This window comes from Lepus europaeus, chromosome 1, assembly GCF_033115175.1.
Source record: "Lepus europaeus isolate LE1 chromosome 1, mLepTim1.pri, whole genome shotgun sequence".
Lineage (NCBI taxonomy): Eukaryota > Metazoa > Chordata > Mammalia > Lagomorpha > Leporidae > Lepus > Lepus europaeus.
In genome coordinates, this window is record NC_084827.1 from 111,820,057 (window position 1) to 112,057,239 (window position 237,183).

General features: G+C 40.7%; 3 protein-coding genes and 1 non-coding gene across 7 annotated transcripts; 2 read left to right on the top strand and 2 right to left on the bottom strand.

The window, feature by feature from the left end:
- The first annotated feature begins 7,292 nt into the window (after positions 1 to 7,292).
- On the top strand, positions 7,293 to 14,090 carry G6PC2 (glucose-6-phosphatase catalytic subunit 2). 2 transcript variants are annotated; one of them, XM_062200270.1, is made up of 5 exons: positions 7,293 to 7,510; positions 8,187 to 8,296; positions 10,066 to 10,177; positions 12,701 to 12,816; positions 13,579 to 14,090. In XM_062200270.1, the coding sequence occupies exons 1-5, from the start codon at positions 7,293 to 7,295 to the stop codon at positions 14,088 to 14,090; spliced, it is 1,068 nt and encodes a 355-aa protein (XP_062056254.1). The 2 variants fall into 2 exon arrangements, with proteins under 2 accessions (XP_062056254.1, XP_062056261.1); XM_062200277.1 differs by lacking the exon at positions 12,701 to 12,816 and having other exon boundaries at positions 13,579 to 13,603.
- A 5,633-nt stretch (positions 14,091 to 19,723) lies between these two features.
- On the bottom strand, positions 19,724 to 19,832 carry LOC133768674 (small nucleolar RNA SNORA38). Its single transcript, XR_009867047.1, has one exon. It is a non-coding gene; the product is annotated as a small nucleolar RNA SNORA38 (small nucleolar RNA).
- Positions 19,833 to 28,980: 9,148 nt separating this feature from the next.
- ABCB11 (ATP binding cassette subfamily B member 11) lies at positions 28,981 to 134,320 on the bottom strand. Of its 2 annotated transcripts, none has more exons than XM_062187623.1 (28): positions 134,234 to 134,320; positions 125,543 to 125,645; positions 124,850 to 124,871; positions 120,334 to 120,385; positions 118,642 to 118,880; positions 110,872 to 110,959; positions 109,620 to 109,753; positions 107,560 to 107,731; positions 105,316 to 105,440; positions 101,110 to 101,284; positions 93,271 to 93,384; positions 88,766 to 88,876; positions 85,818 to 85,943; positions 84,216 to 84,419; positions 81,570 to 81,740; positions 80,883 to 81,090; positions 79,166 to 79,235; positions 73,957 to 74,059; positions 58,010 to 58,171; positions 52,195 to 52,299; positions 51,942 to 52,103; positions 45,978 to 46,181; positions 44,520 to 44,761; positions 41,168 to 41,324; positions 37,467 to 37,664; positions 33,598 to 33,804; positions 31,240 to 31,386; positions 28,981 to 30,417 (listed from the first exon to the last, which is right to left on the bottom strand). In XM_062187623.1, exons 2-28 carry the CDS (start codon positions 125,616 to 125,618, stop codon positions 30,217 to 30,219), a joined length of 3,975 nt encoding a protein of 1,324 aa, XP_062043607.1. In that variant the 5' UTR covers positions 125,619 to 125,645; positions 134,234 to 134,320; the 3' UTR covers positions 28,981 to 30,216. The 2 variants fall into 2 exon arrangements, with proteins under 2 accessions (XP_062043607.1, XP_062043598.1); XM_062187614.1 differs by lacking the exon at positions 134,234 to 134,320 and adding an exon at positions 133,811 to 133,921.
- A 48,775-nt stretch (positions 134,321 to 183,095) lies between these two features.
- On the top strand, positions 183,096 to 207,958 carry DHRS9 (dehydrogenase/reductase 9). 2 transcript variants are annotated; one of them, XM_062200288.1, is made up of 5 exons: positions 183,096 to 183,162; positions 197,334 to 197,681; positions 199,545 to 199,803; positions 202,226 to 202,389; positions 207,378 to 207,958. In XM_062200288.1, the coding sequence occupies exons 2-5, from the start codon at positions 197,369 to 197,371 to the stop codon at positions 207,599 to 207,601; spliced, it is 960 nt and encodes a 319-aa protein (XP_062056272.1). In that variant the 5' UTR covers positions 183,096 to 183,162; positions 197,334 to 197,368; the 3' UTR covers positions 207,602 to 207,958. The 2 variants fall into 2 exon arrangements, with proteins under 2 accessions (XP_062056272.1, XP_062056268.1); XM_062200284.1 differs by lacking the exon at positions 183,096 to 183,162 and adding an exon at positions 186,937 to 187,107.
- Positions 207,959 to 237,183: the final 29,225 nt, after the last annotated feature.

Genomic DNA, 237,183 nt, shown 5'->3' on the forward strand with positions numbered 1-237,183 from the left:
TGAGAAAATATTTATTCCTGAAAAACTGTTATGCTAAGTGAAAACGTTCAGATGCAAAAGACTACATTCCATTTATAAGAAATAACCAGAAAATGTAGAACGAGAGAGACAGAAAGTAGTTTAGTGGTTTCCTGGAGCTGGGGGCAGAAGCAAGCCCTGACTGAAAAGGGGCACACGAGAATCCCTGGGGGTGATGCTCTGTGGTGATTCTCAACAACTCTACAGATACTGAAGATGATCTGAATTGTACATTTATAATGGTGGTGTCTAGGAGACATAAATTATGCCTCAATAAAATTGCTTAGAAGATTAAAGATATTAGAGCTTCAGAACAAAGCACAAAAAAAGAGTGTATTTCAAAGGTATTCTAACATTCAATGTAGTGAGCAAAATGTTGTGGTAAAATACACATAAAATTTACCAAATCCCCATTTTTAAGTGTACAGTTCAGTGGCATTAGCTGTATCACGCTATTATGTAACTATCGCTCTTCATGTCTAGAATGCCTTTCATCTTGAAAACTTGAACTCTGTGCCCATTAAACAGTAAGTCCCATTCTGTTCGTCCCTCACGTAGAGTGGAACCAGTCTTCTATTGTCTATCTCTATGAATCTAACTAAGTAATTTTTTTTTTTTTTTGACAGGCAGGGTTAGTGAGAGAGAGAGACAGAGAGAAAGGTCTTCCTTTTTCCGTTGGTTCACCCCACAATGGCCGCTGCAGCTGGCATGCTTTGCCTATCCAAAGCCAGGAGCCAAGTGCTTCCTCCTGGTCTCCCATGTGGGTGCAGGGCCCAAGCACTTGGGCCATCCTCCACTGCCTTCCCGGGCCATAGCAGAGAGCTGGCCTGGAAGAGGGGCAACCGGGACAGAATCTGGCGCCCCAACAGGGACTAGAACCCGGGTCACCAGTGCCGCAGGCAGAGGAGGATTAGCCTAGTGAGCTGTGGCACCAGCCTAAGTAATTTTTTTTTTTTTTTGACAGGCAGAGTGGACAGTGAGAGAGAGAGACAGAGAGAAAGGTCTTCCTTTGCCGTTGGTTCACCCTCCAATGGCCGCCACGGCCAGCGCGCTGCGGCCGGCGCACCACGCTGATCTGAAGCCAGGAGCCAGGTGCTTCTCCTGGTCTCCCATGGGGTGCAGGGCCCAAGCACTTGGGCCATCCTTCACTGCCTTCCCGGGCCATAGCAGAGGGCTGGCCTGGAAGAGGAGCAACCAGGACAGAATCTGGTGCCCCGACTGGGACTAGAACCCGGTGTGCCGGCGCCACAAGGCGGAGGATTAGCCTACTGAGCCATGGCGCCAGCCAGTAATTTTTAAACTATCTCACAAATGCCAAAAATAGGGATTTCTTTTTTAGATTAAAAGCAATATATTCATCAATTAATGTTAATGTATTCAAGTGTGACAATGATATTATGTACATTATATTCTGGAATATACTTTTCTCTTTGGGTCTACATTTTGCAAGGCCCAGTCCACAACAATCTCTCTAGTCGCAAAGATTGAAAGTCGCATCTGCCTTTCCTGCTTTCCATTTACTTTATCTGTCCACTTCTAGGGGTCTGTTACTTATGTAAATATCTTATCTCCCCTACTAGATCACCAGCTCCAAGATCCTGTCATTTCTAGTACAGGCAAGAATCAATGTCTTATACTAGTGCTTCTCAGAAGTGCAGCTGCCTACCCAGAGACGAAGTTCCTCACTCAAAAGTGAGGCTCCCCACACATCACCATCATCTGGGATCCTGTCAGAAATGGACTCAGAGTCAGCACTGTGGACCAATAAGTAAAGCCACCACCTATAATGTGGCATTCCATATAGGAGCCAGTTTGCATTCTGGCTGCTCCAGTTCTGCTCCAGCTCACTGCTAATGTCCTGGGAAAGTAGCAGAGGATGGCCCCAGTGTTTGGGCTCCTGCTACCCACATGGGAGATTTGAATGAAGCTCCTGGCTTTGGCCTTGCCCAGTCCTTGCCATTACAGCCATCTAGGGAGTGAACCAGCAGAAGGAAGAAATCTCTCTATCTCTCTCTTCCCCCCTTTCTGTCTCTGTCACTCTTTCAAAATAAATAAATCTTAAAAGGAAAAGATGGGGGGGGATGAGGAAGGGAGGGAGGGAGGGAGGGAAAAATCAGGTCCCACTCCATTCTTACTGAAATCAAAGATTCTGGAAATAGGTCCCCGTAATCTGTGTTTTAGCAAGCCCCCGAGATGAGCTGGATGTGTGCTAAAGTTTACATTGTCTTACACATACTAATCACTCTAGCACTATTTAGGGTGCAACTATGTTGAGTCTTTTGGTGATTTTCGTCAGCTTTTGACCTGTATAACTGCATACCTAGCACAGGCTACTTATACAGAAAGGAGGTTCACTTTAGCTCATGGTTCTGGAGATTCAGTTTGTCCGTCTGGGAAGGCTGGAGGGTAGCAATGACATGTAGAGGAAGGATCACATGACGAGCCTGGAAGCAAAGAAAGCAGCTGGGCCCAACTTAGATTTCTAACCAATCCTCTCACAAGAACCACTCCCAAGTGTACACTCCTACCAGAGACCAAAAGACCTCCAACTACACCAACCTCCCAAATACCATCCTGGCACCACCAATCTGTGACTCTAGGGAGAAAATCTGCATGACTTTGGGAACCAAATCCTATTCAAACCACAGCATGATTTAAAAAAAAAATTAAGACTTTATGAATGTATGAGTCTTGATCATTTCTGGAGAAAAGCATATAATGGGACTAGTGGAGGGAGTGCCTGGAGTAGCTCTTGTGGGATCATTTATAATAATGTCATTATGGAATGCCAATATTCCTGGGATGCTAGCCAGAATAGAGGTAATTATTTTCTGAAAGTCATTAAAGTCTAAACTTGGTCTGAAATAAATCCATTTTACATTGCAAGGTGACACTGAAGAGATCTCAAATGCAATTTATGTATAGAAGGCAGATAAGTTTGTGGTAAAGGATAATAGCTACGCAGAGACATTAAAGGTCAGTGGCTCCAAAACACATTTCTGTTTGTTTCCACTGCATCAGTGACACGAGTTAATGTCAAATATCTCGGAATGATGTTGAATTATAGTGAACACTATAACTCAGTGATGAATGGCTCATCTTATGATAAGAATGTATTGTGTGGTCTCTCCTCCAGCTGCCCAAAAAGATGCTGAAAGGAAAGAAGGCCAAGAGGAAGAAGCAGGAGACCAACAAGGAGGTAAGTCTCACGTTTGATAAGAATCCTAAGAATGTTGGCATTGGACAGGACTTTCATCCCCAAATGGATCTCACTCATTTTGTCAAATGTCCTCCCCTACCCACCCATGCACGCACACATTTGGCTGCAGCAGCAAAGGGCTATTCTCTATAAGCCACAGAAATTTCCTGTGAGTAACCTGTTCACCCAGCCCTTTGATGGCCACATAGACACTCAACTGTTTGAACTGGCCCACAAGTATGGAGCAGAGACAAAGCAAGAGAAGAAGCAAAGATTGCTGACACAGGCTGTGAAGAAAGTTGCCAAGAAATGGTCTTCCAAAAAATGCACACCAGTATGTATACCTTGTATACAATTTCAAGTTTACTGATGCTAAATCAATCAGCTCAGGATAGGAACTACTAGGGACTGAAGAGATCTGGCTAAGAGAATGCCTTTTTTTTTTTTTTTTTTTTTGGACAGGTAGAGTTATAGACAGACAGAGAGAGAGAGACAGAGAGAAAGGTTTTCCTTCCATTGGTTCACTCCCTAAATGGCTACCACGGTTGGCGCTGCGCTGATCCGAAGCCAGGAGCCAGGTGCTTCCTCCTGGTTTCCCATTTGGGTGCAAGGGTCCAAGCACGTGTGCCATCCTCCACTGCCCTCCTGGGCCACAGCAGAGAACTGGACTGGAAGAGGAGCAACCAGGACTAGAACCCGGCGCCCATATGGGATGCCGGTGCCGCAGGCGGAGGATTAACCAAGTGAGCCATGGCGCCGGCCCCGAGAATGCCTGTTAAATCAAGTTAAGTTTGGCCTAAACTTGTCTCCATTTACAGGTGGCTGTACTTGGAAACAGGGTCTTTAAAAAGGGGATAAAATGAGGTCACATGGCCGAGTTTGATCCAGGGTAACTGGTGTTCTTAAGAGAAGAGATTTGGACATAGACAGGTGCAAGACGTACACCACGTGAAGACAAAGGGAAGACACAGTAACCTACAAGCACATTTGAGAGGCTTAGAAAAAACTAACTCTGGGGCCGGCGCCGTGGCTCAGTAGGCTAATCCTCCACCTTGCGGCGCCGGCACACTGGGTTCTAGTCCCGGTCGGGGCACTGATCCTGTCCTGGTTGCCCCTCTTCCAGGCCAGCTCTCTGCTGTGGCCAGGGAGTGCAGTGGAGGATGGCCCAAGTTCTTGGGCCCTGCACCCCATGGGAGACCAGGAGAAGCACCTGGCTCCTGCCATCGGAACAGCGCGGTGCGCAGGCCGCAGCGCGCCTACCGTGGTGGCCATTGGAGGGTGAACCAACGGCAAAGGAAGATCTTTCTCTCTGTCTCTCTCACTGTCCACTCTGCCTGTCAAAAACAAAACAAAACAAAACAAAAAACTAACTCTGCAGGCCGGCATTGTGGCATAGTGGGTAAAATTCCCTCCTGTGATGCCATATGGGCACCAGTTCATGTCCTGGCTGCTCCGCTTCTGATCCAGCTCCCTGCTGATGGCCTGGGAAAAGCAGTGGAAGATGGCCCATGTTTTTGGACCTCTGTCACCCATTTGAAGACCTAGATGAAGCTTCTGGCTCCTGGCTTCAGCCTGGCCCAGCCCTGGCTGTTGTAGCCATCTGGGGAATGAACCAGTGGACAGAAGATCTCTCTCTCTCTCTCTCTCTCTCCCTCTCTCAATCTCTCAGTCTCTCCCTCTCTATCCTGTAACTCTGACTTTCAAATCAATAAACAAATATCTCTAAGAAAAAGGAAAGAAAGAAATTAACTCTGCCAACACATTTCAGACTTGCAGCCTCCATAATTGTGAGAAAAATAAACATTTGTTGTACCAGCCACCCAGTCTGGTACTTACAGCAGCTCTGGGAGACTTATACAAAAACCTAAGAAAAAAGAATATTTAAGAGAAAGCACTGTCAGAGAGGTGGCAAGGATGCTGCCCAGAGGAGGGAGGACTGCTGAAGACAGGAAAAGACTAACAGTGATGAGCCAGCAGGAATAAGCAGATTTGGCCAATCTGAGGGTGTGCAAAACAAATCCTAGTGCTCTTTTGCTTCAGTCAATTGTCTCACGGTTTCTAGAACCAGATAGGCCCCAGGAAACAGCCTTTCTAAATCAACCACCTGCAAGCAAAAGCTAGTGGGCTGTCACCTTCATCATAGTCCACAGACTCTGAAGAGCTCAACAAGCATGAAGCTTAATTTTTAATTGGAAAGCAAATGCATTTGATGTCATTCACACCCTGATTTAAGGACAAAACATTTTGAAGAAAATGCATATTATGAACCATGTAGCTCAAACATTTAGAAAAAAAAAAAAAGAGAAGTTAGGTCCTTCCTCATGGTTCATTAAAGATATGGAAATGACAGAACCTGAATTTGCAAAACAAAAAAGCCAGAAGCATAGACACTGATCATCAGTCCAGGCTACTACCTCATATGAATTGCTTCAGCACAATGATTCTAAACCTCCATTCTATATTGGAATACCTTGGAAAGTTCTTTTATGATACTATGCCTAAATCCCATCACCAGAAAATTAACTGACCTAGGGTGGGACTAAGGTATGGCATTTTAAAAAATACTTCAAAAGATATGTAGTTAAGTTTAATGGCAGAGACATATGCACACACACAATGAGAGGGAGAGAGAGAGAAAGCACACTCAGCTGTTGGTTCACTCCCTAAATGCTCACAACAGCTGGAGAAGTTGGGAGCTAGCAACTCAATCCATGTTTCCCAAGTGGGTGGCAGGAACCCAACTTCTTGAGTCATCATTTGCTGTCTCCCAGTGTCTGCATTAGTAGAAAGCTGGAGTTCAGTGCAGACCTAGGATTTGAACCTAGGCACTCCAAAATGGGATGCAGACATCCCAGTAGGTCAAATGCCTGCCTCAACATCCAAGATTTTGGTCAGTGGGTGCACTGTTTCCAAGGGAGGCAACAAAGGCCAGGCAGGTACCAATAAATGGCAGAGCTCCCTAAATGACGGTGCTGTTAAATGATGAGACACAACTCTAAGAACGGTCCAGACTGATATTCATAGTCTGTGAGAAAGCTCTCTAGTGACAGATGCTGTGATTACCAAAGAAAACAACCTCAATAGTAAAATAAGGTTGCCTAGCTCCACCTTTGCCACCGGGTAGGGCTCAATTTCCTTCACACCAATCCTCCTGGCTCTTGAAAACCAGCGTCCCTGACTTGGATCCCTGGGTCTTTTTGTATTGTCCTTCTGTTTATTCCCAATCTCCTGTTTTGTTTGATGCCTCCCACTTATTTCCCCCGAAATATTCTGTTTTCAACAAACCATTTTCCTAATAGGCTGAAATCTATTCCTATCTTTTTCACATGAGGAGCACCCCAATCCTAGTTACCCCTACTCTCTAGTCTATAAAAAACACAACTCAGTCCTCACACATTTCTATGACCCAAGTAACTTCTTTTTCTACTTTGTTGCCTCAAAAAGCAACCCATTTCCTTCCAAACCTCATATATTCCATATATTTCTTTCCCTTTTCTAAATGTATCCTATCACTCTTAATAACAAGGGAGTATCAAACTATTTTTATTTAAAGTTTGTGATCAGCAAATAATCTGTCATATGAATTTTTATGTCCAAGTATTTACTCAACCATTTCCTCAAAGACCCAATAAAATAGTCAGTGAGTCACAGTCTATCTTAAATTAAAATGCATGGCTTAAAGGGCTATTTGACATGCAATAATTACTTTTGTAGTCTTCTAGCCAAGCATAGAAATTGTTAATGTCTGCCCTTGAAGGAAATGAACTGTGCAAAAAATTTCAAGCAAACACAGTCCAACTGTTCACGTAAAAGGGAGGTTGCATAAGAAATTCATTGTGCTTCTGTCCAAGTTTCCCCTCAAATTGACACAGATCAACATGTACTTCACCTCTTTACCACCAATTAAAATCATAAACAAATGAGCTTTCCAGCAGAGGGCCGACATGCCCTCTCCCCAGATGGTCAGCATCACATGTTACAATAATGGCTTGGCACACCACAAGGGTACCATATAAAAACGGTGCGACTCACAGCACCTCAACTCCTCAACTCCAATTGTTGTCTCTTTTTCAAGATGGATTTCCTTCACAGGAATGGAGTGCTCGTTATTCAGCATTTGCAGAAGGACTATCGGGCTTACTACAATTTTCTAAATTTTATGTCCAATGTTGGAGACCCCCGGAATATCTTTTCTATTTATTTTCCACTTTGGTTTCAACTTAATCAGACAGTTGGAACCAAGATGATATGGGTAGCAGTCATTGGGGATTGGTTCAATCTTATATTTAAATGGTAAGACTTGTTTTGTTTCACTTTTCCTAAAACTTATTCTTTAATTTGTAGCTTTGGTTTATGATCAAATTTCAGGTACGTGTAGTTTGACTTGGAAAGTCTTTCAAACGTACCAGTTAACTTGAAACACCAGATTCATAAATAGAGCTTATAAAAAGCATAGAAATGTATACTTTAACTGATTTATAAATTCCAAAACCCTGTAACACATATTCTGTGATTAACCGAGAAGTTAGTTAAGTGAAGGGCACCATAGTAAACAGATTGGTGATTTCAGGAACAATTTTGATCTTCCCGGTTTAAGTACCCAAAGCACCACAGGACTTCCCACAAGGAAAAAGTCCCTGTGTTTATGGGAAAATAGGATGGTAACATCCAAATAATTACCATCTTCTGTAATGAATGAAAGCCTAGAATCCAAGATCTCTCAAAGTCTCATTTTATATTTTAAATCACTTTACTTATTATATTTGTTATTACTTAAAATCATTTTCATTTGGTTATTTTGATTATCAGGCAACACTTGTATATTCTGTGGGGTGCAGCACAATAACCATGAGCTTTCCCCATGGGCCCTGTCCTTGAGTCATTTTTATAGGAAAAAATATCTAATCTTCAATTACGTAGTAGTTCTGTATTTAAAAATATATACACATTTACATTTCTTCAAATACAGGATATTATTTGGTCATCGGCCTTACTGGTGGGTCCAAGAAACTCAGATTTACCCAAATCACTCAAGCCCATGCCTCGAACAGTTCCCCACTACCTGTGAAACAGGTCCAGGTAAGCAGTTACAGTAGCTTCAACTTACAGAAGACATGCCAACAGAGAGTCATAATTTGTGAGTATTATATGATAAACAATATGCTATTATATATAAGTATCAAAATGGGTTAGGTGGGCATGCTGAAAGTTCACAGGCATTAAAATTGCTAATGAGAATGAGTCTTATGAATAATCAAATTCCAGTGTTATTTGTGAAAGGGAAGGTTGGGAGAATGCTCCCCCAAATGATTTTATGTTTGATGATTTACATTTTGGAAGAATGTCATTGTTTGATACTAAACAAACAACAGCTAGCTGGAACAAATTCCCGAGGAACTATATTAAGATTTCAGAATTGTTGATTTATATGCTGCTGAGAAACTTTCAAAGTTACTTTGGTCTTTTGAGAATTTCATGAGCAAGGAAAGAATAGACAAATTTTGTATAAGAAAGGTAGGAAGTTCTCCATATTACTAGTGCCAGAAAATATCATCTCTAACCTGAGTATAATTTCTTGAAATGTTTTTCTTTTATATGCTAGTATATAAGTAGGCTTCTTGGACCATCTCCTTTTTACTAGAAGTAAAATTCTAAATGAATGCAAAATCTTTATCATGGAAGTTGAGCTTAAGACTGTAAGAAGGTTTTTAAAAATATACAGAAAATGACATGCTATTTTAATTTTAATAAGTTTGTTACATAATATAAAATTCTTGTTATTTGAATCATTTGAAACTAACCCTGGAATACAGTGAATGTGAAAGTTCTTAAAGAATTTTCTGAATGTATTTCATTCCCATAAAAATATACATGTCTTTTATATCACTAATCATACTACACTATAATTAATTCTCTTTACACCTGACAGCCTAGACTGAGTTCCATCAGGGCAAAGATGATGTATTTCTTCTTTGTGAAACTAATGTGTGATGAATACATGAACAATACCTTCGAGACAATTGAAATGCTATTTCAGTCTATCCTAGGACTTCTGAAGAGAGGGAGGGGAACACTGCATTCCATATTCACCCTTTAGAGATATAGAATTCACTGAAGCTTAGAAAAGACTGAAAATTCTTGCAGATTAGAAGCGGGTTTGTCTTTGTTAAATAAAGGAGGAATATCCCTCACCCCGCCCCCCACCCCTCACGACAGACTGGTATTTAACTGAATGAATGTCCACGAGGTGAAAAATCAGGAGAACATTGAAGCAGAGGCAGAAAGGCTATCTGTTAGTAGGTTTTTTCTGCCAGGATTAATGCCCCCTTCACAGCTTCTCCTCCTGCTTCATTTCATAACAAAGATTCTCACTGCAGCAGCCAGGAGACTGGCATAGAGGTAGCTAGCTCCTCATTTGAAAGTCAATTAGTAAAACAATAGGCATAGCAAACATAGCATTTAGCAAACTTTTCAGCCCAGGGAAAATACACTGAATCATAATCCACCAGAAGGATTTTTCTTTTCAGTTAAAAACAATGAGATAAAAAGCATGAATAGGGTTCTGGCAGATTTTGGTGTAATAGTCCAACATTTTAATTAGCCTTGAATATATTGGTTTCTGGAATTCAATGAGATTGAAAAATCTGGGAGGAAAACTGGAAATGGTGCTTTTGAGGATCAATTAGATTCAATTTTCCTTAGTTCTAACTATTTCTAACCATCATTTGCCCTATTTTTTAAAATCTGAATTATTTGTAATTTTCATGAGTTTGCTGTTCCAGTGCACAGCTTCTATCTTGACACCTAGCTAGCCGCCTTTGCAATGGATGGACACTTTGCTGTTGCAGGAAGTCCGTCTGGCCATGCAATGGGGTCATCGTGTGTCTGGTACGTCATGGTAACAGCTGCCCTGAGCCACACTGTCAGTCGGATGGACAAGTTCTCTGTCACTCTGCACAGGTCAGTCTGACTCCAGCTTCACTGAGTGTATTTTAAGTCACTCAATGAAATGTGCTTATTCTATCTACCATGGCTAAAACAGCAAAATTAATAGAAAATTAACATTTTGCTTTTTGATAGTGCCCTAATTAGCTCACAGCTATTCCCATTTTAAAGGCTTGAAAATGTTTAACTCGTTAGTGACATGCTAAATGTGCCTCTAGATTTCCAAAATATAATAATTATCTTAGTAGATCACAAATAAGTCATCTAAAATCATAAAAGGAAATATTTTCATGCACACAGTTCCTTGTTTTAAGATTAACTTAAATTCTGGGAATCAACATTTCTTTTGACTGCATCACTTTATTTAGTAAACTTATGCTTCCTTCTTTGCCAATTCTTTGCCACCAGTAACACCTTCTAGCTTTAAAGACTCTGAAAACTTTTTCATTAAAAACATTCGAGAAGCAACTTACACCTGAATGTTAGTAGAGTTGACGTTAGTAGATTTCTTAATGTTTAAGGTCCAGAACTTTAATAAAGTTAAATTACAAAATACCTTTCAAAGTTTGTCAGAATTGGGCTGTTTCTTTCTCTTCTTTCCTGAAATCTTCTAACCATCATTAAAACAATCCTTAGCACAACTTCAGTCACAAATTCTTAGGGTATCTGATATAAGATTTGTCAGTTAAACTTTCAAAAAATAGATGGTATAGCATATACCATGATATAAAATTTCTCCAAAAAAGTCCAAGATCCATGACATATTCCACTTTTTAGAGTAGTACTGGATACTTTAAGAAATAAATAAGCAAAGAAAGTGAACAATTTTAAAGATTATTCTAATGAGACCTGTATGTCTTAATGTATTCATTATCCAACTTTAAACACCAACAAAAATAGAAAGGTGTTATAATTTAAAGAAATTAGCATTTCTCTTCCTAGATAATTTTCCAAGTAGGAATCCAGAAAAACCTTAGTTTTTTCTAATTTTCCCAATTACCAAATCTGGGGAAATACACATTTCTTCTAAAAAGTTCTTATATCAATTTTTTAATTAAAAAAATTCTATGGCTGCTCCTCACCTTAACATTATCAAATCCTTGTTTATTCATCTTCCTACTTCAGTGTTTCATTTCTATTCCTTAGTCTTTAAATAACCAAATTTTGGTCTGAATATCAGGAATAAAGCCTTGAACTCATTACTGCTAATTTTCTTCAAAAAACAAGCGTTGCTTGAATTTTCAGGGTTTTTTTCCCCTCTGAACTTTTTAGGATTTTTTTTGCACATTGTTGGTTTTAATCAAAACGATATAATCCATAGGTCAAGTCCTTGTTTCTTTTCTAAATCTTAACAAAAATTAGGAATCAGGACTCTTGAGTCTGGGAAATTAAACTCAATGAGAACTTGCCTTTCATGGAATGTTTCTAGGCTTTTTTTTTTTTTTTTTTTTTTTTGACAGGCAGAGTGGATAGTGAGAGAGAGACAGAGAGGAAGGTCTTCCTTTTTGCCATTGATTCACCCTCCAATGGCCGCCGCGGTAGTCGCATCTCGCTGATCCGAAGGCAGGAGCCAGGTGCTTCTCCAGGTCTCCCTTGCGGGTACAGGGCCAAGCACTTGGGCCATCCTCCACTGCACTCCCTGGCCACAGCAGAGAGCTGGCCTGGAAGAGGGGCAACCGGGACAGGATTGGTGCCCTGACCGGGACTAGAACCCGGTGTGCCGGCGCCGCAAGGCGGAGGATTAGCCTGTTAAGCCATGGCGCCCGCCTGTTTCTGGGCTTTTTATGTGAGTGGCAGTTTCTTCAGGTAAAGAAAGGTGGACAGAGGAGGGTGAAAATCAAGAAACACATGACAGGGAATACAAACAGATGTGGTTCATTCTTGATCATGCTTGCCATTAGGAATTCCTCTACTTCATTAAGGCAATTAGGCAATATTCTTATTTCATGGTTGTCAGATTGACCGATTGCCTCTCTCTCTCTCTCTTTTTTTTTTTTTTTTTTTTTTTTTGAGAGGCAGTTACAGATAGAAGGAGAGACAGAGATGTCTTCCATTTGCTGGTTCACTCCCCAAATATCCGCAATGGCTGGAGGTGAGCCAATCAAGCCCAGAGCAAGGAGCTTCTTTCGGGTCTCCCACATAAGGAATGCAGGGGTCCAAGCACTTGGACCATCTTTCATTGCTTTCCCAGGCCAATAGCATGGGGCTGGATCAAAGGAAGAGCAGCCAGGACTCAAACCAGAGCCCATATGAGATGCCAGGTGGAAGCTTAACCTACTACGACCCCTTATATTGGCCCCTATATTTCTTAGCATTTATTAAAATCTCATAACATAGTATTAGTTGCATTTAATGCATTGAGAAATCTGTTGAAGCCTTTTAAATCCATCCACACACGGAAACATTTTGAAAAAGATTCTAGAATTATGATGTTACATCACTGTGAGACAGTTCCTTTGAGATGGTATCACCCCCCTCTAAATTTATAAGCAATACAATTTCTTTGGTTTTTTATACTTATGTATTCTTTTATTGTAGACTGACCTGGTCATTTCTTTGGAGTCTTTTTTGGTTGATTCAAATCAGTGTCTGCATCTCCAGAGTATTCATAGCAACACATTTTCCTCATCAAGTTATTCTTGGAGTAATTGGTGGTAAATATGATCACTTACCTTTAGTTGTGTTATTTAAAGTTTTAGCTTTATTTGTATTATGTGTCAGATTCTCCGTGGTAATCAGTTCTTCAATTTCAGGGGTAATTCTGACGAACCGCAGATACTATGTTCTATCCTATGATCTTAAGTGGTTCAACACATCTCTCCTAGCCTCCAGGTACACAATGGCACAGTGTCACTTAATGGCATAAGTGCCTGTGTAGTGAGATGGGTTTTTCTGAAGTGACACTAGAACTGACTTCAACTCCCAAATCATCGCTTGAGGCAGTGTGCATGTGTCCAGGCTGGGAAGACTTAATAGGGACCTTCCAAGTGTCAGCCATGCCACTCTTTCTGAAGTGATGATCCCATAGCTGTGGACTACATTCAAAAAGCAACTGCTTTGTAATCCTAAAGCTCTGTTCCCCACACACTTTCAGCCCCACACACTTGGCAAGGGCTCTGTAAGTTAATTGGCTACGGCAATTGAAATACTAATTGCAAGCCCCTAGATCAGTGCTCTGACTATGGAGTGGGTTGTCACTCACCACGACTGACTTCCCACTGATCCTGCTGGGTTACTATAAATAAAGACCACGGGGCACAGGTGTGTCTGTAGTTAGACAGCTGGTAGAACTTGGTAAACAAGACCAGTGATAAAGCCCTATATCATTGAACTCCACGGCTAAGTTCAGTAACCTAGCAGGATCCATTCACTGGCGCTCAAGGGCTCATACGTCAGTGTCTCTTTGCAACCCCCAGGCATGCTGGTGGCAGAGGCCTTTGAACACACTCCAGGCATCCAGACGGCCAGCCTGAGCACCTACCTGAAGACCAACCTCTTCCTCTTCCTGTTTGCGCTCGGCTTCTACCTGCTTCTCAGACTGCTCGACATTGACCTGCTCTGGTCCGTTCCCATCGCCAAAAAGTGGTGCGCCAACCCCGACTGGATCCACATCGACACCACGCCTTTTGCTGGGCTGGTGAGAAACCTCGGGGTCCTCTTTGGCTTGGGCTTTGCAATCAACTCTGAGATGTTCCTTCTGAGCTGCCGAGGGGAAAACGGCTACAAGCTGAGCTTCCGGGTGCTCTGCGCCATGACCTCGCTGACCACGCTGCAGCTCTACCATTTCGTCAAGATCCCCACTCACACGGAGCACCTGTTTTATGTGCTGTCCTTCTGTAAAAGTGCGTCCATCCCTCTGACCGTGGTCGCTCTGATTCCCTACTGCATCCACATGTTAATGAAGCCGAGCGAAAAGAAAACTAACTAGATCGAGAAGGAGTAAGTGCCCCAGAGCCCAGGCCCCGGCGTCTCCTCCCCACACCCGCGGAGCCGCAGCTTCCTCCTCCGAGGTCGCGCCCCGCTCCGCCCGCGCGTAGGTTTAGCTTGGCCTTCACCGAGGTTTTTGTTTTGTTTTAGTTTACCACGTTTGAAAACCAGACTCTTTGACATAAAAATCGGAATTTCTGTATATTTTTAAAAATTTGACAGTGAGGCCACACAGGGCCTGCCTTCCCTGCCGGAGAGAGTTGCCTGGAAGTGAATCCGGATTGTCGCCCGTGAGGAGGCATGGACAGGTCCATTTTATCACAGCCTTCAGCACGTAAACAACACATCAGGCTGGTCTGCTTCTGGTTGCTGTCAGCATCTTAGTGTCAAACCCAACCCCCTCAGTTTTCAAAGATAAGGAAAAGAGAGGTCCATCCTGGAGAGCAAAGATGCCTGCGGCTACACCACTGTTAGAACAGGAATTTGAACCCGAGACTTTAGGATGCACATCCCCAGGACACTGGATTTTGTTTTCCATAATTAAAAATAGCAGTAAGTGCGAATGCCTTTTTTGTTTTTTAGGTTCTGCGATGATTGCCGTGTAAGACAACTATTTTTCCAGAAATGACACTTTATCAGTTTGACTTACTCCCTCATGCAGGGTTTTAACAGAGCCGTAACGGCCCTACATATGAACATGTAAGAACACACGTGGGAAATGAGCCGGAGGGGCTACTGTCTAGACTTGAACTTCTTCTGATTTCTGTTGAAGCACTTAGTAATGCTTCTCAATATTTCAATAAATTCTGCTCAAGATACTGTGCCAGAACATTTGCCAAAAAAGATTTATCTCTTATTTACCTAAAAAAGGCTTGTCCCTTCACTATGACGTTCTCATGCTCTATTTTTAGGAGCCAATCTTCCAAAACCAAGGAAATCAAGTGCCTTTCTCAGTCAACCAGGAAAACATTAAATGTTTATATCCATTTGCTGGAATTAATCTTTGTGTGTAATAAACTGCGATGGAAATCCACAGCTTTACTTTAGAAAATTATTCTTCACAGACTATAAATATTTTACTATCAATATTTCTCAGCAAAGAGCTCTTCCCCTCATTGTATCCAATAATTCTGAACTTTAGCCTGTTAACTCATTTCAATCAAGTTCAAGAATTGTGTCTGATTTTTTTTTTTAACTTTTATTTAATGAATATAAATTTCCAAGGTACAGCTTATGGGTTACAATGGCTCCCCCCCTCCCGTAACTTCCCTCCCGCCCGCAACCCTCCCCTCTCCCGCTCCCTCTCCCCTTCCATTCATGTAAGGATTCATTTTCAATTCTCTTTGTATACAGAAGATCAGCTTAGTATATATTAGGTAAAGTTTTCAATATTTGTCTGATTTTGTTACATGTTGATGTCTTCTATAAACTTTCTCAAGACTATAAATACATGAATGATTTTAGATGAGAACATATTAAATAATCCAAAAATATTTATGGAAATAGGTAAAGAGAGGGCTATTTGACAAGATTCTAGTTGGGAATAACAAAACCTCTAAAAATCTTAAAAAAAATACACTTGGCCCCTTTCCAAGTGCATTTATAGACTACACTAAATACTTTTTATAAAACACACTAAATAGCTTTTTTTTTTTTAAAGGTAACTGATTCTTAAGAACAAAACTGAGGCATGAGGAACGATTATCTTAAGAATGAAATTTATTTCATTTTGATGAAACATTTGAGGTGAAAATTCAACACCCCTTTTACATTTTACCTTTAGAAGGTCACTCCAGTCTTTTAGATTTTTCTTTAAAAAGTTTTACTTATTTATTTATTTGAGAGGTAGAGTTACAGACAGAAAGAGGGAGAGACAGAAAGGTTTTCCATCTGCTGGTTCTCTCTCCAAATGGCTGCAATGGCCGGAGCCGCACTGATCTGAAGTCAGGAGCCAGGAGCTTCTTCTGGGTCCCCCAAGTGGGTGCAGGGGCCCAAGGACTTGGGCCATCTTCTACTGCTTTCCCAGGCCATAGCAGAGAGCTGGATCGGAAGTGGAGCAGCTGGAACATGAACCGGCACTGATGGGGGATGCTGGCACCGCAGGTGGAGGCTTAGTCTACTATGCCACAGCACCATCCCTCACTCCAGTCTTTTAACATTTTTTTTAAAAGATTTGTTTATTTAGTTGAAAAAGTTACACAGAGAGAGAAGGAGAGGCAGAGAGAGAGACAGAGAGAGGTCTTCCATCCATTGGTTCACTCCATAGTTGGCCACAATGGCTGGAGCTGCACCAATCTGAAGCCAGGAGCCAGGAGCTTCTTCTGGGTCTCCCACGTGGGTGCAGGGGCCCAAGGATTTGGGCCATCTTCTACTGCTTTCCCAGGCCACAGCAGAGAACTTGATTGGAAGTGGAGCAGCCGGGACTCAAAACGGTGCCCATATGGGATGCTGGCACTGCAGGCATCAGCTTTACCGGCTAAGCCACAGTGCCGGTCCCCACCAAGTCTTTATGATGGATTTGCCTCATAGCTTCTGCACATGTTGGAGATCTGAGTCCTGTCTCAGAGCCCCTTGTCAAAGCTTCATACCAGGTTAGTAATGTTTGTCTTGAAGAACCCTCCATCCCAGCACAGTCTCACCCTGTTCCCACCAAGACTGGAGGAAACTGGGGCATTAACAGCCAGGGCACTCTGCTTTAAGGCTTTACTGTTCCATTAAAGCCATTCTCCATTCCCACCGAGAGACTCTCTTCAACAACCCTGAAGCACTGTCTGTTGGGTGACACGTGATTCTTTGAGAGGGAGTAGGATGAGAAGTGGATTAATTTTCTACAATTAATCCCCAACGACTCTACTTCTACTTACCATAAAGCCTTAGCAGCCCCATGTGAAGAGACTTCCCCTCTGATTCTAGTTGAAATCTCCTGGAGAGAGCCAGATGGCAGGAAAATGCTTTTGCAATTGAAGCTGCTTAGGCAGAAAGAGCAGCAGCTCCTACAGCCTTGGAGAAAATGCCTGCCTTTAATAATGATGGAAAAGACTGTTCTGCTTCCAATTTATTTGTCAGAAGTGGAATTGTGCTCATTTGACTTACTGTTACCAGATCCATATATTCAAAATGTCTACACAGCTTACATATTTAGGAGAAAAATGTCAGTGTGATGAGCTTTCAGGATGAGAACAGCTAGGCAAGTAAATTGAGAAACTGTCCAATCATACATACTTTTGAAAAGAAATGCAAAGAATTTATTATTGCTGAAACTAGCAATCAAGAAGACTGCTGAGTCTCTTTGACAGCCCACTGATTGGACGTTTCCTGTAGGAGATTCAATTTGTGACTTCTCTCCCTATTTCACTGTAACAGAAGGGCAATTAAAGAAATGTTATAAGGTATCTTTGAAGTTAAAATTTGTATCTCTAAATGCTTATTTACATACTCAAAATCCATAAATAGATTTGAGATCAAATTGGTATGTACATACACAGAAAGTCTTTATATAAGAGGAAGTCAAAGAGTTGGTTTTAAAAAGAATGATTCATACATTGACTTTATATATCCCAGTACTCTTCAACTGAACTTTTTATAATGATAGGGATGCTTTTTTACTTATTTATACTTATTTAGCTGAACGGCAGAGAAAACACCAGGAGCCAACAAAGATCTGCCATCCACTGATTCACTCCCTAAATGCCCACAACGATCAGGGCTGGGCTAGGGTGAAGCTGGGAGCCTGAAACTCAATCTGGGTCACCCATGTGGGTGGCAGGTACCCAAGTAGTTGAGCCACCAACTGCTGCCTATCAGGGTGTGCACTAGCAGGAAGCTGGAATCAGAAATGGAGCTGGGACTTGAACCCCAGCACTCTGATATGAGATGCATGCATCCCAACTAGCATCTTAATCACTGGGCCAAATTCCTGCCCCATGGAGATGTTTCCTATCTGTGCTGTAATACGCAGCCACCAACCACATGTGGCTACTGACCTCTTGAAATGCAACCAAGGAACTGCATGTTAAAACTTCACTTACTTTTATTTAAGTAGTCATATGTGCCTAGTGGCTACTGAGTTGGACAGCACGAGTCCCACAGTGCTTCTCCTTGAAAACAAAGGCTGTTTTGTATTGTCACCTACACCACATTCATGCAGGATGACATGGATTTCTGCTAACTGCTCTAAGTTAATAGGTTCTGCTGCGTTTTCCTGAGGGACCCCTGCAGATGTAGGATTCTGTCCTTGCAGGTCCTTCCTCTCTCACTCTCCTGTGAGCTCTACCTGCCTTGCTCTCCTTGGACTCTCAGTTCTGGTGTCTCACACCCAGGAGTCTGCATTCTCCTCTCTGCGCCATGACCTAGAAACCTAAGGGCCACAAAATCAGGCAGTGCTTTACTCAATATTCACGGCCACATGCTGGGGGGCTGGATGACTTTTTGACCAAGTTTTCCGGCTTTTCTGAGTCTAGCATACACATGAGCCTGCACCAGTACTTCTGCGGATATTCAGAAAATGTTCAAAAACAATTCTAGTGTCCAGATGCTCCTGAGGATTTTGCTGTCATTGCTGGTCTGTCCCGGTCACTCTGGAAAATGCAAAGAGCTCTCTGGATAAACACGTAGATCTCCCGGTTGCCACGAACCTGCGTGGCCTTCCTAGCTTTTTCTCCTCTGCTCACCTTTAGTGCTTTCAGATGGTGAGTCCACGTAGGTGTGGTGCAACCTTGCTGATTTTTTAAAAAATATTTTATTTATTTGTTTGAGAGAGAGAGTTACAGACAGAGAGGGAAAGACAGAGAGAAAGGTCTTCCATCCACTGGTTCACTCCCCAAATGGCTGCGATGAAACTTCTTTCGGGTCTCCCACGTAGGGGCAGGGACACAAGGACTTGGGCCATCTTCTACTGCTTTCCCAGGCCAAAGGCAGAGAGCTGGATGGGAAGAGGAGCAGCCGGAACTCGAGCTGATGCCCTTGTGGGATGCCAGCGCTACAGGCAAAGGCTTAGCCTATGATGCCACAGCACCGGCCCCAACCTTGCTGATTTTTAAAGTCCTAATTTTGTTTTCCTTTTTAAACCACGTTTGCAGTAGAAAAGGTCCATAAGAAGCAATCCTCCCAAATGAAAAGTAAAAAAAAGCAGCAACAAACCCAGAAATTTCTGCCACATGACAGCAACTCATGAGAAAATTCTAAGAATCAGAAGTGCTTCATTTTCAGCTTTGCAAGGGACAAGCAGTTTTGTGTCAAATCTGAGGCTGCTTTGGTGTGGAGTACTAATTACTGTCTTTGCTAGCCTTTGATGGAGATCAAAGTAATGACTCAGAAAAAAATCACGTCTCATTTCTTTTGACAGCACAGAAGTGATTGCTCTAAAGAAGGGAGAAAATTCAAAGATTGAGGTTATAAAGGTTACTCTAAGACCAATTAATTGTCTTCTGTATTAAATTTTTTAATTTCTTAGAATCTTTTCTTTTTCTTTAACATTTTGCCATGGGATCTCTGAAAATCTGTGACCTAAGAATGATATGAGGGTACTTCAAAAAGTTCATGGAGAAATAAAAGATAAGTTTATGTTGGTGCATTTTTGAATCCATGCATGGTTTTCCCATAACAGGTGCTTTTCATGACCTTTTCCCCCTTCTTCTATGTGGGATGGTTGATCTTGAGCCTGGGAGGAACAAGCTGGCCCAAGTCCACATTTCTTTCCCTCCATTTCTTACACGTTCAAAGACAGGAAAGCACAGACATGCCCCCCCCCCTTTTTTTTAACTTTTATTTAATGAATATAAATTTCCAAAGTACAGCTTATGGATTACAATGGCTTCCCCCCACCATAACTTCCCTCCCACCGGCAACCCTCCCCTTTCCTGCTCCCTCTCCCCTTCCATTCACATCAAGATTCATTTTCAATTCTCTTTATATACAGAAGATCAGTTTAGTATATATTAAGTAAAGATTTCAACAGTTTGCACCCACATAGCAACACAAAGTGAAACATACTGTTGGAGTACTAGTTATAGCATTAAATCACAATGTACAGCGCATTAAGGACAGAGATCCTACATGATATTTTTTAAAAATTGATTAATTTTCTATGCAATTTCCAATTTAAAACCAATTTTTTTTCATTTTCAATTATCTTTATATACAGAACATTGATTCAGTATATACTAAGTAAAGATTTCATCAGTTTGCACCCACACAGAAACACAAAGTGTAAAAATACTGTTTCAGTACTAGTTATAGCATTACTTCACATTGGACAACACATTAAGGACAGATCCCACATGAGACGTAAGTACACAGTGATTCCTGTTGTTGACTTAACAATTTGACACTCTTGTTTATGGCGACATGCCCTTTTTAAGAGGGTTCATGAACTTTTCAAAAATTTCTTGTGTGCTGGCCGTATAGGGAAAGGTAATAGGTGCAGGGCAACAGCTATGATGCTGCTGAGCCCGGGGACGGCGGGTAGACGGGGTGGCTGTGTGTATGGGTGTGTGTGGGCGGGGGTGGCTCAGCGCAGGGACTGCAAGGAAGAGCATCGGCTCTGGCAGCACTGCAGCCCATTTCCAGTGTGGGCCCACGTGGGAGCTGACATGGGTTTCCCGATGGTCTGCGTGCTCTGCAGGAGCAGCAGGCTGCATGTGTGCCTGGAAAGAAATGCACAGCTAAGGAAGACGAAGGCCTCCCCTGCTACACACCACGGCTCTCCCCACCCCCGCGTGTCAGTCGAGCCAATCTCATCTCTCTAACTCCTGCTTAAAGAATTGACATTTTCCCGGACTCAGTGTTGTCTCATGAACAGTATTACCCAGACTGTCATTTGTGCCCTTGCAACTGGCCCTTAATGGAAGGAGTTTTCTAAAAGTGGGCATGTGGGCGTGTCATTCTCCCATCACTGCTTCACACATATTGCCCTCATCTTTATTTTTTTTTAAAGATTTACTTATTTGTTTGAAAGGCAGATTTACAAAGAGGCAGAGGCAGAGAGAGAGAGAGAGAGAGAGAGAGAGAGAGAGAGAGAGAGAGGTCTTCTATCTGCTGGTTCACTCCCCAAATGGCCTCAAGGCCAGAGCTGAGCCAATACGAAGCCAGGAGCTACGAGCTCCTTCTGGGTCTCCCATGTGGGTGCAGGGATTCAAGGACTTGGACCATCTTCCACTGCTTTCTCAGGCACATTAGCAGGGGGCTGGATCAGAAGTGGAACAGCCGGGACCTAGACCAGCAGCCATAAGGGATACTGGCAATGCAGGTGGCAGCTTTACCCTCTATGCCACAGCGCCGGCCCCTTACCCTCATCTTTAAGCTGAGTAATTCTGCATCAAAACATGCTTGAGCTCCTTTCCTCCATGACCATCCCAAAGTCTGTATTTTTACAATTTTTTGAATGAAAGAAATGGTAGCGCCCTTGCTATTTCTCTCTCTGAAGACTGTACTGATTTGGCAAATGAAATGTACATGTTGCCATCTGAGCTTCCGATTACATTCTTGTCTTACTCTCTTAGTTCTGGAATGTTGATGCCCTGCCCACCCAAGCCCACCAAGAGGGTCTACCACAGGCCACTTGCAGTTCCTAAAGGGTCTCAGAATGCAAAAGACAGGTGCCCACAAATACAGACGGACAGATACAAAAGACTTCATGGAGCTTAGCAGTTTATGGTTGCTGAAATTTGCTTCTGGAATGCAGTACAACCCTGGAGTCATCAGACCTACCTCCTAGTCCGGCTCTATACCGTGACTCTGCAGGGCCATTGGATGCCAGTGACCTCCGTGTATGGGGTTTGAACTGAAAGGCTTAGTCGGAGCAGAGAATGGAAAGTTCATCCTGCAAGTCTGAAGGTCTCAGTAAACCAAATTTAATATGTTCTCACTTTCCACCCAATTGCTCTCTTTTGTTTGCTCTTTGTGAAGTACTGCTTTGTGTCAGACTTCCAGAGGTATAACTTGCTTATTTTTCTATAAAGAAGAGCAAAAGTTGAGAAGGAAGACCCTGGAAAATGTATTCTCTAGATATTGCTTTAATTTTCCTTATGTGCAATAGATAAGACTATAAATTCTAAAAAGTACTCCATGTCGAAATGTGCTACTTTACAAAACAATTTTGGATCTATAGAAAACATTTCAGTACTTAAAGTGTTAGCGTCTAATTAGAATTTGAGTTTTATAGCTGTGAAAAGAGATACCTGGAGACATAATTTAACTGGTGTTATGGGACAACATTATTAGCATGAGAGTGTCCATAGGCTTGCTGCTTACCTATCAAAATCACCAACTCTGTTTCCTCTTCTTCAGCATCCTAAAGAGGAAATTGTTGCTGAAAGAGACACTGAGGAGATACGGATGCTAACAGGCCAAGTGAGGAGGAGGGGCTTTGCCGTGTGGCAGGCAGTGTTGGATTGTTCAGCAGGGGTGCTGTGTACACAAGTGACTACAACATTGAACTGTAGGCTAATTATGGGTCTCTCAATGACATAAAGACAATCCGTACATTCTAATTCTTCATGGCTGTTGAAATGTGCTTCTTGAATGTGGCACACCTCTAACATCAAATTAGATGATGCCAAGGTTTTTGAGGACGGCCACGATAAATGGAAAAATCAGAGATGGAGTTCCAAAAAGCTTTTCAAGTCCACTCAGCTCCCCATAGAGCTTTTCTTTTTTTTCTCTAACTGTACTCCCCACCATCCTGACAGACATTTCCTAAGTGCTTTTAGGTGCTAGAGATGCAAGGCTGTGTTCAGTATGGGCTCTTCTTGGGGGAGATCCCATTGGTTCTTGTCTCATCTGCTGAAGCTCTGGGTGGATTCCATGGGTACCTCTGGCCTGTACGCTAGGAAGAAAATTGACTTCTAGCTATGAATTATCTGGTTTCTGTATTCTCTCTTTGCTAACCCATCCCTTTTCAGATTCATCCTCTTCTTGAGCCACTTTCATTTCAATTCTGGTAACATACTGGGAATGGGATCCAGATGTTTCCCAGTCTCACCGCAGTTTGTCTTATGAGAGGATCAGAAAACAAAATCATGAAACACCATGAAACACCAGGTTCCAAAGTAACAGTTTCCTTCATTCAAAATCAGCGGTGTGGAAGGAATGTACCTAGAAAATCACAAGCACGAGTTACAAGAACTGCCATTCTCCTTCCAGTGCAGTGATATCTGAAAAAAGACAGATGAATTACTTCCCTAAATAAGTATTTCTGGGGGACCATGTTGTGGTGTAGCTTCTTTCTGCAATGTTGGCATCCCATATGGTTGTCAGTTTGTGTCCTGGCTGCTCCACTTCTGATCCAATTCCCTGCTAATGCGCCTGGCAAAGCAGCAGAATGTGGCCCAAGTCCTTGGGCCCCTGCACCCACGTGGCAGACTTGGAAGAGGCTTCTGGTTCCCGCCTTCAGACTAGACCAGCTCCAGCCACTGCAGCTATTTGGGGAGTGAACTAGTGTATGGAAGAGCTCTCTCTCTCTCTCTCTAAATTCTGGCTTTCAAATAAGTAAATCTTTTTTTTTTTAAAATTATTTTTGGAAGTCTCTAGATTAAAAAAGTCATGTTTGAAGGTCATTTGAGCACATGCCAGTACTTAAACTATTTTGTTTGTATGTATGTTTCAACATTTTTATGAATAAGTATCTAAGATAATCTACTGTGTTCATCCATAATTTTTTAAAGGTTTATTTATTTATTTGAAAGTCAGAGTTACACAGAGAGAGGAGAGGCAGAGAGAGAGACAGAGAGAGAGAAGTCTTCCATCAGCTGGTTCACTCCTCAATTGGCTGCAACGGCCAGAGCTGTGCCCATTTGAAGCCAGGAGCCAGGAGCTTCTTCTGGGTCTCCCACGTGGGTGCAGGGGCCCAAGGACTTGGGCTATCTTCTACTGCTTTCCCAGGCCATAGCAGAGAGCTGGATTGGAAGTGGAGCAGCCAGTTCTCGAACCGGTGCCCATATGAGATGCCAGCGCCTCAGGCCAGGGTGTTAACCCACTGTACCACAGCACTGGCCCTATGTTCATCCATAATTAAAAATTACAAATAAAAAACACCGAAACCCTATTTCAATGGCTGATATAAGTGAGAGAAGTCTTTTTCTCTGTAATTAGAGGGATAGAAGTAGGTAGCCAAGGCTGAAGTGACAGCTGACAGATGTCCAGAATGAAGACCAGGCTATCTTCTCCCCTGCCAATCCAAGGTGTGGCTTTTGTGCAGATGATCACAGCATGGCTGTGATATCCAGGGAAAGCAGCAAGGGAGAAAGTAGGCAGGTGTTCTTCTACTAAACTTTATTCAGGAAGACACGGTCTACATGGAGCCAGGTGCCTATACTTCATTTCTTTGACCAAACAGGCTCCTCTAGCTGCAAGGGAGTCTGGGTAGGAAAATACTTTACTTTCTATGCGCTGAACAGAAAAGGATGTTGGACTGGGTATCAAGCAAACCAACAAAACCTACTATAATGATTTCTCGTGTATATAATAATGAATGCAACTTACAGCTGCGTTTCTCTCCTTACAGTCTGCTAAATGATTTCACAACATACTGCACTTAAGGATGCAAAGTGCTTCATAGGCATGTTTACATGCTTATTTAAAATTTCAAGCTTCAAGAAATTTTATTAAAACATTGATCATCTCTTACTTTGTTTCTACACTTGATGTACTAGAAAGCTATACACTTATAACACAAAGCTTTCTTCTTTTGTCTTCCATCATAAGAGTTGCAGGTGCTTGTTCTGTGTCACCTTGGGTGAATATTTTCCCTTTCTATATCCAGCCAGTCTGTTCTCACATTTATCTCTCTGTGTGCGAGGGTAGTAACAGTGCCTATCGTATAGGAAGGAGTAAATTGCCAATTCATCAGCCGGTTGTGTATTATTCTCTCTTGCTATGTGGCACATTTTGTCCTAGCTGATTTATGGGGTTGAGTAGTTACACCCAGAGAGTGACATGCCACTCACATGTGCTCTGATTACTCATTATGAGCCTTAGGACACCATACAACTCACTAATGAGTACATTATAATGCTGGCCAGTGCTAATTAGATGATAATCATGTGCATTGCTTTATTTACAGTCTATCCATTTAAATTAATTGGGCATTTAATTGAACACAGTGGGAAAGAAATTGGAATTAGATTTAGATGTCCCTCAAAATTATTTTCACCTGCCATCTCATATGCAGGTAAGATTATTTGCTTGATCTGAAACTTTAGAAAAATACAAATGAACATAATGCTTATCATATATGGGACACATGTATATGCAAATTTATCTCAAAATGTGTTTGTAAATAGCAACCAAGTTTGAAAATTTTTACCTCTAGTAACATCCTTATATGGTCTCACTACACAGTAATTCTGTGTGCACAAGTAATATTTAATAAATCAAATCCCTGGTTGAAATTATAATGTGAGATCCTAAAGCAACCTGAGGAGAATGTTCTGATATTAGGGTGGAAAATTCACATTTAATTCTTCAATAAATGCTGCAAACTACACCTAATTGTGATCCTATAGAGTATATCAAAATATTCTGGAATCTTTATTAAACTATTTGATTTTGATTTATTTATTTGAGAGAGAAAAAGAGAGAGTACATTCTCACCTACTGGTCTACTTCCCAAATGTCTAGAATGGCCAGGACTGGCTCCAGCCAAAGCCAAAGCTTCCATATGGCTTACAGGGATCCAGTCACTTGAGCCATCACCACTGTCTCTCCAGGTCTGCATTAGGAGGAAACTGGAGTCAGGAACTAAAACCAGGAATTGAAACAGGCACTCTAGTATAGGATGTGGTCATACTAATCAGCAGCTTACCCTGTGTTTTCCTGAGAAAAGGTGCATAGTGGGTAAAATCTTGAGACTTTGCTGTAGAGCTCTGTCATATAGATATATATTTTTTTGGACAGAGTTAGACAGTGAGAGAGAGAGAGAGAGAAAGGTCTTCCTTCCGTTAGTTCACTCCCCAAATGGCTGCCATGGCCAGAGCTACACAGATCCGAAGCCAGGAGCCAGGAGCCAGGAGCTTCCTCCCGGTCTCCAGTCTGGGTGCAGGGACCAAGCACTTGGGCCATCCTCCACTGCCCTCCTGGGGCACAGTAGAGAGCTGGACTGGAAGAGGAGCGCTGGGACTAGAACCTGGTGCCCATATGGGATGCTGGCGCCACAGGTGGAGGATTAACCAAGTGAGCCACGGCGCTGGCCCCCAACTTCTGTCATTCTTGAGGCTACTTCGTTGGTGATAGAACAATTTCTCCTCCAAACTTTGAAAGCAAATCTTTATGTCTTCTGACATTAGTTTTACTACCAAGAGGTCCTACATCTCAAAGTTCTTTATTAAATGAACACATTCCCTCTCTCTCCTGCAAAATTTTAAGTTCTCCTTTTCCCCAGTTTTCTAAAATTCCAGAATAATGTGCCCAAGGGATCTTTATTTGTCATATTCAATACTCAGTGAATGTTTTCAGCTTCAAAATTCCTATCCTTCAATTATAGGAAATGATCTTGGATTACTTTTTAAATCATGTTTTTCCCTCAGTTTTCTCTGAACTCTCTGGAGCTGCTATTAACTAACAATTACACCACCTGGGTTGTACCGCTACATTTTTTTCCTACTTTGATTTTTTCATTTGTTTTACTTTCAGAGAAATTTTCTTGACTTGGTCTTCTAATCCTTCTATTTCTTTTTTTCTTCTGTAAGTTTTTAACTGGGTTATGCAGAGTTTGATCACAGGACAAACATATGGTGAGAACATTAAGGAATTACAGAAAGGCTTATGGTGTCAGAGAGTACAGGTTAAGTCAACACCCCAGGCATCTGAGAAACAGTCACAATGCAAGACTGCACAGACCAAATCTTGTTAGAGGCAGAGGATGCAGGATAAAAATGGAGACTTTGATGCCCCCTAGTGTTGCAAAAATAAACATGCAGCTTCTTAATTTAGTCACTTTTTAAGTTGTAATCTCCTGTATCACTGAATCTCAAAAAGCAACTGTTTTTCCAAATCATTTCAAGTCCCGGTCAATCAACCCTTCCCCTCTCATCACTGATGGTTAGGTACCTTATTTGAAACGAAAATAACTCTTATTCATTCCTTTTTCATACCCCATACATTTCATTCCAGGAAATAGGCAGTCTCCCAGCACAGAGCTCATTTTCTGCCTCTTTGAAATGCAAACCTAAACGAGTGGATATTAGTCCTTTGTCTTCAACATTAGAGGGTGAGCGTGTGCTGACTGTAAAGTTTCCAGGCGGCATCTTTCCTCTGCAACTGCCTTGTCACTGCCATTTTTTTACAACTTAACTGGAATGCATTTCTCTGCTCTCTGCCTCTCTAACTTGGCAACCATCAACAACTCCGGCATGACCTGTTAGTCTGTGAGAACATCTTTGCAGTAATCTACCAGGAAACACTGGGCAGGGGATATTTACAACACCTCTCCATATGACATAGCTCAGGCTTGCTTATTGGCAGAATTTCATTTCTTGACCACAGAAAGAAGAAAGTAGACATGCAGAGTAGGTTGCGAGGAAGATGGAGGAAGGCAAGACATGGTGATGGCAGACCTTGGTGGAATCGTGCAGCCTCGCTATTGAACTTTTCATTTTTTCTATCTAGAAGTTTTTTGTGTATGTTTTTTGTACGTTTATTTGTATAGACTTTTGTTTTTATTGAAACAGATGGAAATATCTCCTCTTGTGTCACTGAGTGTATTTATTACCACTCTGAGTATTTTCCTAATCTTTGCATTGTTTGTGTTACTAATAATTCCCTTTCTCCTGTATGTTCTATTGTTGTCACTTTTGCTTTATATGCTGGAATATTTCCTGGGTGTCTGGTGAGCAATGGCAGACTCTGAGGAGCCTGGGAAAGCTCTGAGTGAGTGGGTGCAGTGGGTGCATGCTGTGGGTGAGTGGGCCTCACAGCATGGCAGTCTTGCTGGGAAAGTTTCTCTGGAGGATTCCTAGCATTAAGGCCTTTGGTCTCTTAGATTGGCCACTATCTCTAGAAAACCACTCTTCAATCTTCTGTTGTCTAGAGGTAGAGGAGTCAGGTTAGTAGGCAGTCAGGGTGGTCCTGGTGGAAATTTAGGGTGCAAAATGCTTGCTTTCCCCAAAAGTTACCTTTAGCAAGGTCAAAAGTGCCTGCCCCATTTCGTAGGAATTTCCAATTTTATGCAAGGGAGTGGCGATTCAATCCTTCTTGTACACAGTTTACTGTAAACACAAGTTACCCAGCCCTGTTGCAGATCAGGTCTTTTGGTGGGTTGTGTCTTTGCCTTATAACTGAATGTGAAGCTGCTTGTCAGTCTTTTTCTTTCTCAAAATTGTGCTTAAAAACCCCACTATCACCAGCCTCTGGGTTTTTCCTCTCTTGGAGCCCCCCTCCAGGCCACTCTGGCTGGAGGTCTCTGACTTCAATAAATCTTGCTTTTAAATACATCTGGCTCTTCTCTTTGCCTTGTCCACTTGGAAATTCTTTACTTCCAACCTCCTGTCTGTCTCCTGTATGCCAGTTGCCCCTGCAACTACAACTTGCAGTCCCTAGGGCAAGCCTGTCTGCGAGCTCCCGCACACAGGAAGCACCTGCCGAGATTGGGAAGGAAAGATCCTGCTGCAGGCAGAGTGGGGGTAGTGGGGATGGGGCTAGGGAGGTGGAAGGGGTGGGGCTCTGTGCCTCTGTTTCTATACGCCCTTTCAGCTCATTCTTCTGTCTTCAACCCCCCACTGTCCCCCTTCTGGAAGCACCCCCCCCATCTTTTATATCCTGAGCTTTTCTGGGGGATCTCTAGTACAAAACAGGATGTTCATAGGCTTCCCTGAAGAAACACATTTTTGTTCTCTCTTGTCTTCTAAATCCATTTCAGTTATCCATTTCATTTTCTGTTTCCCCAAATGTTGTTGGTATCATTTTTTAAAAGATTTATTTATTTATTTGAAAGGCAGAGTTACAGAAAGGCAGAGGCAAAGAGAGGGAGAGAGGTCTTCCATCTGCTGGTTCACTCCCCAAATGGCCACAATGGCTGGAGCTGGGCCAATCATAAGCCAGGAGCCAGGAGCTTCTTCCAGGTCTCCCATGTGGGTGCAGGGGCCCAAGGACTTGGGCCATCTTCTACTGCTTTCCTAGACCATAGCAGAGAGCTGGATCAGAAGTGGAGCAGCCGGGACTCAAACCAGTGCCCATATGGATGGCAGCACTGCCAGCAGTGGCTTTACTCACTACGCCACAGTGCTGGCCCCTGCTAGTATTATTTTGCTTTCTTTATTTGTGTGGATTTATGCCTTCTTCAATTCTTTTAATAGCATTTAGTGGTGTTTTCAGGGAGCAGGGGCAAACATGAGTGTGTTTCTCCTATCTTCAAGTGACTCTTTGTATAACACCTTAGGAAGCTACAGCAAAGTAAAATGCACTGTTTTCATGACTAGGATTTCAAGGAAACAAAGAACAGACACCAAAATGTGTGGGGGTAGAGGGGAGTACTAGGTCTTGGTACTATTCCAGCAACACTGATAAATTCTAGTCCAGTAAATGGTAATTTCAACCACCACTATCACCACTACCATCCTGTACTACACCCTGAATCTACTGCTAATCCCGGCCCCCAGAGTCTTTGTTGGCCAGAGAACATCCAGTGTATCAAAGTTTTCCCTATCCTTAGCCTTGGAAATGAGTGACTTGGTTTTCACATGCAAGAAAATCTTAGTTAAAAACACAGCTGCTCTTTGTTCCTTTGCTCTTTTCAAATTTGACAGTGCTTATTATAGACCCAGCTCTGGCCACACTGCATGTTCAAGAATGAAAAGATAGCCGTTTGCCCTAGAGGAGTCCAAAGTCTCATCTACTCCGTGCCTTGTCATTCATCCCCACTGGTGATTGGAACTGGTTCCCGCATACAGAAGCGTTTGGTGATGGCTGAGCAGCGCTTGACCTTGGATTTTCACACACACGGATCCCAGTTGCTTTCATTTTCAACATGGACATGTAAAGCTGAATTACTGCTGAAGGTCATTAGAAATTAGCTTGGATCCCAATGTACGACAATGTCTGTAATGGTGGAATGTCAACATTCCTCTCTAAAGAAAAAGAACCCCCCACACTCCTGCAACTGGTGCATCATCTGTGCAGGACGCTCTTGTGTCAGGTCAACTGATGGGTGATCCCGTGGTCACCAGCTTGTAGTAGGCTCCTTTCTGCACCATCAGTTCTTCATGCGTCCCCTTTTCAATCACCACCCCTTGTGAAATGACAGCAATGACATCTGAATTCTGGATGGTGGACAAGCGATGGGCAATGACAATGCAAGTCCGACCCTCTCTAGCTTTGTCCAGAGCAACTTGCACCGTCTGCAAAGAGAAGATGGAAAGTTGGTGCAAAGTGGCCTGACTGGCCCCCAGCCACCACTGCACGAGGTTAGTGACACACTTCCTGGGTAACAACAGGATTAAGGTCAAATGAGAGGATTCAGCAAGTACTCACAAGATGTAATGCATCAATGACTGAAATTGCAGTGCACAGACTGAGAAATTTCCATGAAGCAAGAATGAATCAAACCATAAAGTCATTATATAATTTTACAATACTTGATGGCCTAGTTTACTATAATGCAACCAAGAAAAGAGTGTAGGGTAGCATAAGTGGTGATTCCTGATACTGTTTTTCACTGAGGCCATTTTAGTTCTCTCTGAAATGAAATCTTGATTTTAAGGAGTTAATAATGAATTTTGAATCTCATAGCTGTGTTTTCCCCAGTTGTATCCCCTTTCATGCAAGCTTCACATCAGATACCACTTCCTTATTTGTGCTGTATGTGGCCTAGCTGCTCTGTCATATAACTTTAGAACTATAAAATGCTTGTATGAGTTGCATAACGGATGGCCTAGATTATTTTACCTTGTTTAAGAAGCTAATTAGTTGACCTCAGAAAAGGAACTTAGCCTAAAGACCTTAAAATAATTTTTAGTTTAAAGTTAAGGAAATTTGTTTTATTTGAAGCAATCTTATGTTAAATTGTCTTCTCTCAATTATCGTCCTTTGGTTCTACAAAGTAGTGCCAATATACACTGTTAATAAATTAAAAAATTAAAAACAGTGCCATTTTATAAGGACATACCTTGTAACAAAACACTCATTTGCAATGATACAAGACTTTGAAAATCAGTACATACCTTTTCACTTTCTGTGTCTAAGGCAGAAGTGGCTTCATCTAGTAGCAAGATTTTAGGGTCTCGTACAATGGCCCGGGCAATAGCAATGCGTTGCTTCTCTCCTCGAGAGAGTTGAGATCCCTGGGACCCAACGTTAGTTTCATATTTCTGGAAAAATTATGGTAAGTTTGAGAAGCAGAAAATAGTTGTTCCTACTGTGCCATATGGAGCGCACATCAGTGGCGCCTCTGTGAATTTAAATGGTTGTTTTTCAACTTCAGAATAGCGAATGAGTCGTACAAAAGACATCAAATTCACTTAGGAATACAGAAAAATAGGGTATTTTTGGCATTTGTGCTGGGGAATGAGAGGGACTTTGACACCTATATCTTCCTTTATCTAAGTTTATATATTTTAACATTTGTTTATTTTCATTTTATTTGAAAGGGAGGGAAAGGGAGACAGAGAGAGAGAGAGAGAGAGAGATCTCAAACCAATAGGTTCACTTTCCAAATACCTGCAGTAGCTGGGGCTGGCCAGGCTGAAGCCAGGAGCCTGCAACTCCATTTGGGCCTCCCACATGGATGGCAGGGCCATCATCCACTGCTTTCCCAGGTGCCTTAGCACGAAGCTGGATCAGAAGTGGAGCAGCCAGTACTTTAACTTGCATTCCAATATAGAATGATGGCATCCCAAGCAGCAGCTTAACCCACTGTGCCATAGCATATGTCCAGAGAAGATCCCATTTTTAAGATCCTCCTTGACTTGTGACTCCCTGATACCTAGGCTCTTGTCTGGAAAACCTTTCCATGATGAATTAATCCCAGGAATGCCTTTTAAGACATCTTCCGGTCCATTCCTTTACTGTGGAAGCTTCCTTCCAGAACACAGCTTTGGGCTGAAATTACACTCTGCTACTTACTTGCTCGATGATCTTGAGCAACTCATCTAAATTTCTTTGAGCTCCAAATTCGGGTGAAAAAAAAAAATGCAGTACTAGTACCTCATTTACAAATTTGTTGTTGAGTTTTAGATGAAATTAGGAAGGAAAATGTCTAGCCAAATGCCTGGGCAGGTTACCTAAAAATAGGCCACATGTATGGAAAATCTACTATGCATCTGGTATTGCACTATTCTAGTTGGATTGTTATTTGATATTCAAAGAAGCTATATTCTCCCTGTTTTCCAGATTATAAAGTTAGGTACCAAGTTGCAAGAAAAATGCACAAAGACAAACAATAAGCAGTGAAGGTTCCATCTACATTCAGCGGTGTCTGGCTTCTGAGTCCTTTCCCTTGACCACTACCCTTTCTTGCCGTCCACAACAAGGTCTATTTCCATCCTCTGCCTCCCTTGTCTCTGGACACATGTTCAAGGAAGCCAGTTGAGATCCATGACAACCTCCTTTTCCTTGTAGAGACAAAGTGCTCAGTGAAGAGCCTCATGTGCAAGTCTGTTTAGGAAAGAAGCACTGAGCCAACTCAAGCCAGTGTCTTACACAAAATGTGTAGGGTGCTCAATAAAGGCTTATGGAATAAGTTAATCTTCTGGGGGGCACACAAGATTTGTTTTTCAATTCAGGATGAGGCAAATAGTTATTTCTATGTGCTTGCTGGTTAGGTTACCCAAGTCATACCAGGCCAAGAGCCCAAGACTTAAGGATACTTTGCAAAAAGAGCAAACGAAAAAGTCACTACATAATCACTTACAAAGGAAAGTTCTGAGTAATATTTATAAAAGGACGTCAGGAGATGTTTGGGTGCTACAATTTGATTCCTTGTCTTAATTTTCCTTGTGATTGACCACCAAGAGAAACACTCTGTAGATGGAAAAATGCAGTTGATACAAGCTACATTTGGACCTGGCTCCAAGAGACACCGAGGCAGTTGCAACTTACCCCACCATATACAGCTGCCAAATAGAGAAATAATGATGTCATCAAGTGGCAACAGCGGCAGCTTTCCTTGGGTGGCCATTAGTGCATTTTTTCATTTGAATGGTTTGTTGTTTGTTTTTGCATTTTGCAGCCAGAACAATCTCAGCACGGATCAGTAATTGTCTCACAGTTACCTGGCTGGTAAGTGGCAGAGCTGACATTCAAACCCATGTCTGCTTCGAATCTCAGAGCTTTGCCACTGGGCTAAGCTCAACAAATTCTACACCATCCATTGGGATGGAAAATGTAATACTTTCTGAAACTAAAGGGTCGGTTGATGGAGGACATTTACTTTGCTGAAAAGACTAAGATAATCCCAGATCACTGGGAAATAAATTGTGTTGCCTCTGAACTTGTCCCTGAGTCAAACGCTTCCTCCTTTTTGGCTATTCTACCTCTCCCCGCCCCTGTCCTCCACAGGCAACGATGAGCTTGATACTCACCTCCGGGAGCGACATGACGAAGTCATGCAGCTGCGCCTGCTTTGCAGCTGCTATGATTCTTTCCATGGAGATTTCTTGGGTGTTGTCCCCGTACTTAATATTGTCCTTTATGCTGCAGGCAAACAACACTGGTTCCTGGGAGACAATTCCAATATTTGAGCGGAGGAACTGGATGTTTACTTTCCTGCTGTCATGCCCATCTATCATCTGCCAACAGAGGTGACAACAGAGGGTGTTCAACTTTAGCATTCCAGTGGTGAGGAAAATTCATATTCTAGAGGTAAGTGCTACACAGGACGCTTCCTTTGATTAAGAAACAACAATCCGAGGACTCTGGGAAACATTATGTTGCCTTTGATGTCCAGAGGTGGTGCCTGTCAGGAGTTGTGTTGAAGCTAACATGGATCAAACTATAGTTTGGCTTGTTTGTTACCTAAATTCTAGCTCTACAAGTGGTACAAATGAGGAAGATATTCAGGACAGTATGCAGTTAAGAAAAAAATTTTTCCTTATACTTTAGTGTAGCACATTCTCTACGAGTATGAATAATTACTCAATTTTGAGGCTTCATGAATTACGGAAAGGAGTTTCTGAAGCAAAGCTATAGGATGAAATAAGGGTCAAATCTATCTTCTTGATTTTACTGACAACAATCTTTGAATAACTGAGATAAGAGGCCCAAGTAAGGAAGCAATATAATCACTTAGTCAATCAACAAACATACATTGAATCACCTGTCACAAAGGCACCATGCTAAACAGTCTGTGTCTGCTATATATATATATAAAAACATAACATCTGTATCTTGGAACTCACAGTCTAGTTAGGTAGTCAAGTGGAGGTATTCAAATGTCTACATTTGATCTGGTTCACTTAGAACAGTAAAGGTACAGTATGTCTAACAAATGATTTTACAGAATTTGGCCTTCAGATTTCAGACAAAGATTATGATACGAAGTATGATTATGTTATATTTTAGATAAATTCTCAGCAAAGGAAAAAATGAATACTATTAGAAAAAATATAAGGCATTCCTCAGCAACTATTAGTGCTTACTCATCTTGTTCTACTTATTTCCTACAGTACTTGAGTCTGTAAGGCACAACTGAATACATAATTGAATACTAGAGCTGCTTAGTAATTGTTGCATATGTGCTGTACGGTAAGTTCTTAGAAAACAGAAAACATGTTTTATGCCCTTTAGAATCTCTCACAGAGAGTACTGGGCAAATTACAGGTATCCAATTAAGTGGTGAAAATTGAATATTTGCATTAGGTATCTTCCTTAAGAGCAAAGGAGATTTCTTTTTTTTTAAGATTTACTTTTTATTTATTTGAAAGGTGGAGTTACAGAGAGGAGGGGAGAGACAGACGAGAGATAGATCTTCCATCTGTTGGTTCATTCACCAAATGGCCATAATGGCTGGGACCGAGCCAGGCTGAAGCCAGGAGCCTGGCTTCTGGGTCTCATGCATGAGTGGCAGGGGCCCAAGCACTTGGACCATCTTATGCTGCTTCCCCAGGCTCACTAGCAGGGAGCTGGATTGGAAGTGGAGCAGCAGGGACTTGAACCAGGGCTCATATAGGATGCCAATGTCCCAGGTGGAGGCTTAAACTGCTATACCAAAATGCCAGCCCCAAGAAAAAGAGAAATTTTTCAAAATTGATTAAAAATAATAGGTTTTTCTACTTAAGAATATTTCCAGTAATTTTTTCAATGACATAACAATGTATGTTGTGCCTGGGAAATGGAAGAAATCATCCTGACTTCTTCATGGGCCTTGCTTCCTGAGACTGCAACAACCACTGAGTGGCGGAGAAACATGCTCTGTACGCACGTCAGCGTTGCAGAGGTCAGACGGGAAGGATCCAGGTCCCTATGGCCCACGTTCAGTGACAGGATAGCACTGACTTTGAAAATCTGAACCTTCTCACTTGCAGTAACATTTCCTGTGTAATGGGTTTCCCGGGTTCATCTATCACCACATGCTTTCAAACAAATTAAAATCTTTACACCTGAAGTTAATCACAGAAATGACTATTTAGGTTACAAGCAATCAACTTTTCCTCCTTATATTCAGAACGCCCTAGATTTTGCCAAAATCTATCACTTATTTCCTCTCTCTTCTATATGCAACAGAAACTCGAGTTGCCTTTTTCAAGTTTCTGTCAGCATTTCTCTTCATAATGTTACCAAACTTCACTGCAATGAAGATGACATTACCCAGGGAAATCAGAAAGTACTTTAAAAGCCTTGTAAACAAATGGTCAAGAATGGAACAAAATGAAATGTTTTCAATCCATATCTGAACCATCTCTCTTTTTTCCTTTTTTTATTTGTGTGTGTGTATGTGTGTGTGTTGTTCTTTCTTTTTTCCTTCTTGTTTTGAAACATCTCTTAGAAAACTACTTGTGAGCATGCACCAATAAAAGAAGGGTGAAAACCGGAAAATGAAGATTAGGAAATACTGAATCTAATCCAAGAAAACACTGGAAGGAACTCACAGGATGATAATTAATTTTGCAACAAGCAGAGGTGACAATTAGTTCAGGCTATGACAGAAAGGAGGGCAACAAGTAGGTCTGTCAGCACAGATGGCAGGATGGAGGGATTGGAAGAACATGGGATTATTATAAAGGCAGAGAATGGAAAAAAGAGAGTATTTTAGAAAAATACTCAAGATAGAAAATGTAATGATAATGTACCTCTCTATTTGAGTGTGAAATGAACAATATTTACACAATCATTTTAAAAAGTGTAAAAATTGATCTTCAACTTTTAGAATCAACCTAGAGTGAAAGCAGGAAAGAGAATCAATGTTATGAATGGAATCTAGGCATTTTGTATTGTTGATAGCATGAAAGTATAGTAAGGACTTGAGACGTAAAAAGAGAGTAAGAGGTGAAAACAAAGGAAGGATTGCTAGCATTCTCATCTTAAAAAGTGGGAGTTCATGAGATATTATCTGTAAGTGGTGGAAAAGCAACACAAGTATACTAAATGTAAAACAGACTGTTAAAATGCTGTTACCATATTGGGAGGAAGTGAGGAGAAGGGGAATGGTGAGGGTAAGCAAGATCATCTGTTAAGAATACGTCAACAGGATCTACATTTGTGAAACTGTGAAATAGCACCATATCAGTTAGAAACATAGAAGTGATTACTGGAGATCTAAAAGCATCAAGTAGTTAACAACAGTTGCCTTGGACCAGAGAACTAGGAGGTGTGGGGTAGAGAGACAGAGCAGGGTATTACCTTTTATTAAAAACCTTTACTTTACCTTTTAATCTTCTGCACATATAACTTCAAAGGAAAGGAAAGAACAAAGAGAAATGAAGAAAATGCTGTGAAAAGTAGGCAGTTCACCCACTTTTCATATACCCTTGCCAAAGTTTTATCATACACGGCTATCAATCTAAATCCCTTGTGTTATTTTAGACTTCAGTTTCTTGAACCAGAACTGTCTCAGCTTTTTTCATGCCCAGTCCCCTTTCTTGCTCATTTATTACTGTGTCCTTTACCACCCCCGCTTTTTCCATTCCTGGTCATTAGTTTCCTGATTAGTCTGCACTTTCTGCTCCATTTACGAGTAAGTGAACGCTTCTGTTAAATACACTCATCTCCAGCTTTGCAGCGTGCCCGGTTTTCTGTGCCTAACTGGTCAGCAGGCCATCTGGAACTGGGAAGAAAACGATGTTAGAAATTGTGAGGTGGCATCAGGTCAACCAGCAAATGGCTGGGACCTGGAGAATATCCACGGAGGTAAGTGTGCAGGACAAGCACTTTCGAGGGAGTCTGGCAAGACTCAATCTGGAAGACAGCAATTGTGCCCATAAACAACATCCTCTAAAGCATCGGCACTGCTTACCACTTTGCCATGGTCAGGGTCATAGAAACGTTCCAACAGCTGAATGCTGGTGCTTTTGCCACATCCGCTGCTGCCAACAAACGCCAGCGTCTGCCCGGGACTCACTGACACTGAGAGACCATTGAGGACTTGTATATCAGGCCGAGAAGGATATGTAAATTTGCAGTCAACAAAGTCAATCTTCCCCTGGAAGTTGTCCTGTGGATGGGAGGGTTGGAATTAAATCCTCATATATTCCTACTGGAGTCTAGAATACTGAAAGTATACCTAAATCCGAGTTTTCAATCCCTAAGAGGCCTTCAAAACCAAGCTGCCAAAGTCAAAGTATAGAGCTAGGGCGGTGCTGTTGCACAGTGGGCTAAAGCCTTAGCCTGCAGTGCCGGCATCCCATATGGGTGCCAGTTCGAGTCCTGGCTGCTCTACCTCTGATCCAGCTCTCTGCTGATGTGCCTGGAAGGCAGCAGAGGATGGCTCAAGTCCTTGGGTCCCTGCACCCATGCGGGAGACCTAGAGGAGGCTCCTGGCTCCTGGCTTCAGATCAGCTCAGCTACAGCCACTGCAGCCATTTGGGGAGTGAACCACCAGATGGAAGATCTCTCTTTTCTTTCTCTGACTCTACTTCTCTCTGTGACTCTGTCTTTCAAATAAATAAAATAAATCTTTAAAACATTTTTGAAAAGTATAGAGCTAGCAATTTAATGAAATGACATTCATTTTTTGAAAAAAAAAATTGTTCATTGAGCAAGCACATCCTGAATATAGTCAAAGGCTGGACAAATAGGAAACAGACAAGTGTATGTTTCTCATAACATCTGACGTATGGATTATATGTAGTTTGGCACAGAATTTATGCTTAGACCACCAATCACCATCTTGTAACCTCTGTTGTAGATTCAAGGAATGTTAGAACTACGAAGAAAATCAACCCAATATGGTAATTTTTAAAGCCCCCTTCCTATTCTTTTTTTTATTTTTATTTTTGGAAGCCTTTGTTCTCCCTCAAACAAATTTCTTTTAAAAAGAATTTAATCTAGCTGGCGCCGCAGCTCAATAGGCTAATCCTCCGCCTTGAGGCGCCGGCACAGCGGGTTCTAGTCCCGGTCGGGGCACCGGATCCTGTCCCGGTTGCCCCTATTCCAGGCCAGCTCTCTGCTGTGGCCCGGGAAGGCAGTGGAGGATGGCCCAAGTGCTTGGGCCCTGCACCCGCATGCGAGACCAGGAGAAGCACCTGGCTCCTGCCTTCAGATCAGCGCGGTGTGCTGGCCGCAGCGTGCCAGCCACTGCAGCCATTGGAGGGTGAACCAACGGCAAAGGAAGACCTTTCTCTCTGTCTCTCTCTCTCACTGTCCACTCTGCCTGTCAAAAATTAAAAAAAAAAAAGCCGGTGCCGTGGCTTAACAGGCTAATCCTCCGCCTTGCGGCACCGGCACACCAGGTTCTAGTCCCGGTCGGGGCACCGATCCTGTCCCGGTTGCCCCTCTTCCAGTCCAGCTCTCTGCTGTGGCCAGGGAGTGCAGTGGAGGATGGCCCAAGTGCTTGGGCCCTGCACCCCATGGGAGACCAGGAGAAGCACCTGGCTCCTGCCATTGGAACAGCGCGGTGCGCCGGCCGCAGTGTGCCTACCGCGGCGGCCATTGGAGGGTGAACCAACGGCAAAAAGGAAGACCTTTCTCTCTGTCTCCCTCTACTGTCCACTCTGCCTGTCAAAAAAATAAAAATTAAAAAAAAAAAAGAATTTAATCTGGGAGTCAGCGCTGTGGTGTAGTATGCTCCTCCACCTGTGGTGCTGGCATCCCATATGTGTGCCGGCTCGTATCCCAGCTGCTTCTCTTCCAATCCAACTCCCTACTATGGCCTAGGAAAGCAGTGGAAGATGGCCCAAGTCCTTGGGCACCTGCACCCACATGAGATCCAGGAAGAAGCTCCTGGCTTTGTATTGCCCCAGCAATTTCATGCATTTCATATATACAGATTTAGGAACATAGTGATCTGTCCCACCTACACTCCAAGACTTCTTCTTCCCTCTCCTGTCCCCCCCACCCTTTTTTTTGACAGGCAGAGTTAGACAGTAAGAGAGAGGGACAGAGAGAAAGGTCTTCCTTCCATTGGTTCACCCCCCAAATGGCCACTATGGCCGGCGCTGCGCCGATCTGAAGCCAGGAGCCAGGTACTTCCTCCTGGTCTCCCATGCAGGTGCAGGGCCCAAGCACTTGGGCCATCCTCCACTGCCTTCCTGGGCCACAGCAGAGAGCTGGAGAGAGGAGCAACTAGGACAGAATCTGGCGCCCCAACTGGGACTAGAACCCGGGGTGCTGGAGGTGGGGGATTAGCCAAGTGAGCCACGGCACCAGCCTCCATTCATAGTTTTTACAAAGACCTATTTTCAGTTTATTTTATACTCATGAAGTTAACTCTCTACTAAGTAAAGAGTTCAACAGATAGTATGAAGAAAAAGACGCTGTTCCTCAACAGAAGAGACAAGGGCTGTAAACAACCATTGAATCTCAAAATGTTCTTTTCACTTCAATACATTACATTTTAGGTACTCTGTTAGTTACCCCAGGTCGGGGAAAACATATGATATCTGTCTTTGTGGGACTGGCTTATTTCACTAAGTATAATGGTTTCCAGTTGCATCTATTTTGTTGCAAAAGACAGGATCAATGAAATGAAATGACATTCTGTTCCTTAGTCTAGCAGGTATAGAATGAAGAAAGGCTTTAGCAGTGACGTGAATGACCTTTGACCTCTTACTCTGTTTTAACCCAGGGGGATTTCCTTGATATTCATTCCTTACATTTTGAATGGAAGAGAATAGCTAGAAGACATTATTACAGAAACCACCAACTGTCCAAATCCCTACAGCTCTGTTCCCCCAAAGACTTAAAATAATACTATGCTTGAAATGTCTTGGAAAGTTACTTCAGGTCTGTCCTGCAAAATTGAATAACTCAATTTTATGTTAGGGTGCTCAAGACTCTCTGAATTATGAACTCTAGGAATGGCCAGACATTTAATAGACCACTAAAAGGCTTTACTTTTACTGAGATGAGGAGAAACAGAGTATTTGACTACTTTTAAAAGATTTCAGAATTGAGTTCAGATACACAGTTGTTAAATCTGTTTTGCTCTATTGAATATCCTGAGACTTCTAAAACTGGGCAGGGAAAATTAAAAATCACCTCCTCAGAGTACCAGTTAGAAGAAAAGATACTTGTTGAGATTTAATTAATTATCTGGGAAACCACATGAGCTAAAACCTGAATCTTGATGAATTGAATCATTTAAATTTTATTAAAAAGGAAGAACTGGTTTTCCTACATGTCACACCAGTACAGCATTTTAAAGCATGCTGGTTGAGTACATCTCTGATGACATCTAGTTTCATTCATTTTGGAACTAAGTGTGTTTTATATTACACAGAATGTATGTCACTCTTTGGATATTGCTGCCATATTCAAATGTCATTTTTATGAATGATTTTTAATGCTAATTTGCTTAACTCCTTTACATTTATAAATATGCTCTCTGTCCATTCTCAGTACATGTGAATGAACCCATGTACTCTATATTGGATGGCATGAACCTATATACTATATACTCCATGTGTATTAGCTAAAGATATTGTCTGAACATTCCCAATGGCTGGTCTGTGTGTACACACACACAGAAGGACAGCCCTCTTCCTTCTCAATACTTACCCATTTTTCACCTGCGCTGCTGTACACATTGATTGGAGGTTGTCGGTCCAGCAGTTGAAAAAAGCGTGCAGCTGATATTTTTGCCTTGGCATAACTTGGGGTGTAAGAGGAGGCTCTCCCAAGAGCTGTTGCACTCAGAACAACTGCAGAGATCACCCTGTAATCAAACAGACAGCCAGGAGGAGAGGAATGGGGTGTGATCCGAGTGATGACCTAAGAGGCAGGAGTTTAGGAGTTTAGACCTGGTTGGGCTGGGAAAAGATCAAGTCACTTCAGATTTGACTGGGAATGTGTTATATGAAAGAGAGGTGAGGGATGGAATGAGTGAAAAGGGAGAACTCAGACCACTACACCCAGATTCAATTCTTTTTTTTTTTTTAATATTTATTTATTTAAGAGGCAGAGTTACAGAGACAGACAGAGAGAGAGAGAGGGACACACACACACACACATACATTCAGAGAGAGAGAGAGAGGGAGAGAGAGAGGGAGAGAGAGACTCCATCTGCCAGTTTATTCTCCATATGGCCACAACTGCTGAAGCTGGGGCAATACAAAGCCAGGAGCTTCTTCCTGGTCTCTCATCTGGGTGCAGGGGCCCAAGGACTTGGGCCATCTTCCACTGCTTTCCTAGGCCATAGTAGGGAGTTGGATTGGAAGAGAAGCAGCTGGGATACGAACCGGCGCCCATATGGGATGCCAGCACCACAGGTGGACGCCTAGCATACTACACCACAGCGCTGACTCCCAGATTAAATTCTTTTTAAAAGAAATTTGTTTGAGGGAGAACAAAGACTTAAATATATAAAAATAAAATAAAAAAGAAAAGGAAATAGGAAGGGGGCTTTAAAAATTACCATATTGGGTTGATTTTCTTTGTAGTTCTAACATTCCTTGAATCTACAACAGAGGTTTACAAGATGGTGATTGGTGGTCTAAACATAAATTCTGTGCCAAACTACATATAATCCATACTTCAGATGTTATGAGAAACATACACTTGTCTGTTTCCTATTTTCCAACCTTTGACTATATTCAGGATGTGCTTGCTCAATGAAAAAAATGAGTAAATGAAGAAGTAAATAATATGGTGAAAGATCTGTTGCTGTATAGATTATGTATAGATTAGGTCAGCCCCCAAAGTTGTCCACCAGTACTGCCATGCACTGAGGGCCTGTGTCAGGTGGGTACGGGAGGCAGAGGGTGTGTCTTTCTGCTCAGTTTATAAGCAGGAGTCATTTTAGGCTTGAGTTGAAGACTCAGACATCCCCAGGAGCCCAATTCAAAGCTCAAAGAAGTGAAAAGCACTTGTAATAAAATGGGAGGTGGGGAGGATGACCTACCATTAAAGCAAAGTCAAAAAGCAGGAATTTTCTGTAGTTCCCAAATTTTTACATGTTTTAAATAATTTTTAAGAACCTTACATAAGGTGAGCATTTAGCCTCTAGGCTAAAATGCCCATGTCAAGTATTGGAGTACTTGGGTTCAATCCTTGGCCCCGGCTCTATCTTCCTGCTAATTCGGACCCTGGGAAGTAGCAGCAATGGTTCCAGTGACTGGCTCTCTACCACCCATACAAGACACCTGGGTTGAGTTCAGGCCTCCTGACTTGTGCCTCAGCTCAGTCCAAGCTATAGCAGGCATTTGGGGGAGTGAATCAGTGAATGAGAACTCTTACACTGTCTGTTTAATAAATAATAAACCAGACAAAATAAAACAACCCAAACAACTCAACTCACGCCTTTTAAAGCCTGGCTATAACAAAACACACTTAAAAGCTAGCTTTACAAAAAAAAAAACAAAACAAAACAAAAAAAACAAACAAAAAAAAAACAAAACTTATATAAACTAGACAAAAACAAGTTAACAGTGTTTTCTGATTTGGTTTAGTAGCTTTAAATATGCAAAGACTTAGAAAAATACTCTCCTGGTGGGAGTGGGTGTAGTAGGGCAGGATAAAAGTGCTGGAGGAAAGCTACAGGTAAGAAGGATAGAGAATGAAACCCAAAAGATTTCTACCAAGTTCGCTTTTTCTAATGTCTTCCAAGGCTATCTGAGACCATCTGCCCCTCAGTATCCTCCACCATACCTGTAGACATGTGTGCCCAGCCCCCTGGTGCCTTGACACACTTAGGGACTCATTTCTGCAAATGTGAGAAACAGGCCTTAAGGCTAACCTCAGGAAAGCAGTCTCTGGTCATAAGAAAGGAACCTAATGCCCCTCATGGTCTATGCTGTCCCTACTTAGGTATTGGCTGGAAACACTCCCTCTTGGTCAAAGAGTAGAATTCAAATATGATAGCTCTATGAACCGTCTCACTCAAGACCTCTAGAGTTTCTCAGCAATCAAACATGGCAGATTGTTTGTAAAAATGACCACACTGGGGCCAGCACTGTGGTGTAGCAGGGAGAGCTGTCGCCTGTGATGCCAGCAACCCCATATGGGCACTGGTTAGAGTCCCACCTGCTCCACTTCCAATCCAGCTCCCTGCTAATGTGCCTGGGAAAGGAGTGGAAGATGGCCCAAGTGCTTGGGCCCTTGTATCCACGTGGGAGACCCAGATGAAGCTTCTGGCTCCTGCCTCCAGCCTGGCCTTGTCCTAGCTGTTGCAGCCATTTGGGAATGAACTAACCAATGGAAGGCCTCTCTGTCTTTCTCTCTCTCCTCTCACTCTTTGTGGCTTTGCTTTTCAAGTGGACAGATACATTTTTTTTTTTTAAGAACACATTAATTCAGCCTGCTATGCATCTCTTTTCAATATGGCTGTTTTACTGCTCTCACCAAAAGACTAATTCCATTTTTCTATTCTTTAAATCTGGGCTTGAGATGATGGCCCAAAGCACTTGGGTTTCTGCCACCCACAGATGAGTGTACTTGGCTCCTGGTTTTGACCTGGCCCAGCCCTGGCTGTTGCAGACATTTGGTGAGTGAACCAGCAGATGGAAGATCAATCTCTCTCCCCAACGACCCCCTCGCCTCTTTCTGTCACTCTTTCAAAGAAATATCTTTTTTTTTTTTTTTTTTAATCTGTGCTTGGCTTTCTTTGGCCAAACAAATGTTAGAAAGGGTGACACAAGGAGAGACCCGAAAGGTACTTGCACACTGGGGCTTGTCCTCTTGTTGTATTTGCAGCTCTCATCAGAGAGGCCATGTGGACATAGAAGTACACTCAGAAGCCTGATGGAGTCAGCCCAGGCCAGAAAAAAGCACTGTGACAACCCACAGAATCCTCAGAAATAATAAATCCAGCAAGTGTGGGTTGCTTTATTGTACAGCAAAAGCTAAGTGAGAGAATCAGGCTATTCCTCCCTTGAGTGTTCATCTTTCATAAACATTGCTGGATATTCCTCACCTGAACACATAGCTGAAGTGCAGCCCCTCGTTGGAGATTAAGTAACCTCCATATCTGTAGGAAGCAGAATTTGCAATAAATGTTATGCACTGGGAAAAGCCAAAGCAGAGTCCGTAAACATTTGCCTTTTTGATGGCCGTCTTGTATGGCTTCTCCAGCTCAGCCTCAAATGTTTCGATAAACTTCCTTTCCTTTCCAATTCCGGCAACAGTGCGGATGTTACTGAGGGCTTCATTGGTAATCTGAAGAACGAAAGAGAGTCTTAGAAGCAAAACGGTAGAAATAATTCCTTTACAGCATTTCAGCCGCTACATGGATTCCATCTGGTGCAAATGGCAGAATGTGGTACCAGCCAGAGATGCGGGCACACTCCAGAAACACAAACTGCTGCCGGAATGAACCCCAACTGGACCGTGAGACAGTTTGTCAAATACAGTCCAGTTCCACCGTACCATGGCCCTGCTGCCTCCACTTGTGGCAGAGAGAGGAAGGGGAAAAGAGATACACGTGACTACCCTTGAAAGCATTTTAACTTCTTTGAGAATTCTTTTGACATGTCCAAAATGGTGTCTTTAGATGTCTTCTGAGATCAAAGATCATTTAATGCCATAATTTAAAATAATACTCTATTTTCCCCAAAATTAATCTACCTAAATATTGTGTCTAACTTAAGTACAATGCTTATCTTTTAGTCTATACTAGGAACCTGTGTTTGTTTCAATCCACACTCTAGGGCAAATCATTGTTACTTCTGAGTGAGAGTCAGGCCCAAGCATGTGTTGCTTCTACCACTGGCACAGGCAGTCATTTGGCTTCTGCCTACTGGGAAGTTTTCATATTCCCTCCTTTAAATGACAAAATATAGATTACAGAGAATTTATTGAGTGTATGTATGCGTATGTGTGTGATTTCTGATGTCTACAACGTGATCCCCTCACTTATCTCTGATGACCAGATATTAATTAGAACACACTTTTTTAAATGCATATTTAAAACTTGGACTGTGGCTTGTGATTCTGTTTGGAAAGGACATCGGCCATAAGCCTAGCTGACACTGATATGTGAGCATAAAAAGTGTGTGCTGATAAAAAAGATGCTAGCTCCTCTTTATGTGGACAGCATGAGTCCGGGAGCCCATTAGGCTGGAAAACCTAACAGACAGAAAACCGGACCATTCAGGCTTCCCGCAAGCAGATGTGGAACAAATGTCTGTCTAAGAGGATGTCAAACACGCAACCCTCTGTGTTAGCCTCATGCTTTCTCTGCACCTGCTCAAATGCATGGCCTCAGAGCTTTCTTGGAACAAGGCACATATATAAAGAGCTAGTGGGAGGTTTCTCACAGGGAGAGTTTTTGGGCTGGCAGCTTCCTTAAGTCTCTTTGGCCTCCCCATTTCTAACCATTTGTCTGAGAGCCGCTCAGCCTCATACAGTCTGGAAATTTGATCTATGAGATTACCTGTCCCGCCTTCTCCAGTGCCTGCTTGTCTCGAGAGGCAAATCCTGTCAACATCTTGGTTTGGACGGCTCCTGACAGAGCCAAGAAGGGGAAGAAGCACACTATGACCAGGGTGAGTTTCCAGCTGAAGAGGAAGGCAATGATCATGGCCACGGTGACGTTAGTGAAGGAATTGACCATCATTCCGATTTGAGAGCCAGTAGCCTGGGAACAAAAGCAATTAGCCTATCTCAGAGTCTATCCTACCAACAATCAGTATGGGAAAAGGCTATTTTACATGAAAAAGGTAGGACTTTTTTTTGTTAGTGTGATAAAATATTCCTAACAATGTTTACCATTTTAGCCAATCATAAGTTGCAACCCAGTGTCAATAAAGACATTCACAATGTTGTATAACAGTCACTAACGTCTATACCCAAACCTTCCATTATTCTCAACCAAAACCCTATAGCCATTAGACAATAATCTTCCTTTCCTCCCTCCCCCAAGTACCTGGTAATTTTTATTCTGTTTTCTATCTCTATGAGTTTGCCTATTCTAGATACCTCATAGGAGTAGAAACAGACATTTGTCTGTCTGTTTCTGGCTTAATGTTTTTTTTTCTCTCCTTTTTAAAGATAGATTTATTTATTTATTTATTTATTTGAAAGAGTTACAGACAGACAGGGAGAGATGGAGGGGGATCTTCCATGCACTGGTTCACTCCCTAGATGGCTGCAATGGCCAGAATTGTGCCAGGCCAAGGCCAGGAGCTTCCTCCAGGTCTCCTACATGGGTACAGGAGCCCAAATATTTGGGCCGTCCATCTTCCACTGCTTTCTCAAGCCATAATCAGGGAGCTGGATTGGAAGTGGAGCTCCAGGACAAGAACGAGCACTCATGGGATTTTGGCATTGCAGACGACAGCTGAACTCGCTATGCCATAATGCTGGCCCCTGGGGTTAATGTTTTCAATGAAATGTTCGTTTTCACTGTAGTATGTCAGCATTTCATTCTTTTGTAAGGCTGACTATGTTCCATTGTATGTTTATATCACATTTTGTTTATACATCCATTGATGGACACTTGTTTTTTTTCCCATCTTTTGGCTATTATGAATAATGTTGCTATATGCGCTGATGTGCAAATACCTATGCATGCCTCTGCTTTCTATTCTTTTGGATTTGGGCCTAGGAGTGGAATTTTTGGGTTGTATGGTAGTTCTTTGTTTAAAAAGTCAAGTTCTTTTAAATAATGATATCCCCTAATATAACTGAAAACTGGATTAATAAAAGTCTACTTTATTCATGGCTTCTCAGAAGCTCAGCTATTGACTAACTTCATTTTACAGATGTCAGAGCCAGAGCAGCACACCTGAGATTAACGCAGTCCTAAGCATGGTCTACATGTGTCTCAGGCACATATGTGTTTGGGTTGTTTGAAAAATACCACAGCACTGGGCTTGGGCCTTTATTATCAGTGACGATGACTGTTTCCTCTTTAGTTATATGGATAAATTCATTCATTTATTTATTTGAAAGGCAGAATGACAGAGAGAGGGGGAAAAACAGATACCTTTTATCTACCCAGAATTATATTTTTAAAGTTGATACAAGACTATTACAGAATATTATTTTGATTTTTATTGAAGTTAGCCTGTTCATTGGTACAAAGTTACATGTTACCTTAACATAAATGTGTTCAGATGGAAAAAATGGATTCAGTCCCCAACATAAGTGGAGGTGGACCACTGTGGTAAGTACTATAAATACTAATCAGAAGCATTTTATGGCTCCAAGTCTTCATTGCAGTTACAGCTATGCAGATGTGACTAATGTTTGGTGTATGCTGTATAAAATATTGGGCATTGTGGTACAGTGGGTAAAGCTGCCAGCTATGACGCCAGCATCCTATATGGGCTGTTTCATGTCCTGGCTGCTCCACTTCCAATCCAGCTCCCTGCTAATGCACCTGGGAAACAATGGAAGATGGCTCAAGTGGTTGGGCTCTTGTACCCATGTGGGAGACCAAGAAGCAGCTTACAGCTTTGGCCTGGTCCCGCTCTGGCTGTTATAGGCATTTGGGGAGTGAACCAGTAGATGAGATCTCTCTCTCTCTCTCTGTCTCCCCCCCCCCCCCCATAACTGTGCCTTTCAAATAAATAAAATACATCTTTAAAAAGAAAGTCAGGACCGGTCCTGTGGCATAGTGGGCTAAGCCTCTGCCTGTAGTGTCAGAATCCCATTTGGGCGCCAGTTCATGTCCTGGATGCTCCTCTTTTCATCCAGCTCTCTGTTACGGCCTGGGAAAGCAGTAGAAGATGGCTCAAGTATTTGGGTTCTGCACCCACGTAGGAGACCTGGAAGAAGCTCCTGTCTCCTGGCCTTGGATCAGCCCAGCTCCGGCCGTTCCAGCCTTTTGGGGAGTGAACCAGCAGATGAAAGACCTTTCTCTCTGTCTCTTACTCTCTCTGTCTGTAACTCTACCTTTCAAATAAATAAAGAAAATCTTAAAAAAGGATCTTCATTACAAGATATTTAAAATTTATCATGTTATGATAATTAAAATGTAGAGTTTTAGCATAGATGAAGCATAATTGATCAATGAATGAAAACACAGAATTCCCAAATAGCTCCAATGTGTATGGTAAGTTGGTATTCAAGATGGGAAGGAGGATGTCAAACAGTGGGAAATGAAATCTGTTATATTCAACAAATATTGTTGAAATATTTTCTATCTTATTCGAAGAAACCAAAGCCACAAATCTACTTACATCAATATTAAGATAAATTTGACCTTGGTTAGCAATCTCTCTCTCTCTCTTTTTTTTTTTTTTTACAAAGAAGGTACTTTTTAAAAAACAAAAATATTGGGACTGGTGCCGTGGGGTAGTAGGCTAAGCCTCTGCCTGTGGTTATGGCATCTCATATGGGTGCCGATTCATGTCCCAGTTGCTTCTCTTCTGATCCAGCTCTGCTGTGGCCTGGGAAAGCAGAAGAAGATGGCCAAGTGCTTGGGCTCCTAACTCTGACTTTCAAATAAATAAATAAATCTTTTAAAAAAAGATAATTACATATTTCTCCTTTAGAAGCTCCTTGCAGGCTGAAGGACACTATGTAGTCTTTCATTTTTTTTTTTAAAGATTTCTTTCTTTCTTTTTTTGACAGGCAGAGTTAGACAGTGAGAGAGAGGGACAGAGAGAAAGGTCTTCCTACCGTTGGTTCACCCCCCAAATGGCCACTATGGCCGGCATGCTGCGCCGATCTGAAGCCAGGAGCCAGGTGCTTCCTCCTGGTCTCCCATGCAGGCACAGGGCCCAAGCACCTGAGCCATCCTCCACTGCCTTCCTGGGCCACAGCAGAGAACTGGACTGGAAGAGGAACAACCGAGACAGAATCCAGTGCCCCAACCGGGACTAGCACCCGGGGTGCCAGTGCTGCAGGTGGAGGATTAGCCTAATGAGCCATGATGCTGGCCTAAAGATTTCTTTATTTACTTGAAAGTCAGCATTACAGAGATGGAGGAGAAGCAAAGGGAGAAAGGGAGAGAGGCTGAGAGAGACAGGGAGGGAGGGAGAGAGAGATGGAGGGAGATCTTCTGTCTGCTGGTTCACTCTCCAAATGGCTGCAATGGCTAGTGCTGGACCAGTCCAAAGCCAGGAGCCAGGAGCTTCATCTAGGTCTCCCACATGGGTACAGGGGCCCAAGCACTTGGGCCATCTTCCATATGGGATGCCAGTGCTGCAGGCAGTGGCTTTACCTACTATGCCACAGTACCAGCCCCTCGTATGCACTCTTACAGAAGTTGAGAGTAATGTAGTAATTGCCAGATATTGGAGAGAGGATGAGAGGGAGAGGGAGGGACGAGGAAACATTTGTCCATGGGTAAGCCATAGGAGATAGGAGAAATAAGTTGCAATGTTCAATTGCACAGTAGGGTAATCATGGGTGATTATAATCATTGTCTCAGATACATAATAAATGTTTGAAGAGATAGATATGCTTAATCTGAACATTACATGATATATTTATATTTTGAAACATCACATGATATCCCAAAAATGTGTACAATTATTATGTCAATTGAAAAAATAAAAATTAATGAGTAAGCTAAAACAAGAAGCACGCATCAACAAAAAAAAGTAATGATTTACTTATTTAGCTTAAGTTTAAGAGTGGGGAAAATAGGCACTGGAATAGTCAAACGATGAGTGAAACTGCTACCAAATTTCCTTGAACAGGGAGACAATGCATATCAAAATCCTTCACAATTATTATACATTGTAATCTAGTGACTGAATTTTGAGAACCAAGGAAGTAATAAATGATATGGCAAATTTTATTTTTACACTAATATAAATTTGGGGGGCCGGAGCTGTGGCTTAGTGGGTAAAGCTGCTGCCTGCAGTGTTGGCATGCCATATGGGTGCCAGGTCGAGTCTTGCCTGCTCTACTTCTGATTCAGCTCTCTGCTATGGCCTGGGAAAGCAGCAGAAGATGGTCCAAGTGCTTGGGCCCTGCACCCGTGTGGGAGACCTGGAAGAAGCTCCTGGCTCCTGGTTTTGGATCAGCTTGGCTCTGGCCGTGGCAGTCATTTGGGGAATGAGCCAGCGGATGAAAGACCTGTCTCTGTCTCTCTCTCTATCTCTCTCTTTGTCTCTGCCTCTCTGTAACTCCTTCAAATAAAATAATAAACTTAAAAAAAACCAAAAAAATAAATAAATTTGGGCAGGTATGTGGCACAGTGATTAAGACACTGTTTGAGATGCCAGCATCTCACATCAGAGTACTTGGTTCAAGTCCTGGCTCCACCGCTTCAAATCCAGTTTCCTGCTATTATGCACCATGGGAGGCAGCAGATGATGGCTCATGTATTTGGGGTCCTGCTATCCATGTGGGAGGCCTGGATGGATTTCTGAGCTCCTACCCTCAATCTGGCCCAGTCCTGGCTATTGTGGACATCCGGGGAATGAACCAGCAGATGGAAGATCTCTCTCCATCTATTTCTCTGCCTTTCAAAAAAAAGAAAAAAATAAAGAAAGAAAATCTTTTAAAATATGTATTTACTTATTTGAAAGACAGAGTTAGAGAGAAAGAGAGATCTTCCATCTACTGGCTCACTTCCCAAATGGCCACAACAGCCACAGTTGGGCCAGGCCAAAGCCAGGACCCAGAAGCTTCTTCTAGGTCTTCCACATCGGTGGCAGGGGCCTAAGGACTTGGGTCATCTTCATGTGCTTTCCTAGGCACATGAGCACGAAGCTGGATCAGAAGTGGAGCAGCCGGGACATGAACCAGTACCCAAATGAGATGCTGGTTTTGCAGGAGGCAGCTTAACCTGCTATGCCACAACACCAGCTCCAGAAAAAAATTAAAGTAACACAAAATTGTTTGTAAGGGGGAAAAAAACAAAAAGGAACCTATCAAGAATTCTTTAAGAAATGACAGTATGTTAAAATGATGTTACACTATCATTGAAAATGTTTTCGTAGAAGAAGATATATTGATGGATACATGCTCACATCAGAAATTTTAGGGGGAAAAAGAAAGGCTGCAAAGCAATAAGTAGAGATTGACCCTAAGTCTGCGAGGAACACATCTACTTACTGTGAAGGTGTAGGATTGAAAGTGAAACATCTACAGGGGTTTTCTTTTAAAAGGATTTCAGGTCATTGGAAATTGTCCCATACCATTTTTAATATTTTTGGATTGACAGTACTGCAGTATAGCACTATCAACCCATTGAGTTTTTTTTTTTCCATGCGTACTCTACCACCACTGCTATGTCCCCACTAAGCGGGGACAGAGCAGGAAGTTGCCATCCTTGAAGAAGACAGAGTAAGCCCTCTCCAGACAATGAATCTGCTGGTGCCCTGACCTTGAACTTCCCAATCGACAGAACTGTGAGAAATAAGTTTCTGTTATCAATCACCCAGTCTAGGTGTTTTGTTTCAACAGCTCAAACACTGTTACTTCCACAGCTTACCCCTTGAACTTGGGAAGCATCTGTAGCAAGTCTTGTTGTCAGTGCTCCAGGGCTATTTCTGAGGTCATCAAACCAGCCAATGTCTTGCCCTAACATTGCCCTAAAACCAAATTTACGTAGCCTTTTTGTGAGGAGCTCTCCAGACTTGGCAAAAGTGTAACCCTAAAACATAAAGAAGGAATTTTTAGAGATATTTTAATATGAAAAGCACTGGAAATAGCTCAATCACTTACTAAAAGACAACATTTCTTACCTGCAGAAACTGGGTGAAAAAGGATACACAGCCCAATGCTACAAAAAGTAGGCATATACCATCAATCTCTGACCTCTGCTCTTCTTTGTCAGGTAGTGAAAAAGTCTTTGAAAGATAGTAAGCAAGAAAGAGACTTCATTAATATAAATAATTACAAAATAAATGTACATGTTTAAATTAAATTTTTCTTTTTTCACCATTACACATTTGTCCAAACCCACAGAACATAGACCAACAGTGAAACCTAGTATAAACTGTGGACTTGTGGACTTCATGGTGTGTCAACATGGGTTCATTGACTTTGATAACTATACCCCCAGAGGAGGCCTGTTTATAATACGGAGGAAGGCAGAGGGTAGACAGGAAATCTCCAAACTTTCCTCTTAACTTTTCTGTGAACCTGAAACTGATCTAAAATAAAAAAATAAAAAATGGTTTCACTTTAAACACAGTACTGATTAAAACAAAGTCAGCTGTGAACATTATGATGATATACCTTAATCTCCTATGGAGCAGGAAGCCTGGTGAATGAAAGCTAGTGGTGAGAACTCACAGAATTTTTGTGTTGTTTCTTTGCTCAGGTTCAGCCATTGCTTTGATACAGATAAAAAAGATGATGAAATGATGTCAATCATTAAAGTAATAAGGCAGAGAAAAAAGGAAGGAAGGGAAAGAAGAGAAAGTGGGAAAGATAGGAGAAATGAATTGAAGGAACTTGAGAATCTGAGAATGTTAACTGGGATGCAAGAAAGATGATTTCCACAATCAAGTATCTTGCCTTTATTAGTGTGTATATATGTATATATACATACACACAAATATATAAAGTAGTTTATGAATAAACTATTTGCTATATAAAAATAAAATCATATTAAGAAGGCAATTAGCTATCAAGGGATTGATTGGAATTGGTTTGAGAAAGAAAAAAAATCATGGCCTTCTGAGACTAAGGCTTTTGCCTCTGAATAACCAGAGATGGAAAACATTCCTGTCCCTAAATTATGGAGATTGTGAGTGAGGCTTTTAAAGTCTACAGTGAGTAGCAAACAGTATTCATAAGTCCATTCTGAACTTGCAGGTGTTTGCTCAGGTAACATTGAGAACCAAGCTGTTGTGGTAAGCAAATGGAATGGACAAGTTCCAATGAGAGTAAAATGGATTTTAGGAACAACAAAATCTTCCTAATTCATCCTAAATGATGGGGAGCTGCAGGATAAATTCTTATTTATTGTTTTCAATTAATTTGAATAACTAGAACTAGGTCAATAAAGAGTTGCTCAAAGAAAAACATTTATTCAATAAGCACTGAATGCTAAATAAATCTCCCTGAAAGCAATGTGTACTATTCCAATGACAAATCCTATTTTATGAAGTAAATAAAAGTAATCGGTTCAATTATCATAACTTCCAAAGTAGAAGAAAAGGCTTGGAATTAATGAGGTTTTTCCACACCTAGGACCATTTCAAGGGCCTTCTAGTTATTAATACAGGTGCAAATGGGCTTGGAAAACAGCATATTAGTTCTTCTTCTTCTTCTTCTTCTTCTTCTTCTTCTTTTTTTTTTTTTTTTTGACAGGCAGAGTGGACAGTGAGAGAGACAGAGAGAAAGGTCTTCCTTTTCCGTTGGTTCACCCCCCAATGGCCGCTGATCCGAAGCCAGGAGCCAGGTGCCTCCCCTGGTCTCCCATGCGGGTACAAGGCCCAAACACTTGGGCCATCCTCCACTGCACTCCCAGGCCAGAGCAGAGAGCTGAACTGGAAGAGGGGCAACCAGGACAGAATCCGGGGCCCCAACCGGGACTAGAACCCGGTGTGCCGGTACCACAGGCGGAGGATTAGCCTAGAGAGCCGCGGTGCCGCCGCACATTACTTCTTCCCAGGATGATATCACTCACAAGTTTACTTTACGTAGTGCACAAATTCAGGAATTTAAAGATATTTTTGGTTTGGTTTTTTAAATCACTATACAAATATCCTGAAACCCCAAACTCTAATGCCACAATTTCCATTCTTCAAAAGTCACCTATTATAACCATGGACTCCAGAACTTCAGATTAGCCTATTTAACTCTTACCTTATGGATGGAAAACTAAAGTCCAAAACATCAAGCCATTTGCTGGAGTTCATTCAGCCTGTAGTAAGCAAATGCCTATTTCTCAGCTTCTAATGCTTGCTCCTTAGGTTCTGGTACTACCCACTTTTTCGGTGTTAATAGAATATATTTGGCTAATGTTAAAAGCCACAAAACTGTTTAGTTTGAGAGTAGACAATACAACCCTGTGAGAATGTCAATGATGCGTTGACATTGACAGCTCAATTGCAGGTGTAAGTCCATGCTAGAATTTCTGCTTTGGACCAGAAGAACCATAGACAATATTCTCTCCATTAGTTACTGAGTGGTGGTCAAGCTGAAGGCAGGAGTTACTAATTGCTGTTTTCTTCTAGCTTGGCCATTTCCTGAACCACTAGGTACAGATCGGATCTTAGAGAGCATCTCTGTCAATCCTTCATTTTATGGTTGAGGAGACTGAGGTCTAGAAGTGACATGATGTGACTCCAGAGCATGCAGTATGTGGTCAGTAGCCAGCAGAGCCAGTTTCAGAAAGTAAGGTCTGCTGATGGGAATGCCAAACCCTTTCCACAGAAGCTCCTACCTATGACATGGGTGGAGTTGACTGAGTATTTTCATAAGACAGAAGGAAATAATCAGCAAAGAAGCTGACACCCTGGATTTCTTTGAAAAGCAAACATTCACAGCACAAGCCTGGGTCTACTCTATACCTTCTACACCTACACCTTTGCTCAATGGGTTGCATGTCTGCAGCCTCTCCCTACTAGAAGGATGGGCTCAGGGCAGCAGAGAACAGTCTTTGTTTTCTTATTCCCAACTCTACCTCCTAAACCAGCGACAGTGTCTGGTAAACAGTAAGTGCCCAACAAATACTTGTTGAACAAAGAGTGGATTTTTCTGTTTAATGTTTGTCTTCCTCGTAGACTGGAAACTCCACTGGGGGAAAGAATCAAAACTGAATGGTCCGTGTCCCCAGCAAGGTTTCCAGAGGAGACAATCACTGTCTACTGAACGAATAAAATAACTTCTCTCTCTCTCTCTCTCAAATAAATGAGTTTTTAAAATGTGAAAAAAGAACATTCCTTTGATGTTGGTTGTTGTACTTACTGGGAATAAAAGCTCATTATTTATCAGATTTTCAGGGGTATGCATTTGGTGTAACAGTTAAGATGCCACTCGGGGAAAAAAGCTACCACTTGGGACCCCTGCATCCTGGTTCAAGTCCTAGCTCTTCTTCTAACTCAGCTTGCTACTAATGCACACCCTGGGAAAAAGCACGTGATGGATCAAGTATTTGGGTCCTTGACACCCATGTGAGAGACCTGAATGGAGTTCCAACATCCTTGGTTCAGCATGGCCCAGCACTGGCTGTTATGGGCATTTAAGGAGTGAACCACTGATGGAAGAGCTCTCTGTCTCTCTCTCGCTCTCGCTCTTTCTCTCTGCATTTGGGTAGTGAACCACCAATGGAATATTTCTCTCTCTTTCCTTTCCAATAAATGAAAATACATTTAAAAAAATTTTTTTTGACAGGCAGAGTGGACAGTGAGAGAGAGAGAGAGAGAGAGAAAGGTCTTCCTTTTCCGTTGGTTCACCCCCCAATGGCCGCTGTGGCCTGCGCACCGCGCTGATCCGAAGCCAGGAGCCAGGTGCTTCCTTTTGGTCTCCCATGTGGGTGCAAGGGCCCAAACACTTGGGCCATCCTCCACTGTACTCTCTGGCCACAGCAGAGAGCTGGCCTGGAAGAGGGGCAACCGGGACAGAATCCGGCGCCCTGACCGGGACTAGAAGCTGGGGTGCTGGCGCCGCAGGTGGAGGATTAGCCTATTGAGCTGCAGTGCCAGCCGAAAATACATTTAATAAACAATTTTTAACAAAATATTGTGAAACTACACAACCAGAAATTCAATTAATTGGTGTTGAAGGTTCCTGTGTTCCCAATTTCCTACCTCCTGAAGTTCCCTAAAATTAATGTGATTTCTTCCCTTACAGGGCAGTATAAAAATTAAAGAAGTGCCAGCAGCTCTCCTGGCACAACTGGCTTACTTCTGTTTGTGGATTACTTATGTTTTTCTGTACAACTCATGCTTGTGGAGCATTTTCCTGATCAGGATCTCTACTAGAGAGATGACAAGGGAGATAAAGAGAAGAGGAAACCAAATGTAAGTTTTTATTGTTATTAAACTCTGATGGTATGACGCGCTAGTAGGCTCTTTAGGATAGGACTCAGAAAATCTGGGAACTGGCCGGCGCCGCGGCTCACTAGGCTAATCCTCCGCCTTGCGGCGCCGGCACACCGGGTTCTAGTCCCGGTCGGGGCACCGATCCTGTCCCGGTTGCCCCTCTTCCAGGCCAGCTCTCTGCTGTGGCTAGGGAGTGCAGTGGAGGATGGCCCAAGTCCTTGGGTCCTGCACCCCATGGGAGACCAGGATAAGTACCTGGCTCCTGCCATCGGAACAGCGTGGTTCTAGTCCCGGTCGGGGCACCGATCCTGTCCCGGTTGCCCCTCTTCCAGGCCAGCTCTCTGCTGTGGCTAGGGAGTGCAGTGGAGGATGGCCCAAGTCCTTGGGTCCTGCACCCCATGGGAGACCAGGATAAGCACCTGGCTCCTGCCATCGGAACAGCGTGGTGCGCCGGCCGCAGCGCACTACCGCGGCAGCCATTGGAGGGTGAACCAACGGCAAAAGGAAGACCTTTCTCTCTGTCTCTCTCTCTCTCTCTCACTGTCCACTCTGCCTGTCAAAAAAAAAAAAAAAAAAAAAAACAAAAAACCAAACCTGGGAACTAGTCCAGGCCTCATCATCTAATGGCTCTATCAGCTTGAATAAGTGAAAATGTTCTTTAGTTTCAAGGTTTCCTGCCTTGTTGAACTTACAGGGTTTGTGTGTATGGGTGTGTGTGTGTAAATTTCCACTAAGAAAACATGAGTGCATTTTGATAACTAATTTTGAAATCAAAAGGCTTTATTTGGACCTCTCTCTACAGTCACTCTGACTGGGCTTGTATTCTGGCTCCCCCTGGTCATTCTAAGTTCCCTGTGCCTTCACTTGCTCCTTTGTAAAATGAAAATAATAAGAATAGCTACCTCTGATGGTTATTAGGAAACTTAAATGAACTGTTATACATAAAGTGCTTAGGTAGTACCTAACAAATGTTTGCAGTTATCACAGCCATAAAGTCAGATGGAGAATATCAAAACGCCTTGGAAGTGAAAAAAATGGAAACAAGCTTATTGTTTATCCTTGCCTTATTTCACTTCTCTTTTTCCTTTCTCTCTTCCTCTCCATGTCCCCATTTCAATGGTGCAGTCAGGAGACCAGAGCATTTTGTACATCATGCACTCACACCTGCTATTATAAGTCAAATGTACCTTAGCTGTTCCACAAGATCAAAATTGTTCCTAAAATCCTTTTGCATTATTCAACAAACCAGCTTTGCATTCTGATTTGGCTTGCATATAGGTAAATTGTCTTCTTCCAACATTAAATCTGCAGCAACAGTATCATTTTTACAGGCATGATGACTGAGAGTTGCAGTCCAAACGAAAGCACTCAACTCTACCTTCTTACCTTCCATGTAATGGAGACCCCAGGAATTTTTCATCCTTTAAAGATGAGAAAAAAGGGCTAACAAAAAAGAGCTAAATATATAAAAACAATGAGCAGACCTCCAAAAACAATAATATTGACTGATACAAATGTGAAAAGTATGAGAAGAATAAATCTTGTCCAGTTTCTTGCTTACCCCAAGAATCTGGCTGAACAAGAAGGCATAGAGGGGTGTGACTGCCCCATTAACAGCAGCACCCACAGATCCAGCCAGCATGTAGGGCCATTCTGGAGCATTGAGTTTCATAATCCTTCTGACTGGGGCAGGTTCAATGTCTTCCGCAGGCAGGTCCTTGTCCTTGAGAGGAGAGAGAAATACATTGGTCATCCACAGTACGCATCCTGCACGAGCTATTTTATTATGCAGCAGACCATCTGGCATTCACAGAGTTGAGAATCATGGATTGGTTATGAGTAGTCTGTGAGTAATCTACAAGATGCAGTGATTTGTAATTTTTTAAGGAATCAATTTGAAATACCTGAGACTAGGACAAGAATGAACCTTCAGGACTACTCATCTGAAGGTGAGCTTGTGGCTCTTCTCATTTCGTGTAAGTATAAACTATCAGGAAGTAATAAGGATGCTGGATCTTTACTATAGCTGTATTTATATATGTGAAGATTGGCAAAATTTTCAAGATATGGTTTTTAACATAAATGTCAATCTTCTGTAATGCAGTATCTGGCTACTACTCTGAAGGAGGTTAGGATATCTAAAATAAGACAAAATAATTTATAATATTTATTAGTTTGTGTCAACAACTATCATTTAAATGTTTTTAGTAAGATCTTCCTTAATTAGTGCCCAGAAGTAAGTAGTGTTTCATTGGATTTCTAAGTTTCACCTTTCCTTCCCAAGGAGTGAAAATTAGTCAGTCCTGCCCTATTCTGATCTCTGTAGTTGCCATTACAGTGTCAGAGATAGCAAGTTTTTATTCCCCTAAAGGCAAGTATTGTTTACAGAACCCTATAGCTTTTTTTTTTTTAAAGATTTTATTTATTTATTTGAGATGCAGAGTTACAGACAGAGAGAAAGATCTTCCATCCACTGGCTCACTCCCCACATGGGCACAATGGCCAGAGCTGGGCCAATCCAAAGCCAGGAGCTTCTTCCAGGTCTCCCACATGGGTAACAGGTTTCCAAGCACTTGGGCCATCTTCTACAGCTTTCTCAGGCCATAGCAGAGGGCTGAATCAGAAGTGGAACAGCTGGGACTAGAACGGGAGCCCATATGGGATGCTGGCACCGCAGGCAGAAGATTAACCTACTGTGTCACAGTGCCAGCCCCATGAACGCTATAGCTTTTGCCATCATTTTTCCTTGCTACTGCTGTTACTCAGGCTTTGGTATTTCAGCCCATTTATTCAATAATTTGTTAGATGTATTACTCTGTTTCAGACAGATTTTTGAGGCTTATATAAATTTGTATTGATTTTTTTTACTTTCTATATTAAAATATACTCAAAATCTATAGTAAATTGGTGATAATTAGAGCAGTCCAACCAAGAGAACTGAACAGACAGGCTCCTCACTGAACTTTGCCACAGGGAAGGACTTGAACAACAAAGGAGGTTGACTGTGGGAAAGTTTCAGTAAAGAAGTGATGGGAACTCCAAACAGCACAGACTCCAAAAGTCAGCTAAGAGAGTGGGGCAAAGCCACCAAGGCTCCTACCCCGGTTCCCTGACTGAGGGACACCATCTTGCTCTGACTGATACCATCTTGCATCTCTGACTGGAAGCCCTGACTGCAGAAGAATTCCATGATCTTCACTGGCTTTAAATCCAGTCTAGAAAACTGACTGGGGTCATAGCAACTGCTTTGTTCCACAAAAGGAACCTGCATTGCCTCTCAGTGTCCCCACAGCCCTGGACTGAAACTGAAGTCCCACAGCCTCTGCTAAACTCCATTCTGTTTTAGGGGACAGCAAGTATCCGGGTCACAGCCAGAAGCCCCACAGCCAGAGCCAGAGCCAGGGCACTTCATAGGGCAGACAGCAGGACCCTTTGGATCCCACAGCTGCAGAACTACTGGGCACAAGCCCCTAGAGCCATGATTGCTCACTCTGATTGTGAAGATCTTCTGGTTTGGGGGCTCAGTGCCAGCAGCAGCCAATACAACAGCCCAGAGGAAGTCCCCTTTGCATCTCTTAGCCAGGGCACATCCCCAGCACCACCCTTTCATACCCTGTAGGAACCAGGTCTGCTGTGTGTACTGAAGCTCTGAGACTGGCTGTTGGTGCTACAATCACTGGAGTAACTCACACTTACTGGTGGGACCTAGAGGGCCCTATCTTCATTTGTTTGCTTCAGGCCTGCAACCGCTAGTGCACAGTCACCAGTATAACATGTGATCGACGCCTGGTATTTTGGTAAGTTACCTTCTGAGTCCTACAGTCCCAGGACTGTGCTTGTTAGAGTTATATTCCACCTGAGTTTATTTCCAAGGACTCTGTATAAGAAACACATTGTATCCTGCAGCCCTGGGTCTGTGAGTAAGTCCCAGAGACACTGGTGCTCACCCACGGCACCCGAGGAAGACCTTAACTGCATCACACTGATTGAGGTTTGCACAACCAGTGAACAGTCTCTAGTATAACCTATGCTTTCTCATGAGACCTGGACAAGGTACAGCTCCATGACTATGACTATTGGTACTATATTCCTTAGAGCCACTGGACCCACCTTGTAGGACACAGGGGAAATCTTACCTGCATTCCACTGTCCAGGCCCATGTTTGCCTATGCACAATCCTCAGCATAACCTGGATTCATCCCATGGGACCAGGGCAAGGTCCCTTTTATATCCTGCATTGCTGGGACTAGGACTTTTGATGCTATAAATTCCAGCATCACCCACATGCACCCAGCAGGCACTGGAAAAATTCTCATCCACATAACACAGTTCCAGGGCCACAGTTATTGGAGCCACAAGCCCCAGAATGATTCAGGCTTAGCCATGGGGGCAAAGGGAGAGCCTTCTCTGTGTCCCACTCACCAAGAACATGGCCATTGCAAACTCCAGTGTGATTGATACTCAACTGTCTGGAGACTTAAGACACACACTTTTGGAAGCCCACATCCACTTCAGTTGAGAGCTCACAACAGAACACACCAAGAAGAAAAAATGTCTGATCTTGAAGATGACTTTTGAAATAACCCAGTCAGACCAAAATAAAGGAAAAGAATGAAAAAGAATGGAGAAATCCTACAACACATACAGGATACAATTAAGTGAAAAAATACATTATAATGAAAACTGGAGGGGAAGAGAAGGGAAAATGCCTTGAGAACCTATTGAATGAAGTTTCAGTTAAAAATTTTCTAAGTCTTGAGAGAGGAACACAGGAAATTAACACAGGAAATTCAATAGGCCCTGACAGGATGCAACCAAAAAGAAAAAAAGAAAAATGAAAAGAAAAGAAAGAAAAGAAAAAAAGAAGAAAGAAAAGATCTTCTTCAAGGCATATTATAGTCAAATTGTCAAAAGTTAAGTACAAGGTGAGAATCTTAAAAGATGTGAGAGAAAAATATCAACAGCAGAAACCTTATCAGTCAGAACAGGTGGGGGTGATATATCAAGGTTTTGAAAGAAAAAAAATTCTAAGAATATTAAATCCAATGAAGCTCCCCTTAAGAAGTGAAGGAGAAATTAAGTATTTCCCAAACAAACAAAACTGAGAGAATTCATCACCACCAGATAAACCCTAAAAGAAATTCTGAAGGGAATACTACATTGGAAGTAAGTATTATGAAAACACATGGAGGTACACAATTCACTAACAGAGCACATACACAAAAGAGAAGAGATTTCAAACTTACAACAAAAAGTATGAAAGCACAAAGAATTAATAAGAGGCAGAAACAAACAGAAAACATATAAATCAGTAATCAATCAACTAAAGGACAATAGTTCTTATTTATCAATATTAATGTTTAGTATAAATTGATTCAATTCTCCAGTCAAAACATAAAGATGGACCAAATTGATAAAATGACAAGATCCAAATATATGCTGCCTAAAGGAAACTCATTGCACAGGTAAAGATATACATAGACTGAAAGTGAGGGGCTATAAAAGGATGTACCACGAAATTGAAACCACACATGAGCTGGAGTAGCCATACTCATGTCAGATAAAACAGACTTCAAATACAGAACTATAAAAAAGTGACAAATAATATATTGATAAGAGGATTGATTCAACAGTAAGATATAACAATCATAATTATATTTGTACCCAACACTAGACTACCCAATTATAAAAACAAATCTTGTTAGACTTACAGGGAGAGATAGACTCCATATAATTATATGGGCAACTTCAATATCCCACTGTCATTGATGGATCATTCAGATAGAAAATCAACAAGGATACATCAGAACTGAACCACACTGTTGAACAAAAGGACCTAGCAGGCATTTACAGAACACTTCATACAATAACTGCCAAGTACACGTTATTCTTGTCAGCACATGGAACATTTTTGAAGATAGACCACGTATTCACCCACAAATCAAGTATCATTAAATTATTAAAAATTGAAATTATATTATGTTTCTTCTTAGATCACAAAGGAATAAAACTAGAAATCAATAAGAACAACAACAGAAATTGAAAAATAATGGAAAATGAACAACATGCTCTTGAATGATCAATGGGTCATTGAAGAAGTTTAAAAATTTCTTGAAAAAAAAATACAACATATCAAAATCTGTAGAATACAGCCAAAGCAGTAATAAGGGGAGTTTATAGCAATAAGTGCCCACATTCAAAAAATAGAAAAATCTCTAAACAATTTAACAATGCATCTTAAGGACTTAGAGAAGCAAGAAGAAACCAAATCCCAAATTATCAGGAGGCAAGAAATAATAATCAGAGTAGAAATAAATCAAATTGAAACTAAAATATACAAAAGATTAATAAAACAAAAAGCTGTTTTTTTGGAAATATAAACAACTGCCTTGTAGTATGTCTTGAAATCTGGTATTGTTATGCCTCTACCTTTGTTTTTATTGTATAAGATTGCTTTAGCTATTCCAGGTCTCCTGTTTTTCCATATATATTTCAGCAACATTTTTTCTAGATCTGAGAAGAATGTCTTTGGTATTTTGATTGGTATCACATTAAATTTGTAAATTGCTTTCGGAAGAATGGACATTTTGATATTGTTGATACTTCCAATCCATGAACATGAAAGATTCTTCCATTTTTTGGTATCTTCTTCTATTTCTTTCTTTAATGTTTTACAATCCTCATTGTAAAGATCTTTGACTTCCTCGGTTAAATTTATATCAAAGTATTTTTTGTGTAGCTATTGTAAATGGGGTTGATCTTAGAAGTTCCTTCTCAGCCATGGCATTGTCTGTATATTGATTTCATATCCTGCTAATTTACCAAAATCTTCAATGAGTTACAACTATCTCTTGGAGGAGTCTTTTGGATCTCCTATAATAGAATCATGTCATCTGCAAATAGGGATAGTTTGATTTCCTCTTTCTCAATTTGAATCCTTTTGATTTCTTTTTCTTGCCTAATGACTCCGGCTAAAACTTCCAGGACTTTGTTGAATAGTAATGGTGACAGTGGGCATCCTTGTCTGGTTCTGGATCTCAGTGGGAATGCTTCCAACCTTTCCCCATTCAACAGGACACTGGCTATGGGTGTGTCATAAACTGACTTGATTTTGTTGAGGAATGTTCCTTCTATACCCAATTTGATTAGAATTTTTTCATCATGAAAGGGTGTTGTATTTTATCAAATGTTTTCTCTGCATCTATTGAGATAATCATATGGTTTTTGTTCTTCAGTGTATTAATGTGATGTATCACATTGATTGATTAATTGATTGATTTGCAAATGCTAAACCATCCCTGTATACCAGGGATAAATCATATTTGGTCTAGGTGATTTGTTGTTGGATTTGATTGGCCAGAATTTTGTTTAGGATTTTTGCATCTATGTTCATCAGGGAAATTGGTCTGTAGTTCTCTTTCTCTGTTGCATCTTTTCTGGGTTTAGAAATTAAGGTGATGCTGGCTTCATAGAAAAAATTTGGGAAGATTCCCTCTCTTTAAATTGTTTTGAATAACTTGAGAAGAATTGGAGTTAATTCTTTAAATGTCTGGTAAAATTCAGCAGTGAAGCCATCTGGTCCTGGGCTTTTCTTTGTTGGGAGGGTCTTTATTACTGATTCAACTTCCATCTTTGTAATGGGTCTGTTTAGGTTTTCTATGTCTTTGTGGTAGGTTGTATGTGTTCAGGAATCTATCCATTTCCTCTAGGTTTCCCAGCTTATTGGCATACCACTCTTTGTAGTAATTTCAGATGATTCTTTTTATTTCTGTGGTGTCTGTTACATTTACTTTTTAATCTCTAATTTTATTGATTTGGGTTCTTTTTTTTTTTGGTTAGTTGGGTCAATGGTGTGTCAATTTTATTTTTTTAAAAAACAGTTCTTTGTTTTGCTGATATTATTATTAATAATTCATTTGAAATTCAGAGTTACACAGAAAGAAGGAGAGGAAGAGAGAGGTCTTCCATCTGCTAGTTCATTCCTCAATTGGCTGCAATGGCCAGAGCTGTGCCGATCCAAAGCCAAGAGCCAGAAGCTTCTTTCAGGTCTTCCCACATGGTTGCAGGGGCCCAAGGACTTGGACCATCTTCCAATGCTTTCCCCATTTTGCTGATCTTTTGTATTGTTATCATGGATTCAATTTTGTTGATTTCTTCTCTAATTTTAATTATTTCTTTTCTCCTACTAGTTTATATTTGGTTTGCTGTTGTTTTTCTGGATCCTGAGATGCATTGATAGCTCATTTATTTTGTGCTTTTCCAATTTCTTGATGCAGGTACCAATTGCTATAAACTTTCCTTTTAACACTGGTTTTACTGTATCCCATTAAGTTTTGATATGTTGCATTGTCCTGTTCATTTTTTTCCAGAATTTTTTTTTTTATTTCTTCTATGACCCACTGTTCATTCAGGAGTATGTTGTTCAGTCTCCACGTGTTTGCCTATGTTCTAGAGATTCTGGAGTTGCTGATTTCCAGCTTCATTGCACTGTGGTCCTAGAAGATACATTGTATGATTTTGATTTTTTTGAATTTGCTGAGACTTGTTTTATATCCTAGCATGTAGTGAATCCTAGAGAGGGTTCCACACACGTTGAGAAGAATGGGTATTCTGCAACTGCAAGATCAAAAGTTCTATAGATATCTGTTAGGTCCGTTTGGTGTATAGTGCCGATTAACTCTGTTGTTTCCTTGCTGATTTTCTGTCCATTTCATCTGTCCATTGCTGAAAGTGGCATATTGAAATCCACTATTAGTATTGTATTTGAGTCTATGTCTCCCTTTAAATCCCTTAACATTTCTTCTAAATAGCCAGGTGCCCTATAATTAGGTGCATATACATTTATAATAGTTACATCTTTCTGTTGCATTGATCCCTTGATCATTACACAGTATCCTTTGTCTCTTTTAACAGGTTTATGATAAAGTCTATATTGTCTGATATTAGGATGGCCACACTGGTTTTTTTTTGGTTTCTGTTAGCACAAAATATCTTTTGCCATTCTTTCACTTTCAGTCTGTGTGCATCTTTGTTGGTGAGATGTGTTTCTTGTAGGCTTCAAATAGGTGGGTTTTGTTTTTTAATCCATTCAGCCAGTCTGTGTCTTTTAACTGGTGAGTTGAAGCCATTTATATTCAAGGTGACTTGAATGTAACGACTTGAAGTAACGACTTTGCTCTGCCATTTTTACATAAATATTCCTATTCTTTACTTTGGATTTATTTTGTACTTTTTGGGGAGGTTTCCTTCCTTTATCTTCTTCCATATTGATGACCATGTTTTTGTGTTTCTTTGTGCAGCACATCCTTAGGCATCATCTGCAGGGATGGATATATGGTGAAAAATTCTTCCATTTCTGTTTGTCATGGAGGGTCTTTATTTCACCTTCGTTCATAAATGAGAGCTTTTCAGGGTGCAATATTCTGGGTTGAAAGTTCTTTTCTCTTAAGACTTGCAATACATCTTGCCATTCTTTCCTATCCTGTAGAGTTTCTGATGAGAATTCTACTTTGCATCTAATTGGAGAGCCTCTGAAAGTAACCTGGTGTTTCTCTTCTGCACATTTTAGAATCTTTTCTTTATGTTTTACAGCAGAGAGTTTGATTACAATGTGTCATGGTGAAGATATTTTCTGGTCATGTCTGCTAAGTTCTATGTGCTCCCTATACTTGGACATCCCTCTCTTTTTTCCAATTGGGAAAATTTTCTGCTATTATTTCACTAAAAAGGCCTTCCAATCCTTTATTTCCATGCCTTCAGAAACTCCTAGAACCTGTATATTTGGTCATTTGGTAGTATTGGGTAGATTCCCAACAATGTTTTTTAGTTTTCTAATTCTTCTCATGTTTGGTCTGACTGTAAAATTTCCCGTGCTTTGTCTTTTAAGTTGGATATTTTTTCTTGTGCTTCACTGATTCTGTTGTTAAGGCTTTCCACTGCATTTTTTATTTGTTCTACTGAATTCTTTGTTTCCAAGATTTCATTTTGATTTATCTTTAAGATCTCAATTTCATGGGAGAAATTTTCTTTAATGTCATGTTTGGATTTCATTAGTTCATGCATTTGCTTCTGATTACTTCTAAGCAACCCTATTATCAATTTTTTGAATTCCATTTCTGGCATTTCTGCAATCTCATCATCTTCACAATCTAGTACTGAAGTGCTGTGCTCTTTGGGGGGTCATGTTGTCTTCCTTATTCTTGTTTCTTGAATTGGTGCATTGTCATTTGGCATCTGTGGAGATGCTCATTGGTCTTTTTCTCTGTGGTGGCTTTTATCTTTGGACTATGTCTGAGTGGATTAGTGGAGTGTCTGCTTTCAGGGAATACCTAGAGGTCTGTGATGGGTCTGTGCAAGGAGCTCTGTTCAGTGCTCCAGGGTGAAGGGTGTGTATGAGGTGACATGTTCAGGTTTGGTGTTATAAATATCCTCTTTTTTTCTTTCTTCTTCTTTTTTTAATCTGAGGGGAGGTTTGTTCTTATCTGTTGGCATAAACTCAGCTGAACTCTTCTCCTCAAAGGAGACCAGTGCCTGGGCGCTAATCCCAGTGTGTATATTATGCATCCGTTCTGCCAGAAGGGCCACACAAAGGATCTGTGCAGTCCTCAGTGTAAGCTCAGATTTCCCAGCAATGTCCCTCACCGGATAACCAGGGAGCCTGATCTTGTGGGGCCTCCCACAGTGACTGCCCAAAGTTCCAGCTGCACCGAGTCCTCCCACGCAGCCTCAGTGTTTTCACAATCCTGGCACACAAGCCTCCACAGTCACGAGCATCCAGCTCCCTATCTGTTCTCTCTACCAGACTCAGTAATCTCTGCTTGGCTGTTGTTGGGCATGGACATGAGTGGGCGTAGCTCTTATGTATGTCTAGTGTGGCACCTGCTCTCTATCAGCTTGTTACTGGATGCTGTTGCAGGGTGATCGGGGAGAGAGAAAATGTGCCCCCACTTTGTTTTCTCTCCTCTAGTTTGGCAGGTACACTATCCTCCAAGAGGCTCCAAGCTAGATTCCCTCTAGGCTTTTCCCGCAGCTTATTCACCATAGGCTTAGACTACTACAGTCTGGTCTCATCTCCCTCTCCAACACTGGTGTGTAGGCTCTTGGCTGCTGGGGTCCTGAGTTGTGCATGTCCTTGCCCTCCAGGTAGGTTTACTGTGTCCCTCCAATTTGCAGAGTTTCCTCTGCTGTTTTCTACCTAACTCTTCCCTGAGACTGCACTCTTTCCACTTTTTAAAACTATTTTCTCCTAGACTAGAGCAGGAAGCTCCCTCTCTACTCTGCCATCTTAATCCAGTCCAAGAATTAATATTGTTAAAATGCCCATATTACCTAATGCAATCTCTAGATTCAATATAATCTCTATCAAACTATCAATGACATTCTTTATAGAATTAGAAAAATATAGGGGCTGGCGCTGTGGTGCAGTGGGTTAACGCCCTGGCCTGAAGCACCGGCATCCCATATGGGTGCTGGTTCAATACCCAGCTGCTCCACCTCCAATCCAGCTCTCTGCTGTGGCCTGGGAGAGCAGTGGAAGATGGCTCAGGTACTTGGGCCCCTGCACCTGTATGGGAGACCCCGAGGAAGCTCCTGGTTCCTGCCTTTGGATCGGCACAGCTCGGTCATTGCAGCCAATTGGGGACTGAACCAGTGGATGGAAGACCTCTCTCTCTCTCTCTCTGCCTCTCCTCTCTCTGTGTAACTCTGTGGAAGAGAAGAGAAGAGAAGAGAAGAGAAGAGAAGAGAAGAGAAGAGAAGAGAAGAGAAGAGAAGAGAAGAGAAGAGAAGAGAAGAGAAGAGAAGAGAAGAGAAGAGAAGAGAAGAGAAGAGAAGAGAGAAGAGGGAAAGGGCAAGGGAAGAAGAGGGGAGGGGAGGGGAGGGGAGGGGAGGGAAGGGGAAGGGAGGGGAGGGGAGGGGTAGGATGATCCCAAAATTTGCAAAATAGCCAAAATGATCTTGAGGGGAAAAAGATCAAGATTGAATCCTCACAGTACCTGATTTCAAAACCTACTATAAAGCTTTAGTAATTAAAACATCACAATACTGGCATAAAAACTGACACATAGATAAATGGAACACAATACAGAACCCCAAAATTATTCCACATATGTATGGCCAACTGACCTTTTTAAAAAGGTGCCAAAACATACACTGGGAAAAATCTTTTCAATAAGTGGTGCTGGCAAAATTGGATAAGTGAAATATGTATATATATTTGTGTATGTGTTTGCATAAGAATGAATTTAGGTCCCTACCTCTCACTATATATAAAAATCAACTCAAGTTGGATCAGATTTCAATGAAAGGCTTGAAACTATGAAATTTCTAGAAGAAAATATTACAAGAAACACTATACATTGTTGTAGACAATGATCTTTTAGACCTCCAAAGCACAATAAAAGCAAAACTAGAAACAAATGGGGCTATATTGAACTCTGAAACTTCTACACAGGTAAGGAAGCAACTGATGCAGTGAAGAGACATTTGACAGAATGGAAGAAAAGATTTGCAATCTACTTACCCAACAAAGGCTTAATATCCAGAATAAAACTAAAAAAAAAAAAAATCTCAACAATAAAACAATCAATCCAGTTAAGAAATGGGGAAAGGATTTGAATAGACAGTTCCCCTGGCATTGTTGCCTAGAGTTTGTAAGCTGTCAGAGATGAAATAATTGAACGAGTGAGTATTAATGACAAAGTGCAAATGTTGAGGGCAGGCCACAAGAGAACTTGAAATGGAGGCAATAATAGTTTCATCACCAACCTGAGCTGCTTTCTTGGATCCCATTTGGCTTGCAGCTATATTAAAATGAATAGGACATCAGGATTTTATTCAAATTAGGTTGGTAATATAGGCTTTGACTTTGTAAGCAAAGGGAAAGCAGGAGCAGAACTGGCATAGGAAGAAGGAGTTCTTAGATGAGCCCTCATGGCTATCGGTGGGCTACATCACACTGAGCACTTGAGCTCTGTGGGCCTCAGTCACTGCCTCCTTGGAATGAGAGGGCTGGTCCAGCTAGTTTTGGGGAGATAACCCATGTTTCTGCACATCATGTGAACCTTTTTTCACTTTATTTTTCCAAGAATGCTTGTAGAGCAAACAGTCTTGGAATAAAGACTCCATGTCTTCACCTCAAGGAAAGGGCAGACGTGCTTCCTGTCTCACGTATCCTTTATAAAAAGGCCCTTCAAGGTTAGGATTCCTCTCCTATAACCAATCCATTTCATTTGAAGGCATCCTCTGGTCTTCATTGCCTTACTCTGTGGGAACTGGCAGTTGAATTAGGGAACCAGTGCAAATGCTGGACTCTGGCTACTGCTATCATTATGAGTAGTAAAGTCATTTGTCCTGGTCACAGGGTTCTCCTTTATCCTGCGAACATCCAGGACATTGTTTCAAGCTAATTGGAGATACTGTACTACAGCAGAATATCAGCCCTGTTGCAGTTCTAGACAGTGGCTGGGACCCACATCTGGATGCTGACACACTCATTTGGGTCAATGATTACCAATACGGATCCTTGGGTCTCATCACTAGAATTCAATTCAGTGGGCTACTTATTCCTTATGCTATTCTGGTGGTCCAAGATCAGTACATGAACACCTCAGCAGTATGTGATCTCTAAGACTTCTCCCACCACTAGAGGTCTAGGATTCTGTACTATATGTTTTGGATATTGATGCTGTGTGGCACCAGCTTGTGAAGACGAGCTAGCATCCACAGAATTCTTCCTGCTCCCTGGTGACATTCAACTTCAGCATTTCCAGGAGCTACTGCCTCACAGGAGGGTCTGTCTACAACCTCATGTGATGGAAATTTCTGTGATCTGCTGACACTTGAAGGTTTCCCTAACCCGAAACAATACCTAAGATATTCAAATACAGTATGAAGTAATTTTTGTCCAGTTTTCAATCCCAGATAAACATAAAAAACAGAAAGTAATTGATCTGAATAGTTTTCTTTTGTTGGCTTACATTGATCGTGACTTTAAAGGAAATTGTCCTCTACCTTGCCACTACCCTCAAGTACAGTTATTAAGCCTGAATGATGCAAAAATTAGAAAATCTGCCACTGAGTAATGGATTTTTGATTTAGTGATAGAATTTTATGTGACACAATAATAGTAAAAGAATAAAAAAGCTATATAATTAAAATCATTTTATAAATAAAGATTTTTTTCTCTGATTTTACAAAACTAGATAGAAATGGTAGATGAATAAAGTAACAGAAAATTAATAACTCAGAGAGGTAAAATTATAAAGTATGTATGTGTTTACTTATTACAGAGTCTTTAACTCTATTGTAGTACAGGGATTATTTTTTAAAATTATAAAGAAGTACCTGTCAGCAACTGCATGGTGGGAACTGGGACAGAGCTCTTGTGTGTCTTTGCATTCCCAAAACAAAACTGAGCACAATAATGGTGTGTAGTCATGTTTACTGGATAGAAGAATGAAGGGAGCCCATTGTGCACATGTGCAACAAAACATACACAAAAATATATGAATTGCTCATCCTGCTATGTAGATGATTCATTGCTAGCCATGGGGCTTTTCTCAGTTTCCTTCCATCTCCTTGTATAGGCCAGGGGGAAATATAACTTGTTCCTTAAAGCTTATGCCCTGTTTTCTAAACACTTTTACACTGGGTTCTTCATTCCAATTCATTGAGGTTTCCTGCCTTGATAATAAGGTTAACATTTGATGGCAAAAGATGAAAACTATGATGAAGGGGCAGAGATTTTTTCACATGAACAAATACTGATAATCATTTTTATGGGTCCTGTCTGTGTCTTCTCTCTTGACCAATGGATTAAACCTCTTTTACAAATCCACTGGATAAGGCAATGATATCTGACATTTGACCCTCAACCTGATCACATATATTTTCTGCCTTGGTTTTCAGTTTCACTAAAAGAGATGCCTAAATATTGGAGACTGGAACCCCTAGGCTGTGGGTTTCCTCTAATTCTAACCTCATCTTATAAGCACTACGTCTGACCTTCTTATGGAAACCAAGGGAACAGCCTGCACAGCAAGGAGAAATGGGCTGTCCTCTTAGCTCTGTGCTCAGAATGAGTGACCTCACTTGGCTTGGGAAGCACAAACTCAGGAAACCATCTCTTTTGTTTCTGGAGTCAGTTCTCTAAAGTGACCACTAGGTGGAGATAACTCCTCTGTGTAAGTAGACCTTTAGTGGTAAACTACAGAAGGTAAGGTTGGCCTTCTCCATCAAATGAAAAAAGAGAAGGGGGGGGGGGAGAAAAGAGGGAGGGAGGGAGTGAAGGAGGAAGAGACAGAGAGAGACATAGAGACAGAGAGAGAGAGAGTGGAAGGAAAGAAGGAAGAAAGGATTTTGTCAATCCTTGAGCTTGTAGAATTTAGTTAGGTATTAAAATACCAACTGAGCAACATCTATTTATACAATGTTACTTGGGATTAGAAATTTTATGAGTCAAATTTTATTAAGCCTAACTGTGGTGTTTCCTTTAACAATATAACTATTTCTTTAAATCTAAAGAATTCGTAAAATTTTTGCCCAAATAAGATCTTTTCTTCCTGGAGAGTTAGCAAAATCACATTGTTTCCCTTGTCACTGAATTTTCTTTTCTTACTTTATATTTTCTTTAACTAGAGAGAATATAAAGTAGCATCTTTTAAAAACTATACTGGCTTATTTTATGTTTCATTATAATGCTGTTGAGTAACATATAATGTGGAACATTTTAATCTCTTTAAAAGTAATTCCTGTTTTTTACTTAGATTTCCATTTATGTTATGACTTCCTTCAGAGAACTCTTTGCAAATCTGATCGCCACCTCTGGAGGGCAATGTGGTGATTCTCTGTGCTAAGCATATATCAGTTTAAGCAACAATAGTCAGATTCGCCTCCCCACCCTCTTTTTTTTTTTTCTTCCCCTCCTCTTGTTTTCATCATCATTTTCTCAGAAACTAGGAAATATTGCAAAACTTGAAGGATTGGTACTGCTCTTTTTAAACTTCAAGTACTGTTATTTCTTTCTCCCTTGAAACTCTACTAAACTCCTTTTCTTACATACTGCACCTTTTAGTTGTTAGTGGAGCACCATGGCCACAATGAAATAGCTGCTTCCAGAACCAGAAGAGAAGCTGAATCTTCAATGGGAAAATGCAGTAAGAAACCATACTTGCTACAAGTGTTTTCTCCAACTGTGATTCATTCTGCCGCTCTCAGGAAAACATGTTCTACACAATTTGTTCAAACCAATTCCTTGATATTGAGATCTCTGTTTTCATTTCATATTAATATATTAAGACCAAAGGGGAGCCTTAATAATCTGTCATAGTCATAAGATTATAAAGAATACCATACTTTATTCCAAACTGTCCGTCATGAATTATTGCTCACAAATACTTCCTAGTGGACTCACATCTTGAATTTCACTGAAGATAATTTGAAATTACATCATGCATAATGGATGTGCTTATAAAATATTCTCTCACTTATTTGCTTTGGTAAATGTTACAGTCTGGGGTTTATTTTACTGTAGAAATTCAATTTTTCATCCTAGTTTAATTCTTTACTGATATCCTACTTGGTTTAAGCCACTGGACTAGGTGTCCAAATGGATTCAAACACAAATAAGATGTCACTAAACTTAAAAAGCTTATAATTTACTGCAAGGATAAAACAACATGACTCCAAGGGAGGTTCACGAAGAATATTGTCATGAAAATATTCTGAGGAAGGATACGTGGGGGATTGAAAGTGAGAGTCTCAGGGCTGAGGAAAGAAGTGCGGAGCTCGAGAAGGTGTTGGAAGAGGACTGACAGGTGGTCATGCACGTGAAAGCTAGACAATGTCCACACCAGCAGATCTGTGTCCTTATGATGAGTTTCATATTTTTCCATGTGCTGACTCCTCTTCCTCCTCCTTCATTTTATGCTATTTTGAACTACGTTAAAATTAAGCCTTTTTAAACTAGCCAGTATTATAAAATTGTGAAGAAGATAAATGTTCATAAAACCTAACTGACCTTCATTAATTCAACAATTGTGATTGTGTAGGGTCTAGCATTATCAAATACCTTTGCTCATCAAATGCTTTTGCCAATGTTAATATAAGTTAAAAGGAAATTCTAAAATTAAAAAAAATATTTGTGGATTATTTGCGAAAACTCATACTACCTTTATATAACAAAAAAAAAATCAGTTAAGTACATATCATAAGTGCATTCCCTGTTTGTTAAAATGGCTCCTCTAGGAATTATTAATTAATCCTTAATAGTACAGTTTTAGTTACCACATATTCATAAAGTAATTAAAAAGTGAATTTGTATTTGTTTCAAAGAAAATATTGTATAAATCTTAGAGTTTTCACCAGGTCCTAATGTCCTCCCATTTCACCAGAGTCAGTGAAACATTAATAAATATTTGCCTAGAACATTCATACTGTCAGGTTTAAAGTGCACATAACAGTCCCCAGGAAAGGTTTCTCCCATCCCCCTAGGAGTGGTTGGTGCCTGACCTTTCTGTCTTCTTCATGTGTAGACTTATGATCTACAACAGCCATTGGAGGTTCATGTGCCAGGTAAGAAAGCTGAGACTTGGAGCGCTGCCGGAGAGACGCTCTGTAAGTGAACAGAAAGATGAGGGAGTCTGTCATTCGTGGGCAGCCTGAAACAGGACTCGACTGGTGTGCAAGTTTACATCACATACTTCAAATAACAAAAATGCTTAGTAGGTCACTTGGCAACCAGATAGGGAAGCTTCCAGGTTAGATTTGACAAAGCTATTCTTAGAGCAGAGCTAATCAACTTGATGACTTTGGGCCTCAAGCTCTGTAGCTGCTGATCCCAGACTAAGATGCAGCCAGAGAGAGAGAGAAGGAGAATGGATAAAATTGTCCTTCCAGTTCACCCACAAAGGCTCAAGACTCAAATGTATCCAAACTCACACGACTGCTAATTGCTGCTTTGGCCATGCTCCATCATCTTTATCTTTCTTCTAACTTAGGCTCTGGTTTTGATTTTTCTCTCCTCCCACACTTCACTCCCACTTAGCTATCCCTGATGTTCACTTAAAATATGATGCTACCTGGGTACAGATGAGTTTTTAAGTAGGAAATAGGCCCCCTGGTAAATTTTCCTCCAGGCTACTTACTGCTCCTAGGGTTGCATTAACAAAATTGCTATTGAACTATAACTTAGCTTAGTTTTCATTCATTTACTCATTCAACAAAAACTCTTAGGGCACCTGCAATATACAAACCAACGTTAGGTCTTTTGGGAGACACAAAGACTAGTCAATCAGACTCCTCACTCAAGGAGTTTAATCTTATAGAAGAGCAAGGCATGTACTTAACCCTGATGTTTGGAAGAGCTATAAGGCAGGTTGAATAATAATTTTGGGAATTCAATTGAAAATGAAGTGTTTGGCAAGTTTTACCCATAAAGGCTTCATAGAGAATATGGCTAAGGTTGGATTTGACATTGGTCAACTAGAGGAAAGAGTAATTCTGATTGAGAGAACAAGATAAACAGATGCATAGACACAGGAGAAAACAGGGTATTTGTTAAATATACTCAGTACATGAGAAGCATAGAAGTACAGGCAAACACCCCCCGCCCCTACCGCGCGTAGATTTCTGGGTAGGAGACTACTATTCTCTTGTATGTTAACCTGAAAGCATATAGCACTGGGAACTCTTAGCAATTATGTTGAACCCTGCAGGAAAGAAACTTCCTGAAAAATGAAGCCAACAGTGGAAAACTGGAGCTGAGAAGAGAGGGAGAAATTGTATTTGTTGTGGACATATCACTGAAGCCCCAGCCTTGCAAAAAACCAAAGCATCTTTGAACTATTTACTGATGCATGTGGATTCTTTCCCTTTAAAGGTTAAACCAAATTAAATTAGGTTTTCAGTCATTTGCCAATAGTCTTAAATGATGCAGCCAGTGCGGAATATCTGGGAGAAGGGAAGTAGCATTACCAAAGCTGTGCTTTAGAAAGCTTAACCTGAAGTGAATAGTATACCTGCTGTTTTAATGTAATTAGAACCATTCAGATCTCTCTCTCTCTCTCTCTCTCTCTGTGTGTGTGTGTGTATCCAGGTGAAACTAGAATAAAACAACTATCAAGGTGATTTCTGCTTACTATATGCTCACCTAGTTTTCTGGAGAAAGCAGCATGCATCATTGTGATATTTTGCTTCTGCATCCCACTGTTAATGGCATTGCCATCTCCTAAGTCAGCCAGGTTCAACTCCATGTACGTACCTCTAGTTCTCCACCACCCTGCCAAGTCTCATCATGTACATATATGAGGCCACTGCTCACTTCCCCTCTCTGCCATTAGACTGATTTCTGGGACACTACCCATTCATTCCTACCTGGCCTGAAACTCTACAGCAATGTTCATCTCTTTGGGTTAGGTAAATAAGGACAGGATATCTTTTCTAGAAAGTGCAAATAATAGCCTTGTGTCACCTGGAGAGAGCAGAGCACATGATAGGGGTGAGGCTTATGGTCATGGACCTAAAAAGCAGGCCCAAAGCAATGACATCAAGGAGAAATACGTGGAGAAGAGGAGGATGTCAAGATACATGGACTATATCCGAGTTCTAAACAGGGAAAGATCTATATCCTTGTCCCCTCGGGTAATTACTATATTTCCTAAGTCTCTGTGGCCACTTTCCACCTGTTTAGAATAGGCTGCCACAAGGCCATGGGTGGTGAAGGTGCTAGGCTGGTGCTCTACCTGCCAGCTGGTTCCCCCTTAACTCCTCCAAATGCCAGCATAAGAATTCTGTCACACTCCTTTTCAGAAGCCTACAATGTCTGCCCCTCCCTTTCTCAGAGCTGTACAAACTTCTCACTGCAAATAAAGACAATTCATTTGGCCGGTGCCGTGGCTCAATAGGCTAATCCTCCGCCTTGCGGCGCCGGCACACCAGGTTCTAGTCCCGTTCGGGGCACCAATCCTGTCCCAGTTGCCCCTCTTCCAGGCCAGCTCTCTGCTGTGGCCAGGGAGTGCAGTGGAGGATGGCCCAAGTGCTTGGGCTCTGCACCCCATGGGAGACCAGGAGAAGCACCTGGCTCCTGCCATCGGATCAGCGTGGTGCGCCGGCCGCAGCGCGCTACCGCGGCGGCCATTGGAGGGTGAACCAACGGCAAAAAGGAAGACCTTTCTCTCTGTCTCTCTCTCTCTACTGTCCACTCTGCCTGTCAAACTAAATAAATAAAAAAAAAAAAAAAAAAAAAAAAGACAACTCATTTGGGAAACAACTTCTATCTGCATTGGCATTTAGGAAATTTATTGCTGTTATATATTAAATTGTTCTTGAATCTAGAATATACTGCTGAAGAGGGATTTAGTTAGAAGATGAAATCAAAGTAATAAGGTACACATTAACATCCCCTTTAGTCATCTTTTAGCAAAAAAAAAAAAAAAAAAGTCTGTCAGCATACACAAGGAGATATTTTTAACAGACCTTCCTCAAACTTACACATCTTTTCCTGCAGGAGGCTAATGCTGCTTTCTGTGTTTCTGAATTTCTTGTCTTGGCCAATGAACTGAAGAATTTGTGAGAAATTATAGCCAAATAAGAAATATTTACATTAAAAATTATTATCTTGTCCTAATAATAAGCTGTAATTGAACAACTCTGGGTAGAATTTCATTCATCTTAAAAGTTAACAAGACATTTATTTTCTTGTTGATGTGACCACAAGACACACTGTCACCTTTGACTTAGTGACCAAAACAAATCCTTAGTATTCTCTGTGTTTAAGAAGTTAGTTGGTGGGGCTGGTGTGGTGGCATAGTAGGTTAAGCCTCCGCCTGTGGCGCTAGCATCCCACATGTGCATTGGTATTGGCTGCTCCATTTCTGATCCAGCTCCCTGGTAGTGGCCTGGGAAAGCAACAGAAGGTAGCCCAAGTGCTTGGGCCCCTGCACCCTTGTGACAGACCTTGAAGAAGCTCCTGGCTCCTGGCTTCAGATTGGCCCATCTCCGGCTGTTGCAGCCATTTGGCAAGTGAAGCAAGCAGATGGAAAACTTTTCTCTCTGTCTCTCTCTCTCTCTGTCTGTAACTCTGCCTCCCAAATAAATAAATAAATCTTTAAAAAAAATTAGTTGGTAACTTCAGTTTGTGATTATCATGATTCTTTTTATTTCAATTTTTTATTCCTGATTAAGCATACAGTCAGATGTTTATAAAAATTGCTTAAGAGTTGGGGTGATTTTTATACCTTTTACTTTATAGAGCAACTTAAAACTATTTCTTTGCTATTTCCCAAATTCAAAAATTCAGTAACACTAACATTACTTAAAATTTTTTTTAAAATTTTTTTGACAGGCAGAGTGGACAGTGAGAGAGAGAGAGACAGAGAAAAAGGTCTTCCTTTTGCCGTTGGTTCACCCTCCAATGGCCGCTGCGGCTGGCACGTCGTGCTGATCCAAAGCCAGGAGCCAGGTGCTTCTCCTTGTCTCCCATGCGGGTGCAGGGCCCAAGCACTTGGGCCATAGCAGAGAGCTGGCCTGGAAGAGGGGCAACCGGGACAGAATCCAGCACCCCCACTGGGACTAGAACCTGGTGTGCCGGAGCCGCAGGCGGAGGATTAGCCTAGTGAGCCGCGGCGCCGGCTTTTTCTTAAATTTTTTAAATAGACTTTTTCTCAAGTGGAAAAAAAGAAAATAACCCAAACCTGAAAATTTAGACTGATAAAGAGTAGACACATTGGAGCCTAAAGCATCATTTATGCTTGAAAATAAGTACAATACTTTTTAGTGAACTGTTCTTTGAATATTAAAAATAGTAAGTAAATATGTTTTTCAAGCACTTGGATGTGTTACCCGACTGTTAATTTTAAGTTTCTTTAGCTATTTTTAGTAAACAATTAGGCAACTTGACAGAGTAAGTGATATAATGGAGCTGTTCCTCAGAACAAAGTCTTACATTAAAAGCTCTACGAATGGTAGAGAGGTCTGTTGTCATCCCATTACCCTTAGCATCTCCTAACTCAAGAAAAAAACTTTGACTAACATTTTCATAAATATGTACAAACACGCTTAGGCAGAATTCTTCTTAACATATAGTCTTTTATCATTAAAATAATTTATAAATTGAAACTCAAACTATGATGAAAAACTACATTTTACAGTGTTTCTAATAGCATACTCCAAAAATATGTTTTGAAAGTGAACAACTGTATATTGATCCAGAGGAAAATGAATAGCTCATTTAGGGAAGTTTTCTCTAAGAGCTAAAAAGTACATTTACATTTTTATCTAGTGGAGAAATGATTTAACTTCATTTTGGGTACTCTGGAAGCAGAGCTATTTGTAATTCAACTACAGCTCAACAGGTTAAAGAATACGGCTAAAGGTATGAGTTTGATCTCTGTAAGTGACAATGTTTTATACTACAGTTAGCTTGGGCGTGAGGAGACTCAACACAGAATTTTTTTTAAAACCCTCTTTCAGAACTCAATAAACAACAGTTTGACCATACATTCTTTCCATGATGAATCATAAAAAGCTAAAGTTAAGCAAAGCAAAACTGAACCAGAGACCTGAGTGTCTATATACCAACTAAGGATCCGTATTACACAAGCTGTGAGAGTGTGCTTAGGGCTGTCCTTGTTGTACACAGATAGTGCCGAAGAATCACAGCTGCAGAGGGCTCCTGAGAACATGTGAAAATTTTAAAATCTTACCCATGGCTTGCGCTTACCTTAAACTGTCCTGATAATTCCCTCTGCTAAAGGTCTTCTCAGGTGTGTAATCTTCAGTTGCACCTTTTTCTATTGAACACAACAGGATTGATTTTTAAATGTATGCAATAAGTAGAAATACAGCCAAACACAATTATTTACTGTATTTGCCTGAAATATGATTTCCATACCTGATGCCAAAAACCTCCCATTAATTTTATTGCAATACATAAGATTTAGAACTTGTACAGCACGTTCTAATAAAAATCTTCAAAATACTTAGCAATATTGAGTCATTTGAACTGCATAACAGCCCATTATCTCTATAGAAATATGTATCTTAGCATGAATCATGAAAAAATAAGGGAAACTCACTAGAAGTGGCAAAAATTATAGAGCCACCAAACTTTATTATTTGGAATAACTCATGTATGTTAAAAGTACACAGCAGGGGCCTGCACTGTGGCATAGTCAGAATCTCATATGGGTACCAGTGTGTGTCTGATATGCTCCATTTATGATCCGGCTCCTTTCTAATGGCCTGGGCAAATCAGTGGAAGTTGGCCCAAAAGCTTGGGCCCCTGCCACCCACATGCAAGGCCCAGAGGATGCTCCTGGCTCCTGGCTTCAGTCTGACCCATCCTGGTCATTGCAGCCATCTGGGGTGTCAATCAGTGGATAGAAGACTTGTTTCTATTTTTCTGTAATTCTGACTTTCAAATAAATAATTTTTTTAAAGTACATAGGAGTTCTATCAAAAGTAGTTTACAAGTCCAAATGTAAAATGGTGGAGAAGGTTGAGAGTAGTTGGTTCACTGAGACTAGAGTAAACACCAAGTCTGAAAATTCATACTGATAAAGAGAAGGCAAACCAGTGTCTGAAGCATCCAACTACATTTGAAAATAAGTATAATGCTTTTCAGTCATTGATTGATTCTCATGACCAATAAGAATGAAGCTCAGGGGCCGGCACTGTGGCGCAGCAGGTTAATGCCCTGGCCTGAAGTGCCAGCATCCCACATGGGCGCCAGGTCAAGACTCGGCTGCTCCACTTCCAATCCAGCTCTCTGCTATGGCCTGGGAAAGCAGCAGAGGATGGCCCAAGTCCTTGGGCCTCTGCACCTGTGTGGGAGACCCAGAAGAAGCTCCTGGCTTCAGATGGCTGTAGCTCCGGCCGTTGCGGCCAACTGGGGAGTGAACCAGTGGATGGAAGACCTCTCACCCTCTCTCTCTGTGTGTAACTTTGACTTTCAAATAAATAAATAAATCTTAAAAAAAAAAAAACGAATGGAGCTCTACAGTGTGCAGGATATGCTCTGAGAAGGAAAGGGCAATGAAGAGGGAGTGGAATTGAACATCAGAAGACCTTGGTCCCTGCACCCACATGGGAGACCAGGAGAAGCATCAGCATGGTGCGCTGGCTGCAGCGCGCCGGCCACAGTGGCCAGTGGGGGGGTGAACCAATGGAAAAGGAAGACCTTTCTCTCTCTCTCTCACTGTCCACTCTGCCTGTCCAAAAAAAAAAAAAAAAAAAAAAGACCTTGGTGTTAGCTCTATGACTTGATCAAACAAATTGGCCTCCTGAGCTTCAGTTCTTCCATTTATCATCTATCACACCTCCAGGACTGTTAGAAGAACTAATCAGACAGTGTGTATTGAAATACATGCAAAGCCACAAAGCACTAAGTATGTTAACTAGTCAATAAAAAGTGTAAGTATAATGGAAAAGGCACTTGCCCTTTACATTCTCTTCATTAAGGGCTTGATCGTGATTTCGTTGACTTTGCAAAGTCACCAGAGTGAAGTAAACACCTTTCCTTTCCAACAGTTCTTCATGCGTGCCTCTTTCTACCGCTGCACCATGTTCAAAACCAATGATGACATCTGCTGTTTTGATTGTGGATAGACGATGTGCAACAGAAACAACTGTATGTCCATGCTGAGTCTGTAAGAATGTATACTGCATGGTTAAACGAGATCATAGGACAGAGCTGACAACAATCTTTGTATCATCTCAGACCCTACAAGTAACTCAGAGTTTTAGTCCCTAGGAATAGCCTTAAACAGTCGATGCAGATATTAGTAAAGGCCAGAAAGCTTTCTGGCAGCCATACACCTCATCACACACTGGTTTGGTCACTACTACTAAGCAACAGCTGAAAAAAAAAAAGTGGGGAGATTTTTAAAAATTACATATTATAGTCTTCACTAGATTTTGCATTTTACATGCTCACCTTTTAGAAGCAAATCACATTGTCTTCAGTTGTGAGGAGGATTGAAGTCAACCAATATTTTCTAAATGAAACTCTAGATACCCTGAGCCTTGCAGTATCACATACTCCTCTTCCTCCAAAGCTGCCTTTCCTGAAACAGCATAAGCATTTCCACACACGCCTATAAAATGAACTTAGACTTTTCACAAACCTTACTCAACGCTTCTTGCACCATGGCTTCACTTTCATTGTCCAGAGCTGAGGTAGCCATGTCCAAAAGAAGGATCTTGGGGTTTCGGATGAGGGCTCTAGCGATGGCTACTCGTTGTTTCTGACCACCGCTCATTTGGCCGCCTCCTTCTCCAACAAGGGTGTCAAATTGCTAGGAAGAAGGTCACACCAGCCATGAAGGGAGAATTTGATGGCTCCAGACAGGTGCCTAATACCACGTCCCTTCTAGCTTCCTCCTCAAGTGTAATTTTTCATAGGTACAGTTATCATAGAAAAGAAAAAAGAACTCTTCCCAAAGTAGATGACTGTCTAATTAATATTTGCATGTGAGTTAAAAATGGATTTGTTGACCTAAATGAAAGATCTCTGTGAGTGAGATCCCAGTGGAAAGAACGGGGCCATCAAAGGAGGAGTTACCTTTCTCTGAAGGGAGGAGAGAACTTCCACTTTGATTATGGCCTTGTCTAAATAAGGTCGGAGCTGGTGAACTCAAGAGGCTTCCATAGCCTTGGCAGCTCATGACAAGAGCCTCGGGTGATTACTGATGTCATAAATAAGAGTGTCAATTGTTAAATTGACAACAGGAGTCACTGTGCACTTACTTCTCTTGTAGGATCTCTGTCCTTAATGTGTTGTACTATGCGAATTAATGGTAAAACTAGTATTCAAACAGTACTTTATACTTTGTGTGTCTGTGTGGGTGTAATCTGTTGAAATCTTTACTTAGTATATACTAAGTTGATCTTCTGTATATAAAGATAATTAAAAATGAATCTTAATGAAGAATGAGATAAGAGGGAGTAGGAGATGGGATGGTTTGCAGGTAGGGGGTGGTTATGGGGGGAAAAACTGCTATAATCCTAAAGTTGTACTTTTGAAATTTATATTTATTAAATAAAAGTTTTCTAAAAAAATAAAATAAAAATGGATTTATGCTTTTATTCCCAGGTTCTATGGGGTGTGTAAATGTTCCTTTTAAGTTCAACTTTAAAGAAAAATTTTCAACCAAAGCAAAAATTGACCAGGATCTTAAAAATCCATCTTAGGGGTTGAAAGCATATACTGGGGCTGGTGCTGTGGCAAAGTGGATGAAGCCACTGCCTGCAGTGCCGGCATCCCATGTGGGTGCCCATTTGAGTCCCGGCTGCTCCATTTCCAATCCAGCTCTCTGCTATGGCCTGGGAAAGCAGTGGAGGGTGGCCCATGTCCTTAGGACCCTGCACCCACATGGGGGAACCAAAGGAGGCTCCTGGCTTCTGGCTTTGGATCAGCTAAGCTCCGGTCATTGCAGCCAAGTGGGGAGTGAACCGGCAGATCAAAGACCTCTCTCTCTCTCTCTCTCTCTGTCTCTTCTCTCTGTGTAACTCTGACTTTCAAAAAAATAAAAATAAATCTTAAAAAAAAGAAAGCATATATCACATCCTTCTCTCTTTTCTATAGTTAGACAATTATATCATAATGGTAAAGGCTGTCTTTGTATTGTGAATAAAAGGTTAAATTAGCTTTGTAATCATTACCATGGATAGGCAGTAGTTAATGAACATCCCACATTGCATTAGAATCTAACAGTGAGCCACTGGTAGTATTGTATCTTGTGTATGAACCCATAAGAGTTGAGCACCCATCAGGTAAAAGCATGATGCTGAGCTTTCTACGTCTATTTCATTTAGTCCTCACAGATACCTGGTGAGGCAGATACTGTTGTTTTCCTCAACAGATGATTAAAGAAACATTGGGACACAAATGGATAAAGTGACTTGTGAAAGTTCATAAAGCTGACAAGTGGGGAAGCTGCGATTTGCAGTGAGTCAGTCTGATTCTAACTCTTCAAACTTTTTAACCATGAGACTATAGCACACCTACTTCTGCAATCCTATTCATAAAGATAACCCAGTGGCTGAATGGGAAGTTTTCAGAATCACTGACATCTACAGAAGAATTTCATCTGTCATGTTTACTTGCTGTGTATAACCCTGAGCAATTAGATGATATCTCTGAACTTCAATTCTACATCTGTAGATGGGAATATTAATCGTTGCTGACTGGTAGTTTTGAGGATTAAAGGAATTAATAATATGTGAAGTGCTAAGAACAGGCCCTAGTATGCAGTAAGCACCATATACACAATTACCATTACTAACTCTTCTTTGACTTAGCACACCATCAAAGGCAAAATTCATGTAAGTTTAATAGTATGGAAATATATAAGGAACTGTTTTTGAATATGTGAGATACCCTACTAAGATCACGATAGGAACTGTTTAAGACAGCAGACTAAGGAACAATGACAATGGCAGACATGAAGGGAACACCGTGCAAGTTATTGCCTTGTGACAAATTTAGCATCTGCTTAAACACATTTAAAAGATGGAATAAGGAAACGGTACTTATGTCAAAACAGGTTGATTTTTTAAAAGAAAACTCTCCAGTTTTATAGATTTTTATATACAAACAACATGTTTTCAAATGAAAGGGCAACTCATGGTATATTTCCAGGTATGAAACTGAAACATGGCATTATAATTAATCATTTAAAATGATTCAGTATTCAAATGAAAAATGGGTACTATTACATGTCTTCTTTCTTTTACCCTCTTGTTTCTCCTAGAAGATAAGGCTGGGGTACCTGTGGCAGGTCCATGATGAAGTTGTAGGCGTTGGCCTCCTTGGCGGCCTGGATTATATCTTCCATTGTAGCATCTTCTCTGCCATAACGAATGTTTTCTGCTATGGTGGTGGAGAACAGAACTGGCTCTTGCTCAACTATCCCAATCTGATCTCTAAGCCATTGGATATTGAGAGAGCGGATGTCATGGCCATCCAGAGTCACCTAGAGAGCACGAGTACAGTGTCACATCTCTTGTAACGCTTCAGGGCTCTGAATGATAATGTTGTATTGCACTTGACCGATGGGGAGAAAAAAAGACTGTAACAAAAACAATTCTTCTTAAAATGTAGTTTGTCTATGGACAACTGAAATCAAGCACTAGTTGACTGGGGGACAATTCAGTATGGAAACACAGATTGATGTGAAAGCTACTTAATTTAACACTGTTTAGCCTAGGAATGGACAAGTTTTTCATTCTTTAATAAACAGTAGAGTCATAATATTTTGAATATTTTACCTTTTATTTGCGACCAAAAAGGGACTTCAAAAATAAATTTAAATAAGTAATGATGCCTATCTTGCATATTACACTTTTTGTAGTAAATCTTACTTTCTGGCCAGATTACTCAAATAACACATTGCTTTCAAAAGAAATTGAATTTGTAAGCAGGAGGAAATAAAAATGACTATTAGCAAAAATGTAAGCATCAAACGTCAAGATACGGTGGTACATGGTAAGGAATACCCAACCAAGAACGCAGTGTCTGTGAACAAGGAAAATTCTGTTGTGTCTGCCACACCAATGCCAGTGTAACATTATGCGCACTATAGAGAGCCCAGCGCACTAAAGCCATTTAACAAAGTCAAATGAGTCCATCTGAAGGTATCAAGGAGATTTTGATAAACATGACATTGTGATAGGCTGAAAAGGGTATGGGCTTTGGCATTTAACACACCTAAGTTCAAACTGTGGCTTGATTACTTCCTCACTGAGTGACCTGGGCAAGTCCCAATCTCTCTGAGTCTCCTCTTCCTCATTTGTAAAATGGGCCTATGTATCTTTGGGAGGTCATTGTAAAAATAGGAAATTTTTTATAAAGTATGTGATATATAAGATGTGATGAGTAAATGATAATTATTAATATTCATTTTCTTAGTTTCAAGCTATCTACTAAAATAAACTCAAAGAAAAAGATACTGAATTGTGCAATTACATAAAAATGTTTAAAAACTGAACTTCTCAAAGCAGTCATCAAGGGCTATTCTCTGTTAACTTCTAGCCATATTAGCTTTTTTATACTTAGAATTTTCAAAACTTAAGGAAACAATAATCATTTTGTTATATACACAAAAAGAAGTGGCATAGAGACTTCAACGAAGAGGCAGCAATTACCACAGTTACCACTGTATAGTTACAGTACCCAGCACCCAGGACGGGCTAGTTATTCACTGAGCTCCATCACCATGCAGGAAGTTTGTCCTGTCAATTCAGCCAAAAATCATTAAGTCAATGCCTGTGACGGGACAATGTTAGAGTATGACAGGCCTTTCTGTTTGACAAGTACCATCATTTACTCTCTTCTATCCCCATTTATTGAGAAGTTCCTGGAAGATACACACCATGCCTTCAGTGGGGTCATAGAATCGTTGAATGAGCTGCAATGCTGTGCTCTTTCCAGCACCACTGGGGCCTACCAGAGCTGTCATTTCCCCTGGTTTAATGACCATGCTGAGGTTATTTAAAATCTGGAGAAGAAAGAAAACAATAGAATTCAGATTGCCACTGTGTACTAAATCAAGTAATGAAGCTACAAGTTAGAGTTCCAGGTGAGGATTATATAGTAAAATAAACTCAGTCTTCACATGTGTGTCAAAGTCCACACCTGTGGCACTGGCATCTCATATGGGCACCAATTTGAGTCCCGGCTGCTCCAATTCCAATCCAGCTCCCTGATAATGCATCTGGAGGGCAGAGAGGACAGCCCAAATACTTGGGTGCCTGCACTCACATGGGAGACTCCTGGCTCTAGGCTGGCCCAGTCCCAACCATTTGGAGAATAAGCCAGTGGATAAAGGGTCTCTGTCTCTCTCTCTGTCTCTCTCTCTTTCACTCTCTGTGGTTCTGCCTTTCAAATAAATATAGGGAGACCTAGAAGGAGTTCCCAGCTTCCAGTTTTGGTCCGGCATAGTCCAGTCTTTTGAGGCCATTTGGGAAGTGAACCAGCAGATGAGAGCTCTCTTTTTCCATCTTTGCTTCTCAAACAAGTAAAATAAATAATAAATTAACAATGTTTTAAAGCAAAAAGAAAGGATTTTGAATGTTTTTACCACAGAGAAATGATGAATGTTTGAGGAGTAAGATGTATGCATGTGTCAAAATATCACATGGTATCCATAAATATGTATAATATTTATGTGCTGTGCCAATTAAAAAAAGTAATGATTTTTTTTAAAGGTAGGGACTGTAGACTAAATTCTGGTAGGTCTTGAGAGGGAAAAATACACAGCTCCCTCATATCTGCCAGATACTTCCACCAGTTAGAGGGGACTTTAGTACTGATCATATGAAGGTGATTTGGGGTCCTCTGTGTGACAAAATCTCATGTTTCGTTTCACACTAGACAGTCAAGTTTACAAATGCATTTCCACTTACTGGCTTGCATTAGATGGTAAGCTCCCCAGGGAAGGCAGGCATTTAGTGCTTTTGTTTTTTAACATTAATGTCAAAATACAATGTGGTGCCCAGTAGGGCAAAATACATACTTACGGTATGAATGAAGACTATTTATGGATCTAAGTAAGGAAGTGTTATTAAATAAATGATTGGTGTTAGTAATAGAATACAGGACAGAAATGATTTAAACGTGTTTTAGTTCAACCAGTATTTGTTGAGCAACTACAATGAGCTGTGAATAGCTACTATACAGTTTGAGAGATCCATTCATAAATATTTACTAAATGAGTGGGTACTGCCTAGTGATTTATATTTTACAATGGATTTTTGCATACATTATGACATTTGATGTTTAGGTACATATGTATTATACAATAATAAAAATACTTCAAATATCTAATCAGAATATAAACTCATATATTTGTTGTGTTTTATATATTTATATTTGTAGGTTAAATGGGTAAACAGTTATATACTTATAATACATACTCAGAGATGTACATTTATGTATATGTACCATCAATGTATGTCTCTATATAATATATTCTATATATTAATATCTACATATATTATAAATATTATATAATATATATATACCTAAAACATACACATCTAAAAGTACTCCAAAAAGTTTGTTAAAGAGATGGAATTTCAGGGTGGACATTCAGCCTAGTAGTTAAGGTAGCTGTGTTGCCCATACCGGTGTCTCATATTGGAGTACAGAGGTTTAGCCCCTGATTCTGGCTCCTGACTCCAGCTTCCTGCTAATGCAGTGCCCAGGAAGCAACAGTGATGGCTCAAGGAATTGGGTTCCTATCACCCATGTGGGGGACCTGGACTGAGGTCCTGACTCCCTGCTTTGTCACTGGCCCAGATCTGGCTGTTATGGGCATTTAGGAAAATGAAGTAGTAACTTGAAGCTCTTTCTCTGGGTCTCTCTCTCTGCCTGCCTCTCAAATTAAAGAGAAAAATAAAAGAAAGATAGATTAAAATATGTTTATTTTGGTATGAAGGTTTTGAAAATCATTTGTAATGTTTTCATAACATATTTTCTCTGAACTTTTTGAAGAAACTCACATCTAGTCTTTACCTCTTTCTCTCTGTCTCTCTCTCTGTGTGTGTGTGTGTGCCCCTATATTGTAGGTGTGTAGTATCAACATTAAATGTACTGATAAGATGAGATTCCGTTCTGTGGGAATAACAGAAATGTTATTAATAAAAGGTGGCTGGAGATATTCAGTTTAAAATGAAGAATAAGTCTCATTTCAAATCCATTTGTGGGGAGTGAGCATAATTTTCCTGTAGAGCAAATTTTCTTTAAAGATACTTGTTCTGTAGACACAAGAAAATAGTACATTTCCATAATCATGTACAGTCACCTAATACAAGACACATGTATGTAATATTATAAGGTTACCTTCCTGTAAGTACTGAGTCAATGACCTTGATGAACTTACAGATGAAAAGGAGGACAGGTAGACAGCAGTCCTCCTTTGCTGCTTCCTGCTCTACCTGCTCAGTGTGCTCACCTCCTGCAGTCTCTAAGGAGGTGGTGATGAAGCTGTGCTTCTTGATTGTTCTGAATGCCTTGCAGTTCATTTGGCATGTGCCTACAATGACAGGCCCTATCACTCATTTCAACAGAGCACCCTAAGGGTGACTCAGTCTGAATGTACTGCTAGACTACGTGCCAACCAGAAGGATTTGCACAGGGTGGGTATGATAAAGGAGCGTGGAGTCCCCTGAGATAGCTCAAAAACTGCTAGAGAAACAGGCTGCTGTTCCCTCTCCCGGAAACAGAGGCAGGTGAGCCATCTGTGGCTCAGGAAATGACTACCGTGCCCTCCCCTGCAAAACCTGTCCATTGTTCCTGGGAGGGCAGACTGGAACTCACCTTCACTTCTGGTCTGGAAGGGTAATGGAAGGTCACATTATGGAATTCGATTTCACCCTTGATTCTGTCCAGCTTGTAACCATCTTCTGACATGCAATCAATGATGGGTTTCTGGAATGAACAGGTATACATGCATTTACTGTCCATCTTAGCTCAGATTTACTCATGTAACATACAAAAACCAGGTGAAACACTGCAGAGATATGCTAAAGGTAAGTTGCTTCCACATTAAATATTCACTAATTAAAGTGAAATAATTACTACTACTTATCGACACAGTTCTGTATTACTATATATTATGAATAATACTATTTATGAAAAATTAATAGAGATGGAAAGTTTTCAAGATGGCAGAATAGGGAGGGAGCTTACTGCTCTAGTCTAGGGGAAGAGTTAAAAAAAAGTAGAGAGAGTGCAATTTTAGGGAAGAGTTAGGGAGAAAATGGCAAAGGAAACTTCAAGAAAAGGGACACTGAGGACCTACATGGAGAATAGGTAGCACTCAACTCAGGACCCCAGCAGCTGACAGTCTTAGCACCAGCTTTGGAGTGAGGTGAGACCAGAATGCAGCAGCCCAAGCCCCTGGCAAAAAAGCTGTGCTAAGAGTCTGGCAGGAGTCTGGCTTAGAGCCCTGTGGGGGACAATGTACCTGCCAACCTAGAGGAAAAAAAAGGAGGGGCATGTTCTCTCTCCCTGATCATCCAGCAAAGGTGTACTGTAAGTAGCTTAGAGAGGACAGGTGCTATTTTGGACATACAAAATAGCTGTGCCAGCTCATGTTCGTGTACTCAGCAGCCAGTTGAGAGGAAATGCCTGAGTCTGGCTGGGAGAACTGACAGGAGACTGGGACCTCGTGACTGGGAGTCTTGTGTGCTGGGACTGTGAAAATATTGTGGCTGCATGGGTACAGTATGGCGCAGGTCCTTGGTGAGGGTCATTGCTGAAGGATCTGTGTCACACCAAGGACTGTGGGGATCCTTTGTGTAGTTCTTGTGGCAGCATAGATGAATATTATACCCACTGGGATTAGCACCCAGGCATTGGTCTCTTTTGAGGAGAGGAGGTGAGTGTGAGATTATACCAACACAGCTGAACAAATCTCCCGTCTGATTAAAAAAAAAAAAAAAACAGGAAATTTACCATGTCCAACTTGGGTATCACCTTGGACACTCCCTTCACCCTAGAGCACTGAACAGAGCTCCCTAACCACACCCAGCATACACCTCCAGGTATTCACTGAAAGAGTGGACACTCCATTAAGCCACAGAGTTAATAGTTCAAAGATAAAAGCCATCATAGCAGGGGAAAAAAACCCCCTCTGGGCCAGTGCTATGGTGCAAACTCCTTCTATGTAGACAGCATAATCTTAATTCTTAAACCTGAAAAAGATACAACAGAGAAAGTGAACTATAGACCAATATCCCTGATGAACATAGATGCAAAAATCCTCAAAAAATATTAGCTAATCAAATTCAACAACACATCAGAAAGAGCAGTCACCTGAATCAAGTGGGATTTATCCCTGCTTTGCAGAAATGGTTCAACTTTTGCAAATCAAGCAGTGTGTTACATTATATTCACAAATGGAAGAAGAAAACCCATACAATTATCTTAATAGATGGAGAGAAAGAATTTGATAAAATATGACACCCTTTCATGATGAAAACTTTAAGCAAATTGGATATAGAAGGAAAGTTCCTCAATACAATCAAAGCAATTTATGACAAACCCACAGCCAGTGTCCTATTCAATGGGGAAAGTTGGAAGCATTCCCACTGAGATCCAGAACCAGACTAGGATGCCCATTCTCACCACTGATATTTGATATAGTCCTGGAAGTTTTAGAGCCATTAGGGAAAAAAAAAAGAAATCAAAGGGACACAAATTGGGAAGATGGAAGTCAAACTATGCCTATTTGCAGATGGCATTCTTCTTTATAGGGGAGCCAAAAGACTCCACTAAGAGATGATTGGAAGTCACAGAAGAATTTGGTGAAGTGGCAGGATATAAAACCAACATACAAAAATCAATAGTCTTTGTATACATAGACACTGTTATAGCTGAGAAAGAACTTCTAAGATCAATCCCATTCACAATAGCTACCAAAAAAATCAAATACCTTGGAATAAATTTAACCAAGGTTGTCAAAGATCTCTACGATGAGAATTACAAAACATTAAAGAAAGAAATAGAAGAAGAAACACACAAAATGGAAAAATCTCCCAGGTTCATGGATTGGAAGAATCAAAATGTCCATATCACATATTCAATGCAATTCTAATCAAAATACCAAGAACATTCTTCTCAGATATAGAAAAAATGATACTGAAATTTATATGGAAACACAAGAGAGACCCTGAACAGCTAAAACAATCTTATACAACAAAAACAAACCTGGAGGCATCAATACCAGATTTCAAGACATATTACAGGGTAGTTATAATCAAAACAGCCTGGTATTGGTACAAAAACAGATGGACAGACCAATGGAACAGAAAAGAGATGCCAGATATCAACCCACTCATTTACAACCACACATCTGCAACCACTGACAAAGGAGTTAAAATCAATCTTTGGAGCATGGATCGTCTTTTCAACAAATGGTTCTGGGAAAAATGGATCTCTACATGCAGAAGTATGAAGTAAGACCCTTAGCTTACACTTTATATAAAAATCCACTCAAAATAGATTAGAGACCTAAATCTATGACTTGATGTCATCAAATATTAGTGAACATTTGGGAAACCCTACAAGACCTTGGCATAGGCAAAGAGCTCTTGAAAAAGATCCCAGAGGCACAGGTAAACAAAGTCAAAATTGACAAATGGGATTAAATCAAATGAAAAGCTTCTGCACTGCAAAAGAAACTCTCAGTAAAGAGGCAACTGACAGAATGGGAATAATTATTTGCAAACTATGCAACTGATAAAGGATTAAAAACAAAAGTAGAGAGAGATCAAGAAATTCTACAACAACAACAAAAAACCAAACAATCCAGTCAAAAAATGGGCAAAGGACTTAAACAGGCATTTTTCAAAAGAGGAAATCCAAATGGCCAATAGACACATGAAAAAATACTCTGAATCACTAGTTGTCAGGGAAATGCAAATCAAAACCACAACGAAATTTCACCTTACTCCCATTAGAATGGCTTTAGTACAGAAATCAACAAACAACAAATGCTGGTAAGGATGTAGAAATGGTGCCCTAATCCACGGTTGGTGGGAATGTAAACTGGTACAGCCACTGCAGAAGACAGTAAGGATATAACTCAGAAATCTGAATATAGACCTACTATATGACCCAACCATCCCACTCCTGGGAATTTCCCCAAGGGAAAAGAACATGCTGCCATCTCTCCCTTCTGTTCTCTTATTTTGATTCCCTAGCTTGGTCCCCAGGGTGCTTTGAGATTCACCAGCAAGTTCCTAGCTTTGTTACCAAGATTCTTTACAAGGTTATGAGACTTTCTGCCACATAGAAGACAATCCAATTTTGTGAACTCAGTCGTAAAGTCCTACATAAATTGGCCCCTTCCCACTTCTCCAGCCTTTCTCACACTGTTCAGTCACAATGGACTTCCTTCAGCTTTCTGAATTCGCCAAGTCTTTCACAACCTGCAGGTCGCTCTTCTGTAATACCCTCCTAGCTCTCACAACCCATGCCTCACTCCTCTTCTCCAAAGTTTCCCCTTGCATGCTTCACTTTCTGTCTTTGAGTCTCATATCAAAAACCACCTCCACAAACTCCTTCCCTCTCCCCAAATGCTACCACTTTGGCCTATTTTGTTTCCTTCATTGTACTCACCACTACCTGATATTATCTTATCCTGTTTCTTTACTGCCAGTTGGCCAGTATGGGTTTGAGAGAAGGGACCTTATTTGTTCTAGTTCACTGTTGGATTCCCAGTTCTTAGAATCGATTCAGCTTATGAGAGCTCTTAATCAGTGTTGCTGACACGAGAACACTGTAATTGCTCCTTGCAATGTTTGGGTGGTGTTTGTCCCCCCTGACACCTGCATAGGTTCAGGTGTTGCGGGTTTGGTCCTTAGGGTGAGAGTGGTAGAGATGGTGTGGACCTTAAAGTGCTGGGGCCTTGTCTCTAGGTCATTCACAGTGCTGCCTACAGAAGGGATTGAGGTAGTCATCATGGGATTCTGGTTAGCTCCCATAAGAAGGTGGTTATAAAACCTGAGCCTGGCCTCTCCCAGTCTTTCTCTAGCTTCCTCTTTCAAGCTGTCATTCTTCCTCTCTTGTGTTCTTAGCCATCTGCCAGGAGGCCCCACAAGAATTCATGCCATGTTGTCAGGACTTTCAGCCCCCAACACTGTCAGCTACATAAACAGCTTTTCTTTATAAAGTTAGCCTGCCTCTGGTGTTTTGTTACAGTCAATGGCAAATGAACTGATATGGTTCTCATATTTTTTCACATTGAGGGTAAATTCTTCAGGGGCTCGTTCCCTCCCCTCCCCCACTGGTGACCCTCACTTTTGGTTTGAGCATACCCTGTCTATGGTCTCAAAGATGCTGGAGGCTGCTGCACGTCCCGCGGCAAAGGCTTCCAAACAGGGAGAGGCATTGCCGAGATTTAGAGCTCCGATTATGACACTGAGGAAAATCTGAAAAGAAAAGGGGGAGACATGGTTTTCCTGTGTTTTTGTTCATATGCCAACAGAGCTCACCATATTCGGGCCATCCATGGGGACTCAGAAGTTTCTCAGAAATATTATTTGGCAGAAATTTGGAAGTTCAACAGTTCTTTGCCTCTTGCCAACACCTGGAGGAGTTTTTGTTGCATAATGTAAGTCCAATTCTTCTGGGTCATTATTTACCTTACTTTTTCCTGAACATCATTTTTCTACAAAGCAGACCTTTTTTGAAATGAGTAAGATGTCTAAGCAAGACAGCATATAGACAAAGCGGCTTAGAATAGTGATGTGATAATTTGATTCATTGTATAATCAGCCTTATAGTAATTTCCTAATTAAAGGATCACTCAGATAATAAAGTCACTTAGGTCAGTTTGTCTGTCCAAAATGTGGGTACACACAGTACTGATCTGCTACTGCTATACTACTGTTACTAGGATAACTGCTGCCACTATTACTACTATACTACTAGTACATAGCTACTGACCATAGTAATAATAGTAACACAGTAGTTTTCTGAATGCATTATCTGTATTATTGAATTTAATCCTTAACAGAACAGAAAAGAGATATGCATGGAGGTTCCCTAGCTCACTTGAGCACAACCTGCACTGAGTACTAGAGTGGAATCTGAACGCAGGCTCTCGACTGCCATTTTGTATAGCTCCCAGGCTCATCTGCTGTTGGCAGTTTATAGGTAGAAGTCTGGACAAGTTCCTGGCAGAGCTGGAGATACTGCCCTTTGACTCACCAACAGCCATTTCATTCCCTTGGGGGAAGCTACCTGATCATAACCACACATTTCTACCAAAGAGCATTCCTTTTTATATCAGGGCTGTTTATAATGATGAGGAAGATGCAAGGAGACAACTCCTCAAGTTGGCTTCTCGGAGGAACCCAGGTGTCCTCCCTGCTCTGTCACACAGCCTGGAGGATGACACGGGGAGGATGTTTCATCAGCACAGTCTATGGCCAGCTTAAGGTTGGCTCCTGCACAAATGTAGGCTTTGTCAGGCAATCGACTGATCCAGCTTTTGATGGTTTCCGCAGGCCAGACTCTTCCCACTGGTTTTCTCACATGGAGACAAATTACCCGAGAGTGTCTCTCCACTCTGTTTCCTTCTTGGGTCTGGAGTGGCTGGACCATGGAGAGGCTCCGAGTCTGCCAGCCACCACCCTCTCTCTCCAGTAAACTCTGATTTCCATACAGCAGGATAATTAACAGGGCCAGTGCTATTCCATGCAGGTGGTACGCTAGCCCACTCATGCCTTCTTCCTAAAGTGCCTAGCCAACGATGGAGAGGAATATTCTCTTTTCATCTGTCCTTCTTGTTCTTTTCCTCAATTACAACACATAGTTCCTCCCACAGGCTGGGTACTTAATTTTTTCAAGGCCCAGATTCTTTACCTGAAACAAACAGATAATGGTAGTATACACGCCATAAGATTATTATGAGGATTAAATGACATGATGTGTGCAAAGCACTAGTCACATAAAGCATAGCAAAGGTGATGATGACAAAGAAAGGTCCCGCGCTTCAGAGGTGGGAGGGGAGCAGGTAGAAAAGTTCTGAGGGTCTAAATTGATTTAAGGCCACTCCTACCTCAGCAAAGGAGTCTTCCACATGTGCTAGGCCTGAGGCTGACAGACATTTTCTGTACAGGGCCAAACAGTCAATAGTTTATTTTGGCTTCTAGGGCCATAGTTACTGTGAAGCAGTTACTCACCTCCTCCATGTGGTGAAAAAGCAGCCATAGGTAACACATAAATAAACGATTGTGGTCATGTCACAGCAAACATTATTTATAAAACAAGCAGTGGGCTGCATTTTTCCTGTGGACTGTAGTTTGCTGGCTCTTGGCCTGAATTCCATACTGACTTACTGGAAGCCTAAATTGAGGTTTGGGCGCAAAGTCTCACTCAACCTGACTTTACAAGCTATTGCATCATGCAAACGTCTCTCTCCAGGTTCTTAGGGCACAAGCAAAGGAGACAGGACGGATGCATGGGCTAACACATTGCAATATTCAGTACATATGCAAATAGATCAGCATTTTTCACCCTGAAGGTAACACTCATTAGCCCTGTGGACAATCATGTGGGAGGAACATGGGAAGAGAGACTGCTGTAGAACAACCTATCTGTGAGTATACTGTGCTGGAGAAAGGGACTCTGCAGATCCTTGGAAGGTAGATCCAGAGGCAGGTAAACAGCAGTTAACAATTTGGGTCCTGAAGTCAGAGAGACCTGAGTTCAAATCCCACTCAATGCCACTTGGCACGTTTCTCAACCTCTATTCATTTTTTGAGGTGGTAGTATAATGGCACCAATTAGAAAATGAAGTTGTGATCATTACATATGGTAATTATATTAAACACCTCAATGCCCAACATCTAGTATGCAGTGGATGACTGTTACTTTCTATTACTGTTGTTATTTTGTTAGTCAATCATAAAGCTTAAGAGGGCACCAGACAGCTGCCTTCTGCACCATTCAGGTCCCCATCATCTTTGCATAAAAAACTAAAGTACAGTTTTGTCTCTGTACAAGTGATACTAACTACCGTCACTTGTGTGAACCACTTTCCATTCATGCTCAATTACCATGGAGCCAGTAATTATGGTGTACATCACAAAATGTACTAGATTAACCTAACTGTTTATCCATTTGGCGGATTAAAACACTCAGCTCAGCTCATGAATACTCAAGACTTCATAGTGATAAGTGAGGCAAGAACTCCTCAGAGTGAGTGAGAAAGAGAGAGAGAAATATACCATTAAAAGATGTCTCTTCTTTTCCCAAAGAAACATTTCTTAAGGTGTAAGCACATAAACAGAGGTTGGTAGGAAAGGTTAGGGATAAGAGGTTGGTAACTGAGGGTTAAAATGATAGAAACTCATAGAAGCTTCTCATAGAATGTCTAAACTCAGGAAGCACACAAGAAATGCCAGTTGAAAAACATCATACTTAGTGAAATAAGCCAGTCCCAAAGAGACAAACATCATATGTTCTCCCTGATCTGTGATAACTAACAGAGTACTTAAAAGGAAATCCATAGAAGTGAAATTAACACTTTGAGAAGCAATGCTTTGAACAGCCCTTGTCTTGACTGTTGAGGAACAGTTTTTTTTCCTTCTTAATACCATTGGTTGACCTCTTTATTTAATACAGAATTAATCATATAAATTAAGTGAAAATATATCCAGTCAATTGAAAATAATCCTAGTAAAAAATAAGAATGGGGCCGGTGCCGTGGCTCACTAGGCTAATCCTCCGCCTTGCGGCGCCGGCACACTGGGTTCTGGTCCCAGTCGGGGCGCCAGATTCTGTCCCGGTTGCCCCTCTTCCAGGCCAGCTCTCTGCTGTGGCCAGGGAGTGCAGTGGAGGATGGCCCAGGTGCTTGGGTCCTGCACCCCATGGGAGACCAGGAGAAGCACCTGGCTCCTGCCATCGGATCAGCGTGGTGCGCTGGCCACAGCGCGCCAAGCATGGCGGCCATTGGAGGGTGAACAAACGGCAAAAGGAAGACCTTTCTCTCTGTCTCTCTCTCTCACTGTCCACTCTGCCTGTCCAAAAAAAAAAAAAAAAAAAAGAATGGGAATAAGAGAGGGAGAAGCTGTATAGTTCTGCATACATTCCTATGACTTACTTCTAAGAGTAAAGCTAGAAACTTGCCAGGGGATTCCAAATACCATTAAGCTGGGTGGTAATAATGTCATCTTATGTGTTAAAGTGATCCTAGTAAGCTTTCAATTGATCATATAGATAGGATTAAGTGTTAAAGAGATCAAGTGGTCTGGTAATAACAATATATAGAATTAAGTGTCTGGTAATAAGATCAAGTGTCTGGGAATAACAATATATAGAATTAAAAAGGAGAGAATGTTCCAACATGGGAAGCAGTCCACATAGCAGACTCATAGAATGACAAACACTCTAAACAGCACCCTGGCCTTAGAATCAGCCCTTAAGGCATTCTGGTCTGGTTAAAAAACCCATGAGAGCATTTCAGACATGGAAAGCCAAGACACTGTGGCAAAATAATGTCCTACATGAAGGATCTCTGTGAGTGAGACCCTAGTGGAAAGAAGGGACCATCAAAGTTCTCTGAAGGGAGGAGAGAACTTCCACTTTACTTATGGTCTTATCTAAATACTAACAGATTGTGGACTCAAAAGGCTTCCATAGCCTTGGCAGCTCATATCAAGAGCCTCAGGTGATCACTGACATCATATGAGTGTTAATTTTTTTTGGCAAAGATTTACTTATTTATTTGAAAGGCAGAGTTACAGAGAGGTAGCGGTAGCAGTAGAGGTAGAGGTAGAGGTAGAGGTAGAGAGAGGTCTTCCATCCAATGATTCACTCCCCAAATGGCTGCAATGGCTGGAGCTGTGCCAAACCATAACCGGGAGCCAGGAGCCTCCTCTGGGTCTCCCACATGGGTGCAGGGGCCCAAGGACTTGAGCCATCTTCTACTGTTTTCCCAGGCCCTAGCAGAGAGCTGGATCAGAAGTGGTGCAGCCGGGAATCGAACTGGCACCCATATGGGATGCTGACACTAAAGGTGGCTTTACCTGCTCTGTCACAGCACCAGCCCCAAGAGTGTTATTGTTAATTAACAACAGGAGTCACTATGCACTTACTTCCCATGCAGGACCTCTGTCCTTAATGAGTTGTACTATGAGAATTACCTATAGAACTTGTTCTCAAACAGCTGTTTATATTTTGTGGGAGGGGGGATAAAAATTGTTGAAATCTTTACTTAGTATAGAGTTGGTCTTGGTCTTCTGTGTATAAGTTAATTAAAAATGAATCTTAATGGAGAATGGGATTGGGGATGGGGAGGGAGGAGGTAAGATGGGGGTGGGAGGGTGGGTATGCGGAGAAGAACCGCTATATTCTTAAAGTTGTATTTATGAAATTTATACTCATTAAATAAAAGGTTTCTTTGGGAAAAAACTATATATAAAAATAACAATTTGAAAGAATGAATTATTTACAAAATATATAAAACATACTTATAAATTTAAAAGCAGAGTAAAACAGCCCTCAATTTAACTTGCAGGAAATTTAAAGATGACAATCATAAAATTGGATTCTTGCTAGACAGTTGCTAACAGGCTTTTTATTCAATGTTTCCAATTGGAGTTTGTGTATTATTTAATTTTCAATTTACCAATTCATTCTTCCCTCAGAAGTGTTACTTGTTCAATTCTCTGTCCTCTCTTTGTAGGCATGAAATGAAGGGAAAGATGGTTTTTCTCAATGCACATCTTTCTGCAGGGTGAACAGATAAAGCAGCTGCAGCTAATGCTGACCACTGCTATCCCCAGCTTGCTAATTCTCAAAGATTCTTAGGTGCAATTGAATTAATAAAGACACAGGACTTAAGTTAGATATTAGACCTGCAATACTTCCACTGGCTTTTCCAAAGTGCAAAGTTACATGTAAGTTGTAAGGAATATGGCTAAATTATGATAATAGTAATGCTTTCCATACTATATGTCTAAAGTTCACAAGACATTGTAACATGTAATCATATTTAATATTTTAAAGGACAAAATACGCCAGCTGTTCATGATGAAAAGCAAACCAAATTTTAAAAGTTGTTTTAATGTGCTGTTTTGTTCTTAATGAAACAGATTAGAATGATTGTGGTTTGACCACTGACAATCATTTCTATGTGCAAATCAATACACCATTTAATTTTCCTTAGAAATGTGCTATATTACAGCAATGGATCTAGAATTGTAAGCTTTCAGCTAGTACATTTCTGGTACTTTGATATTCTTGTTGTCTAATTGTTGATTGTTCCACCCAGAATTTGGAACCAAAATATTTTACTTAAGAATCTTACATAAAACTACTTTCCATTTCCCTGAAAGATCAACTGAAACAAAAATTTCATTTTTTTACCTTCCTGACTGGAAAAGTGCCATTCAGCAAAGAATTCTTTTTATTTATTTATTTTTTTATTTTTTATTTATTTTTTTTTTTACAGGCAGAGTGGACAGTGAGAGAGAGAGACAGAGAGAAAGGTCTTCCTTTTGCCGTTGGTTCACCCTCCAATGGCCGCCGCGGTAGGCGCGCTGCGGCCGGCGCACCGCGCTGATCCGAAGCCAGGAGCCAGGTGCTTCTCCTGGTCTCCCATGGGGTGCAGGGCCCAAGCACTTGGGCCATCCTCCACTGCACTCCCTGGCCACAGCAGAGAGCTGGCCTGGAAGAGGGGCAACCGCGACAGGATCGGTGCCCCGACCGGGACTAGAACCCGGTGTGCCGCGCCGCGAGGCGGAGGATTAGCCTGTTGAGCCTCGGCGCCGGCCATTCAGCAAAGAATTCAAACACTAACTGAACCCAGCTACAATGTCAGAGACATTAAGCTAAGAAGGAAGAAGGACCTTGGGAGAGGAAGTAACAGAGCTTGGGACTGAAAGCAGACCAGACTAACGCCATCCCACACACAGCTCCTCGCCTACACATACAAACTGTACCGCTTTCCCAGCGTGCACACAGCTACACAGAACAGAGTAGAAGCCCTTGTAACAAATACTTATCAACCATGAATATCTAGGTGTCGATGACAAAATCTAGGTTTGGCCAAAAACAAGCTGGGAAGGGCTCCGTTAAGACTGTCCCCACCTTCACAGTAAGTACTGTATAACATCTGCCTTTGTTCCTTGGCGATAACATGGTAAGGACATACAAATATCCCTAGACAGTGAGACCCTAGCAGCCTGGTCTTTCTTTCTATCAGCCCTTTCATTTGTTCAGAATCTTTCTTCTTCTTACTTAAATAAAACTTCACTTCTACTCTCACCATTCTGTCTAGTCTTGTAAATTGTCATTGACACCAGGACACAAGCCTTGACTCATGTCACCGGTTTTCCTACAGCAGAAGCAGGATGAGAAGATTTCCTTGACCCCAGCCACATCCAATTACTCTCCTACTGCTGTGCACCATCAAGATTCCTGTACTCCAACCCATGGCATATGTTACTATTTATCATTATGCATTTACATGATTATTTAATGATTGTCTTCCCCCACTAAACTGTGAATTCCATCAGTGCAAAAAAAAAAAAAATCCTATTCTTTTGCTCGCTACTGAAATCTGCATTCTGTGTGGGTCTGGCACAAAGTTGAAGCTCAATAATTATTAGTGAATGAATAACTGAAAGGACACTGAAAGTTAAAATACTCATGACATTAGCTGTGGCACGGCACAGTGCAAGTGAACCTTAAAGTATGCATTGTGTTACCTGTTCAGTTGAGGGTATTTTTGACTTAGGTCTTAATAAATCATTATGTTACACAAACACATCTACTGGGCATATGTCATGTACAATTATTAAACTCAATTATATGAGCAGTTAATTTTTAGCTAAGAGACCACTGACTTCGCATATTAATGACATATCATCTTTCCAACTCAGTCACAAAAATCATCACTTTACAGTTATAAAATCTTCAGTTCAGTGGCAATCAATTTGTTGATATTATCAATTCAGAAGTTCAGCATCTCTTTATTATAAAATGCATAAGTATTGCTTATTTCTGCAGACTGGCTCCATCAAATCATTGATGTTTTCCTCCTTCATCACTAAAGGACTGGACCATGTGTCTAATCCTTGAACTCTTCTGAGGTCCTGTAACTAACCACAGCAACAGCTGGAAATGTTACAAGAGCAAAGTACCTGGACAAGGGCTCCTGGCGAATACTCTCCTTCTTCCAGGACGAGTTTAGAGCCATACCAGAAGGCCAATGCATAACAGAAAAAGATGAGACACCACATGTATCCAGTAAAGAAGCCCATCACTATACCTTTTCTAATTCCCCATCGTTGGGCAAACACAAGATTTTTCTCATACCTGTAAAGAGAAAATGTTTGAGTCCATGGTAGCAATAGCAGCAGCTCAAGTTATAATGTTCAAAACAGGCCACAATGCAATGACTACACTCAATGATTATAAAATCACCCCCAACACAGAACAGCTTTAGGGAAACAAATCTACAGTAATGTCTGTGTAGCTACTTGATGTTTGTTTGAAATGGGCAATGAAACATGTTGAAAGGGTGAAACTTATCAAAGCCTCATGGTTGACTGCTGCATGGATGAAGAGCAGCAGCATAGGCTTTGCCTTCAGGAAAAAAGCATATTTGGACATGAGGAACCCAGTACAGTTTGTGTTTGAATTGTTTCCTTGAGTCACATGATGTATTTTTTATCAGAAAAGAATCTTATTGGCTCCAGTTTTGCAAGTCAGACTATTTGGGTGTTTCCTGTTCTTCAAGTTTGGAAATAATGTTAGCACCAACTACATATACCGCAAATCTGCCCTATGGCAAAGATGTTAGGTAATGACCTCTCTGGTCAGGTTCACAGCCATGGGGACATGGATAACTGAAATCATATCCAAATTCAACATGAGGATGAGGTATGCTTCAGTAACTATGATTCATGAATGATGGGCCTTGCCTGGCAGCTCGGCCATTCTGAAACTGCCTTCTTATATCTCAAAAAATAAATTCACAGGGAAATTTAGTATTTCACAGGACACAAACTGAAAGTCTATGCTATGTCTATTACCATTTTTAAAACACACTGCCTGTTTTATTAACAATAATGGGTAATCTCTCTCATGATAGAGAAAACATGCTACTGAATTTTTAAATGAGAAGTAAGGTAGCTTCACTCTACAAACCAAAAGAATTAAAAGGGGAGAAAAAAGAAAAGAAGAAATTAGAAATTATAGACCCTATTCTATTAGTTGGTGAATTTGGTAGAAACTGAGAATGCTATCATCTCATTAGATCTATAATATATAAAAATAAGAGTTTCCATCCAATGCTTGGTTATTTTCTAAAATCAGTATGTAGAACATTGTAAGCACTTAATAAATATTAGATAAATAAGCAAATTATTTTAAAATGTTTATTTATTTACTGATTTGAAAGTCAGAATTAGAAAGAGAGAGGGAGAGACAGAAAGAGATCTTCCACCTGCTGGTTCGCTCCCCAAATAGCTGCAATGGCCAGGGATGGGCCAGGCCGAAGCCAAGAGCCAGGAACTTCTTCCGGGTCTCCCCTGTGGGTCCAGGGGCCGAAGCATTTAGGCCATCCTCTGTTGCCTTTCCTAGGCCATGAGCAGGGAGCTGGATGGGAAGTGGAGCAGCTGGGACATGTACCAGTGTCCTTATGGGATGCTGGTGCTGCAGATGGCACTTTAACTCACTGTGCCATAGCGCCAGGTCCCAAAATAATGTTTTTAATAATATGTTCTTTTGGCCACTTGAGTTTTCATTTTCATTAAGAATTAATCTCTATCTAGAACAATGGCCTATAACACACCAATACTAAATTTTATTTGATTAACTGAAAGGCTTATCAAATGTATCAAGAGAACATAATAATTCAAGTAGCTAAATAAAATATGTTCAATAAAAAAGGGCTCAAAGAAAATGTGGAATTGTATTTTGGATCACATTGTCTTTATTGTCATTAAAATTTACAAATAAAATTATACATATTTATTGGGTACCAAATGATGTTTTGAAATACATGTATGTTTTGAAACAGCTATATCAAGTCAATTAAAACATATGAAGGAACTTCAAAAAAATCATGGAAATGGAACTCAAAGATAAGATTTTTGGGTGCAAAAATTTTTGAAATCCATGCATGTTTTCTTTAAAATACACATTTCTAAGGACTTTCTGAAGTTTCCTAATATGCTATCATTAACTATAGGCAGTGTGTTTTATAATAATTTATTGAGTTCGTTTCTCCTGTTTAACTGAAATTTTGTATCCTTGGACCATCATTTTCTCGATCTACCGCCTCCCCAACCTGGTCTCTGGTAATCATCATTTGATGTTTTGCTTGTATAAATTCAACTGTTTTAGATTTCACATATAGTTAAGATCATGTAGGACTTGTCTTCCTTTGCCTGGTTTGTGTCCTTCAGCGTGTCTTCCAGATTCATATGTGTTATCACCAGTGTTCTATTGTTTGTATGTACACCACATTTTCTTTATCAATTTACCCCTTAATGGATGCTTACATCAATTCCATTGTGACTAATGCTACTGTGACCAACGCTGCAATGAACATGAGCATGTAGATATCTCTACATGCTGATTTCATTTCCTTCTTCTTCCACTAGTGTGACTGCTGGATCATATAGTAGTTCTATTTTTTGAGGAAAGTCCAGACTATTTTTTCCTAATGGCTGTACTCATTTACTTTTCCACCAATATTGCACAAGGCTTCCATTTTCTCTACATCTTCACCTTATCTTACATGTTTTTGATGACAGTCTTTCTAACTCATGTGAAATGATATCACATTGTGGTTTTGAGTTGTGTTTCCCTGATGATTAGTGATGTTGAAACTTTTTTCCATATACCTCTTGGTAATCTGTATGTCACCTTTTGAAAAATGACTATTCAGATCTTTTCCCCCAGTTTTTAAATTGAGTTATTTGTTTTCTTACTATCGAGTTGAGTTCCTTATGTACTTTGGATATTAATCCTTTATCAAATGTATGGTCTACAAATCTTTCTCCCATTTCCATAGGTTATCTCTTTCCTCTGTTGATTGTTTTGTTTTCTATATAAAAGCTTTTTAATTTGATGTAATCCCATATTTCTATTTTTGCTTTTGTTTCTTGTACTTTTCATGCCATATCCAAAAATAACATCACCAAGAGCAATGTGATGATAGAATTTTTACCCTATGTTTTCCTCTAGTTGTTTTACAGTTTCAAATCTTATGCTTAAATCTTTAACCCACTTGGAGTTTATTTTTGTATATGCTTTGATATAAGGGTCTAATTTCATTCTTACGCATTTTACTCTGTGGCTATCCAGTTCTTCCAACACCATTTACTGAAGATTGCCATTTCCCCCTTTGCACTTCATGGCATCTTTGTGAAAAATCAACTGACTGTAAACATGTGGATTTTTGCTGGGCTCTCCACTGTGTTGCATTGGTCTTTGTGTCTGCTTTTATGATATTACCATACTGTTTTGCTTACTATAGTTATGTATTGATATCAGGTAGTACGATGCCTCTAGCTTGCTCCTTCTGCTCAAGCCTGCTTTTGCTATTTGGAACTTTTAGGTGACTGAATATACATTTTAGGGTTCTTTTTCCTACTTCTATGAAAAACACTGGAATTCTGATAGGACTCACACTGAATCTGTAGATCACTTTGGGCTATATGGACAGTTCAATAATATTTATTCCAAGCATTGTACATGGGGTAATTTTTCCATTTATTTTATCTTCTTAAATTTCATGAATCAATGTTTTATATTTTTAGTGTATATATATTTCTTTTCCTTGATTACACTTATTCTTAGAAAATTTTGGGGGGCCAATGTGGTGATACAGTGGGCAGCATCCCATACGGGTGCCAGTTCTAGTCTCAACTGCTCTGCTTGCCATCCAGCTCCTTGCTAATGCTCCTGGGAAAGCAATGGAAGATGACCCAAGTTCTTGGTCTCCTGCACCCATGTGGAAAACCTGGGAGAAAACTCCTGGCTTTAGCCTGGCTCAGCCCTCTCTGTTGTGGCCATTTGGGGAGCAAATCAGTGGATGGAAGATCTCTCTATCTCTGTCCCTGCCTCTCCCTCTCTAACTCTGCCTTTCAAATAAATAAAATAAATCTTTATTTTTAAAAAAGATTCATCTTATTTATTTGAAAGAGTTACACAGAGAGAGGAGAGACAGAGAGATAGAGAGTCTTCTATCATTTGGTTTACTCCCCAGTTGGCTGCAATGGCTGTAGCTTCCTCAGAGTACTGTAGACCAAGATGAATCTATCATCTCACAAAATGGGGAAAAGTCAGGGAAGTGTGGTGATTAAAAAATTCCAAGAAAGTGACAATTAACCAACCTTTCAACCTCTTTTTTCTCACCACCAAAAGCAGCCACTGTTCGCATAGATGAAATGACCTCATCAGCTATGGACCCTGCTTTGGCATAGGCCTTTAGCTCATAGTCTGTAAACTTGGACACGCTCTAAAATGCAAAAGAAGAGAGGAAAATATGAAGGGTAGGTAACTGGGGAAGCCAATCTGTCATTCAGTGATTCACATGTATTAAGAAACGTCTGACAACTGTTCATGTTTCTCATCCATGGAAGTCAGAATAAAGCATACAAAACCCATGATGACTTCTAATATGTTATGTTATGTGTGTGTGCCTGCCTTTGCCTTACTGTGTACATTCTGCCTTTGAATCAAGCCTAGTAAAGTTGCTTATTTCGTTTTACAGGAACAGACATGCATAGATTTGAATTCAAGAAGAGACAAGGGCAGAACTATAACATTCCAAATCAGTGACACATTTACACAAACTTAGAATATGGGCACTAAGATAACAAGAGAAACTAAACTCGAAGTCTGTTTGAAACCAAGTTAACTAGGCAATGTGTTTAGTCTCTAGCATGTTAAAACATGATCCATTTGCGTGTATATATTACTTATCACAGGTTTGAAGAAAGAGATTAAATGTACTGGGGTATTTGTGAGGGCAGAGAAGCTGAAAACATATTTATAGAGACCCTGATTCCTCTCTATAGAAATTAAAGGATCCTGGAGTAGAGCTAGACAGTGTTTGGTAGGAAACACTGTGGTAAAGACTGCATGATAGGCCAGCGCCACGGCTCACTAGGCTAATCCTCCGCCTGCGGTGCCAGCACCCCGGGTTCTAGTCCCGGTCGGAATGCCGGATTCTGTCCTGGTTGCTCCTCTTCCAGTCCAGCTCTCTGCTGTGGCCCGGGAAGGCAGTGGAGGATCGCCCAAGTGCTTAGGCCCTGCACTCGCATGGGAGTCCAGGAGGAAGCACCTGGCTCCTGGCTTCAGATTGGCACAACGTACCGGCCATAGTGGCCATCTGGGGGGTGCACCAATGGAAGGAAGACCTTTCTCTCTGTCTCTCTCTCTCACTAACTTTGCCTGTCCAAAAAAAAAAGACTGCATGATGTCACAGATTAAAGTATAAATAATATCTCTTCTGACTGATTTGTGCTTAAGTGTATAACATGAATTAGGCCCTGAATAATGACAATGACTTTGAGGGTTATTATCTCTAGTTTAACAGTGAGGATGCTGAGGTTTTAATGGGTCTGATATGTTTTTCTTCATATCAAACTCTTGATATGAGGTTTCTTTGAGTTGCGCAAACTAAATAGAAATAGAGCCAGGTGGTGACCCAATAAAGCAGAGGGGGCTCTTTGCTACTGTTATTTTAAACCATAATCTCTGTTACTTGGCAAATGTGGTATGCAATATAGTCAGTGGACTGCCTGAATATTTTCCTATAAAGCAGCATCATAGAGACCAGAACCTGTTGCTCAATGCCATACGTGTGTTTGTGTACAGCTTCTCACTTAAATTCTCTTCTCATTCACAGAAGTAATTAGTGCACATGATCCCATGACCTGCTATTTAGCATGGTCACTCTAAGAGTTCAAAATCATAATTTCAATGCTTGGGAGTATTTTTAGCTGGGATGGCCCCGACTTCCTACTCCTACACTTTGTTGTGGCTTGACTACTTGAGACCATAACAGGAATATGGTCAGAACAGATGAGATAGCCTCTCTCTGAAACCGATCACATGGAATGGAGAACATAGTTCTGAGTGCAGAAAAGTTTTTAATGTGCTAGTTATCAAAATGAGTATATTTGTGCCCTCTTAATGGAGACATCTGAACTTGGGAGAACATTGGGTACAACAGGCATGCTAGAGAATGGGGTAGGAGAATTAGATTCAGGCTCCCTTGAACTTGAATCCTGCCCTGCCAGCTGTGCAGTCACAGCTAAGTCCTTATGGCTCTGAGCCTGTTTATTATGTTTAAAGTGGTGTTATACTTCCTTTAAAAGATTAGCAAAATAGTAGATGCTCAATAGGTATTATAATTGTTTCCTGCTAATATAATAATATCAAACATATTAAAACATCCTTACTCCCTACTCTATGAACGTTATTTGATACTGCAGAATAATTCAGCAAAACATCAAAATAGTGATAATTATTTTGACTGAACATACTTGGAGAAGAAGTGAAGATTCATATATGAGGCTACTCAGGGATGAAAATGTCTTCCCACAGAGAAAAGTAAACGATGTCCTTACCAAACCTATGATGGCTGCTCCAAATCCAATGAGAGGGCTGACAGAAATAATAACCAAGGTCAGTTTCCAACCCCTGGAAAATCCCAGCAGGAAACCAAAGATGGCTGAAGTCATGCGCTGAATGAAAATGGCCAGTTGGTCGGCAATGGCATCATTGATTTTATTAATATCACTAGAAACAAGAAAGAGCTGGATCACTAAAAATGAATTTTGTCAATTAAAATGTTCTGCTGAAAAATTTTAGTCTTTCCCTTCCAAACTACCTCCAGATCTCCATCACTCTTGAGTGATAAAACAACCTCTCCAACCTTGGAAATTTTTCTGCACTTTGGAATGTTATAAAGCCTTTTCCTCATGGCCAACTAAGTCTGTCCTTAAGTCAGCTGGCCCAACTTGGGTCCATTACATGTGGAAGAAGACTTTTAGAGGCCATCTTATTTGTGTCTTTCCTTGGTCTGTCCTGAAGTGCTCTTCTTTCCCTCTTTGTGCCTACTAAACCCTCTGCTTCAAGGTTCTAGTCACATTCCACATCAGTCACAAGCCTGTATAATCAATCCCCCAGGAAGAAATGCTGTTTTCTGTGTGTTCCCATAGCAATGCAATTAACTCTGTACACACACACACACACACTACTCATTCTGCTTATACGCCATGAAAAGTACAGACACCCTGATTCTGAATTCAAGCTCTTCTTGGGTAAATTACCTCATCTTTTTGTGCCTCAATTTCCTCATTTATAAAATGGAGATAGTAACATAACCCACCCCACCTGGTAATAACAAGGACTAAATTAGTTAATATGTAAGCCTATCAAGTAATAAGCAATCAATATTCTTATTTGTTCCTCTTGTCCCTCCTATCAGATAGTAAGATCCTTAAGAACAGGAGTAAAAAATAAGTGCTTCAACATGAGAGTATCTGCGTTTAAGTCCTGCCTTCATTCCTGATAATGCATACCCTGGGAGCCAGCAAGGATGAAATAATTGGGTTCCTGTCACCTGCTCTTAGCTCTTGGCTTCAGCCTGGCCTAGCCCAGGCACAGTCATTGCATATAAATAGGGAGTGCTCCGTCTCTCTCTCCTTCTCACACCCTCTTTCTCTTTCTTCCTCCTCCACCAAACATAAACTTTTAAATAGTTTACATAGGGAAGCAGTTGATCCAAATGTTAAAATATACTACTCCATTCCAGGAGAGGGAAAGCAAAGCTATTATGCAGCAAATATTAATATATGTAAAATGCTAAATTGTTAATGTGCAAAAAATTAAGTGCCTCAGAATATTAAGTGGATATAATTACATTAATTTCATATTCCTGAAAATATTCCCAGATGGAACAAAAAGAACTTGGGCCTTGACTGAAGGAAAGCACCTAAGGCATTGTCCAGAAATAAGACCACTGTATTCTAGCAAGGTGAAGTATCTGTTCTAGGTCATAGTAAGTTACAGAGTAGGTGCTGGTACTTAGGGGCCCTAACTTTCTGCTGCTTTATTTTCACCATATTCTGTCTTCCTTGGAACTTCACAGTTCAGTTCAATAGTCTTCAACTCCTTCTAAACACTCAGGGCCCATTCAAAATCTCTGGTGAGCTATTAATGATTAAAAATAAATTTGGGTATAAATTAGATTTAAATTCAATTTTTTAGTTTGTATTTTTTCCAAACTATATTTGGAATTTTTGCTTATTTGTGTTTGTAGAAACTGCCTCCATAAATATACAACTGTTTCTAATTGTAAGGTTTGCTCTTATCTATACACAGATTGTGATGTCCTCCAATTTCTCCTTTTGAGGCCAAATAACCCTACTTTTTTAAACTCATTCCTATAATACTTCATTTTTAATATTTAACTCAAGGGCCTACAAACCAAACTGCAGCATTCTGTTTTCAATTTTTAGTGATCATATGAAAAGGCCCTGATATCTTTGAAAGCCAAGTTTAAGGGACAAAAATGTGTCAATTGCAAATGAAAATGTTTTTAAGTTGCAATTTGATACAGAAACAAGAGTTTTATTATATTCTTTAAAAAAACACATAGTAAAATGTTCTCCCAATTACTTACTCAGAGAATCTTGTATTCAATTCTCCCACTGAATTGCAGTCAAACCATCCTATTTCCATTCTCATTATTCTCCTAAAGTAAGCTTTTCTCATTTTCTGTATCTGATGAGCTGCAGCAAGTACCCAAAAGCATATCTGTAAAGGGAGAGAGGGATGTCTAGCACTGCAATCTCACAAGTGTTTGTTCGCTCTTTTTTAAGAAATTTTCAATGTCACAGTGGAAAAACACAAGGAAATCATTCATAAAACCCTTACTGGGAATTCAGGTGTGCGCTCGGGCATCTGCTGCTATGAGTAAAGGGGGACAGAACAGCTTTGGACAGGGCGACCAAAAACATCATGGGGTTGGACCAGCTCTGACACTTAAGCAGGCCTCTGACTTTGGGACTAGGCCCTGTTGGGGTTCACTTGCTTCAGGGGCAAAGTAAGGTCCACAGCACCAAAAATAACACATCATGGCTCTTAAGTCTTTATTTTTGGATGTCACTTCTGAGTGACATTGTCCCCCTGAGAAGCTTGTCTGTAAGCATTCATGTAGTTTGCAGTTGACAATTTTTAGGAAATGTAAGCTAAAAATCATGACATAAGCAGAGACTCTATTCTGCTGATAAGTTTCCCTTAACTAATAAAGCAAGCCTGTCATGAAAAACCCCAGTGTCAGAATGGGAAAATGGATTTATTTCTGCTTTCAAGTGACCGTACTTGGAATTCTTGAATAAATGGAAAGGAGGGTCAACATCATTTTTCTACAGAAAAAGGCAAAAATTAAAATATTTTACTTCCTTAACAAGAGTTAAATAACCATAAACCTTGTATCACTTCAATCTACAATGGGTTCTAGATTCAGATTTACAGAATTTGAGTTGGAATGCAGTTGGTTGAGACTTTAGCAATGAAAGGGAGAAAAGAAAATAGATTTTGCTTTCCTCCACCTCCACATGCATAGCATTCTCTAGGCTACTCACCCTCCCCTATAAATATCCCACTGTCCATTTCTGGACTCAACAGAGAGGATGAAGTAGGAGATGGCAGTGGAGGACAGGACAATACAACAGAGAGTCTGTAATGCATCTCTCTGAAAACTACCAGAATTCTCTTTAGCTGTCCCAGAAGAATCTCTCTCCATTCTCTCAAGTCCTTCTGTACTTCTTAGGGCTTCTGATGGCTTAAAAGCTAATAAAAACACTTTGCATCTCATTGTAATATCTTTGATCCCAGATCTTGACCATAAATAACACGGAGGCACTACTAACTTGAATATATCCCGTGGTAAGTACTGCGATACCGATCCCAGCGTAGTAACTGGCAAACCTGATCATTTCACTTTCAATGTCCAGCAACCTTCAAAAGAGGAAAAAAGTTAAGACTTACAAGTGGTATCTACCAAGGATGACATTTGTAGGTACACAGAGATTTAAAATATGTATATTATGTTTCTATCAAATATGAGTAAGGTATTTTATCTATGCGAAATTATAACCAATCCAACCAAATCCCTAAATAGTTCTCATGGTACTAATCATAGCAAATATACACATGCCCTTCATTTCTACAGGCAGAGAGATGCTAGAACTGTGAAATAATTAATCAGCAATTGTTAGAAACAAAGTGATCCTCAATGTCAGCACTGGCTCAGTTCACCTTTGCACCTTTCATTCATACTCATGCAGTGACAAAGCAATTGCAACTAGAGAAAGGTTTGAACAAGCCAGACAGGTTGTCTGAAAAGCCACTTACAGAACTACACATGCTGTAAATCAAGAGCTTACTCTTATCTCTTCTAGGAATTGAAACTAGCTTTTCAACTTCTTCATCTCAAAATGAGCTGTGACAAAGATACATGCCATCTTCCCATGGGGGAGAAAAGCTTTTTATTCACCCTATATTTCTTCTGCTTACAGCCCATGAAGCTTCATCCACCAGGATACTCTCTTAGCTTGAAGCCAAAGATACCCGTGGGGAATAGCAAGGTAGCCCTTTGGCACTTTTCCCAGCAGAAGTCCCATGTTGGGGCATAGGGTTTGGGTGTGGAAGGGCCTGGGAGGGGAAGGAAGACACATTCTGAACTTACTTTCAGGAAATAAGAAATCTTGATCAGAAAACCAATGTACTAATTGTTGAGAATTTTGATCTTCAGGGATAAGACAAATGATATCGAGTCCATTTTTTTAGAAAACCAGAAAGCAGCATCTTTGCCATGGATGCTTCCATCCTATGCTCTTTCTTCTCTCTACCAGGCCTTCCTGATGTGACTTGAAATTGAATTATTTTCTCCCTTTATTGAACTCAAATAAAGTACTGCTATATAATTCATTAAGTATAGGAAAACTTTTATTTCACACCAATTTTATCGTAATCTTGCTCTATTTGTCAGTATATTTATGGAATGTATTTATATGAAGTATATTTATGCTTGTCTTGCTAGTAAATTGCAAGCTACTTGAGACCAAAGCCTGGGCTTATGTTACTTGGTCACACTGCCTGAAACCTGGGCAACTGCTGTGGTCAGTCCCTCCAACAGTCCCCAAACTAGATAAAATATCTTGAACTCACACCCAGTCTGTCATGATGACCAAGTGAAAACCCAAGAATAGACAAGTCCTAGAAAGTCACAAACTTACATATGAATATCCAAAGAGTCTCTTACATAAACTAAGTTATTTGGTATAGTGAAAATAATGTAATATATCATGAGTAAATCCTTCCAACAGAGTCATATACAACAAAGCATTTTAGTCAACAATGGATCACAAATCCAATGGTGGTTCCATAAGATTATATTGCTTAGAGGTGTCTTTACCATCTTAGTTTATGTGAGTGTTCTCACTGATGTTTGTGTAAGGACAAAACTACACAATGATGCACATCTCAGAATGCATTCCCATCATTGACCTACGCGTGACTGTATAAACCTGAGTCAATGATCTTAGTTTTTACCTTGTGAAATGAAATTTGAGCATCCAAAAGCAGAAAAATTTTGCTTAGATTTCTTATGGTACATGCATATTACCAATACTTTAAACAGAAGTGATAAAATGCCTATCATGAAAAATGCAGCTGCCAGTTATGAACAAACTCATGTGGATTGAGGATATTTAGGACCAACCTAGCCCTTGAATTCCTTGGAGCAATTATTAGGACAGTTCTATCATTTCTACATGGTGCAAATTAGGATATGTGTAGTTCATGATTCTTTTCACTTCTGAGATGCCCCTGAACTGAATGGTCAATTCATTTCTATTTTATTTTGGGAACAAAAAAAGGCTATTAGAGCTTTAGAGATTACTTGAGAATATTTCTAGAACAATAGGATAAACCTAGCAGAAAACTGATAGGAACTAAAAGGGCAGGTCCTGTATTATGTCCTGAAATCTGGTATTGTGATGCCTCCGGCTTTGTTTTTGTTGTACAAGATTGCTTTTGCTATTCGAGGTCTCCTGTGCCTCCATGTGAATTTCAGCATCAGTTTTGCTAGGTCTGAGAAGAATGTATTTGGTATTTTGATTGGTATTACATTGAATCTATAAATTGCTTTTGGGAGAATGGACATTTTGATGATATTGATTCTTCCAATCCATGAGCATGGAAGATTCTTCCATTTTTTGGTACCCTCTTCTATTTCTTTCTTTAAGATTTTATAATTCTCATTGTAGAGATATTTGATGTCCTTGGTTAAGTTTATTCCAAGGTATTTGATTGTTTTTGTAGCTATTGTGAATGGGATTGATCTTAGAAATTCTTTCTCAGCCGTGGCATTGCCTGTGTATACAAAGGCTGTCGATTTTTGTGCATTGATTTTATATCCTGCTACTTTGCCAAACTCTTCTATGAGTTCCAATAGTCTCTTAGTAGAGTTCTTTGGATCCCCTAAATAAAGAATCATATCATCTGCAAAGAGGGATAGTTTGACTTCTTCCTTCCCAATTTGTGTCCCTTTATTTTTTTTTTTTCTTGCCTAATGACTCTGGCTAAAACTTCCAGTACTATATTGAATAGCAATGGTGAGAGTGGGCATCCCTGTCTGCTATCAGATCTCAGTAGAAATGCTTCCAACTTTTCCCCATTCAATAGGATTCTGGCCACACATGTTCACTGCTAGTTGCTATGGTTTGTCTCCCAAAGGTTTGTGAGCTAGAGTCTTGATCCCCAGTAAAAAGGTAATGAAAATGATAGACCTTTGAGAGATGGGGCCTGGAGGCTACCATGTTCAGAACGGATTAAGGCCCGCTTGTGGGAGCAGGTCAGGTCTCCTCTTATGGGGTTAGATTAATTCCTGCAAGCATGAATGGCTGTAAAACAAGTTTGGTCTAATTGACTTATTTTTCCTGGTAGCATTTTGTTACATGATCACTCTCATGCACTTCCACCATTTAATGTCATGTACCATGAGGTCCTCACCAGAAACTGATGCTGGTGCCATGCTCTGTGATATCCAGAACACTAAAATACATAAACCTCTTTTCTTCATAAAGTACCAAGTCCCAGGATATATATATTACACACACACACACACACATATATATACACATATATATTATAAATACAAAACATACTTATATACTAGGGTACAGAGGTATAATTTTTATGTGTTTCTCATATATTCTGTGACTTTGCTGAACTTAGTTATTGGTTCTGGGAGATTTTTGCCGATTCTCTGGGACTTTCTATGTCCTCCACTATCATATTGTCTACTAACACAGGTGGTTATATTTCTTCCTTTGAGATTTGTAGTATTTTTTTTTATTTTAAAAATGTTATATTGTGATTTTTAAAACCACATAACATGAAATCTACCATCTTAATCATTTTTAAGTTTATAACTCATAGTGTTAAGTATGAGATCTATATTCCTTTGATTTTCTCATCTTGCCTTATTGTATAGACTAGAACTTTGAACAATGTATTAAACAACAGTGGAAAGAATTTACATTCTTTCCCTCTGATTTCTCTTATTATTAACACTCTTGTCTGGACCCCTCCCAAACAATACCAAAGTTGGTCTGTGTGACTAACAGAATATGGCAGAAATTATGAGATGTTTCTTCCACAGTGAAGTTATAAGAGATTTTGTGGCTTCCATTTGAATGTTTGTACTTTAACTGGATAAAAGAAAACAAAAATAACTTGCATGATGCTATTTTAATTTCCCATTCTTCCATTCTTCTAGTTTATTGACTGTTCTGAACAGAAATTCTGATAAGATAATCAAGACACCTGATGTTCTGTAATCCTAATCAATGTTTTTCATTAAAAGCCATTTGGAAGGTATTAGCTCAGAGATTCCCTCTGCTAGATTACAAGTGGCATGTGGAAACTGAATAAAAGAGTAAAATCAGCTCCTATCATTACACATGCATCCTTATGTTATTAAGATTAGAGAGTTGTCGGCTGGCGCCACGGCTCACTAGGCTAATCCTTCTCCTGTGGCACCGGTACCCCAGGTTCTAGTCCCGGTTGGGGCGCCGGATTCTGTCCCGGTTGCTCCTCTTCCAGTACAGCTTTCTGCTGTGGCCCGGGAGTGCAGTGGAGGATGGCCCAGGTGCTTGTGCCCTGAAACCACATCGGAAACCAGGAGGAAGCACCTGGCTCCTGGCTTTGAATCGGCGCAGCATGCCAGCCGTAGCAGCCATTTGGGGGGTGAACCAATGGAAAAAGGAAGACCTTTCTCTCTGTCTCTCTCTCTCACTGTCTAACTCTGCCTGTCAAAAAAAAAAAAAAAACATTAAAAAAAAGATTAGAGAGTTGTCTTGTGCATGCCAAGAATTATATACCCATTTTATAGATGGACAAATCGCATCTTTAGTGATAGACTTCTTCTAAGAAAGAAACTAGAGGAAGACTTGCGTCACTTTGGAAGCAGATTATCTACCCATAGTTAATAAAATGTCCTCTCAGCTTCTGAGTCCATTTTCAGTGATCTTACCACAGAAAAGCTAAACAAGCATGTTTGTTTAGAAGTACAACAAATAGTACTCATGTCAGTGACCATAGTAACTCACAAAGTATTTTATATGCCAAGGAGTGCCTGTCTAAGGAATGGCCTAAGAAAGCTGTGGTTATACAATGTCAGGAATCTGTATGAAATTTTCTTTTGGAAGAAAACAATAAACATCCATTTACATGTTTGCTTTCTGATCAATTTAGCCAAAGCCTCGGGTTTTCTCCCCAGCTTGCTCTATTTACTTACCTTTAACCTTTAGGTCTATGACCTATCTATCTATAAGGGGGAATAGAGAGAGTGATGGGCAGCCACAGAGAACTCCCTCCTTGTGGATATCCGTGCTGCAGATACTAAAAGTAGATTTGTTCCTTAATTCCTCCAACAAACATTTATGAGCACTTGGGCCTATGGATACACCTCAGGTGAGACCCCCTCTGGCATTTATTTACAGATTATAAGGCATCAGAAGGTATGTGTATGAGATATTTTCCTTGAAGCGTATCTTCATGAGCATTTTTTAAGTTTGGCTCAATCTACACCATCCATGGGGAAGAGTTGTCAGACCACTCTTTTAAAGCAGTTCATTTCTGTCCTCCAATGTAAATGAAGAACTTCAAAAGACTCATCAAACTTCATCTCTCTCTTGTACACACTGCTCTAAGTCTTTCAGATGAAAAGACACTTCAAAGTTTAGAAAGGAAACCATTCATATTTAAACATTAGGAAATTTATTTCTAATGAGTGGACTGGTTAATCTTTAAAGGGTAATTCTGCATGTACATTAGCCTGTGCTTTTCCATCAAGTACCAGCCAATTTGTAACTAAGTGATTATTTGAATGTTCATTGATTGACTGATGGTCTGACTGACTAGACCTAAGCACCACAAAGATAAGGACCATGACTCAAGATGACTGTGTCCTTGATACTCCCAGAGCTCCTGGAGCATTCTGTTCAAGACAAAATTAGGGGCTGGCGCCATGGCTCACTTGGCTAATCCACCACCTGCTGTGCCAGCATCCCATATGAGCGCTGGGTCCTAGTCCTGGCTGCTCTTTCTTCCAGTCCAGCTCTCTGTTGTGGTTCGGGAAGGTGCTTGGGCACCTGCACCCGCATAGGAGACCAGGAAGAAGCACCTGGCTCCTGGCTTTGGAATGGCGTAGCGCTGGCCGTAGCGGCCATTTGGGGAGTGAACCAGCGGAAGGAAGACCTTTCTCTCTGTCTCTCTCTCTCACTGTCAATAACTCTACCTGTCAAATAAATAAATAAATAAATAGGAAAAAAAAAAAACAAAATTAAGTGGAAGAAGTGAGTAAATGAAAGACCCTAACATTATATAGTATTATGGAAGAGTGGCAGTGATTCAGTAAGACTCATTTGTAGATCTGAAGTCAAGCCAGTAGAAAAATTCATAAATGAAGGTGGAAAATGTAAATCCATTTGTAGAGCCATTCCAAATGATTTTCTAGCCAGGAAGTGCCCTTCCCTTCATTCTCAAACCTGAGTAAGAGGGTTCATAGGTGCAAATGAGTTTGTTTGGAACCTGAGGCAGCATGAGACAGGCTGCAAAGTCCATGCCATTAAAGTGAATCAGCTTGTGTACACTATGGACTCACTGATTACGGAGCAGCCCAGCAGGCTTACTGCCAAAATAGTAGCAGAATGAGTTCTGACTCTTTCTGCATGGCTACCTTCTATTCCCAACATCGCACCACTCTTCCATAGAAACAAAGATTGACTGAGATCTCTGGCACCTGGCTTGGGATCAACTTAATCAGCCACCGCTCAAAAGCCAAGGAGCAGGACAGAGTTGGCGTGAGGTGATGGGGTAGGAAATTTTGGATGTGAGATTCAAGTGAAATTCATGGCACTTTTGTAGAAGCAATAAATATCGGTAGTATCATGCTCAGGCCTACAATCAATAAAGTGATTAATTTTGGTAATGTATTAGATCAAGGATTTCTAATCCCGTTTTTGTTTTTTTATTTCCTAAACAACACTCTGGCCTCAGAATCAGCCCTTAAGGCATTCGGATCTGGCTGAAGAGCCCATGAGAGTATTGTAGGCATGGAAAGCCAAGATACCATGGAAAAGAAAAAAAAGAAGAAGACCTAAATGAAAGATCTCTGTGAGTGAGATCCCAGTGGAAAGAACGGGGCCATCAAAGAAGGAGGTACCTTTCTCTGAAGGGAGGAGAGAACTTCCACTTTGACTATGACCCTATCGGAATAAGATTGAAGTCGGCAAACTCTAAAGGCTTCCATAGCCCTGGCAACTCATGACTAGAGCCTAGGGAGATTACTGACGCCATGAACAGGAGTGTCAAATTGTTAAGTCAGCAACAGGAGTCACTGTGTACTTACATCCCATGTGGGATCTGTCCTTAATGTGTTGTCTAATGTGAAGTGATGCTATAACTAGTACTGAAACAGTATTTTTACACTTTGTGTTTCTGTGTGAGTACAAACTGATGAAATCTTTACTAATTATATACTGAATCAATCTTCTGTATATAAAGATAATTGGAAATGAAAAAAAAAAACCTGGTGTTAAATTGGAAATGGCATAGAAAATTAATTTTTTTTAAAAAATATTATGTAGGATCTCTGTCTTTAATGTGCTGTACACTGTTATTTAATGCTATAACTAGTACTCCAACAGTATTTTTTTTACTTTGTGTTGCTATATGGGGGCAAACTGTTGAAATCTTTACCTAATATATACTAAACTGATCTTCTGTATATTAAGATAATTGAAAATGAATCTTGATGTGAATGGAAGGGGAGAGGGAGCAGGAAAGGGGAGGGTTGCGGGTGGGAGGGAAGTTATGGGAGGGGGGAAGCCATTGTAACCCATAAGCTGTACTTTGGAAATTTATATTCATTAAATAAAAGTTTAATAAATAAAAAAAAACCTAGTAAGATAAAAAGAACCTCTATGTCTAGGAATATGGGTAAATTTACATTTCTGTTCTATTAGATATTGCCTCAGGTTGGCCAATGAAGTCTCCTTTACATTTTGAATTACACAAATTAAAATATGGCCCTCCCTCTAAAAAATAAATAAACGAAAATAGCAGCCTACCCACAACGTGTTCCATTTGTCACATTCTGATTCAGGGAGCTGTTGATCCATACTATAGTATTATTCACACATGCTTTTCCTGGAATCTTGAGTTCTTGTAATTCAGTGTCATAGTCAATGAAAACATCTGTCATTGTGCCAAAAATAAGTAGCACACCGGGCTGGGCTATTCCATGGATACATGCACATAAACTTCCCATACACATCAGCCAAATGTCAGTCCATGAAGAAAACCGAAACTTGAAAGACAAAGGGTTGAGAGATCATCTATGGGTGAAAAGCAGGAGAAGTAGGAGTACTATTTGATTTTAGTTACTAGATTCTCATAAATAATTCTCAACACCAAATTTGGTGGAAATCATCTTAATTGAGCAGTGGAATTCAGAATAATTATATTGAAAATAATTGTACATCAAATATCTGAAACATCACGTGTTAGATCATGCTATTTCTTGCCTAACCTCTGAATTCTTCCTTTTAGCCCAGGAGTTCACTTTAGTTTTTTGCTATCTGTCCACAGCTGTAGGGAGAAATCATCACCATCGCTAATGTCATTGTCAATGCAGACGTACTGTGTAGGGCATTCAGCAATGGCATAAATTGATTCTCAAGACTAATACTAAAGAAGAAGAATGTGTATTTGTACCTAGAAAAGACTCCATCCTGTGCAAATCTGGATCAAATACCTCTACTATGGAATTTCTAAAGACTTCTCATAAGAATACATGTTGTAATTACTATGATGATTGATTTTTTTTAACTGGAATGATAATTATGGGGGTAGGATAGGCATTTAGTCTAGTAGTTAAGACATCTGTGTCCTATATCTGATTTTTCAATATCCACTTGTGGCTCTTGACTCTAGCTTCAGGTAATGTCAACCCTGGGAGGCAGCGGTAATGGCTCAAGTAACTGGGTCCCTGCCACTGGTGTGGGAGATCTAGACAGAGCTTGGCTCCCACTTGAGCCCCACCCAACCCTGGTCATTGCTTGACATTACTTGACATTTGGGGAATGAACCAGCAGAAGGGATCTCTCTGTCTCTGTCTCCGTGTCTCTCCGTCTCGCTCTCTCTCTCTCAAATAGATTAAATACATTTTAAAAATGAGAATTATGGGCCAGCGCCGTGGCTTAACAGGCTAATCCTCCGCCTTGCGGCGCCGGCACACCAGGTTCTAGTCCCAATCGGGGCACCGATCCTGTCCTGGTTGCCCCTCTTCCAGGCCAGCTCTCTGCTGTGGCCAGGGAGTGCAGTGGAGGATGGCCCAAGTCCTTGGGCCCTGCACCCCATGGGAGACCAGGAGAAGCACCTGGCTCCTGCCATCGGATCAGCGTGGTGTGCTGGCCGCAGCGCGCCTACCGCAGCGGCCATTGGAGGGTGAACCAATGGCAAAAGGAAGACCTTTCTCACTGTCCACTCTGCCTGTCAAAAAAAAAAAAAAATGACAATTATGTGTTTAGTGATTATTTTCCAGATTTTTTTTATCTATTAGTCAGGATTTGTGTGTTTAATCAGCAACATGTTTCTAACCATCATTCAGCATGTTATCACATAGGTAAGACTTATGACTGAAAAGGTGATCACTGTAGTTTAAAACTTGCCAATATGACTAAAGATTTAACACTTCCTCCATGGCCTGAATAATTCAACAATCACAAAATCCATGCCAAAAATCAGCACAATTTTATTACCAACTGAAAGAAGCCAATTCGAACGCTGTCACTTTTCTTCTTATCTTGTAACCTGAGGAGGGAAGCATAGAGATTTAAAGACCAGACTTTCCAAAGCAATGAGAAATTCTCCCACCCCCTACCCCCACAACCCCCCCGGTGGTACCTCCATGACTCATTCTTTAGTAAAAAGGAAAATCCTCACTGGCTGGGAAATTCTGGCCAAAACCGGTATCTTAAAAACTCAGATTACAGTATAGCTGCATCTTATGCTCAGAAGAGGTCTGCTGAGTTTTTTTTTTGAGAGATGTGAGAAAGTAAAAAGTTGTATGTATTCCCAGCTGTTCCAACAAATAACTATCTGCCCTTAGCCATGACTGCTGACTTACTTGTGCCTACTTTCCCTTATGGGGAAACTGAAGGCTTCTGAATAATATTTTAAAATGTATTTCTTAAAATTTTGAAAATTCTTAAAAATTTGACAAGCAGATTAAGTAGTGCTGATACAAGGAAATAATTTAAGAACACTCCCAGAATTCCCATAAAATTGTATTTCCTCCATATTGTTACTCATTTTGTTTCTCCTAAAGCTGAGTTTAACTCCTCTTTACTCCCTGCCCTCCGCCCACAACTTCAGGGATCTTACTTTACCTGAGTCACCCATTCCACAGACAGATACACTGTAGACCCTGCTACCAGCAGGAACAGCTATATCTCTGACCTATTTAACTGCACTGGCACTGTGGCTGCCCATGCATCTTTTTTCCTCATTTCCTTCCTCCTTCCACAACTATTTGTCAACCTCAACTGAGACCCGAAGTTTCTTAAATCCTTTGGTTACTCACAGTCACTAAACTCTCTCAAGAGTTTGCTTCCTTCCCTGTGCACCTCAGACCCCATGGCCTGCATCTGAATCACACTCTCACCATTGCCCTCTCTTCTTTTCCCCAGATCCATCCTTGGAAATTCCATCTCTGCATCCATCCAGCTGTTTGCACCTGGGCCTGCCAGGGACAGCCTCACCTCCAGGTAAACTGACGCTAGTACAAGCAAGGGAGCTTGGGACCAAAAGCAGTTCAGACTAATGCCATCCCACAGCTTCTCGCCAGCATGTATACACTAAACAAAACAGGGTGGAAACCCCTCGTAACAAATATTTATCAATGACAAGATCTAGGTTTAGCTAAAACAAGTTAGAAAGGGCTCCATGGAGGCCACTCTTGTGGCGTAGAAGGCTAAGCCTCTGCCTGCAGTGCTGGCATCCCATATAGGTGCCAGTTTGAGTCCTAGCTGCTCCACTTCCCATCCAGCACTCTGCTAATGCACCTGGGAAAGCAGCAGAAGATGGCTCAAGTACTTGGGCCCCTGCAACCATGTGAGAAACCTGGATGAAGCTCCTGGCTCCTGGCTTCAGCATGGCCCAGCCCTGGCCTTTGCAGCCATTTGGGGAGTGAACCAGCAGATGGAAAATCTCTCCTCTCTCTGTCACTCTCTGCCTGTCTCTCTCTCTCTCCCCCACCTTCCCTCCTCTGTGTCTATGCCTTTGAAATAAATAAATTTTAATTTTTAAAAAAAAGAAAGGGCTCTATTAAGATTTTCCCAGACCTTCACAGTAACTAATGTATAACCATTACCTTTGTTCCTTGGAGCTAACGTGGTAAGGACATACAAATACCCCTACACCACAAGACCTCAGCAGCTTGGTTTGTTTCTACCATTTGTTTGGAGTCTTTCTTGTATTTAAATAAAAGATCACTTCTTCTACTCTCACTATTGTATTTAGTCTTATAAATTGTCATTGACACCAGGACAAGAACCCAGACTCATCTCACTGGTTTTCCTGCAACACGTGAAGTACCTAAAACCAAGCTTCCTCTCCAACTTGGGATGGTGTCCCAAGACTGTGCTGAGATGTGGTCAACAGCCCCCCAGAGTCTGGCCCTGTTAGCTCAGTGACCTTGTCTCCTCCTCACTTCTGGTTCTCAACACTCAGGTCTCCTGTGCATGTCTGATATATTGCCAACTCTGCACGTTGGTGCCTGCTACTCCCTCACCCAGCAGGCTCTTTCTTCAGATTCTCTTCTCCCTCACCTCCTTCACTGTTTCCCTAAGAGATCATTGAAACAAATTTAAGCATTAAAATTTCAACCCTCTCACCTCCCACACACACTATTTCCTATCTCTAATCCTGTGTTTACTTTCTTCTTAGAAAGAAATTGGTAGATTATCTTTAGTTACTATGCTATCTGTTTTATTCTGTTTTTGATGTTTGTTATATGTCTTTCACTAAATGCCTTCCTAAAGGGCAGACATTTTTGCCCATCTTGTTCTTTTTTATGTACTCAGCCCCTGTAAAAGTGTCTGTACCTAGAGGGCACTAGTTAACATTATGAAGTGAATCAATGAAATGCGTGCTCTCCAGCTGGACCAGCAAGGCTGTAGGTCAGCCCTCTACAGTTGACCCATTCTCCTTGGAGGTGATCTTCCCGTTCTATATTCACCTCTTCTGAAGGCAAAAGAACTCACTCAGCTTCCGCAATCATCCTCTCATTGCTGTTCATTTGTACCTATACTCATTTCCTCTTTCCCAACCCGTGAGAAAAGTAGCTCTCAGAGCCCCAGGCTGACCTTCCCATGTCTAGCCCAGAGCTAACCTGACCACTCGCACAACTTCCCTCTGCCAGGATTACTTAAAATTTCTTAAATGCCTATATTCCTTTCTACCATCTCCACGTCAAGAATTCATTTGGGGTCTCCTTTCTTTCTTCTAAATTAAACTCCATAAAATCCTGCCAGCATTCCAAAATGTGATTGGCTGGCTTTTGTTTTATATGAGAATTTAAACTCTTAAGCTAAAGAGAAATATCTAAAAACTAAAATGTTAGGTTTATACTATTTGCCAGTGGGGTTTGAGGACCTCCCATGTGCCCATGAAATCATACTTGATACTGTACTTTGCTTTACCTACTTAGGTCAGAAATTCTGTGGTGTTCCTGGACATATAGGGGAAATTTGGACCTCACATGGAATATTCCATAAGTTTCTAAAATCAAAATTACAGTAACTTTTTACAGAGAAAAAGGATGTATGGTATATACTACCTTATAGGAAGTATAATGTGCATAAAAATTTTCTGTTTTGTGCTATACAGCAGTAAAAAAAAAAATGAAATCCAGTCATTTGCAACAAAATGGAGGAATCTGGAAAACATCATGCTGAGTGAATTAAGCCAGTCCCAAATGGACAAACAAATATCATATGTTCTCCCTGATCGGTGAGAACTAACCGAGCACCTAAAAGGAAACCTGTTGAAGTGAAATGGACACTATGAGAAACAGTGACTTGATCAGCCCTTATCCTGACTGGCGAGAAACAACTTACTACTTTATTCCTTTTAGTTTTTTTTTGTTTTGTTTTGTTCTACTTAATACTATTGGTTGAACTTTTTAATTAACACACAATTATTCTTTGGTGTTTAAATTTAACTGAAAAGTGATCCCTGTTAAATAGAAGAGTGGGAATAAGAGAGGGAGGAGATGTACAGTTTGGCACATGCTCAATCAGACTTGCCCCTAACAGTAGAGTTAGAAATGTGCCAGAGGATTCCAATACAATCCCATCAAGGTGGCATGTACCAATGCCATCTCACTAGTCAAAGCGATCAGTTTCAGTTCATAAATGATCATAATGATAGGATTAAGAGTCAAAGGGATCACATAAACAAGACTAGCGTCTGCTAATACTAACTGATAGAATTAAAAAGGAGAGAATGATCCAACATGGGAAGCGGGATACATGGCAGACTCATAGAATGGCAGATGTCCTAAACAACACTCTAGCCTCAGAATCAGACCTTAGGGCATTTGGATCTGGCTAAAAAGCCCATTAGAGTATTTCAGGCATGGAAAGCCAAGACACTCTGGAAAAAAAAAAAATGAAAGATCTCTGTGAGTGAGATCCCAGCGGAAATACCGGGCCATCAAAGAAGGAGTTACCTTTCTCTGGAGGGAGGAGAGAACTTCCACTTTGACTATGACCTTGTCTAAATAAGATTGGAGTTGGCAAACTCAAGAGGCTTCCATAGCTTGGCAACTCATGACAAGAGCCTAGGGTGATTACTGATGCCATACATAAGAGTGTCAATTATTAAATCAACAACAGGACTCACTGTGCACTTACTTCCTATGTAGGATTTCTGTCCTTAATGTGCTGTACTATGTGAATTAACGGTATAACAAGTACTCAAACAATACTTTATACTTTGTGTTTCTGTTTGTGCAAACTGTTGAAATCTTTACTTAGTATATACTAAATTGATCTGTATATAAAGATAATTGAAAATGAATCTTGATGTGAATGGGATGGGAGAGGGAGTAGGAGATGGGATGGTTGCAGGTGGGAGGGAGGTTATGGGGGAAAAAGCCACTATAATCCATAAGCTGTACTTTGGAAATTTATATTTATTAAATAAAAGTTAAAAAGAAACACTATGGAGTTATTCAGGAAAAGGCACTGCATTATTGAAATAGTCACTTACCTTGATTTCTTTTCATTATTATCTGTCAGGATGGAAAGAATGCATAAAGCAGTTAGTAATAAGATAAAATATAACATAGTCATTAACAACTTTTTTCTCTGGGAAAATATTCTTCTTAAATTATTTTTATTCATAGACCATTACAAAATGATTTGGATTTTTTGCCTCTCATCCCCTTCCCCTCTCCATACACATACACATATACATACACATACATACTATCTCTATCTTATAGAAAAGGATAATCTTTCAGGTTCAGGACTGCTCCTTTGACTACATAAAATATACCAAATGAAGACAATTTTTTAAAATTATTTGAATATAATTTAATTTTAAAAATCATAATAAAAAGATCAGAATTTACCTATTTAAAATATAGATGACAAATTAACTGGACAGTAAGATGTCATTGACTCTTTCATACTGGTAGAAGCCACAGAATTAAGCTCCATGCTGTCTTCTCTAGCACAGGTCAGAACAGATGGAGAGGAGGAGATGCAAGTCGGGATTCAGGGTCACAAGGCCAGTACCCTAAGGTACTTTGTCACTTCCTGGGTCTCCTGGCATTTTAGTTTAATTTAAGTAAGAATAAAGAGGCATTAAAGGATAGCTCCTTGAAATTTCACTGGCTTGTGGTTCATTTGTTCCTACCTCTCTTTGCACAAGAGACAGTGACAGACAAAGAACACTTACATGATCCATCTGATTCAAAACCATGATTCTCCTCTCCAAATTTCTTCACGCTGCGAAGAATTACTGAATTGGACATGGTAACTGCAATCTGTGGCCAACAACCCTACAAAATAAAATAATCATTGAAATTATTATCTCTTTTCTCTTCCTTAATCAAAGTAGACAAAGGAGAAAACAATTTGGCTCAAGAAATTACCTTTATTAATCAATATTAGATGAAAGCTGCTTTCTAGTTATTTAATAACTCCATAATTGAGCCTATGAGCTTATGAAGAAAGATAAATCTAAACTACTGAAGAGAATGGTTTGCTCCAATTGGTGGGTAGACTGGTTGTTTCTAATGTATTTGTTCTTTCTGCTTATTTATACTTTATTTGCTTCTTGAATCAGTGTCTATTGACAGATGAAACTCAAAGACTGCTGGGTAGGCTTCAGTGCTCCTTTGTAAATTCAGCAGAAGGCAAAGTGCATTCAACTAGAACCAAGAGCACAGAGGAGGGACATTCTGTGAATTAAATGTCCATGTCTACGGAGTTGAGGTTAGTCTTACTGACAGTAGAAAAACAACTTGGACTTCAGGACATAGGCTTCAGATTTGACACAAAGTCCATGTTTTACTAACTTTTTCTGCTTCAAAAATACAGCAATGATGGCTAACTATATTTTTTAAGATGCAGTATGATTCAGTAACTGGTTGCCTGGGGCTGGGATAGCATTGAGTAGGGATGGGGGATGAGCAGTGACTGAATTCTAAATTTGGTTTGTGGTAATGACTGCACAACTCTGCCAATATTCTAAAACATCATTGAATTGTATGTTTTTGGGGAAAAAAAGGAATGCTAATTTATTTATTTGAAAGGCATAGTGACAGAGAGAGAGAGAGAGAGAGAGAGAGAGAGAGAGGGAGAGAAAGAGAGATCTTCCAATTATTGGTTCACTCCCCCAAAAGGCTACAATAGCCCAGGCTGAGCCAAGCCAAAACCAGGAACCAGGAACTCCATCCTGGTTTCCCAAATGGGTGGCAGGGGTTCAAGTACTCAGACCATCTGCTGCTGCCTTTTCCTGGCACATTAGCAGAGAGCTGGATCAAAAATAGTTCAACTGGAATTCAAACCGTCACTCAGATATGGGATGCCAGGTTTGTAAGCAGTGGCTTAACCCACTATACACAATGCTGCCTCCATGAACTGTAAACTGTAAACAGGTGAACTTTACCATATATGAATTGTACTTCTAGCAAGCTATTTAAAAAAAGGTCATGTAAATGATTTTTTTAAGATTTAATTTTTTAGTTGAAAGGCAGAGAGTTACAGAGAAAGACCTTCCATCCTTCCATTAGCAGAGAGATGGATTGGAAATGGAGCAGCCAGGACCCACATGGGATGCTGATACCACAGGCCATGGCTTTAACCCATTGTGCCACAGCACCAACCTCTGAATTCTTAAAGATCCAAATTTATAATGATTATAAAAGTTCTAGTATAAAATCACAAAAAATGAGTGAAAATTAACAGGTAAAAGGAATATATCAGAAGTGGACATTCAGGGGGTCGGCACTGTGGTGCAGCAGGTTAACACCCTGGCCTGAAGTGCCGGCATCCCATATGGGCGCCGATTTGAGACCCGGCTGTTCCACTTCCAATCCAGCTCTCTGCTGTGGCCTGGGAAAGCAGTAGAAGATGGCCCAAGTCCTTGGGCCCCTGCACCCATGTGGGAAACCTGGAAGAAGCTCCTGGCTCCTGGCTCCTGGCTTCGGATTGGCACGGCTCCAGCTGTTGCAGCCTATTGGGGAGTGAACCATGGATGGAATACCTCTCTCTCTCTCTCTCTCTCTCTCTCTCTCTTTCTATCTCTCTCTCTCCCTCTCCTCTCTCTGTGTAACTGTGACTTTCAAATAAAAAAATAAAATCTAAAAAAAAGTAGTGGACAATCAGACTTGTGATGAAGATGCCCAAGTCCCACATCAGAGCACCTAGGTGATGATGCCTGACTCTGGCTGCCAACTCCAGCTTCCTGCTACTGCAGACTCTGGGAGGCAGCAGTGAGGGCTTGAGAAAATGGGCTCCTGCCAACCACACGGGAAACCTGGATTGCATTCTAGGCTCTCATCTTTGGCCCCAGCCCAGCTCAGGCCTGGTCTTTGCAGGCAATTGGAATATGAATCAACAGATGAGAGCTAGGTCTGTTTCTCTCTCTCTCTCTCTCTGCCCAAATAAACAATTTTAAAGGATATATCATGTAAATACTGATTTCTCAAAGTTGTTACATTAACATCCGAAAAAGTGTAACTTATTTTCAAAGCAATAATGGAGATAAAGAGGGACATATAATAATTAAAGGTCCAACCCAACAAGAAGACAAATCAATTAATTATTGGATTGTATATAATTAACAGCCTAACACAACATAACCTACAAGTGCAATAGGAGATTTAAAGCCATCTTTGTTAGAAATCAGAAAATTAGAAAATACAGATAACATCGTTGAAAAGTACAATCAGTAATTTTACTTAATACCTATAACGAAAACTGCAACTAAGACATATAAATTTTTTTATTTATTCAAGAAATACATTTTAAAGATTACATTTGGCCTATACAACTTTTTTATTCAACATATACATTTTAAAGATTACATTTCACATATTTATAAAATTTGGCCATTAAAAAACCACCAAAATTTTAATTTTTGTATACAACTAACTATATATATATATATATATATATATTTTTTTTTTACAGGCAGAGTGGACAGTGAGAGAGAGACAGAGAGTAAGGTCTTCCTTTACCACTGGTTCACCCTCCAATGGCCGCCGCGGCTGGCGCATCGCGCTGATCCGAAGCCAGGAGCCAGGTGCTTCTCCTAGTCTCCCATGCGGGTGCAGGGCCCAAGCACTTGGGCCATCCTCCACTGCCTTCCCGGGCCACAGCAGAGAGCTGGCCTGGAAGAGGGGCAACCGGAACAGAATCCGGCGCCCCGACCGGGACTAGAACCCGGTGTGCCAGCGCCGCAGGCGGAGTATTAGCCTAGTGAGCCGCGGCACCGGCCCTAACTATATATTTCTACAAATAACTCACTCTTATTCTAAAGAGCATATATTCTGAGACAATGCAATTAAACAAAAATAAATAAACATGAGTAAAACATACATATATATTCAGTAAAACTGTGCATTAACAACTTTAAGATACATATGAAAATAATAAGGATTAAAGGTGAAATCACAACAGAAGTTATAGAATATTGAAAACATAATGTCAATAAAAATTTGCATGATGGAGTTAAAAAGATACTTCAAGGTTTATTTGTAATCATGAATACTTTTGGTTTTTAAAAAATTGATACATGATTTACATTCTAATCAAGAAACTGCAAAAAAAGATTAATAAGATATAAAACAAAATAAAATGAAAAATATAGAAATGATAGACTAATTCAAAAGCTAGTTCTTGAAATATTAAAAAATAGATAAAACTCAACAAGACTGCTGAAGAAAAGAAATATAAATCAGAAGTAAATATTAACGGATAATGAAAAGGGTAAAATAACAAACAGAAAACTTTAAAATCATAAGCAATACTATGAGTAACTTTGTGGTAATAAATTTGAAAAACAGGATAAGATTAATTTTTTGAAACAACATGAATTATCAAAATGCATTCTGAAAGAAATAGGAAACTTAAAAGTAAATGCCTATTAAGAATATTGACTCAATGTTCAAAAGCCTCTAATCCCAACAAACAATGAGGCTAGAAAAATATTACAAGCAAATTTTAACCAAACTCCAAATAATAGGTAATTCTAATATCACATAAATGGTTTTGGTAAAGAGAAAACTAGAAAAAGCTGCCTAACTTATTTTATAAAGGAAGTGTAATTTTGACATCAAAACCAAAATGTTAAAGGAAAGAAAAAAGTAGGCTTAAAATCATTTTTAAAACATTTTTAAAACGGTATAACTAGTACTCAAACAGTACTTTATACTTTGTGTTTCTGTGTGGGTGCAAACTGTTGAAATCTTTACTTAATATATGCTAAATTGATCTTCTGTATATAAAGATAATTGAAAATGAATCTTGATGTGAATGGAATGGGAGAGGGAGTGGGAGAGGGGAGGGTTGCGGGTGGGAGGGAAGTTATGCGGGGGAAAAGCCATTGTAATCCACAAGCTGTACTTTGGAAATTTATATTTATTAAATAAAAGTTTTAAAAAAATAAACAGCTAAGTAATGAAGGGAAGTAGTCTTCAGTATGATGTGTGCTGCACTATATGGAATGGGTGCACAAAGACAGTGCTAGGGGGCTATGCTAGAAGATTTATGAAAATTGGTGAAACTGCACCTATAATTGTGTTCTTAGTGTCTCTAAGCCACAATTCTAATGTATTGTACTTGATCAATGAATTTGTTTACTATGATCATAGTTTGGTTTAAATATCTAAATAATATCTGTAGGATTTTTATGTGTTTGGGATTTATAGTATTGATGGGGGATATTCTTGGACCACAAGGTTATTGTCAATGTGTTATTTGTATTTTAACAGAATAATTTCAAATGAGAAACTAATTTTATAGGTAATAATTAGAGAATTCTATAACTGTATATTTCACAAACTATTAAAATACTTTTGTATTGGAAAACATATTTTAAAATGCTAAATAAGATGTTAAATATAATTAAACAATTTATGAAATAAATACATAATGAAGCTGTCTTGATTCTTGGAACACAATAATTATCTAAGGTAAAAAGAAGTTTACCATTTTGATAGATGCAGAAAAAGTATTCTATAAAAATCAATATCTATTTTTAATTTCTGGAAACCTGTAAAACTAGAATAATGATTTAGCAAACCCAATGAATACATTTTGTTTCACGATCAACTGTGAGTACCATAACCTACTCATTGGCATCTCATTAATCCTGATGTAGCCCGCTGCTTCATTCTATGTTGTTGGATTTGTATGCTTTTCCATGTTTATTTTTGTTTGTTTTGTTTTTGTTTTTTTGTTTTTTAAGAGGCAGAGAGAGAAAAAGAAAGGGCAAGGCAGGCAAAGAGCTCTCATCCACTGGCCTTACTCCCCAAATGCCCACAAGCTGGGTCAAAGCCAAGAGCCAGGAATTTAACCTGAGTCTTCCACAGGGGTAGCAGGGAACCAACCACTTGAGCCATCACCTCCTGCCTCCAGGGCATGCATTAGCAGGAATCTGGAATTGGGGGGAAGGGGGAGCCCCGTCATGGGATATGTTTATTCACTTCTCCTTCTCAGTTCTGATTTCTCCACGTCTCACGTCAGAGTGGCAATCATGGTGCTAAAATCCCCTTGCGGGATTGGTATGAAAACAGAATGACACTGCATCTTTGAAGTGATTGGCACAAGCAGTAGGCAGCTACTATGTTCCCTTGGTTCCTTTTGTTCTCTTTGCCCTTCAAGCTTTCAGACTCAGCTGTGTTGCCTCTCCCGGACTCTGCTTTTGGGGCTCATTTGCAACAAAGTGAACTTCATAAAGACCAATGGACTGTGGACCCACAAACTACTTTTTGCTTTCCCTCTGTGTCCCCTTGGGGACTTCATACATTAGGTTTCATTAATTCAGGTTTGCTTCTTTCTGAATGCCCTTATACATGACTTTCGTGATCTCTTTTTCACCATGAAAAAGTAATGTTCTAAAAGACAGCTCATACAAGGCCTAGCATGGTCAAAGACTACCAGGAACAATGCTGCAGTTAAACAAAATGGGCTTATTGCTCATGGCAGCAAGGGAGGACACACCATGGTGGTCCATGGGGTGTCTCAGGAAGAAGGCGTTACAAAGAACTGATTACTGTACCCGGCTCCAAATAGGTGATTTGGGGAAGGGTCTAAGGAAGTGAGAAGCTGCTCTAAGTTGGATGCTGTCAGGAAGCTGGGGCAACTTTATGACTGGGTAAAGAAATAGCCATCACTGGTGTATGGTATTTTGTGGTTGCACAGTGATGTTGCTTTTTCTTTCTTTCTTCTGCTGGTTCACTTCCCAAATGGTTGCAATAGCCAGAGCTAGGCCGATATGAAGCTAGGAACCAGTAGCTTCTTTCTGGTCTCCTACATGGGGTCAGGGGCCCAAATACTTGGGCCATCGGCTGCTGCTTTCCCAGGCTCATTAGGGAGCCGGATCAGAAGTGGAGCAGCCAGACTTGAACCGGTGCCCATATAGGATGCTGGTGCCGAAGGCAGTGGCTTAACCCATTATGCCACAGTGCTGGCCCCGATCTTGCTTTTTCTATGCTTAAACAAAATTTGGAAGTGGCCCTATGTTGTGCCATTCCATTATGATCTCAGAGTAACTTTGTCTGAGGCTGTATTCTGTGAGATTGTTACATCTAATAGGGAGTAAGAATATCGCTTAGCTATAATACCAAGCCAACCACACAATGCAAGAGGCTGTTCTTTTCTTGTTTTTGTTCTTGGGTCAGATGGATTGCTCGAAATCTTGTAGACTTCTTTTTCCTTTTAACACACTAAGAAGCTGTACTTAAAAGATGTGTGCTATCCAGAGTATGCCCTTTGAAGGCCATTGCATTGAAAATATTAGTCACTTGCAAGCATTCACAAAATCACCAGGAATTTTCTAACACTAAGTTTGGGAAACTGCAATGCAAAGCCAAAATTACTAGAAAAAACAAGCAATGGCTTTACTTGTGATCTTTTTACAGAGCACATCATGTTTTCAGAATTGGATGTTAGATGAATTGTTTCTCATATCATCATAAATGAAGAAAGAAGCTCATACATCATTAGACAGCGTCTCCCCCCACTGGCTAATCCCCTGTTGTTAGATGGAACACAGAGAAAATGCTGGAAAATATCTCTGCTTGTCTCTGAAACCCCACAAACATCAGGAGAAACTAGTTCTTAGTGACAAAACATTTGTTTTAGTACTTGGCATTTCCTTTGGTCTAATAGTGCCATGGTGTTTCATCATATTATTTTTTCCCATCAACACAAGCAAATGTCACATTATCTGTACTTTGTTAGCACCTAAGTTAATTTGATCTGGGTATCACATATTGCAGGAAGTTTTAATCAAAATTTCTTAACAATTTACAACAAAACAAGAGAATTCAGAACTGAAAATAAGGTTCAATATTATTTCCTTTTTATTCTGCATTTTTACATATTAAATTATTTTAACTTCCACATATTGTCTTCTGCAACAAATTGAGAATTTTTAAGGCCTTTCAGAAAAATCTGTTTTCCAATAAACTTAAGGGAATCCAGGAATTAAAAAGAATTTGAGGTCTCTAAGCACTTGTGCAGACTTTTTAATGCTAGAATTGGGTGGCCAAAGAAGTCTTAATTGCTCATGCCAACACCAGCGTCCTCCTCTATAAATGACATGTGGTCTATAACCTGCCCATCACGTGTCACTCTGTTGACCTATCCAAGGTTGAAGTTTTCTTTTGATAAAATTTGTAATCTTATCTACACAGAAACACACATTGGAGGACAATCTCCTAAACCAGACATATCAAAGGTTTTAGCTTCAGAGCACTAATGATCACCGCTGGGGTGGAGAAAGAAGAGGAACAGACCACTACCTGAATGGGTCACGTAAGAAAGTCTGGGACACTGACAGACTTGAGTAAGGGGACTGAATGAGCAGCACCACAGGGAGCCTTGAGACAGTCAAAACCGGGAGACACACAGGGTTCTACAAGACGCCCTGGGTGCAAATCAAAGACCTGAGAGTATAAAAGGTTAGTGCTCACCACCAGCCGTTACACCAGGGCTGCTAGGTACCAACCTCTGATGGTCTTGCTGTCACCAAAGCCTGGGGTCAACACTAGCAACTGGCTACTGATATCGCAAAAGAATTGAGGCTTCTTGATTATTAGTGCAAACAAAAGTGTGCTTTCATAAAACCAAGTGTGTGAGTTTGTTTTTTTAACAAAGTTCACTGGTATTTTTCCTTTGAGCAGATTATTTAATTCATTCACTTCTCTGCAGCACAGACTCACATATACTACACCCTCAACACAACACACATACCTCTTCTAAGAAGAATGGATGGGAAAAATAGCATTTCTATAAACAAGACACAACTAAGAATCATCAGTATTATATATAATATTACAAAATCACTAATATATTATGCAAGTTCCTATCACAAAATTATTTACCGCATGACAAGAGACCAGTCTTTAGTCAATCAGAAACATAATGTCCCACAAAGTGAGAATTAAATGGAATAGCCCCAAAAGTTATTAAGCAAGTATAAGCCATTTACCTGTCTATGTAGATTTGAAGAAACCAGAAAAAAACAATGGTTCCACTGTGGAAAACCGGAGTTTTACAACCTTTTTCAACTTCAGCTTTCATCACTCTAAAGCACTGAACAGAAGTCAAACTTTTTCGAGAACATTATCTATTTACCTACAGGTCAGTGCCCCATAGGCCAAACTAAGCACAGTTCAGTGACATGTGAGGAAAAGTCAAACATACTCAAAGCCATAACCCCAAACCCAGAGTGCACTTGGGGAACTCTCTGAGCTTGTCAACAGGCTTCAGAAAATGCTGATCATCCTTCAAAAACAGGCAAGAATACAGGAGGCTGAGAAACATGCCTGCCATTCTGGCCATGCCCAACTCTTCTTTTTCTAGGACCTTATTTTTGAAAAGTTACTGAAAAACAAAGGACAAAAAAAAATACCTTCAAATTTTCTCCTTCAGTTTAAAAGATGACCCAGGGAAAATCCTCCGGTTGCAGGCCCCTTATGTTCCAGAGCAAGCCCCAGAGCTCCTTGGCAACAGATAACCTAAAAACCACCTGAAACAGCCTTTTGTTCGAAGCTCTGAAAGCACAGGTGACCCTTGCACCTTGGTCTGAGTAATCAATAACCTCAGGCTCTGCCCATCAGATGAAGCTCTGTGTAATTAGAAATTAATGATTTTTAAGGGATTAGATTAATAGACATGTCAAATAAATACACAGAGCTTCTCACATGGTGTGGTCTGGCCATATCTCTTCTTCTACCTTTTTTTTGTTCATCTTTCTACTTTATTTGTAAATGCTGATTTTTTACACCTCTCTCCTAGCAGGAGTTAACCCTTTCCTAAGTGTACCTCACTGTGATCCTCAGTGTTGAATACTATCACCTGTTGTTTGGCCAAGCCCTTGTTGAATACCGGCCCAGTTGAAGATTTCTGTTTGTGTCACCTTCTTTGGGCTTCTCAATTTGCCTGGGATCTAGGTGCACTTGTCAGCATTCTCATTTTAGTTGGGGAACCCAAAGCAAAGAGAGGTTAAATAATCCACTCAAGGGGGCACTGAGGGAACATGTGCATGGGTATCTGTAGCAACAGCAATTGCAAAAGCCCTGGAGCAGGAGCACACCTGATATGGATAAGGAACAAGGAAATCAGTGCAGCTTCTGCAGAGCAGGAGAGCTGCATGATCTCACATGACAGTAATTCTTAAAGTGTGATTCCTGGACCAATAGCAACAACATTACCCACTAGAAATATATGTTCTTGGGCCTTACCCCACACCTACTGAATCAGACATTCTGGAATTAGGGCTCAACAAGCTGAAGCTTGAGAACCATTACGGCTGAGCCTTGGAGGTCACTGTAAACAAGTTTGGACCATGTTTCAAAATCATAGCAAAAATCGTCAGGGAGGGCCCCAGCCATGGAGACAGAATTCAGCTGGCAGTTGTTTTAAAAACCATACTGAGGATTGTTCTAGGAACTGTAAAACAAACAAAAGAAGTCACTGTTGCTGCACTCCTTGAATCATTCAAAAAAAATTACTGAGCATCTTTCATTTGTAAGACATCTTGTCAGGTATTATGATAGTTACCAAGTTGTGTTTATTGCAATCAGTAACTTTGAGAAAGTTTAAATCTTATAGAGAAGATAAAGCTTAACACGTAAAGCACATAAAAATAAAACAAAATGGAACATCAAGTGTCATAATGTTCAGTGTGGATCTTAAGTGTTAAAAAGGATTCTTCAGGATGGACTGGAGTCATTAAGGAAAGATTCTTGGAGAAAGGATTTGAGTTAACCATCCAAGTATGGGAGGGACCAGGTCACAAACACAGTGTGAGGAAAGTTGTAGAACAAAGGCAGGCAACATTGAAAAGGACAAGATGGCTGCTGAGAGGTGAGGCTAGTGGTTGACAAACAGAGGCATAAAAGTTGGTAGAGACAGGTAAAGAATGGCTTTCAGTGGCAGTAGAATGAGTTGCAGGCTGAGTAAGACCAGAACTTCAGTCCAAGGTCAGAAAGGGTCAGTGTTCACAAGGCAGACAGAGGTGTGACAGAAATGACATAGGAAGGAAGTCTTGCACAGACACTTTTGCTTGGTTTTTATCATCATGAAAATCAACATAAACTGTGAAAAGCCAGCATACATCAGCTGACACCAAATAATTGGCTATGTTTTTGTGACACAGAGGCTGAGAGAAAAATGTCTAAATTAGAGCTTCCTTGGGTAGCTTTGTATTTTTAAAGTAAGACATAAAGAAGGATCATGGTTTCTGTAGTTTAATTCACTGCACAGGGATGCCAAATGTTACATGTTTGTGGAGTCATGAAGACTGTCTTCATCTCCTAGTTCTGCTGCTCATTTGCTATGCGACTTAGCTAAGGTTGTGCTATTTGCTAATTACTTCTCCCTCATACAAAATCCAAAAGGCCTTTAACGAGAGGAAGTTGGTCACGATGGGTGTGATGGAAGGTGTTTTGCTCCGTAGTCATTTAGGGACCCAGGCAGAGGATCTACAATCCTCAACATTGGATACTGACATTTATCTACCCTACAGGAAAAGAGAAAATATAGAGTGTGATGAGTGGACAGTATTCACAAGTTAAACCAGCAAGCGGCATCCTTCCACTCACATCCAATTGTCTAGAAATCTGTCCAGGGCAACACCAAGGTTTGGCTGACTGCTGGTCAATTTCAAGTGGTGGACTTTGGAATCACAAAGATTTGAGTTTGCTTTGTAGTTACTTGACTCCAGTCTCCATCATTCTCAGTTCCTTCATCTGTGAAATGGGAACATGAACATCACATTATAGGATGGCGAGGCCACAGACTCCAGGCAAATCTACCAGTGGTGGAAAATTGCTGTGAGTATGGAGGCAGAGTGGTTTGGTTCTCCTCCAGCATGAGTCATGAGTGTCGCCAACCAGTTGATCTGACTCCCAGAGATTACACTATCAAATTAGCAAGCTTTAATTTTGAGTCTGAGATTCTCATCTATCTTAATGGTTTGGGGATGCCCACCCCACACCCAACATCTTCAAGGCTCACGATTGAACCCTCCTGAATCATAACCTACCATGGTGAGTCTGGCTGGTGTTGCCCTGCAAAACAACATGTTCAAGGCTTTAGATGGAACTGCCTCATTCTGTTTGGCCCAGGGGTCTCCAGGATGCTGGGTAAAGTAGCAGTCCTGAAAGAGAAGCCCTTCCTGATAAGTCAATGATATCCAAAGATTTCCTCTACGGGTCTTCAGGGATTACTCCATATTAGTGTAGTAGGATAGCACTGTGAACCAATAATCCACATAGTTTCTGAATCTTCCACTTTCTTTAATCCTTGGATTCTCCCCCAAATAGGCACTTAGGTGAATTTTGTGTATTTTCTACCTACCAAATTTAGTATATTTCAAGTTTGTTATGTAGACATGTAACAGCGCAGAAGGTGTACATAAAAACATAAAAGTGATCACCTGTAGGTTATAAAAATATCAATGTGGATAATTTTTTTCCTTCTTTGTCCTTTTTAACATCTTCTAAATTATATGCAATAATTTTTGTAATATATAAGCTACTAAATAAAAATAAACACTACAACAAAAGGTATTATCTGTAAGGATACTAAGTGAAATTTATTCTAATAATGATTTTTAAAAAAATATATCTAGGAGTCAGCATTGTGGTGCAATGGGTTAAGCTTCTGACTGTGATAGCGGCATCCCATCTGAGCACCAGTTCAAGTCCTGGCTGCTCCACTTCTGCTCCAGCTCCCTGCTAATGTGCCTGAGAAAGCAGCAGAAGATGGACCAAGTGCTTGGACCCCTGCCGCAAACACAGGAGATGTGAATGTAGTTCCTAGCTCCTGGCTTTAGCTTGACTCAACTCTGGCCTTTGCGGCCATTTAGGGAGTAAACCAGCAGATGGAAGATCTCTGTCTCTCCCCCTCTAACTTTGCCTTTCAAATAAGTAAATAAATATTTTTAAAAATATAGAAAGAAAGCGAGGAAGAAAGATAGGTGTTTGACCTAGCTGTTAAGCTGACAGTTGGAACACCTGCCTCACACCATGGCGCCTGGGCTCAGTTTCCAGCTCCGGATCCTGCTTATATGGATCCTGGGAGGCTGTGGTGAAGGCTCAAGTAACTGAACTCCTGTCACCTATGTGGGAGATCTGGATTGATTACAGGATCCAGGGGGTACCAGATAGTTTACACACTGGGATGGGAACTTTTTTCTCTCTCTCCCAAATAAATAAATGCATTATTAAATTAAATGTCTTTATTAAATTTAAATAAATACACAGGGGGAGAGAGAGAGGGAGAGAGAGAGTGAATGAGAAAGAGAGAGAGTGAATGAGAAAGAGAGAGAGAAACTGAGGCTGATTCTGGGTGGTCTCTAAATATTGTGGTTTAGTCATTGTACTTCTGTCCTGATGGCTATGATTTCTGTGGAAAGGAATGGCCCTCAGCTGGACCTCACAGGCAAGACTTCTGAAGCCCTTGTCAGCATTACAATCCTGGTTTTATGCTAATACCGGCTAGCTCAGTGTGGTGCACCTGAAATTCCTGCTCAGTGGTATGGCCTGATGGTCCTAAAAACAGGGATAATTCCCTCCCACCTCAGACCTCTGCAACCGGGCCCATTTCTCCCCATAGCTGGCTCTGGTCTGAACAGACTTTGAGTTTCCCTTTGGTCACAGTACAGCCTGTCCCACCCATACATTCTGTCTATACCAGGCAACCTCCACCAAGCCCTAACTGTTCAGCTGTTTAAATACTGGACACACACAACAATAAATTATCCTGCTTCTTTTGAGATTATCTTGAGACAAAATTTAGAAAACAGTAAATTGAGTTACCTCAATGAGGTGTTTTTAGATGTTACATGTTCCTTTTATAGGATTAGTAACACTATGGGGCTGGCGTTGTGGCATAATAGGTTAAACCTTCACTTGTGGCACCGGCATCCCATGTGGGCACCTGTTTGAGTCCAAGTTGCTCCACTTCCAATCCAGCTCCCTGCTGATGGCCTAGGAAAGCAGTGGAGGGTGGCTTGAGTCCCTGCACCCATGTGGCTTTGGATCAGCCCACCTCTAGCCATTACAGCCATTTGGGGAATGAACCAGAGGATGGAAGACCTTTCTCTCTGTCTCTCCCTCTCTCTGTAATTCTGCCTCTCAAATAAATAAATATATCTTCTAAAAACCCCACATATTTTAGAATTACTAAAACCAAATCAGACTACAGAATCACAATGTGAGCAAGCTACTATTTACAATGATCTAAATGAAATATATTGATCTCCACAGCCATTTGTCACCACTCCCTGTCAGAATTTCTAGTTTCCACTCTTCCAAGGAATAGCAGCACATAAATATATAGTCTTCATTTGTGACCAAATATTTTGAGTATAGTAGTTCTTTTCCTTCCCTGAATGCTCTCTGTCAAATATAAATTTCCAAAAATTAAGAAAGCTCACCAGATAGCAGGAGGGACAAGAACAGGTGAAAGAAACAAAAAAGAAGAGGAAAATCAGAGAGAATTTTGCTACAGAATTCTGCCACAGGCATTAAGCTATTGTACCTACAGTGCTGAGTTGTACTTGAACTGTCATTGGAGACAGCAAGTTTGTCTGAGTCTTAGGTTGCGTTTTCATGTCTTGGCTCTACCCAGGACACCCCCCTTTCTTGAAGTAATGTATTGGTCTTGGAAACTATTTATTTGTTGAGGCAGGAGAGGAGATGGTAAACAGTGGACGCTTGTTTACAGTTAAGTTGAGATCACAGTGATTTATGCCAAGTGGTTAATAAATAAGGCATGGGTGGTTTCTACTACTCTCTAGATTAAAGTAAGACAGGTCATACTTAACATATGTTGATAACAAGGAACCAGTTTTACCAATTAGTCAAATATGTGTTTGGACAGAAGTCCAATTCCTTCATAAAATCATATCCATGTCTTTCTGTATAAGCTTTCCACACAAGTAGATGTTGATAAACCAATAGTTTTAGCTTTGAAAAAGCTAAAAAATGAAGTCAGAAACATTTACATTTTTTAAGTTAACACTTTTATTGCTGTGTTGCAAATGGCTGTCAGAGCTTCCCAGTTCCACCCTCACTGACTCAATAACCCCATAAGATACCAGGAATCTTAGGCTATGAGACAGCATTCTAAAGCAGGGAGCTATGCAGATGTGACTCGCTAATTCATTGCTTCTCACTGACCCTTATCTAGGAACACATTTGAAAAGGTCAAAGTTTAAAATAATAATAATTAAATGCAATTGACTGAGGGGACCCTGATATTAAGCAACAAACCTCAAACTGAGATAGGATCAAATAAAAGTTTTGCAGCCAAGTTCAACCTCTATCTGATTCTGATAGAAATGTTGAGGGGACTGCCATGACACAAGGAACCCCCTCCCAGTTCCATCCAGGAGATTCGGTAGACCACATGTTAGAGCCCACAACTTAGCTCTAAAAGATGCAGTCAGCATCCTTACCTTTAGGCCTCGGCCCACTCCACACTAACCAATTATTGGCTGTGGAAGTGCAGCTGCCTCCATTCTCAGGAATTCATTTCAGGACCTTGCATGTGACTTACGGGTGTGTGTTAATGATAATCACTAGCTCATTTTTCCTTCTTGACTTGTTTATGCCTTTACTTTTAGTACACTTAGAGTACGGGTGAGCAGAGATATAAAAAATACACCAAGAAGAAACAAAACTAACAATGTGTCACATTCTAAGTCTAGAACATATCATATTCAAGTCAGCTTTCTGCTTCTTTGTCATGTAATGCTTACCACACAGTGCTTACCAATTATAAACTCCATTACCATCACCTCAACAATAAAAATGAATGGTTGCCAGGCTCCAGGCTAGGATTTGATACATATTAACTTGTTTCATCTCTCCAAGGTAACGATTTGTCTCTCTGGTTTATGACAAAACTGAGATGCAGAGGTGTTAAATATGGGGGTATTTTGAAAAACTTCATGGAGGAGGCAGGCATTTAGGCTAGCGGTTAAGATACTTTGCTTTTTTTTTTTTTTTAAGATTTTTAAAATGTATTTGAAAGTCAGAGTTACACAGAGAGAGAAAGAGAGGCAGAGAGAGAAAGGTCTTCCATCCAATGGTTCACTCCCCAATTGGTCACAACGGCCGGAGCTGTACTGATCTGAAGCCAGGAGCCAAGAGCTTCCTTCAGGTCTTCCCACATGGGTGCAGGGGCCAAGGACTTGGGCCATCTTCTATTGCTTTTCCAAGCCATAGGAGAGAGCTGAATCAGAAGTGGAGTAGACAGGACTTGAATCAGCACCCATATGGGATGCCGACATTGTAGGCGACGCCTTTACCCACTACGCACAGCACTGGCCCTGATACTTTGCATCCTATGTCAGAGTGCCTGGATTCAATACCCAGTTCTGCTCCTGATTCCAGCTTCCTATTACAGCAGAACCTAGGAGAAAGTGGTGATGGCTCAAGGGGTTGGATTGTTGCCACCCACTTGGATACCTTGATTGAATTCCTGGCTCCTAGCTTCAGCCTTAGGCCAGGGACATAGCAGACTTTCGGGCAGTGGACCATGGATGAGAACGCTTTTTCTATGTTTGTCTCTTGCTCTCTCTCAGCCTCTCAAGTAAGCAATTCTAAATTTTTTAAGTTAATGAAAAATGCAAATAAAAGATGAAGTTTATTTTGGTGGGGAAAAATGGGAACCATGCATAGTTTTTCATTCTATACATTTTTCTATGATGTTTTTCAGGACCTCCTCACATGCATTGGTTATAAAAATTACAAAATGCATGCACCAAAACCAACTCACCTTTTAATTCCATATCCATAAATTTTTGAAAAGTAAAAAGTAGCCTCATCATTTACCTGACCAAAAATGTACACATGTAAGTGAGATTTCAGCTGAAGTCTCTGGGCTGTAAACTCATATACCCTGTCTGCAAAATCACATTGCTCCTTAAAGATTCTCACCCATTGTCTTTTTTTTTTTTTTTTTTTGACAGGCAGAGTGGACAGTGAGAGAGAGAGAGAGAGAGAGAGAGAGAAAGGTCTTCCTTTGCCGTTGGTTCACCCTCCAATGGCCGCTGTGGCCAGCGCGCTGTGGCCGGCGTACCACCCTGATCTGAAGGCAGGAGCCAGGTGCTTCTCCTGGTCTCCCATGGGGTGCAGGGCCCAAGCACTTGGGCCGTCCTCCACTGCACTCCCTGGCCACAGCAGAGAGCTGGCCTGGAAGAGGGGCAACCGGGACAGAATCCGGCGCCCCGACCGGGACTAGAACTCAGTGTGCCGGCGCCGCAAGGCGGAGGATTAGCCTAGTGAGCCGCGGCGCCGGCCCCATTGTCTTAATTTGTCTTTCCTGCCAATCATTATTTGATGTCAGTATTTTCTTCCTTACTAACAAAACCCACATTTGTTTAGGTTTAGGCAGACATACATTAGGGAAAGTGGGCTCCAATCCCAGCCCTACGATAAACTCTAAACCAGTCAAGATCAGTCTTTTCCTCTTCTCCTTTCCTTCCCAGTGAAATAGTAAACAAAAATCTGCTGAAGTCTTCCTGGGGAAATATTTTCTTACTGATGAAAAGATACAGTGTTGATAGGAAAAGTTCTTTTGCATTGACATTTTTTTTTCCTATTTAACATATGTATGTGAGTATATGATACCAAAAACTCCAGTAGCTGTCTGATGACTCTGAAGTTTCACATTGAACAATAAAGAGACACATGCTGAAGAGAGCTGAGTGGGATGGCAGAAAGCCTAGGCCTTGATGACATGTTGAACAAACGAACCAATTTCACATGATGAAAAAAATAATTGCCATTTTTACTTAAATCATCATTACTGGGATATTCTTTCATGAGCTGCTGAATGCATATATATATATATATATATATCTTACTTTTCTATAGCTTCAGAAATTCAATTGCATCATTACTTTACAAGGAGGTACAAGCAAACACACACAAATAAACACACACACACATCTCTAACCATTCTGGGGGCTGGTGCCATGGCTCACTTGGTTAATCCTCTGCCTACAGTGCCAGCATCCCATATGGGCGCCAGCTTCTAGTCCCGGTTGCTCCTCTTCCAGTCCAGCTCTCTGCTGTGGCCAGGGAAGGCAGTGGAGGATGGCCCAAGTGCCTGGGCCCCTGCACTCACATGGGAGACCAGGAAGAAGCACCTGATTCCTGGCTTAAGATCGGTGCAGCACCAGCCTTAGCGGCCATTTGGGGAGTGAGCCAGTGGAGGGAAGACCTTTCTCTCTGTCTCTCTCTCTCACTGTCAAATAAAAAAAAATTCTGAAGATTTTATCATAGGGAATTCAGGAAACAACACAAGGAATTAAGAAAATCAAGCAAGGTTGGGGCCAGCACAGTGGCTCACTTGGCTAATCCTCTGCCTGTGGCGCTGGCATCCCATATGGGCACCGGGTTCTAGTCCCGGTTGCTCCTCTTTCAGTCCAGCTCTCTGCTGTGGCCCAGGAGGGCAGTGGAGGATGGCCCAAGTGCTTGGGCTCGTGCACCCACATGGGAGACCAGGAGGAAGCACCTGTCTCCTGGCTTCGGATAGGTGCAGCGCCGGCCATAGCAGCCATTTGAGGAGTGAACCAACGGAAGGAAGACTTTTCTCTCTGTCTCTCTCTCATTGTCTGTAACTCTACTTGTCAAAAAAGAAAAAAGAAAATCGAGCAAGGTGTGGAGGCATTGTGGCACAGCAGGTTAAGCCACTGCCTGAGAGGGTGGCATCCCATATAAATGCTGGTTTGAGTTCTGGCTGCTCCACTTCTAATCCAGCTGACTGCCAGGGAAGCAGAAGATGGCCTACATGCTTGGGCCCCTGCCACCCATGTTTGAGACCTGGGTGGAGTCCCTGATTCCTGGCTTCAGTCTGGCCAGCCTTGGCCATTGTGGTCATCTGGGGAGTAAACCAGCATATATAAGATATCTCTCTGTTTCTCCTTCTTTTTCTGTGTGTGTGTGTGTGTGTGTCCTTCTCTGTAACTCTGCCTTTCAAATAAATAAATAAATCTTTTTTTTTTAAAAAAAAAAAAAGGAAAGAAGGAAGAGTTTGAGTAAGTGACTCTTAATGACTCATCTCAAATCTTCATTCCAATGGCTTCCACAGCCTGTATGACAATCCACCACTTTGGTAACTATTTATTTCCTCTCATCCTTCATCCTAGATTCCTGATGTGTCATTGCCAATTCAAGTCCATTGTTGACATACCTCTAGGTACTCTCTAAAAGCAGAAAATCCACTAATCCACTCAGAAATAATACAAAGCCACAGAAAAAAAAAGCAAGCAAGCAAGCAAAGAAACCAACGAGTATCTCCACAAATGCTAAATAACAAATGCACCAATTAAAGAAACAAGAATAAGGAAGACAACATGACACCCCCCAAGAGAATACAACACTTTAATACTAGATTGTGAGATGATGAGACTGAAGAAATACCAAAAATGGAATTCAAAAAATTGATCATAGCATTACTTAGAAGTAATCATAAGCAAATGCATGAACTAATGAAATCCATACATGACATGAAAGAAAATTTCTCCCATGAAATTGAGATCTTAAAGAGAAATAAAAATGAAATCTTGGAATGAAGAATTCAATAGAACATATAAAAAATACAATGGAAGCCTTAACAACAGAACTGGTGAAGCATAAGAAAGAATATCTGACTCAGAAGACAAAGCACAGGAAATTATACACTCAGATCAAACATAAGAAGAAGAAATTAGAAGACTGTAAAACACCATTGGGAATCTATAAAACAACCAAATATATGGTTTCTAGGAATTCCTGAAGGCATGAAAAGGAAGGTTGGAAGGCCTCTTTAGTGAAATAATAATAGAAAATTTCCCCAATTTGGAAAAAGAAAAAGATATCCAAGGACAGGAAGCATATAGAGCTCCTAATAGACATGACCAGAAAAGATCTTCACCATGACACATTGTAATCAAACTCTCCACATAAAACATAAAGAAAAAAAATTCTAAAATGTGCAGGAGAGAAACACCAGATTACTTTCAGAGGATCTCCAATTAGACTCAACAGACTTCTCATCAGAAACCGTATAGGCTAGGAGAGAATGGTGAGATATAGTCCAAGCATTAAGAGAAAAGAACAGTCAATCCAGAATGCTATACCCTGCAAAGCTCTCATTTAAGAATGAAGGTGAAATAAAGACTTTCCATGAGAAACAGAAACGGAAGAATTTGTCACCACACATCCAGCCTTGCAGAAGATGCTTAAGGATGTGTTGCACACAGAAACACAATAACATGGTCATAACTATGGAAGAAGATAAAGAAAGGAAATCTCCCAGTAAAAATATATGGAAATCCAAAGTAAAAAATAGGAATATTTATGGAAAAATAGCAGGGCAAAGTTGTTACTTATCAATAGCCACCTTGAATGTAAACATCCTAACTCTCCAGTTGAAAGACACAGACTGGATGAATGGATTAAAAAACAAAACCCATCTATCTGCTGCCTACAAGAAACACGTCTCAACAACAAAGCAGCACAAAGACTGAAAGTGAAAGGATGGAAAAAGATATTCCATGCCAACATAAACCAAAAAAGAGCTGGTGTAGCCATCCTAATATCTGACAAAACAGATGCTAACACAAAAACTGTTAAAAGAGACAAGGAAGAGCACTATATAAGAATTAAGGAAGATGTAACTGTTGTAAATATATATGCACCTAATTACAGGGCACCTGGCTCTTTCTAAGAAATGTTAAAGGATCAGGGCTGGTGCTGTGGCACAGTGGGTTAACGCTCTGGCTTGAAGCGTCAGCATCCCATATGGGTGCCATTTCAGGACCCGGCTGCTCCACTTCCGATCTAGCTCTCTCTATGGCCTGGGAAAGCAGTGGAAGATGGCCCAAGTCCTTGGGCCCCTGCACCTGCATGGGAAATCCGGAAGAAGCTCCTGGCTCCTGGCTCCTGGCTTTGGATCAGTGCAGTTCTGGCCATTGCAGCCAATTGGGAAGTGAACCATCAGATGGAAGACCCCTCTTTCTCTCTCTACTTCTCTCTCTCTGTGTAACTCTGACTTTCAAATAAATAAATAAATCTTTTTTAAAAAAAGAGGAAAGTTTATAGCAGTTGGTGACTACATCAATTGGAAAGGCACCAAATAGATGAGTTACCATTGCATTTCAGTATCTAGAAAAACAACAGCAAACCAAACCCAAAACTAGTATGAGAAGAGTAATAATTAAAAATAGAGAATTGAATTAACAAAATTCTAATTCACATAATTGAATCAAAAAATATAAAAGATCAGCAAAACAAAGAGCTGTTTTTTTTTGAAAAAATGAACAGAATTGACACACCATTGACCTAACTTTAAAAAAAAAAGAACAAGAAGACCCAAATCAATAAAATTAGGGATGAAAAAGGAAATGTAAAAACAGACACCACAGAAATAAAGAGAATCATCAGAAATTACTACAGAGTGGTTGCCAACAAACTGGGAAACGTAGAAGAAATGGATAGATTTCTGGACACATACAACCTACCACAAAGACATAGAAAACCTAAATAAGCCCATTACCAAGATGGAAATTGAATCAGTAATAAAGACTCCCCCAACAAAGAAAAGCCCAGGACCAGATGGTTTCACTGCTGAATTTTACCAGACATTTAAAGAAGAACTAACCCCATTTCTTCTCAAGTTATTCAAAGCAACTGAAAAAGAGGGAATCCTCCCAAATTCTTTCTATGAAGAAATCATCACCTAATTCCTAAACTTGGTAAAGACACAACAGAGAAAGAGAACTACAGACCAATTTCCTTGATGCAAATAGATGCAAAAATCCTCAACAAATTTCTGGCCAATCAAATCCAACAACACAATAGAAAGATCATTCACCCAGACCAAGCAGGATTTATCCCTGGTATGCAGGGATGGTTCAACTTGCACAAATTCAATCCATGTGATACATCATATTAACAAACTGAAGAACAAAAACCATACGATTATCTCAATAGTTGCAGAGAAAACATCTGACAAAATACAACACTCTTTCATGATGAAAATTCTAAGCAAATTGGGTATAGAAGGAACATTCCTCAACATAATCAAGGCAACTTATGACAAACCTACAGCCAGTGCCCTACTGAATGGGGAAAGGTTGGAAGCATTCCCACTGAGATCTGGAACCAGACAAGAATGTCCACTCTCACCACTGCTTTTCAATATAGTCCTGGAAATTTTAGCCAGAGCTATTAAGCAAGAAAAAGAAATCAAACAGATTCAAGTTGAGAAAGAGGAAATCAATCTATCCCTATTTGTAGATGACATGATTCTATATATAGAATCCACCAAGAGACAATTAGAACTCATAGAAGAGTTTGGTAAAGTAGCAGGATATGAAATCAATGCACACACACAAAAAATAGCCTTTGTATACACAGATAATGCCACGGCTAAGAAAGAGTTTCTAAGATCAATCCCATTCACAATAGCTACAAAAAGAAAAAATCAAATATTTTGGAATAACTTTACCCAAGGATGTCAAATATCTCTATGATGAGAATTACAAAATATTAAAGAAGAAAATACAAAAAAAGGAAAAATATTCCATGTTTGTGGATTGGAAGAATCAATATTATCAAAATGTCCATTCTTCTAAAAGCAATTTACAGATTCAATGCAATACCAATGAAAATACCAAAGACATTCTTCTCAGATCTAGAAAAACTGATGCTGAAATTCATATGGAATCACAGGAGACCTCAAATAGCTAAAACAATCTTATAGAACAAAAACAAAGGCAGAGGCATAACAAAACCAGATTTCAAGACATACTACAAGGCAGTTAATAACTAAAACAGCCTCGTACTGTTACAAAAACCGATGGATAGACCAATGGAACAGAATAGAAATGCCAGAAATCAATTCACACATCCCCAACAAACTTACACTTGCCTAAGGAGATAAAACCAATCCTGTGAGCAAGGGCAATTTCTTTTTCTTTCTTTCTTTTTTTTTTAAACTTTTATTTATGGAGCGGCAAGATGGCGGAATAGGCAGGGAGCACACTATTAGTCCGGAGAGAGAGACAGGTTAATATAAGTGGAGATACTGCAGGGTCAAGGAAGAGTAGGGGATGAAACAGCAGAGGAAACTCTTCCGGAACTAGTGATTCACTGTGGACCTGCGTGGAGAGCGTGGGAGCCCAAGTTCGGGACACCAGCACCAGCACCAGCGCTGGAACGCGAGGTGAGCCGAACCACAATAGCCCGAGACACCAGCGGGCAAGCGGAAAGAGGAGGCTAGAGGGAACGAGGCTTGAAACTTCGTGGAGAAAAGTTCACCAGGCTAACTAGAAGAGAGAGAGGAAAAAAATAAAAAAAAGCGACCGATATGGACACAAGTTTCTCTCTCTCTGCTCACCTCTCAAAGGCGAGCAAAACAAAGAGCAGGCGCCATTTTGGACATACGTCATAAGCAGGGCGACCTCAGGTCTGCACCAGCCCTGAGCCTAGCAGAAAAACCTGACTCTGGGGGGAGGGGTGAAATAACAGGAGATTAACATCTAACTTGGCAACCCAGTGGGAAATTGCAGGAGAATTGGAGCCCACACTGAGGGCAGCAGAGATTCCCTGTGTGGTCCTTGGGAAAGAGCTTCCAATCTCTGGCTCCTGTGGGTATATCATTTGCCTGCTAACTACCTCCAATTACGTTCAGCTGTGCGGAATTACTTCCCTTTTGAATCAAAAAAGAGAGAGATTTACCACACCTAACCTGGGAGTGTCATCTTTGACACACCCTCAGCCCTGAGGAACCAAACACAGCTCTCAGTCCACACTCATCTCAAGCCTCTAAGGCACCACTGAAAGCAGACAGTCCACTTAATATAGAGCCATAGTGTAACAAGAAAAAACACCACAGTGAAGAAACCAAATATATCCAACATGCCAAACAACAAACGCAAAAACCAAGCTAACAAGAACAAGGAAGACACTATGACACCCCCAAATGAAAAAGACACCCCAATTCAAGATTATGAAGATGAGGAGATTGAAGAAATACAAGAAGCAGATCTCAAAAAATTGATAAGAACATTAAGAAGTTCTCAAAAACAAATTCTTGAACTACAGAAATCCTTCATGGACAAGACAGAAAATCTCTCTCATGAAAATGAAATATTAAGGAGGAATCAAAATGAAATGAAACAACTAGTGGAACAAGAAATGGTGATAGTGACGAGAAATCATAATGAAATGAAGAATTCAATAGATCAAATGACAAACACATTAGAGAGTCTTAAAAACAGAATGGGCGAAGCAGAAGAGAGAATATCAGACTTAGAAGACAGAGAACAGGAAAGGAAACAATCAAATCAAAGAAAAGAAGAAGAAATCAGAAATCTAAAAAATACTGTCAGGAATCTACAGGATACTCTTAAAAAACCCAACATTTGGGTTCTAGGAGTACCTGAAGGCATGGAGAGAGAGAAAGGATTAGAAGGCCTTTTTAGTGAGATACTAGCAGAAAATTTCCCAGGTTTGGAGAAAGACAGAGACATCCTAATACAAAAGCTCATAGAACCCCTAATAAACATGACCAAAAGAGATCCTCACCACGACACGTCGTAATCAAACTCACCACAGTGAAACACAAAGAAAAGATCCTAAAATGTGCAAGAGAGAAACGCCAGATTACTCTCAGAGGATCTCCAATTAGACTCACAGCTGACTTCTCTTCAGAAACCCTACAAGCTAGGAGAGAATGGTGAGACATAGCCCAGGTGCTAAGAGAGAAAAACTGCCAGCCCAGAATATTATATCCTGCAAAGCTCTCATTTATGAATGAAGGTGAAATAAAGACCTTTCACAGCAAACAGACACTGAAAGAATTTGTCGCCACTCGTCCAGCCCTGCAAAAGATGCTTAAAGATGTGTTACATACAGAAACACAGAAACACGGTCACCAATATGAAAGAAGGTAAAGGAAGGAAACCTCACACCAAAAGATCACAGGAATCTCAAACCATATATTAGAAAGTATCTTTGGCTAATGGCAGGGCAAAGTTACTCCTTCTCAATAGTCACATTGAATGTTAATGGCTTGAACTGTCCAGTTAAAAGACACCGATTGGCTGATTGGGTTAAGGAACAAAACCCATCCTTTTGCTGCTTACAAGAAACCCATCTATCCAATAATGATCCATACAGGCAGAGAGTGAAAGGCTGGAAAAAGATATACCACGCCAACAGAAATGAAAAGAGAGCGGGCGTAGCCATCTTAATATCAGACAACATAAACTTTACCACAAAAACTGTTAAGAAAGATAAAGAGGGGCACTATTTAATGATTAAGGGATCCATTCAACAGGAAGATATAACGATTATCAATGTATATGCACCTAATTACAGGGCACCAGCTTATTTAAAAGACTTGTTAAGGGACTTAAAGGGAGACTTAGACCCCAATACAATAGTACTGGGGGACTTCAATACTCCACTCTCAGAGATAGACAGATCAACAGGACAGAAGATCAACAAGGAGACAGTAGATTTAAATGACACTATAGCCCAAATGGATCTAACAGATATCTACAGAACATTTCATCCTACATCTAAGGACTTTACATTCTTCTCAGCAGTACATGGAACCCTCTCTAGGATTGACCACATACTAGGCCATAAAGCAAGTCTCAGCAAATTCAAAAGAATTAGAATCATACCATGCAGCTTCTCAGACCACAAAGGAATGAAATTGGAAATTGGCAACTCAGGAATCCCTAGAGCACGTGCAAACACATGGAGATTGAACAACATGCTCCTGAATGAACAATGGGTCATAGAAGAAATTAAAAGAGAAATCAAAAATTTTCTGGAAGTAAATGAGGATAACAGCACAACATACCAAAACCTATGGGATACAACAAAAGCAGTGTTAAGAGGAAAGTTTATATCAATAGGTGCCTACATCAAGAAATTGGAAAGGCACCAAATAGATGAGCTTTCAAGTCATCTCAAGGATCTAGAAAATCTGCAGCAAACTAAACCCAAACCCAGTAGGAGAAGAGAAATAATTAAAATCAGAGAAGAAATCAACAGGATCGAATCCAAAAAAACATTACAAAAAATCAGCCAAACGAGGAGCTGGTTTTTTGAAAAAATAAACAAAATTGACACCCCATTGGCCCAACTAACTAAAAAAAGAAGAGAAAAGACCCAACTCAATAGGATCAGAGATGAAATGGGAAACGTAACAACAGACGCCACAGAAATAAAAAGAATCATCAGAAATTACTACAAGGACTTGTATGCCAACAAACAGCGAAATCTATCAGAAATGGACAGATTCTTGGACACATACAACCTCCCTAAATTGAGCCAGGAAGACATAGAAAACCTAAACAGACCAATAACTGACACAGAAATTGAAACAGTAATAAAGGCCCTCCCAACAAAGAAAAGCCCAGGGCCAGATGGATTCACTGCTGAGTTCTACCAGACGTTTAGAGAAGAACTAACTCCAATTCTTCTCAAACTATTCAGAGCAATCGAAAAAGAGGGAATCCTCCCAAATTCTTTCTATGAAGCCACCATCACCTTAATTCCTAAGCCAGAAAGAGACGCAACATTGAAAGAGAATTACAGACCAATATCCCTGATGAACATAGATGCAAAAATCCTCAATAAAATTCTGGCCAATAGAATGCAACAACACATCAGAAAGATCATCCACCCAGACCAAATGGGATTCATCCCCGGTATGCAGGGATGGTTCAACATTCGCAAAACAATCAACGTAATACACTACATTAACAGACTGCAGAAGAAAAACCATATGATTCTCTCAATAGACGCAGAGAAAGCATTTGATAAAATACAACACCCTTTCATGATGAAAACTCTAAGCAAACTGGGTATGGAAGGAACATTCCTTAATACAATCAAAGCAATATATGAAAAACCCACGGCCAACATCCTATTGAATGGGGAAAAGTTGGAAGCATTTCCACTGAAATCTGGTACCAGACAGGGATGCCCTCTCTCACCACTGCTATTCAATATAGTTCTGGAAGTTTTGGCCAGAGCTATTAGGCAAGAAAAAGAAATTAAAGGGATACAAATCGGGAAGGACGAACTCAAACGATCCCTCTTTGCAGATGATATGATTCTTTATTTAGGGGACCCAAAGAACTCTACTAAGAGACTGCTGGAACTCATCGAAGAGTTTGGCAAAGTAGCAGGATATAAAATCAATGCACAAAAATCAACAGCCTTTGTATACACAGGCAATGCCACGGCTGAGGAAGAACTTCTAAAATCAATCCCATTCACAATAGCTACAAAAACAATCAAATACCTTGGAATAAACTTAACCAAAGACGTTAAAGATCTCTACGATGAAAACTACAAAACCTTACAGAAAGAAATAGAAGAGGATACCAAAAAATGGAGAAATCTTCCATGCTCATGGATTGGAAGAATCAATATCATCAAAATGTCTATTCTCCCAAAAGCAATTTATACATTTATACATTCAATGCAAGATCCCGAAGACCTTCTTCTCAGATCTGGAAAAAATGATGCTGAAATTCATATGGAGACACAGAAGACCTCGAATAGCCAAAGCAATCCTGTACAACAAAAACAAAGCCGGAGGCATCACAATACCTGATTTTAGGACATACTACAGGGCAGTTGTTATCAAAACAGCATGGTACTGGTACAGAAACAGATGGATAGACCAATGGAACAGAATAGAAACACCAGAAATCAATCCAAACATCTACAGCCAACTTATATTTGACCAAAGATCCAAATCTAATCCCTGGAATAAGGACAGTCTATTCAATAAATGGTGCTGGGAAAATTGGATTTCCACATGCAGAAGCTTGAAGCAAGACCCATACCTATCACCTTACACAAAAATTCACTCAACATAGATTAAAGACTTAAATCTACGACCCGAAACCATCAAATTATTAGAGAGCATTGGAGAAACCCTGCAAGATATAGGCACAGGCAAAGACTTCTTGGAAAAGACCCCAGAAGCACAGGCAGTCAAAACCAAAATTAACATTTGGGATTGCATCAAATTGAGAAGTTTCTGTACTTCAAAAGAAACAGTCAGGAAAGTGAAGAGGCAACCAACAGAATGGGAAAAAATATTCGCAAACTATACTACAGATAAAGGATTGATAACCAGAATCTACAAAGAAATCAAGAAAATCCACAACAACAAAACAAACAACCCACTTAAGAGATGGGCCAAGGACCTCAATAGACATTTTTCGAAAGAGGAAATCCAAATGGCCAGCAGACACATGAAAAAATGTTCAAGATCACTAGCAATCAGAGAAATGCAAATCAAAACCACAATGAGGTTCCATCTCACCCCGGTGAGAATGGCTCACATTCAGAAATCTACCAACAACAGATGCTGGAGAGGATGTGGGGAAAAAGGGACACTAACCCACTGTTGGTGGGAATGCAAACTGGTTAAGCCACTATGGAAGTCTGTCTGGAGATTCCTCAGAAACCTGAACATAACCCTACCATACAACCCAGCCATCCCACTCCTTGGAATTTACCCAAAGGAAATTAATTTGGCAAATAAAAAAGCCATCTGCACATTAATGTTTATTGCAGCTCAATTCACAATAGCTAAGACCTGGAACCAACCCAAATGCCCATCAACAGTAGACTGGATAAAGAAATTATGGGACATGTACTCCATAGAATACTATACAGCAGTAAGAAACAACGAAACCCAGTCATTTGCAACAAGATGGAGCAATCTGGAAAACATCATGCTGAGTGAATTAAGCCAGTCCCAAAGAGACAAATATCATTTGTTTTCCCTGATCGGTGACAACTGAGCGCCAAAGGGGAAACCTGTTAAGTGAAATGGACACTATAAGCAACAATGAACTGATCAGCTCCTGTCCTGACTTTAGATGTACAATGTAATACTTTATCCTTTTTAGTATTTGTTGTTGTTGTTGTTGTTCTAGTACTAGTGGTTGAACTCTGTAATTAACACACAATTATTCTTAGGTGTTTAAATTTTAACTGAAAAGTGATCCCTGTTAAATCTAAGAGTGGAAAAAGAGAGGGAGGAGATGAACAATTTGGAACATGCTCAATCGGACTGGCCGCAAATGGTGGAGTTAGAAATGTGCCAGGGGATTCCAACACAATACCATCAAGATGGCATGTACCAATGCCATCGCACTAGTCCAAGTGATCAATTTCAGCTCACAATTGATAGCTCTGATAGCTCTAAGAGTCAAAGAGATCACACAAACAAGACAAGTATCTGCTAATACTAACTGATAGAATCAAAAAGGGAGAGAAAGATCCAACATGGGAAGTGGGATACACAGCAGACTCATAGGATGGCAGATGTCCTAAACAACACTCTGGCCTCAGAATCAGCCCTCAAGGCATTCAGATCTGGCTGAAGAGCCCATGAGAGTATAGCAGGCATGGAAAGCCAAGATATCATGGAAAAAAAAAAAAAGACCTAAATGAATGATCTCTGTGAGTGAGATCCCAGTGGAAAGAACGGGGCCATCAAAGAAGGAGGTACCCTTCTCCGAAGGGAGGAGAGAACTTCCACTTTGACTATGACCCTATCGGAATAAGATCAAAGTCAGCGAACTCTAAAGGCTTCCATAGCCCTGGCAACTCATGACTAGAGCCTAGGGAGATTACTGACGCCATGAACAGGAGTGTCAAATTGTTAAATCAGCAACAGGAGTCACTGTGTACTTACACCCCATGTGGGATCTGTCCCTAATGTGTCATCTAAAGCGAAGTGATGCTATAACTAGTACTGAAACAGTATTTTTATACTTTGCGTTTCTGTGTGGGCACAAACTGATGAGGTCTTTCCTAATTATATACTGAAGTGATCTTCTGTATATAAAGAGAATTGGAAATGAAAAAAAAAAAAACAACCTGGTGTTAAAATGGAAATGGCATAGAAAATTAATTAATTTGAAAAAAAAAATTATGTAGGATCTCTGTCTTTAATGTGCTGTACATTGCTATTTAATGCTATAATTAGTAATCCAATGGTAGTTTTTTCACTTTATGTTGCTATATGGGCAAAATGTTGAAATCTTTACCTAATATATACTAAACTGATCTTCTGTATACAAAGAGAATTGAAAATGAATCTTTAAATGAATGGAAGGGGAAAGGGAGCGGGAAAGGGGAGGGTTGCGGGCGGGAGGGAAGTTATGGGAGGGGGGAAGCCATTGTAACCCATAAGCTATACTTTGGAAATTTATATTCATTAAATAAAAGTTTAAAAAAAAACTTTTATTTAATGAATATAAATTTCCAGTGAACAGCTTATGGATTACAATGGCTTCCCCCTCCCATAACTTCCCTCCCACCTGCAACCCTCCCCTCTCCCCTTCAATTCACATCAAGATTCATTTTCAATTCTCTTTATATACAGAAGATCAATTTAGTATATATTAAGTAAAGATTTCAACAGTTTGCACCCACATAGAAACACAAAGTGAAACATACTGTTTGAGTACTAGTTATAGCCTTAAATCAAAATGTACACGCTAGTTTATGGCGCCAGTAACCACCCTAGGCTATTGTCATGAGTTTCCAAGGCTATGGAAGCCTTCTAAGTTCGCCGACTCTGATCATATTTAGACAAGGTCATAAAAGACAGGGTGAGGATAGTAACCAATGATCCTAAGAGTGGCATTAACCAGGTCTGAACAATGTTACAAACAAAGTAACAATGAACAAAGTAACAATGGTTACTGGCGCCAAAAACTAGAGGGTCAATTTGTTGGGTCAACAACAGGAGCCACTGTGCACTTGCTCCTCATGTGGAACCTCTGTCCTTAATGTGCTGTACATTTTGATTTAATGCTATAACTAGTACTCAAACAGTATGTTTCACTTTGTGTTTCTATGTGGGTGCAAACTGTTGAAATCTTTATACTAAATTGATCTTCTGTATATAAAGAGAATTGAAAATGAATCTTGATGTGAATGGAAGGGGAGAGGGAGCGGGAGAGGGGAGGGTTGCAGGTGGAAGGGAAGTTATGGGAGGGGGAAGCCATTGTAATCCATAAGCTGTACACTGGAAATTTATATTCATTAAATAAAAGTTAAAAAAATAAAAAAAAGTTTTGCATAAAAAAAAAAGACAGGGTGAGGATAGTAACCAATGATCCTAAGAGTGGCATTAACCAGGTCTGAACAATTATACAGCATTAAGTGGGGAAGAGGACCATCAGTACACACAGGTTGGGAGTAGAGCCATTGGTGGTAGAGTAGAGGTTATGATTACAAAGGAATGAGGCCCAAGAGTGCTAGACAGGGTCTAGAACAAAGGACAGAGTCATTATTAGAGGAGCTAAGAAAGGTGCTGTCTAAGCTACAGTTAAGTTTTCTGATTGAGAGACAAATAGAACCTGATAGAAGGGGCTTGATAATAATCTGGTGGGCTTTTGGCCTTGTAAGTTCAGAGGCCCAGACCTATCTATCTCTTCACATGGGGTACATCCTAAGGGAGGTGTGAACCTCCTAGGGGAAGGCACTTTGTTGACTTTCATTACTTGGCTGGCCTGGGAGGAGAGCTGGCCAGGTAAAGGCAGGTGGCATCTCTAACAAGAAACTTACAGTTCTGCCTGCAATGTTGCTGACCCTACTTGGCTGTCCCCTCAGCTGCAGTGGTCACTTTGGAAGTTGGGCTGAGTGAAGGGCTTTTCAGCTTAGAGCCAATAAGATCTGTGGCTCTGACCTGGGCATCCTTCGACTCCAGGGCAGGTCCATTTCCAGTGATCCAACTCTTGGCAGAGCTGCCAGGGCTCTTCACAAGCTGACTTCTGCTGAAGCCCAGGCTTACCACATTGAAAGCCACTGCAGTGGACTGGCCTGTTGGGTCTCCTTGAGGGCAGATCACTGTACAGAACAGCCATTAATAGGCCTGCCACCCATTGCTTCTGATGCCTAGCTTTCTCTTCCTCCTGGTTTTTGTTAAAGCAGACCAGAGGATGCAAGTCAAGGGAGTACCCAAGTCCCATCTCTAATCTTCAGTGGCCTAAACTACAAGTCTATAGTCACAGGCATGTTCTGTAGTAGTTTTTCTAAGGTAGACAATGCCCATGAGGAAAATTATATTCTCACTTTAAAACTTTCTTTCCCTTTGGTCTGAAAGGGAGGTTTTTTCTGCTTACTGTATACTTCGCTGATGGCGAAGTGAATCTAGCTATGAGATTATAATTTAAGCACTTATTTTGGCTATGCTATTACAGAAAAATGTTAGTCATCTCTTTTATAAGGTCTAAAGATTAAATTGTGCGTCCTACAGATTCCTTCATAATAGAATTAGTTTCCTACCTTGAAGAGAATAGAGAAATGAAAGAACAAGTTGGGCTTAGAATAGAGAAATGAGGGAGCAAGTCCTAGATCGCTTGCTGACAATAGCAATATCACATGAATACTTAGCAAATAGTTTCAACCATTAGATAACAACTTAAGAAAACATTTACCAGAAGGTCCAATGCCTTCTATAAATTTTAAGAATCATGTATTTGGAAACACCTCTTAAATATCTAACATGGTGTAGTTTGTTTAACCAGTAAACTTAAGCACAACCATATAAAATGTTTTTAGTTTCTTTCTACCAACAAGTATAAAAAACATATGATGCAGAGATTCAGGTCACACGAATTAAAATGTATCTTTGATTGATTTTAGCAGCTTAAATTTATGGACAATCTTATCTATAAGCCAATTAAAATAAAACAATAAAATTTTCCCATGTGGACATACAATATGTATACACGTATAACATAACATAATAGACCAATATAGCAATTTTAATAATAGCTTTAAAATCTTTAACTCTTTTTGTAAATTGCCAATTGATTTGAATTGCTTTTTGTTTTTAGTAACCTCAGTTAACCATACTTTCTCTCAGTTGGTACTGTTAATACATTATTGGCTTCATCTGTTTACAGAGCCATCCCAAAGTACTGAATACAATAGAAGTGGCTGGAAAAAGTCCATAGGAACCTATAGGAGGACAGCTAAACAAAGAACCAACAACACTTTAGTTTTATGAGCAGCAAATCCTATATAACTGTGGATGACAAAAGACTTTAAGTCGCCATGTTTAAAATTATAAACTCATCAACCAACAAGAGGCACTTGCTTACTTCACAGTATTTTTGAAAGCACCTGTAGGATTTTACAAGTATTTAACCCTTTAGGCCTCTGGGGCTTTCTCATTAAGATAACTATCATGTCTAGTAACACAAGATCATTAGACTTTTTAATTCTCAAACATTTGTATTAATAGCATTTTCCATTATAGAAACTTAAAGTTTGGTACCACATCACATCTTGACAGTACTTCTAATATAATCCAAATAGCCTGATTAGTTGGTGTCTCTATAAGATGAGAGACATAGGTCCTTCGATTTTTTCAGTTGGGCCCAAACTGTCTATCAGGTTCTATTTGTCTCTCAATCAGAAAACTTAACTGTAGCTTAGACAGCACCTTTCTTAGCTCCTCTAATAATGACTCTGTCCTTTGTTCTAGACCCTGTCTAGCACTCTTGGGCCTCATTCCTTTGTAATCATAACCTCTACTCTACCACCAATGGCTCTACTCCCAACCTGTGTGTACTGATGGTCCTCTTCCCCACTTAATGCTGTATAATTGTTCAAACCTGGTAAATGCCACTTGTCTTAATGGATCAATTTAGTATAAATGGGACTGCAAATGGGAGAGGGAAGAGGAGTTGGGGTGGGAGTGGGTGTAGGAGGGTGGATATGGCAGGAAAAATCACTATATTCCTAAAGTTGTAGTTATTAAATATGTACTCATTAAATAAAAGTTTTCTTTGGGAAAAATAAAACTAAGAAAATGAATAAAATATGCATTTTAGTTAATTAAAAAATCCATTGTTGATGCATTTAGCTTTTCTCCCTGACATGCCCCTATTTCTTGGATCCTTTTCTTATTCTGTCTTATGATTGCTTCAGCCAGCCATTCAGGGTGACAAATTTTCTACCCTAGAAGCATGATGCAATTTGTCTGTAACCTCCCTGAGAAGACTCTGGTGCTAGCAAACAGTGACTTACTTTAAGCCTTTATTAGCTACATTTTGGTGCAATATCAAGACTGAGCTGTCTCCTCCAAGTCCTGCTGAGGTCCCTACAGCTCCTGAGAGCCTGGAATAATCAGTAATGCTCAAACTGACAGTCTCAAACAACACATAATTAGGGAAACTGTGTTGAATGGTTTGGTGGCCACTGAATTGTGGATATAGTTTTATATTGGTGATATCATAAGCAGGCATAGCATCACTGGCTATAATATTCAAACCAATCCTTAATATTTGGTTGTATTTAGTTTTCAGTTTTACTGTCGTTGTATCATGTGTACTCATGTTTATATCCGAGTAAAATAAAGTAATGTGTGAAAAAAATATCTAAGGGCAGGCATTCAGCACAGTAGTTATGATGCCATTTGTCCACATCCCAGATTAGAGTGCCCCAGTGTAAGGTGCAGCTCTGCTTCCAATTCCAGCTTCCAGCTTATATGCATTCTGGGAGGCAGCAGGTGATGGCTTCAGTACTTGGGTCCCCACCACCCATGTGGAAGACTAGATGGAATGCTAGTCTCCCAGCTTCAGCCTGGCCCAGCCCTGGCTGTTGCAGACATTTGAGGAGTAAACCAGTAGATGGAATTTATCTCTCTCTCTCTTTTTCTTCTCTCTGCCTTTAAAATGGAAAAAAAATTTACTTCTGACATCTACTATACACTACATTCTCAAACATCCATGTTTACATGTTTTATTTTAAAATGGAATAATTTCTAGTGCTACTTCTCCATCATCATCTTTATATCTCTAAGCTCCTAAACTTAAAATGCCCACCTCTGAGAAAACATTACCTTTTTTTCTTCATGCTTCTTCTGTATTCATATTTTTAATTTCCCCTTGCAAGGGCCAGCAATTATATTTTTTGTTAGACTGCCACATTTAATCTCAACACCAGTATCTATGTTCTCATTTTATTTCATTCACATCATCATAAAATGTTAGATGAATCTCTAATGGTTACATTAGTCTTAAAATTAATTAATTAATTATTTGAGAGAGAAAGAGAAAGAAGAGAGAGAGCTCCCATCTGGTGATCCACTCCCCAGATACCCACAATGACTACAGCCAAAGCCAGGAGTCAGAAACTCCATCCCAGTCTCTAGCATAAGTGTCAAGGGCCCAATTATCTGAGCCATCACCACTGTCTCCTAAGGTCTGTATCAGCCAAGATTAGCTTGAATTCCAGGTAATCTGATATGGGACATAGCCATCCTAACATGTAAACCAAACACCTAGCATAATCCATGGCCTTTTGAACTTTTTTAAAAAAAATTTATTTGAGAGCAAACAAGCTTCCATCTGCTGGTTCACTCTCTAAATGCCTGCAACAGCACAGCTGGGCCACACCAAAGTCAGTAGCCAGGAACTCAATCCAGGTTTACTACATAGGTGGCAGGGACTCAGTCACTTGAGTCATCATCTGTTATTTCCCAAGATATACATTAGCACAGAAGCTATAATTTGGAGAACAAGATTCAAACCCAGATGCTCTAATAATGGCATATTAATTGCTATGCTGAACACTCACCCCTTTTGACCTTCTTAAGTAATCCAATGAATTTAGCTTCTCTCCTTCCTCACTGATAATTCCTGCTTCATTTTAAACATAAAGAAGACACTTCTACTGCCCTGTTCTCATTTGACATTCAATTTATCCATCCCAGAGCACAATCTTTGAAAAGTAGTCCACATTCTGGACACAAATTAGAGATAAAAAAAGAAACCAGGGTTTCATTCTCATTAGTGGAATGTGGGCAGATGCACAAGACCCACTCAATGCTCACTAACTCTAGGAAAGAACCAAGTAGAACTACTTCTGCCTTTTAGTATGTGCATTCCTTTACTCATTCATTCAGCAAATATTTGTTCATCAATGAATACTAGCTTGGCATCTTGATAGGGGCTATGGATAGACATGATGAAAACAACAGACATGGTCTTCTGAATCTTATAGTCCTGAAATTGTTTCTAGAAAAATATAGACAAGAATCTCCAGAAGTGGATTCTAGAAACCGAGTTTTTCAGATAGTCTAATTTTTAGTGTATTCAGAGAGCCAGACATTGAGCTAGGGAAAAAAAAAGAAAAGAAAACCTATCACACCATTATCCTCCAGAATCATTTTGCTAGGAAGTAGAAGTTCCATTAATATATTGATTGACCTACTATACAACTGGAGATATATAAAAGGTATTCTAACACTACCCAAGTACATTGATAACATTAGAAAAGATGGCTGAGCATAGGCACTAACAGGTGGAGGCTCTGCAGAAACACCAAAAAAAAAAAAAAAATCTGGTGAAACCTGTCAAGATCATTGTTATTGGAATTTTATAATAGGCAAAAGGTTTAGAGTACCTTTGAGAACATTCTACCAGGAGAAGATCACTAGAACACAGTATAATATGTCTACAGTGTTCATTTATCTCATCTTCGTCCCTCCCCCAGCCCCTTACCCCACAAAGTGGAGAATCTGAAGATGGCAGCATGAAACCCCAGGATGAACACATGATTCTAGAGGGAATAAACAAAACCTTGCTTCAAAGGGATCACATATGTTTTGACTTTCTCTGGGTTCCCCAAACAACTAACACAATTGGCCTGCCTTTGTATTACCTAGTTTCAAACTCCTTCATGGTGAAGGACATTCCTCACACAAAAAGCCAAATGAATAAGCTGTTGTCACTTGAGAGAAAAATCAATAATTGAGGAAGATAATAAACATGACCAAAGCTAGAAGGGAAAACCTAGGGAGTGAGACTGTTTGGAGAATGAGGATTTTCTAAAGGTCCTGCATGTACCAGAGAACTGAAAGAACCATGTGTGTGTCCAGGGCAGGATGCATGCTAAGAAAAGACCATAAGCTTTCAGCTCTAGTTTATCTTGAAGCTAAGCACCAGCAGGAAGGAGGGACTGATTCACAGTTGAAGACGGCTGGCTAAGCACTGAGGAGCATCCAACATCAAGCCAATCTGAAAAGATATGGAGAGTGTTTTCTCTTCTTCTTTTCTGTTTTTCTTTTTTTTCTCTCCAGGAACTTAAGTAAACCTTTGTCAAATCACTGGCTAATGAGTAATCTAAAGAAACGGATTTCAAGATCAATAAAAAATAATCCCTTACAAACATAGCTTAGGAAAGACATTGAACAAAAAACTGCAATTCATAACAAGGAAAGACAACAAATTCTAGAGAAAGAGTCTGATTTTCATACTTTTCATCTCATAACATTCAAAATGTCCATGGGCCAGCGCTTTAGTGCAGCGGGTTAATGCCCTAGCCTGAAGTGCCAGCATCCCATGTGGGCACTGGTTTTAGCCCTGGCTGCTCCTCTTTCAATCCAGCTCTAGCTGTGGCCTGGGAAAGCAGTGGAGGATGGCCCAAGTCCTTGGGCCCCTGCACCTGCATGGGAGACCAGGAAGAAGCTCCAGGCTCCTGGCTTTGGATTGGTGCAGCTCCAGCCGTTGCAGCCAATTGGGGAGTGAAGCTTTGGATGGAAGACCTACCTCTCTCTCTCTCTCTGCCACTCCTCTCTCTGTGTAACTCTGGCTTTCAAATAAATAAATTTTTTTTAAAAAGTCCAATTTTGAAGTAGAAATTATAAAACATGTACATATACAAGAACATAAGGCCAAGTTAAAGGACAAAAGAAAGGAAAAAAAAAATCGACCTGAGAAAGTCCAGATATTGGATTACTGACCAAAAGCCCTTAAATTGTCTTTAAAATACATTTTTTAAAAAAAGATTATTTATTTATTTGAGAGTTATAGACAGAGAGAGGGAGAGACAAAGAGAAGGTCTTCCATCCAGTGGTTCACTCCCTAAATGGCCACAATAGCCAGAGCTAGGCAGATCCAAAGCCAAGAGCCAGGAGCTCCTTCTGGGTCTCTCACATGGGTACAGGAGCCCAAGCATTTGGGCCATCTTCCACTGCTTTCCCAGGCCATTATCAAGAAACTGAATCAGAAGTGGAACAACTGGGACTTGAACTGGTGCCCATATGAGATGCCAGCACTGCAGGCAGATGCTTAACATATTACGCCATGGAGCTGGCCCTTGAAACAATTAATAAGTGAAGAAAACCATGGACAAAACACATTAAAAGTAGCCAGGAGAACAATGCCTCAACAAATTGAGATTATCAATTAAAATTTTAAAAATATAAAAAGAACCAAATGGAAATTTTAAAGATAGAAAATATAATAACAGAAATGAAAAGTCACCAAAGGGGTTCAACAGCATATTTGGGCAGACAGAAGAACCAGCAAATCTGAAAGCAGGATGCAATTATCCACTCTAAAGAGCAGAAAGAAAAAAAGAATGTAGAGAAATAAACAAAGCCCAAGGGACTAATGAAGCAATCTAAAACATTCCAACATACACATGATGGGAATTGCAGGAGAGGAGAGAAAGGCACAAAAGAAAAAAAAAAAGGATTTTACAAATAATGACAGAAAACTTCCCATACTTGGTAAAAGATATAGATCTATACATTCCAGGAAGCTCAATGGACTCTAAAAATGATAAATGCAAAATGTTCACACAGAGATACAGCATTAATCATAGGAATGTTGAAAGACAAAGAATCTTTTTCTTTTTTTTTAAATTTTTGACAGGCAGAGTGGACAGTGAGAGAGAGAGAGACAGAGAGAAAGGTCTTCCTTTGTCGTTGGTTCACCCTCCAATGGCCGCCGCGGCTGGCGTGCTGTGGCCGGCGCACTGCGCTGATCCGATGGCAGGAGCCAGGTGCTTCTCCTGGTCTCCCATGGGGTGCAGGGCCCAAGCACTTGGGCCATCCTCCACTGCACTCCCGGGCCACAGCAGAGAGCTGGCCTGGAAGAGGGGCCACCGGGACAGGATAGGTGCCCCGACCGGGACTAGAACCCGGTGTGCCGGTGCCGCAAGGTGGAGGATTAGCCCAGTGAGCCGCTGCGCCGGCCCAAAGAATCTTTTTCTAAAAGATTTATTTATTTATTTATTTATTTATTTATTTATTTATTTATTTGAAAGACAGAGAGGGTGAGAAAGTGAGTGAGGAAGAGAAAGATCTTCCAACCTCCTTTTCACCCCTCAGATGGCCACAGGAGCCAGCTCTGGGCTACGCCAAAGCCAGGAGCCAGGAACTCCATTCTGTTCTGCTACATGAGTGGCAGGAACCCAAGCACTTGGGCCATCTGGAATTCAAACTGTGCTCTGATATGGGATGCCAGCATAGCAAATGGCAGTCTAACCCATCGCACCACAATGTTAGCAAACAGAATCTTGAAAATACAAAGAGAATAGCAATGCATTGTACACAAGAGATTCTCCATCAGATTAACAGTTGATTTCTCAACAGAAACCACAGAGGCCAGATAATGGTAAGATGACGTTTAAAGTACTAATAGAAAAAAAGAAATATCAGCCAAGAATTCTATGCCTGGAGAAATGACCCTTCAAACATGAAGGCAAAATTCAGTTATGCTAACAAAAGTGGAGGCAGTTTGTTGCTAACAGCACTGTTTACAAAAAAACAAAAAAATCAAAAAACAACAACAAACCCGGGTCACCAGCTTCACTGGTGAATATTACCAAACATTCAAAGAGTTACTACCAGTCCTTCTCAAATTCTTCTGAAATATAAAAGAGGAAGGAATATAATACTTCTTAGTCATTCTATGAGGTCAGTATTACACTGATTCCAAAGCCAAACCCAAAGAGATGACAAAATTCTACATCAATCTCTTAGCAAAATAAAATAAACACAAGAAACGTAACAAAATATTATCAAACTGAATTTAGCAGCATAGTAAAAGGATTATAAATCATAATCACCTGAGATTTATCTCAGAAAGGCAAGAGTGGTTCAAAATACAGAACTCAGTCAACATAATATACCACATTAATAGACTGAAAGAGAGGAAATCTCACAATCATCTCAACTGATAGAGGAAAAAGCATTTGACAAAATCCAGTATTTTTCATGATTGAAAAACACTCAACAAAATAGGAAAAAACTCAACCTCTTCAATATGATAAAGGGCATATCTCATGGCCAACACACTCAATGGTGAAAGCTTCCGCCTAAGATCAGTAAACAAAAGTCATGCCCTCTTCTACCACTTCAACACTACACTGGAAATTACAGCAATAGTAATTAGGCAAGAAAACAAATAAAGACATTCAAGTCAGAAAGGAAAAGATAAAATTATCTTTATTTATATATAGCATGATCCTTTATAGAGAAAATGCCAAAGAAGCCATAAAAAATTGTTATAGCTAAGAAACAAGCTTAGCAAAGTTTCAGGACACGTGAAAAAAATCAACGGTGGTTTTATAGATTATCAATTACCAAATCAAAGAGAAAATTGAAAAACAATTCCATTTACAGTAGTCTGAAAAATACTTAGGAATAAATTTAATGTAAGAGATTCAGGACTTGTATACTGAAAACTACAAATCATTGAACAAAAGAAATAACACACAAAAGTATATTCCATGCCTCTTGAACAGTAATAAATTAAATCCTTTCTAAAAAGTTTTATTTATGGGCCGGCGCTGTAGCACAGCAGGTTAAATGCCCTGGCTTGAAGCACTGGCATCCCATATGGGTGCCGATTTTAGACCCGGCTGCTCCACTTCCCATCCAGCTCTCTGCTATGGCCTGGGAAAGCAGTGGAAGATGGCCCAAGTCCTTGGGTCCCTACATCTTCATGGGAGACCAGGAAGAAGCTCCTGGCTTCGGATCAGCACAGCTCTGGCCATTGCAGCCAATTAAGGAGTGAACCATTGGATGGAAGTCAGTCTCTCTCTCTCTCTCTCTCTCTCTCTCTCTCTCTCTCTCTCTCCTTTCTCTGTGTAACTTTGACTTAAATAAATAAATAAATCTTTTTTAAAAAGTTTTATTTATTTACTTGAAAGGCAGAGAAACAGAAAGTGATATTCCATCTGCTGGTTTACCCCGCTAATGTCCACAACAACTGATGCTGGGCCAGGTAGGATCCAGGAATCAGGAACACCATCTGGATCTTCCACAAGAAGGGCAGGGATCCAAGTACTTGAGCCATCACTTGCTACTTCCCAGGAGTCCACATTAGCAGGATCTGGAACTGGGAGTGCAGCTGGGTCTTGAAGTCAGACACTACAACCTGGGATGCAAGTGTCCTAAGCAGTGTTTCAACTGCTGTGCCAAAGGCAGACCCTAGAAAATAAATTTCTGTTGTTTAAGCTACCCTGTCTGTCATGTTCTGTTATGACAGCCAGGACAAATCCATATAGGTACACAGATCCAGAAATGATTTCTTGAAGAATTCATACCAGAAACAGTTTTAGAACATTATTTGGGATACTAAATAGAAAACAGGGAAACAGATTAAGTGAAACAAAGTAAAAGACATGGAAGAGAAAATAATTACATGAAAAGATAATAGAATGGGATAAGGATGAGATTGGGAAGCTACAAATGCACTGTCAGAATTGAAACCTCCACTGCAAATAGTGAACAACAAGCCAATACAGGAAACGGAGTCAGTTTCATGGCCTATAGTCATACACCACCCAGCGGTGTTTCTGTCCACACCAGACTGCAGGAACCACTGCCAATGCACTACAGGAACAACTGGCACTCATGCAAGGCCCAGATCGTCGTCTAACATCCCCTCCTGAATTCCCATTCCAGTGAAATGGAGAAGTACTGCTTAGAGGATAATGTGCCTTTTAAGACTTTGCTTACCTAGGTTTCCACAAGTACCCTATGCTGCTTACAAAATGATGGAATCACCCAATGACATATTTCTCATAATGAATCCCCATCATTCACTGAGGATTAACAGTATAAACATGAGAATTCTTCCAGACTGTAGAAGAATACAAAAATATGAAAATTTTGAAAAAGAGATTATCAACAGAAATGATAGAAAATGGAGACCTGTAAGGATCTGTGAGGCATTCTGAGGAAACAGCAAAGCCAATAAATCTGAAACAATAAGTTTAATAAATTTCCTGAGTTGAGAAATTTGCAAGTATAAAGAATTGAGGACAGATAGCTCTTGGTCAACAATTTCAAATCACACGGGTAGAGGAGGAAAAAAGTCCTAAAACCAATCAGGCTTTTTTTAAACAAACAAACAAACAAACAAACAAACAAAAAACTTAACCTTTTAGATAATCATTGTGTGAGACTGGTTACCATGCTTGATAGCCTTTTTTTTTTTTTAATTATTGGTGCTGTTATGTTGAAAACTTGATGGTAATGATTAAATAATTTTTCAACTGCTTGAAAATGTAGAACACTCTCCAAGGACTCACTAAACATTACCTTTGTAAATATTTGAGTACATGAACAGTTTGCTTACTGAGACCAAATAAGGGTTTTACTGCCAAGGAAACTAAAAAATGATACTTGGTATCCTTAAAATCTATATTAAATGACCTGTTAATGAGAAAAGACCAATAAGGCAGCCACTGGCAGACAAAAGCAGTCATCAGGCTCTCTCAAAGCCATGTTCCATCTTGGAATTGCAAAGGACCCTATTGTAACCACACATAAAAACAAACATGTGCCACACAATTTTGTGTCACAGCTTTTGCTGTATAATATACCACCCCAAAAACTTGGTGGCTTACAACCATCATCATTCATTTGCTTACACAGGGAAGGAGATGTATCTCTTTTCTTCACCCAGCACAAAGTTCACGGATGAGACTACTGTGGAAAAAAAAAACAGATTAACAAGCACATAAAAAGTACTTAATGCAAGTTTTGTATGACATGAGAGCCTTCAGAAATGAAGACCCAAACATGCAGGGATGAGTGTTTCTATGGGCAGCTGTGCAGAGCTATGATTGTAGGATTACGGGACAGAAGGGTTATGACCCAATGGTGATTAACTGGGTGGGGTGGAGATGACTTTGCATGTCTGTTCAGATTCTTCTTGGCCTTTGCAAACAGGGTATGCCTTCTTTGGAATGAGGGTCTCATGACTTACTATCAGGGGAGTTTGGTTAGTGCATTTTTTCACAGCCCTTTTCAAGGAGAGAAAGGCAGGAGATCAGAGAATGACTCCTGCCTGTGCAGTTTTTTCCATTTCCTTCAGTTTAAATACTCAGTATTCTAAGGTGCCATAGATAAAGATGTTGTGTTTTGAGACCTGACACTGACAATTCTGTGATTGAGAGCTGGAGTGGGCTCAGCTGGGAGTCTCTCTAGGCATCACACACATGGCTGCAGTCTTCTGGTAACTGAACTGGCACTGGTTGTTGGCTGTGCCCCAGTGTCCAGCCACCTAGCACAGATTTATGGTGCAGCCATAATTTGTTGCAGGCAGAAAAGCCCCGATGTACTCTTTTCTTTTTAAAGATTTATTTGGAAGGCAGAATGACAGAGAAAGAAAGGAAGAAAAGAGAGAGAGAGAGGAGAGAGAGAGAGAGAGAGAGAGAGAGACAATCTTCCATCTGCTGGTTATTCCCCAAATGTCTACAATGGCCAGGAACTTGATCTGGGTTTTCCACAAAGGTAGCAGGGGACCATCTTGGCCATTATTTGCTCCTTTCCAGGGATATAGGTAGGGAGCTGGATGGAAGTGGAGTAGCTGAGACTCAAACAGGTGCTCCGATACGGGATGCTGGGGTTGAAAGCACTGTCTTAACCCATTGTGCCACAATGCCCCTCACCCTATGTGATCTTTTTCAAGTGTGTCCTTGCATCAGGTCTGCTGTATCCCACTATTACAGGCAAGTCACATGGCCAAACCTAGAGTCAAGGGAGAAAGGGACTATACACAAGGGCATGGATGTAGGGAAGCTTGTCCATTACGGGGATGTTCATTCAAAGATGTTCAAAGCATTATTCATAAAATAAAAAAACTAAAAATAATCTAATTGCCCAATTTTAGAGATTAGCCAGGCAGGCCTATATAATGGGAAATAAAATAATTTTTAAAGATTTATTTAGTTATTTATTTGAAAGGCAGAGTTACATAGAGGCAGAGGCAGAGAGAGAGACGTCTTCCATCCAAGGGTTCACTCCCCAGATGGCTGCAACAGCCAGAGCTGCACCAACCCAAAGCCAGGAGCTAGGAGCTTCTTCCTGGTCTCCCATGCAGGTGCAAGGGCCCAAGGACCTGGGCCATCTTCTATTGCTTTTCCAGGCCACAGTAGAAAGCTAAATCAGAAGTGGAGCAGCTGGTACTTGAACTGGCACCCATAGGGATGCTGGCACTGCAGGTGGTGGCTTTACTTGCTATGCCACTGGGCCGGCCCCTAAAATTATTTTTTAAAATCACCAAATAAAATAATATTTATTGATATCAGAAAGTGCTCAGATTAAATTTATGGTAATTATCTAGAAAGTAGCATAAAGTATATATAATATTTTTATAAAAACTATATATGGGCAGGTGCTATGGCACAGTGGGTTAAACCACCACTTGCTATGCCAGTATCCCTGGCTTGAGTTCTGCCTCCTCTGTTTCCAATCCAGTTCCCTACTTATGTGCTTGGGAAGGCAGTCAATGATGGTTCAAGTACTTGGGTCCCTGTCAGCCACATAAGAGTCCCGGATGCATTTCCAGTCTCCAGGCCTGTGGCTTCAAGCTGGTGAGGCCCCAGCCATTGTGGTCATTTGGGGAGTAAATCAACAGATGGAAGATCTCTCTCTCTCTCTCTTTCTCTCTTTCTCATCTTGTCATTTTGCAGTTCAACTAAATAAATAAATCTTTAAATGTGTGAATATATAAACACATATCACAGGGAAGAAAGGCTAAATGAATGGACTAAAGGAACTCAAAATTCTGATAGTGATTACAAGTACAACAATATGGATTCTGAAGTGAGACAAACTGGGTCTGCAAAACCAGGAAAGTAAATTGATCCATTATTTCACTTTTTTGAATCTGTTTCCTCGACTATAGATATAGTAAGAATTCTGTAGGGTCTCAATTAAATATGCTAGTAGAGTAGTTGGCAAACTAGAGATTGTTGGTATTACTCTTATTTGTTAAATAAAGAGTAAGTTTTCTTTTGTTTATTCTCCATCTTTGGGGGAAGGTGACACTGAATTGTTTGTACTTCATGACAGAGTCACTAAAAAGAACAGCAAAAGCATTTTTTGAAATTACTGGCCCTGGGGACTTTGCTTAAAGGTTAAGTGAGCCTCCACAGAGATGGAAACTCAGCCAAAGCCAAAGTGCTGTGACCCTGTTTGAGCAAAGGGAAGGCTTCTGTTTAAAGAGGAGCAAGAAACAAGCTCCCCTGCAGAGAAGCTGCCAGCCAAGAAGGGCTCCCTGTACACGGGAAAGACAAATCACAAGGTCCAGGCAGGACATTTCCTTAACAAACACGCTACATTACACAGAGTGCCACTGACAGCTGGGAAATAAACCCAGAGAGGGTCAGATCTACTCCACGGCGGGTCATTTCCTGTACCCACAGCCTGCCAACTTGGAAAGAACGGATCTAATGACATGCTCTTTTTTTTTTTTTAAGATTTATTTTATTTATTTGAAAGATGGAGTTAAAGAGAGAGGTAGAGACAGAGAGAGAAGTCTTCCATCCACTGGTTCACTCCCCAGATGGCCGCAACGGCCAGAGATGCGCTGATCCGAAGCCAGGAGCCAGGTGCTTCTTCCCGGTCTCCCATGTGGGTGCAGGGGACCAAGAACTTGGGTCATCTTCTACTGCCTTCCAGGCCACAGCAGAGAGCTGGATCAGAAGAGGAGCAGCCAGGACTAGAACCGGCGCCCATATGGGAAGCCAGCGCCTCAGGCCAAGGCTTTAACCCGCCTCGCCACAGAGCCAGCCCCATGCTCTTTACTTCTGGAAGGTTTCATTACCAACATTACTTTTCACCACGATGTGATATATAACAGGGGAGACTTAGGTTCTGGGCTGAAGGTCCCATAACGAAAGTCCGATTTAACAAGTGAAAAGCACATGAAGTTACTATAGAAGCGTTATCCAGCACAGGAGACTTCAGAAATGAAGACCCAAAGAGGCAGGGAAGCTTGGGTGTTTTTTATGCGAAGTTTGATGAAGAGGTGGACAGTCATACGAAGTAGGATTGGACAAAGGGCTATGATTTAATGGTGATCATGGGGAGACCTCATGTTTGGATTTTTTCTCTCTGTGCCCATGTCTTCATAGATAACAATATTCCTTTCCTCTGGGGATAGGGTGGGCAGCTCTAGAATAAGGGTCTTAAGACCTCAGAGGAAGAGCCACTAGGTATGCTTCAGGGGGAGCAGAGGGGAGGGAAAGGTGAAAGGGACTGTCCTATTTCTGCTGTTTTCTCAAATGCCACCGTCCTATATTTTGGCAAGTCTTGAATTACACCTGATGTTTTGTACCCAAATTAATTCATAGGCAGTTTGCTTTCACACTAACAACTCACATTTTAATATAAAACTACCACCAAAAATATTCACTACATTAGATTCAGACAGGACAAGAACATTATTATATTCAGCAAAGAACAAAGGCTAATGATATTTCACAAATTTCATTAAGTATCGTGTAAATAAATGTGGCAAACTATACAAACCCAGCACATCTGGATTACAGTCTGATTCAGATATTGCAAACATGTTGAGGGCCAAGTTATTGTTCTATATTGTTTGTAGTTTCCTTAACACCTAGCAAAGTATTTTCACAAGTAATACCTGGGCTTGACTGGTTTTGTTGATTAATATCCAAAACAATTGAATTGATGTTTTGGTAGTATTGCTGCCTTACAAGTACAGGTTCAACTCCACAACCAGAAGGAATCCTTTTGATTTTTTTTTAGTGAAATCTCAATGAAATTCTTACTTTTAAAATGTTATTATGGCAAAGGAACAGTGAAAATTTGAATGGGTATTTGGAGCAAAAAGCTGACAGCAAAACTGTTTTCCACTGAAGTGGGAAGTCCATTCTTGACAAGTTATTCATCCCAGGCACAAGCACAAGACCTGAACTTTAATTCAGGAGAAGATTGATTTTAAAACAATTTATTTTTAGTCTGCTTCATTTCTTTTAAAAATATGAACATATTGCCTGACTTTGGCCTGCTTCTCTTTCTCTCTCTCTCTCCCTCTCCCAATCACTGTCTTTCAAATAAACAAATCTTGTTTTTAAAAGGAAAAAGCTTTATATTAAAAAAAAAAAGAAATCGAAATGTACTTATTCTAACACTTAGTAGGCAGGTATCTGTATATTTAATCTACTCTTTGAATGTGTTTTAATCCAGCCTTGTGCATCGTGCCCATCTTTTCATTTCCAGCGCTGTTAATTTTAAAATTTGCATGCACCCTTGATAAGACTAAACTTATAGTCATGCAGGGAATCTGATATAAACTTGATTTAATAAAAACATTTTTGCTTACACCAAAATCATTGGAAGTAGGTTGATCAGTCATTATAACACTTACCATATGATTCTATTAAGTAGCCAGTTCAACAGCATGTATATCCACTTACATAGATTGATAGTTAGCTTTTGGATGCTTGAGGCATGCTTATATGATGAAAAACATCAATTTGTAATAAACACTACATGTTAATAATAAAAGTTACATTTTTTTTAAAAAAATACAAACATATTTGTAAAACATTTCTATAAATAACAAGCTGTGTTCATATCATAATTTAAATTTCTTGTAATAGGTCATTTCAAATGTATATAAAGGTAGACAGAATAACATTATGAACACCCACACACCGAGCACCAGTCCCATCACCAACTCAGGGCTTTTCCTGCCTGGTTACACCCTTATCCATTTCTCTTTGCCCCAAATTATTGTGAAACAACTCCAAGACATTATGCCATTTTATTCACTATTATTTAGGTTAATTAGGAAAGTAATTGACCTAAAAGATAAGGATTTTGCTTTCTTAAATAACTATATTAATAATTACTTAATATCACTGAGTGGCTATTATTTAAATTTCTAATTCTTGTTACAAGGCAAAGCAATCAGGCCCTTGCTGCTCACCACCGGACAGCTGAATAACCAGAGATAATAGTTGGTAAGAGGAAAAGAGTTGATTTCCAGAACTCTGCAGTCTTGGGGGAAAAGTGATCTCTGGATCCAAAAATGCATTCTTTCCCACACAACCAGCCAGCAAAAAGGTTTTTAAAGGGAAGGAGTAGTTGCTGGTGAAGGGTAGAAAAAAAAACAATGAGTTCAGTCAATTGATAATTAAGCAGATTTTCAGACTTCATTCTGATGATGGTCCAACCAGGAAATCCAGGATGTTAGCCAGGTTGGAAGTTTCTTGATAATGGAGATTAACTGTTTGCAGATGATAATTGCATACTTGCTCTGGGATGGGCAGGCAGCTAGGTAGGTCTGTAGAACCACAACATATCCTCCCCAAGCTGGGTGTGAGGACTGCCATTCCAAGTCATCTCATTTCAGTAGGCTCCAGAAATTCCCATGCAAATATTATTATTCACCGGTCACAGGTAATTTACAACACCAGCAGCTGGCCCTCATCAGCCAAAACATGAAAAGGCAAGAGAGGATGCCTGCATTACCGTTTTATTATCTTATAACAATTGTCACAAATGGATTTGTGGTTTTAAGGTCTATCACTTTGAATCAGGATCCAAATAAAGTCCACTTATTGCAATTGATCATCATATCTTGTTTTTGGTAAAGATTTATTTGTTTTATTTGAAAGGCAGAATTACAGAGAGGCAGAGACAGATCTTCCATCCACTGGTTCACTCCCCAAATGGCTGCAATTGCTGGAGCTGGGCCAATCTGCAGCCAGGAGCCAGGAGCTTCTTCCCAGTCTCCCACAAGAGTGCTGGTGCCCAAGGACCTGGGCTATCCTCTACTGCTTTCCCAGGCCAAAGCAGACAGCTGGATAGGAAGTGGAGCTGCGGGGTCTTGAACCAGCACACATTGGCGATGTTAGCACTGCAGGTGGCGGCTTTACCCTCTACACCACAGCACCAGCTCCTATCATCCTATCTTTTAATTCTCTATTAATCCATAAACTCCCTTGCCATTCTGTGAGAGTGGTTTATTTCTATAGATGAATTCAAGTTGTGTGTCCTTTGGTTTCCTCCACTGGTTTGCTGATTACACCTTCAGAGTTTCATTTGCTCTCTCTACTCTCTGTATTTTCTGTAAATTGGTAATTGAATGGTAAAGATTTGATTGAATTCACATTTTTTGTTTGGGACTTTGGAGGAAGCGGGCAGGACTCTTTTCTCACTTGGCACTCTGTTGGATAATATCATCTTCAATGCAGTATTTTAAATATATATCTCCCCTTTGTGTGGGCATGGGGTGTATTAATTTCACCTTAGGCCCTTTCCTGCACTAAGACAAACATTCTAAGTGCAGACAAGTATAAGGTACAAAGAGTAATCATAAAATTCATTCAAAAGGTGAGAAAGCAAACACACATACACATGTGGGCATACGTTGCCTCACATGGATAAATACCTGTCATGAGTGGGCAGTGGGCCAGAAGATTTCCCAAAGAGAGGACAGGTGAGGGAGGAGAGAAGAAAAGGGGTACCCACACAGCACCTCCAGCCTGGCCTGAGGTGAATGAGAGCGAGAGAGCCTATCCCACTTGTTGGCTGGTTTGATTAGGTAGGTGGTGGTGCAGTGCCTCTACAGCTACGAAAACACCTGGGAATTTTACAGCACCTCCACGAGTTCCATGTGGAGCTTAATATCAATATTTTCTCTCCCTTTTTGATTCTATCAGTTAGTATTAGCAGACACTTGTCTTGTTTGTGTGATCCCTTTGACTCTTAGACCTATCAGTGTGATCAATTGTGAGCTGAAATTGATCACTTGGACTAGTGAGATGGCATTGGTACATGCCACCTTGATGGGATTGTATTGGAATCCCCTGGCACATTTCTAACTCTACTGTTTGGGGCAAGTCCAATTGAGCATATCCCAAATTGTACATCTCCTCCCTCTCTTTTTCCACTCTTAAATTTAACAGGGATCACTTTTCAGTTAAAATTTAAACACCTAAGAATAATTGTGTGTTAATTACAGAGTTCAACCACTAGTACTAGAACAACAACAACAACAACAAATACTAAAAAGGATAAAGTATTACATTGTACATCTAAAGTCAGGACAAGAGCTGATCAGGTCATTGTTTCTTATAGTGTCCATTTCACTTAACAGGTTTCCCCTTTGGTGCTCAGTTATCACCGATCAGGGAAAACAAATGATATTTGTCTCTTTGGGACTGGCTTAATTCACTCAGCATGATGTTTTCCAGATTGCTCCATCTTGTTGCAAATGACCGGGTTTCGTTGTTTCTTACTGCTGTATAGTATTCTATGGAGTACATGTCCCATAATTTCCTCGAGATACACAGCAGACTCATAGAATGGCAGATGTCCTAAACAACACTCTGGCCTCAGAATCAGCCCTTAAGGCATTCGGATCTGGCTGAAGAGCCCATGAGAGTATTGTAGGCATGGAAAGCCAAGATACCATGGAAAAGAAAAAGACCTAAATGAAAGATCTCTGTGAGTGAGATCCCAGTGGAAAGAACGGGGCCATCAAAGAAGGAGGTACCTTTCTCCGAAGGGAGGAGAGAACTTCCACTTTGACTATGACCCTATCGGAATAAGATCAAAGTCAGCGAACTCTAAAGGCTTCCATAGCCCTGACAACTCATGACTAGAGCCTAGGGAGATTACTGACGCCATGAACAGGAGTGTCAAATTGTTAAGTCAGCAACAGGAGTCACTGTGTACTTACACCCCATGTGGGATCTGTCCTTAATGTGTTGTCTAATGTGAAGTGATGCTATAACTAGTACTGAAACAGTATTTTTACACTTTGTGTTTCTGTGTGGGTACAAACTGATGAGGTCTTTACTAATTATATACTGAATCGATCTTCTGTATATAAAGATAATTGGAAATGAAAAAAAAACAACCTGGTGTTAAATTGGAAATGGCATAGAAAATTAATTAATTTGAAAAAATATTATGAGGAGAGCGGCAAGATGGCAGAATAGGAAGGGAGCACACTATTAGTCCGGGGGAGAGACAGGTTAATACAAGTGGAGATACTGCAGGCTCAAGGAAGAGTAGGGGAAGAAACAGCAGAGGAAACTCTTCTGGAACTAGTGATTCACTGTGGACCTGCGTGGAGAGCGTGGGAGCCCAAGTTCGGGACACCAGCAGCAGACTCAACACACCAGAGCTGGAACGCGAGGAGAGCCGAACCTCAATAGCCCAAGACACCAGCGGGCAAGCAGAAAGAGGAGACTAGAGGGAACGAGGCTTGAAACTCCGTGGGGAAAAGTTCACCAGGCTAACTAGAAGAGAGAGAGGAAAAAAAAAAAAGTGACCGATACGGACACGAGTTTCTCTCTCTCTGCTCACCCCTCAAAGGCGAGCAAGACAAAGAGCAGGCGCCATTTTGGACATAGGTCATAAGCAGGGCGACCTCAGGTCTGCACCGGCCCTGAACATAGCAGAAAAACCTGACTCTGGGGGGAGGGGTGAAATAACAGGAGATTAGCATCTAACTTGGCAACCCAGTGGGAGACTGCAGGAGAATTGGAGCCCACACTGAGGGCAGCACAGATTCTCTGTGTGGTCCTTGGGAAAGAGCTTCCAATCTCTGGCTCCTGTGGGTATATCATTTGCCTGCTAACTACCTCCAATTACGTTCAGCTGTGCGTTCAGCTGTGCAGAATTACTTCCCTTTTGAATCAAAAAAAGAAAGAAAGAAAGAGATTTACCACACCTAACCTGGGAGTGTCATCTTTGACACAACCTCAACCCTGAGGAACCAAACACAGCTCTCAGTCCACACCCATCTCAAGCCTCTAAGGCTCCACTGAAAGCAGACAGTCCACTTAATATAGAGCCATAGTGTAACAAGAAAAAACAGCACAGTGAAGAAACCAAATATCTCCAACATGCCAAACAACAAACGCAAAAACCGAGGTAACAAGAACAAGGAAGATACTATGATGCCCCCAAATGAAAAAGACACCCCAATTCAAGATTATGAAGATGATGAGATAGAAGAAATGCAAGAAGCTGATCTCAAAAAATTGATAAGAACATTAAGAAGTTCTCAAAAACAAATTCTTGAACTACAGAAATCCTTAATGGACAAGATAGAAAATCTCTCTCGTGAAAATGAAATATTAAAGGAGGAATCAAAATGAAATGAAACAACTAGTAGAACAAGAAACTCTGATAGTGAATAGAAATCATAATGAAATGAAGAATTCAATAGATCAAATGATAAACACATTAGAGAGCCTTAAAAACAGAATGGGTGACAGAAGAGAAAATATCAGACTTAGAAGACAGAGAACAGGAAAGGGAACAGGCAAACCAAAGAAAAGAAGAAGAAATTAGAAATCTAAAAAATATTGTTGGGAATCTACAGGATACTATTAAAAAACCCAACATTCGGGTTCTAGGAGTTCCTGAAGGCATGGAGAGGGAGAAAGGATTAGAAGGCATTTTCAGTGAGATACTAGCAGAAAATTTCCCAGGTTTGGAGAAGGACAGAGGCATCTTAGTACAGGAAGCTTATAGAACCCCTAATAAACATGACCAAAAGAGATCCTCACCACGACATGTTGTAATCAAACTCAACACAGTGAAACATAAAGAAAAGATTCTAAAATGTGCAAGAGAGAAACGCCAGATTACTCTTAGAGGATCTCCAATTAGACTCACAGCTGACTTCTCTTCAGAAACCCTACAAGCTAGAAGGGAATGGCGAGACATAGCCCAGGTACTAAGAGAGAAAAACTGACAGCCCAGAATATTATATCCTGCAAAGCTCTCATTTGTGAATGAAGGTGAAATTAAGACTTTTCATAGCAAACAGAAACTGAAAGAATTTGTTGCCACTCATCCTGCCCTGCAAAAGATGCTTAAAGATGTGTTACACACAGAAACACAGAAACATGGTCACCAATATGAAAGAAGGTAAAGGAAGGAAACCTCACAGCAAAAGATCACAGGAAGCTCAATTTCTCTTTGACATAGAATCAAACTCTGATGCTCTGTTAAAGCAATGTGTTAAAGTAATCTATTATGTTCTCTTGATGTCTGTTAAATTCTAATTGTTCCAAAACAGCTGAATTTTTATTAAGAGCTATGGGTCATTTAAATATGTGCTTATTTTCAAAGATTTGAATAATCACCTTGTAACAATGATCAAATTTGGTCTATGTTATGTCATGATTTTCAGGAATCTTATTTCAACCAAATATTTTGGATTTTGAGCCTTCTTGGCATTCTTGACAGGCATTCGAAAAATCAAAGTTTCAAACAATCTGGTCTCTAAAATTTCCAGTAAATCTTGGACTTTGGTTTTTCCAGTTTGGGCCCAACTGAAAAAATCGAAGGACCTATGTCTCTCATCTTATAGAGACACCAACTAATCAGTCTATTTGGATTATATTAGAAGTACTGTCAAGATGTGACGTGGTACCAGACTTTAAGTTTCTATAATGGAAAATGCTATTAATACAAATGTTTGAGAATTAAAAAGTCTAATGATCTTGTGTTACTAGACATGATAGTTATCTTAATGAGAAAGCCCCAGAGGCCTAAAGGGTTAAATACTTGTAAAATCCTACAGGTGCTTTCAAAAATACTGTGAAGTAAGCAAGTGCCTCTTGTTGGTTGATGAGTTTATAATTTTAAACATGGCAACTTAAAGTCTTTTGTCATCCACAGTTATATAGGATTTGCTGCTCATAAAACTAAAGTGTTGTTGGTTCTTTGTTTAGCTGTCCTCCTATAGGTTCCTATGGACTTTTTCCAGCCACTTCTATTGTATTCAGTACTTTGGGATGGCTCTGTAAACAGATGAAGCCAATAATGTATTAACAGTACCAACTGAGAGAAAGTATGGTTAACTAAGGTTACTAAAAACAAAAAGCAATTCAAATCAATTGGCAATCTACAAAAAGAGTTAAAGATTTTAAAAGCTATTATTAAAATTGCTATATTGGTCTATTATGCTATGTTATATGTGTGTACATATTGTATGTCCATATGGTGAAATTTTATTAAGAGTTTTATTTTAAATAGCTTATAGATAAGATTATCCATAAATTTAAGCTGCTAAAATCAATCAAAGATACATTTTAATTTGTGTGACCTGAATGTTTTAAACTTGTTGGTAGAAAGAAACTAAAAACATTTTATATGGTTATGCTTAAGTTTACTGGTTAAACAAACTACACCATGTTAGATATTTAAGAGGTGTTTCCAAATATATGATTCTTAAAATTTATAGAAGGCATTGGACCTTCTGGTAAATGTTTTCTTAAGTTGTTATCTAATGGTTGAAACTGTTTGCTAAGTATTCATGTGATATTGCTAATGTCAGCAAGCGATCTAGGACTTGCTCCCTCATTTCTCTATTCTAAGCCCAACTTGTTCTTTCATTTCTCTCTTCTCTTCAAGGTAGGAAACTAATTCTATTATGAAGGAATCTGTAGGATGCACAATTTAATCTTTAGACCTTATAAAAGAGATGGCTAACATTTTTCTGTAATAGCATAGCCAAAATAAGAACTTAAATAGTAATCTCATAGATAGATTCACTTTGCCATCAGTGAAGTATACAATAAGCAGAAAAAACTCCCTTTCAGACCAAAGGGAAAGAAAGTTTTAAAGTGAGGATATAATTTTCCTCATGGGCATTGTCTACCTTAGAAAAAGTACTACAGAACATGCCTGTGACTATAGACTTGTAGTTTAGGCCACTGAAGATTAGAGATGGGACTTGGGTACTCCCTTGACTTGCATCCTCTGGTCTGCTTTAACAAAAACCAGGAGGAAGAGAAAGCTAGGCATCAGAAGCAATGGGTGGCAGGCCTATTAATGGCTGATCTGTACAGTGATCTGCCCTCAAGGAGACCCAACAGGCCAGTCCACTGCAGTGGCTTTCAATGTGGTAAGCCTGGGCTTCAGCAGAAGTCAGCTTGTGAAGAGCCCTGGCAGCTCTGCCAAGAGTTGGATCACTGGAAATGGACCTGCCCTGGAGTCGAAGGATGCCCAGGTCAGAGCCACAGATCTTATTGGCTCTAAGCTGAAAAGTCCTTCACTCAGCCCAACTTCCAAAGTGACCACTGCAGCTGAGGGGATGGTCAAGTAGGGTCAGCAACATTGCAGGCAGAACTGTAAATTTCTTGTTAGAGATGCCCCCTGCCTTTACCTGGTCAGCTCTCCTCCCAGGCCAGCAAGTAATGAAAGTCAACAGAGTGCCTTCCCCTAGGAGGTTCACACCTCCCTAAGGATATACCCCATGTGAAGAGATAGATAGGTCTGGGCCTCTTAACTTACAAGGCCAAAAGCCCACCAGATTATTATCAAGCCCCTTCTATCAGGTTCTATTTGTCTCTCAATCAGAAAACTTAATTGTAGCTTAGACAGCACCTTTCTTAGCTCCTCTAATAATGACTCTGTCCTTTGTTCTAGGCCCTGTCTAGCGTACTTGGGCCTCATTCCTTTGTAATCATAACCTCTACTCTACCTCCAATGGCTCTACTCCCAACCTGTGTGTACTGATGGTCCTCTTCCCCACTTAATGCTGTATAATTGCTCAAACCTGGTAAATGCCACTCTTAGGATCATTGGTACTATCCTCACTCTGTCTTTTATGACCTTGTCTAAATATGATCAGAGTCGGCAAACTTGGAAGGCTTCCATAGCCTTGGCAACTCATGACGACAGCCTAGGGTGGTTACTGGCGCCATAAACTAGAGTGTCAATTTGTTGGGTCAACAACAAGAGCCACTGTGCACTTGCTCCTCATGTGGGATCTCTGTCCTTAATGTGCTGTACATTTTGATTTAATGCTATAACTTGTACTCAAATAGTATGTTTCACTTTGTGTTTCTATGTGGGTGGAAACTGTTGCAATCTTTATACTAAATTGATCTTCTGTATATAAAGAGAATTGAAAATGAATCTTGATGCAAATGGAAGGGGAGAGGGAGCGGGAGAGGGGAGGGTTGCGGGTGGGAGGGAAGTTATGGGAGGGGGAAGCCATTGTAATCCATAAGCTGTACACCGGAAATTTATATTCATTAAATAAAATTTTAAAAAAATATTATGTAGGATCTCTGTCTTTAATGTGCTGTACACTGTTATTTAATGCTATAACTAGTACTCCAATGGTAGTTTTTTCACTTTGTGTTGCTATATGGCGCAAACTGTTGAAATCTTTACCTAATATATACTAAACTGATCTTCTGTATATAAAGAGAATTGAAAATGAATCTTGATGTGAATGGAAGGAGAGAGGGAGCGGGAAAGGGGAGGGTTGAGGGCGGGAGGGAAGTTATGGGAGGGGGGAAGCCATTGTAACCCATAAGCTGTACTTTGGAAATTTATATTCATTAAATAAAAGTTTAATAAATGAAAAAAAAATCAATATTTTCAAGGTGTCCCTCTTAGGTCCCAGATGAAGCAGTTGCATCCCAGGAAAGGCGGCATTTCAATTGACATGTAGGAGGACGGAACTACATATGGAGGCTTGTAGCGACTTTAAGCTCAGCAGACCTAAACTGTCACCTGCCTATCTCATATCACCTTTTCCTCTTGGGTCACCCTTGCTTTTGTTTTGCCTACACCATAATGTACCAGTAACCCATATTAAAAACACACTGTATATTCCTTTATATATTCCATAAGTTGACTTAAATATCTCTTTGCACATGCACACATGTAGATTCCCTCATTACTTTACAAAAATGAGGTCTTGAAAAGCCTCCCAAATAGTAGAGCTCTAATATAATGCATTTACTGTCTGCATTCCATTTTGTATATGTACCATTCCACCAGCCATAGGCACTTACTTTGATCTTTGATTCTGTTTTTTGTTTTTTGTTTTTTTTTTTTTTTTTGTCACATCTTGTTCATATACACTGGTATACAATACTGGCTTTTATTTTTATAAAATGAAATCTGAAGAAGGAGATTGCTGGGTCAAAAAGTAATATAATTTTCATTTTGATAGATTTTTCTGGATAATTTTTTTAAAAAAGCTGTAGCAATTCATGTATCTACCAGCAGAAGATGTGACCATCCTTTTTCCATGTTCTAAAACAATCTCAAAGAACTAACTAGTAGCAGGAGTCATTCAAGAAGAGGAAACATTTCTAAGAAATTCCTTAACCAGCAATTAAGGAGCTAACAGCAATGATTTCTCAATATAAAGAGTCTTAACCATAATTACTTCTCATAAGCCAAATAGGCCTAGCACAGGGACAGCAGTTCAGAATACTCCAAAACAGGTCTGAAAAAGGTTTAACTGCTTAGAATCATCTCTAACTCCCCTCCATGGACCTCAGTATGTTCTTTCCTACTAAACAGTATTTACATGTTACGCAATTAGATAATATATGGCAGTGGATCTTAATTCCATTTAGTCCTTTCCTCAGGTCAGTTAAGATTCTGGGCAAAAGCAGCCCAGGATTGAAAGAAATCAGGAAACCTAGCAAGAGGATCATTCTTAACCCAAGAAAGATGTTTCAGTGTCCTACATGTGTCACACAAAAGAAGTACCCACCTCCTCCCTCTGTTGGAGTCACATTTTTCTTACTAAGCCTCCACCCTGATGTCTCACAAGTTTCCCTATTGCTGGGAATCCCCAGTTTTTCTGGCAGTCAGTTACTTCTATTGTCATTCATCTTCTCCCTAGCTCTCACTGCATTTCTGGTACAATGACCTCCCATATAATACTCCTCATCCTATTTTTCAACCTCAGACCGCCTGTTTGAGTAAGCTGAAAGAATGTGTTCTGCAAATAAGGAAATTCTTCAAAGACTCTATGAATGTCTCCATGACTCAGTTCCTAACTATTGGTATTTTTAAGGATCTTATACAGAGAGGAACAGGAGATTAGCTCAGCTTCATTTTACAGTTAGGAGAGTCATGAAAAGCTAAATGAGTAACAAAGCTTCTAGCTATGCAGGTCAAAGGTGTTATTGGTGTAAGAAGGATGACCCATGGACAGGTTCCCTTTACATTGCCAAAGGGAGGAGGAAAAAGAACACCAAGTACACTGGTAAAAATGTGAAGTAATGTGACACATAATAGTTATGCAGAAACACACTCCACTGATAGAGATCTTGAGAGAAAATTGAATCATTACATCAGGAAGGAGGCGGTCAACATATATCACCAGCCTCAGTCTCCTGGCCAGTTTCACAAAGGAGACACCAGACATACTCCAAGAGTTGGATCGATCCCAGCCTGTAGTGCAGAGTAAGTGGCCTTCTCCATTTGACTTTCATTTCAGGATTTTCTATTACTTGGACCTCTACAGTCCAGTAGAGTTGTGAGAAACCTGATGTGCGCTGCCTAAGACAGTCTTAGGTCTGGGTGTTATTTGGGAATGTTTAGGTGTTTGGAAAATAATAGCCAAGGTAAAAATATGGGAGAAGAGGGAACTATAGATCTAGAAGAAAAAGAATCATATCTTTGGGGCTGGCACTGTGGCACAGCAGGTTAAAGCCCCAGCCTGCAATGCTGACATCCCATATGGGTACCGGTTTGAGTCCCAGCTGCTCCAATTCCAAACAGCTCTTTGCTATGGCCTGGGAAAGCAGTAGAAGATGGCCCAAGTCCTTGGGACCCTGCAACTATGTGGGAGACCTGGAAGAAGCTCTTGGCTCCTGGCTTCGGTTTCAGCTCAACTCTAGCCATTGCAGTCATTTGGGGAGTGAACCAGCGGAATGGAAGACCTCTCTCTCTCTCTGGCTCTACTTCTCCCTATAACTCTGTCTTTCAAATAAGTAAAATAATTCTTTAAAAAAATAACCATACCTTTAGCATTTTGTTGACAGTACTACCCATATAATTACAATCCAGTTATCAAAAACTGAAATTTACATTTGTATGAAATCTACAGTACAACGTTTTATTTTAGAAAACTAGGAAAAGATCAAATGATAATTGAATTCTGGATGATTTTACACTGATATATCATATTTGATGACCAGAAGTTTATCGTAGGAAGCATTCTGAACCAAGTGATGCATTACAAGATACATTGTAAAAGGGTAGCATGAAAGACAGCTTAGCCCTTAAGATTCGAATTGAAATGCAAACACAACCTGTATTAGGCATTGCTAACACATGCTTCCCATAACTGAACATCTAAATGGGCCCCTTTGACAAGGGGAAGGAGGGTTCTAACTCCAGGGCACTAAACCTGAACTCTTGAATTGGGTCCACTGGAATTGAGGGACATGCCAGACACACGGCAAGGATTCCCTTTGGCAAATTTTTATGACAAATCAGCCTAAATATTTGAATCAAGAGTCTATGTGGGAAGCTTTTGAAACAGGACTTCATTAGATTCTTGAGTAAAAAAAAAAAAACCAAAAACTTATTATTGTTATATTGTTGGCTCTTCTCCCTTCATTACTCTATGACCTGAGGCTCTCTCCACCTCTCAGTGACAATATTCTGCTCTAACCTGCCTACAAGAAGGGTCCAATGTTAATGATTTGTGGCCTTCTTCCTTTTTTTAAAAGATTTATTTATTTGAAAGTCAGAATTACACAGAAGAGAGAAGTAGAGACAGAGACAGAGAGAGGTCTTCCATCCACTGGTTCACTCTCCAATTGGCTGAAATGGCCAGAGCTGTGCTGATCCAAAGCCAGGAGCCAGGAGATTTTTCCCGGTCTCCCACGTGGGTGCAGAGGCCCAAGGACTTGGGCTATCTTCTACTGCTTTCCCAGGCCATAGCAGAGAGCTGGATCGGAAGAGGAGCAGCTGGGACATGCACCGGCACCTGTATGGGATGCCGGCACTGCAGGCAGCGGCTTTACCTGCTATGCCACAGCACCAGCTCCAATTTGTGGCTTTCTTTATGTTGATTGAAATCAGTGTTTTGCTTCTCTTAGGGGTTTCATGTTAAAGTCTTACTTTGACTTGGGGAGTATTAAAAGGGAAGAAGTGCGTTTGGCACATTTGGGGCTCCATATTTACCTGAGTTTATTTCATTCAGTCTTGGTTTTTTGTTCCCTTGGAGCAAAAAGATCCCCCATTTCATTAATTTATTTTTAAGATTTATTTATGTATTTGAAAGAGTTACAGGAAGAGAGAGGATGAGACAGAGTAAAGATCTTCCATCTGCTTGTTCACTCTCCAGTTGGTCCCAACAGCCAGTGCTGGACCAGGCTGAAGTCAAGAGCTTCATGCATATCTTCCAAATGTATGACAGGGGCCCAAACACTTGGGCCATCTTCTGTTGCTTTTCCCAGACCATCAGCATGCAGCTGGATGGGAACTGGAGCAGCCAGTACATGAATCAGTGCCTATATGGGATGCTGGCATTGCAAGCAGTAGCTTTGCCTGCTAGGTCAAATGCCAGCCCTTCCGCCATTTAATTTAAAAGGTGATAGTAGGGTCTCAACTCTACTTAGAAGGATGTGTTTGTTCATATGTTCACCTCAGCTGAGTCATCAGCTGTATTTTTCTTTTTTAAATATTTATTTAGTTATTTGACAGACTGACAGAGAGAGGAGCAATAAAGGGGAAGAGGGGAGGGGGAGGGGGGTGAGAGAGAAAGAGAAAGAATTAATTTTCCATCCATTAGTTCACTCTTCAAATGGCCAGAGCTGGGTCAGGCCAAAGTCAGGAGACTGGAACTCCATCCAAATCTCCTACATGTAGCAGGAGCCCTAGCACTTGGGCCATCTTCCACTGCTTTCCCAGGCACATTTGCAGGGTGCTGAATCAGAAGTGCAGCATCTGGGACTCACACTCTGGTGCTCCAATATAGAATGCCAGTGTTGCAAGCAGTGGCTTAACCTGATGAACCACAACACCAACACCTGCATTTTTCAAAGGAACACAGAGCCCGAGAAATCTAAGGAACATAGCAATAAACCAGCGTACAGTGAAACTGAAAATAAAAAAACAAACAACATGCTGGCGCCGCAGCTCACTAGGCTAATCCTCTGCCTTGTGGCGCTGGCACACCGGGTTCTAGTCCCGGTCGGGGCACCGGATTCTGTCCCGGTTGCCCCTCTTCCAGGCCAGCTCTCTGCTGTGGCCAGGGAGTGCAGTGGAGGATGGCCCAAGTGCTTGGGCCCTGCACCCCATGGGAGACCAGGAGAAGCACCTGGCTCCTGCCATCGAATCAGCGCGGTGCGCCAGCCGCAGCGGCCATTGGAGGGTGAACCAACGGCAAAGGAAGACCTTTCTCTCTGTCTCTCTCTCTCACTGTCCACTCTGCCTGTCAAAAAATTAAAACAAACAAACAAACAACAACAAAAAACCCTAGTGGTGTACGGTTCTTACCTATCTGTATGACTAAAATTCGGAGGCAGGTTATCAGGTTCAAGGGGAGATATTAACCCCATCACTTGCCTTCATCACCTGTAGCCTCAATACTTTCTATCGAAGCCCCGGGAAATGCCAGGTCAACTGAGATGCTCTGAACAGAGCAACTTTGAGAGAGAAAGAGGCATCCTTTCCTATTCTCAGTGGTCACGGGTCCAGAGACCATGCCTGTAAACTAGCTTTGCTATACCTTAAAACAGAAATTAGTACTGATAAGTCATTTGAAAATCCTGTTTCATTACATTGCTTTTGTCTCCTTGCTCATCAATCTTCTTTAAATATGGTAAAAAGAATCATCACAGACTGATTTCTTGTACTTGCTCTCTTGGGAGGGCTGGGGTACTAACTAAACAAAGGTGTGTTATGAGAATGAAGATCATGAAAAATAATCCTAATTCAAAAATTAAGGTATTGCAACAATGTACCAAGCAGGTCACAAAATGCTTCTATGTTACATTAGTTCAGCTGCTGAATTTGCCCAAATGTTCCTACTGGTAGAAAGGGAATGCTATGAGTCATTTTTTTCATTCCTTCTATAAGCAGCTAAATTTAGTTTACTCTTAAAGATACTGCCAATTCCTTTGGAAACACATGACTTACAGCTTCTTGGCTTCCTTTATCCATGGAAGAGATTTAATCATCATTCAATGTCACAAGCACTGACTCACAGAGTGAGGAGAGAGCCTAAGGAGCCTCCACACGTGTAGGCTCTCGGAGTTTGCACAGGCACCTTGACCTCAGGAAGATCTTGGTCAGAGTGGCACAACTCTTCCTTCCCCTGCGCACAGCAGGAAGGTTGCAGTCAGCTGAGCAAGTCCACCAGCAGTGTTTGCGTCTCAATTCAACTTTAAAAAGGTAACGGATGAGGGAGTTTTGACATTTATTTCTTCCTTTCTCAGGTCAGTCTGAACTTTCTTTGATTTTTCTTCACTCTTCCATAAAGAATCAAGTTGTCTTTCAAGCTGTGGTCAACTGTTGCTATTCTTATTATTTTTTTTAATGTAATATGTTGGAAGGTAGTGATACACTCCGAGTTCATCTCACCACAGAAATGAGATCCATGTGGCCTGGGATCTTAGCTTAGACTCCTCCAGGTCTGTCTCTGACTGTCCTTTAGCACCCAGGAGTCACAATGAATTCATATCTTGTTCTTTTTCCCTCTGGGTCTATTTGATACCATCTATGAGTCTTAAGATTAATTGGAAATTGGAGAGGGAAGGGCTCCAAAAAGCACAGAAATTTTAACGAGTTTCTTACTACAGCAACAGATTTATAACTAACTGCAAGTCTGATCTGCCTGCCAACTGCTTTACCAACATTATCAAATGTTGATTTATAACAGGTGTGTGCATGTGCACATGTACACACATATATACACCAAAGTGAGTGAGAAAATGCCTTGTAGGTCATAAGGAAGCAGGGTAATTCCTGGCATTGTACAGCTGAGCCTGGATCCTGGGATGACAGCATAAAACCTGCTTCAGGTATTTGCTGTTCATTTTATGGTGCAGTGCTTTGCTGTTTCAGATGGTGGTGTGACCTTCTCTCTCTATGACTTGACTTTTAGCAGGAGGGGGGAAAAGCTGAAATAAGACATATTCAGTTTAGGGTTGGACAAGGACTCTGAAATGTCTTGCTACGCCATCAGCCCAAGGATAGGGATTGTGCATTCTCCTAATATCCCTCGGCACACATTTGGCTAGATTCTGCATACAATGAGAGCTGATGTTACATCATCTTTGTGCTGTATTTTCTGAGATTTGAAAAGGGTACCAAATTTATACAACAAATATCAATGTTAACTGCAAGGGGGAAAAAAAATCCCTACCTCAAACATTTAAAGGGAGGGGGCTGGTTTTTAAATGCTTATAACGAACAGAACGTTCTTAAGGGACAGTATCTAAAAATCCTGACCTTTTCTTCTGGCTCAGGATAACTATGGTTGAACAAAATACACCAAAGGTTTAGACACACTTTCTGTGTCCATATAGACAGATTCTACTTCCAAGCCTTCTCTGAAGCTGCAATACACAATATACTCATGTAATCTCTTCCAGTTGGCACTTTTTATCAGTAACCATAGCTAAAGTAACCATGGCTATATCAATAATTCTTAACCTACCAAAATTGACAGAAAGTGTGTTAGCAAAATAACGAACCTGGGAGGGAATGGAGATAATTCAGAATTATGAATGTTAAGGTGAATTCTAGAGTTTTGAGGGGAAGCCAAAGAAAATCAAAGATGCCTTTATCCTTTGAACTAAACGTGCCAAATGTTAAGTGCGATGGGTCTCCCCAGGGGAAGAGTGGGCTGGAACTGCTACGCTAGAAGGGAGAGCCGCTCTGTCCCCAGGAGGCTTCTGGGAGTCTCCAAAGGAAAGTCACACACACTTCTCCACGCCCTTCATACTTTGCTGTCCCACCACCCCAAAGCACACTCTGAGTACCAAAGGCTGACCTCCACCCTCTTCCCTGAAGGAATACAAGGCATCAAGATACTAAGGTTACCCAGGATCTCCAACATCTATGATTTGTGTTGAGAACATTCCAAACCATCTCTTGTGGATATTTTGAATTCTATGATACAATTTAAACGTAAATAAGGGCAGGCCTTTCACCTGGAAGTTACAACCCTCAGGGAAAATGTGAAACTTAACTCATTCCATTGAGTGATAAATACCATCTTTATTATATCAGCATCACAGTTATTATCATAATCATTATTATTTTAAATCAGGCCTCAAAAGAACATTTGTTGCCAAATGCAAACATATTTCATGTAGAGACTATTTGCTCCAATTTTTAATTGTGTTCAGATGTCCAGGTAACCAGCTTGAACATTTTTTCCACAGAAACATAATTCTGCAGTCCTATTAATTAATTAATCCTATCATTAGACTCTAATGTTCATTTTTCTTAAAGAAAAATGCAGTAGAAATCTCTGAAAGGCCATAAGGGTTAGAAAGAGGTTTTTTTTTTTTTTTTTTTTTACCTCAATGGAGAGGTTTGCATAGAAAGGAATTCTGTATAAGTTACCCCAAGTTTATAATGTTTAAATATACATGTTTGTCTGCTGTCAATAATAAGAAAGCTTGTGTAAGCAAACCCCTAAAAGAAAGTAGTTCAGAAGCCTGTGGCAATATGTGCTCTGTTTAATGTATCCTGTTGGACAACTTAGCTGTTGATGAAATTTAAGCCATAAAGATACAAACTGAAAGTAAATAAAAATCATACAAACTCCTGTCAGTGAGACTGACTTGTCCCAGAAAACCTCGCTTAAGGTTACATGGAAATAAAATTAAGTGGTCTAGGAGGAATTATTGAGAAAGAACTCTGTATTTGTTTTTTTTTCTTTCTTTTTTTTTTTTTTTGACAGGCAGAGTGGACAGTGAGAGAGAGAGACAGAGAAAGGTCTTCCTTTACTGTTGGTTCATCCCACAATGACCGCTGTGGCCAGCACACCACACTGATCCGAAGGCAGGAGCCAGGTGCTTCTCCTGGTCTCCCATGGGGTGCAGGGCCCAAGCACTTGGGCCATCCTCCACTGCACTCCCGGGCCACAGCAGAGAGCTGGACAGGAAGAGGGGCAACCGGGACAGAATCCGGCGCCCCGACTGGGACTAGAACCCAATGTGCCAGCACCACAGGCGGAGGATTAGCCTATTGAACCATGGCGCCGGCCAGAACTCTATATTTCTTATAAAAAGAATACCTGACAATGACATTGAGACACTCTGTTCTGTTCTTGTTTTTTAAATGGTGTCTCTTATTTTTAAGGAGTAAAGGAGAATGAATAAAGAGAAGTGAAATGGAAAGTTCTTATTTTTAAGTTTTTACTAGGAAAAGAAATCCAGGAAGAGAGTTAAGAGGGTGACAAGCAGAAGTGAACAAGGACCTGAGTGCAATGTTTTTCTCTTGCCCCAGACAGGCAGTTACTATTCAAGCCCAAGAAGGATGAATGAAAACATGACTTCTCTGTTTTTGGTTCCTTTGATAGAAAGTTTTGGAAAAGGTGTTTTCAGTCCTCCCATTGACTGATAATGCGTTTCTGTGTTTGCTGTTCTTCCTCTTTTCACAGTTTAGGAGTTCGGAGATCAAAGTTTTCATTCTAGCCACTCTCCTTTTGTTTGAAACCTACCATATACTAAATTTTAAAACATTTATTTGAAAGGCCTCCGGCTTTGTTTTTGTTGTACAAAGGCAAAGAGACAGAGAGGCAAAGACAGAGCTTCTATCTTCTGGTGTACTCCCCAAATGCCTACAAATAGTTGGAGCTGGACCAAACCAAAGCCAGAAACCCCAAACTCAATTTAGATCTCCTACTTGGGTGACAGGGACCAAACACTCGCGCTATCACCTGCTGCCTTAGAGTGTGCATTACCAGAAAGCTAGAAGCAGAGCATCCTAAATGGAATCTTAATTGCTGCACAACCACCCCTCATAATGTTTCAATTTGAAATGGAGTAAATGTTTCTTATAATGTCCATTTCACTTAACAGGTTTCCCCTTCGGTGCTAAGTTGTCACAGATCAGGGAAAACAAATGATATTTGTCTCTTTGGGACTGGCTTAATTCACTCAGCATGATGTTTTCCAGATTGCTCCATCTTGTTGCAAATGACCTGATCAGCTCTTGTCCTGACTCTAGATGTACAATGTAATACTTTACCCTTTTTAGTATTTGTTGTTGTTGTTGTTGTTCTAGTACTAGTGGTTGAACTCTGTAATTAACACACAATTAGTCTTAGGTGTTTAAATTTTAACTGAAAAGTGATCCCTGTTAAATTTAAGAGTGGAAAAAGAGAGGGAGGAGATGTACAATTTGGGACATGCACAATCAGACTTGCCCCAAATGATGGAGTTAGAAATGTACCAGGGGATTCCAATACAATCCCATCAAGGTGGCATGTACCATTGCCATCTCATTAGTCCAAGTGATCAATTTCAGCTCACAATTGATGGCTCTGATAGGTCTAAGAGTCAAAGGGATCACACAAACAAGACAAGTGTCTGCTAATACTAACTGATAGAATCAAAAAGGGAGAGAAGGATCCAACATGGGAAGCGGGATACACAGCAGACTCATAGAATGGCAGATGTCCTAAACAACACTCTGGCCTCAGAATCAGCCCTCAAGGCATTCGGATCTGGCTGAAGAGCCCATGAGAGTATTGTAGGCATGGAAAGCCAAGATACCATGGAAAAAAAAAAAAAGACCTAAATGAAAGATCTCTGTGAGATCCCAGTGGAAAGAACGGGGCCATCAAAGAAGGAGGTACCTTTCTCCGAAGGGAGGAGAGAACTTCCACTTTGACTATGACCCTATCGGAATAAGATCAAAGTCAGCGAACTCTAAAAGCTTCCATAGCCCTCGCAACTCATGACTAGAGCCTAGGGAGATTACTGACGCCATGAACAGGAGTGTCAAATTGTTAAGTCAGCAACAGGAGTCACTGTGTACTTACACCCCATGTGGGATCTGTCCTTAATGTGTTGTCTAATGTGAAGTGATGCTATAACTAGTACTGAAACAGTATTTTTACACTTTGTGTTTCTGTGTGGGTACAAACTGATGAGGTCTTTACTAATTATATACTGAATTGATCTTCTGTATATAAAGATAATTGGAAATGAAAAAAAAACAACAACCTGGTGTTAAATTGGAAATGGCATAGAAAATTAATTAATTTTAAAAAAATATTATATAGGATCTCTGTCTTTAATGTGCTGTACACTGTTATTTAATGCTATAACTAGTACTCCAACGGTAGTTTTTTCACTTTGTGTTGCTATATGGGGCAAACTGTTGAAATCCTTACCTAATATATACTAAACTGATCTTCTGTATATAAAGAGAATTGAAAATGAATCTTGATGTGAATGGAAGGGGAGAGGGAGCGGGAAAGGGGAGGGTTGCGGGTGGGAGGGAAGTTATGGGAGGGGGGAAGCCATTGTAACCCATAAGCTGTACTTTGGAAATTTATACTCATTAAATAAAAGTTTAATAAATGGGAAAAAAAAGAAATGGAGTAAATGTTACATGAATACTTCTCAAAACTTCATCAAGTTGTCAAAAAGAAGAAGTGTGAATATTCTATTATCATAGTTACTGTTATCCTTTTGCTCAGATGATTCAGAGGTCTTGAACACTAATCCAATTATCACCAGATCCCTGGAGCTAAGGTGGAGACTTCTCCCATCCTCCCTTCCCCTCTTCCTGCTACAGCATTTACTGTGTATCAACTTAAACCCAAATATCACATGAGGCACAGATGACATAGAGAAGAGTTTGCAGAACCCAGACTACCAGAGGTGAGTGGGAATATTGATGACAGTGGCAGAACTAGATGGCCCGGTTGTCAGTGCCAGAGTCACCACCACAATATATCTTAAACTGATTAATCTGCATTTCTGAATTTATTTCCTTTTCTATAAAACAAAGATTATTATAAAGTTTAAATAAGACAATTTTCACAGGCCCTAGAAAATGGCCTAGCACATGGTAAGCATTTGGTAACCACTTGACTTGGTCAACCAGGAATCCTAAGGACTGTGGATTGTATAGCATATTCTGAATTCTGTAGGATCAGTTGGTCACTCACTTGAAGAGCACCCAAAAGGATCCTGTAACAACTCCAACTGAAAACAGTCAGAATTCAGGCCTTGAAATGCCATGAGTGCTAATTTGGTAATTTCTAAAATCAGAAATGCTGTCACACATAAATTGGGTTTTGTTCAATGCCCCTTATCCTTCAGATAGGAAAAAAGATATCTTCTTTTAAAAATCATTGAAACTAATGCTTGCAGCAGAACATGAATAATTTTTAGAGGTAATAAAATTTCCTATTAAGGCCATAAAAAGAATAAAGTCTCATCAATGAGAAGAACAAATGAATGTGCTCCCAGAAAAGTAATTTTAGACCTTCAAGACAAGGGAGCTCTAGGCCAAGTGGTTCTCAATTGGTGGTGACTTTGTCCCCCAAGGGACATTTTGTTTCTCAAAACTCGAGGAGGGGTGCTACTGGCATCTAGTGCCTGGAGGCCACAGTTGCTGCTAAAGACACTATAACAGACCTTATACAAAGAATTGTGTGGCCCAGAACAGTGCAAGTTCTGAGGTTGAGAACTCATGCTTTCATCTGAGCAATACATAGATCAGAGCCCACACAACGTGCCAGTGATTGATCCTGACCTAGACAAAAAGGCTCTCTGTGTAGCAGGTGTGGTCCCTTTATGTCACCAGGTTACTCTTCAGGGTAAATGCTGTATCTCTCTTTTACAGAGACATGGACAATCAGAAAAAAATAATTTCTCAAGGGCTCTCTGACGGTAGGGAAACTGGCATTGAATCTCCACTTGTCTGCTTGTGAGTTCTGGGTTCCCAACCACTGTCTATCGCCTTGAGCCATGAGATGTGTGCCCCCCCCCCCACCCCTTTCGCAAGCAGTTTTCTGTAAGATAAATTAGAAGATGTAGCAATGAGCAAACAACTCAAATGACTACAGTCAATGCCCTGTGTCTGAATTGTTGGGACCAGGGAGCCATGGGCAAGTGACCACAGCTGGCAGTGTGGTTGAGGCAGGCTTGCTGGATGCTGTTACTCATTTACTTCTCAGTGGCCAATGAACTAACTGGCCATTAACTGGCTTCTGTGTACAGATCATGGTCCCAATGGCTCTGATTGGGAATAACTCCTCAGAGGTGATATTCTGGCTAAAAACTACTAAAGGTCAAAGATACATGTTGGTCTGTGGCTGACTTAGTCCAATGACCTAGAGGAATGTGAACCTTTTGGACAATAACAGCTGGGGTAAGGACAGGCTTTGTAAAACTAGAGGTCAGGGTTGGCAGTGCAGAGGATTCAGACAATAGGTTGGGACACCTCCATTTGTAACTGTGAAATAACCTTCAGTTCAGAAATGAACCTACTAAGAACAATATGTTCTAATGAGAGTCCATCTTTCACAACAAAAATTTAGTCACTAAAAATACTACTGTGATTTTCTATTACTTGTACAACAGGGGTGTGCTAAATTTCAGCTACAGTTTAGAAAAATAAAGATGGAATTTTTGCCCCCTCCAAGTGGATTCTGAATTCTAGCCACAGACCTTCCCTAGGTTCTGTGGAGCCTCTTTGCCTGATGAGCTTCCATAGATTCCCAAATCATCCACCTACCCACTTTGGGTTTATAACTAACATTATACACAGGAACAGAACCTATCTTCCTCGTGGCTTCCTCCCCCTGACCCCTCATTTGCTTTCCCTCCCTCTGGGAACTTGTGCCAACCGTTGTATTAGAACAGAAAGGCCGCTAAAGTCAAGGTCAATGTGTTATTGCTGCACAGAGAACAGGGATGCCAGTAACCAGTATCTCTCTTGCTGCTTCTCACTATGGAAGGGCACAGCATCCCAGGCCCCAAAGGTCTTGGCACATCAGCTTGTTTCCTTGAGGTCTTTCATCTTCTAAAGATTAAGGTAAATAATATGCCCTTTCTAACTCAAAAGGCTATTGAGATGATCAGATGAGACCTGTATTAATAGTGCACTACTAAGATAAGCCATTATTTTACTATTATTCCACTTATGCTTATCCCTGGCAAACCTGACAACATCAATAGTTTCCTGCCTCTGCTCCAGGGGCCATTGAGTCTTACTAATATGTGTCTTCTTGAAGTAATTTTGTTGAAGGTTTCAATTACAGTGAATGCTATGGAATCCACTTGGACAATACATTGGATGCTTTGTTATTCAGTAATTTTTAACCTAGGCCAGACCTGAGCAAAACACTTTACATTAATATTTTCCCACTGACTTCATTTTCATTAATTGGCAATTATTTTACCCTTTTTTTTTTCTTTAGCTGTAGATCTTTTGGGGAGAAAAAGATGAAAGCAGAGCTCAAAAATTCCTTGAATAGTGAAGAAGATATATTACATTATATTCAAATAGTCTGTTTTTATATAGCTATAGAAATAAAGTATGTGTGTTTCAAATTCTATTCCTGTTTATATTCCTTATTAGAGAAAAATCTTTACATATGTTACAGAAAAAAAGCTGGAAGGAAATGTGCCAAAACACTGAGGCAGATGTGATAAAGCATTATTGATTTTTTTCTGCATTCGTTGTTTGCCTTAAGCATAAGCAGAAATAAATGAACAATTTCTAAAAATGGTTCAAAGTAAAAACAAAAAATAGTTGGACACAAACCTAATTCAAAGTTTATAAAATTGCTTGGCCTCACAGCTCCTTTTTGAACACAGTGTGCACACACAGCTATGATTCCAGAAGCATCCACAAAGTCTAAACCTCAACTTGGGATCTATGAATTGTCCTTTGTGAGGCATTAAAGGCCCCTCTTGGTTCTAAGGATGGGTCTGAGGGCGAAGACATTGTACGGACCTGAGAGGAAACTTTCCAGGTCCTGGGGAATCCACCACCACCACCACCACCACCACCACCCCCACCACCACCACCACCACCTCCTGCCCCCACCAAGTGATGTTTTCTTTGACCACTCTTTGTTCCCCAGGCTAAACAGAAGCAGATAAGGCTGTCTGGCCCTTCAAGGGGAGGGAGTGGAGCAGATGAGCTCCTTCCTTTGGTTGACCCCTGACTATGAGTTAGCAGAGTAGGGCCTGCAAGGGCTCAGATCCAAGGCAGGGGTAAATGCCAACAGGTTCCTGTCACTTCCTCCTTCCGGAGGGATCACCTTTCTCCAGCCTCTCATAAGAGAGGAACGTATGCTGAGGGGAAATGCAGCTGCAAGCTTCTGAGGATAAAGAAGAGAAGCCCTCCTCCTGCTTGATGTTAGGGCCTGGATTATCTGCAGCCCTGACAAAATCAGTCTTCCAGGTGGTTCTGCTCTACTTAGAGCCAAAGCTTCAGGTTTACAATATTAATTTGCTTTGCTTTGTCCTCTGTGCAACTGATTTTCTTCACACAGGAGACTGCCTGTAGGGAATGGAATTTGAAGATCTAGCCCTCTGACTTGGGATACTATGCATTGCTCAGTATTTCTGTCCATTTTCTTCCCTTTCTTGGTGAACGCACTACTGGCCTCAACACTTTCATACTCTGCATTGAGTTGCAAGGGCCTGAAAGTTGGATTGAAGGTCAACATTAATTTATTTAAAGAAAACAGAAACCAAGATGGGAATATATTCTTAGTGGCAGCACCCAAATGCTCTCCTTTTTCTGAAGGCCTGAAAATAAATAGGAGTTTGACAGAACAAAGAAACTTAAATTATACTTTCTAATAGATTGTGAAGTTATCCTTCTCTTGAATTTCATGAAGTAATAAAAGTAAAATTTTACTGTGAGATCCTGCCTTTCACATAGATGAATTCACCTGTTAGGTTAATATCATCATACCACACAACTCCAGTTGCCTCCATCGACCCACTGGCTTGTGTCAGTTCTACCATGGCTCCTCCTCCTTTCTTCTATTTAATTTCTTGGGCTAATATATATATTTATATATAATAATATAATAATTAAATATATAATTAATAATTATATATTATATAATATATCTGTAGCTTTTACAGCACTTTAGAAGAGTGGTTTATCACTTAAATGACCATATTCCCCAAACAATCAGGTGAGAGCTATTTGTAACTTTTGAACCATTCAAATGGGTTGTCTCAATTTCATCAATCTTGGGTTGTAATACCTGATAGTTATTTTTCAAAAAAAAAAAAAGACCTATTTATTTATTTGAAAGACTTATACAGAGAGATAAGGAAAGGCAGAGAGAGAGAGAGAGAGAGAGGTCTTTCATCCTCTGGTTCACTCCCCAATTGGCCGCAACGGCTGGAGCTGCACTGATCTGAAGCCAGGAGCCAGGAGCTTCTTCTGGGTCTCCCACAAGGGTGCAGGGGCCCAAGGACCTGGGCCATCTTCTACTGCTTTCCCAGGCCATAACAGAGAGCTGGATCGAAAGTGGAGCAGCCAGGACTTGAACTGGTATCCACATGGGATGCCGGCACTGCAGGCAGCAGCTTTACCTACTATGCCACAGCGCCGGCCCCAACCTGATAGTTCTAATTGGAATGTTCTTTCTAATTTTCTTTTTATTGTAGGAGATAGGAGTAGCACTGTCACACACAGAGGAAAAATGCTCATTTGGGTGTTAGCTCTCCTGCTCCTCTGTGGCTTTCTGTGGAATTACAAAGGACAACTAAAGATTGCAGACATCACCAATAAGTACATTTTCATCACTGGGTGTGATTCAGGCTTTGGAAATTTGGCAGCCAGAACTTTTGATGAAAAAGGATTTCATGTAATTGCTGCCTGTCTGACTGAATCAGGATCAACAGCTTTAAAGGCAAAAACCTCAGAGAGACTTCACACCGTGATTCTGGATATAACTGATGCAGAGAGCGTCAAAAGGACTGCCCAGTGGGTGAAGAACCAAGTTGGGGAAAAAGGTAAGCAACCTGGAGTAGGGGGTGGGGGGCAGGGAGTGAAGAAGGGGGAAGGAACTAAGGCAAAATAAAATGTGCTCAGTGTTTAAATGCCTTTCAAAAAAATGTCTCTTGGGCCGGTGCTGAGGCATAACGGGTGATGCTGCTGCCTGCAATGCCAGCATCCCATAAGGGAAGAGGTTTGTGTCCCAGCTGCTCCATTTCTGATCCAGCTCCTTACTAATGCTCCTGGGAAAATGGCAGAGCATGGCCCCAGTGTTTGGGCCCCTGAACACATGAGGGAGACCAGGAAAAAGTTCCTGGCTTTGGCCTGGTCCAGTCCTGGTCATTGTGGCCATTTAGGAAGTAAGATCTCTCTCTCTCTCTCTCTTCCTCTCTCTGTAACTCTTTCAAATAACTAAATAATTTTAAAAAAAGAAGAAGAAGAAGAGAAAAATGTCTCTTAAATACCAGCTGTGTACTTCACTAATCTTAGGATAGCTTCTGGGTAGTTCCAAGTCACAAGCAGTCTGTGCACATGAGACCCAGTCCAAGTTATGCCCAGTCTTATGTCCCAGTGGGCACATTTAGAACTGAGTTGAAGGTCTTCTTCTGTGAAGGACTATTATTGCCACATATACAGCAAAGGAACTTGCAGCTAAACTATAGAAGAATATGAGAGTAATTACAAACCAACATCTGGAAACCTGGGACTCGTTTTTCACTACACACAGCTCCAGAGTCACACATTTTCAATGGGCAAGGTGAAAAATGACCTGAGAATTTGCATCTAAACGTCTTAGAAGTCATGGTACAGAAGTAAGCCCCTTGTCCCTCATTTTTAGTAGACTCTGCTACCTCAGATGGCTGAATTTTTGAACTAGAAGATTTTTAGTGGATTTGAATGAAGGTTCTCATGGCTAAAAATATTGGGGTCCACAAAAGAAAAAACAAATGTATACTATTTTTCTCTATTGCATCTTCATTTTTGAAGATTTTTGAGATTCTGAGGTTCAAATGTAACAGTTTTTTAAAATGTTTATTTTATTTATTTGAAATGCAGAGTGACAGAGAGAGGGAAAGACAGAGAGAAAGAGGTTCCATCTGATGGTTTACTCCCCAAATGGCTGTAATGGACAGGGCTTGGCCATGCCAAAAATAGGAGGAGCCAAGAGCTCAATCTGGGTCTCCCACATGAGTAGCTGGTGCTCAAGTACTTCGATCATCTTCTGCTGCTTTCCCAGATGCATTAGTGGGGAGCTGGATCAGAAACATAACAGCTGGGACTCAAACTGGCACTCCAACATGGGAAGCAGGTGTTGAAAGCAACAGCATAACCCATGATACCATAATGCTGGTCCACAGATAAAAAGCAATGTTTTGTTAAGGCTCCAGATGATTGTGTGTTATTTCAAACACCTTTTACAATATTAGTTCCCCATGATAAAACAAACCAAGTGAATTATTTAATTTTTTTCTAACAAAAAATAAATGGGAAGTAGATTGATATCATTCTTTGTCCGTATACATTTAGTAAATACTCTCTGATCCTGCCATCTAGCAAAGGAGGGAAAACTAGACCAACTTAATGTACATTTAAGATGAAAAAGCAGAATTCTTACTTGGAGAGCATTAGTATTTGACATTCAGAACTGGAACAGAATAGAATAACAGTAAGAATAAATTCCAGTAACAGACCTTTAGCTATTTCAGCTTAGCTTCCCACTCTCTGCGGTTATTTCTCCAAACTGCAAAGTGTTTCAAAGCAATAATATGACTTCAAGGAAGAAAAGGCACCACTATGCAAAGCAGGGGGTATATTACATTGGTGATGCCCATATAAGTGCTGCTGTCTACTATAGTTCCTTTCCTTCCTGTGTGTTCCAGGTCTTTGGGGTCTGATCAATAACGCTGGTGTCCTTGGGATGCTGGCTCCCAGCGACTGGCTGACAGTGGAGGACTACAGAGAACCTTTTGAAGTGAACCTGTTTGGGCTCATCAGTGTGACATTAAATATGCTTCCCTTGGTCAAAAAAGCTCATGGGAGGATTGTCAATGTCTCCAGCGTTGGGGGTCGGATTTCAATTTCTGGTGGGGGCTATAGTCCCTCCAAATATGCAGTGGAAGCCTTCAACGACAGCTTAAGGTACAGTAAATTAATTGGTTTAGTAAGAAATAATGGTTGCTAACACTTACTGAAAGCTTAATATGTACAAAACATTTTATTTAGTACTTCAAATTATTCCCAACTTATAGATAGCACTGAAAAATAAAAGAATAGGTAACTTGCCCAATTTCACCCACCTGGTAAGTGGTAGAACTGAGATCTGAACCCAAATGTATCTAATTCTTTAACTCTTTGCACTATTATATGATGCTGATAGTGATGTTGACTTTAATATTTAATAGGTCAGTTTGTCAAACCAATAAAGGGAATGAGCCAGGGAATCATAAATCTGGGTAGATCTCACTACTGACATCACTGTACAGATGTTCCATGCATTCTCTCCAGGTTTCTCAGCTCTTTTCAAGGGGAGAATGGAAAAGAATATCTCACTTGGAACCAGGATTTATCCCCATCAGTTCAAAGCTCTTGAATTACAAGTTCTGTCAAGGTTCTAGCAGGAAGTGGTGACACATTTTAAAATTGGGTAAAAAAAAATAGAATTTACATAAAGCACTGCTTTCAAACATAGGAAGTGTATAGGGAGACACCCCCAAGTACAGTGTTCTATCAGAGGACAAATGATAGCAGGGACATTTCTATTAATAAAACCGAAGAGACTAGGGTACAGAGAAGTTTCTAGAGCCTGTAAACACAGAGACTGTCACCTTCATTTGAGGGATGAAATAATCAGTGTTGATACCATAGGAAGAATAACTAGTCCCACCTCTTTCCTCTTTCTGTCTGACCAATGAATGTGCCCAGAGTATGGTTAACACAAGTCTGTCTCTTAGGATATGGTGGGAAGGGATTGGAGAAGCCAATGAAAGATATTCAGCTACAAGATGCTGTGCAAGGCAAGAGAAAAGACAAAAGTAGATACAGTATTTCTTTCAATTCATCTATTTATTTATTAATCTAGTATTTGTTGAAAGCCTATATAAGAGTTCATGTCCTAGACCATGGATTTAGGATTTGCTTTCTTAGAAAAGGTTAAACTCCACTGATAGTAATAAAGATAGGACAATTCCATTATGCCATGCAGCAGGTTGCCAAATCTGGTTCTCCTGGGAAATAAACACAAGAATATTGGAACAATGTTTCTAAAATCAATGTGCATTTGAAGTGGGTGGGTAGTCAAGTCTTCCCAAACACTCTCCTGGCACCACTACTTCCAGGATTCAAGAATGAGGTAGAGCAAGTGAGTAAACTACAGTTAAGTTGGAAAAATAAGGTTTTATATATTAGTGCAAGTAACATACTGTACAAAATCTTTTAAGGTTAAACTAATTTTCATTTTTTATTATTTATATACACATACATATTTACAAAGGTCTATTTACTTATCTTAAAGGCAGAGTTACAGAGCAAGTGTCCATCCACTAGTTCACTTCCCCAAATAGCCACATCAACCACAGCTGGGCCAGGCCAAAGCCAGGAGCTAGAAGCTTCATCTGGGTCTTCCATGTGGATGCAGGGGCCCAAGCACTTGGGACATTTTCCAGTACTTTCCCAGGTACATTAGCAGGGAGCTGGGTTGGAAGTGGAGTAGCTGGGACTTGAATCGGTGATCACAGGGGATGCTGGTGCTGCAGGCAGCAATTTGACCTGCTGTGCCACAGTGCCAGCCCCAGTAAAGTATATTTTAAACCATATAATAGTTATTTTGCTAGAAAGCAGTATCTCTTAAATTAAATCAGATTCTAATTTCACCAATGGAGTTCCTAAAATATCTGACAGTCCAGACTTCCATAAAAGGAGTAATTACATACTTATATATCCCTGGTGAAAGTAGAAATTAAATTTAGAAAATCATTATCCAGACGCTGGTTTGCAATACATGGGTATACTTTAAAGAAAGGGGTACCATGATTCCTCTAAAACTTGGTGCCTAACAAATAAGTAGGCTTTTGGTTTTCTGCAGCATCGTGGTGGAAAAGCTTGCTCAGGAGCACAGGAAGCAGGTTAAACACATTAAGGTTGATCACACTGGGTCCTTCGGCATAGCCTCATTCCTACTGCAGTCCGAACATTCCTAGAATGGGGCTGAGCTTGCCCATCTCGGCCAATCACTCATCCATTTCACCATATGGAACTCTGAGTACTGAGAAGAAATCTGCCTTTCACCTGAATACTCATCAATTCAATGATGAGAAGATGGCTTAGGGATACAGGACTGAGCCCACTCCCATCTCTTCCTTGTTCTGCCACTAACCAGCTCTCACTTTACCAGCCTGAATTTCAGTTTTCTGAACTTCAAAATGTGAGGATAGAGCAGGATTCTCACTGGCAATGCACCCAATTCTGTGATCCCATGAAAAGATTCATGAGGAGAAAGTCACCCAAATAGCAAATGCTCTCCAATAAGCCTAGATTAAACATCTTCCATGGGTTCTCTTCACAGACGGGACATGAAAGCTTTTGGTGTGCATGTCTCATGCATCGAACCAGGAATGTTCAAAACCCAATTGTCAGACTCATCCAAGATAACTGAAAGACAACTCGCCATTTGGAAGCATCTCTCTCCAGACATCAAACAACAGTATGGAGAAAGTTATATTGAAAAACGTGAGTTTCTGGGTAGATGTAGTATCCTCTGAAATTCATTATCCTAAGTAGAATTGAAGGCAATGCAAATGTAAATAAAAACACGAAGTTCCCAGGATAATATACCAATAAGATCTTAAAGATGGATCAGGCATCTCAAATGATTCTAGTATCATTTCTTGCTTCTCTGCATGTTATCAGCATTTACTAAGTGCCAAGTTCTGTGTGAAGCATCATATAAATTACATCATTTAGTCCTCAAGAGAACTGTTGAAGTAGTGAGCAGAGGCTTAAGAAGGTGAAATGTCCCATTCAAGGTTATATGATTTCTCCTTGTCACGCCAGGACATGAGTCTTGGCAGGCTGACTCCAGAATTTGGTCTCCACACACACCCCCTCTGTGTTAATCATCAAACACACACTCAATATTGTTCAAGGATTTACAGAGGTTACAAAAGATAGAGAAGGCTCAGGTTTTGATCCTTACTAGCTCACAATATAGTTGACAACAAAAAGTACCTAGATGAGACCATGAAATAATGAAACTACAGTATGCAAGAAAACTGATGCTGGGGCTGGCGCTGTGGTATAGTAGGTAAAGCTTCCACCTGTGGTGCTGGCATTCCATTGGGATGCTAGTTCAAGTCCTAGATGCTCCATTTCTGATCCAGTGCCCTGCTGATAGCCTGAGAAAGCAGTGGAAGATGGCCCAAGTACTTGGGCTGCTACACCCACGTGGGAGACTTAGAAGAGGCTCCTGGCTCCTGGCTTTGGATCAACCCAGCTCTGGCTGTTGTGGCCATTTGGGGAGTGAACCAGGAGATAAAAAATATCTTTCTTCCTCTAACTCTGCCTCTCAAATAAACAAATACATCTTAAAAAAAGAAAACAAAATCACTCCCTTTTAAAGGTAGTACAACAGCCTTGAAATGGTGCTAGAGAGTATGGTTCATAATTATAAAAGGAATTGAAACCAAGAAAAGAAAATTGCTGGTTAAAAAGACAGGTCAGGTTTGAACAAGGCCTAAAGGACAGGAAGTAATTATTTGGGTGGAAATTTTCTTTTTTTTTTTAAGATTATTTATTTGTGAGGTAGAGTTACAGACAGAGAGAGGAGAGGTAGAGATAAAGGTTTTCCATCCACTGGTTCCCTCCCCAAATGGCTGCAACGGCCAGAGCTGCACCAATCCAAAGCCAGGAGCTTCTTCTGGGTCTCCCATGCAGGTACAGGGGCCCAAGAACTGGGCCATCTTCCACTGCTTTCCCAGGCTATTAGCTGAGAGCTGTATTGGAAGAGTAGCAGCTGGGAGATGACCAGTGCCCAGATGGGATGCTGGCACCAAAGGTGGAGGCTTAGCCTACTACACCACAGCACTGGCCTCTGGTGGAAATTTTCTGGAGCAGAAATATGGAAGGGTAAATAGAAGGAGAGGTAAAATAAGTCAAAGTGCTGAGTCAGGAATGGAGGAATAACAATAAAGATTAGATAGTGAAGACTGACATACAGTAGACATTTAGTAGGCTCTTGTCGATATTCTAAGTGCTTTAGTGGACTCTTTCATTTAAAATCCCCCAAATAAGGGCAGGCTTTTAGCACAGTGGTTAAGACATCACTTGGGACATCCACATCCCAGGTCAGATTGTCTGGATTCATGTTCTGGCTCTGCTATTTCAGCTTCCTGCTAATGCACACCCTTGGAAGCAGAATGTAATGGCTAAAGTAGGTGGGTCCCTGTCACCCACATGGGAGATGTGGTTTGAGTCTATGGCTCCCAGTTTTGACCTGGTCCAGCCCCAGCTGTTGTGAACATTTTGGAAGTGGGTGCCCTCTCTGTTTCTGTGTCACTCTCTGTCTCTGTTTCTCTGCCTTTCAAACAAAGGGAAAAAAATGGGAAAAGTTCCCTGAATAAATTATATTAAGTACAGACTATTGTCACCTTCATTTTTTAGAAGTAGATCCATAAAGAAGTAATTTGCTCAAAATTACACTGATAGTAAGTGAAAGAGCTAGATTTGCACACAGCAAGTCTGGCTGCCATTTATTCTTGGCCACTGGCTAAGATTCTTGGCCGTTATGCTATAAACGGGGCATTAAAGACTTTGGTCAAACCGCCTCTATCAGGACTCTTATTCCATCTCAAACTGCCTGACCCTGCTTATGTTTACTCGGTATTTCTCAATGCTCACTGAACTCCTGCTTTGAGTTGAACAGTGTGCCACCTCAAAGTATATTACTCCATCCCTCTAAATTGTGAACCTGCTTCTTTGTCAGTGGACATGCCAAGATAGACTAAGGTAAGGTTTAAGGTTTGGAGTTCACAAGGTATAGCCAAGAAACAGGTCAGGCCCACCTGGCAAGGTTTTGTAAATGGCTGTTGTCCCAGCCATCACCACTCATCACATGTGCACACACACACGGACACACACACACAGATGTACACTCATTATGCATGTATATCTACCAACATGCCTGGTTTGACAAACCTCCCATAATAACATGTCACACTGTTGGTTTAGACTATTGTTGTTAAATAGTCTCTTTCTGCCTTAGTGACTCTGAAGGTTTGATGTAGGTTCAGGCTAAGACTGAACTCAACCCTTCAGACTTAATACTTTAGGGGGAAAAAATCTCTTATTTAGAAAAGCTTTCTTTTGTGATATTGACATTGATATTTTTTCAATGTTATGAATGTATCACACCAACTTCCCTCTCAAATTATTTTTTACCTAGTCCTTGGTTCAGGTTTTGTGTTTCAGAAATAGCAGAAGGCACTGAGCCCAGTGTTATACTGATTGCTCTTTTTAAAACTACACTTTTAAAATTTTGTTTGACACATAGAATTGGTGCATGTTTAATGGGGCATAGTATGATATTTCAATACATATATGCAATGTATAATAATCTGATCAGGGTAATTGACATATCTATCACTTCCGACATTTATCATTTCTTTGTGCTGGGAACATTCAACACCCTCTCTAGTAGTTATTTTGAAACATATAATTAACTGCTAAACATAGTTACCCTATGGTGCTATAGAACATTAGAAATTATTCTTCCTACACTGGTTGTTCTTACTATGGTTTTTCAAATCAGGACTTGGAGATTAGCCAGATTCACAAAGTAGACCATACGTTTAAGGTCACCTGTTTTCATTTCCCAGGCTGCGGTAACAGAAGTTAAAACAGCCACTAAGACTTACTAAATTATTTAAATAATTTGTGCTAAGTGGGGGCCCGAGTTTGAAAGGAAAATCTAAAATTACAGATTTTCCCTTTGAAAAGACATAACTCAGGTATATTTTAACAGCATCTGAGGATCTACTTTGAATTTTTCTTAAGATTTATTTATTTATTTAAAAAAGCAGAGTGACAAGAGTGAGATGAAGATCTTCCAGACACTAATTCTCTCCCTCAAATGGCCAAAACAGCCAGGTCTGTGACAGGCCAAAGCCAGGAACCAGGAATTCCATCTGGGTCTCCCACAGGAGTACCAGGGGTCGAAGTACTTGGACTATCTCTGGTTGCCTTCCCAGGCACATTAGCAGAAAGTGTGATATGAAGCACAGCACCCAGGACTCAACCTGGCACTTCAACAGGGATGCCAGTGTCAGAAGTGGCGGCTTGGTCCACTGTGCCACAATGCTGAGCTCTACTTTGAATTTTTTGAGGAACTTCTGTACTATTTTCCATAAATGGCTATCCAAATTTACATTCTTGCCAACAGTTAAAAAATTTCTCTATCTCCATCTATCTCCACACCTTCATCAGTACTTATTACCTTTTGCCTTTTCATAATAGTCATTATCACAAAAATGAGGTCAAACTGTGGTTTTCATTTGTGTTTCCTTGATGATGAGTGATACTGAGCATTTTGTTCATATGTGTGTTGGCAATTTTATGCCTTCCCATTTTTCAATCAAATTATTTTTCTGCTATTGAGTTGAAATTCTTACATATTTTTTCTATTAACCCTTCATCACATGTATGATTTGCAAATATTTTCTCCCATTCTTTATGTTGTCTCCTCACTACTTTAACTGTTTCCTTTGCATTTTAGTTTGATGCAGTCCCATTTGTACATTTTTGCTTTTGTTGCCTGTGCTTCTAGAGTCATATCCAAAAAAATCATGTCCCAGACCAATGTCAAGAAGCTTATCCCCCTATGTTTTTTTCTAGTTGCATTATAAGACCTTATATGTAAGCCATTATTTCATTTCAAATTAATTTTCTATACGGTATGAGACAAGGGTACTATTTCTCAACACCATTTTTTGGAAGACTGGAGCTCCAAACCACTACCAACCACTTGTAAAATACCCACCTCTCGAAAGATATCTTAACTCATGACTTAAACACTTCATTCATCTGAAAACAAATACATGGCTTCGTGAGTCAGTACATTTGGGGTTGGTTCTCTTTATTCAAGAATTTCTAGAGGAATGGAGTATGTCAGTGCATTCTCTCATCTCCACATTTATGCACACGCAAGCACAAATGCATTTGCACACCCACATTTCCTACAAACCTGGTACCTGTACTTTCTAAAACAAATTAGGAATCAAACCCATAACTTCTTAGACTTAGAGACCTTATGCATTTGATGAAGCACGTTCCCCTTGTTGCTTTAAAGCAGTGATATTCCAAGTTTAATGTCCAGACCAGCAGGACCAGCAGGAGCAGCTCTCCTGGAAACTTGTTAGAAATGCAAATATTTAGGCCCCTCCCCACACCTATCAGATCAGAAACTCTGGGAATGGAATCCAGAAATCCGGGTTTGAACATGGCTCTAGGAGATTCTGTTTCCCACCCAAGTCTGGGAGCCACTGGTCTAGAGAAAGCACTGCTAAGTCCTTTTCTACAAGACAGATAGAAATCTCTCATGGTGTACTTGTGTACTTCAATTATAATGACAAGTTTAAAATAAATTCCCTCACATGCATGCTAGCCTCCCACTCTGCGTTTCCTCTCATTCCGAAGATTAAATGTGTTTCTGTCCCTTCTTGTAGGTATGGTCAAACTGAAATCCACTTCAGCATTTAGTAATCTGGACCTCTCCTTGGTGATACAGTGCATGGAGCATGCTCTGACAAGTCTCTCCCCTAAGACTCACTATGCTGCTGGAAAAGATGCCAAGATTTTCTGGATCCCTCTGTCTTACATGCCGGCAGTTTTGCAAGACTTTTTATTGCTGAAACGGAGTACAAAGCTGGCTAATCCCAAGGCAGTGTGAATAAGCTGACCACAAGTGCCTGCCCCGGGCTATGAGACTGACTGATTGCAAGGACACATCTCCTTTTAAATCATGTTACCGATATAATCTATACCTGATTCACTTAATCATGTTTCTTTTGATAAAATAAGGGGTCCTGCCATCAATGGTGATATCCAGCATCCCCTCTGAAGCTTTCTTTGAAAATGACAAGGATGCTGCATCACTTAGGCAAGTCCTCCCCAACACTGAGGGTTTGCCTGCTTGGTACAATGCAAGGCAGTCTAAAGACCCCCCCCGCCCCAAATCATTTGTATCACCACTCGTTCCAGTCTTACAGAGTATCTCCTAAACATTAAATTTTATCTCATCAAAATATTAACAGACAAGTAGCATACTTTTGTAAATGGATTAAATGTATTCTATTATCTTACTGAGAATAAATCTCTCAAGAACTAGAACTCAGTCCTGGTAAGCCTGGATGGGCAGAAGAAAAGAAAGGATGGTAAGTATGATGTGACATTGGTAGAAGCTAAGGGGTAGCTGAAAAACAGTAGGTAAGCCTGCTAGTGTAAGGGAAGAATACAAGCAGGAAAAGAAGTAAGAGGACTTCAAAGAAAGGGTTTAGATTTACATAGGAGGGAGACTCCGAAAGATTCGAAGGCAAGTCTTCCTAAGGAGGGACCTATGGAGGATGAGTATCCTATTAAAGGTCACTGTGAACACTGATGCATATCACTTCCTTGTGTAAAGAGGGTAATAATAGGCAATAATTCCAAGAGAAAGAGAAGGTGGAGAATTTATATTTATTCTGGTGACTCTAATAACAACAAGACCTATATATCTGGAACAATTCATAGCTGAGATCATTGGAAATCCTACATTTTAGGTGTTTTGGAAGCCCCATGAAGATGTATAGCTAAACTATAAGGCTCTCTCCAGCATACAGTTACAATGACATTAGATCTGTGTCTTGCTCATATTCGTGATTCTAAATTGGATTGACTCTGGACCCCATTCCATCCAAAAGAAACAGTTCCTTAAACAGGTCTTTCCCCAGGTCACAGCAGCCAATACCACTCATGTAGTTTTGTTCAATCTGTATGTGAGTAAGCCTGGAGTGGCAGGATTCAACACTTATCTTTTTTTTTTTTTTCCAAAATAAGATGGTGTAAAAGAGCAAGACAAATTACCTATTGTACTTATACATGCTAAGCTTACTGTGAAGAAAATATCTGACAGCTGCTGCTTGAAGTCATGGTCTCATAAAAGTATGAGTAAGTCTGTTCACTTGCATTCATCTTTCTGGAAACATCTGTGTATGACGGAATTCTCTTCCTTCAAGTTCGTAACATATTGACACAAGAAAAGTCAAACTGCCATTGGCATAAAACCACCTGGACATAAGGTTCATAATTTTAAGGGAACATAAGTTCATCCTTTTTTTCATCCAAATGAAAAAAATCAGAGCAAGAATGAGAGAATTCTCAGCAAAGTTAGTGAAACTACTGGTACCACCTACAGGTGAAGTCATCTCCATCTCTTTTCTAGCCACAGAGACATTTCCCCTGCCACTCTCTGGTTTCTCCTGATTGCTGTTAGCCTATCCTTGGAGCTCATGTTTACAACCGCTGTTTGCTGGGGCCCCTCCTCATGCCGACTCTACAGATCAGGACCTCACTGTACTACTTTGGAATGCATGATATGCTACTCCCTGACTTTCCAGACCTCTCAGGGCTGCCAAGATTTTTAGAATCTAAATGAAACTCCCTTGCTGAACTTCCAACCTTTCCAGCCACATTCTTAGACTTATCTAAAGGCATTATTTCCTGTTTTCTCATGACCTGAGTTCTTCACTCATTCCTTCAAATAGGGCATCTGGCTACATAAAAGAAATGTTAATGGATATAAAAGGAGACATAGACTATAATACAAGGGTAATTGGGTAATTTAATACCCTACTTTCAGCAATGGACAGATCAACCAGCCAGATAATCAGCAAGGAAACAACAGAGTTAACTGACTCTATAGACCAAATGCACCTAATAGATACCTACCAAACTTTTCATCCTACACTTGAAGAATACACATTCTTCTCAGCAGTGCATGGAACTTTCTCAAGGATAGACCACATGCTAGGCCATAAAACAAGTCTCAGCAAATTCAAAAAAACTGAAATCATACCATGCATCTTCTCTGACCACAATGGAATGAAGCTGGAAATCAACAACTCAAGAATCTTAGGAACATATGTAAACGAGGAAACTGAACAACATGTCCCTAAATGAACAATGGGTATAGCAAAATTCAAAAGAGAAATCAGAAAATTTCTGGAAACAAATGAAGACAACAAAACAACATATCAAAACTTATGGGATACAGAAAAAGCAGTGTTAAGAGGAAAGTTTATAGCTTTTGGTGCCTAAATCAAGAAATTGGAAAGGCACCAAATAAATGAACTATCAATGCACTTCAAAGACCCAGAAAAACAACAGCAAACCAACCCAAAAATAGAAGAAAAGAAATAATTAAAATTAGAGAAAAAAATCAACAAAATTGAAACAACAAAAAATACAAAAGGTCAGCAAAACAAAGAGCTGGTTTTTGAAAAAATAAACAAAACTAACACAGTATTGATCCAACAGACCAAAAAAAAGAGGGAGAAGACCCCAGTCAATAAAATTTGAGAAGAAAAAGGAAATTAACAGCAGACACCACAGAAATAAAAAGAATCATAAGAAATTACTACAAAGAGCTGTATACCACCAAATCAAAAGAAATGGATAGATTCCTGGACATATACAACCTATCAAAATTGAGCCATGAAGACACAGAAAACCTAAACAGACCCATAACCAAGTCAGAAAATGAATCAGTAATAAAATCCCTCCCATCAAAGCAAAGACCAGGACCAAATGGTTTCACTGCTGAATTCTACTAGACATTTAAAGAAAGACTAACTCCAATTCTTTTCAAGCTAGTAAAAACAATTGAAAGGGAGGGAATCAACCCAAACTCCATCAATACATCAGAAAAACCACTCACCCTGACCAAGTGGGATTTATCCCTGGTATGTAGGGATGGTTCGACTTTCACAAATTAATTAATGTGACACATCATATTAAAATCTGAAGAATAAAAACCATATGATTATCTCAATAGATGCAGATAAAGCATCTGATAAAATATAAAACCCTTTCATGATGAAAATTTTAAGCAAATTGGATATAGAATTGGATATAGAATATTGCTTCAATACAATGAAGCAATTTATGACAAACTCACAGCCAGCATCCTATTGAAGGGGGAAAAGTTGGATGCATTCCCACTGAAATGCAAAACCACACAAGAATACCCACTCTCATCATTGGTATTCAATATAGTCCTGGAAGTTTTAGCCAGGGCCATTAGGCAAGAAAAAGAAATCAAAGGGATACAAACTGGGGAGGAGGAAATCAAACTATGCCTATTTGCAGATGACATGATTCTATACATAGGGGATCCAAAAGACTCCACTAAGAGACTATTGGAACTCATAGAAGAGTTTGGTAAAGTGGCAGGATATAAAATCAGCACACAAAAATCAATAGCCTTTGTATACACAAACAATGTCAAAGCTAAGAAAGAACTTTGAAGATCAATCCCATTGACAATAGCTACAAAAAAAATGAAACACCTTGGAATAAATTTAACCAAGGATGTCAAAGATCCCTATGATGAGCATTACAAAACTAAAGAAAGAAATAGAAGATGACACAGAAAAAAAATGGAAAAATCTTTCATGTTCATGGATTGGAAGAATCAACATCATCAAAATGTCCATATTACCTAAACAATTTACAGGTTCAATGTGATACCCATCAAAATAACAACAACATTCTTCTCATATATAGAAAATAATGATGCTGAAATTCATATGGAAACACAAGAGAGACCCTGAATAGCTAAAGCAATGCTACACAACAACAAACCCGGAGGCATCACAATACCAGATTTCAAGACATACCACAGGGCAGTTATAATCAAAACAGCCTGGTACTGGTACAAAAACAGATGGACAGACCACTGGAACAGAATAGAAATGCCAGAAATCAATCCACACATCTACAACCAACTTATAATCTTTGGAGCAAGGATAGTCTCTTCAACAAATGGTTCCAGGAAAACTGGATCTCCACATGCAAAAGTATGAAGCAAGACCCCTACCTTACACCTTACACAAAAAGCCACTCAAAATGGATTAAAGACCTAAATCTATGACTTGATACCATCAAATTATTAGAGAACATTGGGAGAACACTGCAAGACATCAGAATAGATAACAAGCTCTTGAAAAAGACCCCAGAGGCATAGGCAATCAAAGCCAAAATTGACAAATGGGATTACATCAAATTAAGAAGCTTCTATACCACAAAAGAAACATTCAGCAAAATGAAGAGGCAACCAATAAAATGGGAGAAATTACTTGCAAATTATGTAGCTGATAAAGGATTAATAACCAGAATATATAAAGAGCACAAGAAAACAACAAACAAACAACCCAGTTTTAAAAAGGCCTTTTTTAAAAGAGGAAATCCAAATGGCCAACAGACACATGAAAAAATGCTCAGGATCATCAGCCATTAGAAAATGCAAATCAAGTCAGCGCCGTGGCTCAACAAGCTAATCCTCCGCCTTGTGGCGATGGCACACCAGGTTCTAGTCCCGGTTGGGGTGCCGGATTCTGTCCCGGTTGCCCCTTTTCCAGGCCAGCTCTCTGCTGTGGCCCGGGAGTGCAGTGGAGGATGGCCTAAGTGCTTGGGCCCTGCACCCCATGGGAGACCAGGAGAAGCACCTGGCTCCTGCCTTCGGATCAGCGCGGTACGCCAGCCGCAGTGCGCCGGCTGCAGTGGCCATTGGAGGGTGAATCAACGGCAAAGGAAGACCTTTCTCTCTGTCTCTCTCTCTCTCACTATCCACTCTGCCTGTCAAAAAAAAAAAAAGAATTTTAAAAAAAAGAAAATGCAAATCAAAACCAAAATGAGGTTTCACCTCATTCCAGTTAGAATAGATTTCATATAGAAATCAACAAACAAGAAATGCCAGCAAGGATGTGGGGAAAAAGGTATCCTAATCCACTGTTGGTAAGAATGTAAACTGGTAGAGCCACTGTGGAAGACGGTTTGGAGATACCTCAGAAATCTGAATACAGACTTACCATATGACCAAGCCATCCCACTTGCATTTTACCCAAGGGAAATAAAATCAGCATATGAAAGAATTATCTGTACCCCCATGTTTATTGCAGCTCAATTCACAATAGCTAAGAGATGGATTCAGCCCAAATGTCCATCAACTGAAGTCTGGATAAAGAAATTATAGGATATGTACATGGTGGAATACAACACGGTGGTAAAATAATTGAAATCCTGTCATTTGCAACAAAATGGATGAAACTGGAAACATCATACTTAGTGAAATAAGCCAGACCCAAAAGGATAAACACCATAAACAAAAAAACCTGATCTGTGACAACTAATAGAACACCTTAAAAGGTAGCCTATAGAAGTAAAATTGACACTTTGAGCTGTTATGACTTTGAACAGCCCTATTTGACTGTTGAGTAACAGTTTTTATTTATTTATTTATTTATTTTTGTTCTACTATTTGTCAAACTCTTTACTTAGTATAGAGTTAATCATATGTGTATAAAGTTAACTGAAAATAGATCTTAGCAAAAATAAGAATGAAAATAGGAGAGCGAGAAGGAAGAAGGATGGGAGTGGGAGTGGAAGGGAGGGTATGGCGGGAAGAATTACGTTCCTGAAGTTGTTATTTATGAAATGTATGAAGTTTGTATTCCTTAAATAAAAGGTTTCTGGAAACAAACAAACAAACAACAACAACAAAAAAAACATGCCACCAGGATCAGCACTGTGGTATACGGGGTAAAGCCACTGCCTGTGGCATTGGCATCCCATATGAGTGCCAGTTTGAGTCCCAGCTGCCCCACTTCCAATCTAGCTCCCTCTAATTCATCTGGGAAGGCAATGAAAGATGGCCCAAGTGGTTGGGCCCCTGCACCCACAAAGGAGACCCAAAAGAAGCTGCTGGATCCTGGTTTTGTACTGGCCCAGCTCCAACTGTTCCCATTTGGGGAGTGAACCAGTGGATGGAAGATCTCTGTCTCCCTAAACCCTCAACCTCTCTCTATAACTCTTTCAAATAAATAAATAAATCTTTAAAAACAAATAAACTCTTCCAAACATTATGTTACTCCAGAATAAAACCAAACACATTGGGGCCGGCGATGTGGCACAGCGGGTAAAACCACCACCCGCCATGCCGGCATCCCATATGGGTGTTGATTCAAGACCCAGCTGCTCAGCTTCTGATCCAGCTCTCTGCTATGGCCTGGGAAGGCAGCAGAAGATGGCCCAAGTCCTTGGACCCCTGCACCTGCATAGGAAGACCCAAGAAGCTCCTGGCTCCTAGTGTTGGATCAGCGCAGCTCCAGCCATTGCGGCCAGTTGAGGAGTGAACCAGCGGATGGAAGACCTCTCTTTCTCTCTGCCTCTCCTTCTCTCTGTGTGTAACTCTTTCAAATAAATAAATAAATAAATATTTTTTAAAAAACACACCTACCGGAGAGGTGAGCAAGATGGCGGAATAGGAAGGGAGCACACTGACAGTCCGGGAAGAGACAGTTTAATAAAAGTGGAGATACTGCAGGTTCAAGGAAGAGTAGGGGAAGAAACAGCAGAGGAAACTCTTCCGGAACTAGTGATTCACAGTGGACCTGCGTGGAGTGTGTGGGAGCGCACGATTTGGGACACCAGCGGTGGAATCAACACACCAGCACTGGAACGCGAGGTGAGCCGAACCTCAACAGCCCGAGACACCAGCGGAAAAGCAGAAAGAGGAGGCTAGAGGGAACGAGGCTTGAAACCCAATGGGGAAAAGTTCACCTGGCTAACTAGAAGAGAGAGGAAAAAAAAAAAGTAACCGATACGACACGAGTTTCTCTCTCTCCACTCACCTCTCAAAGGCGAACAAGACAGAGCAGGCGCCATTTTGGACATACGTCATAAGCAGGGCGACCTCAGTCAGGACTGCACCGGCCCTCAGCCAAGCAGAAAAACCTGACTCTGGGGCGGTGAAATAACAGGAGACTAGGACCTAGTGAATATGTGGTGCTAATGACTGAAACTGTGAAAAAAGAGACGGTGGGGGAGAGAACTCAATGAATTCACGTGAGTACTCTCCAGAGACGATACAATTCGGTAACCTTGGCAACCCAGTGGGAAACTGCAGGAGAATTTGAGCCCACACTGAGGGCAGCACAGATTCCCTGTGTGGTCCTTGAGAAAGAGCTTCCGATCTCTGGCTCCTGTGGGTATATCATTTGCCTGCTAACTACCTCCAATTACGTTCAGCTGTGCGGAATTACTTCCCTTCTGAATCAAAAAAAGAAAGAGAGAGATTTACCATGCCTAACCTGGGAGTGTCACCTTTGGCAAACCCTAAACCCTGAGGAACCAAACAGAACTCTCAGCACACCCATCTCAAGCCTCTAAGGCTCCATCAAAAGCAGACAGTCCACTTAATACAGTCACAGTATAACAAGAAAAAACATCACAGCAAGGGAAGGAGAATCCAAAGAATATCTCTACAATGCCAAGCAACAAATGCAGAAACTGAGGAAACAAAAACAAGGAAGACATTATGACACCACCAAATGAACAAGACACCCCAAGCCAAGATTATGAAGATGATGAGATGGAAGAAATGCAAGATACAGATTTTTAAAAATTTATGATAAGAACAATTAGTAGTGTTCAAAAACAAATGCTTGAGCTATGGAATTCCTTACCAGACAGGTTAGAAAATCTCCTTCGAGAAAATGAAATCTTAAGGAGGAATCAAAATGAAACACAGAAACTAGTAGAACAGGAAAGTGTGATAGTGAAGAGAAATCAAAATGAAATGAAGAACTCAATAGATCAAATGACAAACACATTAGAGAGCCTTAAAAACAGAGTAAGCGAAACAGAAGAGAGAATATCTGACTTAGAAGACAGAGCACAGGAAAGGAAAGAGTCAAACCAAAGAAAAGAAGAGGAAATTAGAAATCTAAAAAATATTGTTGGGAATCTACAGGATACTATTAAAAAAACCAACATTCGGGTTCTAGGCGTTCCTGAAGGCATGGAGAGAGAGAAAGGATTAGAAGGCCTTTTTAGAGAGATACTTGCAGAGAACTTCCCGGGTTTGGAGAAGGACAGAGACATCCTAGTACAGGAAGCTCATAGAACTCCTAGTAAACATGACCAAAAGAGATCCTCACCACGACATGTTGTAATCAAACTCAACACAGTGAAACATAAAGAAAAGATTCTAAAATGTGCAAGAGAGAAACGTCAGATTACTCTCAGAGGATCTCCAACTAGACTCACAGCAAACTTCTTATCAGAAACCCTACAAGCTAGAAGGGAATGGTGAGACATAGCCCAGGTACTAAGAGAGAAAAACTGCCAGCCCAGAATATTATATCCTGCAAAGCTCTCATTTGTGAATGAAGGTGAAATAAAGACCTTTCATAGCAAACAGAAATTGAAAGAATTTGTCACCACTCATCCAGCCCTGCAAAAGATGCTTAAAGATGTGTCATACACAGAAACACAGAAACACGGTCATCAATATGGAAGAAGGTAAAGGAAGGAAACCTCACAGCAAAAGATCACAGGAAGCTCAAAGCATATATACCGCGGCGGCCATTGGAGGGTGAACCAACGGCAAAAGGAAGACCTTTCTCTCTGTCTCTCTCTCACTGTCCACTATGCCTGTCAAAAATAAAAAAAAAAAAAGAAAATATCTTTGGCAAATGGCAGGGCAAAGTTACTACTTATCAATAGTCACATTGAATGTTAATGGCTTGAACTGTCCAGTTAAAAGACACAGATTGGCTGATTGGATTCAGGAACAAAACCCATCTATTTGCTGCTTACAAGAAACACATCTTTCCAACCAAGATACATACAGACTGAAAGTGAAAGGCTAGAAAAAGATATACCATGCCAACAGAAATGAAAAAAGCTCAGGCTAAAATTTGTGTTACCTTATTTAAAATGTTATCCTAATTGTGTTACTAGACATGATAGTTATCTTAATGAGAAAGCCCCATAGGCCTAAAGGGTTAAATACCTAAAGGTGCTTTCAAAAATACTGTGAAGTAAGCAAGTGCCTCTTGTTGGTTGATGAGTTTATAATTTTAAACATGGCAACTTAAAGTCTTTTGTCATCCACAGTTATATAGGATTTGCTGCTCATAAAACTAAAGCGTTGTTGGTTCTGTGTTTAGCTGCCCTCCTATAGGTTCCTATGGACTTTTTCCAGCCACTTCTATTGTATTCAGTACTTTGGGATGGCTCTGTAAACAGATGAAGCCAATAATGTATTAACAGTACCAACTGAGAGAAAGTATGGTTAACTGAGGTTACTAAAAACAAAAAGCAATTCAAATCAATTGGCAATTTACAAAAAGAGTTTAAAGACTTTAAAAGCTATTATTAAAATTGCTATATTGGTCTATTATGTTAGGTTATATGTGTGTACATACTGTATGTCCACATGGGAAAATTTTATTAAGAGTTTTATTTTAATTGGCTTATAGATAAGATTGTCAATAAATTTAAGCTGCTAAAATTAATCAAAGATACATTTTAATTCATGTGACCTGAATCTCTATCATATGTTTTAAACTTGTTGGTAGAAAGAAACTAAAAACATTTTATATGGTTGTGCTTAAGTTTACTGGTTAAACAAACTACACCATATTAGATATTTAAGAGGTATTTTCAAATACATGATTCTTAAAATTTATAGAAGGCATTGGACCTCATGGTAAATGTTTTCCTAAGTTGTTATCTAATGGTTGAAATGGTTTGCTAAGTTTTCATGTGATATTGCTATTGTCAGCAAGCGATCTAGGACTTGCTCCCTCATTTCTCTATTCTAAGCTCAACTTGTTCTTTCATTTCTCTATTCTCTTCAAGGTAGGAAACTAATTCTATTATAAAGGAATCTGTACAATGCACAATTTAATCTTTAGACCTTATAAAAGAGATGGCTAACATTTTTCTGTAATAGCATAGCCAAAATAAGAGCTTAAATTATAATTTCATAGCTAGATTTACTTCGCCATCAGTGAAGTAAACAGTAAGTAGGAAAAAAACCTCCCTTTCAGACCAAAGGGAAAGAAAGTTTTAAAGTGAGAATATAATTTTCCTCATGGGCATTGTCTGCCTTAGAAAAACTACTACAGAACATGCCTGTAACTATAGACTTGTAGTTTAGGCCACTGAAGATTAGAGATGGGACTTGGGTACTCCCTTGACTTGCATCCTCTGGTCTGCTTTAACAAAAACCAGGAGGAAGAGAAAGCTAGGCATCAGAAGCAGTGGGTGGCAGGCCTGTTAATGGCTGATCTGTACAGTGATCTGCCCTCAAGGAGACCCAACAGGCCAGTCCACTGCAGTGGCTTTCAATGTGGTAAGCCTGGGCTTCAGCAGAAGTCAGCTTGTGAAGAGCCCTGGCAGCTCTGCCAAGAGTTGGATCACTGGAAATGGACCTGCCCTGGAGTCGAAGGATGCCCAGGTCAGAGCCACAGATCTTATTGGCTCTAAGCTGAAAAGCCCTTCACTCAGCCCAACTTCCAAAGTGACCACCGCAGCTGAGGGGCGGCCAAGTAGGGTCAGCAACATTACAGGCAGAACTATACATTTCTTGTTAGAGATGCCCCCTGCCTTTACCTGGCCAGCTCTCCTCCCAGGCCAGCTAAGTAATGAAAGTCAAACGAGTGCCTTCTCGTAGGAGGTTCACACCTCCCTTAGGATGTACCCCATGTGAAGAGATAGATAGGTCTGGGCCTCTTAACTTACAAGGCCTAAAGCCCAACAGATTATTATCAAGCCCCTTCTGTCAGGTTCTATTTGCCTCTCAATCAGAAAACTTAATTGTAGCTTAGCACCTTTCTTAGCTCCTCTAATAATGACTCTGTCCTTTGTTCTAGACCCTGTCTAGCACACTTGGGCCTCATTCCTTTGTAATCATAACCTCTACTCTACCACCAATGGCTCTACTCCCAACCTGTGTGTACTGATGGTCTTCTTCCCCACTTAATGCTGTATAATTGTTCAAAATTTCTCTACAGACAAACCCCTCTACCTACAAAAGATGAGTGACTTTTCTCCCAGTCTTGGCTGGAATCAGCTTTCCGGTCTGTTGGGTGTTCCCCAATAAACCCTTTCCGTTAAAAAAAAAAAAAAAAAAGAGGGAGGTGCCTTTCTCTGAAGGGAGGAGAGAACTTCCACTTTAACTATGACCTTGTCTAAATATGATCAGAGTCGGCAAACTCAGAAGGCTTCCATAGCCTTGGCATCTCAGGGTGGTTACTAGGGTGGTTACTGGCGCCATAAACTAGAGTGTCAATTTGTTGGGTCAACAACAGGAGTCACTTGTGCACTTGCTCCTCATGTGGGATCTCTGTCCTTAATGTGCTATACATTGTGATTTAATGCTATAACTAGTACTCAAACAGTATGTTTCACTTTGTGCCTCTGTGTGGGTGCAAACTGTTGAAATCTTTACTTAATATATACTAAATTGATCTCCTGTATATAAAGAGAATTGAAAATGAATCTTGATGTGAATGGAAGGGGAGAGGGAGCGGGAGAGGGGAGGGTTGCGGGTGGGAGGGAAGTTATGGTGGGGGGAAGCCATTGTAATCCATAAGCTGTACTTTGGAAATTTATATTCATTAAATTAAAGTTTAAAAAACACACACACACACATCTACCTAGGCTGGCGCCACAGCTCACTAGGCTAATCCTCAGCCTCCGGCACTGATACTCCGGGTTCTAGTCCCGGTTGGGGCACCGGTTCTGTCCCAGTTACTCCTCTTCCAGGCCAGCTCTCTGCTGTGGCCCGGGAGTGCAGTGGAGGATGGCCCAAAGTGCCTTGGCCCTGCACCCACATGGGAGACCAGGAAGAAGCATCTGGCTCCTGGCTTAAGATCGGTGCAGTGCACCAGCCATAGCAGCCATTTGGGGAGTGAACTAACGGAAGAAAGACCTTTCTCTCTCTCTCTCTCTCACTGTCTAACTCTTCCTGTCAGGAAAAAAAAAATCTACCTAAGTGACTTCAAAGCTTTTTAAACCAATGCGAAGGTACAATGTTTGAGGTATAACAAAGGAGCAGGAAGGAGGGAAGAAGGGAGGGACACCACATCAGGCATCTCAAGTATAGGTTCCTAGACAATTCTCCAATTTGTCATCACTTCTTATCCTCTGTGATCCTGGAAAAATAATTTTTATCTATAAATATTCAGGAAAATAGGAGTGGATGTTTAGTCTGGTTGCTAAGACCTCAGTTAGGATACCCATGTCCCACACTGGAATGCCTAAGTTTAATAGGCAGCTCCAGCTCCTGATTCCAGCTTCCCCTCAATGCAAACCCTGAGAAGTAGCAGGTGATGGTTCAAGTAACTGAGTCCCTAGCACCCAAGTTACAGATCTAGATGTGAAGTCCCCCAGTCCTGGCTTTTGTCCAGCCAGCGCCAGCCATTGCAGGCAATGGGGGGTAAACTAGCAGATGGGAATGCTCTCTCTTTCTGCCTCTAAAATGAATGAATGAATCAATGAATGAGTGAGTAAACAAATAAAATATCTGGAGAAACATTATGGACTAGACATTCTTCTAAGCACTGACCTCAGATAGGGATATGATTCCTTCCTTCACAGAGCTTAATACATTCAAAGGCTAAAGTCAATACTCAGGATGTCTCACAGGAGTTTCTCCAGAATCCATGGCCAAGACCAGCTGAGACACTGTCTTCTGCCACATCTAGCTTGGAGGACCCTTCCTCATTTAGTTTGGAAGGGCCAGGAGAACCCTGGACTGTTCCCTCTGGTCCAATCCAAAAATCCTGCTGTGTCCTCTGTAGCTCTCTCTGGGCCTCCACAATACACAATACAATCAAATCTGGATTTTTATCTCCCCCATCCTCAACACTTTCCCCAGGCCAACACAACCTTGCAAAGAGATCTCCAGTCCATCTACTTCTTTTCCTCTTCAGTGTCATCATCTGTTGAAGCTGCAGTCATTCCTTGCCCCAACTATAGAAAATTCACCATTATGGACCATCAGTGATTTCTTCTCATCAGAATCAGAACTGTTCAGAAGTGAGTCTATTCTACTCTTCTTGTCACTAATTTCTTCATCCCTTCAATGTATTCCCTTCACACTTTGACCAAAGATTAAAATGCATGACATAACCCACATAGCTCCAACACTTCTCATTAGTCTCATTTTGGGCAACCATCCTCCTTGCTTTGCCCTTTAGAGCCTTTTCCCACGGCTTTCCCCAGAAAGTTCCATTTCCCTGGATCATCTTGTTTCTTCATCCAACAGATGTCAACCACTTCTTCAGGAAGCTCAAACAATTCCAGATACTGACTACCATGTTTTTATTCCAACTTGTTTCCATCTTGTATCCTCTCACTATGCTCCATAGTTTACTTCAGAGCAGTCTCCACATGCAATTTCCATACTAGTCTGTAATTATGTATTAGTTAATATTGGTAGCCTGTATAAGAGCTTATGCTCCATGAAGTCAGAAGCTGTGATTCTTTGCTTAGCCTTCTATTTCCTTGCTGAATTCCTTGCTAGCACACAGAGCAGTGATCAGTAACTGCACTGAATGAACACAGAAATCAGCCTGTATTAGCTTTTCTAACAAAAGGGCAATATATTAAGATCAAACTTGCCCACCACATTAGTTGTACTATTTGTATGCATTCAATTGAATTCCTATAACTCTCTTAAGCCTTTGAGGACTTCCTCCCTTGCTCCAGTTCCACTCTCAGCCTCGCCAAAGACTGCTCAGTGTTGCCATGGTGATGTCCCCTGATTTGTTGGTTCAGAAACAGGGTTAAAAGAGTTGGTCTCTGTGACAAGCCATCCTGAAACCTGGCGTCACAACACAAAGAGAGCATCAGAAACCATGCAGTCCATTTCTCAGCCTTCAGGCAGGATTTGTCTAAGCCATCAAGGTTGAACAGAATCTCCTTTATTTAAACTCTTTCCAGAAACTGGGTTGTGGGCAACCCAGACCAATTTAAAGAGGAAGATTTCTAGTAAACTAAGAAAAATGATTAGTGTTGGCTGTTCTCCATATTATTAATCCCAATATTCTCAAAAACACAAGAGATCACAGTCCCATTGCAGAGGAGGAACAGGTTAACATTCTCAAAATGAAAAACTTTTTGATATTGAGATTAGATTTTAGAAGTTATTGAGAAGTTATTTAAGCCACAGATTTAAGGACAAAGTCAGCCAAGAGTCGTGTGCATTTTTATTTTATTTTACTCTTTAAATTTTAACAAATTCAGTGTGCTTTGTAGATAAAATTCTAAGAACATAATGGTATTCCCTTCCTCTTTCCCTCCCATCATCCTTCCTTCTATCTTTGTGAATTTTCACACATTGAAAAATAAGACAATTTTGTTGATAGTCATAAGACATACTCATCCTCAACTCTGTGATTCATGTTTAAAAATAAAGTATGACTAATTTCCATCTTAGCAGATTAGACACTAAAAGAGAGCTTTAGTGCAGATTTTGTCTTAGCAGAGTTTCCAAGCTCCCTTTGCAGACAGTACCTACCCAGGAAAGAACCACATCAGAGTCTTGTTTCACTGGCACCTGGAAGTAACACTCCACCTGAAATAGGTCAGGCATGGGCAGTACAGCGTTCTGTCACTTTCTATAACCAGCGGCTGCCCTGCACTGTTCCACTTCAATTCTTTTTGAGAAGTTCAAGATGGAAAAATTCTGTTATTGACACATGGTATAAATTCTGGAAAAAAAAAAAAACATCTAGACCTATACATAGATCTAAGATTTACTTTCAATTCTATGCAATTATTTCATACATTTAGGTATGCAGACTACAACTTGAATAGGATGCCACCCAATGAATGGTGGTGCCTAGGTTACGAATCAGATAATCCAAACAACCTGTATTATCACTGGTTTAGTGGGAAAATAATAGCAATGGTTATTTGATACTTAGTAAATGTGAGATTCTTAATACATCTTGCTGTATACTACATGAATGATTTCTCTAACTGTAACCACATCTCAGTCAGGAATTCTTCTTGAAGACAGAGAAATGAAGTCACAGGCAGGCAATTTGTCCAAGGTGATACCCAGGCTGGTGCCATCCAAAGCCCGTGCTCAGAACTCTGCACTTTATTATAAAGGTCTGAATCTTAGAGAGTACTTTTCTGAATTTTGATTCTGGTTCTATGAAAACAAAGACTTTACTAATCTAACATAAGTCTTCCTATCCAATCATAATTGTGCACAAGAATGATGTGTGATTTTTGAGCAACATATGCATATAAAATATATTGTTTTCCTATGTTTAAAAATATTCTGTTCAAACAGTTTTCTCATTTATGGTGAAATAATCAAATCACTTATGTGGAATTCCCCAGAGCCCTGAAATTTTCTAATGAGATTTAAAAGTTTTTCTTCTTTTTTTCTTCTTTCCTTTTTTCCCCTTATTTTCTTTCTTTTTCCTTTTTTGTTGCTGTGAGTTATCACTGCTGTTACTTGTTTCAAGAACTTATTGGCAGGGCCAGCACTGTGGCTCATTTGATTAATCCTCCGCCTGCAGCACCAGCATCCCATATGAGCGCCAGTTCTAGTCCTGGTTGCTCCTCTTCCAGTCCAGCTCTCTGCTGCGGCCTGGGAGGGCAGCGGAGGATGGCCCAAGTGCTTGGACCCCTGCACCCACATGGGAGACCAGGAGGAAGCACCTGGCTCCTGGCTTTGTAATGGCGCAGTGCCGGCCATGGCAGCCATTTGGGGAGTGAACCAATGAAGGGAAGACCTTTCTCTCTGTCTCTCTCTCTCACTGTCTATAACTCTACCTGTCAAATAAAAAAAAAAATAAGAGCTTATCAGCAATCACTTTTTGCTAACCTCAGTAATGACCTTGGATCAACTGTTCTGACCCAAGATCAACACTGAATATTTCAGCTTTTATGATTAAGAAGAGGAAAAAGGATGGAAGAACAAATCCCATAAATGTTATGGTTCCCTATGGATGTATCTTGTTCACTAAGTAATGGGAAGAATGTGGCTGGTGTTGTGTGCAGCAGGTTAAGCCACTGCTTGTGACATCATCATCACATGCCACAGTACTGGTTCAAATGCCAGATGCACCATGTCCTTTCCAGCTGCCTACAAATACCTTTGGAAAAGCAGCAGGTGATGGCCCAAATACTTGGGCCTCCACCACCCATGTGGAAAACCAAGATGTATTCCTAGCACCTGGCTTGAGCCTGGTCAAGACTTGGTTGTTGCCGCCATTTGGGAAATGAACCAGCAGATGCTCTCTGTCTCCTCTATTTATCTGCCATTCAAGTAAATAAAAAAAGTAAATATTTTTTAGATGAGCAGACTGCCCTAGTCCCTGAGGCTGGGAACACTAGTGAGAAAAATGATAGGATCACAGCTGGAATGAGGTCAGGGCCTCCCTGCACTGCCATGCTGCGGTATAAGAAAATATTAATCAGTGGATGGACCTCCTGACTTAGCTGACAGAGGTCAACCAGTTCAGCATCTGCCTCACAGAGACACTTCCACCAAGAACATCCTCAATATGACAAGTTTCTGCTCCAATACCAGTGAGGAATGGAAGGTCACCACCTTCCAATTTCCTCGTCTATTAGCTCTCATTACTGGAACACTCTTTATTATTTTTTTGAGCCAAAAAGCAATTGGGAGGGGCAGGGAGGAAGGGCTGTCATTTCTGCTGCCATCATGATAATAATAGTTCACATTCACTGAGCCTTAAAATGAGCCAGTGTCCCCCCAGAGTGCTGCCCCTGCATCTTGTTGTGGTGTTTTGACAACTTCTACACAATGGATATTTGTATTCCCTAAGAGTCTAAAATTCTCCCTTGGTAAAATGCTTGTTGAATGACAAGAGTGAAAGGGAGAGAGGAGAGACAGAAGAGATACAGAGGAAAGAGGAGAGAGAGAGAGAGAAGGGGGGGGGAGGGGAGGGGGGAGAGGGAGAGAGGGAGAGAGGGAGAGAGGGAGAGAGAGAGAGAGAGAGAGAGAGAGAGAGAGAGAGAGAGGCCTTGAAGTTCTTTCTGGAACTACAAAGTCATTCTCCAGGAGAAATTCTGAAACTCTGAGGGAGGAGAACATGAGGCCAGCTTCCTGCCAGTGATTCCCAAGGCACTTTCCCCATGCCCTTGGACCCTTGACAAAAACAATGGTCAGCGGTCTGCAGGCTCTATTCCTTTTCCTGCTCACTCTCCATTGCCTGCTGCAAACATCCTTCTGAGAACTACAGCTTTTGTTTCCATAAGCAGAAGTACAAACAATGATCTTCATATTTTAAAAATTCCCAATCTCATTCTGAATGAAAGAAGTAAAAATATTCTGGTCAGAAAAGCTTCCAAGACTTCAAGCCTTGTTGGAAATCCCTACCGTTTCCCGACTGTCCACTCTTTCACCACCAAAGTTGAATGGAATCTTATCTGAGTTGTCTTCCTGAGACAGCACTTTCATGACTGATTTAGATGGTGATATAGAGGCGTGTTGGTTAACCCACCAGGGGAATACATGAGAAGGCAGAATCTAGGTTAAAGAGGCTTTGTGATTTCTACACATGGGCTCACAAGATGAAATGATAAAGGGAAAGATACAAGGATCTTCTGTGTGGGATTCAGAATCACACTGTGGAAATGACTGAGGTGTTTTATGCAATAATCAAATCAAAAAGAGTCACCAGTGTGATGTATGGGGATGTAACCACACCCTGACCCACAAATGATGCCTTGATCTTGGCCTACATTTTAAATTTATAACACAGACCATAAGGTTTTCTCCTGGCTTCTCAGAGCACTGATAAAATTTGCCTTCACAAGCCGGCGCCGCGGCTCACTAGGCTAATCCTCTGCTTTGCGGCGCCGGCACACCGGGTTCTAGTCCCGGTCAGGGCACCAATCCTGTCCCGGTTGCCCCTCTTCCAGGCCAGCTCTCTGCTGTGGCCAGGGAGTGCAGTGGAGGATGGCCCAAGTGCTTGGGCCCTGCACCCCATGGGAGACCAGGAGAAGCACCTGGCTCCTGCCATCGGATCAGCGCGGTGCGCCGGCCACAGCGTGCTGGCCGCGGCGGCCATTGGAGGGTGAACCAATGGCAAAGGAAGACCTTTCTCTCTGTCTCTCTCTCTCACTATCCACTCTGCCTGTCCAAAAAAAGAAAAATTGCCTTCACTTACAGAAACCCCACCCTTATTTAGCTACAGATATTTTGGAGTGGAAGACAGAGATTAAGGTTATCTGAAGACCATGTTAGCTGAAAAAAGGCTGAAGAAGCTGAGGTTGTTCAGTTGGAAGGAGGCTGAGGGGAGACAGCAGCCCACTTTAAAGGACTTCCCTGTGAAACAGAAATTAAGCTCATTCTAGGGAGCACAGGGTCATGGGTGGAAGCTAGATAGTTCAAGTTCAGCTTTTTCTTAAGGAAGATTTTTGTACTCTAAGCATTTGGCTGAAGGGCAGCCACCACTGGTGAATAAGCCCAGGAAGGACAGCCCTAAGGACATAGATAGATAAGAATTCTAGTTTCTCAACCTTGAGGAAATGAGCAAAATGTCTCATCCCAGTTTTCACAAGGCCTGAGATTTTATTTTTTCAAGCTTCGAAAACAGGCCTTAGTCCCTGACAAGGATAAAGGAGGTAGGTGCTGAAAAAGGGGGAAAAAGATATCAAGACAAACTTAAATTCCTGACCTTGCCCAGAGACAGAAGACAAACGTGCTCAGGATCACCAGGGAAACATAAAAAATACAATGAGGGCCAGCGCTGTGATGTAGTGGGTAAAATTGCTGCCTGCAGTGCTGGCATTCCATATGGGCGCCAGTTCAAGTCCTGGCTGCTCCACTTCCAATGCAGCCCCCTGCTATGGCCTGGGGAAGCAGAAGAGGATGGCCCAAGTCCTTGGGCCACTGTACCTGCTTGAAGACCCAGAGGAAGCTCATGGCTCCTAGCTTCAGATTGGCCCAGCTCTGCCTTTCAAATAAATAAGTCTTTTAAAAAAAAATACAATGAGGTTTTACCTCACCCCACTCAGAATGGCTCTCATCCAAAAATCAAAAAATAACAAACCTGGCAAAGATGTGGGGGAAAAGGTATCCTGATACATGTTGATGGGAATATAAACACATTACAGCACTACAGAGACAGTATGGAGATACCTCAAAAATCTGAATATAGATCTACCAAATGACCCAGCCACTCCACTCCTGGGAATTTACCCCATGGAAAATGAAATCAGCATATTAAAGAGTTATCTGCATCACCATGTTTATAGCTCAATTCTCAATAGCTAAGATATGGAACCAACCCAGATATCCATCAACTCATGACTGGATAAAGATATTGTGGCCAGCGCCATGGCTCACTTGGCTAGTCCTCCACCTGCGGCACCAGCACCCTGGGTTCTAGTCCCGGTTGGGGCGCCAGGTACTAGTCTTGGTTGCTCCTCTTCCAGTCCAGCTCTCTGCTGTGGCCCGGGAAGGCAGTGGAGGATGGCCCAAGTGCTTGGGTCTCTGTACTCACATGGGAAACCGGGAGGAAGCACTGGCTCTAGGCTTCAATCGTTGCAGTGCCGGCCGTAGTGGCCATTAGGGGAATGAACCAATGGAAGGAAGACCTTTTTCTCTGTCTCTCTCTCATTGTCTATAACTCTCTCTCTGTCTCTCTCTCTCACTGTCTAACTCTGCCTGTCAAAAAAAAAAAAAAAAAGACATTGTGATATATATACACCATGGTAGACTAGTCAGCCACAAAAAAAAAAGAACAAAAAAACCCCTGTCTTTTGCAACAAAATAGATGTAATTGAAGACCATTATGCTTACTGAAATAAGCTGGTGCAAAAAAAGACAAATATCATATGTTTTCCCTGATTTGTGGTAATTGATATATTGAGTAGCAAAAAAATATAATGTATATAGGCAAAATTGACATTTTGAAATTTGGTTATCATTGATAGCCCTTGTCTATACTCATAAGGAACAGTGGCCTCTCTACTTACTACTTGTTGAATTATTTATTTAGTGGAGTGTTAAGTTAAGTGTTAAGTGAAAGCATGTCATTGTAAAAAGGAAAAGAAAAATATTTAAAAAATGAGGAGGGGTGAGAGTGAAGGAGGGAGGGAGGATAGGGTAGAAAGTACCATTATGCTCTTAAACTGCATATATAAAATTTATGTAAATTTTGAAAAGTAAAAATAAAAAAAAGTAAACAGTTCTTAAGAGTGTAATATAATTTATCTATAATGGCACTTACAAGTAGAATCATCAATCCATTAAAAAATGATTCTGAAGATAAGTCTTTTCTTTCTGTGAAGTTAATTCATTCTTTCAGGAAACCATTTAGACAATGAAACATTCCACTACACAGTGGTTAAAAAAAAATGAAATACAGTCTTTTGCAACAAAATGAATGAATATGGAAAACATCATACTTAGTGAAATAAGCCAGTCCCAAAGGGACAAATATCGTATGTTCTCCCTGATCTGTGATAACTAATAGATCACCTAAAAGGAAATCTGTAGAAGTGTAATTGACACTTTGAGAAACAGTGCCTTGAACAGTGCTTGTGTTGACTGTAGATGAATAGTTTTCTTGTTTGTTTTCTTATTGGAGAATGGGACTGGGAATAGGAGAGGGAGGAGGTGGTGGGGTGGGAGGGCGGGTATGATGGGAAGAATCACTATATTCCTGAAGTTGTACTTATGAAATCTGTACTCATTAAATAAATGGTTTCTTTTGGGGGCGGGGGGAAGAAACATTCTACTTTGGAGAAATCTAAAGAGTATTTGATTCTCTGAGAGTCTGTTCCATGACATCAACAGTCAGTTTCTAAAAGGCTGACACTGAATGAAATTTTCCTCTTATTTCTTTATTTCTTAAATATATATATATATATATATATATATATATATATATATATATGAGTTCCCAGAGATCTGCTAACTTGACTATTGGCTAAAAGCAGCAAATGAGGCATCAACAATGTTGCTCTATCTTATTCCAGAAGGTAAACCTTTTTGACAGTTGTCTGTTAGTAAATTACTTCCCTGCTGGGAGAAAATACAGTCATCATGCTGAATGCTACCTCAAAATGACAAAGGAGAGCACTAGGGGTTGAGATGTACTCCCCCAAAAAGATATGTTGGTGATCTAACCCCCCACCCCCATACCTTGGAATATGACCTTATTCTGAGACTGAGTCTTTACAGATGTAATTAAATTAAAGTGAAGTCATTAGGGTGGGCCTTAATTCAATATGGCTGATGCCCCTTTCTTAAAAAAGAAAGTTAGGGGCTGGTGCTGTGGCATAGTAGCCTCAGCCTCCACCTGCAGTGCCAGCATCCCATATGGGTACTGGTTCAAGTCCCGGCTGCTCCTCTTCTGATCCAGCTCTCTGCTATGGCCTGGAAAAGCAGTGGAAGATGGCCCAAGTGCTTGGGCCCTTGCACTTGCACGGGAAACACAGAAGCAGCTCCTGATTCCTGGCTTTGGATTAGCTCAGCTCTGACTGTTGCAGCCATGTGGGGAGTGAACCAGCAGATGGAAGACCTTTCTCTCTCTCTCTCTCTGTAACTCTGCCTCTCAAATAAATAGATAAAATCTTAAAATAGATAAATAAATATAGAAAGAAAGAAAGAAAGCTAAACAAGAGGCAGGTAGAAGGAAGACAATGAGCCCAGACCCAAGGACAGGGAGTCATTTGCAAACCATGCAGAGAAGCCTAGCGCAGTCCCTCCCCACACAGTCAAAGGAACTAGCCCTGCTAGTTTTAACCTCAAGACTTTGAGACAACAAATTTCTATTGTTTTGCGTTTTCAGTTTGTTACTTTATCAGGGAGCCAAGTAATGATATTAACACAGCACTGGTTTGGCAGAATCATGGAGTAAGCACAATCCTCAGTACCTTTCTAAGCATCTTTCCCCCAGATGAATATATTTTTTTAAATTATGAGAAATCTATATAGAAGTACTTCCCAAGTGGTCAAGAACTCTTGGATGGAGCTGCTAGAGTCAAAATCCAGCTCTGGGAACTGGCCCTGTGTGTAGTGGGTTAAGCTGCCACTTGGGACCCTTACATTCCACAATAGAGTGCTGATGAACATCTAGGCTACTACATTTCCAATCCAGCTTCCTACTAATGTGCCTGAAAAGCAGCAAATGATAACTCAAGTACTGTAGTTCCTGCCATCCATGTGAAGCCATGGGGGAGACCTGGATGGAGTTTCTGACCCCTAGCTTGAGCCTGCCCAACCACAGCTGTTGGTGACCATTTGGGGAGTGAACCAGCGGATAGAAGATCTCTCTCCCTCCCTGTCTCTCTCTGATGTGGGTGATCCTGTGCCTGGCCGGAAGACTGCCTTCCTAGCCTGTGCAGGAGGTCAAGAGGGCATGGCACACCATGCTCCCCAGGAAAAACCCTGGTTGAGGACTCGGCACACTGAGACCCACATATGACCTGACTGCTGGCAGGCAGCAGGGGCCCCAAGCACATTTCCCCCACCCCTGCTTCCTGTTGAGAGGCCTTGTCATTGTCAGCTAGATAAACAACTCCCAGATGTGGCCCAGACCCATAAGACCATCTGGAAGGCTATAAGACCTTCAAGCTGATTAGAGAAGCATAGCGGCACCAGTATCGGCTTTATCCTATAGAATTAGTGTTGCTACCCTGAGCTAGCTACTCCCCTTTGCCTGCCCTATAAAGCTTGTGCCTAACTTCTAATAAACGGACATGTTCACCGAAACTGTCTCTGCTGCTTCTTATCGAATGCTATCACCCCACCATCCCAACAGTGTGGGCCTCCCGGAACGAACACTCTCTCTCTCTCTCTCTCTCTCCCTCCCTCTCTGTTATTCTGCCTTTTAAACAAAGAAGTCTTTTTTTTTTTTTAAATCTAGCTTTACCCTTAATATTGGCCTGACAATTGGTAGGTTACTGAATTTATATAAACCAGTACCTACCTCATACAGGCATAAGAAGTAAACAAGTGAATGCACACCAGAGCACAGCATAGTGCTTGATAAATGTTAGCTATTAGGGCCAGCATTGTGGTGTAGCTGGTAAAGCCACCACCTGCAGTGCCAGCATCCCATATGGGTGCCAGTTCGAGTCCCAGTTGCTCTACTTCCAATCCTGTTCTCTGCTATGGCCTGGGAAAGCAGTAGAAGATGGCCCAAGTCGTTGGGCCCCTGCACCTGCTTGGGAGACCTGGAAGAGGCTCTCCTGGCTTCAGATTGGCAAAGCTATGGCTGTTGAGGCCATCTGGGGAGTGAACCAGTGGATATAAACCTCTGTCTCTCTCCCTGCCTCTGCCTCTCTGTAACTCTACCTTTCAAATAAATAAATAAATCTTTTTTAAAAATGTTAGCTATTAGTGTTCATGTTCTTGGTAGCTTCTCAAATTAACTTGAGTTCGTGGTGGAATCCAGCTATAGATCAGCTCCCATGGTGCTATGTTTTTCAAATGGGTTGGCCAAAGACAAAGACAAGAGAAATTTAATGTTTTTTGTTCTTCCTGGTTTTGTAAGTGTGATGAGTAGCATTTGGAACCACAGCAGGGCTCCCAAAATGATGAAAGGAGAAAAATTCAAGAACTGGCAGAAAAAACAATCACACAAAAACATCCATTGGTCACCATTTTTATTGGCACACGTTCTGTGGAAAGTCTTAGCTGTGGAGGAAGACAGTGCAAAGATGGAGCACTGGCCTGGCAGGGCCCTCAGTTACCAGAAGGATGTTAGTATTGAGAGTGGCAGAGTTACAAAGCCCTCAGGTCTCTAACTAATTTCAAGTTGCTCTCTGGTAATTTCAATGAAAAGGGAAGAGAGGCCCTGAAAGGTAAGGGCAATTGAACCGCATTATCAGATTAAGAACAGGGTAAGAGTTGGATATTAAGCAATGGGCTTCCTCAATGGTGAGAAAGAGAAGAGTTCTGTCACATAGTAGGAAGACAGAAACCCAGAGAGCAAACAGAATGGAGGGCTAAGAGCCCAACATCTTCATCCCTGAAGAGCTGTGGAAATAGGATTATGGTGATGATGATGATTGCTGCCAAATGATGAGCAGCTATTACATAACAGTATTAATTATGTTTTAATTGGGAAAGAGTTCATTAAACTGTGATAATTGTTTTGCATACATAGTTACCACACTTGCTCTCCATACAAATGTTACAAAAGAGAGCAGAGCTCAGATGGAATAGCAACTCACCCAGCATCTCAGCAGCAGGGCGTAGAAGCTGAGACCATCATCCTTTATTTTGGACAGCCAAATAGAGTAGCCACCAGGAATAAATGCTGCTAAGGGCCCTTCTTGCTCTGTGATTTTATATTTCTAGAACATCTAAGCCACAGCAATGAGAAGTTTTACCATTCAGCAGTGAGGTCAGTTTACTTTGTCTTCCATGTAAAGTTTTGAAATATATATATAAAAAAAATACCATTAGCCAAAATAACTACCACAACTGTCTTGATAAAAGATCAGGTTCTCACACAAAATTTTTGATGAATTTGGGCCTGGAATTGATTGATTTTGTGTTACCATGAACTTGAGAAAACCATCCATTTTCTTTTGAATAATGAGATAGCAGCATTTCCCCTTACATATTTCTAGTACAGTGTAATGAAACGCAGTGCAAACCACAAGAAATTCTGTGGTCAGGTTTTGAACTTGAGTGATCTTTCTCAGCCCTAACACCATGACAAAGGTAGTGCAGAATAAAAAGTGGGAGACATACTGGGGAGGTCCTGGTTCTTCAAGTGACAAGGCAGCTTGGAGATAACAAGAAAAACATCATTTCAGGAAAGAGAGGGGACCTGACTTACCATACTTGGTTATAAATATTTCCATTTATACCCAAACTAACAGCAAATCAAGGGAACTCCACCTAGGATGCCCGGTCAGCTCCCAGAAGCAGTCTGCTAGAGAGGGAACATGAGAAGGCACTTGACTTTGACTCCAACTTAGGTGGTAAGCATTTTCTGACTGCCTTGTATTTTCAGAGCTAAGTAAAGATGTCTCCTAGCAGGATTGCGTAAGATCCCTTCTACATCTTGTCCCTAGATGGTTAAATTATGCTTCAGTTTCAGCAGGAAGTGAAGTAAGACCACCTGTACTTCTGCAAATTGCCAAGGAAACTTTCAAAAGATACATTATCAACCCAAAATGGGTTGATGCAAAAAGCAAGTGAAAATGAATAGCAGCAGAAAGTGACACCGTTTTTGGATTCTTCTTATGTGAATGTATACTATGCACATTGGCTGATACAACCTTTTCAGCAACCTTCTGTGTGCCATATTGATGCCTTCTTTTACAGATGAAAAAGGCCAAGGATTTGAGAGAGCTGGGTGTGACGCACAAAGATACATACTACACACACATAAGTGACTAACGTGGGAATCAGTCTTGACTCATAAGATGATATGATCATAAGATCATAAGATGACCCACTCACATGCACACAAATCAAGTTTTCAAAATGACCCATTCATATGTTTAAATTTGCTCTTTTTTTTTTCCAGTAGCAAAAGCAGTTAGTCTGTGAAATATCTGTCATTTTTACATTGGCTTACAATTACCTATGCTACTGAGGCTACCAATCATCCCCTCTTTTCTTCTCCTACAGTAAAAACAGGACAAAGTATTTTCTAATTAACCCAAACTCTTCTGTGTTAGAAACTCTGCTTAAAATAAATTAAAAATAAAAGTTATAAACAAAAAACATTTGAATTTCTTAGGAAAAAGCTTTAATAGTCCATTGAAGTGGGTCACTAGGAAAATCAACTCATGACTTTAAATGAAGTCAGGAGCTCTAGGATGCTGCCATCAAAAAGGTTATGTACTTAGTTCAAGATCAACTGTTGAGTAGTGGCCAAGTTAGGAGTTGGAACTCCAGACCTTTAGCTCACATATCAAAGTCCTGGACATGATCTGCACTCTTAAAATGGCTGTGCAGCGCTGTGGCGCAGTGGGGTAAAGCCCTGGCCTGAAGCGCTGGCATCCCATATGGGTGCTGGTTAAAGTCCCGGCTGCTCCTCTTCTGATCCAGCTCTCTGCTATGGCCTAGGAAAGCAGTAGAAGATGGCCCAAGTGCTTGGGCCCCTGCACCCACGTGGAAGACCCAGAAGAAGCTCCTGGCTCCTGGCTTCAGATTAGCGCAGCTCCGACCATTGCAGCCATCTGGGGAGTGAACCAGTAGATGGAAGACCTCTTTCTCTCTCTTCCTCTCCTTCTGTCTCTGTGTAACTCTGACTTCCAAATAAATAAATAAAGCTTTCTTTATAAAACGGCTGTGGTTTGGGTGTGTGACAAAACAACTTTCAGGAAATTGGACAAGCCACTTGCTGAAGCCAACTCTCTCCCTGTTGCTATCCCTCTCCCCAACACCCAGTGCCAGGGAAAAATGGAAACCAAGTGAGATTCCCCTTGTTACTGGGTGTCTGTGCTAATTTATTTTTGCCATTGTTAAATCATGCAAATGCAGGGCTGCTACTTGGACACTAGGGGGCACTGGAAACTCACAAAATCCTTGGGCTCCCCAGCAAGGCTCCTTAATTCCCTATTGGATCACAGATATTGGGAAGGAACATGTTGTGTTCCTTTACTTCTAACAAAATGTCACTTCTGGGGCCGGTGCTGTGCCCTAGTGGGTGACGCCACCACCGGTAGTGCCAGCATCCCATATTAGTGCCAGGCTCGAGTCCCGGCTGCTCCATTTCCAATCCAGCTCTCTGTTATAGCCCAGGAAAGCAGTCAAAGATGGCCCAAGTCCTTGGGCCCTGCACCAGATGGGAGACCTGGAGGAAGCTCCTGGCTCCTGGCTTCAGATCAGCACAGCGCTGGCTGTTGCAGCCAATTGGGGAGTGAACTAGTGGATGCAAGACTTTCTCTCTCCTCTCTCTCTCTCTCTCCCCCCCCCTCTCTCTCTCTGCCTCTCCTCTCTCTGTGTAACTCTTTCAAATAAATAAATCTTAAAAAAAAGTGTCACTTCTAAATGGATCAAAATTTATCATGTTTGAAACAAGCATTTTCTTTGTCTAATAGCTTTCCTACTGGAGAATTCCAGTAGCACAGCTGTTTTGGCCTACCTCAATCTAACATCTCTGGAGAGAGAGCACAATAAAAAACAAGTCCCCACTACCTGAGAGAAAACCATCATCCTTCAAGTCCAGCTATTCTTAGAGCCTAAGATAATCCAAAGGAACACAATATAATCAGTCAGTGATAAATGTAATAAATAGCCAAATGATCAAAAATACTCCAAGGCATAAAAGAAAAATAACCCCCAAGGTCCTGCCCACCTCCGGTACCCACAGCTCACGGGGCTTACACACTGCGTTCCTGGAGAGGGAGCATGATGGGTGAAGCTGGCCACGTGGAGAAGCCGCCACTGGCTGCATCTGGGGAAGCCCAGAGAGGAACAGAAAGAAGGGGCAGCAGCCTCAGGGTGTTCTCATTTCTTGAAACCCCTCACAGAGGCCCTAGTGGCCCCCTCCCTGCTGAAGCCTTTCATAGCTGGGCTCTTGGCAACAGCCTTTGAAATATCTGGGTGCTGGCACACGGTTTTGACACTAATATGCAAATAAGAATACTCAAATCTCTCACTTCATGCTTTAGGATCTTTTTAAAAATTCAGCCACTAACCATGACTAAAAAAATAAAAATAAAAAATAAAGGAGAAAGAAAAAGTGGTAAGACCTTCGCTTGGTTTCTCCCACTGACCTCCTTGTGCTGAAGCCAAAGCACTGTGCAGCCCGGAGACAGAGATGGCCGGGCTCAGCCGGGAGCCCAGGCTGCCTAGTGCTGCAGACATTTCCCCTCCCCTCTCTCACAAAAGCTGTGGGCTGGATAAATAGGCACTATTCAGCTCTGTCAATCATCGTCACTGCTCTGTTTTCGTGACTACTGAGATGCATGAAAAGCCAAAGTTGGCTACAAAGTCCCCCTTGACATATTCAGGGGAACCCTGGGGAGCGTACCCGGGGTCATGTCTGTAAACTTGCCAGGCCGCTAATTGTGCGTATCATTTCCTTACAATCCCTCCATGCTGTCACTTGGGCCTGGATAATCACTTTGGCTTCCATACTTCTTCCTTTGTTTGCCTGCGTTCTGGAGATGGCCCTGCAGGAAGGCTCCCCGGAGGCAAGCACGTCTCTATAACAAGATGTGACAGTGAGCTCAGGGAATGTGCTGACTAAACATAATTATGGGAGAGAGTTGTGTTGCTTTACTGGTTGGATTTCTGAGATGCGAATGTGAGGGAAAGGCTCTCCTATGCCACCACGTTGAGGACAAGGGCAGGCACAGAGCAGCTATCGGCTGACCAGCCAGATAGCAAAGCCACCCTGTGCACAGGAGGAGGGGCGAACTCCAACAAAGCCCCAATCAACTGCCAAACCAAGCCCAAGGCAGAGTGCTAAGTGGTGAAGATGCAAAACAATAACCCAGTCCTTCGAAGGTGAATTGCTTCCATGTTCAAAATTCCTGGCACCCTCAGAAGAATCAGAGTTTCTGGACATTGCTTTGTCACCCCCGTGAAACAGGGGTGCTTCCAAGCTTTTGTCACAGTGATAGTCCCATGAGTTGCAGGCTGGAGACAGAGCAAAGAGCATCTCACAGGGCAGAATAAGAAAAAGGCAGCTTTGTTGTCAAGTGGAATATGACAACCACACCAACATGGATAAAAAAGAAACATTCTGGGCTGGCGCTGTGGTGTCGCAGCTTAAGCCTCCACCTGCAATGCCAGCTTCCCATGCGGGGACCAATTTGAGTTCCTGCTGCTCCATTTCCGATACAGCTCCCTACAGATGCACCTGGGAAAGAACAGAGGATGGCCCAGGTGTTTGGGCCCCTGCACCTATGCGGAAGGCCTGGAAGAAGCTCCTGGCTCCTGGCTTTGGCCTAGCCAAGCCCTAGCTGCTGTGGCCATTTGGGGAGTGAGCCAGTGGATGGACAGTATCTCTCTCTCTCTCTCTCCTTCTCTCTGTATTTCTGCCTTTCAAATAAATAAATAAATCTTTAAAAAAGAGAGAGAGAAATATAAAGAAAGAAGAGAAAGAGGAGAAGAGAGGGGAGGGGAGGGGAAGGGAGGGGAGGGAGAGGGAGGGGAGGGGAGGGAAAGGGAGGGGAGGGGAAGGGAGGGGGAGGGAGGGGAGGGGAGGGGGAGGGAGGGGAGGGGAGGGGAGAGGAGAGGAGAGGAGAGCAGAGCAGAGCAGAGGAGAAGAATCCTCCCAGTTTCCCCCTCAGGAGACTTGAGTGCTGTCTCCAACCCAAACCCACCCTTCCAATGACATTCTCTAGCTCCCGGTCCCTAACTTTCCTCCTGGTCTTGATCATTGACCTTGCCCCTGATATGAGAAAACACACGTTTATGCACCTGCTGCTTCTGTGAACACTGCCCCTTGATGGGGTTCAGTACATACTTCCTACCCCTTAAAGCACCATGGAATT

Excerpts from the sequence above, each read along its gene's own strand:
- G6PC2 (XM_062200270.1), top strand. The coding sequence starts at position 7,293 with ATGGATTTCCTTCACAGGAATGGAGTGCTCGTTATTCAGCATTTGCAG. Across the intron at positions 8,297-10,065 it reads TACCTGTGAAACAGGTCCAG|GAAGTCCGTCTGGCCATGCA; the intron begins GTAAGCAGTTAC and ends TTGCTGTTGCAG. Across the intron at positions 12,817-13,578 it reads TATTCTTGGAGTAATTGGTG|GCATGCTGGTGGCAGAGGCC; the intron begins GTAAATATGATC and ends TGCAACCCCCAG.
- ABCB11 (XM_062187623.1), bottom strand. The coding sequence starts at position 125,618 with ATGTCCAATTCAGTAATTCTTCGCAGCGTGAAGAAATTTGGAGAGGAG. Across the intron at positions 52,104-52,194 it reads TTTTCACCCAGTTTCTGCAG|GGTTACACTTTTGCCAAGTC; the intron begins GTAAGAAATGTT and ends TTTATGTTTTAG. Across the intron at positions 41,325-44,519 it reads CACTTCAGCTATGTGTTCAG|GGTGATCTCTGCAGTTGTTC; the intron begins GTGAGGAATATC and ends GTTTGATTACAG.
- DHRS9 (XM_062200288.1), top strand. The coding sequence starts at position 197,369 with ATGCTCATTTGGGTGTTAGCTCTCCTGCTCCTCTGTGGCTTTCTGTGG. Across the intron at positions 199,804-202,225 it reads GCCTTCAACGACAGCTTAAG|ACGGGACATGAAAGCTTTTG; the intron begins GTACAGTAAATT and ends TTCTCTTCACAG. Across the intron at positions 202,390-207,377 it reads AGAAAGTTATATTGAAAAAC|GTATGGTCAAACTGAAATCC; the intron begins GTGAGTTTCTGG and ends CCCTTCTTGTAG.